At 46.5% G+C, this 255,000-nt stretch overlaps 6 protein-coding genes across 13 annotated transcripts in view; 5 read left to right on the top strand and 1 right to left on the bottom strand.

The window, feature by feature from the left end:
• Positions 1 to 2,367: 2,367 nt before the first annotated feature.
• Positions 2,368 to 8,787, top strand: C1QA (complement C1q A chain). Its single transcript, XM_056543150.1, has 3 exons — positions 2,368 to 2,439; positions 7,331 to 7,494; positions 8,023 to 8,787. The coding sequence occupies exons 2-3, from the start codon at positions 7,332 to 7,334 to the stop codon at positions 8,595 to 8,597; spliced, it is 738 nt and encodes a 245-aa protein (XP_056399125.1). The 5' UTR covers positions 2,368 to 2,439; position 7,331; the 3' UTR covers positions 8,598 to 8,787.
• A 1,550-nt stretch (positions 8,788 to 10,337) lies between these two features.
• Positions 10,338 to 20,259, top strand: C1QC (complement C1q C chain). 2 transcript variants are annotated; one of them, XM_056543273.1, is made up of 3 exons: positions 10,338 to 10,703; positions 13,457 to 13,625; positions 16,780 to 20,259. In XM_056543273.1, the coding sequence occupies exons 2-3, from the start codon at positions 13,466 to 13,468 to the stop codon at positions 17,334 to 17,336; spliced, it is 717 nt and encodes a 238-aa protein (XP_056399248.1). In that variant the 5' UTR covers positions 10,338 to 10,703; positions 13,457 to 13,465; the 3' UTR covers positions 17,337 to 20,259. The 2 variants fall into 2 exon arrangements, with proteins under 2 accessions (XP_056399248.1, XP_056399247.1); XM_056543272.1 differs by lacking the exon at positions 10,338 to 10,703 and adding an exon at positions 13,224 to 13,331.
• Positions 20,260 to 33,009: 12,750 nt separating this feature from the next.
• Positions 33,010 to 37,331, top strand: C1QB (complement C1q B chain). The gene is made up of 3 exons (XM_056543275.1): positions 33,010 to 33,330; positions 35,009 to 35,179; positions 35,266 to 37,331. Exons 2-3 carry the CDS (start codon positions 35,017 to 35,019, stop codon positions 35,838 to 35,840), a joined length of 738 nt encoding a protein of 245 aa, XP_056399250.1. The 5' UTR covers positions 33,010 to 33,330; positions 35,009 to 35,016; the 3' UTR covers positions 35,841 to 37,331.
• Positions 37,332 to 80,315: 42,984 nt separating this feature from the next.
• EPHB2 (EPH receptor B2) lies at positions 80,316 to 199,448 on the top strand. Of its 6 annotated transcripts, none has more exons than XM_056544771.1 (16): positions 80,320 to 80,492; positions 137,841 to 137,905; positions 146,984 to 147,668; positions 169,650 to 169,805; positions 170,056 to 170,391; positions 181,917 to 182,041; positions 186,372 to 186,534; positions 186,616 to 186,724; positions 187,967 to 188,031; positions 190,300 to 190,422; positions 190,516 to 190,763; positions 191,454 to 191,669; positions 191,801 to 191,950; positions 192,419 to 192,612; positions 195,522 to 195,677; positions 196,929 to 199,448. In XM_056544771.1, the coding sequence occupies exons 1-16, from the start codon at positions 80,435 to 80,437 to the stop codon at positions 197,035 to 197,037; spliced, it is 2,958 nt and encodes a 985-aa protein (XP_056400746.1). In that variant the 5' UTR covers positions 80,320 to 80,434; the 3' UTR covers positions 197,038 to 199,448. The 6 variants fall into 6 exon arrangements, 5 of the variants coding, with proteins under 5 accessions (XP_056400746.1, XP_056400744.1, XP_056400745.1 ...); XM_056544769.1 differs by having other exon boundaries at positions 187,967 to 188,079; XM_056544770.1 differs by having other exon boundaries at positions 187,964 to 188,031.
• A 27,981-nt stretch (positions 199,449 to 227,429) lies between these two features.
• LACTBL1 (lactamase beta like 1) lies at positions 227,430 to 238,538 on the top strand. Its single transcript, XM_056543335.1, has 7 exons — positions 227,430 to 227,544; positions 230,380 to 230,521; positions 232,687 to 232,793; positions 232,876 to 233,033; positions 233,269 to 233,516; positions 234,644 to 234,749; positions 237,261 to 238,538. Exons 1-7 carry the CDS (start codon positions 227,524 to 227,526, stop codon positions 238,237 to 238,239), a joined length of 1,761 nt encoding a protein of 586 aa, XP_056399310.1. The 5' UTR covers positions 227,430 to 227,523; the 3' UTR covers positions 238,240 to 238,538.
• A 9,193-nt stretch (positions 238,539 to 247,731) lies between these two features.
• LOC130293682 (neuromedin-U receptor 1-like) overlaps positions 247,732 to 255,000 on the bottom strand; it is a 9,254-nt gene continuing 1,985 nt past the window's right edge. The window contains exons 2-4 of one of the 2 annotated variants that reach the window (XM_056542677.1): positions 251,473 to 252,351; positions 248,155 to 248,260; positions 247,732 to 248,067 (exon numbers count right to left, since the gene is read on the bottom strand). In XM_056542677.1, coding sequence (XP_056398652.1) covers positions 247,827 to 248,067; positions 248,155 to 248,260; positions 251,473 to 252,349 — 1,224 coding nt within the window. In that variant the 5' untranslated portion in view covers positions 252,350 to 252,351 and the 3' untranslated portion in view covers positions 247,732 to 247,826. Of the gene's footprint in view, positions 248,261 to 251,472; positions 252,352 to 255,000 lie in introns of both variants that reach the window. The other variant, XM_056542676.1, reaches the window with a different exon arrangement.

Here is a 255,000-nt window from a genome sequence, read left to right as displayed (position 1 = left end):
AACATCTGGAGGGCCACAGTTTGGAGACCACTGCTATATGTATGGTAGCCCAGGACTCCAGCACAGGAGACTTACTGCACTGACCTGTGTCTGTTACAATTTATTACAATTTCATACTTTGTAGAACATCGCCATCTTGTGCTCTCTGGTGGTATTGCGCCTTACAACTTGACTTTTTGTTCGGGGCATGCTGAGACCTGTGGTTGCAGCTCAGCAGAAGATTCCTATAATGTCCGGCAGATTTGTGCGGTGTGGGTAATGGGTTTTTTGGCGCCTTTTTACTATTTAAATGTAACAGTACTGTAAAAATGTAGACATCTTTTATTCTGCCATTGAGAAAGGGGTAACTTAACCCCGAAACGCGTCTTGCATGATTGTCCACCACATGTATGCACTAATAAATGTCAATACTTTAATATTGATCAGTCCTTGGTTCCCGGTCCTGGTGATATTGATCAGTCCTTAGTACCTGGTCCTGGTGATATTCATCAGTCCTTGGTTCCCGGTCCTGGTGATATTGATCAGTCCTTAGTACCTGGTCCTGGTGATATTCATCAGTCCTTGGTTCCCGGTCCTGGTGATATTGATCAGTCCTTAGTACCTGGTCCTGGTGATATTGATCAGTCCTTAGTTCCTGGTTGTTGATGATATTGATCAGTCCTTGGTTCCCGGTCCTGGTGATATTGATCAGTCCTTTGTACCTGGTCCTGGTGATATTGATCAGTCCTTTGTACCTGGTCCTGGTGATATTGATCAGTCATTGGTTCCCGATCCTGGTGATATTGATCAGTCCTTAGTACCCGGGTCCTGATGATATTGATCAGTCATTAGTTCCTGGTCCTGGTGATATTGATCAGTCCTTAGTACCTGGTCCTGGTGATATTGATCAGTCCTTAGTACCTGGTCCTGGTGATATTGATCAGTCCTTGGTTCCTGGTCCTGGTGATATTGATCAGTCCTTAGTACCTGGTCCTGATGATATTGATCAGTCATTAGTTCCCGGTCCTGGTGATATTGATCAGTCCTTAATTCCCGGTCCTGTTGATATTGATCAGTCCTTAGTACCTGGTCCTGGTGATATTGATCAGTCCTTGGTTCCCGGTCCTGGTGATATTGATCAGTCCTTAGTACCTGGTCCTGGTGATATTGATCAGTCATTGGTTCCCGGTTCTGGTGATACTGATCAGTCCTTAGTACCTGGTCCTGGTGATATTGATCAGTCCTTGGTTCCCAGTCCTGGTGATATTGATCAGTGCTTAGTTCCTGGTCCTGGTGATATTGATCAGTCATTGGTTCCCGGTCCTGGTGATATTGATCAGTCCTTGGTTCCCGGTCCTGGTGATATTGATCAGTGCTTAGTTCCTGGTCCTGGTGATATTGATCAGTCCTTGGTTCCTGGTCCTGGTGATATTGATCAGTCCTTGGTTCCCGGTCCTGGTGATATTCATCAGTCCTTAGTACCTGGTCCTGGTGATATTGATCAGTCCTTAGTACCAGGTCCTTGTGATATTGATCAGTCCTTGGTCCTGGTCCTTGTGATATTGATCAGTCCTTGGTTCCCGGTCCTGGTGATATTGATCAGTCCTTAGTTCCTGGTCCTTGTGATATTGATCAGTCCTTGGTTCCCAGGCCTGGTGATATTGATCAGTCCTTGGTTCCCGGTCCTGGTGATATTGATCAGTCCTTAGTACCTGGTCCTGGTGATATTGATCAGTCATTGATTCCCGGTTCTGGTGATACTGATCAGTCCTTAGTACCTGGTCCTGGTGATATTGATCAGTCCTTAGTTCCTGGTTGTTGATGATATTGATCAGTCCTTGGTTCCCGGTCCTGGTGATATTGATCAGTCCTTGGTTCCCGGTCCTGGTGATATTGATCAGTCCTTGGTTCCCGGTCCTGGTGATATTGATCAGTCCTTAGTACCTGGTCCTGGTGATATTGATCAGTCCTTAGTTCCCGGTCCTGGTGATATTGATCAGTCCTTAGTACCCGGTCCTGGTGATATTGATCAGTCCTTAGTACCTGGTCCTGGTGATATTGATCAGTCCTTAGTTCCCGGTCCTGGTGATATTGATCAGTCCTTAGTTCCCGATCCTGGTGATATTGATCAGTCCTTAGTTCCCGGTCCTGGTGATATTGATCAGTCCTTAGTACCTGGTCCTGGTGATATTGATCAGTCCTTAGTACCCGGTTTTGGTGACATTGATCCTCAGGTTTCTGGACATTTCTCTTATGTTTATTACATTATTAATGATTCCTGTATAGGACACTTTCTGGTAATTAGATTATTCATACACATGGGACTGCTGGGACTTGTAGTCCTTTCTCACATCCTCTATCATGACTGATGTTTTCCTCTTTGTAAAGATTGTGTAAGAAGTAGAAGAGAGAAGGAAGCGAAGCGCTCGGAGGCGTCAGCTCATCTCCGGCCATCATCAGGTCTGTTCAGCTTCTCTTTTGTGTTATACAATAATACTTTATATTATATTATATTCTAGAGCATTATATTATACTATTTCATAATATATTATAGAGCATTATATTGTATTAGAACATATTACATGAGACTGATATATAATATTACATCAGGGAACAGTATAGAGTTTTACAATTTATAACCTTATATTATAGAACATTATGTAGGATCACAGCTCAGGATATTTTATTATTATACAGTTATACAAATTATTATATTATATTTTATTATAGTGTATTATATCATACAGGGAGATATAGTGTTACGTTATTTTATATAAATTTAGCCATGTATAGTGTGACAGCACATTAAATCAATCAGGAAGATAGAGTATTATAGCATATGGTATAATACAGCCATATATAGTATTACAGTATATTATATAACACAGGTATATGTAGTATTACAGTATATTATATAACACAGGGATATATAGTAAATACAGTATATTATATAACACAGGGATATATAGTATTACAGTATATTATAAAACACAGGGATATATAGTATTACAGTATATTATATAACACAGCCATATATAGTATTACAGTATATTATATAACACAGGATATATAGTATCACAGTATATTATATAACACAGGGATATATAGTAATTATAGTATATTATATAACACAGGGATATATAGTATTACAGTATATTATATAACACAGGGATATATAGTAATTATAGTATATTATATAACACAGGATATATAGTATTACAGTATATTATATAACACAGGATATATAGTATTACAGTATATTATATAACACAGGGATATATAGTATTACAGTATATTATATAACACAGGGATATATAGTATTACAGTATATTATATAACACAGGGATATATAGTATTACAGTATATTATATAACACAGGATATATAGTAATTACAGTATATTATATAACACAGGGATATATAGTATTACAGTATATTATATAACACAGGGATATATAGTAATTACAGTATATTATATAACACAGGATATATAGTAATTACAGTATATTATATAACACAGGGATATATAGTAATTACAGTATATTATATAACACAGGGATATATAGTATTAGAGTATATTATATAACACAGGGATATATAGTATTACAGTATATTATATAACACAGCGATATATAGTAATTACAGTATATTATATAACACAGGATATATAGTATTACAGTATATTATATAACACAGGGATATATAGTAATTACAGTATATTATATAACACAGGGATATATAGTATTAGAGTATATTATATAACACAGGGATATATAGTATTACAGTATATTATATAACACAGGATATATAGTATTACAGTATATTATATAACACAGGGATATATAGTATTACAGTATATTATATAACACAGGGATATATAGTATTACAGTATATTATATAACACAGGATACATAGTATTATAGTATATTATATAACACAGGATATATAGTATTACAGTATATTATATAACACAGGATATATAGTAATTACAGTATATTATATAACACAGCGATATATAGTATTACAGTATATTATATAACACAGCCATATATAGTATTACAGTATATTATATAACACAGGATATATAGTATTACAGTATATTATATAACACAGGGATATATAGTATTACAGTATATTATATAACACAGGGATATATAGTATTACAGTATATTATATAACACAGGGATATATAGTATTACAGTATATTATATAACACAGGGATATATAGTATTACAGTATATTATATAACACAGGATATATAGTAATTACAGTATATTATATAACACAGGGATATATAGTATTACAGTATATTATATAACACAGGGATATATAGTAATTACAGTATATTATATAACACAGGATATATAGTAATTACAGTATATTATATAACACAGGGATATATAGTAATTACAGTATATTATATAACACAGGGATATATAGTATTAGAGTATATTATATAACACAGGGATATATAGTATTACAGTATATTATATAACACAGCGATATATAGTAATTACAGTATATTATATAACACAGGATATATAGTATTACAGTATATTATATAACACAGGGATATATAGTAATTACAGTATATTATATAACACAGGGATATATAGTATTAGAGTATATTATATAACACAGGGATATATAGTATTACAGTATATTATATAACACAGGATATATAGTATTACAGTATATTATATAACACAGGGATATATAGTATTAGAGTATATTATATAACACAGGGATATATAGTAATTACAGTATATTATATAACACAGGATACATAGTATTATAGTATATTATATAACACAGGATATATAGTATTACAGTATATTATATAACACAGGATATATAGTAATTACAGTATATTATATAACACAGCGATATATAGTATTACAGTATATTATATAACACAGCCATATATAGTATTACAGTATATTATATAACACAGGATATATAGTATTACAGTATATTATATAACACAGGGATATATAGTATTACAGTATATTATATAACACAGCCATATATAGTAATTACAGTATATTATATAACACAGGGATATATAGTATTACAGTATATTATATAACACAGCCATATATAGTATTACAGTATATTATATAACACAGGATATATAGTATTACAGTATATTATATAACACAGGGATATATAGTATTACAGTATATTATATAACACAGGGATATATAGTAATTACAGTATATTATATAACACAGGGATATATAGTATTACAGTATATTATATAACACAGGGATATATAGTATTAGAGTATATTATATAACACAGGGATATATAGTATTAGAGTATATTATATAACACAGGGATATATAGTAATTACAGTATATTATATAACACAGGGATATATAGTAATTACAGTATATTATATAACACAGGGATATATAGTATTACAGTATATTATATAACACAGGGATATATAGTAATTACAGTATATTATATAACACAGGATATATAGTATTACAGTATATTATATAACACAGGATATATAGTATTACAGTATATTATATAACACAGGGATATATAGTATTACAGTATATTATATAACACAGGGATATATAGTAATTACAGTATATTATATAACACAGGGATATATAGTATTACAGTATATTATATAACACAGGATATATAGTATTACAGTATATTATATAACACAAGGATATATAGTATTACAGTATATTATATAACACAGGGATATATAGTATTACAGTATATTACATAACACAGGATATATAGTATTACAGTATATTATATAACACAGGGATATATAGTATTACAGTATATTATATAACACAGGGATATATAGTATTGTAGTACAATATATAACACAGGGATATATAGTATTACAGTATATTATATAACACAGGGATATATAGTATTGTAGTACAATATATAACACAGGGATATATAGTATTACAGTATATTATATAACACAGGATATATAGTATTACAGTATATTATATAACACAAGGATATATAGTATTACAGTATATTATATAACACAGGGATATATAGTAATTACAGTATATTATATAACACAGGGATATAGTATTACAGTATATTATATAACACAGGGATATATAGTATTGTAGTACAATATATAACACAGGGATATATAGTATTACAGTATATTATATAACACAGGGATATATAGTATTGTAGTACAATATATAACACAGGGATATATAGTATTACAGTATATTATATAACACAGGATATATAGTATTACAGTATATTATATAACACAAGGATATATAGTATTACAGTATATTATATAACGCAGGGATATATAGTAATTACAGTATATTATATAACACAGGGATATATAGTATTACAGTATATTATATAACACAGGGATATATAGTAATTACAGTATATTATATAACACAGGATATATAGTATTACAGTATATTATATAACACAGGATATATAGTATTACAGTATATTATATAACACAGGGATATATAGTATTACAGTATATTATATAACACAGGGATATATAGTAATTACAGTATATTATATAACACAGGGATATATAGTATTACAGTATATTATATAACGCAGGATATATAGTATTACAGTATATTATATAATACAGGGATATATAGTAATTACAGTAGATTATATAACACAGGGATATATAGTATTACAGTATATTATATAACACAGGATATATAGTATTACAGTATATTATATAATACAGCCATATATAGTATTACAGTATATTATATAATACAGCCATATATAGTATAATAGTATATTTTATCATATAGGGAGATATGATATTGCAGTTTATTATATAATACAGCCATATATGGTATTACAGTATATTATATCATACATGGAGATATAGTATTATAGTCCAATATATATATATAATACAGCCATATTCAGTGACCCCCCGACTCATGATGGCCCCGACATATGATCATTTCAACATATGATGGCCTCTCAGAGCCCATCGTATGTTGAAGGCAGCATCGACATATGATGCTGCTGTGTGTCGGGGCCATCATACAAACAGCTATCTGACAGCGCTGACAACTTCAGCATCTGACTGACAGTTGTTTAATGTGCCCCGTGTGCCCCGTTCTGCCTCCTGTCACTCACATGCTGTCCTGCTAACTCAGCCTTTGGCTGTCCGGGCATGCTGTGAGTTGTAGTTTTGCAACATCTGGAGGTCCGCAGGTTGGAGACCACTGATATATAGTATTGCAGTATATTATATAATACAGCCATATATTGTATTATATCACATTACACAGGAGCATTATTATAGTATATTATATAATGTTCAGGGTTCTGGTTTCCCATTTCAGAATGGAGCGGTTCTGGGGGTTCCTCGCCCTTTTCCTGGCGGGATTTCCTTATCATATCTGGTGCCAGTCACATGATTGCTATGCCACCAAAGGGCAGGATGGTGTGATGGGTCAACCAGGGAGGGATGGACGGCCTGGACAGAAGGGAGATCGTGGTGACCCAGGTAATATGTCATATATACTCCAATCACAGCATCATGTCATATATACTCCAATTTCCTTCAAGTCAGTGCTCTGTAAGAAGCCTTAGAACATGACTGGGGTTTAAGCCAAAGCAGACAATCTCTAAATCTGTTGACAGCTGTTTCAGGGTAATTGCCCCTCATCAGTACAGGGCAGTTTGCGGTCTGGCTCTGTACGGACAAGGGGTAATAACCCATAACCACTCTCTACAGATGGGCAATCTCCTTATTTGGAGAGTTGTCTGTGTTGGCTTTAATCCCTAGTCGTGTTCTAAGGCTTTTTATCTGAGTCAGACATTGACATAAAGGGAAAGTTACCTCTATAAGGAGACATTGCATCAGAGAGGTGTTTGCATATCCTTCTTCTCACCGGAGAGTCACACCATAGATGCCTCTAACCAGATCATGAAATCTATCAGTGCAAAGAGTTTTATTATGGGATGATGTAGATGATCTAATCCAGAATGATGATGCCGGCGCTGACCATGCATCTATTTTTGTCCCCTTCAGGGGCCCCCGGCCATTTTGTGGGACCTACGGCAAGTAAAGGCGATGCAGGAGATCCTGGGAGCCCTGGTCAGCCTGGTAATGTGGGCTACATAGGACCAGAGGGCCCCCCAGGACCTCCAGGAGATCAAGGCCCAAAAGGGATAAAAGGAGTAATGTCAGATTCCGGGGCCCAGCACAGAGCGGCCTTCTCCGCCATCCAGCCCAAGCTTCAAGAAAACCGCCTGCTATTTAGCGAAATCATCACCAATGAGGAAAATGTCTATAACAAGGACAGCGGGGAGTTCACCTGCACCGAGGCCGGGTACTACTACTTCACATTCCAAGTGGTCTCTATGGGGGACCTCTGTCTTCAGATCTGGATTAAGAAAGGTCGGGAGGCGGCAGGAAGGAAACTGCTGAGCTTCTGTGACCGCAACGCACGCGGTCAGCATCAGGTCAACTCGGGGGGCTCCGTCCTCAATCTGAACACTGGGGACCAAGTGTGGATAGAAACCGATGCCAGAAACCGAAGAATCGCCGGCAAGGACGTCAGCAGCATCTTCAGCGGCTTCCTGCTTTACCCACATAGTGAATGAGGGCGATGTGGCCGACACTGGACCCCCCCATATACTAGGCCATAAAATGAGCCTCCAACTGTACAGAAACACACACCACTGTGTGACCATTCCAAGGCCGGGCCCCTGAGGGCCACTCAGAGCCAGCTTATTGATCTGTATGTCTGGTGGCTGCCCATATTCTCTCTTCTTCTCTCAATAAACTGCTTGAACCTTCCGTCTCTGAGCCCTTTATTACGTCAAATGGGAACCGTCCCCTATCAGACTGGTGGCTCCAATCTACCGGACCTCATAATGTGGGCATCAGTGCTGCCATGCATTGTATCCCCTATAGTGTGACGCCAATATATCGGGGACAGTAGGGGAGAGCACACCTATTGATAGCTATCCTTCCGGTAGTGCAGTCGGGGGACACATAGCCTAACACGGTCCGGGATCCGACAATATACCGATGACACTTGTGGGGTGCACGCAATCCAGATGAAGGATCAAGTATATAAACCACAAAAGAACGATAGCGTGCAGTCACCGCTAGATGTGTGTCTATGGGTCCAGAAGTCCGAGGTCACAGGACGGTATTCCGAGATGAGCTGAAGAGCTCAGAGGCAACGCCGGCCGTTTCACACGACTATGCGCGCTTCTTCCGGCCTCCTTGGAGGCCGGAAGAAGCGCGCATAGTCGTGTGAAACAGCCGGCATTGCCTCTAAGCAATTCTCGGAGTTCCACCCTGTGACCACGGACTTCTGGACTCGTTCTTTTGTGGTTTATGACCTTAATATATACTGACTGATGGGCTCCCCAATATCACGGGAGCCCATAGTGATTGTGGCAGATGGCCCAAAGATAAGCATAGCGTCAGGGGTTGGTTGTGGATGCGGTTAGGTACCAGTTGTCGACGAGTCTGTGTGCCTGGTTAATGTCGAGGAGAGATGGGTCACTCACCACAGGCAGAAGTCCCGCTAACACTGGATGAGGCTGATGGCCTTCCAGCGCCAACCTCATTTCTTATTCACATGACTCCATGAAAAGCCACACAGATTATCCAGAAACCATGGTTGTATTAGTGTACCCCTTCAGAGTAGTAACTGAAATACTCTTGCTGCTGTTATTGAGCCCCCTCCATCATGCACAGCAAATTCTCCTTCCAGGGGGCCAGACCAGAGGCTGAGCTGTTTGACAGAAGTACACGCATAGAAACTTCCTCTCTTACTTGTCTAGAACAACACATCACAGATTCCTCTCTACTAGGCCATGACATAGTGCTGATGACAGTGTACTAAACAGGTTGGCACTGTGATAGGAATGATATACCTAGCACGATATTATACATGGTATGCACTGTCACTCATGCCCTAAGCTTGCAAGGTGCTAGGTGAGCAGAAATGGAAAAGCAGCTGCACAGCAAGGAGGGGGTTAAACTAAGCACTGAACTGCTGCTGCTGAGAAACTAAAGGGAGGAGGGAAAGATTAGGCTGGCACTGTGATGGGGAATGATTTACACAGTACAGTGGTATAGATGTGGAGGGAGAAGGGGTAACTGATGTGTAGTATGGCCGCCAAGCTCTGGATTCTGCCACTAAAACGTTTGCAACTTGTTCTTAAAGGGGAAAAGACACCTATATCCAACCCTGTTGTAGCTTGCGGTTGGGTTTAGGATAAACCACCACCATCTTTTGTGGCCATGACAAGAGCTCAGTGCCTGCCCTGTATTCTACCGCCACATTGTGACAACATAACTTAGGGCTACACCGGATGGCAGTAAATGCTTATAGATCTGCAACCAACCAATGTATACACAGTGTACATACAAAATCAGGGACATATGGAAGGGGGGGATAGTGACACCGTGATGGAGGCACCATGGCCAGCAATAGGAACTGTTCATGTCTGCAAGACCCCACCCCAGTTATGGGCACCACGGTTCTCGTCTTCTTGTCAGGCAGTTAAGGAAGTGAAAGTTTTTTACGTTCTGCATTTTGCACTTTTCTTCCTAAAACTGAACTTGTGGTTCTTTTCCCGGATGGAGAAAGCAGAAGGGAAAGTCCCAGCATCAGCAGCAGCAATGGAGGAGGAAAGACGATGGGACACAAACCCTAGAATAGTCCGGAGCAGAGCCTACAGCCAGAGGTCAGTCACAATTCAAGGGACATATGTTTAGGGGATTTGTGTATATATTGTCCTGACAGAGAGCAGCATAAGGGTTAATATATCAGAGGAGTATATAGCAATGGTCTGTCTATATCATTCTACCTTTTACCATTTTTTAACTGCGCCTTTCTCTAGACATTGCACTTTCCTTTAGTGACTGCACCTTTCTCTAGATATTGCACCTCCCTCCAGTGACTGCACCTTTCTCTAGATATTGCACCTTTCTCTAGATATTGCACCTTTCTCTAGATATTGCACCTTTCTCTAGATATTGCACCTCTCTCTAGTGACTGCACCTTTCACTAGATATAGCACCTTTCTCTAGATATTGCACCTTTCTCTAGATATTGCACCTTTCTCTAGATATTACACCTCTCTCTAGTGACTGCACCTTTCACTAGATATAGCACCTTTCTCTAGATATTGCACCTTTCTCTAGATATTGCACCTCCCTCCAGTGACTGCACCTTTCTTTAGATATAGCACCTTTCTCTAGATATTGCACCTTTCTTTGGATATTGCACCTCTCTCCAGTGACTGCCCCTTTCTCTAGATATTGCACCTTTCTCTAGATATTGCACCTCTCTCTAGTGACTGCACCTTTCTTTAGATATTGCACCTCCCTCCAGTGACTGCACCTTTCTTTAGATATTGCACCTCTCTCTAGTGACTGCACATTTCTCTACATATTGCACCTTTCTCTACATATTGCACCTTTCTCTAGATATTGCACCTCCCTCCAGTGACTGCACCTTTCTCTAGATAAAGTACCTTTCTCTAGATATTGCACCTCTCTCTAGTGACTGCACCTTTCTCTAGATATTGCACCTCCCTCCAGTGACTGCACCTTTCTTTAGATATTGCCCCTTTCTCTAGATATTGCACTTTTCTCTAGTGACTGCACCTTTCTCTAGATATTGCCCCTTTTTCTAGATATTGCACTTTTCTCTAGTAACTGCACCTTTCTCTAGATATTGCACCTCCGTCCAGTGACTGCACCTTTCTTTAGATATTGCACCTTTCTCTAGATATTGCACCTTTCTCTAGATATTGCACCTTTCTCTAGATATTGCACCTCTCTCCAGTGACTGCACCTTTCTTTAGCTATTGCACCTCTCTCCAGTGACTGCACCTTTCTCTAGATATTGAACCTTTCTCTAGATATAGCACCTCTCTCCAGTGACTGCACCTTTCTTTAGATATTGCACCTTTCTCTAGATATTGCACCTTTCTCTAGATATAACACCTCCCTCCAGTGACTGCACCTTTCTCTAGATATAACACCTCTTTCCAGTGACTGCACCTTTCTCTAAATATTGCACCTCTCTCCAGTGACTGCACCTTTCTCTAGATATTGCACCTCTCTCCAGTGACTGCACCTTTCTTTAGATATTGCACCTTTCTTTAGATATTGCACCTTTCTCTAAATATTGCACCTCTCTCCAGTGACTGCACCTTTCTCTAGATATTGCACCTTTCTCTAGATATTGCACCTCTCTCCAGTGACTGCACCTTTCTCTAGATATTGCACCTTTCTCTAGATATTGCACCTCTCTCCAGTGACTGCACCTTTCTCTAGATATTGCACATTTCTCTAGATATTGCACCTCTCTCCAGTGACTGCCCCTTTCTTTAGATATTGCACCTTTCTCTAGATATTGCACCTTTCTCTAGATATTGCACCTTTCTCTAGATATTGCACCTCCCTCCAGTGACTGCACCTTTCTCTAGATATTGCACCTTTCACTAGATATTGCACCTCTCTCCAGTGACTGCACCTTTCTTTAGATATTGCACCTTTCTCTAGATATTGCACCTTTCTCTAGATATTGCACCTTTCTCTAGATATTGCACCTCTCTCCAGTGACTGCACCTTTCTTTAGATATTGCACCTTTCTCTAGATATTGCACCTCTCTCCAGTGACTGCACCTTTCTTTAGATATTGCACCTTTCTCTAGATATTGCACCTCTCTCCAGTGACTGCACCTTTCTTTAGATATTGCACCTTTCTCTAGATATTGCACCTCTCTCCAGTGACTGCACCTTTCTTTAGATATTGCACCTTTCCCTAGATATTGCACCTCTCTCCAGTGACTGCACCTTTCTTTAGATATTGCACCTTTCTCTAGATATTGCACCTCTCTCCAGTGACTGCACCTTTCTCTAGATATTGCACCTTTCTTTAGATATTGCACCTCTCTCCAGTGACTGCACTTTTCTCTAGATATTGCACCTTTCTTTAGATATTGCACCTTTTTCTAGATATTGCACCTTTCTTTAGATATTGCACCTTTCTTTAGATATTGCACCTTTCTTTAGATATTGCACCTCCCTCCAGTGACTGCACCTTTCTTTAGATATTGCACCTCTCTCCAGTGACTGCACCTTTCTTTAGATATTGCACCTTTTTCTAGATATTGCACCTTTCTTTAGATATTGCACCTTTCTTTAGATATTGCACCTCCCTCCAGTGACTGCACCTTCTTTTGATTAGGAACCAATATCTTACGAATCTGGTGACCACCACTAAAGGCCCCGCTCATATAGAGTATAATTACAGGTTCCTCAAATGTGATTTAATGGATAAATATAATTTATTTATGATTGTAAGATTTATTTGTATTTCTACTGATCTGATTAATGTATAAAAATGAATCAATAAAAACATAATAATAACTATAGGTTTCTCTAATTTTACTTTACAATTGACCCTCATTGCCTATCCATACAGAGAACCTCAATGATGTTGCTGTGGACTGGGATGATGTTCCTGACTCTGCTCACCTGGGTGGAGAGTTCAGACGCTCCCTGTATGTCAGCAATGCCAGGTATGCCAGGAATCCCGGGAATCCCAGGAAAAGATGGACGGGATGGGCAGAAAGGAGCAAAAGGAGAAAGAGGTAAAATCCTTTCCATGATGATTAATCCTAATGATCTGAAGGGCTGAGGACTTATGTAGGTCACTGCCTAGTAGGTAATTGTTATGTTCTAGTTAATTCCCACTATTGCTGAAATAAAATGGGTCTTTGTGTTCAGAACATTGTTGGTCTGGTCTCCTTCCTTCAAAGGTCACTGTCCTCTCCAGATTCTTCACCTGTTTACAGGTCACTGTCCTCTCTTGGTTCTTCACCTGTTTACAGGTCACTGTCCTTTCCGGGTTCTCTCTTCCTTTGGTTTACAGGTCACTGTCCTCTCCTTGTTCTCTGTTCCTTTGGTTTACAGGTCACTGTCCTCTCTTGGTTCTTCACCTGTTTACAGGTCACTGTCCTCTCTTGGTTCTTCACCTGTTTACAGGTCACTGTCCTTTCCGGGTTCTCTCTTCCTTTGGTTTACAGGTCACTGTCCTCTCCTGGTTCTCTGCACCTTTGGTTTACAGGTCACTGTCCTCTTCTGGTTCTCTGCTCCTTTGGTTTACAGGTCACTGTCCTCTCCTTGTTCTCTGTTCCTTTGGTTTACAGGTCACTATCCTCTTCTGGTTCTCTGCTCCTTTGGCTTACAGGTCACTGTCCTCTCCTTGTTCTCTGTTCCTTTGGTTTACAGGTCACTGTCCTCTTCTGGTTCTCTGCTCCTTTGGTTTACAGGTCACTATCCTCTTCTGGTTCTCTGTTCCTTTGGTTTACAGGTCACTATCCTCTTCTGGTTCTCTGTTCCTTTGGTTTACAGGTCACTGTCCTCTTCTGGTTCTCTGCTCCTTTGGTTTACAGGTCTCTGTCCTCTTCTGGTTCTCTGCTCCTTTGGTTTACAGGTCACTGTCCTCTTCTGGTTCTCTGCTCCTTTGGCTTACAGGTCACTGTCCTCTCCTTGTTCTCTGTTCCTTTGGTTTACAGGTCACTGTCCTCTTCTGGTTCTCTGCTCCTTTGGTTTACAGGTCACTGTCCTCTTCTGGTTCTCTGCTCCTTTAGTTTACAGGTCACTGTCCTCTTCTGGTTCTCTGTTCCTTTGGTTTACAGGTCACTGTCCTCTCCAGGTTCTCTGTTCCTTTGGTTTACAGGTTACTGTCCTCTTCTGGTTCTCTGTTCCTTTGGTTTACAGGTTACTGTCCTCTCCTGGTTCTCTGTACCTTTGATTTACAGGTCACTGTCCTCTCCTTGTTCTCTGTTCCTTTGGCTTACAGGTCACTGTCCTCTTTTGGTTCTCTGTTCCTTTGGTTTACAGGTCACTGTCCTCTCCTTGTTCTCTGTTCCTTTGGTTTACAGGTCACTGTCCTCTCATTGTTCTCTGTTCCTTTGGTTTACAGGTCACTGTCCACTCCTGATTCTCTGCTCCTTTGGTTTACAGGTCACTGTCCTCTTCTGGGTCTCTGTTCCTTTGGCTTACAGGTCACTGTCCTCTTCTGGGTCTCTGTTTCTTTGGTTTACAGGTCACTGTCCTCTCCTGATTCTCTGCTCCTTTGGTTTACAGGTCACTGCCCTCTTCTGGGTCTCTGTTTCTTTGGTTTACAGGTCACTGTCCTCTCCTGATTCTCTGCTCCTTTGGTTTACAGGTCACTGCCCTCTCCTGGTTCTCTGTTCCTTTGGTTTACAGGTCACTGTCCTCTCCTTGTTCTCTGTTCCTTTGGTTTAGCGGTCACTGTCCTCTCCTGATTCTCTGCTCCTTTAGTTTACAGGTCACTGTCCTCTCCTGGTTCTCTGCTCATCTGGTTTACAGGTCACTGTCCTCTTCTGGTTCTCTGCACCTTTAGTTTACAGGTCACTGTCCTCTCCTGGTTCTCTGTTCCTTTAGTTTACAGGTCACTGTCCTCTCCTGGTTCTCTGTTCCTTTGGTTTACAGGTCACTGTCCTCTCCTGATTCTCTGTACCTTTTGGTTTACAGGTCACTGTCCTCTCCTTGTTCTCTGTTCCTTTGGTTTACAGGTCACTGTCCTCTCCTTGTTCTCTGTTCCTTTGGTTTACAGGTCACTGTCCTCTCCTTGTTCTCTGTTCCTTTGGTTTACAGGTCACTGTCCTCTCCTGATTCTCTGCTCCTTTAGTTTACAGGTCACTGTCCTCTCCTGGTTCTCTGCTCATCTGGTTTACAGGTCACTGTCCTCTTCTGGTTCTCTGCACCTTTAGTTTACAGGTCACTGTCCTCTCCTGGTTCTCTGTTCCTTTAGTTTACAGGTCACTGTCCTCTCCTGGTTCTCTGTTCCTTTGGCTTACAGGTCACTGTCCTCTCCTGGTTCTCTGTTCCTTTGGTTTACAGGTCACTGTCCTCTCCTGGTTCTCTGCTCCTTTGGTTTACAGGTCACTGTCCTCTCCTGGTTCTCTGCTCCTTTAGTTTACAGGTCACTGTCCTCTCCTGGTTCTCTGTACCTTTGGTTTACAGGTCACTGTCCTCTCCTGGTTCTCTGTTCCTTTGTTTTACAGGTCACTATTCTTTCTTGGTCATGTAACATACAAACTATTGTCCTCCTCTCAAATGTCTACTCTTGATTCTCATCTCCTTTGGCCTCTGTCTTCTCCTGGCTCTCTGCTCCTGTGTCTTACAGTTCACTTTTCTGTCCTGGTCCTCCGCTTTGGCTACAGGTCTCTGTCCTCTTCTGGTTCTATCAGGATGTCATTTTCAGGCCCTACTTCCTCTTCACCTCTAATTTTGAGGTTCCTAAAGATTCAGTACTGGGGTAGGTCATATTTTCTCTCTACAAAATTCCAAATGGGCAGATAATCAGAAGCTGCAAGAAGGTTTTCCTTAAAGGGGTACTCCACTGCCCCAGCATTAGGAACATTTTGTTCCGAATGCTGGGTGCAAGCTGAGGGGGTTGTGATGTCACGTCACGCCCTTTCCCATAGACTTGCATTGAAGGGCGTGGCTGTGATGTCACAACCTCCGCCGCCCGCACACAGCGTTCAGAGCAAAATGTTCTGAATGCTGGGACAGTGGAGTACCCCTTTAAGTTTCTTTTCGATGCATAGGAACAATAGACAACAGTGGATCTCAGCTTTATGTCTTTTTTGCCCTCAAATGTGAATTTAGTGATTTGAAGGACTGACAACTCTTCTACATATTGTGCAATTTACAACGCTCACGTTGTGTCCTGCTCATCTCTCGTTCTAATGTCCAGTTGTCATCACACAGGGGTTCCAGCCAGCTCCAACATGCTCGGACCGAAAGGTGAAAAAGGGATTAAAGGACTACCAGGCCCAATGGGAAAAAATGGACCCAAGGGACCACCTGGGCCTCCAGGAGACAAAGGCGAGCTAGGACCCGCTGGGGACAATGGAATACCAGGCAACCACAAGCGCCAGTATCAATCGGCTTTTACAATGGCGAGAACGACAGACATAAATCCTGCAAAGAACAAACCCATCATATTCAACAAAGTCATCACCAATGACCACAAGGACTATAATGACACCACAGGGACCTTTTTGTGCCGTATCCCTGGACTGTATTACTTTGTGTATCATGCCTCACAATCGACCAACTTATGTGTTTCTTTATACGCAGCCAATGAGCTAAAGGCCAGCTTCTGTGACCATGTGACCAATGCCCAACAAGTCACATCAGGGGGGTTGCTGGTCCAGCTGCAGAAGGGCCAAGAGGTGTGGTTGGCTGTCAATGATTACAATGGTATGATTGGGATCGAGGACAATGATAGCGTCTTCTCAGGGTTCCTTGTGTTCCCAGATTAAAGCTTTATCTGAGCATGTCCACCTTTACGGGGCTATTGTCCAACTCATCTGTCCCATCTCCAGACCCCACAATTCTTCAGACCTTGACCCCAACTAGAACCCTCTGTGCCCACTCCAGACCCTACTACTATTCATTACCCTCCAGCAGTGGCGGATCCAGAGTCTGGTCTCAGGAGGGGCACTGTCGGGTTATATTCACACGGGGAAAAGTGCACACGGAAAATAGTATACAGTAGTCCCTCAAGTTAATCGGTTCCAGGAAGACCATTGTATGTTGAAACCATTGTATGTTGAAACCATTGTATGTTGAGTCCATAACTCTATGGAAACCCGGTAATTGGTTCCGAAGCCACCAAAATGTCATCCAAAAATAGGAAAAAGTGAGGATTAAAGATAAATAAGTAGATAACTAATATAGATAAAGCAAATCCTTACATATAAAAGTAATAGAGATCTGCTGGGAGCTGTAATCACTGTCTATTTCAGTGTTTCCCAACCAGGGTGCCTCCAGCCTTCGGCTGTCCAGGCATGCTGGGAGTTGTAGTTTTGCAACAGCTGGGGGCACCCTCTTTGGGAAACACTGGTCTATAAAGAGGACAGAAGCTTCTTCAGGGTCCTGTACAGAACATGCAATGTCCTAAAAAAAAAATGGAGATGCCCTCACCTGGTGTTCAAAGGAGCAGCTAACCCTGGCACAGGTAAAGAGTACAGAACATGTAATACCTCCCTGTACTGTAGGGGGCGCTACCAGACACCAGTCACTGCATACACTTCAGTAATACAGGAAAAGAGTACAGAACATGTAATACCTCCCTGTACTGTATGGGGCGCTACCAGACACCAGTCAGTGCATACACTTCAGTAATACAGGTAAAGAGTACAGAACATGTAATACCTCCCTGTACTGTAGGGGGTGCTACCAGACACCAGTCAGTGCATACACTTCAGTAATACAGGTAAAGAGTACAGGACATGTAATACCTCCCTGTACTGTAGGGGGCGCTTCCAGACACCAGCCAGTGCATACACTTCAGTAATACAGGAAAAGAGTACAGAACATGTAATACCTCCCTGTACTGTAGAGGGCGCTACCAGACACCAGTCAGTGCATACACTTCAGTAATACGGGTAAAGTGTACAGAACATGTAATACCTCCCTGTACTGTAGGGGGCGCTACCAGACACCAGTCAGTGCATACACTTCAGTAATACGGGTAAAGTGTACAGAACATGTAATACCTCCCTGTACTGTAGGGGGCGCTACCAGACACCAGTCAGTGCATACACTTCAGTAATACGGGTAAAGAGTACAGAACATGTAATACCTCCCTGTACTGTAGGGGGCAATACCAGACACCAGTCAGTGCATGCACTTCAGTAATACAGGTAAAGAATACAGAACATGTAATACCTCCCTGTACTGTAGGGGACGCTACCAGACACCAGTCACTGCATACACTTCAGTAATACAGGTAAAGAGTACAGAACATGTAATACCTCCCTGTACTATAGGGGTTGCTACCAGACACCAGTCACTGCATACACTTCAGTAATACAAGTAAAGAGTACAGAACATGTAATACCTCCCTGTACTGTAGGGGGCGCTACCAGACACCAGTCAGTGCATACACTTCAGTAATACAGGTAAAGAGTACAGAACATGTAATACCTCCCTGTACTGTAGAGGGCGCTACCAGACACCAGTCAGTGCATACACTTCAGTAATACGGGTAAAGTGTACAGAACATGTAATACCTCCCTGTACTGTAGGGGGCGCTACCAGACACCAGTCAGTGCATACACTTCAGTAATACGGGTAAAGTGTACAGAACATGTAATACCTCCCTGTACTGTAGGGGGCGCTACCAGACACCAGTCAGTGCATACACTTCAGTAATACGGGTAAAGAGTACAGAACATGTAATACCTCCCTGTACTGTAGGGGGCAATACCAGACACCAGTCAGTGCATGCACTTCAGTAATACAGGTAAAGAATACAGAACATGTAATACCTCCCTGTACTGTAGGGGGCGCTACCAGTCACCAGTCACTGCATGCACTTTAGGAATACATGGGTTTTACAAGAGAAATATCCATTCTGATTGGTCGGTTCTTCCAGCCAATGACACGTTTTGCAGATTCCATAGCATTGTATGTTGAGTCTGGTTTCAAGTTACAATGGTCCAGAAAAGACCATTGTAAGTTGAGGGATCACTGTATATTATTACACATAGACATCCCTGTTTCCCCCCTAGATCTATGTGTTCCCTCCAGGCCCACCTTTACCCTTTCAGACCCCTTTATCCTTCCTCCAGACCTCACAATCCCTATCACACATGTTCTGTATGACCACAGTGATCTCTGCTGACCTCTGCTGTCCATTTTAGGAACTGTCCAGAGCAGCATATGTTTTCTAGGGGGATTTTCTCCAGCTCTGGACAGTTCCTAAAATGGACAGCAGAGGTTAGCAGAGAGCACTGTGGTCATGACATCAGAGGAAATGCATTTCTTTTTTTGGATTTCTCTTTAGTATACATCCCCTAAAAAGTACTGGAAGGATTTAGATTTTTTTTTAATAGAAGTGATTTACAAATCTGTTTAACTTTATGGCACCAGTTGATTTAAAAAAAATAAAAAAAGGTTTCCACTGGAGTACCCCTTTAAAGTCAATTGAAAATGACTTGATGAATAAATTGGAGCAGAAAATGCGAGCGGAATTACTCAAGTAAATTCCTCTTGGATTCCTCAGTGTGAACATACCCTTACAGGGGTCACTGTAGTATTTGCACACATTTCCTTTCTCTGCTATAGACTGTCAGCTCCTTTGCACACATCCTCATGCAGCGCTCTGATCGTATATCCACTGATCTGAATGGTCTCTTCTCACTTCAATGTCTTTCTTAATTACAATTAAAATGTCAATTCACACAATTGTGAGTCTTCTTCCTCTCTGGTTTCTACTTCTCACAAGGACCTGAAATACCGGGGACCGGACCCAAAACCCCACATGATGACCTTCTCCTTACAGAAGATGTAAGGAATCACATTGCTTCAAAGGGTGGAGTTGTTCCATGTGGAAGACAAGTGATAGTGTGGTGTTTGGGGGTAATGGTGTTTAGGTAGACCCCATAGGTGCTGTAACTGACTAGAGTTCATGATGAAATAAGGGATAAGCTAAAATGTCCACTCACTAGCTCGCTTCCCCTCCCATCATGCTTGAAACAATGTGTATAAGATGGCGCCTCCAGAGAGAGCTACTCAATGCTCAAGAGACCAATATATGACGGGTATAGTCGCAATTAGAACCTACAGATCACCTAAGGTGTTCTTTATCCAGGATGTGGGTCTTATCATCTTGGGTGTAGTTCTCTCTGGATTAGAAGCTATAGATCACCTAAGTTGATCCAAAAATACCCTATTTCCCACATATAAAAAACTAAATCTTTATAATTTTCAAAGATACACCAAACGATAAGGATTCAAATTCCAGTGCTAATCATTCCATTATGGATAGATGGAATTCCATATATGAATTAGTGCTGGACTGGCCACTCTATGCTGATGTAGATAATTCCCATATGCACCTGCAGTGTGCCGATCGGGCTGAGTAATCATTACTCAGCCCCCTTGACATGTTTCGCTGCTTAACGCAGCTTTGTCAAGAGGACAGCGGGCACAGAGCAGGAGAGGTTTTCTATGGGGATTTGCTCCTGCCCTGGACAGTTCTTAAAATGGACAGAGGTGTCAGCAGAGAGCACTATGGTCATTCAGAAAGGAAATTCAAAAAGAAAAGAACTTCCTCTGTAGTATACAGCAGCTGATAAGTACTGGAAGGATTATGATTTTTTTAATAGAAGTAACTTACAAATCTGTTTAACTTTCTGGCACCAGTTGATTTAAAGTACCCCTTTAAGTGGTTTCCCTTCCTTGGGAGTGTGGAAAGTCTCTAGTGGGAGAACAGATATGGGAAGAGGGGGCGAGGTCTCACGAGACTCATAACCGGTCTGAATAGAGATCCATTATTTTTGGCGGGGAAGGGGACTGTGTAAGCTGGGCCAAACCAACCTTCCATCCTCAGTATTTCCCTATAGAACACTTTATACTTTATACACTTTATACTTACTATTTACTATAGTACTGTTCCAGTTCTGTTGCTTTCGATATGATATGTGCTTTTGTGGTCCTCATGGGGATTGACTGTATCTGCCTTCTACGTGAGACGCAGATGTCTACAACTTGTTCTGACTCTGTGATACATTGTCATTGCTCTGTCTCTTATTTACCATACCACCATACTGTGACTGGATAACACCACCATACAGTGACTGGATAACACCCCCATACAGTGATGACTGGATAGCACCTCCATACTGAGACTGGATAACACTACCATACAGTGACTGGATAACACCACCATACTGTGACTTGATAACACCACCATACTGTGACTGGATAACACCACCATACTGTGACTGGATAACACCTCCATACAGTGCCTGGATAACACCTCCATACAGTGACTGGATAACACCACCATACAGTGACTGAATAACACCTCTATACTGTGATACAGTGACTGGATAACACCACCATACAGTGACTGGATAACACCACCATACAGTGACTGGATAACACCACCATACTGGGACTGAATAACACCACCATACAATGACTTAATAACACCCTCATACAGTGACTGGATAACACCACCATACTGTGACTGGATAACACCACCATACTGATACTTGATAACACCTCCATACAGTGCCTGGATAACACCTCCATACAGTGCCTGGATAACACCACCATACAGTGACTGAATAACACCTCCATACAGTGCCTGGATAACACCTCCATACAGTGCCTGGATAACACCACCATACAGTGACTGGATAACACCTCTATACTGTGACTGGATAACACCTCTATACTGTGACTGGATAGCACCCCCATACTGTGACTGGATAACACCCCCATACTGTGACTGGATAACACCACCATACAGTGACTGGATAACACCGCCATACAGTGACTGGATAACACCACCATATAGTGACTGGATAACACCTCTATACTGTGACTGGATAACACCTATATACTGTGACTGGATAACACCTCTATACTGTGACTGGATAACACCCCCATACAGTGACTGGATAACACCACCATATTGTGACTAGATGACACCACCATATTGTGACTGGATAACACCTCCATACTGTGACTGGATAACACCTCCATACAGTGACTGGATAACACCTCTATACTGTGACTGGATAACACCACCATACAGTGACTGGATAACACCTCTACACTGTGACTGGATAACACCACCATACAGTGACTGGATAACACCTCCATACAGTGACTGGATAACACCGCCATACAGTGACTGGATAACTGTTACGCCGAGCGCTCCGGGTCCCCGCTCCTCCCCGGAGCGCTCGCTACACTTCCCTCACTGCAGCGCCCCGGTCGGTTCCACGGACCCGGGGCGCTGCGTTACCACCTCCGGCTGGGATGCGATTCGCGATGCGGGTAGCGCCCGCTCGCGATGCGCACCCCGGCTCCCGTACCTGACTCGCTCCCCGTCAGTTCTGTCCCGGCGCGCGCGGCCCCGCTCCCTAGGGCGCGCGCGCGCCGGGTCTTTGCGATTTAAAGGGCCACTGCACCGCTGATTGGTGCAGTGGTTCCAATTAGTGTTTACACCTGTGCACTTCCCTATATCACCTCACTTCCCCTTCACTCCCTCGCCGGATCTTGTTGCCCTAGTGCCAGTGAAAGCGTTCCTTGTGTGTTCCTTGCCTGTGATTCCAGACCTTCTGCCGTTGCCCCTGACTACGATCCTTGCTGCCTGCCCCGACCTTCTGCTACGTCCGACCTTGCTTCTGTCTACTCCCTTGTACCGCGCCTATCTTCAGCAGCCAGAGAGGTTGAGCCGTTGCTAGGGGATACGACCTGGTCACTACCGCCGCAGCAAGACCATCCCGCTTTGCGGCGGGCTCTGGTGAAAACCAGTAGTGACTTAGAACCGATCCTCTAGCACGGTCCACGCCAATCCCTCTCTGGCACAGAGGATCCACCACCTGCCAGCCGGCATCGTGACAGTAGATCCGGCCATGGATCCCGCTGAAGTTCCTCTGCCAGTTGTCGCTGACCTCACCACGGTGGTCGCCCAGCAGTCACAACAGATTGCGCAACAAGGCCAACAGCTGTCTCAACTGACTGTTATGCTACAACAGTTACTACCACAGCTCCAGCAATCATCTCCTCCGCCAGCTCCTGTACCTCCTCCGCAGCGAGTGGCCGCTTCTGGAATACGACTATCCTTGCCGGATAAATTTGATGGGGACTCTAAGTTTTGCCGTGGCTTTCTTTCCCAATGTTCATTACACTTGGAGATGATGTCGGACCAGTTCCCCACTGAAAGGTCTAAGGTGGCTTTCGTAGTCAGCCTGCTGTCTGGAAAAGCCCTGGCTTGGGCCACACCGCTCTGGGACCGCAATGACCCCGTCACTGCCTCTGTACACTCCTTCTTCTCGGAAATTCGAAGTGTCTTTGAGGAACCTGCCCGAGCCTCTTCTGCTGAGACTGCCCTGTTGAACCTGGTCCAGGGTAATTCTTCCGTTGGCGAGTATGCCGTACAGTTCCGTACCCTTGCTTCAGAATTATCCTGGAATAATGAGGCACTCTGCGCGACCTTTAAAAAAGGCCTATCCAGCAACATTAAAGATGTTCTGGCCGCACGAGAAATCCCTGCTAACCTACATGAACTCATCCATCTTGCCACTCGCATTGACATGCGTTTTTCCGAACGGCGTCAGGAGCTCCGCCAGGATATGGACTCTGTTCGCACGAGGCGTTTCTTCTCCCCGGCTCCTCTCTCCTCTGGTCCCCTGCAACCTGTTCCTGTGCCTCCCGCCGTGGAGGCTATGCAGGTCGACCGGTCTCGCCTGACACCCCAAGAGAGGACACGACGCCGCATGGAGAATCTCTGCCTGTACTGTGCTAGTACCGAACACTTCCTGAAGGATTGTCCTATCCGTCCTCCCCGCCTGGAAAGACGTCCGCTGACTCCGCACAAAGGTGAGACAGTCCTTGATGTCTACTCTGCTTCTCCACGTCTTACTGTGCCTGTGCGGATGTCTGCCTCTGCCTTCTCCTTCTCTGCTGTGGCCTTCTTGGACTCTGGATCTGCAGGAAATTTTATCTTGGCCTCTCTCGTCAACAGGTTCAACATCCCGGTGACCAGTCTCGCCAGACCCCTCTACATCAATTGTGTAAACAATGAAAGATTGGACTGTACTATACGTTTCCGCACGGAGCCCCTTCTAATGCGCATCGGATCTCATCACGAGAGGATTGAACTGTTGGTCCTCCCCAATTGCACTTCTGAAATCCTTCTTGGACTTCCCTGGCTTCAACTCCATTCCCCAATCCTGGATTGGTCCACTGGGGAGATCAAGAGTTGGGGGCCCTCTTGTTCCAAGGACTGCTTAAAACCGGTTCCCAGTAAACCTTGCCGTGTCCCTGTGCTTCCTCATGTAACCGGTCTCCCTAAGGCCTATATGGACTTTGCGGACGTTTTTTGCAAAAAACAAGCTGAGACTCTACCTCCTCACAGGCCTTATGATTGTCCCATTGACCTCCTCCCGGGCACTACTCCACCCCGGGGCAGAATCTATCCTCTGTCCGTCCCAGAGACTCTTGCCATGTCTGAATACGTCCAAGAAAATTTAAAAAAGGGCTTTATCCGTAAATCCTCCTCTCCTGCCGGAGCCGGATTTTTCTTTGTGTCCAAAAAAGATGGCTCTCTACGTCCTTGCATTGACTACCGCGGTCTTAATAAAATCACGGTTAAGAACCGCTACCCCCTACCCCTCATCTCTGAACTCTTTGATCGTCTCCAAGGTGCCCATATTTTTACCAAACTGGACTTAAGAGGTGCTTATAATCTCATCCGCATCAGAGAGGGGGATGAATGGAAAACGGCATTTAACACCAGAGATGGACACTTTGAGTATCTGGTCATGCCCTTTGGTCTATGCAACGCCCCTGCCGTCTTCCAAGACTTTGTTAATGAAATTTTTCGTGATCTCCTATACTCCTGTGTTGTTGTATATCTGGACGATATCCTGATTTTTTCTGCCAATCTTGAAGAACACCGCCAGCATGTCCGTATGGTTCTTCAGAGACTTCGTGATAATCAACTCTATGCCAAAATAGAGAAATGTCTGTTTGAATGCCAATCTCTTCCTTTTCTAGGATACTTGGTCTCTGGCCAGGGACTACAAATGGACCCAGATAAACTCTCTGCCGTCTTAGATTGGCCACGCCCCTCCGGACTCCGTGCCATCCAACGTTTTTTGGGGTTCGCCAATTATTACAGGCAATTTATTCCACATTTTTCTACCATTGTGGCTCCTATTGTGGCTTTAACAAAAAAAAATGCCGATCCCAAGTCTTGGCCTCCTCAAGCGGAAGACGCCTTTAAACGACTCAAGTCTGCCTTTTCTTCGGCTCCCGTGCTCTCCAGACCTGACCCATCTAAACCCTTCCTATTGGAGGTTGATGCCTCCTCAGTGGGAGCTGGAGCTGTCCTTCTACAAAAAAACTCTTCCGGGCATGCTGTTACTTGTGGTTTTTTTTCCAGGACCTTCTCTCCGGCGGAGAGGAACTACTCCATCGGGGATCGAGAGCTTCTAGCCATTAAATTAGCACTTGAGGAATGGAGGCATCTGCTGGAGGGATCAAGATTTCCAGTTATTATTTACACCGATCACAAGAACCTCTCCTACCTCCAGTCTGCCCAACGGCTGAATCCTCGTCAGGCCAGGTGGTCTCTGTTCTTTGCCCGATTTAATTTTGAAATTCACTTTCGGCCTGCTGATAAGAACATTAGGGCCGATGCTCTCTCTCGTTCCTCAGATGCCTCTGAAATTGAACTCTCTCCTCAACACATCATTCCTCCTGACTGCCTGATTTCCACTTCTCCAGCCTCCATCAGACAAACTCCTCCAGGAAAGACCTTTGTTTCTCCACGCCAACGCCTTGGGATCCTCAAATGGGGTCACTCCTCCCATCTCGCAGGTCATGCGGGCATTAAGAAATCTGTGCAACTCATCTCTCGCTTCTATTGGTGGCCGACTCTAGAGACTGATGTGGTGGACTTTGTGCGAGCCTGCACTATCTGTGCCCGGGATAAGACTCCTCGCCAGAAGCCCGCTGGTTTTCTTCATCCTCTACCTGTCCCCGAACAACCTTGGTCTCTGATTGGTATGGATTTTATTACTGACTTACCCCCATCCCATGGCAACACTGTTATTTGGGTGGTCGTTGATCGATTCTCCAAAATGGCACATTTCATCCCTCTTCCTGGTCTTCCTTCAGCGCCTCAGTTGGCTAAACAATTTTTTGTACACATTTTTCGTCTTCACGGGTTGCCTACACAGATCGTCTCGGATAGAGGCGTCCAATTTGTGTCTAAATTCTGGAGGGCTCTCTGTAAACAACTCAAGATTAAATTAAATTTTTCTTCTGCATACCATCCTCAATCCAATGGACAAGTAGAGAGAATTAACCAGATCTTGGGTGACTATTTACGACATTTTGTTTCCTCCCGCCAGGATGACTGGGCAGATCTTCTACCTTGGGCCGAATTCTCGTATAATTTCAGAATCTCTGAATCTTCCTCCAAATCTCCGTTTTTCGTGGTGTACGGCCGTCACCCTCTTCCCCCCCTCCCTACCCCCTTGCCCTCTGGTCTGCCCGCTGTGGATGAAATTTCTCGTGATCTTTCCACCATATGGAAAGAGACCCAAAATTCTCTCTTACAGGCTTCTTCTCGCATGAAGAGATTCGCAGATAAGAAAAGAAGAGCTCCTCCCATTTTTTCCCCTGGAGACAAGGTATGGCTCTCCGCTAAATATGTCCGTTTCCGTGTCCCGAGCTATAAGTTGGGACCACGCTATCTTGGTCCTTTTAAAGTTTTGTCTCAAATTAATCCTGTCTCTTACAAACTTCTTCTTCCTCCTTCTCTTCGTATCCCTAATGCCTTTCACGTCTCTCTTCTTAAACCTCTCATCCTCAACCGTTTTTCTCCTAAATCTGTTCCTCCCACTCCTGTTTCCGGCTCCTCGGACATCTTCTCTGTCAAAGAAATCTTGGCCTCTAAAAAAGTCAGAGGAAAAACTTTTTTTTTAGTGGATTGGGAGGGTTGTGGTCCAGAAGAGAGGTCCTGGGAACCTGAGGACAATATCCTGGACAAAAGTCTGATCCTCAGGTTCTCAGGCCCCAAGAAGAGGGGGAGACCCAAGGGGGGGGGTACTGTTACGCCGAGCGCTCCGGGTCCCCGCTCCTCCCCGGAGCGCTCGCTACACTTCCCTCACTGCAGCGCCCCGGTCGGTTCCACGGACCCGGGGCGCTGCGTTACCACCTCCGGCCGGGATGCGATTCGCGATGCGGGTAGCGCCCGCTCGCGATGCGCACCCCGGCTCCCGTACCTGACTCGCTCCCCGTCAGTTCTGTCCCGGCGCGCGCGGCCCCGCTCCCTAGGGCGCGCGCGCGCCGGGTCTTTGCGATTTAAAGGGCCACTGCACCGCTGATTGGTGCAGTGGTTCCAATTAGTGTTTACACCTGTGCACTTCCCTATATCACCTCACTTCCCCTTCACTCCCTCGCCGGATCTTGTTGCCCTAGTGCCAGTGAAAGCGTTCCTTGTGTGTTCCTTGCCTGTGATTCCAGACCTTCTGCCGTTGCCCCTGACTACGATCCTTGCTGCCTGCCCCGACCTTCTGCTACGTCCGACCTTGCTTCTGTCTACTCCCTTGTACCGCGCCTATCTTCAGCAGCCAGAGAGGTTGAGCCGTTGCTAGGGGATACGACCTGGTCACTACCGCCGCAGCAAGACCATCCCGCTTTGCGGCGGGCTCTGGTGAAAACCAGTAGTGACTTAGAACCGATCCTCTAGCACGGTCCACGCCAATCCCTCTCTGGCACAGAGGATCCACCACCTGCCAGCCGGCATCGTGACAATAACACCACCATACTGTGACTGGATAACACCCCTATACTGTGACTGGATAACGCCTCCATACTGTGACTGAATAACACCTCCATACTGTGACTGGATAACGCCTCCATACAGTGACTGAATAACACCGCCATACAGTGACTGGCTAACACCACCATACTGTGACTGGATAACACCCCCATACTGTGACTGGATAACACCACCATACTGGGACTGGATAACACCTCTATTCTGTGACAGGATAACACTGCCATACAGTGACTGGATAACACCTCCATACTGTGACTGGATAACACCACCATACTGTGACTGGATAACACCACTATACTGTGACTGGATAACACCTCCATACTGAGACTGGATAACACCTCCATACTGTGACTGGACAACACCACCATACTGTGACTGGATAACACCACCATACTGTGACTGGACAACACATCCATACTGTGACTGGATAACACCACCATACTGTGACTGGATAACACCTCCATACTGTGACTGGATAACACCTCCATACTGTGACTGGATAACACTTCCAAACTGTGACTGGATAACACCACCATACTGTGACTGGATAACACCTCCATACTGTGACTGGATAACACCTCCATACTGTGACTGGAAAACACATCCATACTGTGCCTGGATAACACCACCATACAGTGACTGGATAACACCACCATACTGTGACTGGACAACACCTCCATACTGTGACTGGATAACACCACCATACTGTGACTGGATAACACCTCCATACTGTGACTGGATAACACCTCCATACTGTGACTGGATAACATCCCCATACAGTGACTGGATAACACCTCTATACTGTGACTGGATAACACCTTTATACTGTGACTGGATAACACCCCCATACAGTGACTGGATAACACCTCCATACTGTGATTGGATAACACCACCATACAGTGACAGGATAACACCTCTATACTGTGACTGGATAACACCCCCATACTGTTACTGGATAACACCACCATACTGTGACTGGATAACACCACCATACTGTGACTGAATAACACCACCATACTGTGACTGGATAACACCACCATACTGTGACTGGATAACACCACCATACTGTGACTGGATAACACCACCATACACTGACTGGATAACACCGCCATACAGTGACTGGATAACACCACCATACAGTGACTGGATAACACCTCTATACTGTGACTGGATAACACCCCCATACAGTGACTGGATAACACCACCATACTGTGACTGGATAACACCACCATACAGTGACTGGATAACACCTCCATACTATGACTGTATAACACCCCTATACTGTGACTGAATAACGCCTCCATACTTTGACTGGATAACACCTCCATACTGTGACTGGATAACGCCTCCATACAGTGACTGAATAACACCCCCATACAGTGACTGGATAACACCGCCATACAGTGACTGGATAACACCCCCATACTGTGACTGGATAACACCACCATACTGGGACTGGATAACACCTCTATACTGTGACTGGATAACACCACCATACTGTGACTGGATAACACCTCCATACTGAGACTGGATAACACCTCCATACTGTGACTGGATAACACCACCATACTGTGACTGGATAACACCTCTATACTGTGACTGGATAACACCACTATACTGTGACTGGATAACACCTCCATACTGTGACTGGACAACACCACCATACTGTGACTGGATAACACCACCATACTGTGACTGGACAACACATCCATACTGTGACTGGATAACACCACCATACTGTGACTGGATAACACCTCCATACTGTGACTGGATAACACCTCCATACTGTGACTGGATAACACCACCATACTGTGACTGGATAACACCTCCATACTGTGACTGGATAACACCTCCATACTGTGACTGGATAACACCTCCATACTGTGACTGGATAACACCCCCATACTGTGACTGGATAACACCTCCATACTGTGACTGGATAACACCTCCATACAGTGACTGGATAACACCTCCATACTGTGACTGGATAACACCTCCATACTGTGACTGGATAACACCTCTATACTGTGACTGGATAACACCACCATAAAGTGACTGGATAACACCATCATACTGTAACTGAATAACTCCTCAATACTGTGACTGGACAACACCACCATACAGTGACTGGATAACACCTCCATACTGTGACTGATAGCACCCCCATACCATGGTGTAATAAGCGTGTTCACTAGAGCGCATAGTTAGACAAAAAGGACATAAAGATGACATGAGGAGGGCATGACAGGAAAATGAAGAGGGTATGAAGAGGACATGTGGAAGACATGAAGATAACATGTGTTGGATATATGGAGGACATGCAGAGCACATAAAGAAAATATGAAGAGGACATAATGAAGATATGACAAAGACATGAGGAGAATGTGAAAAAAAACATGATGAGGATATGATAAGTGAATGAGGAGGACATGTTGTGTACATGAGGTGGGCATAAGAAGAACATGAAGAGGACTTGAGGAGGATATGCAGAGAAAACATTGAGAGGGCATGCAGAAGGAGGAGAACACAGGGTGGAAATATAAACGACATGAGAAAGATATGCAGACTACATGAGGAGGGCATGAAGAGGACATTACAAGGCCATGTGAAGGACATGAAGAATGAATGTGGAGGAGATGAGGAAGAAATGAAGAATGAATGTGAAGGACATAAGGAAGAAATGAAGATTGAATGTGAAGGACATGAGGAAGAAATGAAGAATGAATGTGGAGGACATGAGGATGAAATGAAGAATGAATGTGAAGGACATGAGGAAGAAATGAAGAATGAATGTGAAGGACATGAGGATGAAATGAAGAATGAATGTGAAGGACATGAGGAAGAAATTAAGAATGAATGTGGAGGACATGAGGATGAAATGAAGAATGAATGTGAAGGACATGAGGAAGAAATGAAGAATGAATGTGGAGGACATGAGGATGAAATGAAGAATGAATGTGAAGGACATGAGGAAGAAATGAAGAATGAATGTGAAGGACATGAGGATGAAATGAAGAATGAATGTGAAGGACATGAGGAAGAAATTAAGAATGAATGTGAAGGACATGAGGAAGAAATGAAGAATGAATGTGAAGGACATGAGGATGAAATGAAGAATGAATGTGGAGGACATGAGGAAGAAATGAAGAATGAATGTGAAGGACATGAGGAGGCCATGAAGAGGGCATGCAGAGGATATGTGGAAGAAATGAAGAATGAATACATACTTGAAGAGGCCATGAAGAGGGCATGCAGAGGATATGTGGAAGAAATGAAGAATGAATGTGGAGGACATGAGGATGAAATGAAGAATGAATGTGAAGGACATGAGGATGAAATGAAGAATGAATGTGGAGGACATGAGGATGAAATGAAGAATGAATGTGGAGGACATGAGGATGAAATGAAGAATGAATGTGGAGGACATGGGGAAGAAATGAAGAATGAATGTGGAGGACATGAGGACGAAATGAAGAATGAATGTGAAGGACATGAGGATGGAATGAAGAATGAATGTGAAGGACATGAGGAAGAAATGAAGAATGAATGTGAAGGACATGAGGAAGAAATGAAGAATGAATGTGGAGGACATGAGGATGAAATGAAGAATGAATGTGGAGGACATGAGGATGAAATGAAGAATGAATGTGGAGGACATGAGGATGAAATGAAGAATGAATGTGAAGGACATGAGGATGAAATGAAGAATGAATGTGAAGGACATGAGGAAGAAATGAAGAATGAATGTGGAGGACATGAGGATGAAATGAAGAATGAATGTGGAGGACATGAGGATGAAATGAAGAATGAATGTGGAGGACATGAGGATGAAATGAAGAATGAATGTGAAGGACATGAGGATGAAATGAAGAATGAATGTGAAGGACATGAGGATGAAATGAAGAATGAATGTGAAGGACATGAGGATGAAATGAAGAATGAATGTGAAGGACATGAGGAAGAAATGAAGAATGAATGTGGAGGACATGAGGATGAAATGAAGAATGAATGTGGAGGACATGAGGATGAAATGAAGAATGAATGTGGAGGACATGAGGATGAAATGAAGAATGAATGTGAAGGACATGAGGATGAAATGAAGAATGAATGTGAAGGACATGAGGAAGAAATGAAGAATGAATGTGGAGGACATGAGGATGAAATGAAGAATGAATGTGGAGGACATGAGGATGAAATGAAGAATGAATGTGGAGGACATGAGGATGAAATGAAGAATGAATGTGAAGGACATGAGGATGAAATGAAGAATGAATGTGAAGGACATGAGGATGAAATGAAGAATGAATGTGAAGGACATGAGGATGAAAGGAAGAATGAATGTGAAGGACATGAGGATGAAATAAAGAATGAATGTGGAGGACGAGGAAGAAATGAAGAATGAATGTGGAGGACATGAGGAGGCCATGCAGAGGGCATGCAGAGGATATGTGGAAGAAATGAAGAAGACATGAGGTGGACATAAGAAGGACATTATGACGACACGAGGAGAACTTGCAGAGAACACGAAGAGGATATAGAGTGGAAATACACCCGCTTCCTTCAGATGTTAACAGATATGAAGAGTTGAGGTGAAATTGGTTCAAAAGGGAGCAGGTCCCACCTCAACAGCCCAGAGCCCAACTATTATTTATAAGCAGTATATGCTATAGAAAACTGCTCCACTTTTTCTTTACACCAGCCCTGATAATTCTCGCCCCTTTGGGTTATTTTCTGCAGTCGGCTCAATGTGAAGAGGAAGCAACAACTTGTGTTCTCAGAATCTTCTCCGGAGGGTCCGGTTCCCCTCAGTCCCCTGAATCTGCTGACACTTCTGCTTTCTGTCCATTGTGTAATTCATGTTTGTGATTTTCGATTTCCAGCTGCAGAACTTCTCCCAATCTCGGAATCCTACCCAAAGTCCAGACTGCAAGGTGAGTACAAGTGTCCTACTTGTCTGCAGGGTCCCATGGTGTCTAGGCTCCCAACTCACACCATTTCAGTTCCTAATAATGCCAAATGCATTATATGTAGAATAAAATGTTAGGAAAAAGTGGGGCATTGGGTGGGACATTGTAAGGCAAAGTTGGGTGGGATGTTGGTGAATTGAACGGATCATTGGGAAGGTTTAAATACTGATGAAATTCAAGGGAAGGGCCCGTGTGGAGAAAGGGAGATGTGCAGGAAGTGAGAGCTAACGCTGGAGAATTGTGTGAGAGTGAATACGAATGCTGGGGAAATGTGTGAGAAGTGAATACAAAGGCTGCAGAATTGTGGGAGAAATGAATACGGATGCTGGAGAATTGTGTGAGAAGTGAATACGGATGCTGGAGAATTATGTAAGAAGTAAATACCACTGCTGGAGAATTGTGTGCAAAATGAGGGTTACTGGGGAAATGTTGAAAAAATTTAAGCTAATGCCCAGGTGGCCACCTTTGTAGCTCAAGACAGATTGGATGTAATGGACTTTAGGAGGTTGAGGGTTAAGGTCTGCAAGTTTTTCCCTATGAAACTACAATCCTTAATATGCATTGACAGTCAATGAATGCTGGACAAAAGTATTCAGACATCTGGAGATCCACAGGTGGCAGTCCCTTGCTCCATGCAGTATTACTAGCTATATGATGTAAGGCAGTGATCTCAAACTGTGGCCCTCCGGATGTTGCAAAACTTTAACTCCCAGCATGCCCAGATAGCCAACACCTGAGGGTAACACTAAAACGTTCTCAATCCACATATAAAACAAGGACATAACGACCATCAGACCAAACCAGATAGTCTACTCTAAGAGAAGGAGAGAGACGGACACCTGAACAAGGCATTCACCTTTCCCAACTTAAGGGCCCCAGGCACTAGCCAGGGAACAGGTGCAACAACAAAGTTATGCCAACATATCCAACAGTATACCCGCAGGGGGTCCACTCCCTTTAATGAACCAAACTTAGTCTACGTGTGCCTACAATCCATCTGGACTGTAGACTTGAAGTCCAATGCAAGATATAGTGTCACAATATATATATATATATATATATATATATATATATATACGTTCAGGAAATGGACCATACTCACTAGTAGACTACATTCAGTCCATTAAAGTGAATGGGCAAGTAGTATATGTCTAAATACCATCTTGAGATATAGATAATATAGGTAAAGGTCTCGGGAAACATTTGATCAATAGGGGATCTGAGTCGCCATGTTCTCTAAGCAGCATGTGCATGAAATGGTGAAGTTTTTTTGAGTGAAACCATGAGGAGACAGCACGGTATATGATGGTTTCATCCCTGGTTTCATCTACTCCTTGCAGGAGACCCATAATTTATACCACAAAAATGAAGTATTATTGCATATATGAAGAGCATGACTACTGGATGGCAAACATGGCCCATAGAGTGAATAGCTCAGGCCAGGGTCATGGATATAAGATGGAGGTTGGCTGGCAAGTAGAGGGACCATCTGTCCTTCTGTCCAATACCATAACATATATGACCCTGTGTTTGGGTCAGATATGAAGCTTGCCATGGCTTCTAGAACAGTTATCTTATTTCTACCATAAACTCTGGAACCCCAATGAGGTCCCATCCTAATCGGTGATATTTATTTTCTTAGGAGGTGCTATGGACCCCGGAGGAGCTTTGATCTTCTTCTGTATTTTCCTATTATCACTCCCGTTTTGTGAAGCTCAGAGCTGCCAAGCTCGAATGCCAGGGCTTCACGGAATACCCGGAACTCCTGGTGCAAATGGAAAGGATGGAGTTGATGGAGAGAAGGGAGATCAGGGTAAGTCAATGATGAAGTATGTTGTAGGGTAGGAAGTTGGGTAGATGTTACCTCTTGTTAATAATCTTATGTGTCCTGTACATCAGGCCCTCCTGGAACCATTGTTGGCTGGAATGAAGAAGAACAAAGAGGAGATCCTGGTCAGACTGGAAATCCAGGGAAAGTGGGGCCAAAAGGACCAATGGGTCCCCCAGGTCAACCTGGGTCCAGAGGTCTAAAAGGCTTGAAAGGAGAATCTGGAGATTACAAGACTGACGAGCATGCTGCTTTCTCAGTAAAGAAGACCACCTCAGGGAGCCTACGCAAGGATCAGCCCATTCGCTTTGAAAAAGAGATCATCAACGTGAACAAACAGTACGAAGTCCGCACTGGAAAGTTCACCTGTCAGTATCCAGGTATCTACTACTTCACGTATCACGTCTCATCCAGGGGAGACCTCTGCCTCCACATTGTCAAGGGGAGATTCAATAGTGAGCCAAAGAAGATCGTCCTGTTCTGTGACCAGGTCTACAACATCTACCAGACCACCACGGGTGGTGTCGTGCTGAGGGTCAGCAAGGGTGAGAGTGTCTGGCTAGCGGCCACTGAAAAGAATAATCTGCTGGCCACTGTGGGGAGTGATAGTATATTCTCTGGCTTCCTTCTCTTCCCAGAGTCTTAAGACTGACAAGGAGGACATTTTTTGGCTTCCAAGACACCACTGACGTCCAGGGTGCAAAGCAATGTGTCCTGCTTATATTGTGTTGGTGCTTCTGTTGACTGCTTGTACTATTATACTATGCACAGTAGACTGAATTGTAGACTCTATAATGTGTCTTTCTATATGGCCAATTCCACCCATTTCCTCTTCTGAAAATGTCACAGCTTTATCATAAAAATAAGGTATGTCAGCAACATATCCAAGTCCTGTGACAACTCCACCCAGCCTATCCATGTCCTGTGACAACTCCACCCAGCCTATCCATGTCCTGTGACAACTCCACCCAGCCTATTCATGTCCTTTGACAACTCCACCCAGCCTATCCATGTCCTGTGACAACTCCACCCAGCCTATCCATGTCCTGTGACAACTCCACCCAGCCTATTCATGTCCTGTTACAACTCCACCCAGCCTATCCATGTCCTGTGACAACTCAACCCAGCCTATCCATGTCCTGTGACAACTCTACCCAGCCTATCCATGTCCTGTGACAACTCCACCCAGCCTATTCATGTCGTGTGACAACTCCACCCAGCCTATCCATGTCCTGTGACAACTCCACCCAGCCTATTCATGTCCTTTGACAACTGTACCCAGCCTATCCATTTCCTGTGACAACTCCACCCAGCCTATCCATGTCCTGTGACAACTCCACCCAGCCTATTCATGTCCTGTTACAACTCCACCCAGCCTATCCATGTCCTGTGACAACTCCACCCAGCCTATTCATGTCCTGTGACAACTCCACCCAGCCTATTCATGTCCTGTGACAACTCCACCCAGCCTATCCATGCACTGTGACAAATCGCCCCAGCCTATTCATGTCCTGTTACAACTCCACCCAGCTTATCCATGTCCTGTTACAACTCCACCCAGCCTATCCATTTCCTGTGACAACTCCACCCAACCTATCCATGTCCTGTTACAACTCCACCCAGCCTATCCATGTCCTGTGACAACTCCACCCAGCCTATTCATGTCCTGTGACAACTCCACCCAGCCTATTCATGTCCTGTGACAACTCCACCCAGCCTATTCATGTCCTGTGACAACTCCACCCAGCCTATTCATGTCCTGTGACAACTCCACCCAGCCTATCCATGCACTGTGACAAATCGCCCCAGCCTATTCATGTCCTGTTACAACTCCACCCAGCTTATCCATGTCCTGTTACAACTCCACCCAGCCTATTCATGTCCTGTTACAACTCCACCCAGCCTATCCATGTCCTGTTACAACTCCACCTGGCACAGCAATGTCCAGCAACTTTACCTGTAAAAGTAATTTGACCCGGAGATGCTAAGACACTTTTTTACTGCTGTTTTAACAAACTTTGCATAATGTAATAGAATAAACTATTACAAGAAATGTTGTGCTGTATGTTATGAGAGAAAACTTCCCCTTTCTCGACTTACCAGGCTCCATTCCTGCTCATCCAAATCTTATCATCCTCTCTGAAAAGCAGCTCAAGTCTGTCTTAAGAGAGGAGACACAACCGGGTCACTGAGGAATGAGATTACAGTCTCCCATGGAAGTCTATAGAGAGGGTAGAGGTTAGATGAAGAAAAGGTGGGAGTAACTGAAAAGGCAGAGAGACTACTGGAGCTTTTAGCCAGTATTATATCTAATTCCAGTGCTTGATTCACAGCTTACACTACTAAGTACTGTTCTATGATGTTCTCCATGCTGCTGCTGCTTCTGAGATGTCGAAAAGTAGGATCCAGGGGATCTCTTATTGTTGTATTATTAATGTATTGTTGAGTAATGGTACTCCATACATAACACAAATACAAAGCCTTAATGATATCTAGGCAACCATAGGTACTAGTCCTCACTGGTATCCAGGAAACCACAGGTACTAGGCCTCACTGATATCCAGACAACCACAGGTATTAGGCTACACTGGTATCCAGACAACCACAGGTACTAGGCCTCACTGGTATCCAGGCAACCACAGGTACTAGGCCTCACTGGTATCCAGGCAACCACAGGTACTAGGCTTCACAGGTATCCAAGCAACCACAGGTACTAGGCCTCCCTTGTATCCTGGCATTACAGGTACTAGGCCTCACTGGTATCCAAGGAATTACAGGTACTAGGCCTCACTGATATCCAGGGAATTACAGGTACTAGGCCTCACTGATATCCAGGGAATTACAGGTACTAGGGCTCACTGATATCCAGGGAATTACAGGTACTAGGCCTCACTTGTATCCAGGGAATTGCAGGTACTAGGCCTCACTGGTATCCAGGAAATTACAGGTACTAGGCCTCACTGGTATCTAGGTAACCACAGGTACTAAGCTTCACTGGTTTCCAGGCAACCACAAATACTAGGCCTCACTGGCATCCAGACAACCACAGGTACTAGGCCTCACTGGTATCCAGGCAACCACAGGTACTAGGCCTCACTGGCATCCAGACAACCACAAGTACTATGCTTCACTGGTATCAAGGCAACCACAGGTACTAGGCTTCACTGGTATCCAGACAATCACAGGTACTAGGCCTCACTGGCATCCAGACAACCACAGGTACTAGGCCTCACTGGTATCTAGGTAACCACAGGTACTAGGCTTCACTGGTATCCAGGGAACCACAGGTACTAGGCTTCACTGGTATCCAGACAACCACAGGTACTAGGCCTCACTGGTATTCAGGCAACAAGTATTAGGCTCACTGGTATCCAGGCAACCACATGTACTGACTAGGCCTATTATTTAACCTATACATCGACTATGGCTTAGTTCAGCTTAGGCCCTAGCGCCTTTGTTGTCGTCTTTTCTGATTTAGCACTGAATGTAACCTCCCCTCGGGGTCTATCCTGCACCCAGTACATTCATGTCCCTGCCCCGCAAGAAGCGAAGGTGACGGGACTCCCCCACTGTTATGTGCCATAATTTCCACCAAATCATGATTGCAATGCGTGCCCTATTGTTTTCAGTGGGAGTATGTGTCGTAGTGCACACTGGAAACTGTGGCTTGCGGTTTACAGTGCACATTACAAATTCGGCGTGCATTACAAATACGCAGTACTACATGATACCACACACTTTCTGCATCCTAATCCGAACCCATGGCAAAACATGCGGTCAAAAGAGTCATAATATGAGGCGGAAATCCAAGGCTACCCTATATGGGGCTATACCAGGACTGGACTGCGCCAAACTGGATTGGGGAAGGTATAAAAGTACATGGTCCAAGATATGTCATCTGCATCCTGCGTCTCCAAACAATGGACTTCCATCTGTTGCAAAACTACAACTCCCAGCATGCTCGGACAGCCAACGGCTGTCCGGGCATGCTGGGAGTTGTAGTTCTGTAACATCTGGAGGTCCACAGTTCGAAGAGCACTGATACACAACGCAATAGCCTCTGGTTACAAGAACCATCTTACACAAAAACCACGGAAACTCCCTCCGCAATACATAAAAAGCATCCACCAAGGGGCATAAAATGTGGTGACCTTTGCACCAAAAAAGTGGTACAGTGCATGATTATCATTTAATTAAAGCAGATGCGCCAAAAAAAACAAAAAACAAAAAAAAACAGCTACCTTTGACACTGCTCACCTAGTTTTGTAGGTTTTGCAAACAAAAAAAAAACAAAAGAAAAAATGTAATTTTTTTTTTTTTGGGGGGGGGGGGCTAAAAATGGAAACAGAATTTGGCGCAAAAAAAAAAGGGAAAAAATACCTGATCACTGAAAGCGAGGCATCACCGTCATGTATGTGTTTATCAGCGCAAAGTGCGAGTCACAAGACGACCTGGATAGATTTTCATTCGTGTCCATATGATACTTTACCACTAAGGGGCAGCGCAGCCCTAGAAATGCACAAATCTCTGCCGTCTCTGGTCGTGGGGGATGGATCCGTCGTGGAAGCATTCCGTATAAAATATGTGAGGTAAAAACTCAACAATGGTGCGAGAACCCTTCGAGAATGGCGCAGACGTGAACGCTGATGATATTCATTATTACCAAACAGTTCTGTTCACGTTCTGCTGATGAAGTCTGGGATTAGATACCCAGATACCCCAGAAAAGCAGGTATCACAGGTTGAGAATTTAGGGATTCTTAACCTCTTTCTACTGGGACATCTGTAGCCGGAACGTGGTGAACCCAGGTCCTAGGCAGCCAGAGGACTCAATGGTCGTCAACCTGGACCTCCAAATGTTGTAAAACTACAACTACCAGCATGCCCGAAAATATGTGGACACCAGGTAATCCATCCATGGCAAAGCTAGGTGAGATATGGAAAACCCAGGAGACATAAGCTTTCAATCTCTGGCAAGGCTTAGCTTTTTGGAGTCTCTCAGTAAGTCGTATTTACGGGCCTGGTTTTTATGGATTGACTGTCAGGTTGGTAGTGGGGCCACTCATTTCCTTTCTGGCCAGTCCAGGTTTTTTAGTTTGAAATCAGCCAAGATGCGGGAGGCCATTTTTTTCACTGGTGCACCTCTAGCCAGAACATGGTTGACCCAGGGCCTTGACAGCCAGAGGACTCTCTACACCAGTGGTCTCCAAACTATGGAGCTCCAGATATTGCAAAACTACAACTCCCAGCATGCCCAGATAGCCATTATCATATGTGGACACCAGGTAACGCATATCTTGTCCAAGCAAAGCTACGTGAGATATGGGAAATCCAGGAGAGAGTTAAATCCCTGTCAAGGCTTAGCTTGCTAGAGACTTTTGGTAAGGCCTGGATTTTTATGGGATGACTGGCAGGTTGGTAGTGGGGCCACTCATTTCCTTTCTGGTCAGTCCAGGTTTTCAGTTTGAGCCAAATCAGCCCAGGTGCTGGAAGCTGCCTGCAGCCTCAAAAGTGGATTTTGTGTGACCGGTTGTAAGCCCCATGTATATTGTTTAGTTAGTCCAGGACAAGCAGGTTTGATTTTTTTTTTGTGTCAATGTGAATACGACTGTATTTTTGTGTTTTACTGATGCCTGGTATGAGGGAGCACAGAGCAGCACCAAAGGCTAGGATGAGAGAGCAGTGCCAAAGGTCAGGACAAGAAAACCCAATGGCTGAGACAAAGGAGCTTGAAGCAATGCCAAAGGCTGATAGTAACCTAGAGCAGCACCAAAAAGTGAGACAAGAAGCCCAGAGCAGTGCCAATGGCCAGGACAAAGATGCCAAGAGCAGTGCCAATGGCCAGGACAAAGAAGCCCAGAGCAGTGCCAATGGCCAGGACAAAGATGCCAAGAGCAGTGCCAATGGCCAGGACAAAGATGCCAAGAGCAGTGCCAATGGCTAGGACAAAGATGCCAAGAGCAGTGCCAATGGCCAGGACAAAGAAGCCAAGAGCAGTGCCAATGGCCAGGGCGAAGAAGCCCAGAGCAATGCCAATGGCCAGACAAAGAAGCCCAGAGCAGTGCCAATGGCCAGGAAAAAGAAGCCCAGAGCAGTGCCAATGGCCAGGGCGAAGAAGCCCAGAGCAATGCCAATGGCCAGACAAAGAAGCCCAGAGCAGTGCCAATGGCCAGGAAAAAGAAGCCCAGAGCAGTGCCAATGGCCAGGATAAAGAAGCCCAGAGCAATGCCAATGGCCAGGACAAAGAAGCCAAGAGAAGTGCCAATGGCCAGGACAAAGAAGCCAAGAGCAATGCCAGTGATCTGGACAAAGAAGCGCAGAGCAGTGCCAATGGCCAGGACAAAGATGCCAAGAGCAGTGCCAATGGCTAGGACAAAGATGCCAAGAGCAGTGCCAATGGCCAGGACAAAGAAGCCAAGAGCAGTGCCAATGGCCAGGGCGAAGAAGCCCAGAGCAATGCCAATGGCCAGACAAAGAAGCCCAGAGCAGTGCCAATGGCCAGGAAAAAGAAGCCCAGAGCAGTGCCAATGGCCAGGATAAAGAAGCCCAGAGCAATGCCAATGGCCAGGACAAAGAAGCCAAGAGAAGTGCCAATGGCCAGGACAAAGAAGCCAAGAGCAATGCCAGTGATCTGGACAAAGAAGCGCAGAGCAGTGCCAATGGCCAGGACAAAGAAGCGAAGAGAAGTGCCAATGGCCAGGACAAAGAAGCCCAGAGCAGTGCCAATAGCCAGGATGAAGAAGCCCAGAGCAGTGCCAATGGCCAGGACGGAGAAGCCCAGAGCAGTGCCAATGGCCAGGACAAAGAAGCCCAGAGCAATGCCAATGGTCAGGACAAAGAAGCCCAGAGCAATGCCAATGGTCAGGACAAAGAAGCCCAGAGCAGTGCCAATGGCCAGGACAAAGAAGCCCAGAGCAATGCCAATGGTCAGGACAAAGAAGCCCAGAGCAGTGCAAATGGCCAGGACAAAGAAGCCTAGAGCAGTGCCAATGGTCAGGACGAAGAAGCCAAGAGCAGTGCCAATGGCTGATCTGCTCAGAGATGCATTGATGTCTATGGCACTGGCCACGCTCAGGATCTCCAGACGGAATTCTGTCTGGAACCTGATACAGGGGATGGAAGCCCAGCAGGGATCCAAACAGGGGACAGAGGCCTAAAAGAGGACCCTGGACGAGAGCGGAGTCAGGGAGTACAGTGGCCTCATCTCAATCAGGACATGTTCACGTTTTCACTTACAAAAAATGCAAATTACCGACCAGAATACACAAATGTGAGACTTTATTGTTACTGACCGGTTTTCTGATAGATCAAACAGCTTTTTGGCGCAGTCACCTCTGTCCTGTATGAATAGTGTCGGGCACCTGCTCCAGTCCTCTCTCCAGCCCCAATATCTACTGGGGGAAGGAGTATCCACACGGCTCCGTGGTACCGGCGTGAGCTGTCTGGAGGTTGATCAGTGATCCATACAGGATACGACAGATAGAACCTGATGTTTATTATCCAGATGCATTTATGAATCTGTGGCTTTAAATTGCTGAGATTGACCCTGTGACAGGAGGTGGCCCCAGAGCTGCACGTCCAGAGCCCCTTCCAGTCCATTGATGGAGGATGGTGGAGGCTGCAGCCGCCTCAGGGATGCAGCAAATATTTCATGAGTAATTTAATATCTGGAGCACAGACCTTTCAGTCCCAGAGACCTACATAGAAGACAGTGTTGTGAAGACCTGGGCCTGACTCCTCATACCACGCAGTATTAACTCTTCCTGTCATCGCAGTCCTTTATTACTCCGAGACTACGGACATTCCTCTTCTCCAGACTTTATATCTTTATACCCCAGCACATAGGGGAGGCCTACTACAGAACGCCAGGGGACCGGCCGGGATACCGCCATGTGTCACCTACACGATGATGACTAAAGATGAGTAGAGGCTTCCAGGCCAGCGGTGACATGGCTTTGGGTGACGTCCTCCTCCCTTCCAGATGTGGATGCTGAGCTGTAGGAATAATTCCCGAAATTCACCCTAAACTAAAAACACTAAAAGCACGAAATAAATTCCTTAAAAAAATAGAATATATTCAAAAATTATAAAGAAAAAATAAAATTTGCCCCAAAAGTGTCTGCACTGACGGTGGACGAGATTCATCAGTTCTGATGTGGTGAGTGGGTCCAGCTGGACAACTCTTACTGTGAGGGATGTTGGAGGCCTATGTATTAAAGGGGTACTCCACTTTATTTTTATTTTTTTATTTTTTTTATCAACTGGTGACAGAAAGTTACACAGTTTTGTAAATTACTTCGATTTAAAAATCTTAATCCTTTCAGTACTTATCAGCTGCTGAATGCTCCACAGAAAGTTCTTTTCTTTTTGAATTTCTTTTCTGTCTGACCACAGTGCTCTCTGCTGACACCTCTGTCCATTTTAGGAACTGTCTGGAGCAGGATAGGTTTGCTATGGGGATTTGCTCCTACTTTGCACAGTTCCTAAAATGGACAGATGTGTCAGCAGAGAGCACTGTGGTCAGACAGAAAGGAAGTTATACAGCAGCTGATAGGTACTGGAAGGATTAAGATTTTTAAATAGAAGTAATTTACAAATCTGTTTAACTTTCTGGCACCAGTTGATTTAAAAAATATATATTTTCCAGTGGAGTACCCCTTTAACGTCATGGAGTACCCCTTTAATGTCAGAAAGTAAATTTTAATGACAATAATAAGCAAGTGCATCATTTCAGTTTTTCAAATGTTCTATAAATTCAAATAGGAAGGAGATGAAAATGTTATGCCCAGCGATCCTGATACTGTACATGCAATCTATTCAATTTACCATAGGCTCTCATGGGCCATCATAAGTTGGATACACATACAACCTTTAAAGGAGAACTCCAGCAAAAGTTAAAGGGTACTCAGTTGAAAAACAATTTTCTTTAAAATCAACTGGTGCAGAAAGTTAAACAGATTTGTAAATTACTTTTATATAAAAAATAGTTTTTCACAGAAGTACCCCTTTAACTTATCCCCTATTCACAGGATAGGGGATAAGTAGCTGATCGTTGGAGTCCGACTGCTGGGATCTCAGTGTGGAGCACGTGTTGTCTACTGGGAGCGTCAATGATGCCCCAGTGCTGTACTGGGGTATGTTCGGTGTTTCCATAGAAATCAAATGAATGCATGCCGCCTGCAGTACGCGCTCCTCACTGAAGGTCAGGTCCCAGAGATCGCACGAGGGGGAACACCAGTCGGACCCCCAGCACTCAGCTACTTATGCCCTATCCTATGGATAGGGGATAAGTACATTTTTGCAGAAGTTTTCCTTTAGTGCCTCTGTGCATCAGCAATGTCTGCTATCCCTATGAGCAGTGATGGAAGGCAGCGATCCCAGTAGGCAGCAGCTGCGGGGAGTAGTCCCTCCAGGCAGCAGCTATAGACAGTAATCTGTCTGGGCGCCTATGGTAGTCAGTGGCGGAAATCTGCAGAAATATTTAGAGATGCACAACTATTGGCTGGAACATCCAGCTATTCTCAGTATATTTGTAGCACTTGTGTGATTGGCTAAAAGTTATCATCCAAACCGCTCAAACTTCCTAATTCAACAGCAGCCAATCAGTGTCATGGTTAAATTGTGAACATTGTGAATGAGATTGGCTTAATCTGTAAATACAGTTGTAGTTACCATTAATAATGTGGGAATAAAGGGGTCCCCCATACTGTACTGACCCACTAGAAGCATTAATCGCTAATCCAAAGAATAACGTGCAGTATTTTTGTGCTCATATCTCCTTTTTTTTTTTCTTATTTTGGGTTGACATTTTGGGGGACCCTGGAACCAATTTTCCATGGCATTACTGTTTCAACATACAATAGTCATCACTGTACCAAATAAAATTGCAAATTAAGAGACATTTTCTAAAAATTTACAAATATCATAAGCACCAGGACCAGTATATAATTTCCGCACCAGAACCAAGCTCAGTACACAAATTCATCATCAGAATTAACCTTAATACAAAAGCTTAGGACTGGAACCAAGCTCATGCCGTAAATACAGCACCAGAATCGAGCTCATAACATGAATACAGTATTAGAACCAAGATCAGTGCATAAACCAGAATCAAGCTCATTGTGTGAATACCGCAAAAGAACCTAGCTCATGACATAAATACAGAACTAGAACCAAGCTCATTTATAACTAGAAAATCAGAACTAAGCTCATTATATACATACTGCACCACAACCAAACTCATGACATAAATACAACACCAGAACTAAGCTCGTTGTGTGAATACCGCAATAGAACCAAGCTCATCACATAAATACAAAACTAGAACCAAGCTCATATATAACTAGAAAATCAGAACTAAGCTCATTATATACATACTGTACCACAACCAAACTCATGACATAAATACAACACCAGAACTAAGCTCATTATGTGAATATCGCAACATAACCAAGCTCATCACATAAATACAGAACTAGAACCAAGCTCATATATAACTAGTAAATCTGAACCAAGCTCATTGTATACATACTACACCATAACCAAACTATGACATAAATACAACATCAGAACTAAGCTCATTATGTGAATATCGCAACATAACCAAGCTCATCACATAAATACAGAACTAGAACCAAGCTCATATATCACTACAACACCAGAACCAAGCTCATTGTGTAAACAAAGCACCAAAACCAACCTCATACAGCATAACATCAGTACAGAGATGAAGTGCAAAGTCAGGCTGACCCCCACCAAATAACTGGGCCCCCAGGTTCATCATGACCCCTTCCACTCATTAGATCAGGGGTCTCAAATAGTGATGAGCGGCAGGGGCCATATTCAATTTGCGATATTTCGCAAATATATGGATGAATATTTGTGAAATTCACATATTCGCTATGTTCCTTTACTTTTTTCCATGCAAAAATCGTAATGAAATTCGCATAGTGCGCATGTGCGATTATATCTTTCACCCAAAAGAAAGGAGGGATCAGTGTCCTCTGGAAGTGCCGATATTCGCATATATGAAATATTCGCGCTCCACACCTCACAGTAAATAATATTGGAGCCTTCTTTGGACCAAAAGCTAGAAGCAGGGAGGGATGATCACTTTTTTTTACACAGTACACATCAGTGTTGTGACGTGTACTGTGAAGAACAAAAAAATCGAATATTTGTCATAATTATATGCGCTATATTCTAAATATTCCCGAAATCGCGAAGTGCCAATATTTGTGGTAAAAATTCGCATTTCGAATATTTGCGCTCAACACTAGTCTCAAACTGGTGGCCCTCCAGATGTTGCAAAACTTCAACTCCCTGCATGCTGGGAATTGAAGCTTTGCAACATCCGGAGGGCCACCAGTTTAAAGGGGTACTCCGCTTAAAACATCTGATAACCTATCCAAAGGATAGGGGATAAGATGTCTAATTGCAGGGGTCCATGATGGGATCTTTACGTTGCGAGGCCTGATAGGATCTTCACATTGCCGATGTTCAGCAGACGTGTGCGATAGAGAACATGGGAATGTCTTCCCTGGACGACATCCGTGCCAGCAGGACCAGCATTGAACAGGTTACACATGCGGGCAGGCGGGTAGACACGGCCATCTGTGACCTACAATCTGCCACCACTGTCAGGAGGACAAGGAGGGGGTGACTGCAGGTTGCTATGGGGACATCTTTCGCATAGAGAGGATAGCCTATGTTGATCTTCAGCCATAACTACCCAGAATTCCTGTCAGGCCAAGCTACTTACGCTCTGTTTGTCGCCAGCCTTCCATTCCTCGAGCAGACAACTCTTTCTCCTACAAGAAGCCTTGGCTTATGGAATAAAGTCTTATCCTTACCCAGCTCCCGATAACATGAAGGCCTGAGGCTTATTTTACCGCATCCTCTGTATATCTAAATATCAGGATACAAATGGTTGCCATTAAATATTAAACCTCCTCATCCTTAATTTATTGTGGAACTAGATTGCTGGATACGATTGGATCATTGGTCTAGATGGAGTGGCTGGTCTGGGTGGGATCACTGGTCTAGATGGAGTGGCTGGTCTAGGTAGGATCGCCAGTCTAGATGGAGTGGTTGGTCTAGGTTTGATCACTGGTCTAGATAGAGTGCTTGGTCTCGGTGGGATCACTGGTCTAGATGGAGTGGCTGGTCTAGGTAGGATCACTGGTCTAGATAGAGTGGTTGGTCTGAGTGGGATCACTGGTCTAGATGGAGTGGCTGGACTGGGTGGGATCACTGGTCTAGATGGAGTGGCTGGTCTAGGTAGGATCGCTGGTCTAGATGGAGTGGTTGGTCTAGGTAGGATCACTGGTCTAGATAGAGTGGTTGGTCTGGGTGGGATCACTGGTCTAGATGGAGTGGCTGGACTGGGTGGGATCACTGGTCTAGATGGAGTGGCTGGTCTGGGTGGGATCACTGGTCTAGATGGAGTGGCTGGTCTAGGTAGGATCGCTGGTCTAGATGGAGTGGTTGGTCTGGGTGGGATCACTGGTCTAGATGGAGTGGCTGGTCAAGGTAGGATCACTGGTCTAGATAGAGTGGTTGGTCTGGGTGGGATCACTGGTCTATATAGAGTGGCTGGTTTCGGTGGGATTACTGGTCTAGATAAAGTGGCTGATCTGGGTGGGATCACTGGTCTATATAGAGTGGCTGGTGTGGGTGGGATCACTGGTCTAGATGGAGTGGCTGGACTGTGTGGGATCACTGGTCTAGATGGAGTGGCTGGTCTGGGTGGGATCACTGGTCTAGATGGAGTGGCTGGTGTGGGTGGGATCACTGGTCTAGATGGAGTGGCTGGTCTGGGTGGGATCACTGGTCTAGATGGAGTGGCAGGTCTGGGTGGGAACACTGGTCTAGATAGTGTGGTTGGTCTGGGTGGGATCACTGGTCTAGATAGAGTGGCTGGTCTGGGTGGGATCACTGGTCTAGATATAGTGGCTGGTCTGGGTGGGATCACTGGTCTAGATAGAGTGGCTGGTCTGGGTGGGATCACTGGTCTAGATGGAGTGGCTGGTCTGGGTGGGATCACTGGTCTAGATGGGATCACTGGTCTAGATAGAGTGGCTGGTCTGGGTGGGATCACTGGTCTAGATAGAGTGGCTGGTCTGGGTGGGATCACTGGTCTAAATAGAGTGGCTGGTCTGGGTGGGATCACTGGGGGTCATGATCTATATGTAGCACAGGTAGGGGGTTATCTATATGTAGCACAAGTGGGGGTGATCTCTATGTAGCACAGGTGGGGGTAATCCATAGCACAGGTGGGGGTGATTTAAATGTAGCACAGGTGGGGGGTGATCTATATGTAGCACAGGTGGGGGGAATCTATAGCACAGGTGGGGGGAATCTATAGCACATGTGGGGGAAATCTATAGCACAGGTGGGGGTGATTTATTTGTAGCACAGGTGGGGAAGAATACTTCGCTGTGATGTAGGGGTGAACACTTTCTTTTGTGCTACATTGAAACCCAATGCTTCATGAGTCACAACATATTTGGCCAAACACAATATCTAAAATGTGTTACCGCAGAATTCTGTCAGGGGGAAATTGTCAGTACCTTACCAGGGAGTATGGGCGCCTGCTGACTGCTGGGGCTGGGAGGGTCTTCTCCCTCTGACTGCTGGGGCTGGGAGGGTCTTCTCCCCCTTACTGCTGGGGCTGGGAGGGTCTTCTCCCCCTGACTGCTGGGACTGGGAGGGTCTTCTCGCCCTGACTGCTGGGGCTGGGAGGGTCTTCTCCCCCTGACTGCTGGGGCTGGGAGGGTCTTCCCCCCCTTACTGCTGGGGCTGGGAGGGTCTTCTCCCCCTGACTGCTGGGGCTGGGAGGGTCTTCTCCCCCTGACTGCTGGGGCTGGGTGGGTCTTCTCCCCCTGACTGCTGGGGCTGGGAGGGTCTTCTCCCCCTGACTGCTGGGGCTGGGAGGGTCTTCTCCCCTTGACTGCTGGGGCAGGGAGGGTCTTCTCCCCCTGACTGCTGGGGCCGGGAGGGTCTTCTCCCCCTGACTGCTGGGGCTGGGAGGGTCTTCTCCCCCTTACTGCTGGGGCTGGGAGGGTCTTCTCCCCCTGACTGCTGGGGCTGGGAGGGTCTTCTCGCCCTGACTGCTGGGGCTGGGAGGGTCTTCACCCCCTGACTGCTGCGGCTGGGAGGGTCTTCTCCCCCTGACTGCTGCGGCTGGGAGGGTCTTCTCCCCCTGATTGCTGGGGCAGGGAGGGTCTTCTCCTCCTGACTGCTGGGGCTGGGAGGGTCTTCTCCCCCTGACTGCTGGGGCTGGGAGGGTCTTCTCCCCCTGACTGCTGCGGCTGGGAGGGTCTTCTCCCCCTGACTGCTGGGGCTGGGAGGGTCTTCTCGCCCTGACTGCTGGGGCTGGCACCTGAGAGCCTGGTATAAAAATTGTCCATTATGATGGATTTCTTTGCATAATTGATAGTTGGATTTCGATATGGAAATAAACCTGTGACCGACCCCATACAACAAAGAGATGTGTGTGGTGCCTGTATTTTGGGTTGTAGGCCAAAGTTGCCGGTGTTTGTTTATGCCTGCCGGCGGTCATACTCTGTTCACATAAGGGCAGCGTCCTCCATTTCATCAAACAAAATGGCCGCCCCGATTCCATGAAAGTGAGAGAATTTCTCAGGCTCTTTGAGAGAAGAAAATGTTCAAAGAAAGAGAGCGTCCAGCAAATCCCCCTAATCCTCCAAGAATCTGAGTCATTGTCCTCTCCCATCTGCCAGGCGACATCTTTACTGCTTCAGCCCCAAAACAAGCAAACACCATTCAGGGGATTAGAGGGGATAAAGAGCGGGAAAAGGCCTCAGAGTGTCAGCAGCCACTTCCAGCTCATGGGGGGCGGTGGGGAGACCCCTGGGCTGTAGGGTGACACAATATGATGGCCCTATTATCTGCACAGCACCACCAGAGCTGACAATCTGATGACATAGAACCATATAGGACGGTGTGTAGGGTGTGTCAGTGTAGTTGTGTATATAGGACGGTGTGTAGGGTGTGTGTCAGTGTAGTTGTGTATACAGGATGGTGTATAGGGTGTGTGTCAGTGTAGTTGTGTATATAGGATGGTGTATAGGGTGTGTGTCAGTGTAGTTGTGTATATAGGATGGTGTATAGGGTGTGTCAGTGTAGTTGTGTATATAGGATGGTGTATAGGATGTGTCAGTGTAGTTGTGTATATAGGATGGTGTATAGGGTGTGTGTCAGTGTAGTTGTGTATATAGGATGGTGTATAGGGTGTGTGTCAGTGTAGTTGTGTATAAAGGATGGTGTATAGGGTGTGTGTCAGTGTAGTTGTGTATATAGGACGGTGTGTAGGGTGTGTGTCAGTGTAGTTGTGTATATAGGATGGTGTATAGGGTGTGTGTCAGTGTAGTTGTGTATATAGGATGGTGTATAGGGTGTGTCAGTGTAGTTGTGTATATAGGATGGTGTATAGGGTGTGTGTCAGTGTAGTTGTGTATATAGGATGGTGTATAGGGTGTGTGTCAGTGTAGTTGTGTATATAGGATGGTGTGTAGGGTGTGTGTCAGTGTAGTTGTGTATATAGGATGGTGTGGGGTGTGTGTGAGTGTAGTTGTGTATATAGGATGGTGTGGGGTGTGTGTCAGTGTAGTTGTGTATATAGGATGGTGTATAGGGTGTGTGTCAGTGTAGTTGTGTATAGTATGGTGTGTAGGGTGTGTGTCAGTGTAGTTGTGTATATAGGATGGTGTATAGGGTGTGTGTCAGTGTAGTTGTGTATAAAGGATGGTGTGTAGGGTGTGTGTCAGTGTAGTTGTGTATATAGGATGGTGTATAGGGTGTGTGTCAGTGTAGTTGTGTATAGTATGGTGTATAGGGTGTGTGTCAGTGTAGTTGTGTATATAGGATGGTGTATAGGGTGTGTGTCAGTGTAGTTGTGTATAGTATGGTGTGTAGGGTGTGTGTCAGTGTAGTTGTGTATATAGGATGGTGTATAGGGTGTGTGTCAGTGTAGTTGTGTATATAGGATGGTGTATAGGGTGTGTCAGTGTAGTTGTGTATATATGATGGTGTGTAGGGTGTGTGTCAGTGTAGTTGTGTATATATGATGGTGTGTAGGGTGTGTGTCAGTGTAGTTGTGTATATAGGATGGTGTGGGGTGTGTGTCAGTGTAGTTGTGTATATAGGATGGTGTATAGGGTGTGTGTCAGTGTAGTTGTGTATATAGGATGGTGTGGGGTGTGTGTCAGTGTAGTTGTGTATATAGGATGGTGTATAGGGTGTGTGTCAGTGTAGTTGTGTATATAGGATGGTGTATAGGATGTGTCAGTGTAGTTGTGTATAGTATGGTGTGTAGGGTGTGTGTCAGTGTAGTTGTGTATATAGGATGGTGTGTAGCGTGTGTGTCAGTGTAGTTGTGTATATAGGATGGTGTGTAGCGTGTGTGTCAGTGTAGTTGTGTATATAGGATGGTGTGGGTTGTGTGTCAGTGTAGTTGTGTATATAGGATGGTGTGTTGGGTGTGTGTCAGTGTAGTTGTGTATATAGGATGGTGTATAGGGTGTGTGTCAGTGTAGTTGTGTATATAGGATGGTGTATAGGGTGTGTGTCAGTGTAGTTGTGTATATAGGATGGTGTATAGGATGTGTCAGTGTAGTTGTGTATATAGGATGGTGTATAGGGTGTGTGTCAGTGTAGTTGTGTATATAGGATGGTGTATAGGGTGTGTCAGTGTAGTTGTGTATATAGGATGGTGTATAGGGTGTGTGTCAGTGTAGTTGTGTATATAGGATGGTGTATAGGGTGTGTCAGTGTAGTTGTGTATATAGGATGGTGTGTAGGGTGTGTGTCAGTGTAGTTGTGTATATAGGATGTGTCAGTGTAGTTGTGTATATAGGATGTGTCAGTGTAGTTGTGTATATAGGATGTGTCAGTGTAGTTGTGTATATAGGATGGTGTATAGGGTGTGTGTCAGTGTAGTTGTGTATATAGGATGGTGTATAGGGTGTGTGTCAGTGTAGTTGTGTATATAGGATGGTGTATAGGGTGTGTCAGTGTAGTTGTGTATATAGGATGGTATATAGGGTGTGTCAGTGTAGTTGTGTATATAGGATCGGTACTGCCGCACACAGTAATATCCACACCAAATAATTTTCGATGCAGATTTTCTGTGGTTTTTGCCGATGCAAATTTATTGCCCATAGCAACCAATCAGATTTCTCCTTTTATTTTTATAAAGGCCTCTGAAATATGAAAGAAGTGATCTGATTGGTCCACTTTTCCTTTGCACACATGAGCGGAAGTCACTTTTTCTAAGGGGAACCCCAACCTCACAGAATCCTGAGGCTGGGGTGAGAACCAGGAGATGCAGGAAGAGAAGACACCTAGAGTGGAGGTGGACAGCGCCTCTGTAGACTAGAGAGCCCCCTATAGACTAGACAGCCCCCTATGTACTAGACAGCCCCCTGTAGACTAGACAGACCCCCTATAGACTAGACAGACCCCTATAGAATAGACTGCCCCTGTAGACTAGACAGACCCCCTATAGACTAGACAGCCCCCTATATACTAGACAGCCCCCTGTAGACTAGACAGACCCCATATAGACTAGACAGACCCCTATAGAATAGACTGCCCCTGTAGACTAGACAGACCCCCTATAGACTAGACAGCCCCCTATAAACTAGACAGCCCCCTGTAGACTAGACAGACCCCCTATAGACTAGACAGACCCCTATAGAATAGACTGTCCCTGTAGACTAGACAGACCCCCTATAGACTAGACAGACCCCTATAGACTAGACGGCCCCCTATATACTAGACAGCCCCCCTGTAGACTAGACAGACCCCCTATAGACTAGACAGACCCTGTAGACTAGACAGACCCATATAGAATAGACTGCCCCCTATAGAATAGACAGCCCCCTGTAGACTAGACAGACCCCTATAGACTAGACATCCCCCTATAGACTAGACAGCCCCCTATAGACTAGACAGCCCCTTACAGACTAGACAGCCCCATATAGACTAGACAGACCCCTATAGACTAGACAGCCCCCTGTAGACTAGACAGCCCCTTACAGACTAGACAGCCCCCCTGTAGACTAGACAGCCCCCTATAGACTAGACAGCCCCCCCTGTAGACTAGACAGCCCCCTACAGACTAGACAGCCCCCTATAGACTAGACAGCCCCCTATAGACTAGAGAGCCCCCTATAGACTAGACAGCTCCTTACAGACTAGACAGCCCCTCTATAGACTAGACAGCCCCCTATAGACTAGACAGCCCCTTACAGACTAGACAGCCCTCTATAGACTAGACAGCCCCCCTGTAGACTAGACAGCCCCTATAGACTAGACAGCCCCCTACAGACTAGACAGCCCCCCTGTAGACTAGACAGCCCCCTATAGACTAGACAGCCCCCTACAGACTAGACAGCCCCCCTGTAGATTAGACAGCCCCCTATAGACTAGACAGCCCCTTACAGACTAGACAGCCCCCTATAGACTAGACAACCCCTATAGACTAGACAGCCCCCCTGTAGACTAGACAGCCCCTTACAGACTAGACAGCCCCCCTGTAGACTAGACAGCCCCCTATAGACTAGACAGCCCCCCTGTAGACTAGACAGCCACCTACAGACTAGACAGCCCCCTATAGACTAGACAGCCCCCTACAGACTAGTCAGCCCCCTATAGACTAGACAGCTCCTTACAGACTAGACAGCCCCTCTATAGACTAAACAGCCCCCTATAGACTAGACAGCCCCCCTACAGACTAGACAGCCCCCCTGTAGACTAGACAGCCCCCTATAGACTAGACAGCCCCCTACAGACTAGACAGCCCCCCTGTAGACTAGACAGTCCCCTACAGACTAGACAGCCCCCTGTAGACTAGACAGCCCCCTATAGACTAGACAGACCCCTATAGACTAGACAGCCCCTGTAGACTAGACAGCCCCCTATAGACTAGACAGCCCCCTACAGACTAGACAACCCCCCTGTAGATTAGACAGCCCCCTATAGACTAGACAGCCCCCTATAGACTAGACAGACCCCTATAGACTAGACAGCCCCCCCTGTAGACTAGACAGCCCCCTATAAACTAGACAGCCCCCCTATAGACTAGACCGTCCCCTATAGACTAGACAGCCCCCTACAGACTAGACGGCCCCCTATAGACTAGACAGACCCCTATAGACTAGACAGACACCCTGTAGACTAGACAGCCCCTTACAGACTAGATAGCCCCCCTGTAGACTAGACAGCCCCCTATAGACTAGACAGCCCCCCTATAGACTAGACAGCCCCCTATAGACTAGACAGCCCCTTACAGACTAGACAGCCCCCTATAGACTAGACAGCCCCTTACAGACTAGAAAGCCCCCTATAGACTAGACAGCCCCCCTGTAGACTAGACAGCCCCCCTATAGACTAGACAGCCCCCCTATAGACTAGACAGCCCCCTATAGACTAGACAGCCCCTTACAGACTAGACAGCCCCCTATAGACTAGACAGCCCCCCTGTAGACTAGACAGCCTCCTATAGACTAGACAGCCCCCTACAGACTAGACAGCCCCCCTGTAGATTAGACAGCCCCCTATAGACTAGACAGCCCCTTACAGACTAGACAGCCCCCTATAGACTAGACAACCCCTATAGACTAGACAGCCCCCCTGTAGACTAGACAGCCCCTTACAGACTAGACAGCCCCCCTGTAGACTAGACAGCCCCCTATAGACTAGACAGCCCCCCTGTAGACTAGACAGCCACCTACAGACTAGACAGCCCCCTATAGACTAGACAGCCCCCTACAGACTAGTCAGCCCCCTATAGACTAGACAGCTCCTTACAGACTAGACAGCCCCTCTATAGACTAAACAGCCCCCTATAGACTAGACAGCCCCCCTACAGACTAGACAGCCCCCCTGTAGACTAGACAGCCCCCTATAGACTAGACAGCCCCCTACAGACTAGACAGCCCCCCTGTAGACTAGACAGTCCCCTACAGACTAGACAGCCCCCTGTAGACTAGACAGCCCCCTATAGACTAGACAGACCCCTATAGACTAGACAGCCCCTGTAGACTAGACAGCCCCCTATAGACTAGACAGCCCCCTACAGACTAGACAACCCCCCTGTAGATTAGACAGCCCCCTATAGACTAGACAGCCCCCTATAGACTAGACAGACCCCTATAGACTAGACAGCCCCCCCTGTAGACTAGACAGCCCCCTATAGACTAGACAGCCCCCCTATAGACTAGACCGTCCCCTATAGACTAGACAGCCCCCTACAGACTAGACGGCCCCCTATAGACTAGACAGACCCCTATAGACTAGACAGACACCCTGTAGACTAGACAGCCCCTTACAGACTAGATAGCCCCCCTGTAGACTAGACAGCCCCCTATAGACTAGACAGCCCCCCTATAGACTAGACAGCCCCCTATAGACTAGACAGCCCCTTACAGACTAGACAGCCCCCTATAGACTAGACAGCCCCTTACAGACTAGAAAGCCCCCTATAGACTAGACAGCCCCCCTGTAGACTAGACAGACCCCCTATAGACTAGACAGCCCCCTATAGACTAGACAGCCCCCTATAGACTAGACAGCCCCTTACAGACTAGACAGCCCCCTATAGACTAGACAGCCCCCCTGTAGACTAGACAGCCTCCTATAGACTAGACAGCCCCCTATAGACTAGACAGCTCCCATAGACCATCATAACAGTGTCACGGTGAGTGGTGCTGTAGACATGGCCGTCCTCATGGCCCAACTATATGGGGGATACGTATCATGGTGACTATCTGGCTGCCGAGGGGCCATAAATCCCATTGAGTAATCCCATTGTAACCACCTAATCCCCTCACGTAGGTCCCCTGACCCCAGATGGTGGATCTGATGCCTTCGGCTTGTGTGGGGAACTGACCGTGTGTAATGGAGGCCACCCAGAAAGTGATCTGGGGATTACATCATTGCTTTAGGGATTCGGCTCCTCGCTCTTTGGTCCTGAGCCCTTCAGTCCTAAAGGCCCTAGGGTGGCCCCCCTGCTGGTATTTTTATATTAAAAAATACCGGCAATGCAATGGCCGCTATGTATCCAACCAATCCTCCAACTCCCGGAATGTTGCACCATATACTATACCAGTGTTTCCCAACCAGAGCGCCCCCTAGCTGTTGCAAAACTACAACTCCGCACATGCCCGGACAGCCAACGGCTGTCCGGGCATGTTGGGAGTTGTAGTATTGCATCAGCTGGAGGCATCCCTGATTGGGAAACACTGACCGATACTATATACCACTATATAGTCCAACATGCTGAGAGTTGTAGTTTTCGTTTGAGGCAGCTGATGACCCACAACTGTATTAGAGCATGCTGGGAGTTGTAGTTAGTAACTAACTACATCCCCTGAATTTAATAAAAAAAAAAAAAAAAAGCAATCAAAAAGTCACATCAAAAGATAACAGGTACCGTTAAAAATTACAGAAAATTACACAAAAAATTTGCCCTCATACAGGCCGTATAAGGAGAAATAATAAAGTTATAGGGGTCAGAATAGGACAAAATTTCCCCCACATATGTGTATCCTGTGATGTCACGCATATATAATTCATTATGTAAATTAGCATGGCCGGTATTTTTTTTTTTGCAAGAAAGGTGGCGACCCTAAAAGGCCCCCAAGGACGCAAACCCCAGAAACAACCTGAGCCCGGCACTATTATATGGCAGTATAGAGTAATATTGTGATGTATTTTATGGACACTATATACCAGTATTATTTGGATTGTCTTTTGGATATTTCAAATTATCATCTATAATACTAAGTAAGAGGCAAAGGGGGAGATTTATCAGAGCTTGTGTAGAGGATCAGCGGAGCATCGTCCATAGCAACCAATCAGATTCCAGCTTTTGTGTTTCAGAGGCCTTCTTGTAAGAGATAGGATCTAATTGGTTGCTATTGGCAACGACTTCACCCTCTGCACCCCCCAAAACACCTCAGATAAGTGGGGGCCTAACTTTGCGTGTTGCACAGAACCTCATTTGCTACCAAACCAGCCTTGTGTTTAAGCAGGAGTAGGTGAGAGGCATGAGAACCGATGGAATCCGTCAACATTTAGTGGGAGAGCAGCAGTGGGGACCAATAACCCTCTGCCAGTAAAGGAACCAATGAACCACTGGAGAGGGAGCAAGAATGGGAACCAATGAAGTGTTCACTAGTGGAGGAACCATGAACCGGCCACCAGTGGAGGAACCAAGAACCGTCTACCAGTGGAGGAACCATGAACCGTCCACCAGTGGAGGAACCATGAACCGTCCACCAGTACAGGAACCATGAACCATTGGAGAGGGAGCAAGAAAAGGAACCAATGAACCATCCACCAGTGGAGGAACCATTAACCGTCCACCAGTGGAGGAACCATGAACCACTGGAGAGGGAGCAAGAAAACAATGAACCGTTCACCAGTGGAGGAAACAATGAACTGTCCACCAGTGGAGGAACCATGAACCACTGGAGAGGGAGCAAGAAGAGGAACCAATGAACTGTCCATTATTAGAGGAACCAATGAACAGTCCATTATTAGAGGAACCAATGAACAGTCCATTATTAGAGGAACCAATGAACCGGTGAGGGAGCAGGAGAGAGAAACAATGAACCGTCCACTAGTGAAGGAGCAGTCGGAGCAATCAGTAAACCACTGGAAAGGGAGCAGTCGAGGGAACCAATGAACCGTTCACCATTGAAACACTGGGGAGGGAGCAGGAGAGGGAATCAATGGACCGTTTGCCAGTTAAGGAGCATGAGGAGCACCCAATGGACCACTGATGAAGGAGCAGGAGAGGGAACCAATGAAAAGTCCTGAAGTGGAGGAGCCAGCAGAACCAATGAACCATCTGTCAGTAGAGGAACCAATTAACTGTTGGCCGGAGAACAGAAGGGAAATCGATAAACCACCATTGGAGAGCAGGAGGAATAACCAATCAACGATCTGCCAGTGAAGGAGCAGAAGGAGAAACCAATGAACTGTTGGCTGCGAAACAGAGGGGAAAACGATTAATCGCCATTGGGAAGCACATTTCGCTGTTGGGGCGCTTTGTCAGGGGGCATGGCACCCCAGTCATCTCTGTCCATTTTAGGAACTGTCCAGAGTAGCAGAAAATCCCCATAGAAAACATATGCTGCTCTGGTTTAGTTCCTAAAATGGACAGAGATGTCAGCAGAGAGCACTGTGGTCATGATGTCAGCAGAGAGCACTGTGGTCATGATGTCAGCAGAGAGCACTGTGGTCATGATGTCAGCAGAGAGCACTGTGGTCATGATGTCAGCAGAGAGCACTGTGGTCATGATGTCAGCAGAGAGCACTGTGGTCATGATGTCAGCAGAGAGCTCTGTGTTCCAAAAAGACAAGAATTTCCTCTGTAGTATTCAGCAGCTAATAAGTACTGGAAGAATAAAGATTTTTTTAATAGAATGAATTTACAAATCTGTTTAACTTTCTGGCACCAGTTGATAAAAAATAAAAAGTTTTCCGTCGGAGTACCCCTTTAAATCTGTTCAATATTTCTGTGGATTCTGCTCTGAAATGCAGAGTCCATGGAGACGGCGCATTTCCGAGCTGTCCTAGTGCCGCCGAATCAAGTAAATGTGCAAACGTGGCCATATACCAGTGGTCTCCAACCTGCGGGCCTCCAGATGTTGCAAAACTACAACTCCTAGCATGCCCGAACTTGTAGTTTTGCAACATCTGGAGGTCCGCAGATTGAAGACCACTGCCATATACTTATACGGGATCAGCGGACCCCATTCATTTCTAGGGCCGAATGGAGTCCCCAGGGACTTATGCGCTATTTTAAGCGGACTCAAAAGCATCGGCCGCTGCACTTTTAAATGGAGGTGACTCAGTGCGGCCATAGAAATCAATGGCGTTCGATGATCCCGTGAACAGCGCCAATCTATTTTTGGTGGGAAACCGACGGATACAATCTAATGCAGTATATATCTACCCTAAGGCCTTGTTCACAAGTCTATGGAGACTATGGAGTGCGTATCTGACCGATTGAGTCGGCACCTGCCGCGCAAAACCTGTCCAGAGGAAAAGTTGCCCAGTTGCCCATAGCAACCAATCAGATCGCTTCTTTCATTTTGCAGAGGCCTTGTTAAAAATGAAAGCAGCGATCTGATTGGTTGCTATGGCCAACTAGCCAGCTTTTCCTCTGGACGGGTTTTGATAAATCTCTCCCTGTATGTCAGAGTTCAGCCACTTCACAACCCGTTTTTTGATGTTTTTTGCTTATGTGCGCCAAATTTATCAAAACGGCGCACAGACTTGGATAGATTTTGCACAAATAAAAAAAAATAACCTCAGAACTTGCTGTAGGACGTCATTTTTCTGAAGGCAAGGCAGAGGTGGTTTGAATTTGCCTTTTTTTTTTCCGAACGTTTGCGCATTATTTTTGCGCCTTTTTAAAAAAGACACTGTTAATAAATCTTGTCCCCTGCAAAGTCAAGAATGAAGCACTGCACCTCACAGTCACTTTTGCCAAAGTTGTCTGTTTTAAAATTAACTGTGCAAAAATGTTGTGCCTGATTTAAAGGGGTACTCCGCCTCAAGACATCTTATCCTCTATACAAAGGATATGGGATAAGATGGCTGATCGCGGGGGTCCTGCCGCTGGGGATGCCCGCGATCTCCATGCTGCACCCGGCGTTCGTTTAGAGCGTAGGGTGCAGCGCCGGAGGCTCGTGACATCACCGCCATGCTCCCTCAATGCAAGTCTACGGGAGGGGGCGTGACGGCCGTCACGCCCCCTCCCATAGACTTGCATTGAGGGGGAATGACCATGACAACGCGAGCCTCTGGCCCGCATCGGCAATCATCCGACACTGAGCGAAGTTCACTCCGTGCACCAGATGTCTGGGGTGCCGCAGCCGAGATTGCGGAGGGTCCCCAGCGGCATGAGCCCCACGGTCAGACCTCTTATCCTCTGGAGTACCCCTTTAAGTATTTCTATAAAAATCCTAAAGTCTGTATGGTGCAAAACTACAATTCCCAGCATGCCCGGACAGCCTTCCGCTGAGTACCCCTTTAAGTATTTCTATAAAAATCCTAATGTCTGTATGGTGCAAAACTACAACTCCCAGCATGCCTGGACAGCCTTCGGCTGAGTACCCCTTTAAGAATTTCTATAAAAATCCTAAAGTCTGTATGGTGCAAAACTACAACTCCCAGCATGCCTGGACAGCCTTCGGCTGAGTACCCCTTTAAGAATTTCTATAAAAATCCTAAAGTCTGTATGGTGCAAAACTACAACTCCCAGCATGCCCGGACAGCCTTCCGCTGAGTACCCCTTTAAGAATTTCTATAAAAATCCTAAAGTCTGTATGGTGCAAAACTACAACTCCCAGCATGCCCGGACAGCCTTCCGCTGAGTACCCCTTTAAGAATTTCTATAAAAATCCTAAAGTCTGTATGGTGCAAAACTACAACTCCCAGCATGCCCGGACAGCTTTCGGCTGAGTACCAATTTAAGTATTTCTATAAAAATCCTAAAGTCTGTATGGTGCAAAACTACAACTCCCAGCATGCCCGGACAGCCTTCGGCTGAGTACCCCTTTAAGTATTTCTATGAAAATCCTAAAGTCTGTATAGTGCAAAACTACAACTCCCAGCATGCCCGGACAGCCTTCCGCTGAGTACCCCTTTAAGAATTTCTATAAAAATCCTAAAGTCTGTATGGTGCAAAACTACAACTCCCAGCATGCCCGGACAGCCTTCGGCTGAGTACCCCTTTAAGTATTTCTATGAAAATCCTAAAGTCTGTATAGTGCAAAACTACAACTCCCAGCATGCCCGGACAGCCTTCCGCTGAGTACCCCTTTAAGAATTTCTATAAAAATCCTAAAGTCTGTATGGTGCAAAACTACAACTCCCAGCATGCCCGGACAGCCGAAGGCTGTCCGGGCATGCTGGGAGTTGTAGTTTTGCAACAGCTGGAGGAACCCTGGTTGGGAAACACTGCGCTACTGCAAACTGCAGGAAAAATCTGAGGGTGTGAACATGGCCTATGAGTCTGTAGTAATGTCTAGTTCGGACTGGTTGAAATTGTAACAAACCCTCAGCTGTGTGAGCAGGACCAGGTCACAGTGACCATAATGATGCTCACTCAGGGACCCATAGCTGCACGGCTGTGTGTGTCCAGTAGATGGCGCAGGGATAGAGGAGGCAGTAGCCATTGTTACCGCCATGACCTCTCTGCTGGGGGTCGTGCCTGGGAGGGGGGGCACTAAACATGTTCCATCCTGTGAAAGGCCCAGAATGGGCACAATGCGGCTCTGCGGCCAGAAGCTTCCATGTATTGTACGCAGCCCCCCTGCTATTGTGTGTGCAGCAGAAGAGAAACTGCTGAATGGGAACTGCGCCAAGCCCCAGCCATTCCCATCACAGCCTAACCTGACAAGGAGCAGGCCCGAGCCATGTATCTAAGCCTATCGGGTGTGATACTGGCTGCTGAGCGGTGTATCTAATCCTGTCGTGTGTGATACTGTCTGCTGAGCCATTTATCTAAGCCTATCGGGTGTGATACTGTCTGCTGAGCTGCAGTATCTAATCCTATCAAGCGTGATGTCTGCCGAGCTGTGTATCTAAGCCTATCGGGTGTGATACTGGATGCTGAGTGGTGTATCTAATCCTGTCGTGTGATACTGTCTGCTGAGCTGCAGTATCTAATCCTATCAAGCGTGATGTCTGCTGAGCCGTGTATCTAAGCCTATTGGGTGTGATACTGGCTGCTGAGCCGTGAATCTAAGCCTATCATGTGTGATACTGTCTAAAGAGCCGCAGTATCTAACCATATAATGTATGATTCTGTCTGCTGAGCTGCTGTATCTAATCCTATAATGTGTGATATTGTCTCATGAGCCAATATCTAAGCCTATCATGTGTGATACTGTCTGCTGAGCTGCAGTATCTAATCCCATCATGTGTGATACTGCCTGCTGAGCAGTGTATCTAATCCCATCGTGTGATACTGGCTACTGAGCTGTATATCTCATCCTATAGTGTGTGATTATGTCTGCTGAGCCATGTATCTAAGCCTATTGTGTGATATACTGTCTGCTGAGCTGTATATCTCATCCTATAGTGTGTGATTATGTCTGCTGAGCCATGTATCTAAGCATATTGTGTGATATACTATCTGCTGAGCTGCAGTATCTAATCCCATCATGTGTGATACTGGCTGCTGAGCTGGTGTATCCAAGTCTATCCTGTGTGATACTGTCTGCTGAGCAGTGTATCTAAGTCTATCCTGTGTGATACTGGCTGCTGAGCAGTGTATCTATCATGTGTGATACTGTCTGCTGAGCAGTGTATCTAAGCCTAGCATGTGTGACACTGACTGCTGAGCTGTATATCTCATCCTATAGTGTGTGATTATGTCTGCTGAGCCATGTATCTAAGCCTATCGTGTGTTATACAGTCTACTGAGCTGCTGTATCTAATTATATCATGTGTGATACTGTTTGCTGAGCTGTGTATCTAATTCCATCCAACTGTATCTCATCTTATCATGTTTGATACTGTCTGCTCGGCTGCTATATCTAATCCTATCATGACCACTGACCTGCTCTATCATTTATGACATCGTCTGCTGAACTGTTGTATCTAAGCCTATCTTGTTTGATACGATCTGCTATGTCTAATCCTCTCATGTGTGACAATATCTGCTGAACTGTGCATCCGAGCCTGTGATATGCCATACTAACTTCTAACCTGTGTATCTAAGTCCATCATGTGTGATACTGTGTGCTGAACTGCTGTATCTGAGCTTGTCACGTGTGATTCTGTCTGCTGAGCTGCTGTATCTAAGATTATCATGTTTGATACCATCTGCTAAGCCGCTGTATCTAACCCTATCATGTGTGATCCTGTCTGCTGAGCTACTGTATCTAAGCCTAACATGATTGATACGATCTGCTGAGCTGTGCATCCAAACTTCTGATATGTCATACTAACTTCTAAACTGTGTATCTAACGCCATCATGTATCCCACTATGTACTCATCTCCTGTATCTAAGCCTATCATGCTTGATGTGACCTGCTGAGCTGCTGTATCTAACCCTATTGTGTGTGATCCTCCTGTCTGATGAGCTTCTGTATCTAAGCATATCATGTTTGATAGGATCTGCTAAGAGGCTGTACCTAAGCGTATGTGTGATACGGTCTGCTGAGCTGTGTATCTAATCCAATCCTGTGTGTGATACTGTCTGCTGAGCCACTGTATCTAATCTCCTCATGTGTGATTCTTTCTGCTGAGCTGCGTATCTAATCCTATCACATGCTGAGTTGTTCATCCAATCCTATGATGTCATACTATCCTCTAAACCAGCGTTTTCCAACCAGTGTTCCTCCAGCTGTTGCAAAACTACAAATCCCAGCATGCCCGGACAGCCAACGGCTGTCCGGGCATGCTGGGAGATGTAGTTTTGCAACAGGAGAGATTAGGCGATACAGGTCAAGTTGGTAGATCTGGGAATACTGGGAGTTGAAGTTTTTCAACAGCTGGAGGCACCCTGGGTGAGAAACACTGTTCCAAACTGTGTATCTAACTCCATCATGTGCAGTGCTGTCTGCTGAGCTGTGTATCTAAGCCTGCCTTGTGTGATACCAACTCCATGCTCTGCAGCAATAAAATGGACACATTTGCTGTTTAATTTTCCCATCCCAGGGCGGCAAGAGTTAAACGGCCATTATAAATCGGAGGGGGGGGGGGGGGCTTAACCCTCTTAGTCCCGGAGCTCCCAGCTGTGCACGGGGTCCCAGACGTCCTGATCTTATCTCGCTTCTTCTGGAGCCGCAGAACTTATCGTTCCTGTATTTCCGGAATTTTATAAGCTACAGCTTTTTATTACGCTCCAGTGATTTTTTTTTTAAGTTCATTGGTGTCAGGGAGACCCCCGAGTGTGAGCGGAGAATGTGGGGGCCCCCCGAGTGTGAGCGGAGAATGTGGGGGCCCCCCGAGTGTGAGCGGAGAATGTGGGGGCCCCCCGAGTGTGAGCGGAGAATGTGGGGGCCAAATGTGCAACATCATGTCTGGAGGAAACCAGGCACTGCCCATCACCTGCCCAATACCATCCCTACAGTGATCATGGTGGGGGCAGCATCATGTATAGAGGAAACCAGGTACTGCCCATCACCTGCCCAATACCATCCCTACAGTGATCATGGTGAGGGCAGCATCATGTCTGGGGGAAACCAGGTACTGCCCATCACCTGCCCAATACCATCCCTACAGTGATCATGGTGAGGGCAGCATCATGTCTGGGGGAAACCAGGTACTGCCCATCACCTGCCCAATACCATCCCTACAGTGATCATGGTGGGAGCAGCATCATGTCTGGGGGAAACCAGGCACTGCCCATCACCTGCCCAATACCATCCCTACAGTGATCATGGTGGGGGCAGCATCATGTATAGAGGAAACCAGGTACTGCCCATCACCTGCCCAATACCATCCCTACAGTGATCATGGTGGGGGCAGCATCATGTCTGGAGGAAACCGGTCACTGCCCATCACCTGCCCAATACCATCCATACAGTGATCATGGTGGGGGCAGCATCATGTCTGGAGGAAACCAGGTACTGCCCATCACCTGCCCAATACCATCCCTACAGTGATCATGGTGGGGGCAGCATCATGTCTGGGGGAAACCAGGCACTGCCCATCACCTGCCCAATACCATCCCTACAGTGATCATGGTGGGGCAGCATCATGTCTGGAGGAAACCAGGTACTGCCCATCACCTGCCCAATACCATCCCTACAGTGATCATGGTGGGGGCAGCATCATGTCTGGAGGAAACCAGGCACTGCCCATCACCTGCCCAATACCATCCCTACAGTGATCATGGTGGGGGCAGCATCATGTCTGGAGGAAACCAGGTACTGCCCATCACCTGCCCAATACCATCCCTACAGTGATCATGGTGGGGGCAGCATCATGTCTGGAGGAAACCAGGTACTGCCCATCACCTGCCCAATACCATCCCTACAGTGATCATGGTGGGGGCAGCATCATGTATAGAGGAAACCAGGTACTGCCCATCACCTGCCCAATACCATCCCTACAGTGATCATGGTGAGGGCAGCATCATGTCTGGGGGAAACCAGGTACTGCCCATCACCTGCCCAATACCATCCCTACAGTGATCATGGTGAGGGCAGCATCATGTCTGGGGGAAACCAGGTACTGCCCATCACCTGCCCAATACCATCCCTACAGTGATCATGGTGGGAGCAGCATCATGTCTGGGGGAAACCAGGCACTGCCCATCACCTGCCCAATACCCTCCCTACAGTGATCATGGTGGGGGCAGCATCATGTATAGAGGAAACCAGGTACTGCCCATCACCTGCCCAATACCATCCCTACAGTGATCATGGTGGGGGCAGCATCATGTCTGGAGGAAACCGGTCACTGCCCATCACCTGCCCAATACCATCCATACAGTGATCATGGTGGGGGCAGCATCATGTCTGGAGGAAACCAGGTACTGCCCATCACCTGCCCAATACCATCCCTACAGTGATCATGGTGGGGGCAGCATCATGTCTGGGGGAAACCAGGCACTGCCCATCACCTGCATAATACCATCCCTACAGTGATCATGGTGGGGGCAGCATCATGTCTGGAGGAAACCAGGTACTGCCCATCACCTGCCCAATACCATCCCTACAGTGATCATGGTGGGGGCAGCATCATGTCTGGGGGGAAACCAGGCACTGCCCATCACCTGCCCAATACCATCCCTACAGTGATCATGGTGGGGGCAGCATCATGTCTGGGGGGAAACCAGGCACTGCCCATCACCTGCCCAATACCATCCCTACAGTGATCATGGTGGGGGCAGCATCATGTCTGGGGGGAAACCAGGCACTGCCCATCACCTGCCCAATACCATCCCTACAGTGACCATAATGGGGGCAGCATCATGTCTTTGGGAAACCAGGCACTGCCCATCACCTGCCCAATACCATCCCTACAGTGATCATGGTGGGGGCAGCATCATGTCTGGGGGAAACCAGGCACTGTCCATCACCTGCCCAATACCATCCCTACAGTGATCATGGTGGGGGCAGCATTATGTCTGGGGGAAACCAGTTACTGCCCATCACCTGCCCAATACCATCCCTACAGTGATCATGGTGGGGGCAGCATCATGTCTGGGGGAAACCAGGCACTGCCCATCACCTGCCCAATACCATCCCTACAGTGATCATGGTGGGGGCAGCATCATGTCTGGAGGAAACCATGCACTGCCCATCACCTGCCCAATACCATCCCTACAGTGATCATGGTGGAGGCAGCATCATGTCTGGGGGAAACCAGGTACTGCCCATCACCTGCCCAATACTATCCCTACAGTGATCATGGTGGGGGCAGCATCATGTATAGAGGAAACCAGGCACTGCCCATCACCTGCCCAATACCATCCCTACAGTGATCATGGTGGGGGCAGCATCATGTCTGGAGGAAACCAGGTACTGCCCATCACCTGCCCAATACCATCCCTACAGTGATCATGGTGGGGGCAGCATCATGTCTGGGGGAAACCAGGTACTGCCCATCACCTGCCCAATACCATCCCTACAGTGATCATGGTGGGGGCAGCATCATGTCTGGGGGAAACCAGGTACTGCCCATCACCTGCCCAATACCATCCCTACAGTGTTCATGGTGGAGGCAGCATCATGTATAGAGGAAACCAGGTACTGCCCATCACCTGCCCAATACCATCCCTACAGTGATCATGGTGGGGGCAGCATCATGTCTGGGGGAACCAGGTACTGCCCATCACCTGCCCAATACCATCCCTACAGTGATCATGGTGGGGGCAGCATCATGTCTGGGGGAAACCAGGTACTGCCCATCACCTGCCCAATACCATCCCTACAGTGATCATGGTGGGGGCAGCATCATGTCTGGGGGAAACCAGGTACTGCCCATCACCTGCCCAATACCATCCCTACAGTGATCATGGTGGGGGCAGCATCATGTCTGGGGGAAACCAGGTACTGCCCATCACCTACCCAATACCATCCCTACAGTGATCATGGTGGGGGCAACATCATATCTGGGGGAAACCAGGCACTGCCCATCACCTGCCCAATACCATCCCTACAGTGATCATGGTGGGGGCAGCATCATCTCTGGAGGAAACCAGGTACTGCCCATCACCTGCCCAATACCATCCCTACAGTGATCATGGTGGGGGCAGCATCATGTCTGGAGGAAACCAGGTACTGCCCATCACATGCCCAATACCCTCCCTACAGTGATCATGGTGGGGGCAGCATCATTTATAGAGGAAACCAGGCACTGCCCATCACCTGCCTAATACCATCCCTACAGTGATCATGGTGGGGGCAGCACCATGTGTGGAGGAAACCAGGCACTGCCCATCACCTGCCCAATACCATCCCTACAGTGATCATGGTGGGGGCAGCATCATGTCTGGAGGAAACCAGGTACTGCCCATCACCTGCCCAATACCATCCCTACAGTGATCATGGTGGGGGCAGCATCATGTCTGGGGGAAACCAGGCACTGCCCATCACCTGCCCAATACCATCCCTACAGTGATCATGGTGGGGACAGCATCATGTCTGGAGGAAACCAGGCACTGCCCATCACCTGCCCAATACCATCCCTACAGTGATCATGGTGGGGGAAGCATCATGTCTGGGGGAAACCAGGCACTGCCCATCACCTGCCCAATACCATCCCTACAGTGATCATGGTGGGGGCAGCATCATGTCTGGGGGAAACCAGGCACTGCCCATCACCTGTCCAATACCATCCCTACAGTGATCATGGTGGGGGCAGCATCATGTCTGGAGGAAACCAGGTACTGCCCATCACCTGCCCAATACCATCCCTACAGTGATCATGGTGGGGGCTGCATCATGTCTGGAGGAAACCAGGTACTGCCCATCACCTGCCCAATACCATTCCTACAGTGATCATGGTGGGGGCTGCATCATGTCTGGAGGAAACCAGGTACTGCCCATCACCTGCCCAATACCATCCCTACAGTGATCATGGTGGGGGCTGCATCATGTCTGGAGGAAACCAGATACTGCCCATCACCTGCCCAATACCATCCTTACAGTGATCATGATGGGGGCTGCATCATGTCTGGAGGAAACCAGGTACTGCCCATCACCTGCCCAATACCATCCCTAGAGTGATCATGATGGGGGCTGCATCATGTCTGGAGGAAACCAGGTACTGCCTACACAAAAGTGATAAGAGAAACAATGTACAATGAATGGGATTAGTTCTGAGTTTTACATAAAATTCAGATTTGTGTGAATTAGTGATCATACAGCACTGTACAGGAAAACCCTGCAGCCTCTAGTGATCATTTTATATTCACTAGAGGCTGAAGACAACACGGTCCAATCTGATTGGTTGCTATGGGCAACTCAGCAATTTTTCTTCCAGAAAGGTTCTGATAAATCTCCCCATAGTCTTGTATATAAAGCCTATGATATGTGTATAAACAGACTAAAGGAGTTGTCTATATCAGAGCTTCTCCCACCGTGTGCTGATCAATGGCGATCAGTCCTGACCAAACGATTACCCATCATCACTGAGTTCGTCCAGTCGTTCAGATCTTTTTTAAGTTGTGTCATCGCCTCTTAGAGAGTACTGCTCACACCTGCTGTTCTGGAACAACGGAGCAGTAACTACTCTTAAAGGGGTACTCCGCCCCTAGACATCTTATCCCCTATCCAAAGGATAGGGCATAAGATGTCTGATCGCGGGGGTCCCCAGCGGCGGGACCCCCGCGATCTCCCTGCTGCACCTGTTGTTCGCTTAGAGCGTCAGGTGCAGCGCCGGAGGCTCGTGATGTCACTGGCGCGCCCCCTCAATGCAAGTCTATGGGAGGAGGGCGTGGCAGCAGTCTTGCCCCCTCCCATAGACTTGCAATGAGGGGGCATGGCTGTGATGTCACGAGTCTCTCGCCAGTGATCCGTCTGGGAGCGAAGTTCACTCCGTGCATCGGATGTCTGGGGTGCCGCAGCTGAGATCGCGGGGGTCACCAGCGGCAGGACCCCTGCGATCAGACATCTTATCTCCTATCCTGTGCAAAGGGGATAAGATGTCTAGGGGCGGAGTACCCCTTTAACCTGCAGCTGTGAACATCGGGCTCCTTGTAGGATTGTCCCTGTCACCTGTAATTGTGGCCCGCACACATGGTTCTTGTATGGACGGTCCGCTAGGCCCCACTACGCACTTTCCTGGGCTGATACGACTCCTCCGTTTCCTGACCACTGGATGTGAGGTGGGCCATGGGCCCCTGGTGATCACCATTTCCACAGATCCCCTGGCTGTTTGTCCTCACTGCATCTGTTACTTCTCCTCTTCCATAGGATAGATGTCACTGAGAGGGGGTCCCTGGGGGCCCATTTGGATTTTGGCCCTAGTGATGAGTGCTGGCTAGGGGGGCTTGTTGTGGTGCAGAGTGTGGAGGATGATGAGTGATGACTCTCCAGGGTAGAATGACATATGGAGCTGCCATCACTACTGAGCCCCCACCCCAGTGTTCATCTATATACAGCATGGTGTCATGTCTGAAGAGCTAACACTCCACACACACGGTGCCCAACAGCAGGGGCGAGCTCGGCCGGGTAATAGGTAGGCATCTGCCCCTACCCCCATGAGTTGGTCCTCCAGGCCGGTCTCCTCAGTGCGCTGTCCGTACTTCACACCACCCCGGCTCTTGATTGTTAATATTGGTCTCAGTATACAGGATTTGGTCAGTCACAGTATGATGGTAATATTTGTGGTGATAATATTCCTCCTTGTATACTGGTATGATTGGTAATATTAGTCTCAGTATACAGGATTTGGTCAGTCACAGTACGATGGTAATATGTATTGTGATAATATTCCTCCTTGCATACTGGTTATATTGGTTACAGGATTTGGTCAGTAACAGTATCATGGTAATATGTATGGTGATAATATTCCTCCTTTCTATATCGGTATTATTTGTCTGCTTGCCCCCCCCCAGGCTAACATTTTGCCAGCCCCTGACCAGAAGCAACTCTTATCATTAGATTACTACCATCGTCACTATTATCATCCTCCATAAGGATGACTGACGCACTGCATATACTGCTGGCAGGAGTGGATCGGTGTACTGTATATACTGCAGACGGGAGGGGATCGGTGCACTGTATATACTGCAGACGGGAGGGGATCGGTGCACTGTATATACTGCAGACGGGAGGGGATCGGTGCACTGTATATACTGCAGACGGGAGGGGATCGGTGCACTGTATATACTGCAGACGGGAGGGGATCGGTGTACTGCATATACTGCTGGCAGGAGGGGATCGGTGTACTGTATATACTGCAGACGGGAGGGGATCGGTGCACTGTATATACTGCAGACGGGAGGGGATCGGTGCACTGTATATACTGCAGACGGGAGGGGATCGGTGCACTGTATATACTGCAGACGGGAGGGGATCGGTGTACTGCATATACTGCTGGCAGGAGGGGATCGGTGTACTGTATATACTGCAGACGGGAGGGGATCGGTGCACTGTATATACTGCAGACGGGAGGGGATCGGTGCACTGTATATACTGCAGACGGGAGGGGATCGGTGCACTGTATATACTGCAGACGGGAGGGGATCGGTGCACTGTATATACTGCAGACGGGAGGGGATCGGTGCACTGTATATACTGCAGACGGGAGGGGATCGGTGCACTGTATATACTGCAGAAGGGAGGGGATCGGTGCACTGTATATACTGCAGACGGGAGGGGATCGGTGCACTGTATATACTGCAGACGGGAGGGGATCGGTGCACTGTATATACTGCAGACGGGAGGGGATCGGTGCACTGTATATGCTGCAGACGGGAGGGGATCGGTGCACTGTATATACTGCAGACGGGAGGGGATCGGTGCACTGTATATACTGCAGACGGGAGGGGATCGGTGCACTGTATATACTACAGACGGGAGGGGATCGGTGCACTGTATATACTGCAGACGGGAGGGGATCGGTGCACTGTATATACTGCAGACGGGAGGGGATCGGTGCACTGTATATACTGCAGACGGGAGGGGATCGGTGCACTGTATATACTGCAGACGGGAGGGGATCGGTGCACTGTATATACTGCAGACGGGAGGGGATCGGTGCACTGTATATACTGCAGAAGGGAGGGGATCGGTGCACTGTATATACTGCAGACGGGAGGGGATCGGTGCACTGTATATACTGCAGACGGGAGGGGATCGGTGCACTGTATATACTGCAGACGGGAGGGGATCGGTGCACTGTATATACTGCAGACGGGAGGGGATCGGTGCACTGTATATACTGCTGGCAGGAGGGGATCGGTGCACTGTATATACTGCAGACGGGAGGGGATCTGTGCACTGTATATACTACAGACGGGAGGGGATCGGTGCACTGTATATACTGAAGACGGGAGGGGATCTGTGCACTGTATATACTGCAGACGGGAGGGGATCTGTGCACTGTATATACTGCAGACGGGAGGGGATCGGTGCACTGTATATACTGCAGACGGGAGGGGATCTGTGCACTGTATATACTGCAGACGGGAGGGGATCGGTGCACAGTATATACTGCAGACGGGAGGGGATCGGTGCACTGTATATACTGCAGACGGGAGGGGATCGGTGTACTGTATATACTGCAGACGGGAGGGGATCTGTGCACTGTATATACTGCAGACGGGAGGGGATCGGTGCACTGTATATACTGCAGACGGGAGGGGATCGGTGCACTGTATATACTGCAGACGGGAGGGGATCGGTGCACTGTATATACTGCAGACGGGAGGGGATCGGTGCACTGTATATACTGCAGACGGGAGGGGATCGGTAACCCCCGTCTCTGTCCTAGTTCAGACGGTGTTTTCTGCAGGATATATAAGGTGGTCACTGTCTCCATCTCTTGCGGATGATAAGATGAGGGATCGGGGGGGGTGACAATAAACAGATCCGCAATCTTCATCCTCGGAACTTACAGAAACTCTGAAGGAATGTTCTGCAGAGTATTACAGAGCGTTCCTGTATTTAAAGGGGCTCCGGTTAGAAAAATGTATTCATTGGATAGGGTGTCTGATCGTGGGGGCTGGTTGGGGGTGCAGTATATTATATTGGGGGTCTCTGTACTGTATATTAGGGGTCTCTGTACTGTATATTAGGGGTCTCTGTACAGTATAATATATTAGGGGTCTCTGTACAGTATATTGAGGGGTCTCTGTACAGTATATCGGGGGTCTCTCATTATATCCGGGGGTCTCCTCCTCTCCCCTTTCTCCGCGGTTCGAGGACATCATTGTAGTATATTGGGGGTGCAGTATACTATATTGGGGGTCTCTGTACAGTATATTAGGGGTCTCTGTACAGTATATTAGGGGTCTCTGTACAGTATATTGAGGGGTCTCTGTACAGTATATCGGGGGTCTCTCATGATATCCGGGGGTCTCCTCCTCTCCCCTTTCTCCGCGGTTCGGGGACATCATTGTAGTATATTGGGGGTGCAGTATAATATATTAGGGGTCTCTGTAGAGTATATTGAGGGGTCTCTGTACAGTATATCGGGGGTCTCTCATGATATCCGGGGGTCTCCTCCTCTCCCCTTTCTCCGCGGTTCGGGGACATCATTGTAGTATATTGGGGGTGCAGTATATTATATTGGGGGTCTCTGTACAGTATATTGAGGGGTCTCTGTACAGTATATCGGGGGTCTCCTCCTCTCCCCTTTCTCCGCGGTTCGGGGACATCATTGTAATATATTGGGAGGTGCAGTATATTATATTGGGGGTCTCTGTACAGTATATTGAGGGGTCTCTGTACAGTATATCGGGGGTCTCCTCCTCTCCCCTTTCTCCGCGGTTCGGGGACATCATTGTAGTATATTGGGGGTGCAGTATAATATATTAGGGGTCTCTGTACAGTATATTGAGGGGTCTCTGTACAGTATATCGGGGGGTCTCTCATGATATCCGGGGGTCTCCTCCTCTCCCCTTTCTCCGCGGTTCGGGACATCGTTGTAGTATATTGGGGGTGCAGTATAATATATTAGGGGTCTCTGTACAGTATATCGGGGGGTCTCTGTACAGTATTTCGGGGGTCTCTCATGATATCCGGGGGTCTCCTCCTCTCCCCTTTCTCCGCGGTTCGGGGACATCATTGTAGTATATTGGGGGTGCAGTATATTATATTAGGGGTCTCTGTACAGTATATCGGGGGTCTCTGTACAGTATTTTTAGGGGTCTCTCACAATATCCGGGGGTCTCCTCCTCTCCCCTTTCTCTGCGGTTTGGGGACATCATTGTAGTATATTGGGGGTGCAGTATATTATATTAGGGGTCTCTGTACAGTATATTGAGGGGTCTCTGTACAGTATATCGGGGGTCTCTCATGCTATCCGGGGGTCTCCTCCTCTCCCCTTTCTCCGCGGTTCGGGGACATCATTGTAGTATATTGGGGGTGCAGTATAATATATTAGGGGTCTCTGTACAGTATATTGAGGGGTCTCTGTACAGTATATCGGGGGTCTCTCATGATATCCGGGGGTCTCCTCCTCTCCCCTTTCTCCGCGGTTCGGGGACATCATTGTAGTATATTGGGGGGTGCAGTGTAATATATTAGGGGTCTCTGTACAGTATATCGGGGGGTCTCATGATATCCAGGGGTCTCCTCCTCTCCCCTTTCTCCGCGGTTCGGGGACATCATTGTAGTATATTGGGGGTGCAGTATATTATATTGGGGGTCTCTGTACAGTATATCGGGGGTCTCTCATGCTATCCGGGGGTCTCCTCCTCTCCCCTTTCTCCGCGGTTCGGGGACATCATTGTAGTATATTGGGGGTGCAGTATAATATATTAGGGGTCTCTGTACAGTATATTAGGGGTCTCTGTACAGTATATCGGGGGTCTCTCATGATATCCGGGGGTCTCCTCCTCTCCCCTTTCTCCGCGGTTCGGGGACATCATTGTAGTATATTGGGGGTGCAGTATATTATATTGGGGGTCTCTGTACAGTATATTGAGGGGTCTCTGTACAGTATATTGAGGGGTCTCTGTACAGTATATCGGGGGTCTCCTCCTCTCCCCTTTCTCCGCGGTTCGGGGACATCATTGTAGTATATTGGGGGTGCAGTATAATATATTAGGGGTCTCTGTACAGTATATTGAGGGGTCTCTGTACAGTATATCGGGGGGTCTCTCATGATATCCGGGGGTCTCCTCCTCTCCCCTTTCTCCGCGGTTCGGGACATCGTTGTAGTATATTGGGGGTGCAGTATAATATATTAGGGGTCTCTGTACAGTATATCGGGGGGTCTCTGTACAGTATTTCGGGGGTCTCTCATGATATCCGGGGGTCTCCTCCTCTCCCCTTTCTCCGCGGTTCGGGGACATCATTGTAGTATATTGGGGGTGCAGTATATTATATTAGGGGTCTCTGTACAGTATATCGGGGGTCTCTGTACAGTATTTTTAGGGGTCTCTCACAATATCCGGGGGTCTCCTCCTCTCCCCTTTCTCTGCGGTTTGGGGACATCATTGTAGTATATTGGGGGTGCAGTATATTATATTAGGGGTCTCTGTACAGTATATTGAGGGGTCTCTGTACAGTATATCGGGGGTCTCTCATGCTATCCGGGGGTCTCCTCCTCTCCCCTTTCTCCGCGGTTCGGGGACATCATTGTAGTATATTGGGGGTGCAGTATAATATATTAGGGGTCTCTGTACAGTATATTGAGGGGTCTCTGTACAGTATATCGGGGGTCTCTCATGATATCCGGGGGTCTCCTCCTCTCCCCTTTCTCCGCGGTTCGGGGACATCATTGTAGTATATTGGGGGGTGCAGTGTAATATATTAGGGGTCTCTGTACAGTATATCGGGGGGTCTCATGATATCCAGGGGTCTCCTCCTCTCCCCTTTCTCCGCGGTTCGGGGACATCATTGTAGTATATTGGGGGTGCAGTATATTATATTGGGGGTCTCTGTACAGTATATCGGGGGTCTCTCATGCTATCCGGGGGTCTCCTCCTCTCCCCTTTCTCCGCGGTTCGGGGACATCATTGTAGTATATTGGGGGTGCAGTATAATATATTAGGGGTCTCTGTACAGTATATTAGGGGTCTCTGTACAGTATATCGGGGGTCTCTCATGATATCCGGGGGTCTCCTCCTCTCCCCTTTCTCCGCGGTTCGGGGACATCATTGTAGTATATTGGGGGTGCAGTATATTATATTGGGGGTCTCTGTACAGTATATTGAGGGGTCTCTGTACAGTATATCGGGGGTCTCCTCCTCTCCCCTTTCTCCGTGGTTCGGGGACATCATTGTAGTATATCGGGGGTGCAGTATAATATATTAGGGGTCTCTGTACAGTATATCGGGGGTCTCCTCCTCTCCCCTTTCTCCGCCGTTCGGGGACATCATTGTAGTATATCGGGGGTGCAGTACAGTATATTAGGGGTCTCTGTAGAGTATATTGAGGGGTCTCTGTACAGTATATCGGGGGTCTCCTCCTCTCCCCTTTCTCCGCGGTTCGGGGACATCATTGTAGTATATTGGGGGTGCAATATATTATATTGAGGGGTCTCTGTACAGTATATCGGGGGTCTCTCATGATATCCGGGGGTCTCCTCCTCTCCCCTTTCTCCGCGGTTCGGGGACATCATTGTAGTATATTGGGGGTGCAATATATTATATTAGGGGTCTCTGTACAGTATATCGGGGGTCTCTGTACAGTATTTTTAGGGGTCTCTCACAATATCCGGGGGTCTCCTCCTCTCCCCTTTCTCTGCGGTTTGGGGACATCATTGTAGTATATTGGGGGTGCAGTATATTATATTAGGGGTCTCTGTACAGTATATTAGGGGTCTCTGTACAGTATATCGGGGGTCTCTCATGATATCCGGGGGTCTCCTCCTCTCCCCTTTCTCCGCCGTTCGGGGACATCATTGTAGTATATTGGGGGTGCAGTATAATATATTAGGGGTCTCTGTACAGTATATCGGGGGTCTCTCATGATATCCGGGGGTCTCCTCCTCTCCCCTTTCTCCGCGGTTCGGGGACATCATTGTAGTATATTGGGGGGTGCAGTATATTATATTAGGGGTCTCTGTACAGTATATTGAGGGGTCTCTGTACAGTATATCGGGGGTCTCTCATGATATCCGGGGGTCTCCTCCTCTCCCCTTTCTCCGCGGTTCGGGGACATCATTGTAGTATATTGGGGGGTGCAGTATAGTATATTAGGGGTCTCTGTACAGTATATTGAGGGGTCTCTGTACAGTATATCGGGGGTCTCTCATGATATCCGGGGGTCTCCTCCTCTCCCCTTTCTCTGCGGTTCGGGGACATCATTATAGTATATTGGGGGTGCAGTATAATATATTAGGGGTCTCTGTACAGTATATTGAGGGGTCTCTGTACAGTATATCGGGGGTCTCTCATGATATCTGGGGGTCTCCTCCTCTCCCCTTTCTCCGCGGTTCGGGGACATCATTGTAGTATATTGGGGGTGCAGTATAATATATTAGGGGTCTCTGTACAGTATATTAGGGGTCTCTGTACAGTATATCGGGGGTCTCTCATGATATCCGGGGGTCTCCTTCTCTCCCCTTTCTCCGCGGTTCGGGGACATCATTGTAATATATTGGGGGTGCAGTATAATATATTAGGGGTCTCTGTACAGTATATTGAGGGGTCTCTGTACAGTATATCGGGGGTCTCTCATGATATCCGGGGGTCTCCTCCTCTCCCCTTTCTCCGTGGTTCGGGGACATCATTGTAATATATTGGGGTGCAGTATAATATATTGGGGGTCTCTGTACAGTATATTGAGGGGTCTCTGTACAGTATATCGGGGGTCTCCTCCTCTCCCCTTTCTCCGCGGTTCGGGGACATCATTGTAATATATTGGGGGTGCAGTATAATATATTAGGGGTCTCTGTACAGTATATTGAGGAGTCTCTGTACAGTATATCGGGGGTCTCTCATGATATCCGGGGTCTCCTCCTCTCCCCTTTCTCCGCGGTTCGGGGACATCATTGTAGTATATTGGGGGTGCAGTATAATATATTGGGGGTCTCTGTAGAGTATATTGAGGGGTCTCTGTACAGTATATCGGGGGTCTCTCATGATATCCGGGGGTCTCCTCCTCTCCCCTTTCTCCGCGGTTCGGGGACATCATTGTAGTATATTGGGGGTGCAGTATAATATATTAGGGGTCTCTGTACAGTATATTGAGGGGTCTCTGTACAGTATATCGGGGGTCTCTCATGATATCCGGGGGTCTCCTCCTCTCCCCTTTCTCCGCGGTTCGGGGACATCATTGTAGTATATTGGGGTGCAGTATATTATATTAGGGGTCTCTGTACAGTATATCGGGGGTCTCTCATGATATCCGGGGTCTCCTCCTCTCCCCTTTCTCCGCGGTTCGGGGACATCATTGTAATATATTGGGGGTGCAGTATAATATATTAGGGGTCTCTGTACAGTATATTGAGGGGTCTCTGTACAGTGTATCGGGGGTCTCTCATGATATCCGGGGGTCTCCTCCTCTCCCCTTTCTCCGCGGTTCGGGGACATCATTGTAATATATTGGGGGTGCAGTATAATATATTAGGGGTCTCTGTACAGTATATTGAGGGGTCTCTGTACAGTGTATCGGGGGTCTCTCATGATATCCGGGGGTCTCCTCCTCTCCCCTTTCTCCGCGGTTCGGGGACATCATTGTAGTATATTGGGGGTGCAGTATAATATATTAGGTGTCTCTGTACAGTATATTGAGGGGTCTCTGTACAGTATATCGGGGGTCTCTCATGATATCCGGGGGTCTCCTCCTCTCCCCTTTCTCCGCGGTTCGGGGACATCATTGTAGTATATTGGGGTGCAGTATAAGATATTAGGGGTCTCTGTACAGTATATTGAGGGGTCTCTGTACAGTATATCGGGGGTCTCTCATGATATCCGGGGGTCTCCTCCTCTCCCCTTTCTCCGCGGTTCGGGGACATCATTGTAGTATATTGGGGGTGCAGTATATTATATTAGGGGTCTCTGTACAGTATATCGGGGGTCTCTCATGATATCCGGGGGTCTCCTCCTCTCCCCTTTCTCCGCGGTTCGGGGACATCATTGTAGTATATTGGGGGTGCAGTATATTATATTAGGGGTCTCTGTACAGTATATTAGGGGTCTCTGTACAGTATATCGGGGGTCTCTCATGATATCCGGGGGTCTCCTCCTCTCCCCTTTCTCCGCGGTTCGGGGACATCATTGTAATATATTGGGGGTGCAGTATAATATATTAGGGGTCTCTGTACAGTATATTGAGGGGTCTCTGTACAGTATATCGGGGGTCTCCTCCTCTCCCCTTTCTCCGCGGTTCGGGGACATCATTGTAGTATATTGGGGGTGCAGTATAAGATATTAGGGGTCTCTGTACAGTATATTGAGGGGTCTCTGTACAGTATATCGGGGGTCTCTCATGATATCCGGGGGTCTCCTCCTCTCCCCTTTCTCCGCGGTTCGGGGACATCATTGTAGTATATTGGGGGTGCAGTATATTATATTAGGGGTCTCTGTACAGTATATCGGGGGTCTCTCATGATATCCGGGGGTCTCCTCCTCTCCCCTTTCTCCGCGGTTCGGGGACATCATTGTAGTATATTGGGGTGCAGTATAATATATTAGGGGTCTCTGTAGAGTATATTGAGGGGTCTCTGTACAGTATATCGGGGGTCTCTCATGATATCCGGGGGTCTCCTCCTCTCCCCTTTCTCCGCGGTTCGGGGACATCATTGTAGTATATTGGGGGTGCAGTATATTATATTAGGGGTCTCTGTACAGTATATCGGGGGTCTCTCATGATATCCGGGGGTCTCCTCCTCTCCCCTTTCTCCGCGGTTCGGGGACATCATTGTAGTATATTGGGGGTGCAGTATAATATATTAGGGGTCTCTGTACAGTATATTGAGGGGTCTCTGTACAGTATATCGGGGGGGTCTCTCATGATATCCGGGGGTCTCCTCCTCTCCCCTTTCTCCGTGGTTCGGGGACATCATTGTAGTATATTGGGGGGTGTAGTATAATATATTAGGGGTCTCTGTAGAGTATATTGAGGGGTCTCTGTACAGTATATCGGGGGTCTCTCATGATATCCGGGGGTCTCCTCCTCTCCCCTTTCTCCGCGGTTCGGGGACATCATTGTAATATATTGGGGGTGCAGTATATTATATTAGGGGTCTCTGTACAGTATATTGAGGGGTCTCTGTACAGTATATCGGGGGGTCTCTCATGATATCCGGGGGTCTCCTCCTCTCCCCTTTCTCCGCGGTTCGGGGACATCATTGTAGTATATTGGGGGGTGCAGTATAATATATTAGGGGTCTCTGTACAGTATATTGAGGAGTCTCTGTACAGTATATCGGGGGTCTCTCATGATATCCGGGGGTCTCCTCCTCTCCCCTTTCTCCGCGGTTCGGGGACATCATTGTAGTATATTGGGGTGCAGTATAATATATTAGGGGTCTCTGTACAGTATATTGAGGAGTCTCTGTACAGTATATCGGGGGTCTCTCATGATATCCGGGGGTCTCCTCCTCTCCCCTTTCTCCGCGGTTCGGGGACATCATTGTAGTATATTGGGGTGCAGTATAATATATTAGGGGTCTCTGTACAGTATATTGAGGAGTCTCTGTACAGTATATCGGGGGTCTCTCATGATATCCGGGGGTCTCCTCCTCTCCCCTTTCTCCGCGGTTCGGGGACATCATTGTAGATGAAATCTCAGTTTTCTCTCTTGATAGACAGGTCGGGACGAGTCCATTCGGCGGGAGGGGTGTTCGGTGTGGTGGTCGGGTGTACAGTGGGGATGCGGGAGTCTCGGGTGGTGGGGAGGTCTCCTGCAGACACGTCTCCCCCGTTAGTCTCGGGTGTGGGGGGGGTGTAGGGTCTGTTGGGTGGGTTCCGGGTGTGTATGTGTGCGCGGCTCCCCCGTCTCCCCCCTCCGAGGCGGCGGAGTGGTACGCTCCGGTCCGGGGTTCTGCACGGTCTCCCCTCTCCCCTCAGTCTCATGGTTGGCGCGGCTGTTGTCATCTCGGGCCCCTGCATGCTGCCCTCCCGGGGCCCCCGCACGGATGTGAGCGCCGCCCCGCACCCAGCTCGGCATGGATCTCTGCGGGATCATCGTGTGCCTGATGCTGCCCCTGGCCCGGGCTGTGGAAGGTGAGAGACCCGAGGGGGAGGGGAGGGGGCTCCGGCATCTCATGCACCCCACTGCGGCCACACAGAGGAGGAGGGGGTATACAGGACAGGGTACATGTATATACAGGAGGGGGTTATACATATATATATATATCTATATATACAGGAGGGGGATATATACATACATATATACAGGAGGGGGTATACAGGACAGGGTACATATATATATATACATATACAGGAGGGGGTATACAGGACAGGGTACATATATATACAGGAGAGGGGTATACATATATATATATACATACAGGAGGGGGTATACAGGACAGGGTACATATATATATACATATACAGGACAGGGTACATATATATACAGGAGGGGGGTATACATATATATATACATACATACATACAGGATGGGGTATACAGGACAGGGTACATATATATATATACATATACAGGAGGGGGGTATACAGGACAGGGTACATATATATACAGGAGGGGGGTATACATATATATATATACATACAGGAGGGGGTATACAGGACAGGGTACATGTATATACAGGAGGGGGGTATACATATATATATATATATATATATATATACAGGAGGGGGTATACAGGACAGGGTACATGTATATACAGGAGGGGGGTATACACACACATATATATATATATATATATATATATATATATACATACAGGAGGGGGGTATACAGGACAGGGTACATATATATACAGGAGGGGGGTATATACATACATATATACAGGAGGGGGTATACAGGACAGGGTATATATATATATATATATATATACACACACAGGAGGGGGGTATATACATATATACAGGAGGGGGGTGTACAGGACAGGGTACACACACACACACATATATATATATATGTATATATATACACACACACACGGTAGGGGGTATACAGGACAGGGTACACACACACACACACACACACACATATATATATATATATATATATATATATATCTACACACACACACACACAGGGGGGTATACAGGACAGGGTACACACACAGGAGGGGGGTATATACATACATATATACAGGAGGGGGGTATACAGGACAGGGTACATATGTGTGTATATATATATATATATACACACATATATATATACAGGAGGGGGTATATATATATATATATATATAGGAGGGGGGTATACAGGACTCGGTATACATACATATATACAAGACAGGGTATACATACATATATATATATATATACAGGAGGTGGTATACAGGTCAGGGTATACATACATATCTATATATACTGGACAGGGTATACATACATATATTATACAGGACGTGGTATACAGGTTAGGGTATACATACATATACAGGAGGTGATATACAGGTCAGGGTATACATACATATACAGGAGGTGGTATACAGGTCAGGGTGTGTGTGTGTGTATATATATATATATATATACACAGGTCAGGGTATACATACATATATATACAGGAAGGGTTATACATATTTATTCAGGGGAGTATACAGGACAGGGTGTGTGTGTGTGTGTATATATATATATATATATATATATATATATACAGGTGGCGGTATACAGGAGAGGAGTGTACATACCGTATACATATACAGGAGTGGGGTACACAGGAAGGGGTATACACATATATATATATATATATACACACATAAGAGGAGGGTATACATATACAGGAGGGGGTATACATATACTTGAGGTATAAATATATACGAGCTATACATGGAGAAGCTGGGGTATGCTTAGCACAGACAGATTGACGTATACAGGAGAGAATGGGGTATACATATACAGGAGAGGGGTATAGATATGTAGAGGAGAGGGGTACACAGGCACATACAGAGATGAAAAGGTATACAGGAGAGGAGTACATACAGAGCAGAGGGTATACATACAGGAGATGGGTAAACAGAGAGGAGAGGATAATACTTGAGCAGTAAACAGAGGAGAGGTTCATACGCTTACCATGGACAGAGAAGAGGTTCATACGCTTTTGCGGTGGACAGAGGAGAAGTTCATATCCTTGCGGTGGACAGAGGAGAGGTTCATACACTTGCCGTGGACAGAGGAGAGGTTTATACACTTGCCGTGGACAGAGGAGAGGTTCATACGCTTGCCGTGGACAGAGGAGAGGTTCATACGCTTGCCGTGGACAGAGGAGAGGTTCATACACTTGCCATGGACAGAGGAGAGGTTCATACGCTTGCCGTGGACAGAGGAGAGGTTCATACGCTTGCCGTGGACAGAGGAGAGGTTCATACACTTGCCGTGGACAGAGGAGAGGTTCATACACTTGCCATGGACAGAGGAGAGGTTCATACACTTGCCGTGGACAGAGGAGAGGTTCATACGCTTTCTGTGGACAGAGGAGAGGTTCATACACTTGCTGTGGACATAGTAGAGGTTCATATCCTTATCGTGAACAGAGGAGAGGTTCATACCCTTGCCTTGGACAGAGGAGAGGTTCATACACTTGCTGTGGACAGAGGAGAGGTTCATACCCTTGCCTTGGACAGAGGAGAGGTTCATACACTTGCTGTGGACAGAGGAGAGGTTCATATCTTTGCCTTGGACAGAGGAGAGGTTCATACACTTGCTGTGGACAGAGGAGAGGTTCATATCCTTGCCTTGGACAGAGGAGAGGTTCATACACTTGCCGTGGACAGAGGAGAGGTTCATACACTTGCTGTGGACAGAGGAGAGGTTCATACGCTTGCCTTGGACCGAGGAGAGGTTTATACCCTTGCCTTGGACAGAGGAGAGGTTTATACCCTTGCCTTGGACAGAGGAGAGGTTCATACCCTTGCCGTGAACCGAGGAGAGGTTCATATCCTTGCCGTGGACATAGAGGTTCATACACTTGCCGTGAACAGAGGAGAGGTTCATATCCTTGCCGTGGTCAGAGGAGAGGTTCTTACACTTTCCGTGGACAGAGGAGAGGTTCATACACTTGCCGTGGACATAGTAGAGGTTCATACACTTGCCGTGAACAGAGGAGAGGTTCATATCCTTGCCGTGGACATAGTAGAGGTTCATATCCTTGCCGTGAACAGAGGAGAGGTTCATATCCTTGCCGTGGTCAGAGGAGAGGTTCTTACACTTTCCGTGGACAGAGGAGAGGTTCATACACTTGCTGTGGACAGAGGAGAAGTTTATACACAGAGGAGAGGTTCATTCATGAGTTTTGATAGAGGAGAAATTAATACATTGGCTGTACTACAGGATTATGCTCTTACCTTGCATGGTGTAGAGGTTCATGAACTTGCCGAGGAGAGATGAGAGGTTCATACACTTGCCGTATATTGAGGAAAGGTTCATACACTTGCCGTGGCTAAAGGAGAGGTTCATACATGAGCTGCATATGGAGGGGATAATCATACGTGAGTTGCATACGGAGGGAGGTATCAAACATGAGCTGCGTACAGAGTAGAGGAACATACATGGGCTGCATACGGAGGAGATGTTCATACATGAGCTGCGCACGAAGAGGGCCATCATACATGAACTGTGTTCAGAGGGGATAATCATACATGAGCTGCGTATGGAGGGGACAATCATACATGACGATCATACATGAGCTGTGTACGGAGGGGACGATCATACATGAGCTGCGCACGAACAGGGCCATCATACATGAACTGTGTTCAGAGGGGATAATCATACATGAGCTGTGTTCAGAGGGGATAATCATACATGAACTGTGTTCAGAGGGGATAATCATACATGAGCTGTGTTTAGAGGGGATAATCATACATGAGCTGTGTACGGAGGGGACGATCATACATGAGCTGTGCACGAACAGGGCCATCATACATGAACTGTGTTCAGAGGGGATAATCATACATGAGCTGTGTACGGAGGGGACGATCATACATGACGACCATACATGAGCTGTGTACGGAGGGGACGATCATACATGACGATCATACATGAACTGTGTTCAGAGGGGATAATCAGACATGAGCGGTGTTCAGAGGGGATAATCATACATGAACTGTGTATGAAATGCGGAGATATATTGTGTACAGATGTCATAAACTTTATTCATATGCATCATACATACTCTCTGAATCTTAGAGATCTTACAATGTGTTATCGGCTTCTTACATAGGACTGCAGCTTTTCCTAATCCAGCCTCAGAAAAAGTAAAATGAGTAGCTCCGCTTAATCTCTACACCCTCTGCTTCTGCCGCTTTCTCCCCGTTGGGGGGCTCGCTGCTGTGTGTCAGTTGGGGTCGTGTTAAATTGGGGCCCCCTGTTCGGTTTTTGTAATGAGGGGAGGGCCCCCCTGGCTGGTTACATTGTGAGGGGCCCCCCTGGCCGGCCGCATTGTGAGAGCAGACACCACTAGATGCTGTCACTACGAGACGCCTGATGCTTTGTTCAGTACAATCCAAGGAGTAGCTTTGTTTTATTGTGCGGCGAGGGGCTGTAGCGCGGACCCCTGAAGACGAGCTGTGTACTGATTTACCACATGGTTCTGCATTGTCTGAAGACCAGAAGATGGGGATTATATAGTCCACCAGGTTACCTGTGGCCCCGCAGTAGTTCTGGCCCTCGATGGGTATTTTTTTGGGGGGTGAAATGTTTGAAACAGAGACTTGTATGTTGTGACTCACGGTCTCTGGCAGGAGCCGCCGGTGTTTAGAGCGCAGGGTTCTGGCAGCAGCCGCGTCTATATGTTGTAGTCAGCAAGTGAGGGAGGAAAACGTCCAGCAGAGCGAGAGAAAAGAGGCCGAGGCCTCGACTGGTTTTAATTATAGAGACGTGAAGGATCGTCTTATTTAATGTCGGTATACGTGGCGGTATTAACGGCCCGGGGAGAGAGCTGGCGGCATTCTCCCCACCAGAAGTATTGGACTGTCGGCTCTGTGGCCCAGACGATGGCCTCGGTCTCAGGACATTGGAAGATGACAATACCAAGTGGGGGGATTGTGGGGGTAGATTTGTGCAACGTCTGGTATAGGGTGGGATCTCATCCCCCCCCCCCATTAGAGCTGCGCAATATATCGCAATTGCATCACGATTTTTGCAGATTGCAATATGTCGGGGAAATTTGCGATTACCTGCGGTGGCGCCCAGCACCATATAAAACAGGGTCTTGGGCCGTTGGCTGTCCGGGCATGCTGGAAGTTGTAGTTTTGAAACAGCTGGAGGTACCCCAGTTGGGAAACATTGTCCTAAGTAGTAATAGGGGCACCGACCTAGCCTCAGTCCACGTAGTTCTGACGCAGATTCGGTTCTCTGTGCGGTCCTGATGTCTTCTCTGTGGCTCCCGATAATCAGCTGGTTCCAGGACCTTTCCAGCTCAGCCAATCAGTGACCGCAGCGGTGTCACGTGTCAGGCTGAGCAGGAAGGTCCTGTAAGTCCCATAAGACACATTGGACTGCATGAAGGAGAACGAGATTTGCGGTAGACCTACGGGGGACTGAGGCTGGGTGAGTATTAGGTTTTTTATGTTTCCCCCATGCCCCGGCACAACATTAAGGGGGGGGGGGGGGGGTTGTGACATATTGGGGATTGACATGAAATGGGGGGGATAGATGTGAAATGTGGGGTAATGTGAAGGGGGGGGGGGATTGGACATGAAATGGGGGGGTTTCACCATTTGTTTATTATATCGAAATATTTACCTCTGTAATCGCAATCGCACCTTTTCCCGAAATCATGCAGCCCTAATCCCCCACCAACCATCGATGGAGGTGTAAGATCCATGTTCCTCTCTGGGGGGCACTGTGACTTGTTTGGACAGGGCTGACAGCTGACATACGGTTAGGTTGACCCACATATTCAGAGTACAAATTTGTGACGTTCCTCGTGCTGTGGAGTGCGATGTCAGGGCAACCCTTGTGGAATGGAGCACGAGGCCGGGAAGACCTACATATGCAGAACCCGATGTTGGGATGGGCAGTATTTATAATACATGAGGTCAGGATAAGGCACATATGTAGAACATGACGTCTAGATGTGGCTCATCTGGACATGGGGTTCTGTATGTGTGGTTCATCCTAACCTCATGTTCTACATATATATGGCTCATCTGGACCTTGTGGGCTGCCTATGTGGAACGCAAGGTTTGGCTGACCCTCGTGTAGAACAGGAGATCTGGATGAGTAACACGTATAATCAAAAGGTTGGGATAAGCCGTGTTTATAGAACGTGAAGTCGAGGTAAACTATATATTCGGGACACAAGGTGGATGTACCTACCATATGTGTAGAACCTGATGTTCAGATTACCCCTTTTTATAGAGTAAGAGGTTTTGGATGAACTACATATTCAGAACACATGGTGGCATGAACCACATATGTAGAAGCTGATGTCGGGGTGACCCTTCTTATAGAGTGGGAGGTTGGACTGTTCCACATATTAAAGGGGTACTCCGCCCCTAGACATCTTATCCCCTATCCAAAGAATAGGGGATAAGTTATCTGATCGCTGCTGGGGACCCCCGCGATCTCTGCTGCGGCACCCCAGACATTTGGTGCAGCGGATGACTGGCGATGCGAGGTGGAGGCTTGTGATGTCACGGCCATGCCTGCTTGTGACGTCATGGCCACACTCCCTCAATGCGAGTCTATGGGAGGGGGCGTGACATCTGTTACGTCCCCTCCCATAGACTTGCATTGAGGGGGTGTGGCCGTGACGTCGCAAGCCTCCGGCGCTGCACCCGATGCTCTAAACGAACGCCGGGTGCAGCAGGGAGATCGCGGGGCCCCCGCTATCAGATATCTTATCTCCTATCCTTTGGATAAGGGATAAGATGTCTAAGGGCGAAGTACCCCTTTAAGAGCATGAGGTCTGGATTAACCACATATGTAGAGCATGAGGTCAGGAAAAGCTTTGTAGAACAGAAGATTTGGATGAGCCACATATAACATACACAAGATGAAGATAAGTAGTGCCTGGAAGAGAGTTGGGATGAGCCCTATATTGAGAACATGAGGTCAGGATTTGATGTGTCTGTAGAGTACAAGGTCAGGATGAGCCCCAAATGTATAATGTAACGTCAGAAGAAGACATGCCTGTAGAGTGTGATCTTGGTATGGCCCAAATATAAACTGTGTCTGTAGAGTTTGAGATGACGATGACCCTTATATGTAGAACACGAGGCAAGGAATAGTCATGTATGTGGGGTGAGATGTAGGGATGGACCACGTCTGTAGAGCACGTGCAACATGTGGTCAGGGTGACCGTGTCTGATAGTTTGTAAGGTCGAGGGAAACTGGGTTTGGTAGGGTGCAAGGTTGGATTCAGCTATGTCTGGTAGGGTGTAAGGTCAGATTGGGCTATGTCTGGTAGGGTGCAAGGTCGGATTGAGCTATGTCTGGTAGGCTGCAGGTCAGATAGAGCTATGTCTGTTAGGGTTCTAGGTCAGATAGAGCTATGTCTGGTAGGGTGCTAGGTCGGGATGAGCCATGTCTGGTAGGGTGCTAGGTCGGGATGAGCCATGTCTGGTAGGGTGCTAGGTCGGGATGAGCCATGTCTGGTAGGGTGCTAGGTCAGATTGAGCTATGTCTGGTAGGGTGCTAGGTCAGGATGAGCCATGTCTGGTAGGGTGCTAGGTCGGGATGAGCCATGTCTGGTAGGGTGCTAGGTCGGGATGAGCCATGTCTGGTAGGGTGCTAGGTCGCCATGTCTGGTAGGGTGCTAGCCTAGTCTGGCAGGATGTGATGTCAGAATTTCTCACACTTGTAGAGTGTCTGTTGAGTGTGAGGTCGGGATCAACTATGTCGTGGTGACCCACATGCTAAGAACACAAGATCAGGATGGATCAATGTCTAGATATGTAAAATGTGAAGTCGGAATGGCCGATGTTCTGTATGTAAAGCATTAGGTTAGCTACATATGTAGAGCACGAGCTGAGATGAGCTACACATGTAGGAGTTTAGGTCACGGTAAACGACACAGTTAGAACCTAATGGGATGAGCTGTGATCATAGGTTATTGTGGTCCATTCTTGAAAAGTAAAATGGCCCAAAAATGTCTGGTTTATGGTTTAAAAAGAAGCTCTTTTTGGTTAAAATGGGTACTCCAGAGAAAATAAAAAAAATTCAAATCAACTGGTGCCAGAAAGTTATACGGATTTGTAAATGACTTCTATATAAAGATCTTAATCCTTCCAGTACTTATCAGCCACTGTATGTTCCACAGGAAGTTGTGTAGTTCTATTCTGACCACAGTGCTCTCTGCTACCACCTCTGTCTGTGTCAGGAACTGTCCAGAGCAGGAGGTTTCCTATGGGGATTTGCTCCTGCTCTGGATGAACCACATTATGCTTGACCAGGAAGAGACATTGGCCCTCATTTACTAAGAGTGTTGTGTAGGTTTCTTTGTGGGTTTTAATTCCCTACAATTTATTTTCCACGGTATTTACTAAGGTTTCCCTACATTTTCCACTTTCCCTACACTTTGCTTTTTTTACACATGTTCTGATCTGTCAGGTTTTCCTCAGTTCAAATCCACCACATTGTATGTGGAAACCTTAGTAAATATGTTGTTTTTTTGTGAATATGTCGGGAACACGCCCCTTTTATGTGACCACGCCCCCTTCTCCCAGCAGCCATGCCCCTTTTTCGGGTTTTCTTAGCAAAATGGAGAGTTATTCTGGGTTTTTTCAATTCTGGCGCAAATTCTGGTGCAAAATCTGGCGCAGACAGAATTTTTGGCGCAATGCACCAGAATTTGGCGCACAACCCGACAAAACATGTAGGGTTTACAATAGTAAATGAGGGCCATTGTCTGTAAAGCATGAGGTGGAGCTGAGCCGTGTGTTGTGTGAGGTTTGGATTAGCTACATATGTAGAACATGAGGTCAGGATGAGCCAGGTCTGTACATTGCGAGTCCAGGATTCTCCACATATGTAGAATCTGAGTTCTAGACGAGCCGTGTCTGTAGGGCGCATGGACCATGACTTACATACGTAAAACACAAGGTCTAGATGAACCACAAATGTACATCGTAAAGTCGGGTTGAATCATGTCTGGTACCGTGTGAGGGTGGGGTAAGCCATGTGTGGTAGGGTGCTAGGTTGACAGGATGACCCACATATTAAAGGGGAACTCTAGTACATACTTTCTTATCCCCTATCCACCCACCAGTGGGTCACTGGTCTTCATGTTTGTGACCAAACTGTCAGAAACACTTGAGGGTGAAATGCAGGCCCAGTGTCCTCTAATGGGACCTATGCTCACATTTTAGGGCCGTGCAGCTCCAGTGGCTTTTGCCAAAAAACACCAGAATTGGCAGGTCTACCAGTGGTACCCACTTTCTTTAAAAGCCGGCCTCACATAGTTAGTTTTGCATAGGAGTTTCTAGGCAATTCCTAAATGCCAAAAGGCATTAAAGGTGAACTCCGCTGCACACAACTTATCCCCTATCCAAAGGATAGGGGATAAGATGTTAGATCGCGAGGGTCCCGCTCTGGGGACCCCCGCCATCTTCGGACCGGCACCCCTGTCATTCGGGGCACTGAGCGAACTCTGCTCCATGCGCAATGACTGGCGATGCAGGCCGCCACGCCACCTCCATTCAAGTCAATGGGAGGAAGCTTGAATGGGGGGGGGGGGGGGGTGAGGAGCGACATCGTGTTCCGGACGCCACAGCTGCCGGCCCGCTGCTGGGGACCCTCTCGATCTAACATGTTATAGAGATGTTCGAGATATAAGATGTGTGCAGCGGAGTACCCCTTTAATGCCATGGGCTATTTCTCATGCTCCCCAGACTTACATCCATGTGAGAACCTCTTGGACATTATGTTGGAATGTGTCCACCTCCATGTGGGACCACAGACTGTCCATAAAATCACTTGGGTGATGATTTTGGCCTCCATTGTCCATTTAGGCCCGTTTTGTTGCCAACAAATTACATCATTTAGATCAGTAACGATTTCCAACTTAAATCGTACATCAGATCTCAAGGATTGATTCGAGTATTTCCTTCATTTTTTGAGAAGTTTATGTAAGCTGCTGGGGACGGGGGATGTGTGGTGTTTTTTGGGTTTTGAATGGGCGTAAAACAGCTGACTGTGGACTGACTGGCGCAAGATCCTGAACATCTGATGACTTCTCCAGTCTTTGGGGATAATGTGAATATTTAGAACTCTGCCGTGATGGAGATTTGGGAGAGGTGACCATCTTATGTGTGGCTGTGCTCATGGATGTTGCTGTCATGGTGCACTCTGCATGTGTAATGTTATGATCAGCAAGCTTACTGTAAGGCTATGTTCATGTGAAAGATATAGGCCCTCATTTACTATTGCAAACCCGACATGTTTTGTCAGGTCGTGCGCCATTTTCGGGCGCATTGCGCCTGAAATTCTGTCTGCGCCTGAATTTGCGCCTGAAATGAAAAAAAACCAACTAATACCATGACTAAGGCATTCTTGGGGCCGAAATGCGTCACATTACATGAGTCCGTTTGATGTTTCCTATCTAAATAAAGTTACGTCTTAAAGTTTGGCACTGGACATCCCTTCAGTTTTGGAGAATGTTTTCTGGGTGGAGCTTTATGTCCTCATATATCAGTGTGTGTCAGGGATAGATTGAGGTCTGTGCTACTCTTGGTAGGAGTTCAGGTCCTCATATTGAGGGATATCAAGGGTATAATGAGGCCCCCACATACTTGTTTTTGCCTCTCCTGGAAGCGGTTTTGGGTCGTCATATCATGGGTTGTCCATGATATAGTAAGGTCTGTATCCACCCATTCTTGTTTGTGCTGAAATCCTCATACAATGGGTTGTTTAGGATATAGTGAGATCTTTGCTCCTCCTGGGAGGAGTTTTGGTCTTTTATGTTCAGGATATAGTGAGGTCTGTATTAGGGATCGACCGATATCGTTTTTTTTAGGGCCGATACCAATACCGATAATCGGTGGAGGTTAGGGCCGATAGCCGATAACTTATACCGATATTCCGGTATAAGTTATCGGCTATTTATCCCCCCGCGACACCACTGCAGATCATTGATTTAAAGCGAGCCGCCACCACCACCACCCGCTTCTCTCCCCCTACCTGTCAGGGTGGTCCGGGCCATCCTTCCTTCCTGTAGTGTCCGGCGGCATTCCGGGTGAAGGGTGAATCGGTCCGGGCTGTCCTTCTCCGGCGGTCATCTTCTCCACTCCGGGCAGGCTCCGGCCTAGTACGCTGCATAGACGCCGCTGCGCAGTGACGCCCGTGAGCAGCGACACACCTGACTTCACGGCGTAGCGGCGTCTATGCAGCTACTAGGCCGGAGCCTGCCCGGAGTGGAGAAGATGACCGCCGGAGAAGAAGGACAGCCCGGACCGGTTCACCCGGAACGCCCCCGGACACTACAGGAACGATGGATGGCCCGGACCACCCCCATTACGGGTAAGTTTAATTTTTTTTTATTGACTCGGAGGATGGGGGAGGGTCCCGACCGGTATAGCTGTATGGGCAAAAATCCATACGCCCAGCACTATGGTGGGGGGTGCGACGCGGTGCAGGGGGGCGGTCGCGGTGCGGTGGGGGCAGTGCAGGGGGCGGGGCATTATCGGCTTATCGGCAAGGTAATTGCCGATACCGATAATGCCCAAAATCGTGATTATCGGCCGATAATATCGGCCATACCGATAATCGGTCGATCCCTAGTCTGTATTCACTCACTCGGTCTGTGCCTCTTCCCAAGAGGAGCTTGGTGTCTTCATATTATTGAGTGTTTATGATAAATTAAAAGGGTACTCTGCCGCTAGACATGTTATGCCCTATCCAAAGGATAGGGGATAAGATGTCTGTTCGCTGGGGACCCTCGCGATCTCTGCTGCGGCACCCCAGACATCGGTTGCACGGAGAGACTGGCGATGCAGAGCGGAATGCTCGTGATGGCCGTCATGCCCCCTCCTATCGACTTGCATTGAGGGGCGTGGCACCTGATGCTCTAAACGAATGCCGGGTGCAGCAGAGAGATCACGTGGGTACCGCCGCTGGGAGACATCTTATCCCCGGTCCAAAGGATAAGATGTCTATTGGCTGGAGTACCCCTTAAAGGACTGTTCCCCTTCTGGGAATTGCTTGCAATCCTCATACCAAGGGTTGTCCAGGATATAGTAAGGTCTGTGCTCCTCCTGGGAGGAGCTTGGGGTTCATTGTGTATGCAAAATTACCAAGTAATCTGCTGTTTCCATCTGAATAGGACTCCACCTGCTTCCAGTTTCCTCCCTGAGACCCGTTGTTGACCTGTGACTTGAATGGTGATAAATACCCCCCCCCCCCCCCCAGTCTCCTTTTGCAGTCAATGGTGGGTGTTGGGTAACTGGGGCAGATAGTACAAAGTATTCTGTGGACTGCAGAATATTCGGTATTTTCTCATCTGCTTATACATTGTATATGAACATATACTCATACTCCATATACCTAAACTCTATGTCTAGACTGTAATATTTGATTCAGAGGCTGAAGAGACATTTGTGCGTGTGATTCCGGCGCTTGCGTTCCGGTGCAACATTGCAACCTGCGCTCCTGGGCGTCAGCTCTGCGCGTTTTACTTTTAACAATGCGAGTCTCAGCGCCAGACATTGCTTGCCAGGTTTATTTTGGAGGGTGCTGTGTATGGGGGAGGCCTCGCCCTGCTAGAGGTTTACAAATTGCACTTCTCTCCAGTGCACCCCTCCCTCTCCTCTATCCTTAGATGGGGAATAGTTCAGAATAGGAAGGGTTAATGGGGGGGATTCGGCAGTTGTTGTACTTGAGATCTGGCGCACTCATTGTGACTCATTATACTATTCTTACAATGACTGGAGCTGTGTGGCATTCCTGGGGACTCGCCACTGGGGGCGCTATCCTATTGCACTGACCAACCTCCCCAGTTCTGTTATGGAAGGCTCCAGTCTTCTGAGGGGATTGGCCGCTTCTTTCCAGTATTTTCGGCGCAGGGTTCACAGCTTTGCCGGGAAGGGGGGGGGGGGGTTGGGGAATCTCTCGAGTAAAGCTGCTATGTTTCATTGTCTGTGATTTAGGATCCGCAGCTCTGAATGTGGGTAATTTTTGTGGTTTTCTGCGGCGAGGTGGTTTGAGGTGAACTCTCCTTGTGTCCGATGTGTCATGTTTAACCCTTGTTGTTCAGGATGATAGGGGTCGGAGGCTGAGATTTAACCCCCTGAGTAGCCGATCTCTGGCACTGGGACAAGAAGAAAGCTTGGCTCATATGATAGTGATTAGTGAGGAGGAGATCGCAGCCAGGACGGGTCTGTGAGGGATCAGTGTGCTGGATGAGCGCCGCGCGCCCTGTACCACAGTTATTTGCACCACTTTTTGCAGGGACACGCTGGGGGCTTTGTTGAGCTGTAACTACACGATGCGGTGGTGTTGCAGTAGAACTCTTGTGGTGGTCGGTAGCCTCTGGCATCTTATAAAGAAGACGTTCTGTGTCTCTGTAGATGCCGACTCATGGTGTGAACATGCCTGGGGACAGATTTCATGTGTCTTGAGTGTGACGGGAGGTTTTGTGGGTCCTGCTGAGTAACGCCTTGCCGCAGCATGTGAACATGGCTTTCACGACCAGGTTTTTGGCAGGAGACTCAGAAAAGCTTCTTTATGATCTCATGTGTTTTTTGCTGGAATTCACGGTTTGACGGATGGTGCTGATCATGGAGGAGCTGAAGATGTCCTTGGGTGGGGTACACGTCTCCTGATCCCACATTCCTTGGCAGCCGGAGGAGACTCAAGGGTATGTGATGGACAGGCTGTAGCGGCACCTCTTAGATGGTGGGTTGTGGCTGCTGCTGATGAGATCTTTGGGAAGGGGCTCATATAGGGGTATGCAATGGAAGAGGTTAAGCTTGGAATCTCACAGGACTTTGTTCTCTGATTCCTATTAGTCCCAGGCCAACACCCGTCCAGTGAATGGTTAACTCGACCTGTCTGTGGCCTTATACAGGTCCTATAACCACAGGCTGGTGGTATAAAGCCTGAATCAATGTATGTTCCGTCAAAATAGACTCTGCAGCCAGGCGGGAGATTTAGGGTAATTCACCTGGTCAGTCTGTGAAGAGACGAGGTTGAATTGGTCCAGGATGTGAGATGATACAAGGAACATGAAATGATGCGATGTAAGGTGGATATGTATTCGAAAAAGTCCCTGTCCCAACATCAAGAAACATTTTCTACTCTATCGATGAAAACTTCTAGTATCTTGTTACAAAAGAGCTGTCCTTCATGCTAGTTGAATTCTGTTTGTCCATCCGCTATTTGTGCAAATGTGGAAGGCGTGAGGTGGTCCAAAATCTAAGATGATGTGAGGTGGTCTAATATCTAAGATCATGTGAGGTGGTCTAAGATGATGTGAGGTGGTCTAATATCTAAGATGATGTGAGGTGGTCTAATATCTAAGATGATGTGAGGTGGTCTAATATCTAAGATCATGTGAGGTGGTATAAGATAATTTGAGGTGGTCTAAGATGATGTGAGGTGGTCCAAGATCTCCGCCGCAATCCACTTTCTGGTTGCCGGTGGTCGGATGAATCATACTGCGCTCAGCCAGTCACCAGCCGCAGCGAAGTCAGACTCGGCCGGCGATAGGCTGTGAAAACGCTTCAGGACACAAAATTCTTCACTACACCGGCACCTGCGGCCGGGGCCGAAAACGTCACACTGCCGCTCAGCCTATCGCCAGCCGAGTCGGGACTTCACTGCGGCCGGTGATTGGCCGAGCGCAGTAAGACTCTCCGACCAACGGCAACCAGGAAGAGGATCACGGCGGAGGCCGGAGCCGGTTACCGAAGGCCCCGGGGGAGCGGAGGAAGGTATGTACATCTTTATTTTTTTACTGCAGGCACTATGGCCAACAATTTTTATATTCCGGAGTTCTTCTTTAAGATCTAAGATGATGGGAGGTGGTCCAAGATCTAAAATGACGGGAGGTGGTCCAAGATCTTAGATGATGGGAGGGGGTCCAAGATCTAAGATGATGGGAGGGGGTCCAAGATCTAAGATGATGTGAGGTGGGCCTTCATGCCCCCTCCCATAGACTTGCATTGAGGGGGCGGGGCGTGACATCATGAGGGGGCGGGGCTATGACATCACGAGCTGCCGGCTCCAGCGTTCGGAACAGTTTGTTTGCGGAGTACCCGTTTAAGGTCAATGGTGGAGATGTATCAAAACCTGTGCAGAGGAAAAGTTGGCTGGTTGCCCATAGCAACCAATCAGATTGCTTCTTTCATTTATGCAAAGGCCTCGCAAAAATGAAAGCAGCGATCTGATTGGTTGCTATGGGCAACTCTTCCTCTACACAGGTTTTGATAGCTCTTCCCCATAATGCTCCAGGGCGTACCTGTATGCCCTGAAGCTTTTAGTAACTTTGAAGCAAGCGCAGGAGCTGTGAGTGTCCGCTACTGTCAGTAACCAGACACTCACCGCTATCCCGCCGCTGCCTGTCATTAACCCTTTAGACACCGAGATCAATGCCGATCATGGCGTCTAAACTAAAGTAAAAGTTGCCGTTAACTCAGGGGATCCCAGTGACGTGATTGTGGGGGTATGATGAGAAAAATGGTGGAGGAGGGTCCCCTTACCTGCCGCCGATCGCTGACTGATGCAGTCTGGCTTAACCCCTATTAACGTCTATTCACAAGGAAGAATTTGTGCTTGCGGAATTCCACTTGCGGAATTCTGCTCAAATTAAAGCCCATAGACTTCTATGGGATTCAGCATTCCCATTCACACTTCTGAATTTCCGCCTGCGAATGGAATGCGGAATCTCATAGAAATCTATGGGCTTTAATTTGAGGTGGAATTCTGCCGTGTGAATAGACCCTTAAAGGGGTATTCCAGTAAAAAACATATTTATTTTTTTATTTTTTTTATGAACTGGCTCCGGAAAGTTAAACAGATTTGTAAATGACTTCTATAAAAAAAAAATCTTAATCCTTCCACTAGTTATTAGCTGCTGAAGTTGAGTTGTTCTTTTCTGTCTGACCACAGTGCTCTCTGCTGACACGTCTGTCTGTCTCAGGAACTGTCCAAAGTAGGAGCAAATCTCCATAGCAAACCTCTCCTGCTCTGGACCGTTCCAGATACAGACAGAGGTGTCAGCAGAGAGTACTGTGGTCAGAAAGAAGAGAACATCTCCACTTCAGCAGCTGATAAGTACTGTTTTTTTTTTTTTTTTTTTTTTTACAGAAGTCATTTACAAATCTGTTTAACTTTCTGGAGCCAGTTGATATAAAAAAAAGTTTTGGAATGCCCCCTTTAAGAACATTGGACGTAAATGTCCTGATCCTCTAGGAGTCTTTGCGCACCAGGATGTACATTTTTCACCGGAACGTTGCTGGCATTATGCATTGCAGATCCTGGCTGCTGTTCATTATTAATCCTGAGATGCCATGATCAATACAGATCACGGCATCTGTGGCAATGTGGTACTTTTAATGGATGATCCGATCATCCAAGATGGTGGACGGAGTTCCCCTCACCTGCTTCCACCAGTTTCTCAGGGTCTGACATCGAGTTTCTCAGGGTCTGACATCGAGCAGACCAGAGAAGAAGATTGCCAATAATACTGATCAGTGCTATGCCTATGCATAGCACTGTTCAGTATATGCAATGCAATCTAATGATTGCTATAGATAGTCCCCTATGGGGACATAAAAAGTGTATAAAATTTTTTTTTGAAAAAGCCCCTCCCCAATAAAAATTTAAATTGCCCCAAAAAGCGTAAAAATAACATAAAATAAACATATTTGGTATTGCCGTTTGCGCAAATGTTAAAACTATCAAAGTATAATGTAACTGATCCCTCATACAGCCCTGTATACGGGAAGATGAGAAAGTTATAGGTGGTCCAAATAGGGCGACTTTAAACAAACAGAAAAGAATGTAACCATGGGGATCATTTTAATCACATTGACCCACAGAATAAAGAAAATATGTCATTTTTACCGTAAAGTGTACGGCGTGAAAACGAAACTTACAATATTTTCAGTTTCCTTTTCAATTTCCTCACACTAACAATAATTATTTGGGTTTGCCGTACACTTTATGGTAAAATGAGTGATGTCATTACAAAGTACAATAAACCGAGCCCTCACATGGGTCTGTGGATGGAAATATAAGAGAGTTATGGCTCTGAGAAGGCGAGGAGGAAAAAAACGAAAACGCAAAAATAAAATTGGCTTTGTCCTTAAGGGGTAGAAGGGGTTCTCCACCATAAGGTGATTTTAGTAAGTACCTGCCATGGACATACTTAGGAAGGATCTGTGTTGGTCTTGGGGCTGTATTGTGAGATTACCATAACACTGTGACTATCTTTTTGTGAAATATTTCCTGTTGGAGTTCCCTACCTCCAACTACAAGTCCCAGGATTCCTTGTTTGTAAGTGTGAGGTCACTTTTCTTTCTCCCACACATCAGCCACCCCAACCATTAAAACACACCTGTGCTCCCTTCCATGCAATAGACCAGTGTTTTCTAACCAGGGTGCTTCCAGTTGTTGCAAAACTACAGAATGATCTCCTCCCTACCCATTGAAGCACAGACAGGTTACTCTGAACACCTGACTAGGGATTTAATGTCTCGGGCCACACTGCAGTCTGGGAAAACCTGAGACAACGCTCATTTTGTATTCTGTCAGTCAAATAAAAACAATTCCTGGAATACCCCTTTAACTAGACTGTATAAGTGGATCGCCTATCTCACTGTGTAATGCTATGCCATAGGCACTCCATTATACAGTGAATAATGCAGTCGCATAATTTAACACAGTGTTTCCCGACCAGGGTGCCTCCAGCTGTTGCAAAACTACAACTCCCAGCATGCCCAGACAGCCTTTGAGATGATGTAGGGGGTGTGAGGGGGTCCAGGATGAGATGATGTAGGAGGTGCGAGGGGGTCTAGGTTGAGATGATGTGGGGGAATCCAGGACATGAGACAGTTTGGGGGATGTGAGATGGTCCAGGATGTAAGTGATGGAGGATGTGAGATGGTCCAGAAATTGGAGATGTAGGGTTTTGAGGTGTTCGGGGATTTGAGATTATGTGGAGTATGTGAGGAGGTCCGGTACATGATGTGAGGAGGTCCGGTACATGATGTGAGGTGGTCCGGTACATGATGTGAGGTGCTCCAGGACATGATGTGAGGCGGTCCGGGACATGATGTGAGGTGGTCCAGGACATGATGTGAGGCGGTCCAGGACATGATGTGAGGCGGTCCGGGACATGATGTGAGGCGGTCCGGGACATGATGTGAGGCGGTCCGGGACATGATGTGAGGCGGTCCGGGACATGATGTGAGGCGGTCCGGGACATGATGTGAGTGCTCCGGGACATGATGTGAGGCGGTCCGGGACATGATATGAGGCGGTCCAAGACATGATGTGAGGCGGTCCAGGACATGATGTGAGGCGGCGGTCCGGGACGTGATGTGAGGCTGTCCGGGAGATGATGTGAGGCGGTCCGGGACATGATGTGAGGAGGTCCGGGACATGATGTGAGGCGGTCCGGGACATGATGTGAGGCGGTCCGGGACATGATGTGAGGCGGTCCGGGACATGATGTGAGGCGGTCCGGGACATGATGTGAGGCGCTCCGGGACATGATGTGAGGCGCTCCGGGACATGATGTGAGGCGGTCCGGGACATGATGTGAGGCGGTCCGGGACATGATGTGAGGCGGTCCGGGACATGATGTGAGGCGGTCCGGGACATGATGTGAGGCGGTCCGGGACATGATGTGAGGCGGTCCGGGACATGATGTGAGGCGGTCCGGGATATGATGTGAGGCGGTCCGGGACATGCTGTGAGGCGCTCCAGGACATGATGGGAGGTTGTAAAGGACATGATGTGAGGAGGTCCGGGACATGATGGGAGGCGGTCCAGGACATGATGTGAGGCGCTCCGGGACATGCTGTGAGGTGGTAAAGGACATGATTCACAGATTATCGGTATCGGCCCTAAAAAATCAATATCGGTGGATCCCTAATATATACAGCCCTGTATCTGTCCTATTCTATACCGTATGTGTATGTATGTATATATATATATATATATATATATATATATATATATATACAATCCACATTAAAGCGGCACCTCCGAATTCCTGCTCTGTATGGGTGCCAGCCCTTAGACCTCGGTGCTCCGGTCCGTTTTTCAATAGGATAAATGTAGGCAGCACACCAAAGATTGGGCTAAATCAAAGTGCTTTTATTCCAAGGAACAAGACAAGGTTGTCTTGTTCCTTGGAATAAAAGCACTTTGATTTAGCCCAATCTTTGGTGTGCTGCCTACATTTATCCTATATATATATATATATATATATACACAGTCTTGTATCTGTCCTATACGATATATACAGTCCTATACTATACCATATGTATTCACAGAGGAAAATGAAATGCCAGGTGAAATACAGCATGATAAGTTAAACTCCCCAGTACAGGTCACCTGTCTAACCCAGGAAGAAGTACAGGTCACCTGTCTAACCCAGGAAGAAGTACAGGTCACCTGTCTAACCCAGGAAGAAGTACAGTGCTGCCTACAAAAAAATCTAAATAGACAAATTGTAAAAATGACACCTTCTCTTTATTCTGTAGGTCCATACGATTAAAATGATACCCTACTTATATAGGTTTGATTTTGTCGTACTTCTGAAAAAAAACATAACTACATGCAGGAAAATTAATGTGTTTAAAATTGTCATCTTCTTCTGACCCCTATAACTTTTAAAATTTTTCCACGTATGGGGCGGTATGAGGGCTCATTTTTTGCGCCGTGATGTGAAGTTTTTATTGGTACCATTTCTGTTTTGATCGCTTTTATTCCTTTTTTCATTATATTATGTCCCATACTATACCAAATATATATATATATATATATACAGCCTTTATCTGTCCTATACTATACCATATATATATATATATATACAGCCGTTATCTGTCCTATACTATACCATATATATATATATATATATACAGCCTTTATCTGTCCTATACTATACTATATATATATATACAGCCTTTATCTGTCCTATACTATACCATATATATATACAGCCTTTATCTGTCCTATACTATACCATATATATATACAGCCTTTATCTGTCCTATACTATACCATATATATATATATATATATACATACACAGCCTTTATCTGTCCTATACTATACCATATATATACAGCCCTGTATGTGTCCTATACTATACCATATATATTCTGTGTATATAGCTGTGTGTCTGTTGCCCTATACGGTAGTAGACGCAGCGGCCGGCGTCTGTAGTAACACGTACGTCCTGGTGGTTGTAGTTTTGTCTCTTCCTGTAGTGTCAGTGAATGGATTCCTTGTATCTGGGAAACTTGTTCAACCTGTTCAGGTGTCTATTGTTTTTTGTTGCTGGATTTAACTCCGTGCTATAGAAGTATATACAGTATATGGTGCGGTATAGTCTGTATACATCTATATTGTGTCTGTATGGAGTATATACAGTATATGGAGCGGTATAGTCTGTATACATCTGTATTGTGTCTGTATGGAGTATATACAGTATATGGAGCGGTATAGTCTGTATACATCTGTATTGTGTCTGTATGGAGTATATACAGTATATGGAGCAGTATAGTCTGTATACATCTGTATTGTGTCTGTATGGAGTATATACAGTATATGGTGCGGTATAGTCTGTATATATCTGTATTGTGTCTGTATGGAGTATATACAGTATATGGAGCGGTATAGTCTGTATACATCTGTATTGTGTCTGTATGGAGTATATACAGTATATGGAGCGGTATAGTCTGTATACATCTGTATTGTGTCTGTATGGAGTATATACAGTATATGGAGCGGTATAGTCTGTATACATCTGTATTGTGCTTGGATGGAGTATATACAGTATATGGAGCGGTATAGTCTGTATACATCTATATTGTGTCTGTATGGAGTATATACAGTATATAGAGCAGTATAGTCTGTATACATCTGTATTGTGTCTGTATGGAGTATATACAGTATATGGAGCGGTATAGTCTGTATACATCTGTATTGTGTCTGTATGGAGTATATACAGTATATGGAGCGGTATAGTCTGTATACATCTGTATTGTGTCTGTATGGAGTATATACAGTATATGGAGCGGTATAGTCTGTATACATCTGTATTGTGCTTGTATGGGGTATATACAGTATATGGAGCGGCATAGTCTGTATACATCTGTATTGTGTCTGTATGGAGTATATACAGTATATGGAGCGGCATAGTCTGTATACATCTGTATTGTGCTTGTATGGAGTATATACAGTATATGGAGCGGTATAGTCTGTATACATCTATATTGTGTCTGTATGGAGTATATACAGTATATAGAGCAGTATAGTCTGTATACATCTGTATTGTGCTTGTATGGAGTATATACAGTATATGGAGCGGTATAGTCTGTATACATCTATATTGTGTCTGTATGGAGTATATACAGTATATAGAGCAGTATAGTCTGTATACATCTGTATTGTGTCTGTATGGAGTATATACAGTATATGGAGCGGTATAGTCTGTATACATCTGTATTGTGTCTGTATGGAGTATATACAGTATATGGAGCGGCATAGTCTGTATACATCTGTATTGTGTCTGTATGGAGTATATACAGTATATGGAGCGGTATAGTCTGTATACATCTGTATTGTGTCTGTATGGAGTATATACAGTATATGGAGCGGTATAGTCTGTATACATCTGTATTGTGCTTGTATGGGGTATATACAGTATATGGAGCGGTATAGTCTGTATACATCTGTATTGTGTCTGTATGGAGTATATACAGTATATGGAGCGGTATAGTCTGTATACATCTGTATTGTGTCTGTATGGAGTATATACAGTATATGGAGCGGTATAGTCTGTATACATCTGTATTGTGCTTGTATGGAGTATATACAGTATATGGAGCGGTATAGTCTGTATACATCTATATTGTGTCTGTATGGAGTATATACAGTATATAGAGCAGTATAGTCTGTATACATCTGTATTGTGCTTGTATGGAGTATATACAGTATATGGAGCGGTATAGTCTGTATACATCTATATTGTGTCTGTATGGAGTATATACAGTATATAGAGCAGTATAGTCTGTATACATCTGTATTGTGTCTGTATGGAGTATATACAGTATATGGAGCGGTATAGTCTGTATACATCTGTATTGTGTCTGTATGGAGTATATACAGTATATGGAGCGGTATAGTCTGTATACATCTGTATTGTGTCTGTATGGAGTATATACAGTATATGGAGCGGTATAGTCTGTATACATCTGTATTGTGCTTGTATGGGGTATATACAGTATATGGAGCGGCATAGTCTGTATACATCTGTATTGTGTCTGTATGGAGTATATACAGTATATGGAGCGGCATAGTCTGTATACATCTGTATTGTGCTTGTATGGAGTATATACAGTATATGGAGCGGTATAGTCTGTATACATCTATATTGTGTCTGTATGGAGTATATACAGTATATAGAGCAGTATAGTCTGTATACATCTGTATTGTGCTTGTATGGAGTATATACAGTATATGGAGCGGTATAGTCTGTATACATCTATATTGTGTCTGTATGGAGTATATACAGTATATAGAGCAGTATAGTCTGTATACATCTGTATTGTGTCTGTATGGAGTATATACAGTATATGGAGCGGTATAGTCTGTATACATCTGTATTGTGTCTGTATGGAGTATATACAGTATATGGAGCGGCATAGTCTGTATACATCTGTATTGTGTCTGTATGGAGTATATACAGTATATGGAGCGGTATAGTCTGTATACATCTGTATTGTGTCTGTATGGAGTATATACAGTATATGGAGCGGTATAGTCTGTATACATCTGTATTGTGCTTGTATGGGGTATATACAGTATATGGAGCGGTATAGTCTGTATACATCTGTATTGTGTCTGTATGGAGTATATACAGTATATGGAGCGGTATAGTCTGTATACATCTGTATTGTGTCTGTATGGAGTATATACAGTATATGGAGCGGTATAGTCTGTATACATCTGTATTGTGCTTGTATGGAGTATATACAGTATATGGAGCGGTATAGTCTGTATACATCTATATTGTGTCTGTATGGAGTATATACAGTATATAGAGCAGTATAGTCTGTATACATCTGTATTGTGCTTGTATGGAGTATATACAGTATATGGAGCGGTATAGTCTGTATACATCTATATTGTGTCTGTATGGAGTATATACAGTATATAGAGCAGTATAGTCTGTATACATCTGTATTGTGTCTGTATGGAGTATATACAGTATATGGAGCGGTATAGTCTGTATACATCTGTATTGTGTCTGTATGGAGTATATACAGTATATGGAGCGGCATAGTCTGTATACATCTGTATTGTGTCTGTATGGAGTATATACAGTATATGGAGCGGTATAGTCTGTATACATCTGTATTGTGTCTGTATGGAGTATATACAGTATATGGAGCGGTATAGTCTGTATACATCTGTATTGTGCTTGTATGGGGTATATACAGTATATGGAGCGGTATAGTCTGTATACATCTGTATTGTGTCTGTATGGAGTATATACAGTATATGGAGCGGTATAGTCTGTATACATCTGTATTGTGTCTGTATGGAGTATATACAATATATGGTGCGGTTGGGTTCCTCCTAATACAAGACAATGCTAGACCTCATGTGGCTGGAGTGTGTCAGCAGTTCCTACAAGGGGAAGGCATTGATGCTATGGACTGGCCGCCCGTTCCCCTGAATCGGACTGAGCACATCTGGGACGTCTCGCTCCATCCACCACAGACTGTCCAGGAGTTGGCGGATGCTTTAGTCCAGGTCTGTGAGGACATCCCTCAGGAGACCATCCTCCACCTCATCAGGATCATGCCCAGGCGGGGAGGTCATACGGGCACGTGGAGGCCACACACACTACTGAGCCTCATTGGGACTTGTGTTAAGGACATTACATAAAGTTGGATCAGCCTGTGGTGGGGTTTTCCACTGTGATTTTGAGTGACTCCATATCCAGACCTCCAGGGGTTGATACATTTCATTTCCAGTGATAATTTTTGTGGGATTTTGTTGTAGAGACGAAAGTATTTCATACGATTAGTTCATTCAGATCTACGATGTGTTATCGCAGGGTTACCTTTATATTTTTGAGCAGTGGATATACAGTCATGGCCATAATGTTGTCCCCCCTGAATTTTTTTCACGAAACTGAAGTAATTCTCACAGGAAAGGATTGCAGTAACACAGGTTTTCCTATAGACATGTTTATTCCCTTTGTGTATATATATATAGATCTCCTCTCCTCTGTATATATATATAGATCTCCTCTCCTCTGTATATATATATATATAGATCTCCTCTCCTCTGTATATATATATAGATCTCCTCTCCTCTGTATATATATATATATTGCAGTAACACATGTTTTCCTATACACATGTTTATTCCCTTTGTGTATATATATATAGATCTCCTCTCCTCTGTATATATATATATAGATCTCCTCTCCTCTGTATATATATATAGATCTCCTCTCCTCTGTATATATATATAGATCTCCTCTCCTCTGTATATATATATATATTGCAGTAACACATGTTTTCCTATACACATGTTTATTCCCTTTGTGTATATATATATAGATCTCCTCTCCTCTGTATATATATATATAGATCTCCTCTCCTCTGTATATATATATAGATCTCCTCTCCTCTGTATATATATATATTGCAGTAACACAGGTTTTCCTATACACATGTTTATTCCCTTTGTGTATATATATATAGATCTCCTCTCCTCTGTGTATATATATATAGATCTCCTCTCCTCTGTATATATATATATATATATATTGCAGTAACACATGTTTTGCTATACACATGTTTATTCCCTTTGTGTGTATTGGAACTAAACCAAAAAAGGAGGGAAAAAAAAGCAAATTGGACATAATGTCACCAAACTCCAAAAATGGTCCGGACACAATTATTGGCCCCTTTCATAATTGTGGATAAATAAGTTTGTTTCCAGCATGTGATGTTCCTTTATACTCACCTGGGGCAAGTAACATGTGTGGGCAATATAACAATCACACCTGAAAGCAGATAAAAAGGAGAGAAGTTCACTTAGTCTTTGCATTGTGTGTCTGTGTGTGCCACACTAAGCATGGACAACAGAAAGAGGAGAAGAGAACTGTCTGAGGACTTGGGAACCAAAATTGTGGAAAAATATCAACAATCTCCAGGTTACAAGTCCATCTCCAGAGATCTAGATTTGTCTTTGTCCACAGTGCGCAACATTATCAAGAAGATTACACCCCCCGGCCCTGTAGATAATCTCCCTGGGCGTGGACAGAAGAGAAAAACTGATGAAAGGTGTTACCGCAGGATAGTCCGGATGGTGGATAAGCAGCCCCAAACAAGTTCCAAAGATATTCAAGCTGTCCTGCAGGGTCAGGGAGCATCAGTGTCAGCGCGAACTATCCATCGACATTTAAATAAAACAAAACGCTATGGAGGAGACCCAGGAGGACCCCACTATGGAGGAGACCCAGGAGGACCCCACAATGGGGGAGACCCAGGAGGACCCCACTATGGAGGAGACCCCGGAGGACCCCACTATGGAGGAGACCCCGGAGGACCCCACTATGGAGGAGACCCCGGAGGACCCCACTATGGAGGAGACCCAGGAGGACCCCACTATGGAGGAGACCCAGGAGGACCCCACTATGGAGGAGACCCAGGAGGACCCCACTATGGAGGAGACCCAGGAGGACCCCACTATGGAGGAGACCCAGGAGGACCCCACTATGGAGGAGACCCAGGAGGACCCCACTATGGAGGAGACCCAGGAGGACCCCACTATGGGGGAGACCCAGGAGGACCCCACTATGGAGGAGACCCAGGAGGACCCCCACTATGGAGGAGACCCAGGAGGACCCCACTATGGAGGAGACCCAGGAGGACCCCCACTATGGAGGAGACCCAGGAGGACCCCACTATGGAGGAGACCCAGGAGGATCCCACTATGGAGGAGACCCAGGAGGACCCCACTGCTGACACAGAGACATAAAAAAACAAGACTACATTTTGCCAAAATGAACTTGAATAAGCCAAAATCCTTCTGGGAAAACGTATTGTGGACAGATGAGGCCAAGATAGAGCTTTTTGGTAAAGCAAATCATTCTACTTTTTACCGAAAACGTAATTAGGCCTACAAAGAAAAGGACACAGTACCTACAGTGACATATGGTGGAGGTCAGTGATGTTTTGGGTTGTTTTGCTGCCTCTGGCACTGGGGGCCTTGATTGTGTACAAGAAATCATGAAATCTGAGGATTACCAATGGATTTTGGGTCGCACTGTACAGCCCAGTGTCAGAAAGCTGGGTTTGTATCCGAGATCTTGGGTCTTCCAACAGGACAATGACCCCAAACATACGTCAAAAAGCCCCAGAAATGGAGACAACAAAGCGCTGGAGAGTTCTGAAGTGTCAGCAATGAGTCCAGATCTAAATCCCATTGATCACCTGTGGAGAGATCTTATAATTACTGTTGGGAAAAGGCGCCGTCCAATAAGAGACCGGGAGCAGTTTGTAAAGGAAGAGTGGTCCAACATTCCGGCTGAGAGGTGTAAGAAGCTTATTGATGGTTATAGGAAGAGTGCTCCAACATTCCGGCTGAGAGGTGTAAGAAGCTTATTGATGGTTATAGGAAGAGTGCTCCAACATTCCGGCTGAGAGGTGTAAGAAGCTTATTGATGGTTATAGGAAGAGTGCTCCAACATTCCGGCTGAGAGGTGTAAGAAGCTTATTGATGGTTATAGGAAGACACTGATTTCACTTATTTTTTCCAAAGGGTGCAACCAAATATTTAGTTTTCTTTCTGTCCCTGCCTATTTCCCATCCATCCCTAACCCCCTCCCTGCCTTTAAATTTTTTTAAACTATATTAAAAATAGCTTTTTGTCTGCCTGGCAGTGTGCTCACTACCAGGCAGACTTCCCCGGCAGGCGTGACCTCACTGATGCCTGCTGGGGCTGACTTCCGCCCTTAGTTCATCTACACAGGGTGCCTCCAGCTGTTTCACCAATACAACTCCCAGCTTACCCTGACATCTATTGGATGTCAGAGCATGCTGGGAATTGTAGTGGGGAAAAAACTGTAGTCACCCTGTGTTAAAAACAATACCCTTCCATGGCCGCGGCGCAACCCGAACCCCGCCCCCGTGGCGCAATGCGAAAGCTGCCTGTCCCCCCCCCCCCCTGAACCCCGCTACCCGATCCCCGCCGCGCAACCCTCTCCCCCAATGACGACATACCATAGTGCAGGACAGCAGCGACGGAATGCCGGGAGGCAGGGCCAGTGTGGAGGCCAGGGAGCAGGGGAGCCAATGCACCCTTCTCCTGTTGTCAGCGCTCGCTCCCGCCTGTCTGATTGACAGGCAGGGAGCGAGCGCAGCCTGAATGAATTCGGACCGATTGCCCGGCCGCCATCGGTCTGAATTCAGGCGTGATGTCTTGCCAGGCTGCAGCCGGCCACTAGGAGGGAGACCCCTAGTGGCCGGTTTTCAAATGTAAATTTCACCTTTATAATAAAAAAAATATAATGAAAATATATTAGAGATATGTTGTAGTACATAAGTACTACAACATATCAAAAAATAAAAGTTGGTGACAGTGCCCATTTAAGGGGCCAATAATTGTGTCCAGACCATTTTTGTAGTTTGGTGACATTATGTCCAATTTGCTTTTTTTCCTCCTTTTTTTGGTTTAATTCCAATACACACAAAGGGAATAAACATGTGTATAGCAAAACCTGTGATACTGCAATATATATATACAGAGGAGAGGAGATCTATATATATATATACAGAGGAGAGGAGATCTATATATATATATATATATATATATATATACACACACACAAAGGGAATAAACATGTGTATAGCAAAACCTGTGTTACTGCAATATATATATATACAGAGGAGAGGAGATCTATATATATATACAGAGGAGAGGAGATCTATATATATACACAAAGGGAATAAACATGTGTATAGCAAAACATGTGTTACTGCAATATATATATATACAGAGGAGAGGAGATCTATATATATATACAGAGGAGAGGAGATCTATATATATATATATATACACAAAGGGAATAAACATGTGTATAGCAAAACCTGTGTTACTGCAATATATATATATACAGAGGAGAGGAGATCTATATATATATACAGAGGAGAGGAGATCTATATATATACAGAGGAGAGGAGATCTATATATATATACACACAAAGGGAATAAACATGTGTATAGCAAAACATGTGTTACTGCAATATATATATACAGAGGAGAGGAGATCTATATATATATATATATATATATATATATATATATACAGAGGAGAGGAGATCTATATATATATATATATATATATATATACAGAGGAGAGGAGATCTATATATATATACACACAAAGGGAATAAACATGTGTATAGCAAAACATGTGTTACTGCAATATATATATACAGAGGAGAGGAGATCTATATATATATATATATATATATATATATATATATATATATATACACAAAGGGAATAAACATGTGTTACTGCAATCCTTTCCTGTGAGGAATACTTCATTATATAGAAATATTTCAGGGGGGACAACATTTACGGCCCTGACTGTATATGGGGTAATGACCACATATGTGATACACAGGATCTCTACATTGGTGATACAGAAGATGATGTCTGTATGTGAGATTTTTCTTGAAAAATTTTAGGGGTGCCAACATTTACAGTCAAAATTACATATATATTTCAGTATTGTGTGGCCTGTATATATATATATATATATATATATATATATATATATATATATATATATATAGTCTGTATTAGACTCTTAGATATGTGTCTTCTTGTATCCTCTCCATAAGCGATAATAAGCTGGATGGATCTCCGGACCGATTGTTACAATGTATTTGGGCAGAAAAAAAGCAAACAAACACATCAGACTTTTATATTGCTTATACTTGGTTCAAAATGCTCAATAAATCTCCAAAAACAGTTTTTAGCATTATTGTATAGTGCTGCGCATAGTTGTCTAGGGTTACATTTAGTTATAAAATTCTGTCTGTAGTTGTATAGTGCTACTCATAGTTGTTTAGAGCTGCGCATAGTTATGTAGTGCTGCGCATAGTTATGTAGTGCTGCGCATAGTTGTTTAGAGCTGCACATAGTTATGTAGTGCTGCACATAGTTATGTAGTGCTGCGCATAGTTATGTAGTGCTGTGCATGGTTATGTAGTGCTGCGCATAGTTATGTAGTGCTATACATAGTTATGTAGTGCTCCGCATAGTTGTTTAGTGCTGCGCATAGTTATGTAGTGCTGCACATAGTTATGTAGTGCTGCACATAGTTATGTAGTGCTGTGCATGGTTATGTAGTGCTGCGCATAGTTATGTAGTGCTGCGCATAGTTATGTAGTGCTGCGGATAGTTATGTAGTGCTGTGCATAGTTATGTAGTGCTGTGCATAGTTATGTAGTGCTGTGCATAGTTATGTAGTGCTGCACATAGTTATGTAGTGCTGCGCATAGTTATGTAGTGCTGCGCATAGTTATGTAGTGCTGCGGATAGTTATGTAGTGCTGTGCATAGTTATGTAGTGCTGTGCATAGTTATGTAGTGCTGCGCATAGTTATGTAGTGCTATGCATAGTTATGTAGTGCTATGCATAGTTATGTAGTGCTGCGCATAGTTATGTAGTGCTGCGCATAGTTATGTAGTGCTGCGCATAGTTATGTAGTGCTGCGCATAGTTATGTAATGCGGCGCATAGTTATGTAGTGCTATGCATAGTTATGTAGTGCTGCGCATAGTTATGTAGTGCTGCGCATAGTTGTGTAGTGCTGCGCATAGTTATGTGGTGCTGCGCATAGTTATGTAGTGCTGCGCATAGTTATGTAGTGATGCGCATAGTTATTTAATGCTGCGGATAGTTATGTAGTGCTGCGGATAGTTATGTAGTGCTGCGCATAGTTATTTAATGCTGCGGATAGTTATGTAGTGCTGCGCATAGTTATTTAATGCTGTGGATAGTTATGTAGTGCTGTGCATAGTTATGTAGTGCTCCGCATAGTTATGTAGTGCTGCGCATAGTTATGTAGTGCTGCGCATAGTTATGTAGTGCTGCGCATAGTTATGTAGTGCTGCGCATAGTTATGTAGTGCTGCGCATAGTTATGTAGTGCTGCGCATAGTTATGTAGTGCTCCGCATAGTTATGTAGTGCTGCGCATAGTTGTTTAGAGCTGCACATAGTTATGTAGTGCTCCGCATAGTTATGTAGTGGTATACATAGTTATGTAGTGCTGCGCATAGTTATGTAGTGCTGCGCATAGTTGTTTAGAGCTGCGCATAGTTATGTAGTGCTGCGCATAGTTATGTAGTGCTGCGCATAGTTGTTTAGAGCTGCACGTAGTTATGTAGTGCTGCACATAGTTATGTAGTGCTGCGCATAGTTATGTAGTGCTGTGCATGGTTATGTAGTGCTGTGCATAGTTATGTAGTGCTATACATAGTTATGTAGTGCTCCGCATAGTTATGTAGTGCTGCGCATAGTTGTTTAGAGCTGCGCATAGTTATGTAGTGCTGCGCATAGTTATGTAGTGCTGCGCATAGTTGTTTAGAGCTGCACATAGTTATGTAGTGCTGCACATAGTTATGTAGTGCTGCACATAGTTATGTAGTGCTGTGCATGGTTATGTAGTGCTGCGCATAGTTATGTAGTGCTGCGCATAGTTATGTAGTGCTGCGGATAGTTATGTAGTGCTGTGCATAGTTATGTAGTGCTGTGCATAGTTATGTAGTGCTGTGCATAGTTATGTAGTGCTGCACATAGTTATGTAGTGCTGCGCATAGTTATGTAGTGCTGCGCATAGTTATGTAGTGCTGCGGATAGTTATGTAGTGCTGTGCATAGTTATGTAGTGCTGTGCATAGTTATGTAGTGCTGTGCATAGTTATGTAGTGCTGTGCATAGTTATGTAGTGCTGTGCATAGTTATGTAGTGCTCCGCATAGTTATGTAGTGCTCCGCATAGTTATGTAGTGCTGTGCATAGTTATGTAGTGCTCCGCATAGTTATTTAATGCTGTGGATAGTTATGTAGTGCTGTGCATAGTTATGTAGTGCTCCGCATAGTTATGTAGTGCTGCGCATAGTTATGTAGTGCTGCGCATAGTTATGTAGTGCTGCGCATAGTTATGTAGTGCTGCGCATAGTTATGTAGTGCTGCGCATAGTTATGTAGTGCTGCGCATAGTTATGTAGTGCTCCGCATAGTTATGTAGTGCTGCGCATAGTTGTTTAGAGCTGCACATAGTTATGTAGTGCTCCGCATAGTTATGTAGTGCTATACATAGTTATGTAGTGCTGCGCATAGTTATGTAGTGCTGCGCATAGTTGTTTAGAGCTGCACATAGTTATGTAGTGCTGCGCATAGTTATGTAGTGCTGCGCATAGTTGTTTAGAGCTGCACATAGTTATGTAGTGCTGCATATAGTTATGTAGTGCTGCGCATAGTTATGTAGTGCTGTGCATGGTTATGTAGTGCTGCGCATAGTTATGTAGTGCTATACATAGTTATGTAGTGCTCCGCATAGTTGTTTAGAGCTGCACATAGTTATGTAGTGCTGCGCATAGTTATGTAGTGCTGAGCATAGTTGTTTAGAGCTGCACATAGTTATGTAGTGCTGCACATAGTTATGTAGTGCTGCGCATAGTTATGTAGTGCTGCGCATGGTTATGTAGTGCTGCGCATGGTTATGTAGTGCTGCGCATAGTTATGTAGTGCTGCGCATAGTTATGTAGTGCTGCGCATAGTTATGTAGTGCTGCGCATAGTTATGTAGTGCTGCGCATAGTTATGTAGTGCTGCGCATAGTTATGTAGTGCTGCGCATAGTTATGTAGTGCTGCGCATAGTTGTTTAGAGCTGCACATAGTTATGTAGTGCTGCGCATAGTTATGTAGTGCTGCGCATAGTTGTTTAGAGCTGCACATAGTTATGTAGTGCTGCGCATAGTTATGTAGTGCTGCGCATAGTTATGTAGTGCTGCGCATAGTTGTTTAGAGCTGCACATAGTTATGTAGTGCTGCGCATAGTTATGTAGTGCTGCGCATAGTTATGTAGTGCTGCGGATAGTTATGTAGTGCTGTGCATAGTTATGTAGTGCTGTGCATAGTTATGTGCTCCGCATAGTTATGTAGTGCTCCGCATAGTTATGTAGTGCTGCACATAGTTATGTAGTGCTGCACATAGTTATGTAGTGCTGCGCATAGTTATGTAGTGCTGCGCATAGTTATGTAGTGCTGCGGATAGTTATGTAGTGCTGTGCATAGTTATGTAGTGCTCCGCATAGTTATGTAGTGCTCCGCATAGTTATGTAGTGCTCCGCATAGTTATGTAGTGCTCCGCATAGTTATAAAGTGCTCCGCATAGTTATAAAGTGCTCCGCATAGTTATGTAGTGCTGTGCATAGTTATGTAGTGCTGCGGATAGTTATGTAGTGCTGTGCATAGTTATGTAGTGCTGTGCATAGTTATAAAGTGCTCCGCATAGTTATGTAGTGCTGTGCATAGTTATGTAGTGCTCCGCATAGTTATGTAGTGCTCCGCATAGTTATGTAGTGCTGTGCATAGTTATGTAGTGCTCCGCATAGTTATGTAGTGCTGTGCATAGTTATGTAGTGCTCCGCATAGTTATGTAGTGCTCCGCATAGTTATTTAGTGCTGTGCATAGTTATTTAGTGCTCCGCATAGTTATGTAGTGCTGTGCATAGTTATGTAGTGCTGCGCATAGTTATGTAGTGCTCCGCATAGTTATGTAGTGCTCCGCATAGTTATGTAGTGCTGCGGATAGTTATAAAGTGCTGTCTGCATAGTGCTGCCCTATTGTGGGGCTCATCCTTATTTCGGTGCAGGGCCAGGATTGTGCCACTTATTTCCATGGTGACTATTTCTGTTGCACAGCCATATATCACGGCGGTAGAATCCCGTTTCCGTGCAGTGGATTTTATCAGATTTGGTGTGTGAATAGGCGGCTGGGAGAAGTGTACGGTCAGGAGGATTTCTTTATCTCGCGTTCTAAAAGAATATTTAAAAAAATATTGAATGTGGAATTGACGACTGCAGTGGCCCTGTGGGTGGATGGGATTTTTATGGTACATGACCCCATAAAATGTGTCCGGGTATGTATATAGGGAGAAGCTGGGCGCTGTATCCACCTATGTTGAACGGATGGTCACCTGCCGGGTGCTGACATGACGTCATTCTGCTCGGTCACCTGCCGGGTGCTGACATGACGTCATTCTGCTCGGTCACCTGCCGGGTGCTGACATGACGCCATTCTGCTTGGTCACCTGCCGGGTGCTGACATGACGCCATTCTGCTTGGTCACCTGCCGGGTGCTGACATGACGTCATTCTGCTCGGTCACCTGCCGGGTGCTGACATGACTCCATTCTGTTCGGTCACCTGCCGGGTGCTGACATGACGCCATTCTGCTTGGTCACCTGCCGGGTGCTGACATGACTCCATTCTGCTTGGTCACCTGCCGGGTGCTGACATGACACCATTCTGTTCGGTCACCTGCCGGGTGCTGACATGACGTCATTCTGCTTGGTCACCTGCCGGGTGCTGACATGACTCCATTCTGCTTGGTCACCTGCCGGGTGCTGACATGACACCATTCTGTTCGGTCACCTGCCGGGTGCTGACATGACGTCATTCTGCTCGGTCACCTGCCGGGTGCTGACATGACACCATTCTGCTCGGTCACCTGCCGGGTGCTGACATGACACCATTCTGCTCGGTCACCTGCCGGGTGCTGACATGACGCCATTCTGCTTGGTCACCTGCCGGGTGCTGACATGACGCCATTCTGTTCGGTCACCTGCCGGGTGCTGACATGACGCCATTCTGTTCGGTCACCTGCCGGGTGCTGACATGACGCCATTCTGTTCGGTCACCTGCCGGGTGCTGACATGACGTCATTCTGTTCGGTCACCTGCCGGGTGCTGACATGACACCATTCTGTTCGGTCACCTGCCGGGTGCTGACATGACGTCATTCTGCTCGGTCACCTGCCGGGTGCTGACATGACGTCATTCTGCTCGGTCACCTGCCGGGTGCTGACATGACACCATTCTGCTCGGTCACCTGCCGGGTGCTGACATGACGCCATTCTGCTTGGTCACCTGCCGGGTGCTGACATGACGCCATTCTGTTCGGTCACCTGCCGGGTGCTGACATGACGCCATTCTGCTTGGTCACCTGCTGGGTGCTGACATGACGCCATTCTGCTCGATCACCTGCCGGGTGCTGACATGACACCATTCTGCTTGGTCACCTGCCGGGTGCTGACATGACGCCATTCTGCTTGGTCACCTGCCGGGTGCTGACATGACGCCATTCTGCTCGATCACCTGCCGGGTGCTGACATGACGCCATTCTGCTCGGTCACCTGCCGGGTGCTGACATGACGCCATTCTGTTCGGTCACCTGCTGGGTGCTGACATGACGCCATTCTGTTCGGTCACCTGCCGGGTGCTGACATGACGCCATTCTGCTTGGTCACCTGCTGGGTGCTGACATGACGCCATTCTGCTTGGTCACCTGCTGGGTGCTGACATGACGCCATTCTGTTCGGTCACCTGCCGGGTGCTGACATGACGCCATTCTGTTCGGTCACCTGCCGGGTGCTGACATGACGCCATTCTGCTCGGTCACCTGCCGGGTGCTGACATGACGCCATTCTGTTCGGTCACCTGCCGGGTGCTGACATGACGCCATTCTGCTCGGTCACCTGCCGGGTGCTGACATGACGCCATTCTGCTCGGTCACCTGCCGAGTGCTGATATGACGCCATTCTGTTCGGTCACCTGCCGGGTGCTGACATGACGTCATTCTGCTCGGTCACCTGCCGGGTGCTGACATGACGCCATTCTGCTTGGTCACCTGCCGGGTGCTGACATGACGCCATTCTGCTCGGTCACCTGCCGGGTGCTGACATGACGCCATTCTGTTCGGTCACTTGCCGGGTGCTGACATGACGTCATTCTGTTCGGTCACTTGCCGGGTGCTGACATGACACCATTCTGCTTGGTCACCTGCCGGGTGCTGACATGACACCATTCTACTTGGTCACCTGCCGGGTGCTGACATGACGCCATTCTGTTCGGTCACCTGCCGGGTGCTGACATGACGTCATTCTGCTCGGTCACCTGCCGGGTGCTGACATGACGTCATTCTGCTCGGTCACCTGCCGGGTGCTGACATGACGCCATTCTGTTCGGTCACCTGCCGGGTGCTGACATGACGTCATTCTGCTCGGTCACCTGCCGGGTGCTGACATGACGTCATTCTGCTCGGTCACCTGCCGGGTGCTGACATGACGTCATTCTGCTCGGTCACCTGCCGGGTGCTGACATGACGCCATTCTGCTTGGTCACCTGCCGGGTGCTGACATGACGTCATTCTGCTTGGTCACCTGCCGGGTGCTGACATGACGCCATTCTGCTTGGTCACCTGCCGGGTGCTGACATGACGCCATTCTGCTTGGTCACCTGCTGGGTGCTGACATGACGCCATTCTGCTTGGTCACCTGCCGGGTGCTGACATGACGCCATTCTGCTCGGTCACCTGCTGGGTGCTGACATGACGCCATTCTGCTTGGTCACCTGCTGGGTGCTGACATGACGCCATTCTGCTTGGTCACCTGCTGGGTGCTGACATGACGTCATTCTGCTCGGTCACCTGCCGGGTGCTGACATGACGCCATTCTGCTCGATCACCTGCCGGGTGCTGACATGACGCCATTCTGCTTGGTCACCTGCCGGGTGCTGACATGACGTCATTCTGCTCGGTCACCTGCCGGGTGATGACATGACACCATTCTGCTTGGTCACCTGCCGGGTGCTGACATGACACCATTCTGCTCGGTCACCTGCCGGGTGCTGACATGACGTCATTCTGCTTGGTCACCTGCCGGGTGCTGACATGACGTCATTCTGCTCGGTCACCTGCCGGGTGATGACATGACACCATTCTGCTCGGTCACCTGCCGGGTGCTGACATGACGCCATTCTGCTTGGTCACCTGCTGGGTGCTGACATGACGCCATTCTGCTTGGTCACCTGCCGGGTGCTGACATGACGTCACTGCCGGGTGCTGAGGTGATGCCGTTCCACTCACTACAGTTTAGTTTGATGTTTTGAGGCGTCTGTAGCTGGATAATAGGTGAGGAAACGTTATTGGGGAGCGCGGCACTGACTATTTCATGCAGCTGTCAGGATTCCCGGCTCGGAGCGATCACTGATACCGGGAGGGAGGGGGCTGCGTCTGCCTGGATGGAGGGAAAACATCAGTATTCCCAGGGAGAGCGGAGCTGACACAAAGGCGTCCGAGCACTCAGGGGCGATGGATAAAGCGATTTGCATTTTATTAACAGAGACTGGATAAAGGCCCCCAGAGAGACGCTGTTCACACAGGAGCGGGGGAGGGAGCGGTGCCATCCACCAGGATTGTATGGAGACCGGACCTGATAAGGAGGAGGAGGGGGTGAAGTGGTGGAATTGGTGGCTGGCGCAGTGCGCGGGCTCTGGGATGAGACCTGCTCGCTGTACAGGGGCAACGACAACGGGAAACAAAGGTTCCCCCCCGGCCACCCAGCTCCTGATTTACCTTAAAACAATGTGCACTGGGATAGGCTGGGGGCGACAATGGGGCCATTTACCTCCTATGTAAAGCAGGAGCTGCATGTCACATTCGCTCCTGGTAATACCCTGTGGGAACGCTCCCTGAGGGCCGGGCCCCTGCGTTCAGACGTTTCATCCTCCATTACTATTACAGCCTTCTTGCCCACGTGGCATTCCTGAAGAAGCGGCCATTTTCCCCAGGCTCGTTGGCCGTCCACGTGGGCTGCGGTATAGCAGGTTTAACAGAACGCCGCACATACACTTCTGCCAGTCGCCATTGTTCCGGTGTCTCGTAGAGGTGCGCCCCCTCACGTATCCTGTGTCTCATTGTCCGGTCACGTTGTAGACATCATTTTCTACATTGAACCAGAGGCTTTTTTAGTTAGGACATCTGGCAGCTAGGGGGTTAATGGCTTCTGTTCATGGAGGGGCATGGAGCATTCTGCTCTGTGAATTTAGAAGTCGCCATCACAGTGAGTGTCAGTCGTAAAACGACTCGTGGCTTAAAGGAAAGGCTGTAACGTAGCAGAGCAGAACGTGTTGCCCCCCGCCATGCGGATAATTACCGTTATTATAGTGTTTACAGAGACGGAACGTGTCGCGGGGCAATCAGTCAGGGACTGGAAGTAGTCGCCTCATCCATATTGGGGGGGGGGGGGCACAGATGCCACTCTCTACTGGTATCACCCTCTGTCAGGTGGGCAGTCATGTGACAGTTCTGGTGACCGCCTGAAATCACAGCAGTGACATCATTAGATAGTACGGCTGAAGTGGGTGGTGATATGTATGATGGATTGTTCTTCAGGTACAGTCATGGCCGTAATTGTTGGCGCCCCTGAGTATTCCTCACAGGAAAGGATTGCAGGAACACAGGTTTATTCCCTTTGTGTATTGGAACTAAACCAAAAAAGGAGGGGAAAAAAGCTAATTGGACATAATGGCCCTCATTTACTAAGAGTGGAGTGTAGGTTTCTTTGTGGGTTTTAATTCCCTACAATTTATTTTCCACGGTATTTACTAAGGTTTCCCTACATTTTCCACTTTCCCTGCATTTTGCTTTTTTTTTACACTTTCTGTTCTGATCTGTCAGGTTTTCCTCAGGTCAAATCCACAACATTTTATATGGAAACCTTAGTAAATATGTTGGGTTTTTGTGAAAATGTCGGGAACACGCCCCTTTTTGGAGACCACGCCCCTTTCCCCCTTTTCAATTCTGGAGCAAATTCTGGCGCAAAATCTGGCACAGACAGAATTTCTGGCTCAATGCGACAGAATCTGATGCACAACCTGACAAAACATGTCGGGTTTACAATAGTAAATTAGGGCCAATGTCACCAAACTCCCAAAATGGGCTGGACAAAATTATTGCCACTCTTAACTTAATATTCGGTTGCACACCCTTTGGAAAAAATAATTGAAATCAGTGTCTTCCTATAACCATCAATAAGCTTCTTACACCTCTCAGCCGGAATGTTGGACCACTCTTCCTATAACCATCAATAAGCTTCTTACACCTCTCAGCTGGAATGTTGGACCACTCTTCCTATAACCATCAATAAGCTTCTTACACCTCTCAGCCGGAATGTTGGACCACTCTTCCTATAACCATCAATAAGCTTCTTACACCTCTCAGCCGGAATGTTGGACCACTCTTCCTATAACCATCAATAAGCTTCTTACACCTCTCAGCCGGAATGTTGGACCACTCTTCCTATAACCATCAATAAGCTTCTTACACCTCTCAGCCGGAATGTTGGACCACTCTTCCTATAACCATCAATAAGCTTCTTACACCTCTCAGCCGGAATGTTGGACCACTCTTCCTATAACCATCAATAAGCTTCTTACACCTCTCAGCCGGAATGTTGGACCACTCTTCCTTTACAAACTGCTCCAGGTCTCTTATTGGACGGCGCCTTTTCCCAACAGTAATTATAAGATCTCTCCACAGGTGATCAATGGGATTTAGATCTGGACTCATTGCTGACACTTCAGAACTCTCCAGCGCTTTGTTGTCATCCATTTCTGGGGCTTTTTGACATATGTTTGGGGTCATTGTCCTGTTGGAAGACCCAAGATCTCGGATACAAACCCAGCTTTCTGACACTGGGCTGTACAGTGCGACCCAAAATCCATTGGTAATCCTCAGATTTCATGATGTCTTGTACACATTCAAGGCCCCCAGTGCCAGAGGCAGCAAAACAACCCAAAACATCACTGAACCCCACCATATTTCACTGTAGGTTCGGTGCTCTTTTCTTTGTAGGCCTCATTCTGTTTTCGGTAAACAGTAGAATGATTTGCTTTACCAAAAAGCTCTATCTTGGTCTCATCTGTCCACAAGACGTTTTCCCAGAAGGATTTTGGTTACTCAAGTTCATTTTGGTAAAATGTAGTCTTGCTTTTTCATGTCTCTGTGTAAGCAGTGGGGTCCTCCTGGGTCTCCTCCATAGTGGGGTCCTCCTGGGTCTCCTCCATAGTGGGGTCCTCCTGGGTCTCCTCCATAGTGGGGTCCTCCCGGGTCTCCTCCATAGTGGGGTCCTCCTGGGTCTCCTCCATAGTGGGGTCCTCCTGGGTCTCCTCCATAGTGGGGTCTCCTCCATAGTGGGGTCCTCCTGGGTCTCCTCCATAGTGGGGTCCTCCTGGGTCTCCTCCATAGCGTTTCATTTCATTTAAATGTGGACAGATAGTTTGCGCTGACACTGATGCTCCCTGAGCCTGTATATGAGATGTGGGGTGATGTCTGTATATGAGATGTGGGGTGATGTCTGTATATGAGATGTGGGGTGATGTCTGTATATGAGATGTGGGGTGATGTCTGTATATGAGATGTGGGGGGGATGTCTATATGTGAGCTAAAGGGGGCGCCATCTATGTATGTAGGCCTCAGCCGTGTATCTCTTATACAGACCACCCCCTCTGTGTCCCCCATGTAGGCGTCTCCTTCTGATATACGACAACATATGAGATACTAGGCGTGACGTCTGTGTACTTGGAGGGGACATGACCCCCCCATCCTATACCACATTCTATACACGTCAGCACCGTATTGACCCCGTCACCCCAGGCCCGGTGTGACAGGTGAGGTTACTACCTCAGAGGATGGATTACGTTTGGAGAAGGGCTGCAATGCAAAGCAGGGTCTGTAAATGTGTTGACCTTTTTTGTGTTGTCAGGCGGAGGGATATTATACACATAACGCTCAGAGTATAAAAACCAGGGGGGTGAATACTATAGAAGGGGGTACATACTTTCTATAGGGAGCACTGTACGGAGGAGGATGTCATTGCTTTACCTGGCACATAGTGAATCGGCAGCGTTGGAGGAAGCGCCATCCGCTGCTGTCACCACACGAGCAGATGTTGACGGATAAATATTTATTTAGCATGTTTGGTGATAAATTCAATCCTATAAACATTCATCAGATTCGCAATACGTGAGAAGCTAATTGGAATAGTCTGTAATCTGCCGCGGCGTCTGCTCCCACAGATTAACACCCTGCATGCTGCATCATCAGCCGAGTGGGATGAGAGCGGGGAATCGTGGGGTCCTTACATGTCTCTGGGGGGGGGGGGGTGGAGGTGTAGGAGGACACTTACCCCTATGCTGGGTAGGGTGGAGGTGTAGGAGGACACTGACCTCTTTCCTGGGTGGGGTGGAGGTGTAGGAGGACACTGACCTCTCTTCTTGGTGGGGTGGAGGTGTAGAAGGACAATGACCTCTATGAGGGGTGGAGGTGTAGGAGGACACCTGACCTCTCTCCTGGGTGGGGTGGAGGTGTAGGAGGACACTGACCTCTATGAGGGGTGGGGGGGGGGAGATGTAGGAGGACACTGACCTCTATGAGGGGTGGGGTGGAGGTGTAGGAGGACACTGACCTCTCTCCTGGGTGGGGTGTAGGTGTAGGAGGACACTGACCTCTACGAGTGGTTGGGGGGAGATGTAGGAGGACACTGACCTCTATGAGGGGTGGGGTGGATATGTAGGAGGACACTGACCTCTATGAGGGGTGGGGTGGAGGTGTAGGAGGACACTGACCCCTATGTTGGGTGGGGTGGAGATGTAGGAGGACACTGACCTCTATGAGGGGTGGGGGGGGAGATGTAGGAGGACACTGACCTCTATGCTGGGTGGGGTGGAGGTGTAGGAGGACTCTGACCTCTCCTGGGTGGGGTGGAGATGTAGGAGGACACTGACCTCCCTCCTGGGTAGGGTGGAGATGTAGGAGGACACTGACCTCTATGAGGGGTGGGAGGGTGGAGATGTAGGAGGACCCTGACCTCCCTCCTGGGTAGGGTGGAGATGTAGGAGGACCCTGACCTCTCCTGGGTGGGGTGGAGATGTAGGAGGACACTGACCTCTATGCTGGGTGGGGTGGAGATGTAGGAGGACACTGACCTCTATGAGGGGTGGGGGGGGAGATGTAGGAGGACACTGACTTCTATGAGGGGTGGGGGGTGATATGTAGGAGGACACTGACCTCTATGAGGGGTGGAGTGGATATGTAGGAGGACACTGACCTCTATGAGGGGTGGGGTGGAGCTGTAGGAGGACACTGACCTCTCTCCTGGGTGGGGTGGAGGTGTAGAAGGACACTGACCTCTACGAGGGGTGGGGGGGAGATGTAGGAGGACACTGACCTCTATGAGGGGTGGGAGGGGGAGATGTAGGAGGACACTGACCTCTATGCTGGGTGGGGTGGCGGTGTAGGAGGACTCTGACCTCCCTCCTGGGTAGGGTGGAGATGTAGGAGGACCCTGACCTCCCTCCTGGGTAGGGTGGAGATGTAGGAGGACCCTGACCTCTCCTGGGTGGGGTGGAGATGTAGGAGGACACTGACCTCTATTAGGGGTGGGATGGAGATGTAGGAGCATACTGACCTCTATGTTGGGTGGGGTGGAGTTTTTGCACACTGACCTCTCTGCTGGGTTAAAGTTGTTGGAGGGTGCTGACCTCTCTGCTGGTCATTTGAAGGTGTTGTAGGGTGATAACCTTTGTATCGGTCTGGTCAGAGTTGTTGTAGGATGCTGACCTATGTGCATGGTCGGAATTGTTGTATGACTCTGAACGTCTCCCGGGTGAGTTGGAGTTGTTGGAGGACACTGACCTCTCCTGGGTGAGTTGGAGTATGCTGACGTCTCCTGGGTGAGTTGTAGTATGCTGACGTCTTCTGGGTGAGGTGGAGTTGTTGGAGGACGCTGAACATTTCCTGGGTGAGTTGGAGTGGTTGGAGGACGCTGACCTCTCTGCTGGATCACCAGAAGTTTTGGAGGTTGCTGACCTCTGCTGGGTTCATTTGGAGGTTTTGGTGGATGCCGACCTTCCTGATTTGGTTGGAGTTGTTGCAAGATGCTAACTTCTCTGCTGGACCAGTCAGGGGTCTAGGAGAGAGATAACAACTCTGCTGGGTCAGTCAGAGTTTTTGGAAGATGCAGACCTTTCTGTCGAGTTGGTCAAAGTATTTGGAGAATGCTGACCTTACTGCCAGGTCTGCCCTAGTTGTTGGAGGACGCTGGCCTTTCTACCGGGTTGGTCAGAGGTGTTTGAGGTCCCAGAACCCTCTTTCCTGGGTGTGTCAATAGTGTTAGATGTTTTGCCTTTTTGCCAGGTCGATCAGAGTTGTTGGGAGGATGATCAAAGCTTCTGGAGCTTTTGGAGGCTTTTGGAGGATGCTAACCTATCCTGTGTAGATCAAAGTTGTTGGACACTGACCTCTCAGAGTGGGTCAGAGTGGTTGACCGCTGACTTCTTTTGCTTGGTCATCAGAGTTGTTGGAGATTGCTGACCTCTATGTATGCTCTTTCAGAGTTGTTGGAGGTCTCTGGCCTCCTCTGCTGGGTCAGTTAGAGGTGGTACAGAACCCTGACTTTTCTGCTGGGTAAGTTGGAGTTGGTGAACACTGGGAGGTGTGAGAGGACGCTGACATCCCTGCTGGGTTAGTCTGAGGTTTTGGAGAACATTGACCTTTTTGTCAGGTCATTTAAAGGTGTTGGAGGTTGCTGACTTGTCTACTGGGTCAGAGTTGTTGGAGGTAGCCGACCTCTCCTGGGTGGATTCTGACCTCTCTGCCAGGTCAGTTGGAGATTGCTGACCTCTCTGCCAAGTCAGTTGGAGATTGCTGACCTCTCTGCCAGGTCATTAGGAGATTGCTGACCTCTCTGCAGGGTCATTTTGAGTTGTTGGAGAACGCCGGCCTCTTACCTGGCCCAGTTAGAGGTTTTGCAGCATCCTGACTTTTCTGCTGGGTGGGTCGGAGTTGTTGAACACTGGGAGGTGTGGGAGAACTCCGACATCTCTGCTAGGTCAGTCAGATTTTTGTCAGGTCTTTTCAAGGTGTTGGAGGACCTGACCTGTCTACTGAGTCATAGTTGTTGGAGGTAGCCGACCTCTCCTGGTTGGGTGCTGAATTCTCTGCTGGGTCAAATGTAGGTGTTGCAGCTGACCTCTCTGCTGGGTCAGAGTTGTGGGAGGATTCTGATGTCTCAGCCAGGCCAGTCAGAGGTGTTTGAGGACGCTGACCTCTCTGCCGGGTCAGTTGGCGTTGGTGGAGGACCATGACCTCTCCTCACTCTTGGGACACGGTGATGGTTTGCTGCAGCTCAGCGCACACAATGGTTTAGTGTTAGTCACTGGAGTATAAATACAACCATTGTGTGGGTTTGGTGCCCCCAGGGGCAGGAGGCCTTCCATGTTTGTTTCCAGTGTTATTGTGACAGGAGGAGCTTCCTTGGGGCAGAGTATAATGTGAGGGAAGGTTTCTACTGACGGGCGCTTGTTGTGGTACCAGTGCCCCATAAGTTCCTAATGTCAGATGGGCTCCTCCTCTAAATCGCTGTTTCCTGATGAATTCCTGCGCTTGCTCTGGTTCTCACTGAGTAGTCTTCTGTCTGTCTTGGCCTGGACCACAGAGCTTGCACTCGAATGTTCTGTACAGCCATGTGGAGCGTCTGTATGATGGACAAAGCGAAATCTATATCCTTAGGCCTTCTACATGTCCATAGGAGCTGACACCCTACCGCTATATACTTTGTACATGTTCATAGGAGCTGACACCCTACCGCTATATACTTTGTACATGTCCATAGGAGCTGACACCCTACCGCTATATACTTTGTACATGTTCATAGGAGCTGACACCCTACCGCTATATACTTTGTACATGTTCATAGGAGCTGACACCCTACCGCTATATACTTTGTACATGTCCATAGGAGCTGACACCCTACCTCAATATACTTTGTACATGTCCATAGGAGCTGACACCCTACCGCTATATACTTTGTACATGTCCATAGGAGCTGACACCCTACCGCTATATACTTTGTACATGTCCATAGGAGCTGACACCCTACCGCTATATACTTTGTACATGTCCATAGGAGCTGACACCCTACCGCTATATACTTTGTACATGTCCATAGGAGCTGACATCCTACCGCTATATACTTTGTACATGTCCATAGGAGCTGACACCCTACTGCTATATACTTTGTACATGTCTATGGGAGCCGACATCCTACCGCTATATACTTTGTACATGTCCATAGGAGCTTACACCCTACTGCTATATACTTTGTACATGTCAATGGGAGCTGACACCCTACCGCTATATACTTAGTACATGTCTATGGGAGCCGACATCCTACCGCAATATACTTTGTACATGTCCATAGGAGCTGACACCCTACCGCAATATACTTTGTACATGTCAATGGGAGCTGACACCCTACCGCTATATACTTTGTACATGTCTATGGGAGCCGACATCCTACCGCTATATACTTTGTACATGTCTATGGGAGCTGACATCCTACCGCTATATACTTTGTACATGTCTATGGGAGCTGACATCCTACCTCAATATACTTTGTACATGTTCATAGGAGCTGATACCCTACCGCTATATACTTTGTACATGTCCATAGGAGCTGACACCCTACCGCTATATACTTTGTACATGTCCATAGGAGCTGACATCCTACCGCTATATACTTTGTACATGTCCATAGGAACTGACACCCTACTGCTATATACTTTGTACATGTCTATGGGAGCCGACATCCTACCGCTATATACTTTGTACATGTCCATAGGAGCTGACACCCTACCGCAATATACTTTGTACATGTCAATGGGAGCTGACACCCTACCGCTATATACTTTGTACATGTCTATGGGAGCCGACATCCTAACGCTATATACTTTGTACATGTCTATGGGAGCTGACACCCTACCGCTATATACTTTGTACATGTTCATAGGAGCTGACACCCTACCGCTATATACTTTGTACATGTTCATAGGAGCTGACACCCTACCGCTATATACTTTGTACATGTTCATAGGAGCTGACACCCTACCGTTATATACTTTGTACATGTCCATAGGAGCTGACACCCTACCGCTATATACTTTGTACATGTCCATAGGAGCTGACACCCTACCGCTATATACTTTGTACATGTCCATAGGAGCTGACACCCTACCACTATATACTTTGTACATGTCAATGGGAGCTGACATCCTACCGCTATATACTTTGTACATGTCTATGGGAGCTGACACCCTACCGCTATATACTTTGTACATGTTCATAGGAGCTGACACCCTACCGCTATATACTTTGTACATGTTCATAGGAGCTGACACCCTACCGCTATATACTTTGTACATGTCCATAGGAGCTGACACCCTACTGCTATATACTTTGTACATGTCCATAGGAGCTGACACCCTACCGCTATATACTTTGTACATGTCCATAGGAGCTGACACCCTACCACTATATACTTTGTACATGTCCATAGGAACTGACACCCTACTGCTATATACTTTGTACATGTCCATAGGAGCTGACACCCTACTGCTATATACTTTGTACATGTCCATAGGAGCTGACACCCTACCGCTATATACTTTGTACATGTTCATAGGAGCTGACACCCTACCGCTATATACTTTGTACATGTCCATAGGAGCTGACACCCTACCGCAATATACTTGATACTTGTCCATAGGAGCTGACTCCCTACCGCTATATACTTTGTACATGCAGTGCACTATATCCCCTCTTTGTGGGGTAATTTGTAGGGCAAGCTGCCGTTTCAGGTATTTTTCGGGTGTCAGGATTGGCTCTGATCAGACACATCTGCCCCACATGTTGGTATCGCCCTTGACTTATGGCTGAGTGTGCGGTGAATCATGGCCGTCCACCCAGTCAACGCAGGATTACATGAAACCTCCTCAGTGCTGGGAGTTCAGTTCTGGCCGGTCCTGGGTCAAGGACCAGGAGGTCGTCTGTTACAAACCCTCTGAAGGACTGGAGCTCAGCTGGTTTTATTCTCCGGACATCTTGGGGTCCATGTTTGCACTATGTCTAAGGGGGGGGTCTGCTTTGGTGTGACAGGTCTGAGGGTTGTTGCCTCTGGTGTCATCCTGGGGGTTGCAGGTTGTTCCATCTGTGATGTCACCCTGGGGGGGTTGTAGGTTGTTGTCTGTGTTGTCACCCTGGGGGTTGTAGGTTGTTGTCTGTTGTGTCACCCTGGGGGTTGTAGGTTGTTGTCTGTGGTGTCACCCTGGGGGTTGTAGGTTGTTGTCTGTTGTGTCACCCTGGGGGTTGTAGGTTGTTGTCTGTGGTGTCACCCTGTGGGTTGTAGGTTGTTGTCTGTGGTGTCACCCTGGGGGTTGTAGGTTGTTGTCTGTTGTGTCACCCTGGGGGTTGTAGGTTGTTGTCTGTTGTGTCACCCTGGGGGTTGTAGGTTGTTGTCTGTGGTGTCACCCTGGGGGTTGTAGGTTGTTGTCTGTTGTGTCACCCTGGGGGTTGTAGGTTGTTGTCTGTGGTGTCACCCTGGGGGTTGTAGGTTGTTGTCGGTGGTGTCACCCTGGGGGGGTTGTAGGTTGTTGTCTGTGGTGTCACCCTGGGGGGGTTGTAGGTTGTTGTCTGTTGTGTCACCCTGGGGGGGTTGTAGGTTGTTGTCTGTTGTGTCACCCTGGGGGGGTTGTAGGTTGTTGTCTGTGGTGTCACCCTGGGGGGGTTGTAGGTTGTTGTCGGTGGTGTCACCCTGGGGGTTGTAGGTTGTTGTCTGTGGTGTCACCCTGGGGGTTGTAGGTTGTTGTCTGTGGTGTCACCCTGGGGGTTGTAGGTTGTTGTCTGTTGTGTCACCCTGGGGGTTGTAGGTTGTTGTCGGTGGTGTCACCCTGGGGGGGTTGTAGGTTGTTGTCTGTGGTGTCACCCTGGGGGTTGTAGGTTGTTGTCTGTGGTGTCACCCTGGGGGTTGTAGGTTGTTGTCGGTGGTGTCACCCTGGGGGTTGTAGGTTGTTGTCTGTGGTGTCACCCTGGGGGTTGTAGGTTGTTGTCTGTTGTGTCACCCTGGGGGTTGTAGGTTGTTGTCGGTGGTGTCACCCTGGGGGGGTTGTAGGTTGTTGTCTGTGGTGTCACCCTGGGGGTTGTAGGTTGTTGTCGGTGGTGTCACCCTGTGGTGTCAGACTTTGGGATTCCCCTCACATGTTGTTGTATTGTAGCGTTTTAGGAGGTGCCTGTTCTGTCACATGGCATGTAACAGGTTAATTGTATGAGATTGGTCGAAGATAATGGGGGGTGCCAGGCGTCAATATAACAGCTGCGCAGAAATCTCCTTCATCAGACTCTGTAAAGAAGAGACACCGCAGCAGCTGTGCCCCCTCCCCCTCCTTTTTAATAAGACGTCTTGGCCGGGTTCCTGTGTCGCCTCTGGACGTCTGCAGTTCTTGGCTCGCGCTTCGCCCGTCTCCTTGGCTTGTTGTCCCCACACACGACTCCTGGCAGGGCTGAATTACTTTCGCAGTCATGTGATCCTGAGTGGTACCTAGCTGTGGGGTCACGACCTGCATCATCCCTGTCTGTCGCATCCAGTCCCGTATAACCGTCACACAGCGATCCCTGGCGTCCTACCCCCGGGCTGCGCTATAAACGGCTTCACGCAATGCACGGTTATCATTCATGTATGTACAGTACCTGCAGTCACATGACGTCACCAGTGTAATAACTGCAGTCACATGACTTCACCAGTGTAATAACTGTAGTCACATGACGTCACCAGTGTAATAACTGCAAACACATGATGTCACCAGTGTAATAACTGCAGTCACATGACTTCACCAGTGTAATAACTGTAGTCACATGATGTCACCAGTGTAATAACTGCAGTCACATGACTTCACCAGTGTAATAACTGCAGTCACATGATGTCACCAGTGTAATAACTGCAGTCACATGACTTCACCGGTGAAATAACTGCAGTCACATGACTCCACCAGTGTAATAACTGCAGTCACATGACGTCACCAGTGTAATAACTGCAGTCACATGACGTCACCAGTGTAATAACTGCAGTTACATGACGTCACCAGTGTAATAACTGCAGTCACATGACTTCACCTGTGTAATAACTGCAGTCACATGACGTCACCAGTGTAATAACTGCAGTCACATGACTTCACCAGTGTAATAACTGCAGTCACATGACGTCACCAGTGTAATAACTGCAGTCACATGACACCACCAGTGTAATAACTGCAGTCACATGACACCACCAGTGTAATAACTGCAGTCACATGACTCCACCGATGTAATAACTGCAGTCACATGACGTCACCAGTGTAATAACTGCAGTCACATGACTTCACCTGTGTAATAACTGCAGTCACATGACTTCACCAGTGTAATAACTGCAGTCACATGACTTCACCTGTGTAATAACTGCAGTCACATGACTTCACCAGTGTAATAACTGTAGTCACATGACGTCACCAGTGTAATAACTGTAGTCACATGACTCCACCAGTGTAATAACTGCAGTCACATGACTCCACCAGTGTAATAACTGCAGTCACATGACGTCACCAGTGTAATAACTGCAGTCACATGACTCCACCAGTGTAATAACTGCAGTCACATGACTCCACCAGTGTAATAACTGCAGTCACATGACGTCACCAGTGTAATAACTGCAGTCACATGACTTCACCAGTGTAATAACTGCAGTCACATGACTCCACCGATGTAATAACTGCAGTCACATGACTTCACCAGTGTAATAACTGCAGTCACATGACCACAGTAATTATGTTACTGAGATGATTTTATTGCAGTTAATATGCTGGTAATGTCATGTGACTGCAGTTAGTACTTTGGTGTCATAAAAATAAGTAGTATAATCAGTGTTTTCCAACCGGGTTGCCTCCAGCTGTTGCAAAACTACAACTCCCAGCATGCCCGGACAACCGTTGGCAACCCGGTTGGGAAACACTAATATAAATCCTCTGTTCGGGGGGAGCACTGCATGTGATGGGGTCTAGGGGGTCACATATATATAGTGCGGGGGTTAAATGTTCCGGGTCTGTGTGGGGGAGGGGGCACAGAGTTCTGCTGTGGAGTTTATAAGAAGTGTCAGGATTTCGGCGGTAATATAATCCAGACTGCGCCGCCGATCCACCCCCCCCCCCCCCCCCGTCTCTTGGGGGGATCCTATAGTAACGCTGCAGCTCCGCTGTGTCAGGACATATGGGGGGTCTCTGGATCTTCTGCTCAGTTGCCGGTGTATTCGGGGGTCTCCCTGGTCTTCACTATGTAGAGGAGACGAGTCTGTGGGGTCGGAGCCCAAATCTTTCTCTGCTCTAATGTTCTCCCAGGTGTCCCCAGTCCCACTTCCTCTGAGGCGCTGTACATGCACAGTCCCACTTCCTCTGAGGCGCTGTACATGCACAGTCCCACTTCCTCAGAGGCGCTGTACATGCACAGTCCCACTTCCTCAGAGGCGCTGTACATGCACAGTCCCACTTCCTCTGAGGCGCTGTACATGCACAGTCCCACTTCCTCTGAGGCGCTGTACATGCACAGTCCCACTTCCTCTGAGGCGCTGTACATGCACAGTCCCACTTCCTCTGAGGCGCTGTACATGCACAGTCCCACTTCCTCTGAGGCGCTGTACATGCACAGTCCCACTTCCTCAGAGGCGCTGTACGTGCACAGTCCCACTTCCTCTGAGGCGCTGTACATGCACAGTCCCACTTCCTCTGAGGCGCTGTACGTGCACAGTCCCACTTCCTCTGAGGCGCTGTACATGCACAGTCCCACTTCCTCTGAGGCGCTGTACATGCACAGTCCCACTTCCTCTGAGGCGCTGTACATGCACAGTCCCACTTCCTCTGAGGCGCTGTACATGCACAGTCCCACTTCCTCTGAGGCGCTGTACATGCACAGTCCCACTTCCTCAGAGGCGCTGTACATGCACAGTCCCACTTCCTCTGAGGCGCTGTACGTGCACAGTTCCACTTCCTCAGAGGCGCTGTACGTGCACAGTCCCACTTCCTCTGAGGCGCTGTACGTGCACAGTTCCACTTCCTCAGAGGCGCTGTACGTGCACAGTCCCACTTCCTCAGAGGCGCTGTACGTGCACAGTTCCACTTCCTCTGAGGCGCTGTACGTGCACAGTTCCACTTCCTCTGAGGCGCTGTACGTGCACAGTCCCACTTCCTCAGAGGCGCTGTACGTGCACAGTTCCACTTCCTCTGAGGCGCTGTACCTGCACAGTCCCACTTCCTCTGAGGCGCTGTACATGCACAGTCCCACTTCCTCTGAGGCGCTGTACGTGCACAGTCCCACTTCCTCTGAGGCGCTGTACGTGCACAGTCCCACTTCCTCTGAGGCGCTGTACGTGCACAGTCCCACTTCCTCTGAGGCGCTGTACATGCACAGTCCCACTTCCTCTGAGTCGCTGTATATGCACAGTCCCACTTCCTCTGAGGCACTGTACATGCACAGTCCCACTTCCTCTGAGTCCCACTTATTTTCAGTCTCTTGTCATTGATTTTCTTTTGGTCTCTTCTGTTGATGATCAATTTGGGGGGAGGGAGATCGCGGTCATGTGACCGTCCCCTGCTGTAATAATCACCAGCAGCACCACGGGGCCCCTGTGAGGAGGGGGCCATCATTGATTAAAGGGAAATTGACCAAATAAGACAAAAAATTTCCAACCTCCATGGGGGGATGTGAATGAGCACATATGTCCCTCCAGGTGTAGAGTGTCAGAGTGGGGCCCCATGTAATACTGCTCTGTATTGTCAGCTCCTGGGGCCCCATGTAATACTGCTCTGTATTGTCAGCTCCTCGGGCCCCATGTAATACTGCTCTGTATTGTCATCTCCTCGGGCCCCATGTAATACTGCTCTGTATTGTCATCTCCTGGGGCCCCGTGTAATACTGCTCTGTATTGTCAGCTCATGGGGGCCCCATGTAATACTGCTCTGTATTGTCATCTCCTCGGGCCCCATGTAATACTGCTCTGTATTGTCAGCTCCTGGGGCCCCATGTAATACTGCTCTGTATTGTCAGCTCCTGGGGGCCCCACGTAATACTGCTCTGTATTGTCATCTCCTGGGGGCCCCATGTAATACTGCTCTGTATTGTCATCTCCTGGGGCCCCATGTAATACTGCTCTGTATTGTCATCTCCTGGGGCCCCATGTAATACTGCTCTGTATTGTCAGCTCCTGGGGCCCCATGTAATACTGCTCTGTATTGTCATCTCCTGGGGCCCCATGTAATACTGCTCTGTATTGTCAGCTCCTGGGGCCCCATGTAATACTGCTCTGTATTGTCAGCTCCTCGGGCCCCATGTTATACTGCTCTGTATTGTCAGCTCCTGGGGCCCCATGTAATACTGCTCTGTATTGTCAGCTCCTGGGGCCCCATGTAATACTGCTCTGTATTGTCAGCTCCTGGGGCCCCATGTAATACTGCTCTGTATTGTCATCTCCTGGGGCCCCATGTAATACTGCTCTGTATTGTCAGCTCCTGGGGGCCCCATGTAATACTGCTCTGTATTGTCATCTCCTGGGGCCCCATGTAATACTGCTCTGTATTGTCATCTCCTGGGGCCCCATGTAATACTGCTCTGTATTGTCAGCTCCTCGGGCCCCATGTAATACTGCTCTGTATTGTCATCTCCTGGGGCCCCATGTAATACTGCTCTGTATTGTCAGCTCCTGGGGGCCCCATGTAATACTGCTCTGTATTGTCAGCTCCTCGGGCCCCATGTAATACTGCTCTGTATTGTCAGCTCCTGGGGGCCCCATGTAATACTGCTCTTTATTGTCATCTCCTGGGGGCCCCATGTAATACTGCTCTGTATTGTCAGCTCCTGGGGGCCCCATGTAATACTGCTCTTTATTGTCATCTCCTGGGGGCCCCATGTAATACTGCTCTGTATTGTCAGCTCCTGGGGCCCCATGTAATACTGCTCTGTATTGTCATCTCCTGGGGCCCCATGTAATACTGCTCTGTATTGTCATCTCCTGGGGCCCCATATAATACTGCTCTGTATTGTCAGCTCCTGGGGGTCCATGTAATACTGCTCTGTATTGTCAGCTCCTCGGGCCCCATGTAATACTGCTCTGTATTGTCAGCTCCTCGGGCCCCATGTAATACTGCTCTGTATTGTCAGCTCCTGGGGCCCCATGTAATACTGCTCTGTATTGTCATCTCCTGGGGGCCCCATGTAATACTGCTCTGTATTGTCATCTCCTGGGGCCCCATGTAATACTGCTCTGTATTGTCATCTCCTGGGGGCCCCATGTAATACTGCTCTGTATTGTCAGCTCCTTGGGCCCCATGTAATACTGCTCTGTATTGTCAGCTCCTGGGGCCCCATGTAATACTGCTCTTTATTGTCATCTCCTGGGGGCCCCATGTAATACTGCTCTTTATTGTCATCTCCTGGGGGCCCCATGTAATACTGCTCTGTATTGTCATCTCCTGGGGCCCCATGTAATACTGCTCTGTATTGTCATCTCCTGGGGCCCCATGTAATACTGCTCTGTATTGTCAGCTCCTGGGGGCCCATGTAATACTGCTCTGTATTGTCAGCTCCTGGGGGCCCCATGTAATACTGCTCTGTATTGTCAGCTCATGGGGGCCCCATGTAATACTGCTCTGTATTGTCATCTCTTCGGGCCCCATGTAATACTGCTCTGTATTGTCATCTCCTCGGGCCCCATGTAATACTGCTCTGTATTGTCAGCTCCTGGGGCCCCATGTAATACTGCTCTGTATTGTCAGCTCCTGGGGCCCCATGTAATACTGCTCTGTATTGTCAGCTCCTGGGGCCCCATGTAATACTGTCATATAACCCTCTAGAGTGTCAGCTCCTGGGGTTCTGCTGTGATATATCTGCTCCTGGGGTCATGTTGGGGTCCCCAGTGCACTGGTATCATTATGGGGAGAATCAGAGGTGAATGTTCATGCACTGAGAACTCTTCACATGTATTTTCCCGCATCCCATTCCAGATTCCCAGCATGACTCCCCATCTCATCCCTAATCCACACGACTCCCCATCTCCTCCCTAGTCCACACGACTCCCCATCTCCTCCCTAGTCCACACGACTCCCCATCTCATCCCTAATCCACACGACTCCCCATCTCATCCCTAATCCACACGACTCCCCATCTCATCCCTAGTCCACACGACTCCCCATCTCATCCCTAGTCCACACGACTCCCCATCTCATCCCTAATCCACACGACTCCCCATCTCCTCCCTAGTCCACACGACTCCCCATCTCATCCCTAATCCACACGACTCCCCATCTCATCCCTAGTCCACACGACTCCCCATCTCATCCCTAATCCACACGACTCCCCATCTCATCCCTAGTCCACACGACTCCCCATCTCATCCCTAATCCACACGACTCCCCATCTCATCCCTAATCCACACGACTGCCCATCTCATCCCTAATCCTCACATGACTCCCCATCTCATCCCTTGTCCACACGACTGCCCATCTCATCCCTAATCCACACGACTCCCCATCTCATCCCTAGTCCACACGTGACTCCCCATCTCATCCCTTGTCCACACACAACTCCCCATCTCATCCCTAGTCCACACACGACTCCCCATCTCATCCCTAATTCACACGACTCCCCATCTCATCCCTAATCCACACGACTCCCCATCTCATCCCTAGTCCACACGACTCCCCATCTCATCCCTAATCCACACGACTCCCCATCTCATCCCTAGTCCACACGACTCCCCATCTCATCCCTAATCCACACGACTCCCCATCTCATCCCTAATCCACACGACTGCCCATCTCATCCCTAGTCCACACGACTCCCCATCTCATCCCTTGTCCACACGACTGCCCATCTCATCCCTAATCCACACGACTCCCCATCTCATCCCTAGTCCACACGTGACTCCCCATCTCATCCCTAATTCACACGACTCCCCATCTCATCCCTAATCCACACGACTCCCCATCTCATCCCTAGTCCACACACGACTCCCCATCTCATCCCTAATTCACACGACTCCCCATCTCATCCCTAATCCACACGACTCCCCATCTCATCCCTAGTCCACATGACTCCCCATCTCATCCCTAGTCCACACGACTCCCCATCTCATCCCTAGTCCACACGACTCCCCATCTCATCCCTAGTCCACACGACTCCCCATCTCATCCCTAGTCCACACACGACTCCCCATCTCATCCCTAGTCCACACACGACTCCCCATCTCATCCCTAATCCACACGACTCCCCATCTCATCCCTAGTCCACACGACTCCCCATCTCATCCCTAGTCCACACGACTCCCCATCTCATCCCTAGTCCACACGACTCCCCATCTCATCCCTAGTCCACACGACTTCCCATCTCATCCCTAATCCACACGACTCCCCATCTCATCCCTAGTCCACACGACTCCCCATCTCATCCCTAGTCCACACGACTCCCCATCTCATCCCTAATCCACACAACTCCCCATTTCATCCCTAGTCCACACGACTCCCCATCTCATCCCTAGTCCACACGACTCCCCATCTCATCCCTAGTCCACACGACTCCCCATCTCATCCCTAATCCACACGACTCCCCATCTCATCCCTAGTCCACACGACTCCCCATCTCATCCCTAGTCCACACGACTCCCCATCTCATCCCTAATCCACACGACTCCCCATCTCATCCCTAATCCACACGACTCCCCATCTCATCCCTAGTCCACACGACTCCCCGTCTCATCCCTAGTCCACACGACTCCCCGTCTCATCCCTAGTCCACACACGACTCCCCATCTCATCCCTAATCCACACACGACTCCCCATCTCATCCCTTGTCCACACGTGACTCCCCATCTCATCCCTAGTCCACACACAACTCCCCATCTCATCCCTAGTCCACACACGACTCCCCATCTCATCCCTTGTCCACACACGACTCCCCATCTCATCCCTAGTCCACATGACTCCCCATCTCATCCCTAGTCCACATGACTCCCCATCTCATCCCTAATCCACACATGACTCCCCATCTCATCCCTAATCCACACATGACTCCCCATCTCATCCCTAATCCACACACGACTCCCCATCTCATCCCTAATCCACACGACTCCCCATCTCATCCCTAGTTCACATGACTCCCCGTCTCATCCCTAATCCACACACGACTCCCCATCTCATCCCTAGTCCACACACGACTCCCCATCTCATCCCTAGTCCACACATGACTCCCCATCTCATCCCTAATCCACACATGACTCCCCATCTCATCCCTAATCCACACATGACTCCCCATCTCATCCCTAATCCACACATGACTCTCCATCTCATCCCTAGTCCACACACGACTCCCCATCTCATCCCTAATCCATACGACTCCCCATCTCATCCCTAGTCCACACACGACTCCCCATCTCATCCCTAATCCACACGACTCCCCATCTCATCCCTAGTTCACATGACTCCCCGTCTCATCCCTAATCCACACACGACTCCCCATCTCATCCCTAGTCCACACACGACTCCCCATCTCATCCCTAGTCCACACACGACTCCCCATCTCATCCCTAGTCCCCACACGACTCCCCATCTCATCCCTAATCCCCACATGACTCCCCATCTCATCCCTAGTCCACACATGACTCCCCATCTCATCCCTAATCCACACGACTCCCCATCTCATCCCTAGTCCACACACGACTCCCCATCTCATCCCTAGTCCACACATGACTCCCCATCTCATCCCTAGTCCACACATGACTCCCCATCTCATCCCTAGTCCACACATGACTCCCCATCACAGTTCTGGTCCCAGCATGGCTCTGAATATCCGTTTTGGCTCCCATCTCATTCAAGGGTTGTCCTCCTATCCAATGTTCCATCATCTCTCCCTTATAAGTCTTCTCCTTCTTTCTCCAGTTCGGTGATGTGATGCATTGTGGATCTCTACCATCCAGATGATTATAATGGTGGTCTCTGTGGGAGGCGGGGGTCCTCTACCATCCAGTTGATTATAATGGTGGTCTCTGTGGGAGGCGGGGGTCCTCTACCATCCAGATGATTATAATGGTGGTCTCTGTGGGAGGCGGGGGTCCTCTACCATCCAGATGATTATAATGGTGGTCTCTGTGGGAGGCAGGGGTCCTCTACCATCCAGATGATTATAATGGTGGTCTCTGTGGAAGGCGGGGGTCCTCTATCATCCAGATGATTATAACGGTGGTCTCTGTGGGAGGCGGGGGTCCTCTATCATCCAGATGATTATAATGGTGGTCTCTGTGGGAGGCGGGGGTCCTCTACCATCCAGATGATTATAATGGTGGTCTCTGTGGGAGGCGGGGGTCCTCTACCATCCAGATGATTATAATGGTGGTCTCTGTGGGAGGCGGGGGTCCTCTATCATCCAGATGATTATAATGGTGGTCTCTGTGGGAGGCGGGGGTCCTCTATCATCCAGATGATTATAATGGTGGTCTCTGTGGGAGGCGGGGGTCCTCTTCCATCCAGATGATTATAATGGTGGTCTCTGTGGGAGGCGGGGGTCCTCTACCATCCAGATGATTATAATGGTGGTCTCTGTGGGAGGCGGGGGTCCTCTATCATCCAGATGATTATAATGGTGGTCTCTGTGGGAGGCGGGGGTCCTCTATCATCCAGATGATTATAATGGTGGTCTCTGTGGGAGGCGGGGTCCTCTACCATCCAGTTGATTATAATGGTGGTCTCTGTGGGAGGCGGGGGTCCTCTATCATCCAGATGATTATAATGGTGGTCTCTGTGGGAGGCGGGGTCCTCTACCATCCAGATGATTATAATGGTGGTCTCTGTGGGAGGCGGGGTCCTCTACCATCCAGTTGATTATAATGGTGGTCTCTGTGGGAGGCGGGGGTCCTCTACCATCCAGATGATTATAATGGTGGTCTCTGTGGGAGTCCTCTATCATCCAGATGATTATAATGGTGGTCTCTGTGGGAAGCGGGGGTCCTCTATCATCCAGATGATTATAATGGTGGTCTCTGTGGGAGGCGGGGGTCCTCTATCATCCAGATGATTATAATGGTGGTCTCTGTGGGAGGCGGGGGTCCTCTACCATCCAGATGATTATAATGGTGGTCTCTGTGGGAGGCGGGGGTCCTCTACCATCCAGATGATTATAATGGTGGTCTCTGTGGGAGGTGGGGGTCCTCTTAAAGGGGCGTTCTTCTCAGGAAGTTTCACTGTATTTTTTTTCTTTATCTCTTTCAGAAACCTTAATGGATTCCACGACTGCAACGGCTGAGCTGGGGTGGACTGTGCCGCCATCATCCGGGGTGAGTACTGACCGTGGCAAATGTCTAGGGTACAGCCAGCTATAGGGGGCGCCACCATCTGGGCTCCTGAACTCCTGCAGGACTCTTATAGATCCATCTGACAATAATTAGAAAGAAAAAAGGTGTTAGAAACCCCACCCATTATAGGAGGAGCCATCAGGGGCGGGGCCGGAGAATCATCACTGTTATCTGTGGTGTTACATAGGACTGCAGGTCACATCTATACATTATCTGTACTCAGAGAGTTATCACTGTGTTATCTGTGGTGTTACATAGGACTGCAGGTCACATCTATACATTATCTGTACTCAGAGAGTTATCACTGTGTTATCTGTGGTGTTACATAGGACTGCAGGTCACATCTATACATTATCTGTACTCATAGAGTTATCGCTGTGTTATCTGTGGTGTTACATAGGACTGCAGGTCACATCTATACATTATCTGTACTCAGAGAGTTATCACTGTATTATCTGTGGTGTTACATGGGACTGCAGGTCACATCTATACATTATCTGTACTCAGAGTTATCACTGTGTTATCTGTGGTTTTACATAGGACTGCAGGTCACATCTATACATTATCTGTACTCAGAGAGTTATCACTGTATTATCTGTGGTGTTACATGGGACTGCAGGTCACATCTATACATTATCTGTACTCAGAGAGTTATCACTGTTATCTGTGGTGTTACATAGGACTGCAGGTCACATCTATACATTATCTGTACTCAGAGAGTTATCACTGTGTTATCTGTGGTGTTACATAGGACTGCAGGTCACATCTATACATTATCTGTACTCAGAGAGTTATCACTGTGTTATCTGTGGTGTTACATAGGACTGCAGGTCACATCTACTACATTATCTGTACTCAGAGTTATCACTGTGTTATCTGTGGTGTTACATAGGACTGCAGGTCACATCTATACATTATCTGTACTCAGAGAGTTATCACTGTGTTATCTGTGGTGTTACATAGGACTGCAGGTCACATCTACTACATTATCTGTACTCAGAGAGTTATCACTGTTATCTGTGGTGTTACATAGGACTGCAGGTCACATCTATACATTATCTGTACTCAGAGAGTTATCACTGTTATCTGTGGTGTTACATAGGACTGCAGGTCACATCTATACATTATCTGTACTCAGAGAGTTATCACTGTGTTATCTGTGGTGTTACATAGGACTGCAGGTCACATCTACTACATTATCTGTACTCAGAGAGTTATCACTGTTATCTGTGGTGTTACATAGGACTGCAGGTCACATCTATACATTATCTGTACTCAGAGAGTTATCACTGTGTTATCTGTGGTGTTACATAGGACTGCAGGTCACATCTATACATTATCTGTACTCAGAGAGTTATCACTGTGTTATCTGTGGTGTTACATAGGACTGCAGGTCACATCTATACATTATCTGTACTCAGAGAGTTATCACTGTGTTATCTGTGGTGTTACATAGGACTGCAGGTCAAATCTATACATTATCTGTACTCAGAGAGTTATCACTGTGTTATCTGTGGTGTTACATGGGACTGCAGGTCACATCTATACATTATCTGTACTCAGAGAGTTATCACTGTTATATGTGGTGTTACATAGGACTGCAGGAAACATCTATATATTATCTGTACTCAGAGAGTTATCACTGTTATCTGTGGTGTTACATAGGACTGCAGGTCACATCTATACATTATCTGTACTCAGAGAGTTATCACTGTGTTATCTGTGGTGTTACATAGGACTGCAGGTCACATCTATACATTATCTGTACTCCGAGTTTATCACTGTGTTATCTGTGGTGTTACATGGGACTGCCTGTCACATTATCTGTAGTATGGAATGTTGTGACAGGTTGAGCTCTGCTACATCTGTTGAGTGCGGTCGCTTTGGCCGTTACTGTGGGATCTCGCACCCCTCCCCCGTTGCGGCGCTGGATCCCGTCCAGACGCTTTTTTTTTTTGACACAATTGCCGAATCTCGTTCGGAATAAGAAAAGGAGGATTAAGATCGGTCAGAGGAACCCCGACTCCTCCCTGAATACTGGGGGGGGGGGGGGTGAAGACGTCCTCTTTGAACAGTGGGGGCAGTAGTAGTCTGGGGGTGCACGCCCCCCTCCCTCCCGGCCGCCATCTTGCTGTCCCTTTCTCTCTGGTCCTGCGGAGGCTGGGGGTTATTGTTCTCCTCTCCAGCGCCAGGCATGTTAATGAGAAGAGCAGGAGAAAGGCAGAGGGTCCTAATTACTTGGGGGGGGGGGGGGGGGGGGGGCTCCTGGCGGGCGCGGACCCCCTGACTGACACATCTTCAGGGATTAGTCAGTCGGCCATGCTTTCTGGTGTCACCGTCTCACAATGAGACCGCGCTCTCCCCTCCCCCTCCAGCCACCACCGGCCCGTCTGATTATTTGACAGGTCGTCATGACAACCAAGTGACAGTACGAAAAGAAGAGGGGGGGGGGGGGGGGAGTTACCCCAGACCTCCAGTCCCCCCAGAGACCCTCATATACGTATTATTAAAGAGGAACACGCCAAACCCTATTCTTCTTTAACACCAATGTACCTCCAGCTGTTGCAGAACTACAACTCCCAGCATGCCCGGACAGTTTTCGGCTGTCCGGGCTTGCTGGGAGTTGTAGTTTTGCAACAGCTGGAGACACATGGGTGTTGTAGTGGAATAGGATTTGGCGTGTTCCTCTTAGGTACACAGCTCAGCAGACACTATCACATAATGGTAGGATGAGATACACTCAGACAGTATCCCACATGGTAGGATTAGATACAGCGGCTCAGCAGACAATATCACACATGGTGGGATTAGATACAGCAGCTCAGCAGACAGTATCACACATGGTGGGATTAGATACAGCAGCTCAGCAGACAGTATCACACATGGTAGGATTAGATACATCCGCTCAGCAGACAGTATCACACATGGCAAGCTTAGATACAGTGGCTCAGCGGACAGTATATCACATGATTGGATTAAACACAGTAGCTCAGTAGACAGTATCACACATGGTAGGATTGGATACACAGCTCAGCAGACCGTATACCACATGGTAGTATTAGATACATCAGCTCAGCAGGTAGTATTGCAATAGTAGGATTAGATATGTCAGCTCAGCAGACAGTATATCACATGATTGGATTAGATACAGTAGCTCAGCAGACAGTATCACACATGATAGGATTGGATACACAGCTCAGCAGACAGTATCACACATGGTAGGATTGGATACATCAGCTCAGAAGACAGTATCACACATGATTGGGTTAGATACAGTAGCTCAGCAGACAGTATAACACATGGTAGGATTGGATACAGCAGCTCAGCAACCAGTATCACACATGGTAGGATTAGATACAGCAGCCAGTATCACACATGATTGGATTAGATACAGTAGCTCAGCAGACAGTATCACACATGATAGGATTGGATACAGCAGCTCAGCAACCAGTATCACACACAGCAGGATTAATTTCAGCAGTTCAGCAGCCAGTATCACACATGGTAGGATTAGATACAGCAGCCAGTATCACACATGGTAGGATTAGATACAGTAGCTCAGCAGCCAGTATCACACATGGTAGGATTAGATACAGCCGCAGTACAGGATGTGTCAGGGTTGGGGGTGCAGCTTTTATCTCTGCTTTTATAGAATTTCTGGGCCTCAGACCAAGTTTCCCTCAGGTTGTCTTCAGGCCAAGGTTGCGGTCTGAGATTAACCCTTCCTGTTTTGTAGGGTCCTATTAATAAGGATATGGGAGGATTTCAGCTCTGGGGGCAATACTGAGGAGCAGTGGTCAGCAGTGTGATGTGTATGTAGGAGCAGTGGTCAGCAGTGTGTGATGTGTATGGAGGAGGGGCAGTGGTCAGCAGTGTGTGATGTGTATGGAGGAGCAGTGGTCAGCAGTGTGTGATGTGTATGGAGGAGCAGTGGTCAGCAGTGTGTGATGTGTATGGAGGAGCAGTGGTCAGCAGTGTGATGTGTATGGAGGAGGAGCAGTGGTCAGCAGTGTGTGATGTGTATGGAGGAGCAGTGGTCAGCAGTGTGTGATGTGTATGGAGGAGCAGTGGTCAGCAGTGTGTGATGTGTATGGAGGAGCAGTGGTCAGCAGTGTGTGATGTGTATGGAGGAGCAGTGGTCAGCAGTGTGATGTGTATGGAGGAGGAGCAGTGGTCAGCAGTGTGTGATGTGTATGGAGGAGCAGTGGTCAGCAGTGTGTGATGTGTATGGAGGAGGAGCAGTGGTCAGCAGTGTGTGATGTGTATGGAGGAGTAGTGGTCAGCAGTGTGTGATGTGTATGGAGGAGGGGCAGTGGTCAGCAGTGTGTGATGTGTATGGAGGAGCAGTGGTCAGCAGTGTGTGATGTGTATGGAGGAGCAGTGGTCAGCAGTGTGTGATGTGTATGGAGGAGGGGCAGTGGTCAGCAGTGTGTGATGTGTATGGAGGAGCAGTGGTCAGCAGTGTGATGTGTATGGAGGAGCAGTGGTCAGCAGTGTGTGATGTGTATGGAGGAGGAGCAGTGGTCAGCAGTGTGTGACGTGTATGGAGGAGGAGCAGTGGTCAGCAGTGTGATGTGTATGGAGGAGGGGCAGTGGTCAGCAGTGTGTGATGTGTATGGAGGAGGAGCAGTGGTCAGCAGTGTGTGATGTGTATGGAGGAGGGGCAGTGGTCAGCAGTGTGATGTGTATAGAGGAGGAGCAGTGGTCAGCAGTGTGTGATGTGTATGGAGGAGGAGCAGTGGTCAGCAGTGTGTGATGTGTATGGAGGAGCAGTGGTCAGCAGTGTGTGATGTGTATGGAGGAGCAGTGGTCAGCAGTGTGATGTGTATGGAGGGGCAGTGGTCAGCAGTGTGTGCTGTGTATGGAGGAGCAGTGGTCAGCAGTGTGATGTGTATGGAGGAGCAGTGGTCAGCAGTGTGATGTGTATAGAGGAGGAGCAGTGGTCAGCAGTGTGATGTGTATGGAGGAGGAGCAGTGGTCAGCAGTGTGTGATGTGTATGGAGGAGGAGCAGTGGTCAGCAGTGTGTGATGTGTATGGAGGAGTAGTGGTCAGCAGTGTGTGATGTGTATAGAGGAGCAGTGGTCAGCAGTGTGTGATGTGTATGGAGGCGGAGCAGTGGTCAGCAGTGTGTGATGTGTATGGAGGAGGAGCAGTGGTCAGCAGTGTGTGATGTGTATGGAGGAGGAGCAGTGGTCAGCAGTGTGTGATGTGTATGGAGGAGGAGCAGTGGTCAGCAGTGTGATGTGTATGTAGGAGGGGCAGTGGTCAGCAGTGTGATGTGTATGGAGGAGGAGCAGTGGTCAGCAGTGTGATGTGTATGGAGGAGGGGCAGTGGTCAGCAGTGTGTGATGTGTATGGAGGAGGAGCAGTGGTCAGCAGTGTGATGTGTATAGAGGAGGAGCAGTGGTCAGCAGTGTGATGTGTATGTAGGAGGGGCAGTGGTCAGCAGTGTGATGTGTATGGAGGAGGAGCAGTGGTCAGCAGTGTGATGTGTATGGAGGAGGGGCAGTGGTCAGCAGTGTGTGATGTGTATGGAGGAGGAGCAGTGGTCAGCAGTGTGTGATGTGTATGGAGGAGGGACAGTGGTCAGCAGTGTGTGATGTGTATGGAGGAGCAGTGGTCAGCAGTGTGTGATGTGTATGGAGGAGGAGCAGTGGTCAGCAGTGTGTGATGTGTATGGAGGAGCAGTGGTCAGCAGTGTGTGATGTGTATGGAGGAGCAGTGGTCAGCAGTGTGTGATGTGTATGGAGGAGCAGTGGTCAGCAGTGTGTGATGTGTATGGAGGAGCAGTGGTCAGCAGTGTGTGATGTGTATGGAGGAGGGGCAGTGGTCAGCAGTGTGTGATGTGTATGGAGGAGCAGTGGTCAGCAGTGTGTGATGTGTATGGAGGAGCAGTGGTTAGCAGTGTGTGATGTGTATGGAGGAGCAGTGGTCAGCAGTGTGTGATGTGTATGGAGGAGGGGCAGTGGTCAGCAGTGTGATGTGTATGGAGGAGGGGCAGTGGTCAGCAGTGTGTGACGTGTATGGAGGAGGAGCAGTGGTCAGCAGTGTGTGACGTGTATGGAGGAGGAGCAGTGGTCAGCAGTGTGTGATGTGTATGCAGGAGCAGTGGTCAGCAGTGTGTGATGTGTATGGAGGAGGAGCAGTGGTCAGCAGTGTGTGATGTATATGGAGGAGGAGCAGTGGTCAGCAGTGTGTGATGTGTATGGAGGAGGAGCAGTGGTCAGCAGTGTGTGATGTGTATGGAGGAGGAGCAGTGGTCAGCAGTGTGTGATGTATATGGAGGAGGAGCAGTGGTCAGCAGTGTGTGATGTGTATGGAGGAGCAGTGGTCAGCAGTGTGTGATGTGTATGGAGGAGGAGCAGTGGTCAGCAGTGTGTGATGTATATGGAGGAGGAGCAGTGGTCAGCAGTGTGTGATGTGTATGGAGGAGGAGCAGTGGTCAGCAGTGTGTGATGTGTATGCAGGAGCAGTGGTCATCAGTGTGATGTGTATGGAGGAGGAGCAGTGGTCAGCAGTGTGTGATGTGTATGGAGGAGGAGCAGTGGTCAGCAGTGTGTGATGTGTATGGAGGAGGAGCAGTGGTCAGCAGTGTGTGATGTGTATGGAGGGGCAGTGGTCAGCAGTGTGATGTGTATGGAGGAGGAGCAGTGGTCAGCAGTGTGTGATGTGTATGGAGGAGGAGCAGTGGTCAGCAGTGTGTGATGTGTATGGAGGAGGAGCAGTGGTCAGCAGTGTGTGATGTGTATGGAGGAGGGACAGTGGTCAGCAGTGTGATGTGTATGGAGGAGGAGCAGTGGTCAGCAGTGTGTGATGTGTATGGAGGAGGAGCAGTGGTCCGCAGTGTGTGATGTGTATGGAGGAGGAGCAGTGGTCAGCAGTGTGTGATGTGTATGGAGGAGGAGCAGTGGTCAGCAGTGTGTGATGTGTATGGAGGAGGAGCAGTGGTCAGCAGTGTGTGATGTGTATGGAGGAGAAGCAGTGGTCAGCAGTGTGTGATGTGTATGGAGGAGTAGTGGTCAGCAGTGTGTGATGTGTATAGAGGAGCAGTGGTCAGCAGTGTGTGATGTGTATGGAGGCGGAGCAGTGGTCAGCAGTGTGTGATGTGTATGGAGGAGGGGCAGTGGTCAGCAGTGTGTGATGTGTATAGAGGAGCAGTGGTCAGCAGTGTGTGATGTGTATGGAGGAGGGGCAGTGGTCAGCAGTGTGTGATGTGTATGGAGGAGGAGCAGTTGTCAGCAGTGTGTGATGTGTATGGAGGAGGAGCAGTGGTCAGCAGTGTGTGATGTGTATGGAGGAGGAGCAGTGGTCAGCAGTGTGATGTGTATGGAGGAGGGGCAGTGGTCAGCAGTGTGTGATGTGTATGGAGGAGCAGTGGTCAGCAGTGTGTGATGTGTATGGAGGGGCAGTGGTCAGCAGTGTGTGATGTGTATGGAGGAGGAGCAGTGGTCAGCAGTGTGTGATGTGTATGGAGGAGGGGCAGTGGTCAGCAGTGTGATGTGTATGGAGGAGGAGCAGTGGTCAGCAGTGTGTGATGTGTATGGAGGAGGGGCAGTGGTCAGCAGTGTGTGATGTGTATGGAGGAGGAGCAGTGGTCAGCAGTGTGATGTGTATGGAGGAGGGGCAGTGGTCAGCAGTGTGATGTGTATGGAGGAGGAGTAGTGGTCAGCAGTGTGTGATGTGTATGGAGGAGGGGCAGTGGTCAGCAGTGTGTGATGTGTATGGAGGAGGAGCAGTGGTCAGCAGTGTGATGTGTATGGAGGAGGGGCAGTGGTCAGCAGTGTGTGATGTGTATGGAGGAGGAGCAGTGGTCAGCAGTGTGTGATGTGTATGGAGGAGCAGTGGTCAGCAGTGTGTGATGTGTATGGAGGAGCAGTGGTCAGCAGTGTGATGTGTATGGAGGGGCAGTGGTCAGCAGTGTGATGTGTATAGAGGAGGAGCAGTGGTCAGCAGTGTGTGATGTGTATGGAGGAGGGGCAGTGGTCAGCAGTGTGTGATGTGTATGGAGGAGGAGCAGTGGTCAGCAGTGTGTGATGTGTATGGAGGAGGGGCAGTGGTCAGCAGTGTGTGACGTGTATGGAGGAGGGGCAGTGGTCAGCAGTGTGTGATGTGTATGGAGGAGGGGCAGTGGTCAGCAGTGTGTGATGTGTATGGAGGAGGAGCAGTGGTCAGCAGTGTGTGATGTGTATGGAGGAGGAGCAGTGGTCAGCAGTGTGTGATGTGTATGGAGGAGTGGCAGTGGTCAGCAGTGTGTGATGTGTATGCAGGAGCAGTGGTCAGCAGTGTGTGATGTGTATGGAGGAGGAGCAGTGGTCAGCAGTGTGTGATGTGTATGAAGGAGTGGCAGTGGTCAGCAGTGTGATGTGTATGGAGTAGTTGTACACAGTATCCGTGTTGGTCACCTCTGTGCTCTCTTTATATACCTTTGCTTCCCATGCAGTGAGTGCTGTAGATATATAGAAGCTATAATATTATATGAAATAACAATACTTGGAGTGATAATAGTAATAATATGAATCGGGGCCCATTGTTTGTCCATTTGATGTATTGGCTGCTTGTTGAATGAGTCAGTAAATGCCATAAAACCCACAGGAGACCTGTCTGTTTCTCCATCCCGGACGAGCCCCCAAATCCTTGTAGATAGAACAATATATAGGATGTATTTGTGCTTTGTACATAGATTACGCTTTGCTGGCGGTGCCCAACCTTTGTTTTTATTTGTCTTCACACCCCCGTCGTGACGTCAGGCCACACCCCTCAATGCAAGCCCCCCATAGACTTGCATTGAGGGGGCATGGCCTGATGTCCCGAGAGGACCAGGCCGACCCCCGCAGTGCACTCACAGCATTCGGAACTAAATGTTCCGAACGCAGCCAGAACACTGGCCAGTGGAGTACCCCTTTAAGTTATAATTCTATAATCCTTTTGGGTATATGAGGGTTGTAGTGACGGGTCCTCAGCAGTGGGTGCTGCCCGTCATACATTGGGGTATGGTGGGGGATTCATGTCCGTGGTCTGTGATGTTCTCTGTACTTACGTTGTGTGTTTCTTTTGTGCAGTGGGAAGAGGTAAGTGGCTACGATGAGAACATGAACACCATCCGGACCTACCAGGTGTGCAACGTCTTCGAGTCCAATCAGAACAACTGGCTGAGGACCAAGTACATCCGGCGGCGGGGCGCGCACAGGATCCACGTGGAGATGAAGTTCTCCGTCCGGGACTGTAGCAGCATTCCCAATGTCACCGGGTCCTGTAAAGAGACCTTTAACCTTTATTATTACGAATCGGAAAGTGACTCTGCCACCAAAACCTTCCCCCCCTGGATGGAGACGCCTTGGGCCAAGGTGGACACCATAGCGGCTGATGAGAGCTTCTCCCAGGTGGATCTGGGGGGCCGTGTCATGAAGATTAACACCGAGGTGCGAAGTTTTGGCCCCGTTTCAAAGAATGGTTTTTACCTGGCCTTCCAGGATTATGGCGGTTGTATGTCTCTTATTGCCGTGCGGGTTTATTACCGGAAGTGTCCGCGGATTATTCAGAATGGCGCAGTGTTTCAGGAAACCTTGTCTGGGGCGGAGAGCACGTCTTTGGTGGCAGCTCGAGGGAGTTGTATACCCAACGCGGAGGAGGTAGATGTCCCCATCAAACTGTACTGTAATGGAGATGGAGAGTGGCTGGTGCCCATTGGCCGCTGTATGTGTAAAGCTGGGTACGAGTCTGCGGAGAACGGCACCGTGTGCAGAGGTAAATATACACGTCTTCTACGAGGATTACATGTGTTATATCAGGGGGTGTATGTTCTATATATGTGGGGATATGGGGGTGTATATTCTATATATGTTGGGATATGGGGGTGTATATTCTATATATAAGTGGGGATATGGGGGTGTATATTCTATATATATGTGGGGATATGGGGGTGTATATTCTATATATGTTTGGGGATATGGGGGTGTATGTTCTATATATGTGGGGATATGGGGGTGTATATTCTATATATGTGGGGATATGGGGGTGTATGTTCTATATATGTGGGGATATGGGGGTGTATATTCTATATATGTGGGGATATGGGGGTGTATATTCTATATATGTGGGGATATGGGGGTGTATATTCTATATATGTGGGGATATGGGAGTGTATATTCTATATATGTGGGGATATGGGGGTGTATATTATATATATATGTGGGGATATGGGGTGTATATTCTATATATGTGGGGATATGGGGTGTATATTCTATATATGTGGGGATATGGGATGTATATTCTATATATGTGGGGATATGGGGTGTATATTCTATATATGTGGGGATATGGGGTGTATATTCTATATATGTGGGGATATGGGGTGTATATTCTATATATGTGGGGATATGGGGTGTATATTCTATATATGTGGGGATATGGGATGTATATTCTATATATGTGGGGATATGGGGTGTATATTCTATATATGTGGGGATATGGGGTGTATATTCTATATATCGGGGTGTATATTCTATATATGTGGGGATATGGGGGTGTATATTCTAAGATATGTGGGTGTATATTCTATATATGTGGGGATATGGGGTGTATATTCTATATATGTGGGGGATATGGGGTGTATATTCTATATATGGGGGTGTATATTCTATATATGTGGGGATGATGGGGTGTATATTCTATATATGTGGGGATATGGGGTGTATATTCTATATATGGGGGTGTATATTCTATATATGTGGGGATGATGGGGTGTATATTCTATATATGTGGGGATATGGGGTGTATATTCTATATATGGGGGTGTATATTCTATATATGTGGGGATATGGGGTGTATATTCTATATATGGGGGTGTATATTCTATATATGTGGGGATGATGGGGTGTATATTCTATATATGTGGGGATATGGGGTGTATATTCTATATATGGGGGTGTATATTCTATATATGTGGGGATGATGGGGTGTATATTCTATATATGGGGGTGTATATTCTATACATGTGGGGATATGGGGTGTATATCACTTATGGGGTAATATATTACATGGAGAATTTGGGGTAGTGTATATATTACATATCTGGTAGTATATTATGTGGGGGATATGAGCGATTTAATATATATGGGGGTGTATATTACACATATGGTAATATATTACATAGAGTATATCAAGGAGAATATATTAAACATGCAGTAGAATATTAAATGGATTATATGAGAGAGTCTATATAATATGTATGTGGGGATATGCGGGTGTATGTTACATATAGTTACATAGTTACATAGTTAGTACGGTCGAAAAAAGACATATGTCCATCAAGTTCAACCAGGGAATTAAGGGGTAGGGGTGTGGCGCGATATTGAGGAAGGGATGAGATTTTATATTTCTTCATAAGCATTAATCTTATTTTGTTCCAGGAATGTATCTAATCCTGTTTTAAAGCTGTTAATTGTTCCTGCTGTGACCAGTTCCTGAGGTAGACTGTTCCATAAGTTCACAGTTCTCATGGTAAAGAAGGCGTGTCGCCCCTTGAGACTAAACTTTTTCTTCTCCAGACGGAGGGAGTGCCCCCTCGTCCTTTGGGGGGGTTTAACCTGGAACAGTTTTTCTCCATATTTTTTGTATGGGCCATTTATATACTTATATACGTTTATCATATCCCCCCTTAAACGTCTCTTCTCAAGACTAAACAATTGTAACTCCTTTAATCGCTCCTCATAGCTAAGATGTTCCATGCCCCATATTAGTTTAGTCGCTCGTCTCTGCACCCTTTCCAACTCCGCAGTGTCCCTTTTATGGACAGGTGCCCAAAACTGAACAGCATATTCCAGGTAAGGCCGTACCAATGATTTATAAAGGGGGATTATTATGTCCCTGTCCCTTGAGTCCATGCCTCTTTTGATACATGACAATATCCTGCCGGCTTTGGAAGCAGCAGCCTGACATTGCATGTTATTCTGTAGTCTGTGATCTACAAGTCACCCAGATCCTTCTCTACCAGTGACTCTGCCAGTTTAATCCCCCCTAAGACATACGATGCTGCAGGTTATTAGTACCCAGATGCATAACTTTACATTTATCCACATTGAACCTCATTTGCCAAGTGGATGCCCAGACACTTAGTCTATCCAAGTCATCTTGTAACTTATGCACATCCTCTATAGACTGTACCGTGCTACAAAGCTTGGTGTCATCTGCAAAGATAGAAACAGAGCTGTTATTACCATCCTCTATATACCCAGCCCCCCTCTATATACACAGCCCCCCCTCTATATACACATCCTCTATAGACTGTACTGTGCTACAAAGCTTGGTGTCATCTGCAAAGATAGAAACAGAGCTGTTAATACCGTCCTCTATATCATTAATAAATAAATTAAACAACAGCGGGCCCAGTACTGAACCTTGGGGTACACCACTAATAACCGGGGACCAATCAGAGTACGAATCATTGACCACCACTCTCTGGGTACGATCCATGAGCCAGTGTTCAATCCAGTTACAAACTAAAATTTCCAAACCCAAAGACCTTAACTTACCTGTCAGACGTCTATGAGGGACAGTATCAAATGCTTTAGCAAAATCCAGAAACACTATATCCACAGCCATTCCTCTATATACACAGCCCCCTCTATATACACAGCCCCCCCCCCTCTATATACACAGCCCCCCTCTATATCCACAGCCATTCCTCTGTCAAGGCTTCTACTCACCTCTTCATAAAAGCAAATTAGATTGGTTTGACAACTTCTATCCTTAGTAAACCCATGCTGGCTATCACTTATAATACAATTATCCCCTATGTATTCCTGTATGTAATCCCTTATAAGTCCTTCAAACAATTTACCCACAATGCACGTTAAACTTACCGGTCTATAGTTTCCTGGGGAAGACCTAGAGCCCTTTTTGAAGATTGGCACCACATTCGCCTTGCGCCAGTCCCTTGGCACAATACCAGACACCAGAGAATCTCTAAATATCATGAACAGGGGTACAGATATTACTGAACTTACCTCTCTAAGAACTCTTGGGTGTAGTCCATCCGGTCCTGGGGATTTGCTTACATTTATATCACTTAACTTACCTTGTACCATCTCTACATTAAGCCAGTTCAGTACATTACATGATGTGTTACCAGCACTGACCTGGCCAATGTCAGCTCCTTCTTCCATAGTGTATACAGAACTAAAGAACCCATTCAGTAGCTTCGCCTTCTCTTGATCGCCTGTGACAACCTCCCCATTATCATTATTAAGGGGTCCTACATGCTCTGTCCTTGGTTTTTTTGCATTTATATGTCTAAAAAAATATTTAGGATTAGTTTTGCTTTCTTTAGCCACCTGTCTCTCATTTTGAATTTTTGCTGTTTTTATTACATTTTTACAGATTTTATTAAGCTCCTTGTACTGTTTAAATGTTATAGCTGACCCATCAGATTTGTATTTTTTGAAGGCAATTTTTTTGTTGTTTATTGCTCTTTTAACCTCATGTGTCAGCCATGTAGGATTTAGTTTTAATGGTTTATATTTGTTCCCCTTTGGTATATATTTAGCTGTATAGTTATTTAGAGTTGATTTAAAGATGTCCCATTTACCTTCTGTATCAGTATTTGAGAACACCTCCCCCCAGTCTATGTCCTGTAGTGCAGCCCTCAGCCCAGGGAAATTTGCCTTTTTAAAGTTATATGTTTTTGCCTTCCCCGCCTGTCTTTGTTTTCTACATTTTAAGTCAAAAGTAACTATATTGTGGTCGCTATTCCCAAGGTTTTCCCGCACAGTTACATTACCAACCAGCTCTGCGTTGTTGGAAATGATCAGATCCCACAAGGCATCACTTCTTGTTGGGTCCTCCACAAACTGGCCCATAAAATTATCCTGCAATAAATTTAGGAATTGTCGCCCCTTTGTAGTTTTAGCCAACCCCGGACCCCAATCTATATCTGGATAGTTAAAATCTCCCATTATTACCACTGTACCTGCCCGGGCGGCCCTCTCTATTTGTTTATGAAGCTGAACTTCTATCTCTTCAGTGATATTAGGGGGTCTATAGATTACACCAAGAATTATTTTTTCAGTATTTCCCTCCTCTTGTAATTCTACCCACAATGATTCCACATCCTCAGAATCATCACACACTATGGCATCGTTCACACTGACTTTCATACCACTTCTTACATACAGACAGACTCCACCACCTTTTCTGTTCATTCTATCCTTGGGGAACAATGTAAACCCCTGCAGATTGACAGCCCAGTCATGCGAGGAGTCCAGCCATGTCTCAGTGACCCCAACTATATCACCAGCCATGTCTCAGTGACCCCAACTATATCACCAGCCATGTCTCAGTGACCCCAACTAGATCAAAAGCCATGTCTCAGTGACCCCAACTATATCACCAGCCATGTCTCAGTGACCCCAACTATATCACCAGCCATGTCTCAGTGACCCCAACTATATCAATATGTTCCTCCAGTATCAAGGCCTCAAGCTCCCCCATTTTATTTGCTAGGCTTCTGGCATTTGTGAACATACACTTTACATTTCCATCCTTTATGTTATTGGGGTTAATGGGATTCAAGGGTGTAAGTTTTATTTTCCTATGAAGCCTATTCCTATTAACTATTCTAACCCCTCCCTCCGCTCCACCCCCAGGTACATTTATAATTCCCACCTCTCTATCTACACTATCTTCCCCCTCTTTGCTGTAGGTTCCCTCCCCCCAAGTCCCTAGTTTAAACACTCCTCCACCCTTCTAGCCATCTTCTCCCCAAGCACAGCTGCACCCTCCCCATTGAGGTGCAGCCCGTCCCTACGGTAGAGCCGGTAACCGACAACGAAGTCAGCCCAGTTCTCCATGAACCCAAACCCTTCCTTCCTACACCAGCTTCTGAGCCACTTGTTTACCTCCCTGATCTCCCGCTGCCTCTCTGGTGCGGCTCGTGGCACAGGTAATATTTCAGAAAATATTACCTTGGAGGTCCTTGCCTTAAGCTTGCGGCCTAAGTCCCTGAAATCATTTTTAAGGACACTCCACCTACCTCTTACTTTGTCATTGGTGCCAATATGTACCATGACTGCTGGGTCCTCTCCAGCCCCGCCCAACAACCTGTCAACCCGATCCGCGATGTGCCGAACTCGTGCGCCAGGCAGACAACACACTGTTCGGCGATCCCGGTCTTTGTGACAGATTGCCCTGTCTGTCCCCCTAATAATATATATTACATGGAGAATATGAGGGAATGTATATTACATATGTGTTAGTGTATTGTATGTGGGGATATGAGCAGTGTATTTTACACATAATATATTACATGAAGAATATGAGTGGGTGTATGTATTACATATGTGGTAGTATATTATATGTGGCGATATGAGGGTGTATATTACATATGTGGTAATATATTACATGGAGAATACGGGGTAGTGTATATTATACATGCGGTAGGATATTTATAATATGAGGGGGTGTATATATTATGTATATGGTAGTAAATTTATATGTGGGGATATGAGGGTGTATATTACACATGTGGTAATATATTACATGGAGAATACGGGGTAGTGTATATTATACATGCGGTAGAATATTATATTTATAATATGAGGGGGTGTATATATTATGTATGTGGTAGTAAATTTATATGTGGGGATATGAGGGTGTATATTAAACGTGTGATAATATATTATATATATTATATGCATGTGGTAGTGTAGTGTATTATATGTGGGGAAATGAGCAGTGTATTTTACACGTGCTAATATATTACATGAAGAATATGAGGGGGTGTATGTATTACATGTGGATGTATATTACACGTGCTAATATATTACATGAACATAATATTATACATGCGGCCGAATATTACATTCTTTGAATATGAGGGTGTGTGTATGTAGATATATGTGGTATTTTGTTATATTTGGGAAGGTTTTTTATATTTGTGGCATATATACTGTATTACATGGGGAAGGAGTTGGTGCATTTATTATGTTTGCGGTACTATATTTTTCTTCTAGATATTTTTTCTGTACTTTATATGTAGTAGTAGATTACATGGAGGCACTTAGGAGTGTATATTATATATGTAATATTATATTATATGAGAGTTTATATTATATGAAAAATATGTATATATGTATAGGGGTGTGTGTTATATATTGGGTAGCATATTATCCGAGATATATGAGGTGGTGTATATTACATATGTGATATTTTATTACATGAAACATATGAGGAGAATGTATATGACAGTATATTATATGAAGGACAAGTTATTATACAAGTGATTGTATATTATATGGAGGATTTTAGGTAGTATATTATGTGGAGAATATGAGGGGGTGTATGTAATATGTAAGGAATTGTTTATTACATAGAAGATATGAGGCTGTATATTTGTGATTAGTATATAAAGGATATGGGGGGGTGTATATTATATTACGGGGTCATTATAAGGGTCATTTGTTTATACTATATAAAGGATTGCATGTTATATGGAGAATATATAAAGGAGTTTATTATATTGGTAATTTATATACGGTACTATATGGAGGATGTAAGGACGTTTATATTATAATTAAAATAAAGCTTTTTTTGGGGTGTTGCCATAATCGCTTTTTATATTTAAAAATATAAAATGCTACCTCATATATAATATACATCCTATTACATACTACCTCATATATAAAATACACCCCATTATATACTACCTCATATATAATATACATCCCATTATATACTACCTCATATATAATATACACCCCATTATATACTACCTCATATATAAAATACACCCCATTATATACTACCCCATATATAATATACATCCCATTATATACTACCCCATATATAATATACATCCCATTATATACTACCTCATATATAATATACACCCCATTATATACTACCTCATATATAAAATACACCCCATTATATACTACCCCATATATAATATACATCCCATTATATACTACCTCATATATAATATACATCCCATTATATACTACCTCATATATAATATACACCCCATTATATACTACCTCATATATAAAATACACCCCATTATATACTACCCCATATATAATATACATCCCATTATATACTACCTCATATATAATATACACCCCATTATATACTACCTCATATATAATATACACCCCATTATATACTACCTCATATATAATATACACCCCATTATATACTACCTCCTATATAAAATACACCCCATTATATACTACCTCATATATAATATACACCCCATTATATACTACCTCATATATAATATACACCCCATTATATATTACCTCATATATAATATACACCCCATTATATACTACCTCATATAATATACACCCCATTATATACTACCTCATATATAATATACACCCCATTATATACTACCTCATATATAATATACGCTCCCATTATATACTACCTCATATATAATATACACCCCATTATATACTTCCTCATATATAATATATACCCCATTATATACTTCCTCATATATAATATACACCCCATTATATACTACCTCATATATAATATACACCCCATTATATACTACCTCATATATAATATACATCCCATTATATACTACCTCATATATAATATACATCCCATTATTTACTACCTCATATATAATATACACCCCATTATATACTACCTCATATATAATATACACCCCATTATATACTACCTCATATATAATATACATCCCATTATATACTACCTCATATATAATATCCACCCCATTATATACTTCCTCATATATAATATACATCCCATTATATACTACCTCATATATAATATACATCCCATTATATACCACCTCATATATAATATACACCCCATTATATACTACCTCATATATAATATACACCCCATTATATACTACCTCATATATAATATACATCCCATTATATACTATCTCATATATAATATACACCCCATTATATACTACCTCATATATAATATACATCCCATTATATACTACCTCATATATAATATACACTCCATTATATACTACCCCATATATAATATCCACCCCATTATATACTTCCTCATAGATAATATACACCCCATTATATACTACCTCATATATAATATACATCCCATTATATACTACCTCATAGATAATATACACCCCATTATATACTATCTCATATATAATATACACCCCATTATATACTACCTCATATATAATATACACCCCATTATATACTACCTCATATATAATATACATCCCATTATATACTACCTCATAGATAATATACACCCCATTATATACTATCTCATATATAATATACACCCCATTATATACTATCTCATATATAATATACACCCCATTATATACTACCTCATATATAATATACATCCCATTATATACTACCTCATATATAATATACACTCCATTATATACTACCTCATATATAATATACATCCCATTATATACTACCTCATATATAATATACACCCCATTATATACTACCTCATATATAATATACATCCCATTATATACTACCTCATATATAATATACACTCCATTATATACTACCTCATATATAATATACATCCCATTATATACTACCTCATATATAATATACACTCCCTATGTATTCCATATAATATGAAATCACTTATATAATATATACAAACCCCTCATATCCTCCAAATATATTACTTTAGGTCATGTTCAGACTGTAAATATACGGTCATAGTGGGAGATTTACCAAAACCTGTGTAGGGGAAGAGTGGTGCCCATAGCAACCAACCAGATCGCTTCTTTCATTTTTCACAGGTCTGTTTAAAAATGAATCTGATTGGTTGCTATTGGCAACTGCACCACTCTTCCCCTACACAGGTTTTGGTAAATCTCCCCCATAGTCTTTTAACAGACAAAAAAATGGCCACAAAACCGAGCGTAAATAAAAAAAATCCAGTATTTCTTACGCAGTGTGCGCTATATATTATATAAGTGATTTCATATTATATGGAAGACATGGTGGTGTATATTACGTTTGAGGTAATATGCTTACTGAAGGATATAAGGGATGTATATATGATAAGTGATGACATAATATACTGTAGATATGTGGATTTATGTTAAAGGACAACTGCAGCGGTATTACACTTATCCCCTATCCACAGGATAGGGGATAAGTGTTCGATCGCAGGGGTCCGACCGTTGGGACCCCCCACCGCTGATCTCCCTAACGAGGCGCCGCCATAAGTGCTCATGGTGAGCACTAAGGCGCGTAGCGTCGACCTAGAGGTCAACGGTGACTCCCGTCTCCTCCCCGTCCCCATACAGTTCTTTGGGGGATGCGGGGAGGCACGAATGCTGCCTCTCCCATAGAGATGTATGGAGGAGGCGTGCGGGCTGCAACGTCATGCTGCGGCTGGCACGCCCCCTGCACGGGACAGCCGCGGCCCCGTACAGAAGATCACCGGGGGCCCCAGCGTTCGGACCCCCCGCGATCAAACACTTATCCCCTATCTTGAGGATAGGGGATAAGTGTTTGTAACGCTGCAGATGTCCTTTAAGCTTGAGGTAGTACATTGCATAGAGGATATAACATTGCGTATATTATATGGTGGATATGAGGTGGTGTATGTATTATAAAAGTAATTATACAATATGAAAGATATGGGTTGTATGTTATGTTCATAGTAGTGTATTGCATGGAGGATATAATGTGGTTTATATTATTTATGAGGTTGTATATAATAAGGGGGATACAACAGGATGAATATTATAATTAATATACTATATTATATGGAGATCATAAGGTGGTGTATGTATTATAAGTAATTATATAATATATGGAAGATATGGGGGTGTATGTTATGTTTGAAGTAGTATATTGCATGGAGGATACAAGGTTATATATATTATATTAGGGGGGGGGTGTATATGTTATATATGGAGGGGTGTAAGTCTTGGCTACATGTTTTCTATGTGGCTTAGCATCTCTCAGGCTGTAGTATGTGTCCTCTATGTGTAGTGGACATTTCTTGATGATGGGGGTCATAGTGCCCCCGGTTAGTTGGTGATAGCCGTCCTATATCCACGTCATGTGATCGGATATGTGGGGACGGCAGCCGGTGCACACAGCTCCTGTTGGAGCATTTCCATGAACGTTGCTGGCAGCGTCACAGGTCCTGCCCCCCTTACCCACCCACATGGCATTGTCTTATAAAGACATATTCTTTTTTTCTCATCTGATTGTAGAGTTGTTTTTATTCCTGTTTACTTCTATTGGAGGGTATAGCGGGCATGCTGTGTGACCTGTGCTGGGAGGGGAGCTGTGAACAATACCTATGGGAGAGTGTAGTGAGCATGCTCTGTGACCTGTACAGGGAGGGGAGCTGTGACCATCTCTTATGGAGAGTGTAGTGAGCATGCTCTGTGACCTGTACAGGGAGGGGAGCTGTGACCATCTCTTATGGAGAGTGTAGTGAGCATGCTCTGTGACCTGTACAGGGAGGGGAGCTGTGACCATCTCTTATGGAGAGTGTAGTGAGCATGCTCTGTGACCTGTACAGGGAGGGGAGCTGTGACCATCTCTTATTGAGTGTGTAGTGAGCATTCTCTGTGACCTGTACAGGGAGGGGAGCTGTGACCATCTCTTATGGAGAGTGTAGTGAGCATGCTCTGTGACCTGTACAGGGAGGGGATCTATGACCATCTCTTATGGAGTGTGTAGTGAGCATGCTCTGTGACCTGTACAGGGAGGGGATCTATGACCATCTCTTATGGAGTGTGTAGTGAGCATGCTCTGTGACATCACCTATTGACTTCCATGGGTGATGGTGCTTGTTTTCTCGTGTTGGATCCCGTTGTTTTTTCGTACACGTTGCGTCACGAGAGGTGAGGTCGGCCAACGAGCAGTTAAAGAATGTTGTGAAGCAGTGGTCTCCAAACTATGGACCTCCAGCTGTTGCAAAACTACAACTCCCAGCATGCCCGGACAGCCAACGGCTGTAAGTTTCTTGTGTCCTTGTCACTTGGGGTCCATCACATAGCCCCCTCTTAGAGCCAGACCCCCGAAACGCATTCAGTATTTTATCAAATGTTCCCGGGGAGAATGATTAAAGGGGTACTTTGGTGGAAAACTTTGTTTTTTAAATCAACTGGTGCCAGAAAGTTAAACAGATTTGTAAATTGCTTCTATTGAAAAAATCTTAATCCTTCCAGTACTTATTATCTGCTGAATACTACAGAAGAAATTATTTTCTTTTTGGAACCCAGTGCTCTCTGCTGACATCTCTGTCCATTTTAGGAACTGTCCAGAGTAGGCCCATAGCAAACACATGCTGCTCTGGACAGTTCCTAAAATGGACAGAGATGTCAGCAGAGAGCACTGGGTTCCTAAAAGAAAATAGTTTCCTCTTTAGTATTCAGCAGCTAATAAGTACTGGAAGGATTAAGATTTTTTTTAATAGAAGTAATTTACAAATCTGTTTAACTTTCTGGCACCAGTTGATTTAAGAAACAACGTTTTCCACCGGAGTACCCCTTTAACCCCTTGCCTGGCACATTTCGGGGGGATTTTACACCTCTTCAGACTGGCTTCATTTTCTCCACAGGAGACCCCTGGGTGATCATCACTCTGTGGGGTCCATGGACATCTGGTTATGCCGAGTTCCTATTTTTATTGTGCTGTGGGTGATGGGTAATGGAGTTGTGGGGTTGGGACACAGAGAAGTTGGAACATAGGACGTGGGTGAGGGGGTCGGGGTCGGGACACTGGGAGGGCAAGGGTCAGAAATGGGACACAGCGCACACTCACCACCACTGTGCTGCCAGAAGATCTTGTCTATGTGTCTGTTGGATGATATGGGGATTGGTGATCACTATTGGGGAATTTATAGAGATCTGGTGATCACTATTGTGGGGGGCGCTGTGAGGTCAGGTGATTAATATTGGGAAACAGTGAAGTCTTGTGAGTATTATTTGGGGTACAGTAAAGTCAGAGGATCACTATTGTGTTGCACGGTTATGTCCGGTGATTACTATTGTACACTGTGACGTTGAATACTCACTGCAGTGGGTAAAATGAGGTCACTAGATCACTAGTGTAGTGCGCTGTAAGATCAGATGATCACTATTGTGGTGCACGATGAGGTCAGATGATAACTAGTGTAGCGTGCTGAGTGGTCAGATAATCACTAGTGTAGTGCGCTAAATGGTCAGATGATCACTAGTGTAGTGCGCGGAATGGTCAGGTGATCACTAGTGTAGTGCGCTGAATGGTCAGGTGATCACTAGTGTAGTGCGCTGAATGGTCAGGTGATCACTAGTGTAGTGCGCTGAATGGTCAGGTGATCACTAGTGTAGTGCGCTGAAAGGTTATATGATCACTAGTGTAATGCACCGAGAGAGAGGTTAGATGATCACTAGTGTAGTGCGTCCAGACGTCAGATGATCACTAGTGTAGTGCGTCCAGACGTCAGATGATCACTAGTGTAGTGCGCTGAAAGGTCAGATAATCACTATTGTAGTGCGCTGAGAGGTTAGATGATCACTGGTGTAGTGCACTGGGAGGTCAGTTAATCACTAGTGTAGCATACTGAGATGTCAGATGGATCGCTAGTGTAAGTGCGCTGAGAGAGGGAGGTTAGATGATCACTAGTGTAAGTGCGCTGAGAGAGGGAGGTTAGATGATCACTAGTGTAAGTGCGCTGAGAGAGGGAGGTTAGATGATCACTAGTGTAAGTGCGCTGAGAGAGGGAGGTTAGATGATCACTAGTGTAGTGCGCTGAGAGGAGGTTAGATGATCACTAGTGTAGTGCGCTGAGAGAAGGTTAGATGATCACTACTGTAGTGCGATGAGAGGAGGTTAGATGATCACTAGTGTAGTGCGATGAGAGGAGGTTAGATGATCACTAGTGTAGTGCTCTGAGAGAGAGAGAGGTTAGATGATCACTAGTATAAGTGTGCTGAGAGAGGGAGGTTAGATGATCACTAGTATAAGTGCGCTGAGACGAGGTTAGATGATCACTAGTGTAGTGCGCTGAGAGAAGGAGGTTAGATGATCACTAGTGTAGTGCGCTGAGAGAGGGAGGTTAGATGATCACTAGTGTAGTGCGCTGAGAGAGGGAGGTTAGATGATCACTAGTGTAGTGCGCTGAGAGGAGGTTAGATGATCACTACTGTAGTGCGATGAGAGGAGGTTAGATGATCACTAGTGTAGTGCGATGAGAGGAGGTTAGATGATCACTAGTGTAGTGCTCTGAGAGAGAGAGAGGTTAGATGATCACTAGTATAAGTGTGCTGAGAGAGGGAGGTTAGATGATCACTAGTATAAGTGCGCTGAGACGAGGTTAGATGATCACTAGTGTAGTGCGCTGAGAGAAGGAGGTTAGATGATCACTAGTGTAGTGCGCTGAGAGAGGGAGGTTAGATGATCACTACTGTAGTGCGATGAGAGAGAGGTTAGATGATCACTAGTGTAGTGCGCTGAGAGGAGGTTAGATGATCACTAGTGTAAGTGCGCTGAGAGAGAGGTTAGATGATCACTAGTGTAGTGCGCTGAGAGAGGGAGGTTAGATGATCACTAGTGTAAGTGCGCTGAGAGGAGGTTAGATGATCACTAGTGTAGTGCGCTGAGAGAGGGAGGTTAGATGATCACTAGTGTAAGTGCGCTGAGAGGAGGTTAGATGATCACTAGTGTAAGTGCGCTGAGAGAGGGAGGTTAGATGATCACTAGTGTAAGTGCGCTGAGAGAGAGGTTAGATGATCACTAGTGTAGTGCGCTGAGAGAGGGAGGTTAGATGATCACTAGTGTAAGTGCGCTGAGAGAGGGAGGTTAGATGATCACAAGTGTAAGTGCGCTGAGAGAGGGAGGTTAGATGATCACTAGTGTAGTGCGATGAGAGGAGGTTAGATGATCACTAGTGTAGTGCGATGAGAGGAGGTTAGATGATCACTAGTGTAGTGCGATGAGAGGAGGTTATATGATCACTAGTGTAGTGCTCTGAGAGAGAGAGAGGTTAGATGATCACTAGTGTAGTGCGCTGAGAGGAGGTTAGATGATCACTAGTGTAGTGCGATGAGAGGAGGTTAGATGATCACTAGTGTAGTGCGCTGAGAGGAGGTTAGATGATCACTAGTGTAGTGCGATGAGAGGAGGTTAGATGATCACTAGTGTAGTGCTCTGAGAGAGAGGTTAGATGATCACTAGTATAAGTGCGCTGAGACGAGGTTAGATGATCACTAGTGTAGTGCGCTGAGAGAAGGAGGTTAGATGATCACTACTGTAGTGCGATGAGAGAGAGGTTAGATGATCACTAGTGTAGTGCGCTGAGAGGAGGTTAGATGATCACTAGTGTAAGTGCGCTGAGAGAGGGAGGTTAGATGATCACTAGTGTAAGTGCGCTGAGAGAGGGAGGTTAGATGATCACTAGTGTAGTGCGATGAGAGGAGGTTAGATGATCACTAGTGTAGTGCGATGAGAGGAGGTTAGATGATCACTAGTGTAGTGCGATGAGAGGAGGTTAGATGATCACTAGTGTAGTGCGATGAGAGGAGGTTAGATGATCACTAGTGTAGTGCGATGAGAGGAGGTTAGATGATCACTAGTGTAGTGCGATGAGAGGAGGTTAGATGATCACTACTGTAGTGCGATGAGAGGAGGTTAGATGATCACTAGTGTAGTGCGATGAGAGGAGGTTAGATGATCCCTAGTGTAAGTGCGCTGAGAGGAGGTTAGATGATCACTAGTGTAAGTGCGCTGAGAGGAGGTTAGATGATCACTAGTGTAAGTGCGCTGAGAGGAGGTTAGATGATCACTAGTGTAGTGCGCTGAGAGAGGGAGGTTAGATGATCACTAGTGTAGTGCGATGAGAGGAGGTTAGATGATCACTAGTGTAGTGCGATGAGAGGGAGGTTAGATGATCACTAGTATAAGTGCGCTGAGAGAGGGAGGTTAGATGATCACTAGTGTAGTGCGATGAGAGGAGGTTAGATGATCACTAGTGTAGTGCGCTGAGAGGAGGTTAGATGATCACTAGTGTAGTGCGATCAGAGGAGGTTAGATGATCACTAGTGTAGTGCGATGAGAGAGGTTAGATGATCACTAGTATAAGTGCGCTGAGAGGTCAGATGATTATTTTTGGGGAGTACTGTGAATGGAAATGATCACTGTCTTGGGCACAATGAGATCTTGTGATCACTATTGTGGTGCAATGGAGTCCAGGTAATTACTGTTGTGGTGTGCTCTGAGGTCGGATGATCTCTGCCATGAATGTGGTGAGGTCAGGTCATCACTTTTGGGTGTATATTGAGGTTGTGTAATTTTGGTCCGGTGAAAGGTGATGATCACTGTGGGGGCTCATTGTGAGGTCAGATGATCACTGTTGTGAGTGCACTGAAGCCTGATCACTACTGTAGCGAACTGAAGTCTGATGATCACTATTGGGCAAATGATTTGGCATGATGAGAGCTAGTGATCAGTGTGAGGTCAGGTGATCACTGTTGTGGGCACAGTGATGTCAGGTGATCTCTGTTGTGGGCACAGTGAGGTCAGGTGATCTCTGTTGTGGGCACAGTGAGGCCAGGTGATTACTGTTGTGGGCACAGTGAGGCCAGGTGATTACTGTTGTGGGCACAGTGAGGTCAGGTGATTACTGTTGTGGGCACAGTGAAGTCAGGTGATTACTGTTGTGGGCACGGTGAGGCAAGGTGATCTCTGTTGTGGGCACAGTGAGGTCAGGTGATCTCTGTTGTGGGCACAGTGAGGCCAGGTGATTACTGTTGTGGGCACAGTGAGGCCAGGTGATTACTGTTGTGGGCACGGTGAGGTCAGGTGATTACTGTTGTGGGCACGGTGAGGTCAGGGGATCTCTGTTGTGGGCACAGTGAGGTCAGGTGATTACTGTTGTGGGCACGGTGAGGTCAGGTGATTACTGTTGTGGGCACGGTGAGGTCAGGTGATTACTGTTGTGGGCACAGTGAGGTCAGGTGATTACTGTTGTGGGCACAGTGAGGTCAGGTGATTACTGTTGTGGGCACAGTGAGGTCAGGTGATTACTGTTGTGGGCACGGTGAGGTCAGGTGATTACTGTTGTGGGCACGGTGAGGTCAGGGGATCTCTGTTGTGGGCACAGTGAGGTCAGGTGATTACTGTTGTGGGCACGGTGAGGTCAGGTGATTACTGTTGTGGGCACGGGGAAGTCAGGTGATTATTGTTGTGGGCACGGGGAAGTCAGGTGATCTCTGTTGTGGGCACGGTGAGGTCAGGTGATTACTGTTGTGGGCACGGTGAGGTCAGGTGATCACTGTTGTGGGCACGGGGAAGTCAGGTGATCTCTGTTGTGGGCACGGTGAGGTCAGGTGATCACTGTTGTGGGCACAGTGAGGTCAGGTGATCTCTGTTGTGGGCACGGGGAGGTCAGGTGATCACTGTTGTGGGCACAGTGAGGTCAGGTGATCTCTGTTGTGGGCACGGGGAGGTCAGGTGATCACTGTTGTGGGCATGGGGAGGTCCACTGATTGGAGGAGTTGCACTTGGTGATCCTGGTGCCCAATGCTGGTGGCTGGTACGACTGACACTGACGCCGGTATCTGGAGCTGTACACTTGTTATGAAGCCGTCTCTGCCATCTCTGGAGTCTCAGAATGTGTGCGCGGTGGAGTCGGCGCGGTGGCGGCAGGATACGTCTTTGTCAAAGCTTTGGAAGCCTCCAACCTTCTCTAATTAAAGACAATTACTGCTTTCAGCCTCCTCACAGCTCCGCTCCGCTGTTTGCAAACACACAGCTGCCGAGGCTTTTGTCGCAGCAATTCCTCCCTCCTCCCTCCTGTCACGTCTCGCCTACTACAGGCGGTGTGCTTCCTGACACCGAACCGACGAGACTGCAAGGGTTAAATCCTCCCGCCGGCTGAGCTAGGTGTTCTGTGGATGGCCACAGACCTCAGGTCACTGTGCTGAGTGTGACCACATGGGGGCGTCCTGGGAGATTGGGACCTCATCATGTATGATCATAGATAACAAGGACAATATCTACTGTATATAGAGATAATGGGCTATATCTACTGTATATAGAGATAACAGGGGAATATATCTACTGTATATAGAGATAACAAGGACAATATCTACTATATATAGAGATAACAGGGAATATATCTACTCTATATAGAGATAACAGGGTTATATCTGCTGTATATAGAGATAAGAGGGGCTATATCTACTGTATATAGAGATAACAGGCTATATCTACTGTATATAGAGATAACAGGGGAATATATCTACTGTATATAGAGATAACAAGGACAATATCTACTGTATATAGAGATAAGAGGAGCTATATCTACTGTATATAGAGATAACAGGGCTATATCTACTGTATATAGAGATAACAAGGACAATATCTACTATATATAGAGATAACAGGGAATATATCTACTGTATATAGAGATAACAGGGTTATATCTGCTGTATATAGAGATAAGAGGGGCTATATCTACTGTATATAGAGATAACAGGGGAATATATCTACTGTATATAGAGATAACAAGGACAATATCTACTGTATATAGAGATAAGAGGGGCTATATCTACTGTATATAGAGATAACAAGGACAATATCTACTATATATAGAGATAACAGGGAATATATCTACTGTATATAGAGATAACAACAAGGATATATCTACTGTATATAGAGAGAACAGGGAATATATCTACTGTATATAGAGATAACGGAATATATCTACTGTATATATAGATAACAGAGGCTATATCTACTGTATATAGAGAAAAGAGGGGCTATATCTACTGTATATAGAGATAAGAGGGAATATATCTACTGTATATAGAGATAACAGGGCTATATCTACTGTATATAGAGATAACAGGGCTATATCTACTGTATATAGAGATAACGGGCTATATCTACTGTATATAGAGATAACAGGGCTATATAATGTATATAGAGATAATAGGGCTATATCTACTGTATATATAGATAAAAGGGAATATATCTACTGTATATAGATATAAGAGGGGCTATATCTTCTGTATATAGAGATAACAGGGCTATATCTACTGTATATAGAGATAACAGGGGCTATATCTACTGTATATAGAGATAACAGGGGCTATATCTTCTGTATATAGAGATAACAGGGAATATATCTACTGTATATATAGATAAAACGGCTATATCTACTGTATATAGAGATAACGGGCTGTATCTACTGTATCTAATCTAATAATCTGTGGTGCCAAATGTGTACCCAGAGGTTACTGCGGTGTGCTCTGTACTGTACTTGGAGGTGACTGCGGTGTGCTCTGTACTGTACCTGTAGGTGACTGCGGTGTGCTCTGTCCTATACCTGTAGGTGACTGCGGTGTGCTCTGTCCTGTACCTGGTGGTAACTGCATTGTGCTCTGTACTGTACCTGTAGGTGACTGCGGTGTGCTCTGTCCTGTACCTGGTGGTGACTGCGGTATGCTCTGTCCTGTACCTGGTGGTAACTGCGGTGTGCTCTGTACTGTACCTGTAGGTGACTGCGGTGTGCTCTGTCCTATACTTGTAGGTGACTGCGGTGTGCTCTGTCCTGTACCTGGAGGTGACTGTGGTGTGCTCTGTACCCGGAGGAGATTGCGGTGGGCTCTGTCCTGTACCTGGTGGTTACTGCGGTGTGCTCTGTCCTATACCTGGAGGTGACTGCGGTGTGTTCTGTCCTATACCTGGAGGTGACTGCAATGTGCTCTGTCCTATACCTGGTGGTGTGCTCTGTCCTATACCTGGAGGTGACTGCGGTGTGCTTTGTCCTGTACCTGGTGGTGACTGCGGTGTGCTCTGTCCTGTACCTGGAGGTGACTGCGGTGTGCTCTGTACTGTACCTAGTGGTGACTGCGGTGTGCTCTGTACTGTACCTGGTGGTAACTGCGGTGTGCTCTGTCCTGTACCTGGTGGTGACTGCGGTGTGCTCTGTCCTGTACCTGGAGGTGACTGCGGTGCGCTCTGTCCTGTACCTGGAGGTGACTGCGGTGTGCTCTGTCCTGTACCTGGAGGTGACAGCGGTGTGCTCTGTACTGTACCTGGAGGTGACAGCGGTGTGCTCTGTACTGTACCTGGAGGTGACTGCGGTGTGTTCTGTCCTGTACCTGGAGGTGACTGTGGTGCGCTCTGTCCTGTACCTGGTGGGGACTGCGGTGTGCTCTGTCCTGTACCTGGTGGGGACTGCGGTGTGCTCTGTCCTGTACCTGGAGGTGACTGCGGTGTGCTCTGTCCTGTACCTGGAGGTGACTGCGGTGTGCTCTGTCCTGTACCTGGAGGTGACTGCGGTGTGCTCTGTCCTGTACCTGGAGGTGATTGCGGTGTGCTCTGTCCTGTACCTGGAGGTGACTCCGGTGTGCTCTGTCCTGTACCTGGTGGTGACTGCGGTGTGCTCTGTCATGTACCTGGTGGTGACTGTGGTGTGCTCATTCCTGTACCTGGTGGTGACTGCGGTGTGCTCTGTCCTGTACCTGGTGGTGACTGTGGTGTGCTCTGTCCTGTACCTGGTGGTGACTGCGGTGTGCTCTGTCCTGTACCTGGTGGTGACTGCGGTGTGCTCTGTCCTGTACCTGGTGGTGACTGCGGTGTGCTCTGTCCTGTACCTGGTGGTGACTGCGGTGTGCTCTGTCCTGTACCTGGTGGTGACTGCGGTGTGCTCTGTCCTGTACCTGGTGGTGACTGTGGTGTGCTCTGTCCTGTACCTGGTGGTGACTGCGGTGTGCTCTGTCCTGTACCTGGTGGTGACTGCGGTGTGCTCTGTCCTGTACCTGGTGGTGACTGCGGTGTGCTCTGTCCTGTACCTGGTGGTGACTGCGGTGTGCTCTGTCCTGTACCTGGTGGTGACTGCGGTGTGCTCTGTCCTGTACCTGGTGGTGACTGTGGTGTGCTCTGTACTGTACCTAGTGGTGACTGCGGTGTGCTCTGTCCTGTACCTGGTGGTGACTGCGGTGTGCTCTGTCCTGTACCTGGAGGTGACTGCGGTGCGCTCTGTCCTGTACCTGGTGGTGACTGTGGTGTGCTCTGTCCTGTACCTGGTGGTGACTGCGGTGTGCTCTGTCCTGTACCTGGTGGTGACTGCGGTGTGCTCTGTCCTGTACCTGGTGGTGACTGCGGTGTGCTCTGTCCTGTACCTGGTGGTGACTGCGGTGTGCAGTTTAAGTTTCTCTATTAACGCTATAATAAGTAAATCTGTGTCCTCCGCACAGCAGCCTTTGCCATTACCGCTTCTGTGCTGACTACTTATCCTGACTAGAGATATTGATGGGTTAATGCTTGGACTCTCCTGGCACAGTCTGGAATGTTCTTGAAACTGAACACCTTGTGCGCCCCCTCCCCTCCTGCCAGAACATATGATGTCACCTGCCGAGAGGTGTCATGGCGGCCAGAACCTCGCTGGACTTGTGACTTATAATAAAGTAAATCTAGAATTGCTGTTACTAGAAGGAGGGCGGGATCATGAGGGTGCAGGGTGTTATAATGGACAGGTAAGAAGTGCCCCCCCAGTGTTATAATGGACAGGTGATAAGTGACCTCCTCCCCCGGTGTTATAATAGACAGATCCGCCCTGCAGTGGCGTTGTGTTTGTTGGACTGTGAGAAGTACAGGAAGGTGACGGCAGCTGTAGATCGTCCTTCCACCATAATGTTGTAGTCATCACTGTGACGGGTGATGTCTGGGATTATCTGCTCCATTAAGTTTCTGGTATTTTCTGTCATGTTCAGTGGTTTGGCCCCATCTTGTCTCTGTTCGGGCTCTAGAAACCTCTAAGGTGGGGAGATGAGACGATACTGAGCCCTGTACTGGCGGCAGTCATGGTAAGGATGCTGAAACTCTGTGTATTAATGGGATTACTATAGCTAAGCCCTGGGGGACCCGTGAGGTGCCTCCCCCGAGGAGCAGTGGGGCTGTCTTATGGGTGTTTCCCTCGAGGAGCAGTGGGGCTGTCCCCGTGGGGTGCCTCCCCCGAGGAGCAGTGGGGCTGTCTCATGGGTGTTTCCCCCCGAGGAGCAGTGGGGCTGTCTCATAGGTGCCTCCCCCAGGGAGCAGTGGGGCTGTCTCATGGGTTGCCTTCCCCGAGGAGCAGTGGGGCTGTCTCATGGGTGCCTCCCCCGAGGAGCAGTGGGGCTGTCTCATGGGTGCCTCCCCCGAGGAGCAGTGGGGCTGTCTCATGGGTGCCTCCCCCGAGGAGCAGTGGGGCTGTCTCATGGGTGCCTTCCCCGAGGAGCAGTGGGGCTGTCTCATGGGTGCCTCCCCCGAGGAGCAGTGGGGCTGTCTCATGGGGGTTTCTCCTGAGGAGCAGTGGGACTGTCTCATGGGTGCCTCCCCCGAGGAGCAATGGGGCTTTCAAATGGGGTGCCTCCCCCGAGGAGCAGTGGGGCTGTCTCATGGGGTGCCTCCCCCGAGGAGCAGTGGGGCTGTCTCATGGGGTGCCTCCCCCGAGGAGCAGTGGGGCTGTCTCATGGGGTGCCTCCCCCGAGGAGCAGTGGGGCTGTCTCATGGGATGCCTCCCCCGAGGAGCAGTGGGGCTGTCTCATGGGGTGCCTCCCCCGAGGAGCAGTGGGGCTGTCTCATGGGGTGCCTCCCCCGAGGAGCAGTGGGGCTGTCTCATGGGGTGCCTCCCCGGAGGAGCAGTGGGGCTGTAAGTTATGTGTGTCCCTGAAGAGCTGGTGATTGTTTGTGTGTGTTTGTTGCTTTTTACAAACCTTTTTTTTCCTCATTTTAGGATGTTCTACGGGTATGTTTAAACCCAACCAAGGAGATGAGAGCTGCCTGCACTGCCCCTTCAACAGCCGGACCACCTCCGAGGGGGCCACCAACTGTGTGTGCCGTACGGGCTACTACCGGGCAGACTCGGACCCTCTGCAGATGCCGTGCACTAGTAAGTATGGAGTGTCCAGGAAGTGGCAGATATTAATGTGGGGTCATTATGTCTTTGTGTCTACATCAGTGTTTCACAACCAGGGTACCGCCAGCTGTTGCAAAACTACAACTCCCAGCATGCCCGGACAGCCTTTGGCTGTCCGGGCATACTGGGAGTTGTAGTTTTGCAACAGCTGGAGGCACCCTGGTTGGGAAACACTGGTCTACATGTATCTGTGTCTCAATACTTTTCTCTTTGCCCCCCTCAGCGACACCGTCTTCCCCCCAGAATGTGATCTCCAGGGTCAACGAGACGTCCCTGGTGTTGGAGTGGTCATCGCCCCGAGATTCGGGAGGCCGTGAGGACCTTGTTTATAACATTATCTGTAAGAGCTGCGGCTCGGGCCGAGGAGCTTGTACGCGCTGCGGAGATAACGTCCAGTTTGCACCCAGACAGCTGGGCCTGACCGAACCGCGAGTTTACATCAGCGACCTCCTGGCGCACACGCAGTACACGTTCGAGATCCAGGCTGTGAACGGAGTCACCGACCAAAGCCCGTACTCACCACAGTTCGCATCTGTCAATATCACCACTAACCAGGCAGGTGAGTGTCCACTAACCAAAGAGCAAAGCTTATATCATTACTGGAGCATTATAAGAGGAGCGGCTGATATCATCACATATGATGTAATATATAGAGATTATATCAGTACTGGAGCGTTATAAGAGGAGCGGCTGATATCACATATGATGTAATGTATAGAGATTATATCAGTACTGGAGCGTTATAAGAGGAGCGGCTGATATCAGTCACATATGATGTAATATATAGAGATTATATCAGTACTGGAGTGTTATAAGAGGAGCGGCTGATATCATCACATATGATGTAATATATAGAGATTATATCAGTACTGGAGCGTTATAAGAGGAGCGGCTGATATCAGTCACATATGATGTAATATATAGAGGTTATATCAGTACTGGAGCGTTATAAGAGGAGCGGTTGATATCATCACATATGATGTAATATATAGAGATTATATCAGTACTGGAGCGTTATAAGAGGAGCGGCTGATATCATCACATATGATGTAATATATAATGATTATATCAGTACTGGAGCGTTATAAGAGGAGCGGCTGATATCACATATGATGTAATATATAGAGGATATATCAGTACTGGAGCGTTATAAGAGGAGCGGCTGATATCACATATGATGTAATATATAGAGATTATATCAGTACTGGAGCGTTATAAGAGGAGCGGCTGATATCAGTCACATATGATGTAATATATAGAGGTTATATCAGTACTGGAGCGTTATAAGAGGAGCGGCTGATATCACATATGATGTAATATATAGAGATTATATCAGTACTGGAGCGTTATAAGAGGAGCGGTTGATATCATCACATATGATGTAATATATAGAGATTATATCAGTACTGGAGCGTTATAAGAGGAGCGGCTGATATCATCACATATGATGTAATATATAGAGATTATATCAGTACTGGAGCGTTATAAGAGGAGCGGTTGATATCATCACATATGATGTAATATATAGAGGTTATATCAGTACTGGAGCGTTATAAGAGGAGCGGATGATATCAGTCACATATGATGTAATATATAGAGGTTATATCAGTACTGGAGCGTTATAAGAGGAGCGGTTGATATCATCACATATGATGTAATATATAGAGGTTATATCAGTACTGGAGCGTTATAAGAGGAGCGGCTGATATCATCACATATGATGTAATATATAGAGGTTATATCAGTACTGGAGCGTTATAAGAGGAGTGGCTGATATCATCACATATGATGTAATATATAGAGGTTATATCAGTACTGGAGCGTTATAAGAGGAGCGACTGATATCAGTCACATATGATGTAATATATAGAGGTTATATCAGTACTGGAGCGTTATAAGAGGAGCGGTTGATATCATCACATATGATGTAATATATAGAGATTATATCAGTACTGGAGCGTTATAAGAGGAGTGGCTGATATCACATATGATGTAATATATAGAGGTTATATCAGTACTGGAGCGTTATAAGAGGAGCGGCTGATATCATCACATATGATGTAATATAAAGAGGTTATATCAGTACTGGAGCGTTATAAGAGGATGATATCAGTCACATATGATGTAATATATAGAGGTTATATCAGTACTGGAGCGTTATAAGAGGAGCGGCTGATATCAGTCACATATGATGTAATATATAGAGGTTATATCAGTACTGGAGCGTTATAAGAGGAGCGGCTGATATCAGTCACATATGATGTAATATATAGAGGTTATATCAGTACTGGAGCGTTATAAGAGGCGCGGCTGATATCATCACATATGATGTAATATATAGAGGTTATATCAGTACTGGAGCGTTATAAGAGGAGCGGCTGATATCATCACATATGATGTAATATATAGAGGTTATATCAGTACTGGAGCGTTATAAGAGGAGCGGATGATATCAGTCACATATGATGTAATATATAGAGGTTATATCAGTACTGGAGCGTTATAAGAGGAGAGGCTGATATCACATATGATGTAATATATAGAGATTATATCAGTACTGGAGCGTTATAAGAGGAGCGGCTGATATCATCACATATGATGTAATATATAGAGATTATATCAGTACTGGAGCCTTATAAGAGGAGCGGCTGATATCATCACATATGATGTAATATATAGAGATTATATCAGTACTGGAGCGTTATAAGAGGAGCGGCTGATATCACATATGATGTAATATATAGAGGTTATATCAGTACTGGAGCGTTATAAGAGGAGCGGCTGATATCACATATGATGTAATATATAGAGGTTATATCAGTACTGGAGCGTTATAAGAGGAGCGGCTGATATCACATATGATGTAATATATAGAGATTATATCAGTACTGGAGCGTTATAAGAGGAGCGGCTGATATCACATATGATGTAATATATAGAGGTTATATCAGTACTGGAGCGTTATAAGAGGAGTGGCTGATATCACATATGATGTAATATATAGAGGTTATATCAGTACTGGAGCATTATAAGAGGAGCGGCTGATATCACATATGATGTAATATATAGAGGTTATATCAGTACTGGAGCGTTATAAGAGGAGCGGCTGATATCATCACATATGATGTAATATATAGAGGTTATATCAGTACTGGAGCGTTATAAGAGGAGCGGCTGATATCACATATGATGTAATATATAGAGGATATATCAGTACTGGAGTGTTATAAGAGGAGCGGCTGATATCAGTCACATAGGATGTAATATATAGAGATTATATCAGTACGGGAGCGTTATAAGAGGAGCGGATGATATCACATATGATGTTATATAGAGGTTATATCAGTACTCGAGCGTTATAAGAGGAGCGGCTGATATCAGTCACATATGATGTAATATATAGAGAGTATATCAGTACTGGAGCGTTATAAGAGGAGCGGCTGATATCATCACATATGATGTAATATATAGAGATTATATCAGTACTGGAGCGTTATAAGAGGAGCGGCTGATATCAGTTACATATGATGTAATATATAGAGGTTATATCAGTACTGGAGCGTTATAAGAGGAGCGGCTGATATCATCACATATGATGTAATATATAGAGGTTATATCAGTACTGGAGCGTTATAAGAGGAGCGGCTGATATCACATATGATGTAATATATAGAGATTATATCAGTACTGGAGCGTTATAAGAGGAGCGGCTGATATCACATATGATGTAATATATAGAGGTTATATCAGTACTGGAGCGTTATAAGAGGAGCGGCTGATATCATCACATATGATGTAATATATAGAGGTTATATCAGTACTGGAGCGTTATAAGAGGAGCGGCTGATATCACATATGATGTAATATATAGAGGTTATATCAGTACTGGAGCGTTATAAGAGGAGCGGCTGATATCATCACATATGATGTAATATATAGAGGTTATATCAGTACTGGAGCGTTATAAGAGGAGCGGCTGATATCACATATGATGTAATATATAGAGGATATATCAGTACTGGAGTGTTATAAGAGGAGCGGCTGATATCAGTCACATAGGATGTAATATATAGAGATTATATCAGTACGGGAGCGTTATAAGAGGAGCGGATGATATCACATATGATGTTATATAGAGGTTATATCAGTACTCGAGCGTTATAAGAGGAGCGGCTGATATCAGTCACATATGATGTAATATATAGAGAGTATATCAGTACTGGAGCGTTATAAGAGGAGCGGCTGATATCATCACATATGATGTAATATATAGAGATTATATCAGTACTGGAGCGTTATAAGAGGAGCGGCTGATATCAGTCACATATGATGTAATATATAGAGGTTATATCAGTACTGGAGCGTTATAAGAGGAGCGGCTGATATCATCACATATGATGTAATATATAGAGGTTATATCAGCACTGGAGCGTTATAAGAGGAGCGGCTGATATCATCACATATGATGTAATATATAGAGATTATATCAGTACTGGAGCGTTATAAGAGGAGCGGCTGATATCACATATGATGTAATATATAGAGATTATATCAGTACTGGAGCGTTATAAGAGGAGCGGCTGATATCAGTCACATATGATGTAATATATAGAGATTATATCAGTACTGGAGCGTTATAAGAGGAGTGGCTGATATCACATATGATGTAATATATAGAGATTATATCAGTACTGGAGCGTTATAAGAGGAGCGGCTGATATCATCACATATGATGTAATATATAGAGATTATATCAGTACTGGAGCGTTATAAGGGGAGCGGCTGATATCACATATGATGTAATATATAGAGATTATATCAGTACTGGAGCGTTATAAGAGGAGCGGCTGATATCACATATGATGTAATATATAGAGGATATATCAGTACTGGAGCGTTATAAGAGGAGCGGCTGATATCAGTCACATATGATGTAATATATAGAGGTTATATCAGTACTGGAGCGTTATAAGAGGAGCGGCTGATATCATCACATATGATGTAATATATAGAGATTATATCAGTACTGGAGCGTTATAAGAGGAGCGGCTGATATCACATATGATGTAATATATAGAGATTATATCAGTACTGGAGCGTTATAAGAGGAGCGGCTGATATCAGTCACATATGATGTAATATATAGAGGTTATATCAGTACTGGAGCGTTATAAGAGGAGCGGCTGATATCATCATATATAATATTTGTAGTCCCGTAAGGTTTCTGCGCACAGGTAGTATGTGCAGCCTCCATGCTTTGTGTGGTCCTCTGTGTGTTTACTGTTATTTGGCCCATAGGTACAGTTGTTCCTGTATAGGGCTGCGGTGCTGTCACTGTGTGTCCCCTGATCTTCTCAGTAGTGAGGCGGGGGGCACATAGCAACCTCCCGGAGGTCCCAGTCCTCGTGGCGGTCGCCTGGCTGTGCGCAGCATTCATAATTGATGCAGTAGTCGGTTCTGTGTACACAAACACGGCTCTGCTGTTCTGAAATGAGGTCAGCTGTCATGCGGTGAGCCACCCGGGGATCACCGATCCGGCGCATCATCTCCTGCACTAGTCACGTGACCGAAATATAGGACCTGGCCAAGATCTCCACCTGTGGACAGGGGAGTGCACAAAGTGCAAAGCGGGTGGATGATGGGAGTGATACACTGCACGTAAGATGATGGGAGTGATACACTGCACGTGAGATGATGGGAGTGATACACTGCACGTGAGATGATGGGGGTGATACACTGCACGTAAGATGATTGGAGTGATACACTGCACGTAAGATGATGGGAGTGATACACTGCACGTAAGATGATGGGAGTGATACACTGCACGTGAGATGATGGGAGTGATACACTGCACGTAAGATGATTGGAGTGATACACTGCACGTGAGATGATGGGAGTGATACACTGCACGTGAGATGATGGGAGCTATACACTGCACGTTAGATGATGGGAGTGATACACTGCAGGTGAGATGATGGGAGTGATACACTGCACGTAAGATGATGGGAGTGATACACTGCACGTTAGATGATGGGAGTGATACACTGCACGTAAGATGATGGGAGTGATACACTGCACGTGAGATGATGGGAGTGATACACTGCATGTGAGATGATGGGAGTGATACACTGCACGTGAGATGATGGGGGTGATACACTGCACGTAAGATGATTGGAGTGATACACTGCACGTGAGATGATGGGAGTGATACACTGCAGGTGAGATGATGGGAGCTATACACTGCACGTTAGATGATGGGGGTGATTCACTGCAGGTGAGATGATGGGAGTGATACACTGCAGGTGAGATGATGGGAGTGATGCACTGCACGTGAGATGATGGGAGTGATACACTGCACGTGAGATGATGGGAGTGATACACTGCACGTGAGATGATGGGAGTGATACACTGCACGTGAGATGATGGGAGCGATACACTGCACGTGAGATGATGGGAGCTATACACTGCACGTGAGATGATGGGAGTGATACACTGCACGTGAGATGATGGGGGTGATACACTGCACGTGAGATGATGGGAGTGATACACTGCACGTGAGATGATGGGAGCTATACACTGCACGTGAGATGATGGGAGTGATACACTGCACGTGAGATGATGGGGGTGATACACTGCACGTGAGATGATGGGAGTGATACACTGCACGTGAGATGATGGGAGTGATACACTGCAGGTGAGATGATAGGAGTGATACACTGCAGGTGAGATGATGGGAGTGATGCACTGCAGGTGAGATGATGGGAGTGATGCACTGCAGGTGAGATGATGGGAGTGATGCACTGCATGTGAGATGATGGGAGTGATGCACTGCATGTGAGATGATGGGGGTGATACACTGCACGTGAGATGATGGGGGTGATACACTGCAGGTGAGATGATGGGAGTGATACACTGCACGTGAGATGATGGGGGTGATACACTGCAGGTGAGATGATGGGAGTGATACACTGCAGGTGAGATGATGGGAGTGATACACTGCAGGTGAGATGATGGGAGTGATACATTGTATGACATAGGGAGATTTATGTATGAGCTTTTGGGATCAGGGGTGATGGGTGAGAAGTCAGGAGTCTTGGTCGGGCTGGATTTGGTCTGTACACAGTGATTATGCTCTGTGTGCAGTTAGTGCTCTCTGGTAGCAGCCAAATTCACTGGAGGGAGAGACTGGGGGTATAAAGGGGCAGATATAGGGAGAAACTGGGAATGTAGAGGGACAGCTGGAGAGAGAGAATGGGGGGATAGAGGGGCAACTAAGGATATAGAGGGGCAACTGGAGGGAGAGAATGGGGGGATAGAGGGGCAACTGGGGATATAGAGGGGCAACTGGAGGGAGAGATTGAGGGACTGCTGAGGGGATAGACTAGGGCAATAGAGGGGCAGCTGGAGGGAGAGATTATGGGTATAGAGGGGCATATGGGGGTATAGAGGGGCAGCTGGAGGGAGAGATTATGGGTATAGAGGGCATATGGGGTTATAGAGGGGCAGCTGGAGGGAGAGATTAGGGGTATATAGGGGCATATGGGGGTATAGAGGGGCATATGGGGGTATAGAGGGGCAGCTGGAGGGAGAGATTATGGGTATAGAGGGGCATATGGGGTATAGAGGGGCATATGGGGTATAGAGGGGCAGCTGGAGGGAGAGATTATGGGTATAGAGGGCATATGGGGTTATAGAGGGGCAGCTGGAGGGAGAGATTAGGGGTATATAGGGGCATATGGGGGTATAGAGGGGCATATGGGGGTATAGAGGGGCAGCTGGAGGGAGAGATTATGGGTATAGAGGGGCATATGGGGGTATAGAGGGGCATATGGGGGTATAGAGGGGCACCTGGAGGGAGAGATTAGGGGTATAGAGGGGCAGCTGGAGGGAGAGATTAGGGGTATAGAGGGGCATATGGGGGTATAGAGGGGCAGCTGGAGGAGAGATTAGGGGTATAGAGGGGCAGCTGGAGGGAGAGATTAGGGGTATAGAGGGGCAGCTGGAGGAAGAGATTAGGGGTGTAGAGGGGCAGCTGGAGGGAGAGATTAGGGGTGTAGAGGGGCAGCTGGAGGGAGAGATTAGGGGTATAGAGGGGCAGCTGGAGGAAGAGATTAGGGGTGTAGAGGGGCAGCTGGAGGGAGAGATTAGGGGTGTAGAGGGGGAGCTGGAGGGAGAGATTAGGGGTGTAGAGGGGCAGCTGGAGGGAGAGATTAGGGGTGTAGAGGGGCAGCTGGAGGAAGAGATTAGGGGTGTAGAGGGGCAGCTGGAGGGAGAGATTAGGGGTGTAGAGGGGCAGCTGGAGGGAGAGATTAGGGGTGTAGAGGGGCAGCTGGAGGGAGAGATTAGGGGTGTAGAGGGGCAGCTGGAGGAAGAGATTAGGGGTGTAGAGGGGGAGCTGGAGAGAGAGATTAGGGGTATAGAGGGGCAGCTGGAGGGAGAGATTAGGGGTATAGAGGGGCAGCTGGAGGGAGAGATTAGGGGTGTAGAGGGGGAGCTGGAGAGAGAGATTAGGGGTATAGAGGGGCAGCTGGAGGGAGAGATTAGGGGTGTAGAGGGGCAGCTGGAGGGAGGGGCTTGGCGTGGGGGTCTGCAGGAAGCAGTAGGCCGGTGTTGATCCATTGTCTGCAGCGTCCTGTGACCTCCTCAGTATTTAGATTGTCGGCTCAGTCCATGAAGCACCTGGATGTTGTGCATTATTTCACCTACAGGGGGCCCCATTTCCCTGATAGGTCAGTAAGGTGGACGGCGCATTACTGACCCCACCTGTCGGCAGCTGCCTATAGCGTTCTGCCGGTGACCGGTTTCGGGGTAATTGATAAATAGCAGAATTCCCTCTGGAGTCTCCGGCCCCGGTAACCAGATCCTGGGGGAGGCCAGAAATGTTGTCGCTTGCAGCTGTCCCTTCATCCCTGGGGGGCACTTACATATCACTATCTCTGGGTTGTAACCCTGTCCTGCGGGGGCAGATCCACTTCGGCGTCTGGATCTGATGGACACTCTAATGTAGACTTGTGACGTCCACCATATTGTGCCAAGCTGGGTCCCCGGATCAGTGGTGTCGCCCTCCGCTCTGGTTCCTGTTCAGACAATAGGACAACTGGGCGACAGACAGAGAGGATCATGGAAGAAACCTGAGAAAGTGATGGCTGCTCCCCCGGGGATAAGATGGAGATAAGGAGCAATTACAATTACTGGTGCGCCCCTAACCCCCCCCCCCCCCCCCCCCCCCCCCCCCCCGCTCCTCTGACCATACTGCATCCTACACTATGACCCCCCCCTCGCTCCTCTGACCATACTGCATCCTACACTATGACCCCCCCCCCCCCCCGCACCTCTGACCATACTGCATCCTACACTATGACCCCCCCCCCCCCTGCACCTCTGACCATGCTGCATCCTACCCTTTGTCCGAGCTCATCATCATGGGGAGCTGTGTACATCTGACGAGCGGTCGCCCTGCTACGTATTCTCTCATCATCTGTAGATGAAATGTCATCTTCCCTGTGATCCTGATGGGTGAGGGGCCCCACGCAGGAGGCGATCGGAGACAGTTCACACAGCAGGAGTCATGGCTGTTGCCTGTAGGGGGCAGACATTACTCACAGGGCTGCAGGTTCCTCATTACCGTCTTATAAAGAGAAGACAAGACCCCTGTGGGATCAGATCCTGCACTGCCCTATTACCATGTGATCTGCTCTTTAACCATCTCTATTGTTTCTTCTCTATAAGTCTCCACTTTTTCCCAAGACTTCTGCTTCCTGTACCACCACCTCCTGTCTCTAGGACTCATGTCTCCTGTGCCACCACCTCCTGTCTCCAGGACTCATGTCTCCTGTGCCACCACCTCCTGTCTCCAGGACTCATGTCTCCTGTGCCACCACCTCCTGTCTCCAGGACTCATGTCTCCTGTGCCACCACCTCCTGTCTCCAGGACTCATGTCTCCTGTGCCACCACCTCCTGTCTCCAGGACTCATGTCTCCTGTGCCACCACCTCCTGTCTCCAGAACTCATGTCTCCTGTGCCACCACCTCCTGTTTCTAGGACTCATGTCTCCTGTGCCACCACCTCCTGTCTCTAGGACTCATGTCTCCTGTGCCACCACCTCCTGTCTCCAGGACTCATGTCTCCTGTGCCACCACCTTCTGTCTCCAGGACTCATGTCTCCTGTACCACCACCTTCTGTCTCCAGGACTCATGTCTCCTGTACCACCACCTCCCTCTGTATACTGTACCACCTCCACCGTGTCTCCAGGACTCCTGCCTCCAGTGCCACCACTTTCCCCGTGTCAAGGACTCCTGTACCACCAACTCGCTTCCTGTCCCACCACCCCTCCTCCCTCCTGTCCCATCATCCCCTCCTGTCCCACCACATCCCCTCCTGCCTCCTGTCCGACCACCCCCCTCCTCCCTCCTGTCCCACCACCTCCTCCTGCCCCCAGTCCCACCACCTCCTCCTGCCCCCTGTCCCACCACATCCCCTCCTGCCTCCTGTCCGACCACCCCCTCCTCCCTCCTGTCCCACCACACCCCCTCCTCTCTCCTGTCCCACCACACCCCTCCTCCCTCCTGTCCCACCACACCCCTCCTCCCTCCTGTCCCATCATCCCCACCTGTCCCACCACATCCCCTCCTGCCTCCTGTCCGACCACCCCCTCCTCCCTCCTGTCCCACCACCTCCTCCTGCCCCCAGTCACACCCCCTCCTCCCTCCTGTCCCACCACACCCCCTCCTCCCTCCTGTCCCACCACACCCTCTCCTCCCTCCTGTCCCACCACACCCCTCCTCCCTCCTGTCCCACCACACCCCCTCCTCCCTTCTCTCCCACCACACCCCCTCCTCCCTTCTGTCCCACCACACCCCCTCCTCCCTCCTGTCCCACCACACCCCCTCCTCCCTCCTATCCCACCACACCCCCTCCTATCCCACCACCCCTCCTCCCTCCTGTCCCACCACCCCCTCCTCCCTCCTGTCCCACCACTCCCTCCTGTCCCACCACTCCCTCCTGTCCCACCACCCCCTCCTGTCCCACCACACCCCCTCCTCCCTCCTGTCCCACCACACCTCCTCCTCCCTTCTGTGCCACCACACCCCCTCCTCCCTCCTGTTCCACCACCCCCTCCTCCCTTCTGGCCCACCACCCCCTCCTGCCCCCAGTCCCACAACCCCCTCCTGCCCCCAGTCCCACCACCCCCTCCCTCCTGTCTCCATGTTCTCTTGAAGCAGTGGGTTCAGTGGCACCAATGACCATTCTCTAGCTCTTTAGGCTCCTGGTCCTTCTTCTTGGCTCCAGGGGTTGTGCCTCTTCCATTATCCTTCATGTCTGTGTTTTGCCCGTAGTGCGGCGCCACATACGTAGTGACCAGCGGTCCTGACATCTTTTGCAGTAGACGAGTTGGACCCCCAATGAGCAGCTCCCAACCACTGTGCCCAAAACCCAGTGCCACTCATCCAACACATGGACTACAGATCCCTGGGGGGTCTGCATTCTACATCAAAGTTTATTTGTTTTTTCCCCCCCAACATTTGCAGTACAGCGCCCCCTGTGGGTGCAACGCCAGCTCAGACTGGATGGATTCCTAGTATAGGCCATATTGTGGGATCTCCATATTCTGGAGTTACACCTGACACTTTGTCATATCTATTGTTGTTTTTGTGGGTCTTTTTGTAAAAGTTTTACTGCATTTTATTGAGCTATAGAATATTTTGTTGTTGTTTTTATAATTTTAAATGATGATTAAAAAAGGAGAGTATGGAAAGGGACGGGGGGAGGGGGAGCATCACCTGAGTCACAGCCCCCCCCCCCCCTTTTCTGTAAAGGTCGAGCACTCATCTGGGGCCGTAGTCTCCGTAATGTGATTGGTCAGCGGGAGCTGGGGTGTCTGTACTGCTCGACCTGGCATATAGGCCAAGTACTGCTATCCGAGCTGACAGCTCCTTAGTGCAGCGCGGCATCGGCTGTCAGGGGCGCCATTACCACGAGAGGTGAACTTTCTGCTCCAGTAATCCCATCCCGCGCTCCCGTCCTCCTGCTGTCAGGCCGCTCCACCACTAACCTCTTCTTCATTCTGCTCTTTTTTTTCCAGCTCCGTCCAGCGTCTCCATCATGCACCAAGTGAGCCGCGCCGTGGACAGCATCACACTCTCGTGGTCACAGCCTGACCAGCCCAACGGGGTCATCCTGGACTACGAGCTTCTGTACTACGAGAAGGTGTGGGCCCCCATTGTGTCAAGTGCTTTGTGCCCTCACACCCCCCAATCTCTGCAGGTTTTCTGGGCCAACTTTTAAAGGGGTTTTCCGGCATTATACATCTTATCCGCTATTCAAAGGATCACACATCATACACTCATACATCTTATCCCCTATCCTTTGAATAGGGGATAAGATGTATAAAGCCGAAATACCCCTTTGAAATTGTTTCCATTCACTGACAATAAGCAGAGTCCTGGATACATTGATACATTTTAGATCATTTTTAGGTCATTTGGGGGTTTGTACTGCTGCTCTCTTGGTGTTTTTTTTGTTTTTTTGGGGTGGGTGGGGGGTATTTTGCCCATATCATGCACACTTACCAGCACTAGTCCTACAGTGTCATCTGGTTTATTCCAGCACAGCTGCATCCATGCATGCCATTACTGTAACTCGGTTGTGTGATCACCAGTCTCACCCACAGAAAATAACAGTGTGGAATGTGTCAGAGAAAGTGGTCAGTCCTCAGTCAGCTGACTTCCTGTGAATTGCAAGTTGACATTAGCTCCCAGACGCCTCCCCCCAGCTCTATCTGTATACTGCTGCTGCTATCTCTATGGGATCAGGATATATAGTAGTTATACACCTCTCCTCCAGCTCTATCTGTATACTGCTGCTGCTATCTCTATGGGATCAGGATATATATAGTAGTTATACACATCCCCTTCGTCTCTATCTGTATACTGCTGCTATCTCTATGGGATCAGGATAAAAAGTAGTTATACACTTCCCCTCCAGATCTCTCTGTATATTGCTGCTGCTATCTCTATGGGATCAGGATATATAGTAGTTATACACCTTCTCTCCAGCTCTATCTGTATACTGCTGCTGCTATCTCTATGGGATCAGGATATATAGTAGTTATACACCTCCCCTCCAGCTCTGTCTGTATACTGCTGCTATCTCTATGGGATCAGGATATATAGTAGTTATACACTTCCCTTCCAGATCTCTCTGTATACTGCTGCTGCTATCTCTATGGGATCAGGATATATAGTAGTTATACACCTTCTCTCCAGCTCTATCTGTATACTGCTGCTGCTATCTCTATGGGATCAGGATATATAGTAGTTATACACCTCTCCTCCAGCTCTATCTGTATACTGCTGCTATCTCTATGGGATCAGGATATATAGTAGTTATACACTTCCCCTCCAGCTCTATCTGTATACTGCTGCTATCTCTAGGATCAGGATATATAGTAGTTATACACCTCTCCTCCAGCTCTATCTGTATACTGCTGCTGATGTCTCTATGGGATCAGGATATATAGTAGTTATACACTTCCCTTCAAGCTCTATCTGTGTACTGCTGCTATCTCTATGGGATCTGGATATATAGTAGTTATACACCTTCTCTCCAGCTCTATCTGTATACTGCTGCTATCTCTATGGGATCAGGATATATAGTAGTTATACACCTTCTCTCCAGCTCTATCTGTATACTGCTGCTATCTCTATGGGATCAGGATATATAGTAGTTATACACTTCCCCTCCAGCTCTATCTGTATACTGCTGCTATCTCTAGGATCAGGATATATAGTAGTTATACACCTCTCCTCCAGCTCTATCTGTATACTGCTGCTGATGTCTCTATGGGATCAGGATATATAGTAGTTATACACTTCCCTTCAAGCTCTATCTGTGTACTGCTGCTATCTCTATGGGATCTGGATATATTGTAGTTATAACTCAAACACACGTTGAATAAGAAAACTCATCAAAACTGCAGATAATGTGAACTGACCCCAACCCACTTATGTCTTATGAGTTCACCTGGGTGAGCTGTAGCACCAGCAGCTTAATGGAATGAGCAGGTGCAGGGATCAAACACCACACCCAAAGCCAGATGATTCATGGGTAATGTAGGCAGCCTAAACAGAGGATTTTAGTGATCCATTTACATTTAACATAAAGCACAACCCATGCCTGCCACATCAGCTACAACAGGTAAGCACAAGAACCTCTACATTTTGCTCTAATAATAGTCTATGCTGCACTAGATAAGCAAAAAAAAAAAGATCCCGGAGTGCTTCTTTAAAGAGAATTGTTTGCACTGATTAAGCTTTACTTACGTGGGACTGCATAATCTTTTAACAGATTGTTAATAGTTAACCCCTCGTCACCTATGCACATTAATGCACCGAGCTGTTGTGTATGATAATGAATAACAACCTCCTGATTATCGACCCCTCCGGCCGCCGCTGAGCTACGTGCAGCGTCCACCCGCGTCCGGGCTTCTTATGCAACCGAAGAAGCATAAACACGCGCGGGTCATCGGGCGCCATGGTTCTCACACAGCTCAGCGCTTTGACTTGCAGCAGGTGGGAATGTCCCGAGCCGCTCTTCACTGTCGTGACCAATGTGACGTGAAGGCGCCTGACTGATGTGATGTAGATGAGCTCAACCCGCGGACGACCCCGGCTCCTGCTCATGAAAAGCGCGTCCTGAATAGTGATCCAGGGATAAAAGCTTCTAGTAACCTGAGGGGGAAAGAGCGGATAATGGCTGCAGCCCCGGACCTCACATTGATGGGCATCAGAGCCGAGACACTGGCACAATGTGTTCTTCTGTAACTCGAGAAACTGCAGTGTCCATATCTATTAGATCCCGCTACACGTAATGCCCATCCCTGTCAGAGCCCTCTCCCTGCAGTGCCCATCCCTGTCAGAGCCCTCTCCCTGCAGTGCCCATCCCTGTCAGAGCCCTCTCCCTGCAGTGCCCATCCCTGTCAGAGCCCTCTCCCTGCAGTGCCCATCCCTGTCAGAGCCCGCTACCTGCAGTGCCCATCCCTGTCAGAGCCCTCTCCCTGCAGTGCCCATCCCTGTCAGAGCCCGCTACCTGCAGTGCCCATCCCTGTCAGAGCCCGCTATCTGCAGTGCCCATCCCTGTCAGAGCCCGCTACCTGCAGTGCCCATCCCTGTCAGAGCCCGCTACCTGCAGTGCCCATCCCTGTCAGAGCCCGCTACCTGCAGTGCCCATCCCTGTCAGAGCCCGCTATCTGCAGTGCCCATCCCTGTCAGAGCCTTCTGTCTGCAGTGCCCATCCCTGTCAGTTTCCTCTCCTTGCAGTGCCCATCCCTGTCAGTTTCCGCTCCCTGCAGTGCCCATCCCTGTCAGTTTCCGCTCCCTACAGTGCCCATCCCTGTCAGTTTCCGCTCCCTACAGTGCCCATCCGTCAGTTTCCGCTCCCTACAGTGCCCATCCCTGTCAGTTTCTACTCCCTACAGTGCCCATCCCTGTCAGTTTCTACTCCCTGCAGTGCCCATCCCTGTCAGTTTCCTCTCCCTGCAATGCCCATCCCTGTCAGTTTCCACTCCCTGCAGTGCCCATCCCTGTCAGTTTCCTCTCCCTGCAGTGCCCATCCCTGTCGGTTTCCTCTCCCTTCAGTGCCCATCCCTGTCGGTTTCCTCTCCCTGCAGTGCCCATCCCTGTCGGTTTCCTCTCCCTGCAGTGCCCATCCCTGTCAGTTTCCTCTCCCTGCAGTGCCCATCCCTGTCGGTTTCCTCTCCCTGCAGTGCCCGTCCCTGTCAGTTTCCTCTCCCTGCAGTGCCCATCCCTGTCGGTTTCCTCTCCCTGCAGTGCCCATCCCTGTCAGTTTCCGCTCCCTGCAGTGCCCATCCCTGTCAGTTTCCTCTCCCTGCAGTGCCCAGCCCTGTCAGTTTCCTCTCCCTGCAGTGCCCATCCCTGTCAGTTTCCTCTCCCTGCAGTGCCCATCCCTGTCAGTTTCCGCTCCCTGCAGTGCCTTTCCTTGTCAGTACCCACAACCTTCTGTGCCCTTTACTATCTGATGTCCATCACTGTCAGATCCCGCTACCACCAATTCCTTTCCTTGTCAGAGTTTGCTGCTTGCAGTGCCCAGCTCAGCAATGTTTGCTGCTCATCGTCCATTATGCAGTGCCCACTTCTCAGAGCCCCTTACCCACTGTACCCGTTGCCTCGGTCTGTGCCACGCTCACATCATCTACAGCTCATGCTCACTTCGCTCTTAGGGGCCCTGTCCCCTGGAGTTCCTGTCTCTCAGATCTGCCCCTCAGATGACTTCACCTCACATAGAGAAAGGAATGTTAAGTGCCCACCTGGTGCCCTGAGGGGTTGGGCATGTACCAGCATCTCCACAATCCTGGGCTTCTTGCATGACTTCCCCTGCACCTGCTAAAATATTATTGTAAAGGGCTTTATAGTAGGAAAGGTGACGGACTCGTTGTCATCCCTCCGCCGTCACGCTGCAGCAGAGAGAGGAATGTTGTGGCCTCCGCGCTGGTAAGAGCGTCCATGTTGTGTCTTTGCAGGACCTGACTGAACACAACTCATCGGTGGTGAAGAGTCCGACCAACACTGTAGTCGTGTCTGGCCTAAAGGCGGGCACCATATACGTCTTTCAGGTGAGAGCCCGGACTGTGGCTGGATACGGCAGATACAGCGGCAAAATGTATTTCCAGACCATGACGGAAGGTGAGTGCTGGGCGGATTATGGATACGGGTGTTCTCTGGCATCACCCGCGCCAATGGATAACCCCAAACTTCTCATTACAGCTGAATATCAGAGCAGCTTCCAGGAAAAGCTCCCGCTGATAATCGGTTCCTCGGCTGCCGGTCTGGTCTTCCTCATCGCCCTGGTCGTCATCATCATCGTCTGCAATAGGTAGAGTAGCCTAAATGTCGTCCGTCCTTCTGGCCCCTACTGCGCCACCCCTGTTACTTAAGACGTGATGTAGATCATGATATGTTCCTTAAATGGTACCTGTCACTATCAAGAATATTTCAGCAGGCTTTCCCAACCAGGGTGCCTCCAGCTGTTGCAAAACTACAACTCCCAGCATGCCTGGACAGCCTTTGGCTGTCCAGGCATGCTGGGAGTTGTAGTTTTGCAACAGCTGGAGGCACCCTGGTTGGGAAATACTGCTGTAGAGTCATGATGCCTTCAGTGCATAGTGCGGAATATTTCTGCTCCCTTCTGCAGCTGCTGGGCAGAGCTGACACACTGTAAAGTTCAGTGCCTAGAGTTGAGGGTGTGTGTGCAGTCTCTGCCAATCGCTGCCCATCTCACAGCTCAGCACAATGTATAGAGTGTACAGTAGAGTCCAGAGAGCTGAGGGAGGTGTGTGTGCGGTCTCAGCCAATCACAGCTCATCACACACTGAACTGCTCTGGGCTGTGTGTAGCAGAGTGAGGGAGGAAGTTCTCCCCTGTACGGCTTCAGATGATGTCACACCTGCTGGGGAACGCCCCTTCCCAGTCTGTGAATCTGACTGAGACTGAGCAGAAAATACAGAGAAATATCAAGGTAGAAAACAAAAAAATAAAAATAAAAGTAGGAGGTGGTTTATTATGATGGCTGTGAACTTTATTAAAGGGGTGGTCCAGGAATGGAAAAATTATCCCCTATCCTAAGGATAGGGGATAAGATCCAGATGATGGGGGTCCAACTGCTGGGACCCCCAGCAATCTCACGTACGGGACACCGACAGTCCGCGGGAAGGGGGTGCGTCGACCACCGCACGAATCGGCGGCTTACACGCCCCCTCAATACAACTCTATGGGTAGCTCCGGCTCTGCCATAGCGGTGTATTGAGGGGGTATGTCGGCCGCCGCTTTGTGTGGTGGTCAACATGCGCTATCTGGCTGGAGAGCCGGGGCCCCGTATGGGAGATCGCAGGGGGTCCCAGCATTCAGACCTCCCATGATCTGAAACTTAGGACAGGAGATAAGTTTTCCAATCCTGGACTACCCCTGGACCCCAGGCGCTCTTTTTAAGAGTCAGACTGATCATGTGATTCTTGTATAGTGCCCTTTGTCACAATAGGAGCGGCCCGCTGACATGACCTGTTGGGGGTAGTAGTTGTTTGATGTCCGGATTAACTACGGTTTGTCTTTTCTCCAGAAGACGAGGATTTGAAAGAGCAGATTCTGAATACACAGACAAACTGCAGCATTATACCAGTGGCCACAGTACGTACCGTCTGCCTTCACCAGTGCTAGGGGCTCGTTCTCTCGTTGGTTCGTTGGTTAATTTGTTCCCTTTAAAGTTGTAACGTATTCACCAAATCATACCAACCATCCATCAGCCACGGGTCACCCACCATGCTCCATCCCGCCCAGCTCCTCCTCCCCCAGACAGGTAACCTGTATACATGAGGATGGTCCTCTCTTCAGATCTCTGGATGGTATAAGCAAATGACCACTAGATCTGCAGTCCATCCCTTACTGGTGGCTGCATCACTGGAACCATTAAGGGTTATCAGAGGGAGAGGTTGGGGATGGGTGCACTGACCCGCTGTAAGGCTCGTGGTGATCATGCTATAGTACACTCCTTGGTAGATCTCCATTGCATCATCTGCTGTGGTCATTCTGCATATTCCACCTCACTTCACTTTATTGTCTTTATGTTGCCTCCTCCGCCCTGTATCGCTCTTAACCTTCTTCATCTCTTCCACCCTCTTTCCTTACCTTTTTGCTCATCCCCTCCAGCCTCTTCGTAGCCATTTCTCACTTTTCCCTCCACTCTCCTTGTTACCTTTTCCCCCCGTCTCCTCCACCCTCCTTCTTGCCTTTTTCTTGCCCCCCTGTTCTTTCACCCTTTTCCTTGTCTCCTTCGCCCTGCTCCTTCCTTCCTCCACACATTTCCTTTCTCTTCCTCGCTCTTCTCTTACCTTTTCCTTGTTCTTTCCTTTCTCTTCCTTATTTACTCTAAATTCTTCCTCGCCTTCTGTCCCCTACCCTCTTTATGTTTTTTCCTGCCATTTTCACACTCTCTCTTTTTTCCTTTTCTCCTCCATACTTTTCCTCACCTTTTTCATGTCTTCCTTGCCTTTTCCTTTTATCTTCCATTCTTTCATTGTCTCCTCCTTCCTTGTCTTCTCCTCGTCTCCTCCACTCTCTTCCTTGTCTTCTCCTCATCTCCTCCACCCTCTTCCTTGTCTTCTCCTCATCTCCTCCTCCCTCTTCCTTGTCTTCTCCTCATCTCCTCCACCCTCTTCCTTGTCTTCTCCTCATCTCCTCCTCCCTCTTCCTTGTCTTCTCCTCATCTCCTCCACCCTCTTCCTTGTCTTCTCCTCATCTCCTCCACCCTCTTCCTTTTCTTCTCCTCATCTCCTCCACCCTCTTCCTTGTCTTCTCCTCATCTCCTCCACCTTCTCCTTGTCTTCTCCTCATCTCCTCCACCCTCTTCCTTGTCTTCTCCTCATCTCCTCCACTCTCTTCCTTGTCTTCTCCTCATCTCCTCCACTCTCTTCCTTGTCTTCTCCTCATCTCCTCCACCCTCTTCCTTGCCTTCTCCTCATCTCCTCCACCCTCTTCCTTGTCTTCTCCTCATCTCCTCCACCCTCTTCCTTGCCTTCTCCTCATCTCCTCCACCCTCTTCCTTGTCTTCTCCTCATCTCCTCCACCCTCTTCCTTGTCTTCTCCTCATCTCCTCCACCTTCTCCTTCCTTCTCCTCATCTCCTCCACCCTCTTCCTTGTCTTCTCCTCATCTCCTCCACCCTCTTCCTTGTCTTCTTCTCATCTCCTCCACCCTCTTCCTTGCCTTCTCCTCCACCCTCTTCCTTGTCTTCTCCTCATCTCCTCCACCCTCTTCCTTGCCTTCTCCTCATCTCCTCCACCCTCTTCCTTGCCTTCTCCTCCACCCTCTTCCTTGTCTTCTCCTCATCTCCTCCACCCTCTTCCTTGCCTTCTCCTCATCTCCTCCACCCTCTTCCTTGCCTTCTCCTCATCTCCTCCACCCTTTTCCTTGCCTTCTCCTCCACCCTCTTCCTTGTCTTCTCCTCATCTCCTCCACCCTCTTCCTTGCCTTCTCCTCATCTCCTCCACCCTCTTCCTTGCCTTCTCCTCATCTCCTCCACCCTCTTCCTTGTCTTCTCCTCATCTCCTTCACCCTCTTCCTTGTCTTCTCCTCATCTCCTCCTCCCTCTTCCTTGCCTTCTCCTCATCTCCTCCACCCTCTTCCTTGTCTTCTCCTCATCTCCTCCAACCTCTTCCTTGTCTTCTCCTCATCTCCTCCACCCTCTTCCTTGTCTTCTCCTCATCTCCTCCACCCTCTTCCTTGCCTTCTCCTCCACCTTCTCCTTCCTTCTCCTCTCCTCATCTCCTCCACCTTCTCCTTCCTTCTCCTCATCTCCTCCACCTTCTCCTTCCTTCTCCTCGTCCCCCCCACCCTCTACCTCACTCCATCTTCACCCATGCACTCTCCAAGTCTCTCAGATCCTGTTTTCCCACTGCAGTGACACCTGGAATGAAAATTTACATAGATCCTTTTACCTATGAGGATCCCAATGAGGCAGTTCGTGAATTTGCCAAAGAAATTGACATTTCATGTGTGAAAATCGAGCAGGTGATAGGAGCAGGTAAGTGGATGATTTGGCCCATGTTTGGGTTGGGCAGGTTCACACATGGCCAAATGATCATTTGACACCGCTGAATCTTTTTGTTTCCATTAGGGGAGTTTGGTGAAGTTTGCAGTGGACACCTGAAGCTTCCGGGAAAGAGAGAAATCTTTGTGGCTATCAAGACTTTGAAGTCGGGGTACACGGAAAAGCAGAGGCGAGACTTCCTCAGTGAGGCTAGCATCATGGGGCAGTTTGATCACCCAAATGTCATCCATCTGGAGGGAGTGGTCACCAAGAGCTCCCCAGTCATGATCATCACCGAGTTCATGGAGAATGGATCACTGGACTCCTTCCTCCGGGTATGGGACATTACTTTGAAGCTAAAGGTTGTAGGTGTGATGGGTCTGCAGTGTCTGGTTCTGCTGTAGTGATGGGTCTGTAGTGATGGGTCTGCAATGTCTGGTTCTGTAGTGATGGGTCTGTAGTGTCTGGTTCTGTAGTGATGGGTCTGTAGCGTCTGGTTCTGTAGTGATGGGTCTGCAGCGTCTGGTTCTGCTGTAATGATTCGTCTGTAGTGATGGGTCTGCAATGTCTGGTTCTGTAGTGATGGGTCTGTAGTGTCTGGTTCTGTAGTGATGGGTCTGTAGTGTCTGGTTCTGTAGTGATGGGTCTGTAGTGTCTGGTTCTGTAGTGATGGGTCTGTAGCGTCTGGTTCTGTAGTGATGGGTCTGCAGCGTTTGGTTCTGCTGTAGTGATTGGTCTGTAGTGATGGGTCTGCAATGTCTGGTTCTGTAGTGATGGGTCTGTAGTGTCTGGTTCTGTAGTGATGGGTCTGCAGCGTCTGGTTCTGCTGTAGTGATTGGTCTGTAGTGATGGGTCTGTAGCATCTGGTTCTGTAGTGATGGGTCTGCAGTGTCTGGTTCTGTAGTGATGGATCTGTAGCGTCTGGTTCTGCTGTAGTGATGGGTCTGTAGCGTCTGGTTCTGCTGTAGTGATGTAGTTGTTTTCTGAAAATAACATTGGAAACATATTTTTTCTTCGCTCTGCAGCAAAACGACGGGCAGTTCACTGTCATCCAGCTGGTGGGCATGCTGAGGGGCATTGCTGCGGGCATGAAGTACTTGGCTGATATGAACTATGTCCATCGGGACTTGGCTGCCCGTAATATCCTGGTGAACAGTAACCTGGTGTGTAAAGTCTCTGACTTCGGTTTGTCTCGCTTTCTGGAAGATGACACCTCCGACCCAACGTACACCAGCGCCCTAGTGAGTACCATCTGTGACACTTGTGACCCCTCCAGACACTTGTGACACTTGTGCCCACATGGGCTGTAATTCACATTACGTGACGTCTGACCTTCGGCAGAATTGTGACTTTATTTTTCTCTATGTTACAGGGAGGGAAGATTCCCATCCGGTGGACGGCTCCAGAAGCCATTCAGTATAGAAAGTTTACATCCGCCAGCGATGTCTGGAGCTACGGCATCGTCATGTGGGAAGTGATGTCTTATGGGGAGAGACCCTACTGGGACATGACAAACCAAGACGTAAGTGGCTGTATGGTGACGTCTAAAAGAAAAATGGGCACGATGGCGCCAAGAGCGGGGGAGGTGGGAGATCAGAGCTGAAGCCATTTATACACAGTGGACGAAGCAGAAAATCTTGTATTGCTTTAATGTGGACGGGATGTGGTTAATCGTTCTTTGCTGCCTTCATTAAACGCTCTGTGTCCGCTCCACGCACATTCTGTATCCCAGCATTGATGGACAATTAACATGATGACCTCGAGGCGTCAGGTAGACGGTGGCAGGAATGTTCTGTGCACCGCCCGCTGAATCCCCCCATTTGCCCTATTGTTCGCAAATTAAGAGATGATGACAATTCCCAGCAGAGAACGAGGCATCTGTTACCTCTCTTGGCGCTGAGGACACATAATATAAGATACAGCCTTATCGGTGAAATGGGAACGGCCATGGGCACCGCTCCTTCATCCAACGTCTCCTCTTATCTTGTAGGTAATAAACGCCATTGAACAGGATTACCGGCTGCCACCCCCCATGGATTGCCCTAACGCCCTCCATCAACTCATGCTGGACTGTTGGCAGAAGGATAGAAACCACCGGCCCAAATTTGGTCAAATAGTCAACACCTTGGACAAGATGATCCGAAATCCCAACAGCCTTAAGGCCATGGCCCCTCTGTCGTCTGGGTAGGTGTCTTATCTCTTGGAGGTTGGTTAGGTGGAGACCCATTGCTTAGGTCGGTGAGGGGGTGACGCCCGGGTATAGGTGACTGCCCTCATTTCCTGGCATTTGCCTCATAATGAGGGGAATTTATCAAACTATTTAGACGGCTTTTTTTTGTCTAAATTTGTTGCAGGAAAAGTCGCAGGCTGTTCCCATGCGACTTTTTCGGCAACGTTTCATTTACACTGTTTTATTTTTATGACCACAAAGTGATCTGATTTAGTTCACTGTGCGGTGGTCACTAATTTATCATGTGCGACTTTGTCGCACAGACCAAATATAGAAGGAATCACAGGGCAATTCAACCCTTCCCTATATTACTCCATGTGACAATTGTATTAAAGGGGTACTCTATCCCAAGACATCTAATCTCCTATCCAAAGGATAGGGGGTAAGATGTCTGATCACGGGGGTCCCTCCCTGTTGCACTCAGCTTTCGTTTAGAGCGTCGGGCACAGCGCTGGAGGCTTGTGACGTCATGCCCTGCTTGTGACATCACGGCCACGCCCCCTCAATGCAAGTCTATGGGAGGGGGCGTGACTGTCGTCACGCCCCCTCCCATAGACTTGCATTGAGGGGGCATGGCTGTGACGTCACAAGCCTCCGCCCTGCATCACCAGTCATCCGGCACAGAGTGAAGTTCGCTCCGTGCACTGGATGTCTGGGTTACAGCAGCTGAGATCGCGGGGTACCCCGCGATCAGCCATCTAATCCCCTATCCTTCGAATAGTGAATTACATCCAGTGCACGGAGCGAACTTTGCTCTGTGCCGGATGACTGGCGATGCGGGGCAGAGGCTTGTGACATCACAGCCACGCCCCCTCAATGCATGTCTATGGGAGGGGGCGTGACAGCAGTCATGCCCCCTCCCATAGACTTGCATTGAGGGGGCGTGGCCGTGACGTCACGAGCGGGGCGTGACGTCACGAGCCTCCAGCGCTGCGCCCAACGCTCTAAACGAACGCTGGATGCAACAGGAAGGGACCCCCGTGATCAGACAACTTATCCCCTATCCTTTGGATAGGGGATAAGATGTCTAGGGGCGGAGTACCCCTTTAAGGTCTGTGCATTTTTTAATACAATTGACGCCTTCATCAATGTCTGTGCGCCATCTGATAAATTTGGCGCACGGACGCCACTTTCCACGCAACTTTGTTTTTCTTATTCAAAACGAGTTTTATTAAAGAAACAAGGGTACAGAAAATAAAAAAGGGTCTGAGTGAGACCACGGAAAGGAATGAACAATATGAATACATCCATAAGACATAATCTCTTAAAGGGGTACTCCGGTGAAAACCTTTTTTCTTTTAAATCAACTGGTGGCAGAAAGTTAAACATATTTGTAAATGACTTCTATTAAAAAATCTTAATCCTTCCAGTACCTATTAGCTGCTGAATGCTACAGAGGAAATTCCTTTCTTTTTGGAACACTGATGACCTCACGAGCACAATGCTCTCTGCTGACATCTCTGTCCATTTTAGCAACCGTGCATAGCAGATGTATGCTAAGGGCAGCATGGTGGCTCAGTGGTTAGCACTTCTGCCGTGCAGTGCTGGGGACTTGGGTTCAAATCCCACTAAGGACAACAATAAATAAAGCGTTATTATTATTATTATTATAATAACGTCAGCAGAGAGAACTGTGCTCGTGATGTCATCAGTGTTCCAAAAAGAAAATAATTTCCTCTGTAGTATTCAGCAGCTAATAAGTACAGGAAGGATTAAGATTTTTTAATAGACGTAATTTACAAATATGTTTAATTTTCTGCCACCAGTTGATTTAAAAGAAAAAAGGTTTTCACCGGAGTACCCCTTTAAATAAAAAAATAGGCAATGAGGTCAAAGGGGGTAAAAGCACATCAGGTCCTTTCAGGCCTCCAGAAGAATTAAATAGGAGACACTTCCTAAGGGAAAGGGTCCCCAATAACATTACACCCCACCAGCAAAAACTCTACCAACAGGGAGGCCCTCCGCAACTTTTTTTTTTTTAATCTAAAGTGAACAAAAACCAAGTTCACTTTTCATAAATGCCCCTCGATGTGTTTGGTTCATTCTCAGAAAGAGTGTCTGCTGTTTAATAAGGGTCCAGCATCTCGCCCATATGTATAAGAGTAGATATAGAAGGTTACATATATACAGGCAGTCACGTGGAAAAACCACTAGCAACTAGGTGCTGATATTAGAAACAGGTACCCAACGTGTTTCTACCTCAATAATGCGGCGTCCTCAGGGGTAACCAGAAGATATTAATTGGTACAACATAGATGCTTGCTCAAATGTTACAATAGAGTTATGCAACCAAATCAATAATTATGCGCTAGAAAAGCAGTAATTATGCATAAGAACAACAACGTATCAGGGGTAGCAGCCTTTGATGGCAGGTCTGTAAAGTATCATGACCCCTTCTTAGGATAACGCTTCACCGTCCGTCTCCAGGATCCTGTAAAGAGAAATGCACACAATGTATATACCAATAGTGTATCATGTTCCTGGAGACAAAGTTCATTCTCAGACAAGATAAGTGATCACAGGTGATGGAGCTTGAGCAGTGGCCCTTGGGGCCCGGTCCAGTGCACAGGCAGTGATGGGGACAACTAGGTGTCTAAAAGTACATATGATGCAGGCAGCGGCCCACCCCTACAACTGTACCCTGACTTACACATTCTACCAATGAGTTGTCTAATCAGGGTCTTTTTATGTCACATAAGACCCCACAGTTCTATGACTTGGGGGGGGGGGGGGGCATTAGTAATAGATCTGCTTGCTTGGATCAGATGAGAGGCAGATAGTTGACGCCCCATTGGCCGTAGTCTCTCTGCCCTGTCTATATTCCCTTTACTTTGCTCATTCCCTTTGTCATGTTGTCTTTCAGAGTGACTCTCCCGCTCCTGGATCGCACCGTCCCTGACTACACCAGCTTCAACACAGTGGACGAGTGGCTGGACGCCATCAAAATGGGTCAATACAAGGAGAGTTTTGCCAATGCTGGATTCACGTCCTTCGATGTGGTTTCACAAATGATCATGGAGTAAGTAGTTACAGGGCATTCCGGGGAGAAGGAGGGGGATGTATATCTATAGGACAGTGTTTTCCAAGCAGGGTGCCTCCAGCTGTTGCAAAACTACAACTCCCAGCATGGTGCCTCCAGCAGGGTGCCTCCAGCTGTTGCATGGTGCCTCCAAGCAGGGTACCTCCAGCTGTTGCAAAACTGTAACTCCCAACATGGTGCCTCCAAGCAGGGTGCCAGCATGGTGCATCCAACCAGGGTGCCTCCAGCTGTTGCAAAGCTACAACTCCCAGCATGGTGCCTCCAGCTGTTGCATTGTGCCTCCAAGCAGGGTGCCTCCAGCTGTTGCAAAGCTACAACTCCCAGCATGGTGCCTCCAGCTGTTGCATGGTGCCTCCAAGTAGGGTGCCTACAGCAGTTGCAAAACTACAACTCCCAGCATGCCCGGACAGCCGAAGGCTGTCCGGGCATGCTGGGAGTTGTAGTTTTGCAACAGCTGGAGGCACCCTGGTTGGGAAACACTGCTCTAGGATCTCCATCTAGCACTTATACACATGAAGTCCCTGGTGTCTGATCCCGGCAGCCATGTGTCCTCTATAACAGTACGGTACTACGTGTCCCGCTCTCTGATGAATGCAGCCTCTATATACTCGTAGGATCCAGCCATCCCGACTCCATTGTGCGCACTGAACTAATATTTACTCACTGTCTTGTGAGGGCCGAGCCCTGCAGGCGAATAAACAGGCAGCTAAGCGGGGCCCCCGCCGTATCTTCTATGCATTGTGTGATGAGCATCTCCAGACCTGTCTGATGGAGAATTCCTGCAGGATTAAGGAGACGCCTCCCGGTGTAAAGAGAGAGGCGGCAGCCACAGGTCACCGTCTGACAGGAGATGGATCCTTATGTTTAATGTGAGGGGTTCAGGGACAAGTAGGAGGAGGGGCATAGAAGAATGTCAGTTTAATGGGGGTGGGACTTGTTATGGGCTAATTAGCATAACATGGAGGTATTTATAATTACATGCGCAAACTGCAGTAAATAACTCTGCTACCGCCAAACAGCGGATGACACAGAGGCAGCTTATATTCTGCAAAAAAAAAATTTCCAGGGGATTACCCCTTTAAAGGGGTATTCCGCCCTTAGACAAGATGTCTATTGGTCAGAATACCCCTTTAAAGACATTTGGGACAGGGGAGTTGGTTTAAAGATAGACCTAAGGGTCTGTGTATGGAGGCTGGGTCACCACTAACTATTTTCTGCTGCTCTTTCCAGAGACATCCTACGGGTTGGGGTAACTTTAGCCGGTCACCAGAAGAAAATCCTCAACAGCATTCAGGTGATGCGAGCACAGATGAACCAGATCCAGTCGGTTGAAGTCTGATCAGGACGACAAGTGCTTCCTCATCCTCACACTTCCTAATGTACGTGGGTTCCGAGCCTTTCCCTCTCTCCCAACCCCTCTTGGTACAATGAAGTTTCTCTAACTTGCACCTGGTACGGACTGGACCACTTGTCGTCCCCATGATGGTTCCACCCTGACAGCAGAGCTTCCCTGGGAAGGGTTCGGGATCAGGCTTTGGGGTGATCGGAAGAATATTTTTTTGGGAATATCAAGACCTGAATTTGTACAAATAATAATAATAATTGACAATAAGACATGAAAAGGGCTTGAAGAATTCAGCTCAATTTTGTTAATCAGCGGACGGGATGAGGACGCAGGGCAACGGTGCTGATCAAGAGGTGCGGCCCATGGACAACCTCAAGCCACTCGTCCGGGGAAGCACCTGAGAGACATGAAGAATTTATTTCCATTAAATGGACCTGCTCCATCTACACATATAAAACTCTTCATCTTGAAGATGTTACAAGAATTACCTAAAAAAAAAAAAAAAACGGCTTTTTCCGTGGAAAGAAAGATGCCGCTGAGACTTGTAGTGTTTGTAATAAAGGGCGACTCCTTTCTGCCGATCCTGATACAGTTTTGTGAGTTCTACATTTTTTGCAATTCCCCCCCCACATCCCGAGCGCACCTCGAGTGACAATTGATCCATATCATGTGCACAAACCTCAGTGATGACGTCATCACTATACGCCAACCCCACTCCTCTTTCTCAGAAGATTTTTCCCTTTATTAGACTTAAGGACAAAACTTTGAAGTGTATAAAAAAAAAAAAAATGAAGAAAAAAAAAAAAACACGCTTTGTCGTCAATGTTGTCGTCGTTCGGAAATCTGTTTCTTTGTTTACAAAAATTTGACTTTTTTTTACATTGTTTTTTTTTTTTGGATATCGGTACTCAGAAAGATAACAATTGCTTAAAAAAGAACTTGAAAAAAAAAACACAAAAAAAAAAAACTTGGACAATGACCCTGTGCACATCAATCGTCTCACTTGTGATTGCCTGATGGACTGAATATGGCCGCCCTCACGGAGCGCTTCATTACCTGCATTGTTCACCTCGCGTGTGGCTTATTATATAAGCTTGTCAGATGTGCAGTGGCCGGTGAGGAACTGTAGACTAAATCAACCCCATGGGTACGAGTGTAGCACAGCCAATGCCTTCAGCTTAGTCTAGGGTTGGTTCTTTGGTGTCCTCTGATCTCAGGTCACCTTCCTCTGCAGGACGTTCCTCACCACAGTCTAGAACCTTTCTATGTTAACTGGTTGCGTTTATGTCAGTCTGTGCAGAGGGTCGTGGCGGGGCATGCAGCAAGTATTCAATGCTTCCCTACTACTAGGGTGAGGGTCCCACTCATCTGCAGAGACGGGAGGGCTGAACCATGAGACCGAGCGCCACCATTCTTAGCCCCATTGCACCGGTTACTACGGCAGCATTACTCCAGACCATCCTTCATTACTATAGAACTACCCGTAGCTGGTGACAATCACGTTCTCCCTCTGTAGACGCCTAGAATAGATGGGCTCTGGTGTTTGTGTCATATGTGTGTTGTCCTTGAGTAGGACGCATGATCTTCCTTTCAGTCAGACGCGTGTGTCCTGCAGGGGCCAGATGAGTTCCATGTTTCCACATCCTTGCACCTCATCCATTACAGGGCACCAGTCAGAAGGTGAGCACGGTCCCCCATACGGTTCTAGAGCAAAGCAATGGGTGCAGCACTTTGTATTCATCTTTCCCTCCCCACATGGACAGCTATAGGGCCTACACCAACCAGTGTCCTCCAGGGAGTCGTGGTTATGATAATGCAGACGACTCTGTCCCAATCTTTTGATACCTAGCGCTGACCACCGTATGGACCGTGTCTGGAGTAGGGGCTTCCATAGTTGTAGGCTATCTTGAGTTTCTTATTTCGGTGACAGGGATATTGGCAGTGGTTCTTTGTTTGGGGGGTGCAGACTGGTATGACTCCGCCATCACCGCCTGCCTATGGTAAAACATGTCCAAACAAATGTCATTCATTATGACGTGTTTGAGGCCGATGTAATGCTTCACATCTGTTCCTGAATCTCCTCCAGGGATGAGGTGGGGGGCTGGGCTGTGTGCTGCGTTCCATGAGCTTCCATTGTGTGATATATTCTGTAGCCAGGATGAAGCAGAGCAGGGAGGAATGGCGCACGTGTTTCTGCCTATTTATCTTGTGTGCTGTGCAGGAGAACGCGCGTGTCAGGGAATAAACCGTCAGCTCACCGGGCCTGGTCCGTAGCCGGGCTGCCGCCTGTAGTGCCATGATTTCTTCCAGTCGGAGCTCAGTGTTTGTAGTGACTGTTTACAGAGACTCGTGTGAGCGGCCGGAGTCATCCATGTCTGGTCTGAGACCTGGGGGGGGGGGGGGGGGGGGGGGGGGGGGGCAAAAGGTCCGACATCAAGAATCTCACCAGCATATAAGAAGCAGAGGTGTAAGTGGGGGCTGGGTGCAGGAACTTGTAGGTCTCAGTAGGGTGTTACGTGGTCTAATGAAAAATACCAACACTGTGAGTCCTGTCCAGCCGCTCCTTCCCAGAAAATCAGCGCAATGACGCGAGCACCGCGCAAACCACTGAGCAACTTCTTGTCAATAGCTGAAATAAATACTTTGTTTATAAAAAGTGTGTGTTGTGTGACTGCCTTACCATCACGCATATATCTTCTCACCTCACAGGCTTGCCGACCATCCGTAAAGTTGTTTTTTTTATGCTGCGGCACTTACCTTTGCACATTGCCATTATTATAGGGGTGTTTATTTCAGTATACAGGCATATACATACGTACATGTTGGAGTCAACATTCTTGGCACCTCAGGATATTAAGTACACCATTTAAAATACAATGGGAGATTAGCTCTGTAGAAACAGTCAATTAGCGGCAAGATATCAGTCAGGGACAGGAAAGTAACGTTTAATCGGGGCTTCTCCTGTTTTATTTTTCCTTGTCTATACAGGCGGCTTCTACCAGCCACATAACGCAATGGTCAACAACATACAGGTCATAATGTCCTGTTTGAGGCTGCGAGCCTCTGGAGTTAAACTCCTCAGACGTTTCTTACAGCCTCTCTTGCAGACTGACGCTTACTTAATTTTAAAACCCAGTGACAAGCTGTTTTCAGCACCTGTGCTGATCTGTCCGAGTCTGAAAACCTAGAGTGGCCCAGGAATGGGCATGAAAGTCCCCCTACCACGCCAGCCTTTCATCTCTTAAAAATCCAGACCAGATAACAGGACTTACCTTAGTTCATAGCAAGCCAAGTCTCGCCAAGGATTTAAAGGGTTACTCCGTTCCTAGACATCTTATCCCCTATCCAAAGGATAGGGGATAAGATATCTGATCGCGGGGGGGGGCACCGCTGGGGATCCCCGCGATCTCCCTGCTGCACCCGGCGTTCGTTTAGAGCGTTGGAGGCTCGTGATGTCACGGTTATGCCCCCTCAATGCAAGTCAATGGGAGGGGGCGTGACAGATGTCACGCCCCCTCCCATTGACTTGCATTGAGGGGGCATGGCCGTGACATCACGAGCAAGGCGTGGCCGTGACGTCACGAGCCTCCACCCCGCATCGCCATTCATCCGGCACGGAGAGAAGTTCGCTCCGTGCAATGGATGTCTGGGGTCTGCAGCCGAGATTGTGAGGGCCCCCAGCGCCGGGACCCCCACAATTCAGACATCTTAGGATAGGGGATAAGATGTCTGGGGGCAGAGTACCCCTTAACAATTTCTAGATGATTTCCCATCCTTACACAGATTTCCCTGAATGTATAGGCTTCCTGAAACCCGGTTGTTCACATACAACAGGCGCCTAGAGAAAATATGGTGATCCCTGACGACCAGTTCTGTCACTGGTTTACAATATGTGTGTGTGTATATATATATATATATATATATATATATATATATATATATAGTCATGAAGATAAAGGGGTAAAGCCCAATGGAAAAAACATGGTAGGAGAAAAGAAGACAAAAAAGAAAATTTCAGGACGCTATGAATGGCCCCTTTGTGCAGCGTGAAACAAAGGACAAAATGAGACTATCCTGGGATGAATTAGACTCGCCAGGCAAAAGCTTTGAGGCGTATGAGGGCTAGTTTTTTTGTCCCTGTACCTTGTTCTCTATGGCGAAATTTGTCCGAGCAGACCGAAAATGCTATCACCAAGCACAAGCCGCCTAAAGGTCACAAGACCTCAACATATTGGCTTCATTGTCAAGAACAATCCAGGACGAGGTAAAAAACAGGAGAACTGATGTTAGAACCCTATGAAAGTTTGGTCAAAATGTGGCAAAAAAACAAAACATCATATGTGGAACTTCAGACTTAGGGTGGGTTCACACTACGTTTTGTCCCATACGGGAGCGCATACGGCAGGGGGGAGCTAAAACCTCGCACTCCCGTATGTTACCGTATGCGCTCCCGTATGTCATTCATTTCAATGAGCCGACCGGAGTGAAACGTTCGGTCCGGTCGGCTCATTTTTGCGCCGTATGCGCTTTTACAACCGGACCTAAAACCGTGGTTTACCACAGTTTTAGGTCCGGTTGTAAAAGCGCATACGGCGCAAAAATGAGCCGACCGGACCGAACGTTTCACTCCGGTCGGCTCATTGAAATGAATGACATACGGGAGCGCATACGGTCACATACGGGAGCGCGAGCTTTTAGCTCCCCCCTGCCGTATGCGCTCCCGTATGGGACAAAACGTAGTGTGAACCCAGCCTTAGTTGGAGACATCTGGAGTGATTGTTTCAACCTTCACCCATACAGCCATTTTGTTTTTGTGTGGTATATGGTTAACCCCTTAAGGACTCCGCTGCTCAGTGTTTGGAACAAAATGTTCCGATTTCTTATCGCTGGGAGCTTGTGACGTCATAGCCTCGCCCCTCATGATGTCACACCCTGACCCCTCAATGCAAGTCAATGGGAGGGGGCGTGACGGCTGTCACGCCCCCTCCCATAGACTTGCATTGAGGGGACGGGGCTATGACGTCACGAGCTCCTGGTGCCGGCTCTAAGCATTCGGAACCTTTTGTTCCAAACACTGAGCAGTGGAGTACCCCTTTACTCAGTGTTGTTTTGCTAAGCACTTCTTAGCAGCGCCGTACATTTAAGGTGCATGTCCTTAAGGGGTTAAAGGGGTACTCCTGGGGAACTAAACCCATAGCCCATCCTTTCCCTCTCACCAACCTATGTATTTGTCTAAATATAATTCATTAGCTATATAGAGCTGTCACTTACAGGCAGAAAAATACACCTTGTCTTGGTGTAAACCCCTCACTGAGACTAGCCCCCACCCTACAGGACAACACCACCTGATTTCTGTTTGGTCTAGACCTCTGGCTGTACAGACACACCTCCCCCTCCCTGTGTGAGAGCTTGTGAGCTGTGAGAGAAGTGAAGATTCTCATTCACAGCTGAGCACATAGCTGCTGTTTTTCTGCTGAATATCTAATCACTGACTTCTGCTATTCAGAGCACAGCATGATTTATTGCTGGAGGAAGGATAGTCTGAAAGAAAAGGCATGTGCAGTGTGAACATGCACACAGATAGTGAAAGCAGTTGGCTGGCAGCCATAACACAGAGATGCACTGAATTCTGGGAGTTGTAGTTCTAAGTATTTAGGAGACATCAGGGGCCAAAGGAACTGCCAAAACCACATGAATAACTACAGGGGACACAGAACAGGTATTGTGGTGGCTTTGGGGCATTTTTTATTTTCTCAACTTCCCTGAAGTACCCCTTTAAGTCCAAGAAGGACCTCACTGCTTAAAGGGGAATGTGTCACCATTTAATTTTTTTTTAATAAATAAAATTATTCTATCCAGATAAAGCATTTCATTTCTGTATTTAGTTTTAGGACAACGTAGATTTAATGTTATTTTATAATGAAGTGTGTACTGGGGGCTGCCATTACTGTAGCCTCTTTGTGGTGTGTCACTTCACAACACCTACACAGTTGCTTTATGACAGGCACAGGGCATAAGAAAGTTAAAGGGGTACTCCGGCCCTAATACATTTTATCCGCTTGGGACCCCCTGAAATCTGTCATTCAGGACCAACTTTTGCGAGCTCTCCGCAGCGCTGGAGGCTCAGAGTGTGACGACCACGGGGCCAAACGCCACCCCTTGGGACATTACGCCCGCCCCCTCAATGCAAGTCTATGGCGTCACGAGCCTCCTGCGCTGCACCCAATGCTCTAAATTAACGCTGGGTGCAGCGGGGAGCTCGCGGGGGTCCCCAGCAGTAGGACCCCTGTGATCAGACATCTTATCCCCTATCCTTTGGAGTACCTTTTATGGAACATACAAAGCTCTGCTAGATCACTGCACTCAGGGACAGTGACTCTGATCATGCTTTCATCCATGGCGGTGTAGCTTTAGAGGGTACGGATGAAACAGCTTGGGTGAAGCTATACTAAGTGAAGCGGGAACCTGGGTGTAGCTGTAGGGATAAAAAGGGAGCAGTCAGGGTGTAGCGATAGGGGGTCACATGATGAAATTGTTTAAAAAGTCCCCATCATTGGATGAACACAAAGCATTATCAGGGTCACTGTTCCTGAGTGCAGTGATCTAGCAGAGCTTTGTATGTTTCTTAAAGGGGTACTCCGCTATCCAAAGGATAGGGGATAAGATGTCTGATCGGTGGGGGTCCTGCTGCTGGGGACCCCCGCGATCTTCCTGCTGCACCCGGCATTCATTTAGAGCGTCGGGTGAAGCGCTTGAGGCTCATGACGTCATGTCCTGCTCGTGCCGTTATGGCCACGCCCCCTCAATGCAAGTCTATGGGAGGGAGCGTGACAGCCATCACGCCCCCTCCCAAAGACTTGTATTGAGGGGGCATGGCCATGACATCACGAGCGGGGCGAGGCCGTGACTTCATGAGCCTCCGCCTCGCATCGCCAGTCATCCGACACGGAGAGAAGTTTGCTCAGTGCATCGGATGTCTGGGGTGCAGCAGCCGAGATCGCAGGGGTCCCCTGCGATCTCTGTGCAGCAGCCAGCATTTGTTCAGAATGCTGGGTGCAGGCGGCGGGGGTCGCGACGTCCCAGGCAGGCCCTGCTCATGACGTTACGGCCATACCCCTTCAATGCAAGTCTATTGGATCTCCGATTGTTTAGAGCGTCGGGTGCAGTGGCGGAGGCTCGTGACGACACGGCCGCGCTCCCTCAATGCAAGTCTATGGGAGGGGGCGTGACAGACGAAGTCACGAGCCTCCACCACTGCACCCAACGCTCTAAACAAACGGAGATCACAGGGGTCCCCAGCAGCAGGACCCCCACGATCAGACATCTTATTCCCTATCCTTTGTATAGGGGATAAGATCTCTAGGGACGGAGTACCCCTTTAAGTAGAGATCATCAAAAATGGCAAGCAGCCATGAATGAAATCTGCGATGGGGGAAAGCTGCACAGGGGAAACCATCAGAAGGAGAGTCTGTGATCCAAGGAGACCAGAACGACCTTCATGCTACTTATTCCGTAAGTGTCACATTCCTTGATTCCGGTTTCTGAGCTATATGTTAGTATGCTATTTCCTGCCTTGTTTGTATTTATATATATATATATATATCTGTTTGTTGGTTATTGTATTCCCATTATGTTCCTGACTTGTTTCCCGACTTTGTATAGTTCTGTTTGTTTTGTTGACTTCGACACCAATGCATTTTAGCGCAAGGAAGGGACCGACTCCAAGTTGTCGATCCGTCATATAGAGCGGATGGGCAAGTGGCTTATAGGGACAGCTTTAGGGCTCCCTTCTCTCTGCACTAAAGCTGTCCCTATAAACCACTTGCCCTTCCGCTCTATATGATTAACAACTTGGAGCCGGTCCCTTCCTTGTGCTAAAGTGCATTGGTGTCGAAGTCAACACAACAAACAAGCCCCATCCCTCATGATGTCACGCGCAGCCCCCTCAATGCAATGGGAGGGGGCGTGACATCCCATAGACTTGCATTGAGGGGGCGGGGTGTGATGGCATGAGGGGCGGGGCTATGATATCACGAGCTCCCGGCTCCAGCTTTCAGAACAGTTTGTTCCAAACGCAGAGCAGCGGAGTACCCCTTAAATGTTCTGATATATTGCCTGACGTCTCGCTCTGGTTTGTATATTGTTCACAACACTTTCTTAATTTTTTCCTTTTTGTGCCCCACAGGCAATCCAATGTGTCCCTCTTCCTCCCCATGTTCTTGGATGTTTGGGTTGCGTGTTTCTTCAATGTCTTCTCATAGGACAATCAACTGGCTCCAGAAAATTAAACAGATTTGTAAATTACTTCTATTAAATAATCTCCATCCTTCCAGTACTTATCAGCTGCTGTATGCTCCAGAGGAAGTTGTGTATCTCTTTTCTGTCTGACCACAGTGTTCTCTGCTGTCCAGAGTAGGAGCAAATCCCCATAGCAAACCTCTCCTGCTCTGGACAGTTCCTGACATGGACAGAGGTGTCAGCAGAGAGCACTGTGGTCAGACTGGAAAAATCAACTCAACTTCCTGTGGAGCATACAGCAGCTGATAAGTACTGGAAGAATTAAGATATTTAAATAGAAGTAATTTACAAATCGGTTTAACTTTCTAGCACCAGTTGATTTAAAAAAAATTAAAAAGTAAAACGTCCGTTTTTCCCATTTTACCCCCCCCCCCCCAAAAAGCGTAAAAAAATTATTAATACACATATTTGGTATCGCCACATGCGTAAAAGTCTGAACTACTAAAATATATTGTTAATTATCCCGTACGGTGAACGGCGTAAACGTAAAGAAAAAAAAATTGCTGCTTTTTTGTCACATTTTGTTCCCAAAAATTTTTATAAAAAATGAATAAAAAGTCAAACCTTAGCAAAAGTGGTACTGATAAAAACTACAGATCATGGCGCAAAAAATGAGCCCTCGTACCGCCCCATATACGGAAAAATGAGAAAGTGATAGGTGGTCAAAATAGGGCAATATCAGACATACTAATTTTGTTAAAATGGTTTGAGATTTTTTTTAAGCGATACAATTATAGAAAAGCATATAACATGGGGATCATTTTAATCGTATTGACCCACAGAATAAAGAAAACATTTCATTTTTACCGGAAAGTGTACAGCGTGAAAACTAAAACCTTCCAAAATTTGCTAAATTGCAGTTTTCTTTTCAATTTTCCAACATAAATAATATTTGTTTGGTTGCGCCGTACATTTTATGGTAAAATAAGTGATGTCATTACAAAGTACAATTGGTGACGCAAAAAACAAGCCCTTATATGGGTCTGTGGATGGAAATATAAGAGAGTTATGGTTTTTAGAAGGCGAGGAGGAAAAAACGAAAATGCAAAAATAAAATTGGTCTGGTCCTTAAGGGGTTAAATAAAAGATGCGAGGCAGATGTCTGGTCACTCCCCGATTCGGGAAAAGTTGGGCTCCCTTCATAGTCGCAGGTCTTGGCTGGTCCGAGTACTATACGTTGTCTGTTGAGCCAATGTTTTGTGCCTGGGACAGCTGGGTGACCTGCAGATGTTTCCAGATATCATTATGACTTGTGGAATGAGGCAGCTTAAAGCTGATGTCATGGGTCCTGGTGGTCGGCGCATGGATTAACGCATAGATCTCACATGCATCAGATTTCATGAAGCCTTTCGGCAGATTGGTCCCTATAAACGATGGGGTCATCTTCCTCTTAATCCGTACGGCATTCCTTCTCTGGTTTGTGGACTGGGTGACATTAGAAAACAGTCTCTAGGTCAGTGTTTCCCGTGTGCCTCCAGCTGTAGCCATTACGCTGTCCGGCCATGCTGGATGTTGTAGTTTTGCAACAGCTTTAAAGGGGTACTCCGCCCCTAGACATCTTCTCCCCTAGCCAAAGGATAGGGGATAAGATGTCAGATCACTGGGGTCCCGTAGCTGGGCGGCCCTACTCATGACGTTACGGCCATACCCCCTCAATGCAAGTCTATGGGAGGGGGCGTGACGGACGTCACGCCCCCTCCCATAGACTTGCATTGAGGGGGCGTGGCCGTGACCTCACGAGTCTCTGACGCTGAACCCAACACTCTAAACGAACGATGGGTTCAGCACGGGGGTCCCCAGCGGCGGGACCCCTGCGATCAGACATCTTATCCCATATTCTTTGGATAGAGAATAAGATGTCTAGTGGCGGTGTACCCCTTTAGGATGAACCTCCTGAATCAAGATGAAGGCCGAGCTCCAGACCAGGGGCTTTCCCTCACCTCCTCCTGGAGTAGATGTTATGCCCCCTCCCTAGGGGAATCTTAGGAGCGCACAACCTTTCCTCACGGCGACTCACTCCAGTCTGAGACATTTTTGAAGCCCCGCCCCCTGTATGACATCACCAATATAATGGCGCTGTGATCACAGCCCCACCCCCTTTATGACATGCTTAAAGGGGTACTCTGCCTCTAAGTATCTTATAAGATGTCTGATCGCAGTGGTCCCGCCGCTGGGGATCTCCCTGCTTCACCCGGTGTTCGTTTAGAGCACGGAGTCCCATGACCTCAGCCAGGCCCCCTCAATGCAAGTCTATGGAAGGGGGCGTAGTCACGCCCCCTTCCATAGACTTGCATTGAGGGGGTGGGGCGTGACTATGGCATCACGAGCCTCCACCTTGCATCACCAGTCATCCGGCACAGAGCGAAGTTCTCTCAGTGCACCGGATGTCTGGGGTGCCGCAGCCGAGATCACGAGGGTTCCCAGTGGCGGGCCCCCCGCGATCTGACATCTTATGATGTCTAGGGGTGGAGTACCCCTTTAATATAATGGTTTCCCCCTTACGATTATACCAGCAGACCTTCATGTCCATTCTGCACAACCCAGCCCTATAACGATGGCCACTTTGCTATCTTCTACGACCCCCTTCTTGTTCCTGTATGACCGCGGTGGCATCACCCATCATCTCCCCCCCCACCACGTGACCAGTGTTGTCTTCTCATTACTGACCCAGTTTGGGGAATGTGAGAGGTTCTGTGCAGGTGGCTGGGGTGTTGGAGGGTCCCAGGCAGGGTCACTGTTCTTAATGAAGGGCCTCATTGTTTACGGCTGAGTCCCTCATTAACCTCACTCTGCTTTGACGGCCCCTTCACACCAACTGCGCTAATAATACCCGGGCCGATCACAACCTATCAGTCCTGTCAGGCAGAAAGAGCCGACCATTGGGGACGGGAACAGATGACCCCACGTGATGCCACGTATGACACCGGGGGTCAGCGAGAGACGACTTTGTATCACACTGTTGGAACGTGTTCACTCCTCGCCCCCTACACCCCTTTTTAGAGGCAAATTTCGGATTATTTATGCACGGCCGCCGCCGATGGGCTGACGGTTATTCTATGTGATGTTTTTCCGTATGTCCCTTTTTGTAAGAAGAATGTGAGAAAGGGCGCTGAACTCTGGGTGACTCTCTTGTATAACAATACAGGCGGGGGGGAGGGAAAAATTACAAATCTGGACCGATTTTTATTTTCTCGTAATTTCATCTGGGTTCAAAAGTTCAACATGCGTCAAACTGCAGAGCGCCGCGGGAGTTGGGGGCGGGGATCTGCCATATCTAGCGAGTAGCTTTTCAATCTAGAGCCCCGAGATTCAGTAATTCAGTGAAAGCGCCAGGAATTAGTGCGACAGAGGAGCGCTGGCGGAGGAGAAGAGCGCGGTATGGGGGAGGGGGCAGGCTTGGTGCTTCTAGGTTACATGGATGTAAGTGGGAGGCCTCAAGCGCTATGATGACCGCCACATAACCCTTATCCTAAAAAGACTCCAATAGGCACCGATGCGGCTTCCATTGTTGGGCGGTTTGGGCTGCCTGTGCTCAACCTACACATGTCATGTCTAGACAGTAAGGACCCAAAACCGCGGTCACGTGTAGGTGGTGAATCCCGAAGAAGAAGGGACAACAATGGGTCCCCCTTAGGCGCTGGTCTATCCCGCACCCTCATCTTCCGCTCCATAGACATTGGCCCAAAGCTCCCGGTTACGATGACAATCTACATGACAATGTCCTGTCAAAACCAAAGAAATGTTATCGTACCGACATGGAGGACAGACGGGGCTCAAGTCCTGCAGGAATGGGTGGGAACTGAGTCCCTGCACTTTTTCCACGGCAGGACCTTGTTACTATGAGCAGGAGTCTTACAGGAGCAGTCCTTGGGTGAGTTCCCACGCTTTTCTTTTGACCCCTGAGCACCGATGACATCATCATTGAGCTGGTGGTAGCAGACAGTAATAACCGTAACAGTATATGGTAATAACAGTGGGAGTAACCGTAAATTTGCATATGTTTTTTTCCCACAACCTGCAAGGGCCTAGAAACTCCCGGCATGAACATGGGTACTTAGAACAACCAAAACAATTTAATAAAGGGGGGGGGGGGGGGGAGGTGCCATAAAACATAACTTATATTAGGTTATTAATAAAAGCAACACCATTCCAAAGTAATCCTGCTCTAACAAACCAGAACCAAAATCAAAATAATGGTCTAAGAACCACAAGAGGTCTGCCGTTACCACAGTTCGTTGTGGATTTATAATAAACTGCCGTACACCAATCTGTATTTCCGTGAATACCACAATTAAGGTGGTTTTAGATAGATATACTCAGCTGCTGTAAATAACTAAAGCTCCCAACGTGTTTCTACCATGATGCTATGGTGTCATCAGGGGAAAAGGAAAAGCTGCTAAGTAATTTTACAGCCACATTCTACTCGCAGTCCCAACTCCTTTCCAGGAGTACCTAGAAAGAAAAATAGAATGCCCCCATCAATCCAGAGTTCGATCGGTACCGACAGGTACCGATCGCACTCTGGTTTGATGGGGGCATTCTATTTTTCTTTCTAGGTACTCCTGGAACTGAGTTGGGACTGTGAGTACAGGTCCTATATGCAGATTGGTTGATTTCTGTGAATACCACAATTAAGGTGGTTTTAGATAGATATACTCAGCTGCTGTAAATAACTAAAGCTCCCAACGTGTTTCTACCATGATGCTATGGTGTCATCAGGGGAAAAGGGAAAGCTGCTAAGTAAACAGCCACAAAACTAAGTAATTCTACAGCCACATTCTACTCACAGTCCCAACTTAGTACCAGGAGTACCTAGAAAGAAAAATAGAATGCCCCCATCAAACCAGAGTTCGATCCGTACCAACAGGTACCGATCGAACTCTGGATTGATGGGGGCATTCTATTTTTCTTTCTAGGTACTCCTGGTACTGAGTTGGGACTGTGAGTACAGGTCCTATATGCAGATTGCTTGATTTATGGGACATATCTGTAATGTACTCCTATGTGTTTCTCTTTTCCCTTCTTTTACAAATTCATCATGAGTGGCCATACCGGGGTCCCTTCTGCTTTATGGCACACCTATATATATGTAGAGCACTATGTATCCGGTGCTCCTCATTGATATATTTCTATAAGTGTTCTGATATCGGTCCACAGTTTGGCTGTAGAATTACTTAGTCTTGTGGCTATCTACTTGGCTGCTTTTTCTTTTCCCCTGATGACACCATAGAATCATGGTAGAAACGCGTTGGGAGCTTTAGTTATGTACAGCAGCTGAGTATATCTATCTAAACCCACCTTAATTGTGGTATTCACAGAAATCAACCAATCTGCATATAGGACCTGTACTCACAGTCCCAACTGAGTTCCAGGAGTACCTAGGAAGAATAATAGAATGCCCCCATCAATCCAGAGTTCAATTGGTACCTGTTGGTACCGATCGAACTCTGGATTGATGGGGGCATTCTATTTTTCTTTCTAGGTACTCCTAGAACTGAGTTGGGACTGTGAGTAGAATGTGGCTGTAGAATTACTTAGTTTTGTGGCTGTCTACTTAGCAACTTTTTCTGTTCCCTGTGACATCACAGGATACACATATATGGGGGAAATATTGTCCTATTCTGACCCCTATAACTTCTATTTCTCCTTATATGGGCCTGTATGAGGGTCATTTCTTAGACCACTGAGGACCACACTGCTGACCACTGAGGACCACACTGCTGACCACTGAGGACCACACTGCTAACCACTGAGGACCATACTGCTGACCACTGAGGACCACACTGCTGACCACTGAGGACCACACTGCTGACCACTGAGGACCACACTGCTGACCACTGAGGACCATACTGCTGACCACTGAGGACCACACTGCTGACCACTGAGGACCACACTGCTGACCACTGAGGACCATACTGCTGACCACTGAGGACCATACTGCTGACCACTGAGGACTATACTGCTGACCACTGAGGACCATACTGCTGACCACTGAGGACCACACTGCTGACCACTGAGGACTATACTGCTGACCACTGAGGACCACACTGCTAACCACTGAGGACCATACTGCTGACCACTGAGGACTATTCTGCTGACCACTGAGGACCACACTGCTAACCACTGAGGACCATACTGCTGACCACTGAGGACCACACTGCTGACCACTGAGGACTATACTGCTGACCACTGAGGACCACACTGCTAACCACTGAGGACCATACTGCTGACCACTGAGGACCACACTGCTGACCACTGAGGACCACACTGCTGACCACTGAGGACCATACTGCTGACCACTGAGGACCACACTGCTGATCACTGAGGACCATACTGCTGACCACTGAGGACCACACTGCTGATCACTGAGGACCATACTGCTGACCACTGAGGACCACACTGCTGACCACTGAGGACCATACTGCTGACCACTGAGGACCATACTGCTGACCACTGAGGACCACACTGCTGACCACTGAGGACAATACTGCTGACCACTGAGGACAATAATGCTGACCACTGAGGACCACACTGCTGACCACTGAGGACAATACTGCTGACCACTGAGGACAATACTGCTGACCACTGAGGACCATACTGCTGACCACTGAGGACAATGCTGATCACTGAGGACCACACTGCTGATCACTGAGGACCATACTGCTGACCACTGAGGACAATACTGCTGACCACTGAGGACCACACTGCTAACCACTGAGGACCATACTGCTGACCACTGAGGACCATACTGCTGACCACTGAGGACAATACTGCTGACCACTGAGGACCATACTGCTGACCACTGAGGACCATACTACTGACCACTGAGGACCACACTGCCGACCACTGAGGAGCATACTACTGACCACTGAGGACAATACTGCTGACCACTGAGGACCACACCGCTGACCACTGAGGACCACACTGCTGACCACTGAGGACCACACTGCTGACCACTGAGGACCACACTGCTGATCACTGAGGACCATACTGCTGACCACTGAGGACCACACTGCTGACCACTGAGGACCACACTGCTGACCACTGAGGACCATACTGCTGACCAGAGACCAGTGTTTTTCTACCAGGGTGCCTCCAGCTGTTGCAAAACAACTCCCAGCATGCCCAGACAGCCAAAGGCATCAAATGTGAGGTGTGTGACAACCCTGATGGTGCCTATGACAGTGCCTATAAAACCTAGCATCAGTGTTTCCCAACCAGGGTGCCTCCAGCTGTTGCAAAACTACAACTCCCAGCATGCCCGGACAGCCAATGGCAACAGCTGGAGGCACCCTGGTTGGGAAACACTGGCCTAGATCATTTTGGGATCCTCCACTATGTAAAGAGTGTCTACAGCTCCAATGGAGCATTTGCCACTGAGAACAACCGATCAACCGTGTGTGACATACTTCGCTACAGGGTCATATTAGGTCCTACAGCCCCCTGGGACTGTCTTTGATATTTGGGGACCTACCTCCACTTGCTTTTAATATTCAGCTTTGTTGGAAGAAGGAACAATTCATAAAGACACAATAATAGACATGAGGGGCTCAGATGTATTGGCTGTGAGCGTAAAGGGTTAATCTCAGTCCGTATTTATGAGTTAATTACCTCCCAGCCATACGGGGACTGGCGTGACCTGTGAATCTGGATGTATATTAGACTTTAATGAGTCTGGGCTCAGTCAGCCATGCAGAATCCTGTCAGCGATCATGTACCATACAGCGCACATATTACCACTTGCTGATTACAGACTTTTATTACGGCTCAGGATGATCCCCCCTCGACCCTTCACCATCAGCGCCAATCCTGACAAGAAGAATAGAGCGGTAAAAGTCTCTCCTCCAAAAAAAATATTCACGAAAATCTAGAGGACCAAAAAGTTAGAGGCACTTGCTCAAAGTTCCGATAGGATCCAAAGCATCAAGGACTTGTCTGCCTCCTCCAGAGGATCCACACTGATCATGAAAGGTAAATCAAGACTTCCCTTTTGCACAACTTCAACTCCCAGCATGCCCGGAAAGCCAAACACCTGTCTGCCTCCTCCAGAGGATCCACACTGATCATGAAAGGTAAATCAAGGCTGCACAACTTCAACTCCCAGCATGCCCGGACAGCCAAACACCTGTCTGCCTCCTCCAGAGGATACACACTGGTCATAAAAGATAAATCAAGGCTTCCCTTTTGCAAAACTTCAACTCCCAGCATGCCCGGACCACCAAACACCTGTCTGTCTCCTCCAGAGGACCCACACTGATCATGAAAGGTAAATCAAGACTTCCCTTTTGCACAACTTCAACTCCCAGCATGCCCGGAAAGCCAAACACCTGTCTGCCTCCTCCAGAGGATCCACACTGATCATGAAAGGTAAATCAAGGCTGCACAACTTCAACTCCCAGCATGCCTGGACAGCCTAACACCTGTCTGCCTCCTCCAGAGGATACACACTGGTCATAAAAGATAAATCAAGGCTTCCCTTTTGCAAAACTTCAACTCCCAGCATGCCCGGACCACCAAACACCTGTCTGTCTCCTCCAGAGGACCCACACTGATCATGAAAGGTAAATCAAGACTTCCCTTTTGCACAACTTCAACTCCCAGCATGCCCGGAAAGCCAAACACCTGTCTGCCTCCTCCAGAGGATCCACACTGATCATGAAAGGTAAATCAAGGCTGCACAACTTCAACTCCCAGCATGCCTGGACAGCCTAACACCTGTCTGCCTCCTCCAGAGGATACACACTGGTCATAAAAGATAAATCAAGGCTTCCCTTTTGCAAAACTTCAACTCCCAGCATGCCCGGACAGCCATTGGCTGACCGGGCATGCTGGGAGTTAAAGTTTTGCAACATCCGGAGGGCCACAGTTTAAGACCACTGATCTATACGAACATTCGTCATGACTTAGGAATCCATGGTACTAAAGTGTCCTTGGACAGAGATCCCACCATTCTGCAGGATCAGAAGAAATCCCTTTTGGGGATAGTTTTGGAAAGTAATTTCTTCCATTTGCATATAAAGCTGGGAACCGCCATGGGCACGTGGGTAACTCCATCCATCCTATGGGCCCTTTCGAGTGATCGATCATCACCTCTCACCCTCTGTTTAAAGCACTTGTCATTCTACACAAGGGATACAATATATCAATGACTAGTGTTGGGCGCAAATATTCGCATTTCAAACTTTTATCGCGAATAAATCGCAAATTCGTGAATATTGCGAAATTAAGAATATTAGTTTTTTTCCCACAGTACACATCACAGTGATCATCATCCCTCCCTGCTTCCAGCTTGCGGTCTGAAGAAGGCTCCAATACTATTTACTGTGTGAGACTGGAGTTGCGAATATTTCGCATATGCGCATATTCCTTCTTTCAGCTTGTGAGCCAATAAGAATGATGCAGATACACTTGTCAGAGGTTATCAACAACATCCATAGCAACCAATAGTAATGTTGCCCGCCCCCTCACTGTCTTCTTCCTCGAATCTGCGCATTCGTGATTACGCAAATATGCAACGAATACGCGGATACACAACGAATATAACGAATACGCGAAATTTGCGAATATAGGACGAATATTCATCCATATATTCGCGGAATATCACTAATTCGAATATAGGCAATGCTGTATTAATTATGACTAGAGAATCTTAAAGGGGTACTCCCGCGCTAAGACATCTTATCCCCTATCCAAAGGATAGGGGATAAGATGCCTGATCGCGGGGGTCCCATGATCTTCCACACCGCACCCTGTTAGAATCAGCCCCCAAAGCAGGACGGAGCATAGTGAAGTCACGGCTCCGCCCCCGTGTGACATCATGCTCTGCCCCCTCAATGTAAGCCTATGGAGGGGGACGTGACAGCTGTCACTATGCTCCGTTCCCGTGATCGCCAGTAATCAGACCCCGAGCGAGCATGCTCCGGCAGCTGATTCTAACGGGGTGCGGCGTGGAAGATCACGGGGATCCCCAGCGATGGGACCCCCGCGATCAGGCATCTTATCCCCTAACCTTTGGATAGGGGATAAGATGTCTTAGTGCCGGAGTACCCCTTTAACCCCAACCATTCTATCGAGAGAACCAATCTCCTGGACTTGGAAGTAACACATGAATTACTCAAAAAGCTACTTTATGTTCACTATTGGAAACTACAAAAATGGAAGACCAATGTCCAACTTGGTCAAGTCGAAAAGAATTAGAAAAAATTGCATTGGAAATAACACATTATAACTTTGTAGCTTTATGACAGCTCGAAAATCTTATCAACAATACATACAACGAAGCGAAACCTATACCCAAGATGGCTGCGCACAGGATCATCCTATACTTTCTTCCAAAGAACCAGAAAATCATTGAAAAACCTACTTCATCTCAACTTATTCCACAGCCTGTCAAAAAAATCCAATAAATCTTGAGCAAGCATTGGCGGATTTTACTGTCCATATTGTTAAAGGGGTACTCCGCTGGAAAACATTTTATTTTTTCATCAACAGGTGCCAGAAAGTTAAACAGATTTGTAAATTACTTCTATTTAAAAATCTTAATCCTTCCAGTACTTATTAGCTGCTGTATGCGCCACAGGAAGTTCTTTTCTTTTTGAATTTCCTTTCTCTCTGACCACAGTGCTCTTTGCTGACACCTCTGTACATTTTAGGAACTGCCTCAATGTGGTCTTTTTATTCTCTATATATACCTGAAGTGATATCTTTCTGGCCCAGAATGGCTCCACTCTTATCCCAGCCCCACAAGTCCACTGCCCCGGGATATCCTTTCATCCCATGTTATCTTTTACACCACACATCCAAGCCCTTACCACCTCCTGCCATCTCAAAACTTTGACTGAAAATGCTAGTGCATGCCCTCATAATTTCCCACATGGACTACTGCAACATCCTTTTCCGTGGCCTCCCATCTGACACTTTTTCATCTGTACAAACAACCCTCAACTATGCTTTTGAATTGATGTCTTAACACTTACTTTATAGGGACAGGGACTCTTGTCTTTTGATAGGAGTCCCTGCTCCTGTACAAGTCTGAATAGGACATAAAGTTTTATGTTAAACCTCCCAAATCAAATTTCTGAAGATTTGCTCATCTCTACTCACAACCCTCAACTGGGGTGATGCCTTACCACTAAATTTACAGGGACAGGGACTCCTGTCTTTTGATAGGAGTCCCCGCTCCTGTACAAGTCTGAATAAGATGTAAAATGTAATAAACAATTCAAGCTAATCCTCCCAAAAAAATGTCTGAAGATTTGCTCATCTCTACTTCTCACAACCCTTGACTATGCTTCCCAATTGACCCCCCCCCCCCTCTTCCCTCAATGCTCCTCTGCCAATCCCTCCACTGCATTTCAAATAAATAACAAGGCTGTCCACAACCTGCCCCCTCCATACATCACTACAGATGAGCAATTTAATTTAGTTTATAAATTATTTAGCCCATCATTTCCAAGTCAGTATTTTCTGAGGGATTCATTTTGGACTAATCAAGTACAGGAGCAGGGATTCCTGTCAAAGTCAGGAGTCCCTGCTCTTGGACATTAAGTGGTCAAGGCATAAACTGTATGTGTCGGGTTGCCTGGCGGTTAGGTCTGCACCTTGCTCAATGAGAGCCAACGGCTGTCCGGGCATGCTGGGAGTTGAAGTTTTGCAAAAGGGAAGCCTTGATTTACCTTTCATGATCAGTGTGGATCCTCTGGAGGAGGCAGACAGGTGTTTGGCTGTCCGAGCATGCTGGGAGTTGAAGTTTTGCAAAAGGGAAGCCTTGATTTACCTTTCATGATCAGTATGGATCCTCTGGAGGAGGCAGACAGGTATATGGCTGTCCGAGCATGCTGGGAATTGAAGTTTTGCAAAAGGGAAGCCTTGATTTACCTTTCATGATCAGTATGGATCCTCTGGAGGAGGCAGACAGGTGTTTGGCTGTCTGAGCATGCTGGGAGTTGAAGTTTGGCAAAAGGGAAGCCTTGATTTACCTTTCATGATCAGTATGGATCCTCTGGAGGAGGCAGACAGGTGTTTGGCTGTCTGGGCATGCTGAGAGTTGAAGTTTTGCAACATCTGGAGGGGCACAGTTTGAGGCCACTGCTCTATGGAATCCTAAAAGTCCTATCTACAGTATGTAGTAATAGAGCCATATGGGAGAAGACAAATGCTTTGAACTGAGGGTGAGAGGTGATGATAGATCCCTCGAAAAGACCCACAGGGGGTGGGATCTCTGTCCAAGGACACTTTAGTACAATGGATTCCAAGGTCATGACGAATGTTCATATAGAGCAGTGGTCGTAAACTGTGGCCCTCCAGATGCTGCAAAACATCAACTCCCAGCATGCCCGGACAGCCAACGGGAGTTGAAGTTTTGCAACAGCTGGAGACACACTGGTTGGAAAGCACTGATCTACTCTAATATTTCCCCTTCTCTTGTAGATTGTAGTCCTCATGGACAAGGTCCTCTCTGTACCGGTCTGTACCAATAAATTAATAAATACATAAATAATAAAAAAAATATATATAAAAATGTACTTTAATTTTTTTTTTTTTTTTTTTATTAAAGTACATTTTAGATACACGGTGAAGCGGAGTCACAGCCTCAGTCCCTGGTGCCTGTAATGAGAGGATTCTGGAATCTTTTGCGTAACCATTCACAGACATCGTGATGAAGACACCCACATCGCACAGGACAAAGGAATCCTGAAATACCAGACTGTGAGCGCCACCTGCTGGAATACAGATGTCAGGATGAACGTGAGGAGGAGGAAGTGGGCGCCACCTGCTGGAAGTAATGTGTCATGGTAAATACCAGGTGCCGCCTGCTGGTCATACTGTGGAATTACAGAACACAACTATCTTCAAAGGAGGATTTGTCAGTAAAATATCTTATCAAAGACCTTTCAGCAACATCTAAAAACACATAAGAATGTATATACTGTATGAAAGATTCTCATAACCACATTTACGTAAGCGTAACAATCAATCATCAAAACATCCTGTAAAGAGTGTGACTGCTCTTACAGTAGAGAATCCATAGTGGGACCTCTGTTACAGTATAGATTCCATAGTGTGACCGCTCTTACAGTAGAGAATCCATAGTGTGACTGCACTTACAGTATAGACTCCATAGTGTGACCGCTCTTACAGTATAGACTATATAGTGTGACCTCTCTTACAGTAGAGAATCCATAGTGTGACCCCTTTTACAGTATAGACTCCATAGTGTGACTGCTCTTACGGTATAGACTCCATAGTGTGACTGCTCTTACAGTATAGACTCCATAGTGTGACTGCTCTTACAGTATAGACTCCATAGTGTGACTGCTCTTACAGTATAGACTCCATAGTGTGACCGCTCTTACAGTATAGACTCCATAGTGTGACCTCTCTTACGGTATAGACTCCATAGTGTGATCTTTCTTACAGTATAGACTCCATAGTGTGACCTCTCTTACAGTATAGACTCCATAGTGTGAACGCTCTTACAGTATAGACTCCATAGTGTGATCGCTCTTACAGTATAGACTCCATAGTGTGACTGCTCTTACAGTATAGACTCCATAGTGTGATCTCTCTTACAGTATAGACTCCATTGTGTGACCGCTCTTACAGTATAGACTCCATAGTGTGACCGCTCTTACAGTATAGACTCCATAGTGTGACCGCTCTTACAGTACAGACTCTCTAGTGTGACCAATCTTACAGTATAGACTCCATATTGTGACCTCTCTTACAGTAGAGACCCCATAGTGTGATCGCTCTTACAGTATAGACTCCATAGTGTGACCGTCCTTACAGTATAAACTCCATAGTGTGACTGCTCTTACAGTATAGACTTCATAGTGTGACTGCTCTTACAGTATAGACTCCATAGTGTGACTGCTCCTATAGTAGAGGCTCCATAGTGTGACTGCTCTTACAGTATAGACTCCATAGTGTGACTGCTCCTATAGTAAAGGCTCCATAGTGTGACTGCTCTTACAGTAGAGACTCCATAGTGTGACTGCTCTTACAGTAGAGACTCCATAGTGTGACTGCTCTTACAGAATAGACTCCATAGTGTGACCGCTCTTACAGAATAGACTTCATAGTGTGATCGCTCTTACAGTATAGACTCCATAGTGTGATCGCTCTTACTGTATAGACTCCATAGTGTGACCGTTCTTACAGTAGAGACTCCATAGTGTGATCGCTCTTACAGTATAGACTCGATAGTGTGACCACTCTTACAGTATAGACTCGATAGTGTGACCGCTCTTACAGTATAGACTCCATAGTGTGACCTCTCTTACAGTATATACTCCATAGTGTGACCGTTCTTACAATATAGACTCCATAGTGTGACCGCTCTTACAGTATAGACTCCATAGTGTGACCTCTCTTACAGTATAGACTCCATAGTGTGACCGCTCTTACAGTATAGACTCCATAGTGTGACTGCTCTTACAGTATAGACTCCATAGTGTGACTGCTCTTACAGTATAGACTCCATAGTGTGACCGCTCTTACAGTATAGACTCCATAGTGTGACCGCTCTTACAGTATAGACTCCATAGTGTGACCGCTCTTACAGTATAGACTCCATAGTGTGACCTCTCTTACAGTATAGACTCCATAGTGTGACTGCTCTTACAGTATAGACTCCATAGTGTGACCGCTCTTACAGTATAGACTCCATAGTGTGACTGAACTTACAGTATAGACTCCATAGTGTGACTGCTCTTACAGTATAGACTCCATAGTGTGACTGCTCTTACAGTATAGACTCCATAGTGTGTCTGCTCTTACGGTATAGACTCCATAGTGTGACCTCTCTTACAGTATAGACTCCATAGTGTGACTTAACTTACAGTATAGACTCCATAGTGTGACTGCTCTTACAGTATAGACTCCATAGTTTGACTGCTCTTACAGTATAGACTCCATAGTGTGTCTGCTCTTACGGTATAGACTCCATAGTGTGACCTCTCTTACAGTATAGACTCCATAGTGTGACTTAACTTACAGTATAGACTCCATAGTGTGACTGCTCTTACAGTACAGACTCCATAGTGTGACCTCTCTTACAGTATAGACTCCATAGTGTGACTGCTCTTACAGTATAGACTCCATAGTGTGACCGCTCTTACAGTATAGACTCCATAGTGTGACTGAACTTACAGTATAGACTCCATAGTGTGACTGCTCTTACAGTATAGACTCCATAGTGTGACTGCTCTTACAGTATAGACTCCATAGTGTGTCTGCTCTTACGGTATAGACTCCATAGTGTGACCTCTCTTACAGTATAGACTCCATAGTGTGACTTAACTTACAGTATAGACTCCATAGTGTGACTGCTCTTACAGTATAGACTCCATAGTGTGACTGCTCTTACAGTATAGACTCCATAGTGTGACCTCTCTTACAGTATAGACTCCATAATGTGACCGCTCTTACAGTATGGACTCCATAGTGTGACCGCTCTTACAGTATAGACTCCATAGTGTTACCGCTCTTACAGTATAGACTCCATAGTGTGACCGCTCTTACAGTAGAGACTCCATAGTGTGACTGAACTTACAGTATAGACTCCATAGTGTGACTGAACTTACAGTATAGACTCCATAGTGTGACTGAACTTACAGTATAGACTCCATAGTGTGACTGCTCTTACAGTAGAGACTCCATAGTGTAATCTCTCTTACAGTATAGACTCCATAGTGTGACTGCTCTTACAGTATAGACTCCACAGTGTGTCTGCTCTTACGGTATAGACTCCATAGTGTGTCTGCTCTTACGGTAGAGACTCCATAGTGTGACTGAACTTACAGTATAGACTCCATAGTGTGACTGCTCTTACAGTATAGACTCCATAGTGTGTCTGCTCTTACGGTATAGACTCCATAGTGTGACCTCTCTTACAGTATAGACTCCATAGTGTGACTGAACTTACAGTATAGACTCCATAGTGTGATCTCTCTTACAGTATAGACTCCATAGTGTGACTGCTCTTACAGTATAGACACCATAGTGTGTCTGCTCTTACGGTATAGACTCCATAGTGTGTCTGCTCTTATGGTATAGACTCCATAGTGTGACATCTCTTACAGTATAGACTCCATAGTGTGACTAAACTTACAGTATAGACTCCATAGTGTGACTGCTCTTACAGTATAGACTCCATAGTGTGGCTGCTCTTACAGTATAGACTCCATAGTGTGACTGCTCTTACAGTATAGACTCCATAGTGTGACCTCTCTTACAGTATAGACTCCATAGTGTGACCGCTCTTACAGTATAGACTCCATAGTGTGACTGCTCTTACAGTATAGACTCCATAGTGTGACTGCTCTTACGGTATAGACTCCATAGTGTGACCACTCTTACAGTATAGACTCCATAGTGTGACTGCTCTTACAGTATAGACTCCATAGTGTGACTGAACTTACAGTATAGACTCCATAGTGTGACTGCTCTTACAGTAGAGACTCCATAGTGTGATCTCTCTTACAGTATAGACTCCATAGTGTTACTGCTCTTACAGTATAGACTCCATAGTGTGTCTGCTCTTACGGTATAGACTCCATAGTGTGTCTGCTCTTACGGTATAGACTCCATAGTGTGACCTCTCTTACAGTATAGACTCCATAGTGTGACTGAACTTACAGTATAGACTCCATAGTGTGATCTCTCTTACAGTATAGACTCCATAGTGTGACTGCTCTTACAGTATAGACTCCATAGTGTGTCTGCTTTTACGGTATAGACTCCATAGTGTGTCTGCTCTTACGGTATAGACTCCATAGTGTGACCTCTCTTACAGTATAGACTCCATAGTGTGACTGAACTTACAGTATAGACATCATAGTGTGACTGCTCTTACAGTATAGACTCCATAGTGTGACTGCTCTTACAGTATAGACTCCATAGTGTGACATCTCTTACAGTATAGACTCCATAGTGTGACCTCTCTTACAGTATAGACTCCATAGTGTTACCGCTCTTACAGTATAGACTCCATAGTGTGACCGCTCTTACAGTAGAGACTCCATAGTGTGACCTCTCTTACAGTATAGACTCCATAGTGTGACCACTCTTACAGTATAGACTCCATAGTGTGACTGCTCTTACAGTATAGACTCCATAGTGTGACTGAACTTACAGTATAGACTCCATAGTGTGACTGAACTTACAGTATAGACTCCATAGTGAGACTGCTCTTACAGTATAGACTCCATAGTGTGACTGCTCTTACAGTATATACTCCATAGTGTGTCTGCTCTTACGGTATAGACTCCATAGTGTGACTGCTCTTACAGTATAGACTCCATAGTGTGACTGCTTTTACAGTATAGACTCCATAGTGTGACCTCTCTTACAGTATAGACTCCATAGTGTGACTGAACTTACAGTATAGACTCCATAGTGTGACTGCTCTTACAGTATAGACTCCATAGTTTGATCGCTCTTACAGTATAGACTCCATAGTGTGACTGCTCTTACAGTATAGACTCCATAGTGTGACCTCTCTTACAGTACAGACTCCATAGTGTGACCTCTCTTACAGTATAGACTCCATAGTGTGACTGCTCTTACGGTATAGACTCCATAGTGTGTCTGCTCTTACGGTATAGACTCCATAGTGTGACTGCTCTTACAGTATAGACTCCATAGTGTGACCGCTCTTACAGTATAGACTCCATAGTGTGACCTCTCTTACAGTATAGACTCCATAGTGTGACTGCTCTTACAGTATAGACTCCATAGTGTGACCGCTCTTACAGTATAGACTCCATAGTGTGACTGCTCTTACAGTATAGACTCCATAGTGTGACTGCTCTTACAGTATAGACTCCATAGTTTGATCGCTCTTACAGTATAGACTCCATAGTGTGACCGCTCTTACAGTATAGACTCCATAGTGTGACCTCTCTTACAGTATAGACTCCATAGTGTGACCTCTCTCACAGTATAGACTCCATAGTGTGACTGCTCTTACAGTATAGACTCCATAGTGTGTCTGCTCTTACGGTATAGACTCCATAGTGTGACCGCTCTTACAGTATAGACTCCATAGTGTGACTGCTCTTACAGTATAGACTCCATAGTGTGACTGCTCTTACAGTATAGACTCCATAGTGTGATCTCTCTTACAGTATAGACTCCATAGTGTGACTGCTCTTACAGTATAGACTCCATAGTGTGTCTGCTCTTACGGTATAGACTCCATAGTGTGACCGCTCTTACAGTATAGACTCCATAGTGTGACTGCTCTTACAGTATAGACTCCATAGTGTGACTGCTCTTACAGTATAGACTCCATAGTGTGATCTCTCTTACAGTATAGACTCCATAGTGTGACTGCTCTTACAGTATAGACTCCATAGTGTGACTGCTCTTACAGTATAGACTCCATAGTGTGACCGCTCTTACAGTAGAGACTCCATAGTGTGACCTCTCTTACAGTATAGACTCCATAGTGTGACTGCTCTTACAGTATAGACTCCATAGTGTGTCTGCTCTTACGGTATAGACTCCATAGTGTGACCGCTCTTACAGTATAGACTCCATAGTGTGACTGCTCTTACAGTATAGACTCCATAGTGTGACTGCTCTTACAGTATAGACTCCATAGTGTGATCTCTCTTACAGTATAGACTCCATAGTGTGACTGCTCTTACAGTATAGACTCCATAGTGTGACTGCTCTTACAGTATAGACTCCATAGTGTGACCGCTCTTACAGTAGAGACTCCATAGTGTGATCGCTCTTACAGTAGAAGATACTTCCACCACTCTCTCCGGAGGTGATGCAGTCACTTTTATCCTGATTACAGCAGATGGACGCCGGTGACCACATCTGTCGCTATGTCCAGGGATAAACAGCCGCAATTAACTCTTTCAGCACATTCTCCAACTTTCAGTGATGTTAATAGTTAACCCTTTGTAGGCCTCATATTGGGGTTTGTGCTCTTAGTCAATTGGAGGTTTAGTAAAGTGACCCCTGAGGTTTCCTAAATATGTTGGATCGAATGTCCTGATGGGGGTACGGATGAGCCCCCTGTAGATGTCCCTGTAGATGTCCCTGTAGATGTCCCTGGTATTATTGCAGGATCCTGATGATGTCATGGCTGCACAAATCCTAGTCGGGGGGGGGGGCACTAATCTGCAGTCAGAGGTTGGAAATTAATCCGAGTGTCCTACGTCTGGCCACTAGAAACAAGACGAGGATAGGAGAAGGGTCTGCAACGCAAACAACAGGTCCTGGACTCCAGTACCCCAAATAGAGGTCCGGTCCAGGGGTTCGGTCAATAAGGAGCAAAGTCTGGAACCTAGAACCAGAACCAGTCTAGAACACTGGATGGTCTGGATCTATACTGAGAAATCCATAGGCAGAAGCTGAGCTTGAGACCTGCTGGGGGGGGGTCTGTGACGGAGGTAAGAAGATGGGGTCAGGAGGGTCTATGGGGGATGGGCAGGAGGGTGAAGTTTTGCTGAAGTTTTGTGATTGTTGTTATTATTATTACAGATTATTAGTAAATGTTGTTCATGGTTTCCTATCGGTGTATAGAGCTTTAGGTTTGTCTGTATACAGAGCTGTCAACTTGTCCGTATACTGAGGTGTAGATATATACGGTATATGGGGCCGTAGACATATCTTATATGGGGCCGTAGACATATTATATATGGGGCCATAGACATATTATATATGGGGCCGTATACATATTATATATGGGGCCGTAGACATATTATATATGGGGCCGTAGACATATTATATATGGGTCCGTAGACATATCTTACATGGGGCCGTAGACATATTATATATGGGGCCATAGACATATTATATATGGGGCCGTATACATATTATATATGGGGCCGTAGACATATTATATATGGGGCCGTAGACATATTATATATGGGTCCGTAGACATATCTTACATGGGGCCGTAGACATATTATATATGGGGCCGTAGACATATCTTATATGGGGCCGTAGACATATTATATATGGGGCCATAGACATATTATATATGGGGCCGTATACATATTATATATGGGGCCGTAGACATATTATATATGGGGCCGTAGACATATTATATATGGGTCCGTAGACATATCTTACATGGGGCCGTAGACATATTATATATGGGGCCGTAGACATATCTTATATGGGGCCATAGACATATTATATATGGGGCCGTATACATATTATATATGGGGCCGTAGACATATCTTATATGGGGCCGTAGACATATCTTAAATGGGGCCATAGACATATTATATATGGGGCCGTATACATATTATATATGGGGCCGTAGACATATCTTATATGGGGATGTAGACATATCCTATATGGGGCCGTAGACATATTATATATGAGGCCGTAGACATTTTATATATGGGGCCGTAGACATATCATATATGGGGCCATAGACAGATTATATATGGGGCCATAGACAGATTATATATGGGGCCGTATACATATTATATATGGGGCCGTAGACATATTATATATGGGGATGTAGACATATCTTATATGGGGATGTAGACATATCTTATATGGGGCCGTAGACATATTATATATGAGGCCGTAGACATATTATATATGGGGCCATAGACAGATTATATATGGGGCCATAGACATATTATATATGGGGCCGTAGACATATCATATATGGGGCCATAGACAGATTATATATGGGGCCGTAGACATATCACATATGGGGCCATAGACAGATTATATATGGGGCCATAGACATATTATATATGGGGCTGTAGACATATTATATATGGGTCCGTAGACATATCTTATATGGGGATGTAGACATATCTTATATGGGGCCGTAGACATATTATATATGAGGCCGTAGACATATTATATATGGGGCCGTAGACATATCATATATGGGGCCATAGACAGATTATATATGGGGCCATAGACATATTATATATGGGGCTGTAGACATATTATATATGGGGCCGTAGACATATCTTATATGGGGCTGTAGACATATCTTATATGGGGCCTTAGACATATTATATATGGGGCCGTAGACATATCATATATGGGGCCGTAGACATATAATATATGGGGCCATAGACATATCAGTATATGGGGCCGTAGACATATTATATATGGGGCCGTAGACATATTATATATGGGGCCGTAGACATATCATATATGGGGCCCTGGACTTATTATATATGGGGCCGTAGACATATTATATATGGCACCATAGACATATCAGTATATGGGGTCATAGACATATCAGTATACAGGGCCGTAGACATATTATATATGGGGCCGTAGACATATCATATATGGGGCCCTAGACTTATTATATATGGGGGCCGTAGACATATTATATATGGGACCATAGACATATCAGTATATGGGGCCATAGACATATTATATATGGGGCCATAGACATATTATATACGGGGCCATAGACATATTATATATGGGGTCATAGACATATTATATATGGGGCCATAGACATATTATATATGGGGCCATAGACATATTATATATGGGGCCATAGACATTATATACGGGGCCATAGACATATTATATATGGGGTCATAGACATATTATATATGGGGCCATAGACATATTATATATGGGGCCATAGACATATTATATATGGGGCCATAGACATATTATATATGGGGCCATAGACATATTATATATGGGGCCATAGACATATTATATATGGGGCCATAGACATATTATATACGGGGCCATAGACATATTATATATGGGGTCATAGACATATTATATATGGGGTCATAGACATATATATGGGGTCATAGACATATTATATATGGGGCCGTAGACATATTATATATGGAGTCATAGACATATTATATATGGGGTCATAGACATATATATGGGGTCATAGACATATTGTATACGGGGCCATAGACATATTATATATGGGGTGATAGACATATTATACATGGGGCCATAGACATATTAGACATATCATATATGGAGCTGTATACTATCAGTGTTTCTGTTAATAATACCCTGTCTGGGGTCTTTGGATTTGTGGTCAGGAATGGATAGATCAGGTTGGTGTCTGTACTGTGGATCCATTCGTGTGGTCACCTCCACCTTCTCTCCATATACCTGGTCATTATCTCCACAGGCCGCACATTGCATCAGAGGGGCCCGGCGGATGTGGAGCGCTGGTCACTAGCTGGGATGGATGGACTGCCGATCCAGGTGAGGAGGGGACAGGAATCTCCAGGGGTTGTCATCATCTGGGGGAGCTAAAAACTTTTTGGACCCTTTGTCCTCTTGACTTGTGGGGTGGGGGTGGGGGGGTTTCACTGCTCCCAGGATTAGGTCTAACTAAAACTAGGACAGTGTCCCTCTAAGGCAGTGGTCTCAAACTGGCTGGTCTGCCTTCTCAGGAGGATCCACACTGCCCCTGAAAGGTAAATTATGGCTTCCCTCTCATCTCTTTGCACAGTGGTCTTCAAACTGCTGTCCTCCAGCTGCTGCAACACTTCAACTCCCAGCATGTCCGGACAGCCGTTGGCTGTCCGGGCATGCTGGGGGTTGAAGTTTTGCAACATCTGGAGGGCCATAGTTTGAGACCACTGCTCTATGGAATCCTAAAAGTCCTATCTACAATATGTAGTAATAGAGCCATATGGGAGAAGAGGATTGGACATTCATACGTTTCGAAGGCCAGGGTCAGCCCCTGTGGGACCTCTAATGGTGTCCCCCATCTTTTGCCAGGAACCTTTCTCTTTGGGCCGTGTACACGGATTCTGTGGGGAACAGCCCTATATCCCCATATACCCCGGGGTAAACCTCGAGCCTGTGTCCCTCACAGATTAGACTTAGAACATTCATATTATACTATAAGCATCTGCCAGCGGTGACGGGGTTAAGTCATAAATCAGTGCAGTGAATGAGGTCTGAGGATTACAGATTATACAGAAAATCCCCGGCACCGCGTCCGACCATCTCCGGGAGCACATGGCCAAGAGGATCACGTGTGTCACTATAGAGGAGGGTCCAGAACGCCAATGAAATTCTCTGCCGCAATATAACCAGTGAGATGGTGGCGGCCGTTTTACTTCACCGCCTCTAACCATCCTGCTGGTTGGTGGCGGCCGCTGATATTGACTTCTATATCGATCCCAAGGTAGAGATGAGCTGTAGGTCTCATCCACCATAAGAAGACAGGGTAAGGTGCAGCTCAATTCACGTACCTACAACCGAGGTGTCTATCTAAATCCACTACCCATGGAATAGGAAAAATTCAAATGTACAAAAAAAGGCAGTCGCCTAAGTTGTAGGGATATGATGGTGTAGGATGGTGGGATATAATGGGGTAGGATGGCGGGGTATGATGGGGTAGGATGGCGTGGTATGATGGGATAAGATGGCGGGGTATGATGGGGTAGGATGGTGGGGTATGATGGGGTAGGATGGTGGGATATAATGGGGTAGGATGGCGGGGTATGATGGGGTAGGATGGCGTGGTATGATGGGGTAAGATGGCGGGGTATGATGGGGTAGGATGGCAGGGTATGATGGAGTAGGATGGCGGGGTATGATGGGGTAGGAGGGCGGGGTATGATGTGGTAGGATGGCGGGGTATGATGGGATAGGATGTGGGGTATGATGGGGTAAGATGGCGGGGTATGATGGGGTAGGATGGTGGGGTATGATGGGGTAGGATGGCGGGGTATGATGGGGTAAGATGGTGGGGTATGATGGGGTAGGATGGCGGGGTACGATGGGGTAGGATGGCGGGGTACGATGGGGTAGAATGGCGGGGTACGATGGGGTAGGATGGTGGGGTAGGATGTGGGGTATGATGAGGTAGGATGGCGGGGTATGATGGGGTAGGATGTGGGGTATGATGGGGTAGGATGGTGGGGTATGATGGGGTAGGATGGCGGGGTATGATGGGGTAGGATGGCGGGGTATGATGGGGTAGGATGTGGGGTATGATGGGTTAGGATGTGGGGTATGATGGGGTAGGATGTGGGGTATGATGGGGTAGGATAGTGGGGTATGATTGGGTAGGATGTGGGGTATGATGGGGTAGAATGGCGGGATATGATGGGGTAGGATGGCGGGGTATGATGGGGTGGGATGGCGGGATATGATGGGTAGAATGGTGGGTTAGGATGGGGTAGGATGGCGGGGTATGATGGGGTAGGATGGCGGGATATGATGGGGTAGGATGGCGGGGTATGATGGGGTAGGATGGCGGGGTATGATGGGGTAGGATGGCGGGGTATGATGGGGTAGGATGTGGGGTATGATGGGGTAGGATGGTGGTGTAGGATGGCGGGGTATGATGGGGTAGGATGGCGGGGTATGATGGGGTAGGATGTGGGGTATGATGGGGTAGGATGGCGGGGTAGGATGTGGGGTAGGATGGCGGGGTAGGATGTGGGGTATGATGGGGTAGGATGGTGGGGTATGATTGGGTAGGATGGCAGGGTATGATGGGGTAGGATGGCAGGATATGATGGGGTAGGATGGCAGGGTATGATGGGATAGGATGGCAGGATATGATGGGGTAGGATGGCAGGGTATGATGGGGTAGGATGGCAGGGTATGACGGGGTAGGATGGCAGGATATGATGGGGTAGGATGGCAGGATATTATGGGGTAGGATGGCGGGGCATGATGGGGTAGGATGGCGGGGTATGATGGGGTAGGATGGGGTAGGATGTGGGGTATGATGGGGTAGGATGTGGGGTATGATGGGGTAGGATGTGGGGTATGATGGCGGGGTAGGATGGGGTAGGATGTGGGGTATGATGGGGTAGGATGGCGGGGTATGATGGGGTAGGATGTGGGGTATGATGGGGTAGCATGTGGGGTATGATGGGGTAGGATGTGGGGTATGATGGGGTAGGATGTGGGGTATGATGGGGTAGGATGGTGGGGTATGATGGGGTAGGATGTGGGGTATGATGGGGTAGGATGGCAGGATATGATGGGGTAGCATGTGGGGGATGATGGGGTAGGATGTGGGGTATGACCGTTCATGATCTCTGGAGTAACCGCACTTCCCGTCTGCAGCCGTCTAGAAGAAGAGGCCTCAGCCGGACGGCTCCGGTGCAGCTGAAGTGGACGCATCTGGGGTTGAGCATCTTCTTCCTGGTATCGATCACCATGACCGGCTGCTTCATCTGGCAATATAAACTTCCCAAACAAGAGCCAGGTATATAGTCCATGTATCCTCCTCATAGATGTACCCCACATATCCTCCTATTAGGTGTACCCCACATATCCTCCTCATAGGTGTACCCCACATATCCTCCTCATAGATGTACCCCACATATCCTCCTATTAGGTGTACCCCACATATCCTCCTCATAGGTGTACCCCACATATCCTCCTATTAGGTGTACCCCACATATCCTCCTCATAGATGTACCCCACATATCCTCCTCATATCTCCATGTACCCCACATATCCTCCTCATATCTCCATGTACCCCTCATATCCTCCTCATATCTCCCTGTACCCCACATATCCTCCTCATATCTCCATGTACCCCACATATCCTCCTCATAGATGTACCCCACATATCCTCCTCATATCTCCATGTACCCCACATATCCTCCTCATATCTCCCTGTACCCCACATATCCTCCTCATATCTCCATGTACCCCACATATCCTCCTCATAGATGTACCCCACATATCCTCCTCATAGGTGTACCCCACATATCCTCCTCATAGGTGTACCCCACATATCCTCCTCATAGGTGTACCCCACATATCCTCCTCATAGATGTACCCCACATATCCTCCTCATATCTCCATGTACCCCACATATCCTCCTCATATCTCCATGTACCCCACATATCCTCCTCATAGATGTACCCCACATATCCTCCTCATAGATGTACCCCACATATCCTCCTCATATCTCCATGTACCCCACATATCCTCCTCATATCTCCATGTACCCCACATATCCTCCTCATATCATCATGTACCCCACATATCCTCCTCATAGATGTACCCCACATATCCTCCTCATAGATGTACCCCACATATCCTCCTCATATCTCCATGTACCCCACATATCCTCCTCATATCATCATGTACCCCACATATCCTCCTCATATCTCCATGTACCCCACATATCCTCCTCATATCTCCATGTACCCCACATATCCTCCTCATATCTACATGTACCCCACATATCCTCCTCATATGATCATGTACCCCACATATCCTCCTCATATCATCATGTACCCCACATATCCTCCTCATATCTCCATGTACCCCACATATCCTCCTCATATCTCCATGTACCCCACATATCCTCCTCATATCTCCATGTACCCCACATATCCTCCTCATATCATCATGTACCCCACATATCCTCCTCATATCTCCATGTACCCCACATATCCTCCTCATATCTCCATGTACCCCACATATCCTCCTCATATCTCCATGTACCCCACATATCCTCCTCATATCATCATGTACCCCACATATCCTCCTCATATCATCATGTACCCCACATATCCTCCTCATATCTCCATGTACCCCACATATCCTCCTCATATCTCCATGTACCCCACATATCCTCCTCATATCTCCATGTACCCCACATATCCTCCTCATATCATCATGTACCCCACATATCCTCCTCATATCATCATATACCCCACATATCCTCCTCATATCTCCATGTACCCCACATATCCTCCTCATATCTCCATGTACCCCACATATCCTCTTCATATCTCCATGTACCCCACATATCCTCCTCATATCTCCATGTACCCCACATATCCTCCTCATATCATCATGTACCCCACATATCCTCCTCATATCTCCATGTACCCCACATATCCTCCTCATATCTCCATGTACCCCACATATCCTCCTCATATCTCCATGTACCCCACATATCCTCCTCATATCTCCATGTACCCCACATATCCTCCTCATAGATGTACCCCACATATCCTCCTCATATCTCCATGTACCCCACATATCCTCCTCATATCATCATGTACCCCACATATCCTCCTCATATCATCATATACCCCACATATCCTCCTCATATCTCCATGTACCCCACATATCCTCTTCATATCTCCCTGTACCCCACATATCCTCCTCATATCACCATGTACCCCACATATCCTCCTCATATCTCCATGTACCCCACATATCCTCCACCTTTGTCCCTATTGAGTGATGTGTCCTCCACCCTTGTCCTATGTACCCACTTGTGTCCTCCACCCTTGACCCCGTGCACCCCGAGTGTCCTCCATCCTTGACCCCGTGCCCCCCGAGTGTCCTGTATTGTATTATAAACAATAGATAGGCCTGTTTCTGATTCTTGGTGACTTCCAGTTCCAGAGGAGCAGAACATCCCCGACATGGTGCAGATGTGCCCCCGATTCCCTGAGCCGGTGTCTTTAGACCACCCTGTGCCTGTCCTGAAGGAGGCTCTGGAGAAGGTCAGTCCAGATTCATGAAGGTCCTATACAGACTGCGCACCAGTTCCTCCACCCATCGTATTTCTGAATTTCTTCTGTACAGGTGGACAAGTACCTGAGGAGTAAGATCCGCACCCCCGGGCTGCCCACCATGTCCGCCATAGTCACGTACAATGACACTGTGCTGTGGACTGGAAACTTCGGGAAGAAGAATGGATCTGACCCTTCCTCATCGGCTCCCAATGAGTACACTATATATCGGTGAGTGTCCCCATCGGTGACCCCCCCCCCCCCCCCCCACATACATAAACCCCCACAAACACACAAACCTTCCCCTACACACATCTCCCACGTATCTTCCCCTACACACCATTTGGACTATTCCAGGATAACATTATATAGGACGCCATAAACTATTAGGTTATTGATTGATTGGCAGCTTCCCCAATGGTTACAGGACCCCCAGTAACATGCCCACCCTCTTATTGTGTCTCAGAATCGCCAGCATCTCCAAGCTCTTCCCTTCCCTCATGTTGTACAAGTTATGGGAGGAAGGAGAACTGAACTCGCTGGACGACCCCCTGGAGCGATACGTCGCCAATTTCTCCATCAAGAACCCGCTGGCCAGAGGGCGCCACCTGGAGCACAAATATATGGCGGATGGATTGGCCTTCACCGAGAAGGGGGTACAGCCTGCGAAAGCCACAGCCGTGACTCTACGGAGGATGGCCAGCCAGTTATCAGGTAGAGGACCACCAGGCCTAGAGGGGTTATGGGGGAACGGTGAGGCTGAGAGAACCAGTCCCTTCTCTTTATCCTTCCACCTTCTGCGAGACGAATAAATCCTAAATAATAGGATAAGGTCCTCACAATCTCTTCCCGCTATCTCTATGGGATCAGGATATATAGTAGTTATACACATTCCCTCCAGCTCTATCTGTATACTGCTGCTATCTCTATGGGATCAGGGTATATAGTAATAATACACCTCCCCTCCAGCTCTATCTGTATACTGCTGCTATCTCTATGGGATCAGGATATATAGTAGTTATACACCTCTCCTCCTGCTCTATCTGTATACTGCTGCTATCTCTATGGGATCAGGATATATAGTAGTTATACACCTCCCCTCCAGCTCTATCTGTATACTGCTGCTATCTCTATGGGATCAGGATATATAGTAGTTATACACCTCTCCTCCTGCTCTATCTGTATACTGCTGCTATCTCTATGGGATCAGGATATATAGTAGTTATACACCTCCCCTCTAGCTCTATCTGTATACTGCTGCTATCTCTATGGGATCAGGATATATAGTAGTTATACACATTCCCTCCAGCTCTATCTGTATACTGCTGCTATCTCTATGGGATCAGGATATATAGTAGTTATACACCTCCCCTCCAGCTCTATCTGTATACTGCTGCTATCTCTATGGGATCAGGATATATAGTAGTAATACACCTCTCCTCCTGCTCTATCTGTATACTGCTGCTATCTCTATGGATCAGGATATATAGTAGTTATACACCTCCCCTCCAGCTCTATCTGTATACTGCTGCTATCTCTATGGGATCAGGATATATATAGTAGTTATACACCTCTCCTCCTGCTCTATCTGTATACTGCTGCTATCTCTATGGGATCAGGATATATATAGTAGTTATACACCTCTCCTCCTGCTCTATCTGTATACTGCTGCTATCTCTATGGGATCAGGATATATAGTAGTTATTATACACCTCCGCTCCTGCTCTATCTGTATACTGCTGCTATCTCTATGGGATCAGGATATATAGTAGTTATTATACACCTCCCCTCCTGCTCTATCTGTATACTGCTGCTGAGAACTTTGCTCTTCTTATTCATAGGTCTCCCTCGGCGGTTGCGATCCACAAGTTTGCTCTGGAAAGGTTCCACTCAGGAGGCCATTGAGCTTCTCCGGGATGACGTCTTGGTGGCCGATCCTGGTACCAGGTGGGTGAAATCAATTATAATGTGATCGCAGGAGCTGTTACCTAGAGCCGGCTCCAGATTACCATGGGCTTAGAGGGGTACTCCGGTGAAAAACTATTTTTTTTTTAAATCAACTGACTCCAGAAAGTTAAACAGATTTATAAATTAGACACAAAGGAAAGAGTAATATTGGTTGATACAGAATGGAAGAGACTGGTATTCTCAACCAGTATTACTGACTTCCATAAAATTGGCAGTGCCACATCCACTTTCCTAATATTTGCCTTTAGGGCCCAATGGCATAGAATTTTAATACATCTCCAGTATCGCTCTTATTATTATGTATTATGTTTTATTTTCATAGGTAATTTTTTATTGTATTTTAATAAATATTTCCACATTTTTTTCAAACGAACTGTTTCCAATTTTTTTCACTGTGTCCAGCAGCGCAGTATCCTTGAGGTGCGGTTAATTTTGTATCTAAGATTTATAAATTACTTCTATTAAAATAATCTTAATCTTTCCAGTACTTATCAGCTGCTTTATGCTCCACAGGAAGTTGTGTTGTTCCTTTCTGTCTGACCATAGTGCTCTCTGCTGACACCTCTGTCTGTGTCAGGAACTGTCCAGAGCAGGAGCAAATCCCCATAGCAAACCTCTCCTGCTCTGGACAGTTCCTGACATGGACAGAGGTGTCAGCAGAACAACACAACTTCCTGTGGAGCATACAGCAGCTGATAAGTACTGGAAAGATTAAGATTTTTTTAATAGAAGTCATTTACAAATCTGTTTAACTTTCTGGCACCAGTTTTTTTTTTTTTCCAGCGGAGTACCCCTTTAACATTTCCACTTTGCAACAATATGGTTGGATTTCACAAACATCTATACATAGCAGCGACATCATCAAATAGGGACAATAATAACCACAGAACTTTATATGTAACAGAAATGTCACTGTTTATCTGCTCCATATATAGCGAGATATCTGGACACTATGCAGGACCGTGTACCTGACTGACGTATAGATCTAGTTATCTGAACACTATGGTATCTGCTGTATAGAACCAATTATCTAGACATTATGCTTATCTGAGCACTTTATTTTACTAGTTATCTAAACAGTACGTGGCACTGTATCTGGGCACGGTATATTGATAGGTATCTGAACACTATGTGCTACTATATCTGTACACAATATTAAAGGGGTACTCTAGTGGGGGGGGGGGGAATTCAAATCAACTGGTGCCAGAAAGTTATACAGATTTGTAAATTACTTCTATTTAAAAATGTGCTCCACGGGAAGTTGTGTAGTTCTTTCCAGTCTTACCACAGTGCTCTCTGCTGACACCTCTGTCCGTGTTAGGAACTGTCTGGAGCATGAACAAATCCCCATAGCAAACCTCTCCTGCTTTGGCTACTTCCTGACATGGACAGAGGTGTCAGCAGAGAGCACTGTGTTCAGAGTAGAAAGAACTACACAACTTCCTCTGGAGCATACAGCAGCTGATAAGTACTGGAAGGATTAAGATTTTACCATAGAAGAAACTAACAAATCTGTTTAGCTTTCTGGCACCAGTTGATCTGAAAACTTTCTCTACATGGAAAAAGTCATAATTTTCCACCGGAGTACCCCTTTAACAGTTATCTGGACTCTGTACATTGCTATTTCTCTGGACACTGTGTACCTGGGTGCTGTACAGAACTAGTTATCTGGACACTACACAGACCCCATATAATTAGACAGACCCCATAAAAGTCAATGGGATCCATTAGTGTCCATTGTGCAATGGACTGCCTAGACCAGTGGTCTCAAACTGTGGACCTCCAGATGTTGCAAAACATTAACTCCCAGCATGCCTGGACAGCCAACGGCTGCAACATGTAAAGGGCCACAGTTTGAGACCACTTGTCTAGATTCTGTGAAGTAGTCCCCGAATGGATCTTCTGATGGACACAATCCTCTGAACCATCCTAGTGTAGTATGGGACCACCATACTAAAAACACAAAAAAGCTCCAAAGCCACCACACTTCCTGGATATGTTCTCTGTAAACCATCCTGCCTGATATGCATGTCCTCTGTGGCCCCTGTTGTCTTCTCTGGCTGCTTGATATTCTTCCCTCCCCTTCCCTCCCCTTGCTTACATCTCCCAGCAATCATTGCAGCTCACTCTCTGAGAGCATCCCCCACCCTCCTGCTCTGGACAGTTCTCTGCTGATCAGTGTCTGATTGGCTGAGGCTGCCCACACCTACTAGTTCTCACCTCTAAATGGAGCATGACTTATCAGTGCAGGGCAGTAACCACATGGTCTGTGTCTCTCAGGAGGGTGGGGGCTGCTTTCAGAGATGGATTTGGACAGAGACAGAGTGGATGGTTGGATGATGTCAACCAAAGAGGGGAAACATCTCTATATAGCTAATGATTGATATTTAGACTATTAAATAGGTTGATGAGAGGGAAAAGGTGGGCTATGGGTTTAGTGCCCTGGAGTACCCCTTTAAGGTCACCAGCATTGTACTGTTTTTGTTTCAGGTGTCACTACAGTAACCTGGCATTTTCCTTGCTTGCCCACATTTTGGCTGAACACACATCTGAAGGCGAGTACCAGCGGTGGGTGGCCGATAACATCTTGGACCGTCTCGGCATGGAAGACACCGGATTTGACTTTACGCCACCGATCCTTTCTCAGATGGCGGTTGGTTTCTACGGCAGTGGTCAGGTGGCACCGCTCTATGACCTGGGCTGGTATCGCCCCTCGGGTCAAATGTATTCCACAGCGGCTGATATGGCCAAGTTAGCGATGGTGCTTCTAGGGACCTACCATCGCCGGATTTTAGAGCCAGACACGTTGAAGACTATGCTGACCCCGCTCTTCAAGTGTTCCACCAACTACTTCGCCAACAAGACCGGGACCCCCTGGGAGGTCAACGAACAGCTCGGATACGACATCATCCGCAAAGATGGCGACTTGGATGGATACTCTGCCACCTTCTCCATGATTCCTAAGCTCTACGTTAGCTTTATTGTCCTCATGTCCGGGACGAGGCCCCAGGAAGAGGACATCATCGCTAAGACCTACAGCTTTCTGATTCCAGCTCTGGAGAAAGCGTTCCGAGAGGCCGAGAAGAAATTCCGCCCGGCTCCTAACCCAGCTCCGTATATCGGAATCTACACCTACGCAAATCTGACATTTTATGAGATCAAGGTTGGACCCAATGGGGTTCTGGTGATGCAGCAGTTCGGGCCGCACATTGAAGAGCTGATCCCGGAGCGATATCGGACAATTCAGCTCCACTACTTGGAGGAGAGGGTCCTGCAGGTCGTGTTTGACAAAGAATTCCCGTGTATCCTCCGCCTGGGATCGGCGTCGGTCTCGTTGGAGACCCAGGACAGACAACTCTTCAACTTCTACCCCTACAACCCTCAGGGACTGTCTCCAGCGTTTGATGCCCCCGGACTGAACACCTACAATGTCCAGCGCATCCACCAGAAGCCTGTCTTCTACAACTGAGAGGTGAATGACACAATGGGCACAATAAGAGGAACTCAAAGCCTCCACCACCGCCAAGTGAGACAGGGGGCGCCATAAAACACGGGGGGCAGGTATTGTATATCTCTGTCTCCGAGATGTGGAGGAGCGAAGAACCAAGAGAACAATGAGGGGTTAATGGGCGGAGGAAAGAGGCGATTGGTATACGATATGTCATGATATCTCCAGATCTGACATCTGTGACATCACATGACATCTCTGTGACATCACATGACACGTGTGCGCAGCATTGTACATACAACTCCAACTAATAAAGGTGATCTTCCTCCATCTGCCCCAGTGTCTGGACTCTTTGTTATGTCACATTCAGCACCATGTGTGAACTGTATCCTAGTCAGTATATAGTGTATGAGGATACCCGGGCCAGCTGCCATATTGTCACATGATCTACGCTCGAGCATGAACAATTACTGTGCGGTACTATGTATCTGGATGCTGTATGTACCTATCTGGGCACTGTGTAGTACTATGTATCTGGATGCTGTATATAACTATCTGGGCACTGTGTGGCACTATGTATCTGGATGCTGTATATAACTATCTGGGCACTGTGTGGTACTATGTATCTGGATGTTGTATATAACTATCTGGGCACTGTGCGGTACTATGTATCTGGATGCTGTATATAACTATCTGGGCACTGTGTGGCACTATGTATCTGGATGCTGTATATAACTATCTGGGCACTGTGTGGTACTATGTATCTGGATGTTGTATATAACTATCTGGGCACTGTGCGGTACTATGTATCTGGATGCTGTATATAACTATCTGGGCACTGTGTGGTACTATGTATCTGGATGTTGTTTATAACTATCTGGGCACTGTAGTATTATGTATCTGGATGCTGTATATAACGATCTGGGGACTGTGTATCTTGATGTTGTATATAACTATCTGGGCACTATGTATCTAGATGCTGTATATAACTATCTGGGCACTGTGTAGTATTATGTATCTGGATGCTGTATATAACTATCAGGGCACTGTGTGGTACTATGTATCTGGATGCTGTATATAACTATCTGGACACTTTGTGGTACTATGTATCTGGATGCTGTATATAACTATCTGGGCACTTTGTGGCACTATGTATCTGGATGCTGTATATAACTATCTGGGCACTTTGTGGTACTATGTATGTGGATGCTGTATATAACTATCTGGGCACTTTGTGGTACTATGTACGTGGATGCTGTATATAACTATCTGGGCACTGTGTGGCACTATGTATCTGGATGCTGTGTATAACTACACGGGCACTGTGTGATAATATGTATCTGGATGCTGTATATAACTATCTGGGCACTGTGTGGTACTATGTATCTGGATGCTGTATATAACTATCTGGGCACTTTGTGGTACTATGTATGTGGATGCTGTATATAACTATCTGGACACTGTGTGGCACTACATATCTGGATGCTGTATATAACTATCTGGGCACTGTTTGGCACTATGTATCTGGATGTTGTATATAATTATCTGGGCACTGTGTGGCACTATGTATCTTGATGTTGTATATAACTATCTGGGCACTGTGTGGCACTATGTATCTTGATGTTGTATATAACTATCTGGGCACTGTGTGGTACTATGTATCTGGATACTGTATATAACTATCTGGGCACTTTGTGGTACTATGTATCTGGATGCTGTATATAACTATCTGGGCACTTTGTGGTACTATGTATCTGGATGCTGTTAACTATCTGGGCACTTTGTGGCACTATGTATCTGGATGCTGTATATAACTATCTGGGCACTGTGTGGTACTATGTATTTGGATGCTGTGTATAACTACATGGGCACTGTGTGATAATATGTATCTGGATGCTGTATATAACTATCTGGGCACTGTGTGGTACTATGTATCTAGATGCTGTATATAACTATCTGGGCACTTTGTGGTACTATGTATCTGGATGCTGTATATAACTATCTGGGCACTTTGTGGCACTATGTATCTGGATGCTGTATATAACTATCTGGGCACTTTGTGGTACTATGTATCTGGATGCTGTATATAACTATCTGGGCACTTTGTGGCACTATGTATCTGGATGCTGTATATAACTATCTGGGCACTGTGTGGCACTATGTATTTGGATGCTGTGTATAACTACATGGGCACTGTGTGATAATATGTATCTGGATGCTGTATATAACTATCTGGGCACTGTGTGGTACTATGTATCTGGATGCTGTATATAACTATCTGGGCACTTTGTGGTACTATGTATCTGGATGCTGTATATAACTATCTGGACACTGTGTGGCACTACATATCTGGATGCTGTATATAACTATCTGGGCACTGTGTGACACTATGTATCTAGATGCTGTATATAACTATCTGGGCACTGTGTGGTACTATGTATCTGGATGTTGTATATAACTATCTGGGCACTGTGTGGCACTATGTATCTTGATGTTGTATATAACTATGTGGGCACTGTGTGGTACTATGTATCTGGATGCTGTATATAACTATCTGGGCATTTTGTGGTACTATGTATCTGAATGCTGTATATAACTATCTGGGCACTTTGTGGCACTATGTATCTGGATGCTGTATATAACTATCTGGGCACTGTGTGGCACTATGTATTTGGATGCTGTGTATAACTACATGGGCACTGTGTGATAATATGTATCTGGATGCTGTATATAACTATCTGGGCACTGTGTGGTACTGTGTATCTGGATGCTGTATATAACTATCTGAGCACTGTGTGGCACTATGTAACTGGATGCTGTATATAACTATCTGGGCACTGTGTGATACTATGTATCTGGATGCTGTGTATAACTACATGGGCACTGTGTGATAATATGTATCTGGATGCTGTATATAACTATCTGGGCACTGTGTGGTACTGTGTATCTGGATGCTGTATATAACTATCTGAGCACTGTGTGGCACTATGTAACTGGATGCTGTATATAACTATCTGGGCACTGTGTGATACTATGTATCTGGATGCTGTATATAACTATCTGGGCACTGTGTGGCACTATGTATCTGGATGCTGTATATAACTATCTGGGCACTGTGTGACACTATGTATCTGGATGTTGTATATAACTATCTGGGCATTGTGTGGAACTATGTATCTGGATGTTGTATATAACTATCTGGGCACTGTGTATCTGGATGCTGTATATAACTATTTGGGCACTGTGCGGCACTATGTATTTGGATGTTGTATATAACTATCTGGGCACTGTGTGGCACTATGTATCTGGATGTTGTATGTAACTATCTGGGCACTGTGTGGCACTATGTATCTGGATGTTGTATATAACTATCTGGGCATTGTGGGGCACTATGTATCTGAATGCTGTATATAACTATCTGGGCACTGTGTGATACTATGTATCTGGATGTTGTATATAACTATCTGGGCACTGTGTGGCACTATGTATCTGGATGTTGTATATAACTATCAGGGCACTGTGTGGCACTATGTATCTGGAGGTTGTATATAACTATCTGGGCACTGTGTGATAATATATATCTGGTTGCTGTATATAACTATCAGGGCACTGTGTGGCACTATGTATCTGGATGTTGTATATAACTATCTGGGCATTGTGGGGCACTATGTATCTGGATGCTGTATATAACTATCTGGGCACTGTGTGGCACTATGTATCTGGATGTTGTATATAACTATCTGGACACTGTGTGATAATATGTATCTGGATGTTGTATATAACTATCAGGGCACTGTGTGGCACTATGTATCTGGATGTTGTATATAACTATCTGGACACTGTGTGATAATATGTATCTGGATGTTGTATATAACTATCAGGGCACTGTGTGGCACTATGTATCTGGATGTTGTATATAACTATCAGGGCACTGTGTGGCACTATGTATCTGGATGTTGTATATAACTATCTGGGCACTGTGTGATAATATGTATCTGGTTGCTGTATATAACTATCAGGGCATTGTGTGGCACTATATATCTGGATGTTGTATATAACTATCTGGGCACTGTGTGATAATATGTATCTGGATGCTGTATATAACTATCAGGGCATTGTGTGGCACTATGTATCTGGATGTTGTATATAACTATCTGGGCACTGTGTGGCACTATGTATCTGGATGTTGTATATAACTATCAGGGCACTGTGTGGCACTATGTATCTGGATGTTGTATATAACTATCTGGGCATTATGTGGCACTATGTATCTGGATGCTGTATATAACTATCTGGGCACTGTGTGATAATATGTATCTGGATGCTGTATATAACTATCTGGACACTGTGATACTATGTATCTGGATGTTGTATATAACTATCTGGGCACTGTGTGGCACTATGTATCTGGATGTTGTATATAACTATCTGGGCACTGTGTGGCACTATGTATCTGGATGTTGTATATAACTATCTGGGCTTTGTGTGGCACTATGTATCTGGATGCTGTATATAACTATCTGGGCACTGTGTGATACTATGTATCTGGATGTTGTATATAACTATCTGGGCACTGTGTGGCACTATGTATCTGGATGTTGTATATAACTATCTGGGCACTGTGTGTCACTATGTATCTGGATGTTGTATATAACTATCTGGACACTGTGTGATAATATGTATCTGGATGTTATATATAACTATCAGGGCACTGTGTGGCACTATGTATCTGGATGTTGTATATAACTATCTGGGCACTGTGTGGTACTATGTATCTGGATGTTCTATATAACTATCTGGGCACTGTGTGGTACTATGTATCCGAATGTTATATATAACTATCTGGGCACTGTGTGGCACTATGTATCTGGATGTTGTATATAACTATCTGGGCACTGTGTGGTACTATGTATCCGAATGTTATATATAACTATCTGGGCACTGTGTGGCACTATGTATCTGGATGTTGTATATAACTATCTGGGCACTGTGTGGCACTATGTATCTGGATGTTGTATATAACTATCTGGACACTGTGTGATAATATGTATCTGGATGTTGTATATAACTATCTGGGCACTGTGTGGCACTATGCATCTAGATGCTGTATATAACTATCTGGGCACTGTGTGGTACTATGTATCTGGATGCTGTATATAACTATCAGGGCACTGTGTGGCACTATGTATCTGGATGTTGTATATAACTATCTGGGCACTGTGTGACACTATGTATCTGGATGTTGTATATAACTATCTGGGCACTGTGTGATAATATGTATCTGGTTGCTGTATATAACTATCTGGGCACTGTGTGGTACTATGTATCTGGATGTTGTATATAACTATCTGGGCACTGTGTGGTACTATGTATCTGGATGCAGTATATAACTATCTGGGCACTGTGTGATACTATGTATCTGGATGATGTATATAACTATCTGGGAACTGTGTGTTAATATGTATCTGGTTGCTGTATATAACTATCTGGGCACTGTGTGGCACTATGTATCTGGATGATGTATATAACAATCTGGGCACTGTGTTGCACTATGTATTTGGATGTTGTATATAACTATCTGGGCACTGTGTGATAATATGTATCTGGATGCTGTATATGACCATCTGGGCACTGTGTGGTACTATGTATCTGGATGCTGTATATAACTATCTGGGCACTGTGTGGTACTATGTATTTGGATGTTGTATATAACTATCTGGGCACTGTGTGGCACTATGTATCTGGATGTTGTATATAACTATCTGGGCACTGTGTGGCACTATGTATCCGGATGTTGTATATAACTATCTGGGCACTGTGTGATAATATGTATCTGGTTGCTGTATATAACTATCAGGGCATTGTGTGGTACTATGTATCTGGATGCTGTATATAACTATCTGGGCACTGTGTGGCACTATGTATCTGGATGCAGTATATAACTATCTGGGCACTGTGTGATACTATGTATCTGGATGATGTATATAACTATCTGGGCACTGTGTGTTAATATGTATCTGGTTGCTGTATATAACTATCTTGGCACTGTGTGGTACTATGTATCTGGATGCTGTATATAACTATCTGGGCACTGTGTGGCACTATGTATCTGGATGCAGTATATAACTATCTGGGCACTGTGTGATACTATGTATCTGGATGATGTATAGAACTATCTGGGAACTGTGTGTTAATATGTATCTGGTTGCTGTATATAACTATCTGGGCACTGTTTGGCACTATGTATCTGGATGATGTATATAACAATCTGGGCACTGTGTTGCACTATGTATTTGGATGTTGTATATAACTATCTGGGCACTGTGTGATAATATGTATCTGGATGCTGTATATGACCATCTGGGCACTGTGTGGTACTATGTATCTGGATGCTGTATATAACTATCTGGGCACTGTGTGGCACTATGTATCTGGATGTTGTATATAACTATCTGGGCACTGTGTGGCACTATGTATCTGGATGTTGTATATAACTATCTGGGCACTGTGTGATAATATGTATCTGGATGTTGTATATAACTATCAGGGCATTGTGTGGCACTATTTATCTGGATGTTGTATATAACTATCTGGGCACTGTGTGGCACTATGTATCTAGATGCTGTATATAACTATCTGGGCACTGTGTGGTACTATGTATCTGGATGCTGTATATAACTATCTGGGCACTGTGTGGCACTATGTATCTGGATGCAGTATATAACTATCTGGGCACTGTGTGATACTATGTATCTGGATGATGTATATAACAATCTGGGCACTGTGTTGCACTATGTATTTGGATGTTGTATATAACTATTTGGGCACTGTGTGATTATATGTATCTGGATGCTGTATAAGATCATTTGGGCACTGTGTGGTACTATGTATCTGGATGCTGTATATAACTATCTGGGCACTGTGTGGTACTATGTATTTGGATGTTGTATATAACTATCTGGGCACTGTGTGGCACTATGTATCTGGATGCTGTATATAACTATCTGGACACTGTGTGGCACTATGTATCTGGATGCTGTATATAACTATCTGGGCACTGTGTGGCACTATGTATCTGGATGCTGTATATAACTATATGGGCACTGTGTGGTACTATGTATCTGGATGCTGTATATAACTATCTGGGCACTATGTATCTGGATGCTGTATATAACTATCTGGGCACTGTGTCGTACTATGTATCTGGATGCTGTATATAACTATCTGGGCACTGTGTGGCACTATGTATCTGGATGCTGTATATAACTATCTGGGCACTGTGTGGCACTATGTATCTGGATGCTGTATATAACTATCTGGGCACTGTGTGGCACTATGTATCTGGATGCTGTATATAACTATATGGGCACTGTGTGGTACTATGTATCTGGATGCTGTATATAACTATCTGGGCACTATGTATCTGGATGCTGTATATAACTATCTGGGCACTGTGTCGTACTATGTATCTGGATGCTGTATATAACTATCTGGGCACTGTGTGGCACTATGTATCTGGGTGTTGTATATAACTATCTGGGCACTGTGTGGTACTATGTATCTGGATGCTGTATATAACTATCTGGGCACTGTGTGGCACTATGTATCTGGATGCAGTATATAACTATCTGGGCACTGTGTGGCACTATGTATCTGGATGCTCTATATAACTATCTGGGCACTGTGTGGTACTATGTATCTGGGTGTTGTATATAACTATCTTGGCACTGTGTGGTACTATGTATCTGGATGCTGTATATAACTATCTGGGCACTGTGTGGTACTATATATTTGGATGCTGTATATAACTATCTGGGCACTGTGTATCTGGGTGCTTTATAAATGTAGTTATCTGGACAAAAATTATATTTTATACTGATTGGTTAAAAAAATCTGCTGACTCTTTACCATTTTATGGTTGTTGTTTTTTTATTTTTATTTTTCCACCTAAATCACAGAGATTAAAGGGGTACTCCGCCCCTAGACACCTTATCCCTTATCCAAAGGATAGGCAATAAGATGTCTGATTGCGGGGGTCCCGCCGCTGGGGTCCTTCGGGGCATGATTGCGGGGGTCCCGCCCGATCTCCGTGCAGCACCCAGTGTTCTAAACAGTATGATTAGAATGCTGGGTTCCCGCCCCGGGAGATGTGATGTGATGTGATGTCACACCACGCCCCCCTCGTGATGCCATGTGCCACGCCCCCTCCATTCATGTCTATGGGAGGGGGCGTGACGGTCGTGACATGAATGGAGGGGGCATGATGTCACGTGAACTGCGGCTGAAGAGAAGGTTCTAGAATAGAAACCAACCATGTAACCATTTCATGATATTACAATGTAACAATATAAACAGAACAATATAAACAGAACAATATATAACTATGTAACAATAGAAGAGAAATATAACATTGTAACAATATAAACAGAACAATATATAACTATGTAACAATAGAAGAGAAATATAACAATGGAATAATATAAACAGAACAATATAAACAGAACAATATATAACTATGTAACAATAGAAGAGAAATATAACATTGTAACAATATAAACAGAACAATATATAACTATGTAACAATAGAAGAGAAATATAACATTGTAACAATATAAACAGAACAATATATAACTATGTAACAATAGAAGAGAAATATAACATTGTAACAATATGATATGTAACCAGGAGATACATCACAGCACCCAGAGACATTCAGGGGACACCAGTGTTTGCCACATTGACAATCGCTGTAATATGGAAACATACAGAGCACTATATGGCAGCACATGGAGAATCTCTGTAATATGGAAACATACAGAGCACTATATGGCAGCACATGGAGAATCCCTGTAATATGGAAACATACAGAGCACTATATGGCAGCACATGGAGAATCTCTGTAATATGGAAACATACAGAGCACTATATGGCAGCACATGGAGAATCTCTGTAATATGAGCTTGGAGAAAATGATTCCACAAATTCCTGTCCTGGTTTCATGAGTGTTTCCCGTCCCTACAGGTCGTGTTTTAAGGATTTCATTAGTCTTTCACAGGGGATATAATTAGTATCACCCCAAATGTCCTCTGTATGGGATATCCTCAAACCATGACCTGTTGGGGGGGACATAAAGAGGTACTCCGGTGGAAAACATTATTATTTTGTAAATCAACTGGTGCCAGAAAGTTAAACTGATTTGTAAATGACATCTATTAAAAATTTTTAATCCTTCCAGTACTTATCAGCTGCTGTATGTTCCACAGGAAGTTGTGTACTTCTTTCCAGTCTGACCACAGTGCTCTCTGCTGACACCTCTGTCCATGTCAGGAACTGTCCAGGGCAGGAGAGGTTTGCTATGGGGATTTGTTCCTGCTCTGGACAGTTCCTGACATGGACAGAGGTGTCAGCAGAGAACACTGTGGTCAGACTGAAAAGAACTACACAACTTCCTGTGGAGCATACAGCAGCTGATAAGTACTGGAAGGATTAAGTTTTTTTTATAGAAGTAATTTACAAATCTGCTTAACTTTCTGGCACCAGTTGATTTGAAAAAAAATTGTTTTCCATTGGAGTACCCCTTTAAGAAGTGCACTTGGGAAACACTGGTTTCAGGACTGAGTTGATGGCACAAGAAGAGAATCACAGGACAACTGTTCCATGGAGGATGTCTGGGAATCATGTGACCAGGTCACCTGGGAGGGCAGAGTCAGCGCCCTGAGCTCCTCCCTACAGAGCGCGCGCCCGGACACCACATGGGAAGGGCTCTTCTGGATCCTGGAGATGGCCGGGGAGCTGCTGTAGGACAGGGTGGTCTCGGGGTTCCTGCAGACCATCTCTCGGAAACACTCCCTGAATTTGGTGGAGAGAAGGTTGTAGATAATGGGGTTCACCGCAGCGCTCAGGTAGAAGAAGATCCCAGACAGGATGTGGACGTACTGGAATACGGTGTGCATGGAGTCCGTCCACTGGATGACCAAGCTCCACAGCAGGCGGTCAATGTGGAAGGGCGCCCAACAGATGGTGAAGACGATGACAACCACACCTGCAATAGAGACCACCAGTCAACCACTAATACCGCACAGCAACCTAGGACTACCGATGATGTCACAAGAGCGATGACATCAGGGGGCATGATTATAGTAGTTATATTCTGGTATATAGGAGCAGTATTATAGTAGTTATATTCTTGTATATAGGAGCAGTATTATAGCAGTTATATTCTTGTATATAGGGGCAGTATTATAGTAGTTATATTCTTGTATATAGGAGCAGCATTATAGTAGTTATATTCTTGTATATAGGAGCAGTATTATAGTAGTTATATTCTTGTATATAGGAGCAGCATTATAGTAGTTATATTCTTGTATATAGGAGCAGTATTATAGTAGTTATATTCTTGTATATAGGAGCAGTATTATAGTAGTTATATTCTTGTATATAGGAGCAGTATTATAGTAGTTATATTCTGGTATATAGGAGGCAGTATTATAGTAGTTATATTCTTGTATATAGGAGCAGTATTATAGTAGTTATATTCTTGTATACAGGAGCAGTATTATAGTAGTTATATTCTTGTATATAGGGAGCAGTATTATAGTAGTTATATTCTTGTATACAGGAGCAGTATTATAGTAGTTATATTCTTGTATATAGGAGCAGTATTATAGTAGTTATATTCTTGTATATAGGAGCAGTATTATAGTAGTTATATTCTTGTATATAGGAGCAGTATTATAGTGGTTGTATTCTTGTATATAGGAGCAGTATTATAGTAGTTATATTCTGGTATATAGGAGCAGTATTATAGTAGTTATATTCTTGTATAAAGGAGCAGTATTATAGTAGTTATATTCTTGTATATAGGAGCAGTATTATAGTAGTTATATTCTTGTATATAGGAGCAGTATTATAGTAGTTATATTCTTGTATATAGGAGGCAGTATTATAGTAGTTTTATTCTTGTACATAGGAGCAGTATTATAGTAGTTATATTCTTGTATATAGGAGCAGTATTATAATAGTTATATTCTTGTATATAGGAGCAGTATTATAGTAGTTATATTCTTGTATATAGGAGCAGTATTATAGTAGTTATATTCTTGTATATAGGAGGCAGTATTATAGTAGTTATATTCTTGTATATAGGAGCAGTATTATAGTAGTTATATTCTTATATATAGGAGCAGTATTATAGTAGTTATATTCTTGTATATAGGAGCAGTATCATAGTAGTTATATTCTTGTATATAGGAGCAGTATTATAGTAGTTATATTCTTGTATATAGGAGCAGTATTATAGTAGTTATATTCTTGTATATAGGGGAAGTATTATAGTAGTTATATTATTGTATATAGGAGCAGTATTATAGTAGTTATATTCTTGTATATAGGAGGCAGTATTATAGTAGTTATATTCTTGTATATAGGAGCAGTATTATAGTAGTTATATTCTTGTATATAGGAGCAGTATTATAGTAGTTATATTCTTGTATATAGGGGTTGTATTATAGTAGTTATATTCTTGTATATAGGAGCAGTATTATAGTAGTTATATTCTTGTATATAGGAGCAGTATTATAGTAGTTATATTCTTGTATATAGGAGCAGTATTATAGTAGTTATATTCTTGTATATAGGAGCAGTATTATAGTAGTTATATTCTTGTATATAGGAGCAGTATTATAGTAGTTATATTCTTGTATATAGGAGCAGTATTATAGTAGTTATATTCTTGTATATAGGAGAAGTATTATAGTAATTATACTCTTGTATATAGAAGCAGTATTATAGTAGTTATATTCTTGTATATAGGAGCAGTATTATAGTAGTTATATTGTTGTATATAGGAGCAGTATTATAGTAGTTATATTCTTGTATATAGGAGCAGTATTATAGTAGTTATATTCTTGTATATAGGAGCAGTATTATAGTAGTTATATTCTTGTATATAGGAGACAGTATTATAGTAGATATATTCTTGTATATAGGAGCAGTATTATAGTAGTTATATTCTTGTATATAGGAGCAGTATAATAGTAGTTATATTCTTGTATATAGGGGCAGTATTATAGTAGTTATATTCTTGTATATAGGAGCAGTATAATAGTAGTTATATTCTTGTATATAGGAGGCAGTATTATAGTAGTTATATTCTTGTATATAGGAGCAGTATTATAGTAGTTATATTCTTGTATATAGGAGACAGTATTATAGTAGATATATTCTTGTATATAGGAGCAGTATCATAGTAGTTATATTCTTGTATATAGGGGACAGTATTATAGTAGTTATATTCTTGTATATAGGAGGCAGTATTATAGTAGTTATATTCTTGTATAAAGGGGCAGTATTATAGTAGTTATATTCTTGTATATAGGGGCAGTATTATAGCAGTTATATTCTTGTATATGGGTCAGTATTATAGTAGTTATATTCTTGTATATAGGAGGCAGTATTATAGTAGTTATATTCTTGTATATAGGAGCAGTATTATAGTAGTTATATTCTTGTATATAGGAGGCAGTATTATAGTAGTTATATTCTGGTATATAGGAGCAGTATTATAGTAGTTATATTCTTGTATATAGGAGCAGTATTATAGTAGTTACTCATCAAAGAGAAAAAGAATAGACGGACGACTCACCCAGGTGCAGTAAAAAATTCTTCTTTATTTTCATGAAGTTTTCATATATCCACGGCAGAGCAGTACAGGGGGGTTATCGGGGGGATGCAGGGTGCGGGTGTGCAACAATTGTATCGCTCGTTCACTGAGGTTCTTCTGGCTTCCCACATGTGTGTACTGACCTGCCGTGATTTAAAACCAGGTACGTGAAGGGAAGGGGAGGGGGGAGGGGAGGATCCTTCACCCTGGGGTCAAATCACCTTCAAGTGCTTAAAACCAATAGAATATCATAGGAATGGTCCGAATTCAGCTCGGTCGGTGCTCTGCCGTGGATATATGAAAACTTCATGAAAATAAAGAAGAATTTTTTACTGCACCTGGGTGAGTCGTCCGTCTATTCTTTTTCTCTTTGATGAATATCATATGGAACTGTTTGCCTGTCAGATGTAGACGCTCCCCGCGAGGTGTACACACTAGAGCAGTTCATCATTCCGACAGTCCGGAGCAGCAAGAATTAGCGAGTAGGCAGTGCCTGGTGTAAATCTCCTTGTATGCCATTATAGTAGTTACACTCTTGTATATAGGAGCAGTATTATAGTAGTTACACTCTGGTATATAGGGAGTCTACTTACAGAGGGTCTTGGTGATCTGCCTTTTCTTCGCACTCTCTGGCGCTATCTTCCAGGTGATGTCGGTCTTGCAGCTCTTCCCCAGCCATCTTATTCGGATCTTCTTCTCTTGGGTTAGTCTCCATCCAATTAACAGATATAAGATGGTGATAATAGAGACAGGGACAAAGTAAAAGAATATGGTGGTCAGCTGGATGACCAAGTTATAGACCCACCTGGGCTTCATCATGGTGCAGGTAGCGGACTCGTCCACCCTCTCTAGGGATGGCAGATAGATGTAGTATATGCCATGCAGTGAGGTGTTGGGGATGGCACACAGCAATGAGATGCACCACACCGCGCCGATGACACGCCGGGCATGTGCGTTGGTCATGACATGCTTGGTTTTCAGGGGATGAACGACTGCCAAGTATCTCTCCACACTCAGCGCCGTCACATTCAGAACTGATGCAAAACAAACCGTCTCAAATAGAAATGTCTTAAAGTAGCAGCCGCCCTCTCCAAAGGGGAAGGGGTAGTTCTGCCACATCTCATACATCTCCAGTGGCATTCCAAAAACCAAGACCAGGAGGTCGGAAATGGCCAGGCTGAACAAGTAGAGGTTGGTCGGGGTTCTCATTTTTCGGTGTTTGGCTATCACAGTGCAGGTGAGGAGGTTCCCTGCCACCCCAGTGAGGAATATCGTCAGGTAGGTCAGGGACACCGGCAGGAAGAAGGACGACATCTTGGGACCCAGGACTCGGAGGAGAAGTCCCTGCACCACTACGGCCTGGCTCTGACTGCTCCGCCATGTGTCGTTGTTCAGGGTCCAGTTACAGGATTTCAGCTGAAGATCTACAGAGCAAATGTGGAAGAGATCCTCCCGGCCCACCGACTCCATCGCTGCCAAGAGAGACGTCATTACGTGGTTACACCAATACCTGAAGCTACACCCCTCTACGCGCCTCCACCTCCTTACCCAGGGACGGTTCTGTCTATTGGCAGCCGCCTAGAGCGCCTTCTTGATGGGGGCAACGTTCTGCCTGCTGCAAGAAAGTTAGTAACCAGCCAGCATCTGAAGCACCTGCCTAGCCAGAACCACCGTTGCGTGAGGACGGTGTTTGTTACAGTGTGTCACCCAGTAGTAAGTAGATTACATGAGGAGGAGGTTTGTTACAGTGTGTCACCCCAGTAGTAAAGAGATTACATGAGGAGGAGGTTTGTTACAGTGTGTCACCCCAGTAGTAAGGAGATTACATGAGGAGGAGGTTTGTTACAGTGTGTCACCCCAGTAGTATGGAGATTACATGAGGAGGAGGTTTGGTACAGTGTGTCACCCCAGTAGTAAGGAGATTACATGAGGAGGAGATTTGTTACAGTGTGTCACCCCAGTAGTAAGGAGATTACATGAGGAGGAGGTTTGTTACAGTGTGTCACCCCAGTAGTAAGGAGATTACATGAGGAGGAGATTTGTTACAGTGTGTCACCCCAGTAGTAAGGAGATTACATGAGGAGGAGGTTTGTTACAGTGTGTCACCCCAGTAGTAAGGAGATTACATGAGGAGGAGGTTTGTTACAGTGTGTCACCCCAGTAGTATGGAGATTACATGAGGAGGAGGTTTGTTACAGTGTGTCACCCCAGTAGTAAGCAGATTACATGAGGAGGAGGTTTGTTACAGTGTGTCACCCTAGTAGTAAGGAGATTACATGAGGAGGGGGTTTGTTACAGTGTGTCACCCCAGTAGTAAGGAGATTACATGAGGAGGGGGTTTGTTACAGTGTGTCACCCCAGTATTAAGGAGATTACATGGGGAGGAGGTTTGTTACAGTGTGTCACCCCAGTAATAAGGAGATTAAATGAGGAGGAGGTTTGTTAGAGTGTGTCACCCCAGTAGTAAGGAGATTACATGAGGAGGAGGTTTGTTACAGTGTGTCACCCCAGTAATAAGGAGATTAAATGAGGAGGAGGTTTGTTACAGTGTGTCACCCCAGTAGTAAGGAGATTACATGAGGAGGAGGTTTGTTACAGTGTGTCACCCCTGTAGTAAGGAGATTACATGAGGAGGAGGTTTGTTACAGTGTGTCACCCCAGTAGTAAGGAGATTACATGAGGAGGAGGTTTGTTACAGTGTGTCACCCCAGTAGTAAGGTGATTACATGAGAAGGAGGTTTGTAACAGTGTGTAGTAAAATGGGGCGTGTCAAAGGGCAGAGCCAATGGGCGGGGTCAAGGGGCGACAAAATTAGCTTTCGCCTAGGGTGGCAAAAATCCTTGCACCAGCCCTGTCCTTACCTATATGACCCAATTCACATGGAAACACACAGGTTACGTTATATCTCTTGGCCAATGATGGACTCTCTTCCCTACAGATCAGAGCAGGTGTAAATAAAAAAAAAAGGAAAATGTACGGAAAAGGGCAAAATGTAGGAAAACCTTAGTAAATACTGTGGGGGAAAAAACCCCACAAAGAAAACTACACAACACTCTTAATAAATCAGGGCCAATGAGTATGTATGTGTAATGTGTATATATGTGTTTGTATGTGTCATGTGTGTATAATGTGTATATATGTGTGTATAATGTGTATATATGTGTGTATAATGTGTATATATCTGTGTATAATGTGTTTGCCTGTTTGTATGTGTAATGTGTGTGCATATATGTGTGTGTATAATGTGTATATATATATGTGTATAATGTGTATGCCTGTTTTTATGTGTAATGTGTATATATGTGTGTATAATATGTATGCCTGTTTGTATGTATAATGTGTATATATGTGTGTGTATAATGTGTATGCCTGTTTGTATGTATAATGTGTATATATGTGTGTGTATAATGTGTATGCCTGTTTGTATGTATAATGTGTATATATGTGTGTGTATAATGTGTATGCCTGTTTGTATGTATAATGTGTATATATGTGTGTGTATAATGTGTATGCCTGTTTGTATGTATAATGTGTATATATGTGTGTGTAATGTGTATGCCTGTTTGTATGTATAATGTGTATATATGTGTGTGTAATGTGTATGCCTGTTTGTATGTTTCAGGCTAGGTTTCCACTTGGTTTTTTTTCTGGCAGTTTTTGTAATACAGCCACTGCAGTTTTTGAGCCAAAGCCAGAAGTGTATTCAAAAGGAATGGGAAATATAAAGGAAGGACTTATACTTCTCCTCCCTTATGGATCCACTTCTGACTTTGGCTCAAAAACTGCAGTGGCTGTGGAAACCTAGCCTAATGTGTGCATATATGTGTTTCCTGTGTGTGTGCGATGTGTAATATGTATTACAATGAGAAAGTGACAGGGCCAACTAATCTCACTTTACAACCTGCTGCAAAGGGAAGAGGGCATCTCCAGTCAATCTCTTTATAATAGTCGGCCGAGAATGACTGCGGAGACAGACAGGAAGAATCCGTTCAGGATTGCACAAAAAAATGTTTTTTTAACCCTTTATAGTTGCAGCTATTTGGGGGCATTTAGGAAATTTGGGGTAATAAGTGCACTTATAAGAAATGACACAAGATGGCGCAGCTGAACCAGCTTTCTGC

Source organism: Hyla sarda, chromosome 10, assembly GCF_029499605.1.
Source record: "Hyla sarda isolate aHylSar1 chromosome 10, aHylSar1.hap1, whole genome shotgun sequence".
NCBI classification, from domain to species: domain Eukaryota; kingdom Metazoa; phylum Chordata; class Amphibia; order Anura; family Hylidae; genus Hyla; species Hyla sarda.
Note: the sequence above shows the minus strand (reverse complement) of the source record. Positions and strands in the feature narration are given on the sequence as shown.

Bases quoted from the DNA above. Each gene is read 5' to 3' on its own strand.
- EPHB2 (XM_056544768.1), top strand. From the start codon at position 80,435: ATGGATCTCTGCGGGATCATCGTGTGCCTGATGCTGCCCCTGGCCCGG. The intron at 182,042-186,371 runs GTGTGGGCCCCC...GTGTCTTTGCAG, and splicing joins AGCTTCTGTACTACGAGAAG to GACCTGACTGAACACAACTC. The intron at 186,725-187,963 runs GTAGAGTAGCCT...TCTTTTCTCCAG, and splicing joins ATCATCATCGTCTGCAATAG to AAGACGAGGATTTGAAAGAG.
- LACTBL1 (XM_056543335.1), top strand. From the start codon at position 227,524: ATGGATGGACTGCCGATCCAG. The intron at 233,034-233,268 runs GTGAGTGTCCCC...ATTGTGTCTCAG, and splicing joins AATGAGTACACTATATATCG to AATCGCCAGCATCTCCAAGC. The intron at 234,750-237,260 runs GTGGGTGAAATC...TTTTTGTTTCAG, and splicing joins GTGGCCGATCCTGGTACCAG to GTGTCACTACAGTAACCTGG.
- C1QB (XM_056543275.1), top strand. From the start codon at position 35,017: ATGGACCCCGGAGGAGCTTTGATCTTCTTCTGTATTTTCCTATTATCA. The intron at 35,180-35,265 runs GTAAGTCAATGA...CCTGTACATCAG, and splicing joins TGGAGAGAAGGGAGATCAGG to GCCCTCCTGGAACCATTGTT.
- C1QC (XM_056543272.1), top strand. From the start codon at position 13,305: ATGGATAAATATAATTTATTTATGATT. The intron at 13,332-13,456 runs GTAAGATTTATT...CTATCCATACAG, and splicing joins AATATAATTTATTTATGATT to AGAACCTCAATGATGTTGCT. The intron at 13,626-16,779 runs GTAAAATCCTTT...GTCATCACACAG, and splicing joins AGGAGCAAAAGGAGAAAGAG to GGGTTCCAGCCAGCTCCAAC.
- C1QA (XM_056543150.1), top strand. From the start codon at position 7,332: ATGGAGCGGTTCTGGGGGTTCCTCGCCCTTTTCCTGGCGGGATTTCCT. The intron at 7,495-8,022 runs GTAATATGTCAT...TGTCCCCTTCAG, and splicing joins GGGAGATCGTGGTGACCCAG to GGGCCCCCGGCCATTTTGTG.